The following is a 234,222-nucleotide window of genomic DNA, read 5'->3' as shown; positions in this document are numbered from 1 at the left end:
GCTCAGACGATGGCACGGTCTTCCGGTGCTGGGTGGAGAGGTCTGGTGGGTACTGCATGGCCTGTACTGAGGTGCAGATGCAGGCATCATCTCCATCCTTGCAAGGTCGTTGGACCCCAAACTTAACCCAGACACAGAGCCTGGGGCCAGGACAGAGAATGAGGGTGGCACCCAGAAGACCGTCCCCCCGCCTGAGGTCCACCTTAAGGCAGGGCCCCTTGCTCCCTCTGTCACTTAATACGCCTGGGGTGGGGAGGGGGGAGAGCACGGGTGGGTGAGACACCTGAGGCTCAGCAGGGCCCGGGCGGGGTGCCAGGGACAGGACTTGGCCCTCTTGCCACCTGAGTTAGGGAGAGTCCTCTGCTGCCAGCAACGAACAAGCACTTGTCACGAGGTGCCTGCCTTTGTCCCAGGAGCTCCAGGCTCTTTCCATGTCTGGCCCCAGCTGGCACCTATCCTGAGATTTACTCCTTGGCTGAAGAGAGGAACAGATGGAGGAGACAAGCCTTGTGCCCTGAGCGGCCACGTGCTGCAGGGGGCCTGAGTCCCGGAGAGGAGGGAGGGGCGAGGTGAGAGGAGGCTGGAGGGACCAGGCTGATGGGGCGCTGGGGCCAGAGTGGGGTCCTGGAGGCTCCAGGGCTGGCCAGAGGGACCTCTGGCAGTCGAGATGGCCCAGAGAGCCCAGGAGGCTCTGGAAGGTTGCGATGAGCCAGGCCAATAAAGAGGAAAACACAACTTTTGGATCTTCCTTACTTTGTCCACTCATTACTCTTGATGGCTTGCTGCTGCTGCTGCTGCTGCTAAGTCGCTTCAGTCATGTTCGACTCTGTGCAACCCCATAGACGGCAGCCCACCAGGCTCCCCCGTCCCTGGGATTCTCCAGGCAAGAACACTGGAGTGGGTTGCCATTTCCTTCTCCAATGCATGTAAGTGAAAAGTGAAAGTGAATTTGCTCAGTTCTGTCCGACTCTTAACGACCCCATGGACTGCAGCCTACCAGGCTCCTCCGTCCATGGGATTTTCCAGGCAAGAGTACTGGAGTGGGGTGCCATTGCCTTCTCTGATGCCTTTTGACAATGGTCCCATCTCTGAACTCAAGGTCGAGAGGGTCCAGAGGCAGCTGGATGGAGGGGACCGAGAGCCACTCTCCTGAGTACCCTGTCCCCAGGAGCGGGGCCACGGCTTCACGCCTGCGTCCCTCCTCGCTGCCCATCTGCGTGTGAACCGAGCTCGGGGCTCAGGACCCCCACCTCATCCCTCTCCTCAGGGAGACGCCCCCACCCCTGCAGAGTGGAACGGTCTTCTCGGGTTCCTGGTAACTTCATCAGGGCCTCATCGTGTTGCTGCAGCTACAGATAACATCTCCCTGTGGGTAACTCTTCCCTGGCAGAGCCCCCGAGACTGGCCCGAGCTCAGCGAAGGGACCCGGGGTGAGGGTCTGTTGGGCAGAACGCGTGGCTGGGCTGCCGGGGCAGTACTGATGGGCACTGCCATCCGCCCCTGGACCCACAGAAAGAGGGAGGGGCAGGGGCGGGGTGGGGGTGGGGAGGCCCGAGCTCCTGGAGCTGCAGGGGGGGTGTGCTGACCCCCCGCTTGACGAAGGCCCACCCTCCCGGGTCCGCGGCGCGCCCGCAGGCACAGCCTCCTTAGCCAGGCAGCCCTCTTGGCGGGGCACGTCGCGGGCCCATCTGCGCGGCACCCGGGCTGCATCCGGCCTGAAGCCCGAGTGTTGCGTAGCACGTAGCTCCCAGCCTGCTGCCCGGCGCCTCTCGCCGGGTCGGCGGCCCAGACCATGGCCCAGAGCGCCTCAGAGGCTGGCGGCCTCGCCTGGGGTTGGGACGGGGACGCGGACGAAGACTGGGAGGACGCCGCGCTGACCCTGCTGGCCCTGGCCGTGGTGGCCGCCACGGCACTGGCTCTGCACTGGTTTGGCTCTGCGCAGGACCAGGAGGCGGGGGGACCGGCATCCACAGCCCTCCGCCCTTCGCAGGTGGAAGCAGCTGGGCCAGCCCTACCCGCGAAGCACAAGGTCAGTGGCGCTGTTGAGGGTCACAGCTCAGTGCAGGGAAAGCCAGGCCCTCCAGGACATGGCCAGGGGAGTCCAGCTGCAGCGGGCGCCCAGGATCAGGAGCCCCTGGGCGGCGGGAGTCTGACTGCCGCAGCCTCCCCTCCCCTTAAGACGCCAGCGGGGGAGGGGGCCAGTGGAGGGGTCTTGGGACCCCCTGAAACCCTCCGACGTAAAGGGAAGGAGGCTCATAGGTCAGGCTCTGCTCTCCCGTGTGGGAGCAAAGGTGAAGGGTCATCTGCACCCCTCCTGATACACTTCACCCCCCGGGATCCTGGCAGAGAAGTGGAGGTGTGGGGGGAGGCAGGGGGTGTCCGAGGCACGGCCCCTGACCACAGGATTGGTCGGGACAGTCGCCCCTGGCAACAAGGGCGGGGGTCACCTGCCTCGAGGGGGCAGAGCCCCGGCAGCCGGTGGGGGCAGGTGGACTCAGGACGGAGCGGCTATCGCCGGCGAAAGCTGGACGCCCTGTCTCTGGGCTCTGTGGTGAGCGTGTGGGATGCTGTGGGTGCAGCCAGCTGCCTGCCCTCAGGCTCCCAGGGGCTCCTGTTCCCCCAGGAGCCGCCCCCATTGTGCAGCCTGCAGACTAGGCCCTTGATGGGTGTCTCAGAGAGGGGGCTTGGGGAGAGCGGCCCCCAAGCCACCCGAGGCCTAGCTCTAGACTCGGGAGCCACAGCTGGTGAGAACAAGGAGGCTGCGACCCTGGCCCCCAGGGAGTCCCAGGAGCCCCAAGCCGCCACGGAGGGCTGGCCCTGGGTGAGGAGGGAGGTCCTGGTCACCGGGAGCTTCAGCCAGGCCCTGGGCCCTGTGAGCCTATCACCAGAGGGGCCACAGGGGGGACACCCCTCCTTGTCCCTAGTGCAGAGGCCCACAGAGGCCTGCACTGTGGGACAGGCTGGGGCGAATGGCTCTGGAGATCACATTTTCTTCAGTTCAGAAGACAAAGGAGGGACAAAGGAGCAAGGGGGCCACAGCATTAGAGAAGGGAGAGGGTACCTGCGAGGCCAGGTGGCCTGTGGTTCTGCAGACATTTGCAGCTGCATCTCCTCCCCTAGTTCCTCAGCCACGACCCCGCCGTGCACCCCTAAACCCCTCCCACCCCCAGGGTCCCCACCTGTAGCACACGCCCGCCCCAGTCTCGGACCTGGAGCCCCGATTCCTCTGATCTCCTCTCCTTCAGACTCTTTGCCCCTCAGAGTGAGCCAGAGTCCTGCTGCAGGGTCCTCCTCCCCAGCGCCGACCCCTGCCCCGACAGGTGCCCCTCCTCCAGCACCATCCGCTGCCCCTGCCGCAGCTGCAGCCCCCGTGCCTGCTAGCGGATCGAGGCTTGCATCTCGGGAGCCCAGTGTGGTTCTCTGCAAGGACCATCAGCAGGGACAGCTCTCAACCAGCTGGGGAAACCTTATTTCAATGGTTCTCAGGAGTCACCCCTTTCCCAGGCCAGAGAGGCCCCAAGGGAGAGCCCCAAGGGCCGCTCTGGAGGGCCCCAGCCATCCGGGCGCAGCCTTATCCTCTGAGAACAGAGAGTCGGCTGCTCCCCCAGAGGAGGACAGGCATGGTGCAGAGGATCTGGCCACAAGGGCGGGTCCAGGGGGCCTGGAGGAGGCTGGAGCTCGGCCACAGCAGAGTCACACTGAGACCGAGGGGGCTGCTGCTGAAGGCACCCCCTCAGGCCCGAGAGGGGACAGAACCGAGGAGAAATATCCAGACTCGCTGCTGCAGGGAGCCACAGAGCCCATAGCCCCTTCGCCGCTCCCGGAGCAGACCCAGCCTGGCTCTTCATCCTCCTTGGCTACAAGGCAGGACCCCCAGCCAGTCCCGCCGTCCCGGAAACGCAGCTTGTGTGAAATGTCCCAGAGCCCCAAGCAGGAGGCCAGCCGGGTGGCGCCTGGGGCGGGGCCCCGCCCTTCAGGCCACAGGCAGGGCCTCGGGGAGAAGCAGGAGGAGGCCCGGAAACTCATGATGTTTCTGCAGAGGCCAGGAGGCTGGGGGGTGGCAGAGGGGCCCCGAAAGTCCAGGGCCTCCGTGGTGGCTCTGCCGCGATGGCTGGACCTGGGCAGTTGCCTGGAGGCACTGGCCTTTGCCCAGCAGCACGGGGACCCTGGCTTGGCCCAGGAAACCTATGCCTGGATGAGCGACAATCTGCTTCACGTGCTGAGAGACCCGAGCCTCTACCGGCAGCTGAGTGGGGCTGACCGGGAGCGCATCGTGAGCCTGCGCACCAGCCGTGGCCCAGCAGTGCTGGGGGCCCTGGTGCTGCCGGGCCTCTACAGGGCGAGCCGCTCTGAGCTCACACGGGGCTCCCCTGCGGCGGAGGCTCTTGCCGTGGGGCCCGCGGCCCTGCCTCCCCCTGCATACCTGCACGTGTTCCACCCTGGAGAGAACTCCTGGCGGCCCCTGACCAAGGTGCCCCAGGAGGCCCCGCTGCGAGGCTGCGGCCTCTGCACTCTGCACAACTACCTGTTCCTGGCGGGGGGCGTCCGTGGGTCTGGCGCCGAGGCTGTCTGCTGCAACGAGGTGTTCTGCTACAACCCTCTGACCAACATCTGGAGCCAGGTGCGGCCCATGCAGCAGGCGCGCGCCCAGCTGAAACTAGTGGCCCTGGATGGGCTGCTCTACGCCATCGGGGGCGAGTGCCTGTACAGCATGGAGTGCTACGACCCGCGTACGGACGCCTGGAGCCCCCGCGCGCCCCTCCCTGCGGGTGCCTTCCCCGTGGCTCACGACGCTGTGGCCTGCCAGGGGGACATCTACGTCACCGGGGGCCATCTCTTCCACCGGCTGCTCAGGTACCGGCCCACAAAGGATGCGTGGGATGAGTGCCCCTACAGTGCCAGCCACCGGCGGTCCAGCGACATGGTGGCTCTGGGGGGCTTCCTGTATCGCTTTGACCTTCTGCGGGGCGTGGGCGCCGCGGTGATGCGCTACAACACCGTGACGAGCTCCTGGAGCCGGGCTGTCTCCTTGCCACTGCCTGCCCCCGCCCCGCTGCGCTGCGCTGTGCTGGGCAACACGATCTACTGCCTCAACCACCAAGTCACAGCCACCTTCACCGTCTCCGAGGGGACCGCCCAGTTCCAGGCCAAGGAGCTGCAGCCTTTCCCCCTGGAGACCAAAGGGGTCCTCTGCCCGTTCACCCTGACTCTTCCTGCCAGGGGCCCACTGCAGACTGCCCTCTGACTGGCTGCTCTCCCGGGAGACCTTGGGGCAGGTCTGACAGGCGGGAGGCGCCCTGGGAGGAGGCTGCGGTGCAGAACCTTCTGCTGCTGTTCCTGGGATGACTTTCCTTTTCTGTTCTAATGAGCCTCCTGACTCCCCCCTTCCAGCCCCCCTTCCTCTGTGCCTGCTCCCCTCAGAGCCCCAGCCCTCAGTGCCTGGGAGCTGGTTGCTGGCATCTTACTTCCCACCGGGCCCAAGCTGCTTCCTGTTTAACCCTTCCCTGGCTGCCTGGGGCCTCAGCCCACTCACCCATCCATCCCCCAGGCAGAGACCCTCTCACAGTATCACCCTACTGCCTGACCTGACCTGGGGGCTCCAGGCCAGGCAAGGAGCACTCAAGGGGGTGAGAAGGGAGACCAGAGGAGTCCCCAGGGCTTTCTACCTGGCCTGAGGCCTCCAGAGTCTGGCTGGTTCTATGTTGGACAGCTCTGAAGCCCTCTTTTGTCTAACTGACCTCAAGGCTGAGAACCCTTGTCTGTGAGTGTCCTCCTGGCGGTAACCCCCGCCCAGACCCTCGCCCAGGCCAGCCAGGACCACTCAGCTCACACCCCTCTGCAGCTTGGTGCAGTCTCTCCCTCTGGTTCAGCCCCTGCAGGAGCCTGCCCCCCTTTCCACCAGCCCCTCATTCGCCGTGTGGATGAGACATCTACCATGGCTTTTCCCGTCTGAAATGGGGCCGTGAGAACGTAGGGGCACACCCGAGTGCCCAGCACAGCGCCCCAGACACGCAGCCGAGTAACGACGTTCTCCCCAGCCCTTTGGAATTCACTGTGGGAAGGCAAATAAACGCGCCTGAACGCCGCCCGTGTCCCGCCTGTCCGGCTCCTTTTCCCTTGTTCTCAGTTCAGCGCCACTAGTACTGAGCCCTCTGCTTCATCAGAGCGTCTGCGTCTCGCCCGTCTCATGTGCTGCTGACAGGGCCTGAATGCAGCTGGGTGAGACAGAAAGGATCCTGAGGTGCTTGAAAATAAGTTTATTGAGAAACAAGCTCTGTGCCCAGGCCGTGAGTTGGGGTCGCTGTGGTTCCGCCCGGGGGCCTACTGCGCGTGCTTGGCCTCACTGAGCAGCTCCTGCCACTTCTTTTCCATCTCCTCCTTGCAGTTGAGGAAGGCGTCCTCCAGCCGCCGCATGGACTCCGCCAGCGCGGGGTTGGTGCGCATCACCACCATGTCGTAGGCCATCCACGTGGCCTGCACTGCAACAGCCAGACAGGCCCTGGTCAGACCACGGGGGCGGCTGCAGCGCTGGGCCCCCTGGCGAGGGCTGGGTGCCTCTGCTCACGCCCGGCATCCTGGGACAAGACGCGCTGAGCCACCCAGCTACTCTAAGGAGAGAAAGCGGGTCGGCCATGTGTCAGAGGGCTCATAACAACCCCTATTAAATCTCCTCTCTACACAGAGCAGGAACGAACCTTCCCTAATCTCACCAAGTCTTAACTTCGGAATACACTAGCCCACAACACTAAAAGGTTGGATGGCAGTATGACGTGAAATGTTAGGAAAGATTAAACACGGGTCCTTACCCATCTGCAGTTCACAGCTAGTGGTTGCAGGGTGACTGCCAAGAAGTGCTCCTCCACCCAAGCTCACATGCTCAGGTAGGGCTGACCACTCCCATTCCTGCGAGGCCTGAGCCTCAGGTTTTCTCATGCTCATAGGCCTGGGATGCCTGCCCGCCTCCGCCAGGACACCCCTCCGCTTTCACTAAGGCCAGTCCAGGGGCTCCTCCTTTCGTGGAGGTTTGCATGTTCATGTTAGGTGTCCTTTGGTACTCACCACTGGACTGACCGACTGTCTTTCCCTCTGAGAGCAACTGGAGGGCAGCGCCCCGGGCCTGTAGGTGAACCTGTGCTTCCTGTGCAAATCCAGTGCTGTGTAGAAACTGCACCTCACCCCTTCCCTCACCTCACCCCTTCCCTCTGAGCACTCGCGTGCTTCTCCCCCTTAGACCTATGAATAGGAGGGTCATCTCTGCAGCAAACACATCCCCTTAGAACTTCTGGCTGGGCTAAAAAAAGCTGGATACTTTGGGGAACTATATCCTTCAGGAAATTAACCAGAGGAGAGACAGGCAGGGAATCCCCCGGCAGTTCAGGGTTAGGATTCTGTACTTTCACTGCCGAGGGTGCAAGTTCAACCCTTGGTCAGGGAACTACGATCCTGCAAGCTGTATGGTGCTGCTGAAAAAAGAAAAAATAGGCGGATGATTAATGACAAATGCACACGTATGTCTACACGCAACACAGGTGAGCAGCGTGACAGACCTGAGGTTTCACAGAGAGCGGCAGCCGTGTGGCTGGGGAAACAGCGTTAGAGGAGGTGCATGCAGCGCACCTCGGCAGACACAGGGCACGTGATGCCTGCCAGCACAGGGGCCCTCCGGCTTCTGGAAGCAAGACTCACTTGGGACACCTGTTACATGCAGACAGCTGGGCCCTCTCAAAGCTCAAAGAGGTTCTTATGTAGTGCGCTGAGGATGGTGCCCCGGAACCTGCATCTTAACAAGCATCCTGGGTAATTCTGTGCAGGAAGCTCGCAGACCATCATGTCAGCCACCTGGACAGCAGGTGGAGCATGGACCTGAGGCCAAGACTCTCTACTCACTGGCCGTGTGACCTGGAGTCAGAGAGTTCAACTACTAACCTCATCTCCTCACACGTCAAGGCCGGACAACGTCCGGATCTCATGGCTTGCTGTGAAGATTAAATGGATGACGTATGTAAACTGCCTCGCACATATTAAGTGCTCAAGAAAGGAGAAACTCCCCTCTTCTCTCAAGAAATAAAAAAAAAAAAAGAAAGAAAGGAGAAACTCCTACTATAAAATAAATAAGTGAGGTATTCAGGACAGAGAACTAGGGTGGGTAAAACAAAACGAAACAAAAAATTAGCTCACAGAAAAGAATCTCATACAGACCTACACAGCAGCTGAAATTATAGCCTTGAGTTTCCTGAGGCCAAAGCAGAGAAGGAAACATGCTCAGTTTCAAAATTTAGTGATGGGACTTCCCTGGTAGTGCAGTGGATAAGAATCCGCCTGCCAATGCGGGGTTCGAGCCCTGCTCTGGGGAGAGTCCACATGTCTTGGGATGACTAAGTTTGTGTGCCACAAGCACTGACCTGCACTTTGGAGCCTGCGCACTGCGACTACTGAGCCCATGTGCTGCAGTTCTGAAGCCTGCGTGCCCGGCCTGACTCTGCTACAAGAGAAGCCACCACAATGAAAAGTTTGCGCACTGCGACAAGAGTAGCCCCTGCTTGCCACACCTAGAGGGAGCCAAAGCAAAGCAAGGAAGACCCAGTACAGTCAAAAATAAATAAATAAAAATATTTTTTAAAATGCTGAAAATTATTTTTTAAAAAGATTCAGTGAGCATAAAATAAAAACAAACCCATTGTTTATGGCACTTTTATCCTAAGAAAGAATTTTCCTATAGGCATATTTCATAAGAGGTATGTAATATAGTTGAAAATGTCCTTGACAACATCCCTACTTTAAATACAAAGAGGGACTTTCCCAGTGGTCCAGAGGCTAAGACTCTACGCTCCCAATGTAGGCAGCCCAGGTTCAATCCCTGATCAAGGAACTAGATCCTACATGCCATGCCGAAACTAAAGATCCTGCATGCTGAAACTAAGACCCAGCATAGCCAAATAAATAAATTAAAAAAAATACAAAGATATTCTCCTGTGTCAACCATTGTAATCACTGGTAAAAGAAAGCTGGAGGCACAGCACCAAAGCGCACTTCAGAAAAGGTGATTCAGTGAGACTCGGAAACACCGTATCGAGTGCATGGCTCTCTGTAATTTGATCCAAGGGAAAAACAGTATAGATAGGAAGACTCACAATTATGCACAAGTCCTTCAGAAATGTGTCTCCTGAGTTTTTCGTTCATTCAGTATCTACTGAGCGCTTGCTCTGTGTTGGCGTTTCACTAAGGCAGCCCTGATGACACAGCAGGCTACAAGGGTGGACACATCCTGCGCTCAGGAGCATCTATGCTGGTTGCGGTGGGAGGACACAGATAATAAACACACAACACAACTACACACTGTGAAAGGAACTACGGAGGAAACAAGCAGCATGTATTGTGACAGAGAAACGAGGTAGGAAAGCCTCATTTTAGACCAGGTAGTGAGGGCAGGCCCTCTCAGGGGGCTTTTGGTAAGGCCAGCAGAGTAGCAAAGCCAAGATGCTATCTCTGGTTCAGTTCACTTCAGTCGCTCAGTAGTGTACGACTCTTTGCAACCACGTGGACTGTAGCACACCAGGCTTCCCCATCCATCACCAGCTCCCAGAGCCTGGTCAAACTCATGTCCGTGGAGTCAGTGATGCCATCCAACCATCTCATCCTCTGTTGTCCCCTTCTCCTCCTGCCCTCAATCTTTCCCAGAATCAGGGTCTTTTTCAATGAGTCAGTTCTTCACATCAGGTGTGTCAAAGTATTGAAGCTTCAGTATCAGCATCAGTCCTTCCAATGAATATTCAGGACTGATTTTTTTTTTTAGGATTGACTGGTTTGATCTCCTTGCAGTCCAAGGGACCCTCAAGAGTCTTCTCCACCACCACCATTCAAAAGCATCAATTCTTCAGTACTCAGCCTTCTTTATGGTCCAACTCTCACATCCATCCATGACTACTGGAAAAACCATAGCTTTGACTAGATGGACTTTTGCTGGCAAAGTAATGTATCTGCTTTTTAACATGCTGTCTAGGTTGGTTATAGATTTTCTTCGAGGGAGCAAGCATCTTTTAATTTCAAGTCTGCAGTCACCATCTGCAGTGATTTTGGAGCCCAAGAAAATAAAGTCTGTCACTGTTTCCATTGTTTTCCATTCCCCATCTATTTGCCATTAAGTGATGGGACTGGATGCTATGATTTTAGTTTTTGGATGCTGAGTTTTAAGCCAGCATTTTCACTCTCCTCTTTCACTTTCATCAAGAGGTTCTTCAGTTCCTCTTCATTTTCTGCCATAAGGGTGGTGTTATCTGCATATCTGAGGTTATTGATATTTCTCCCAGCAGGCTTGATTCCAGCTTGTGCTTCATCCAGCCCAGCATTTCACATGATGTACTCTGCATATAAGTTAAATAAGTAGGGTGACAATATACAGCCTTGTCGTACTCTTTCCCAGTTTGGAACCAGTCTGTTGTTCCATGTCCGGTTCTAACTGTTGCTTCTTGACCTGCGTACAGGTTTCTCAGGAGGCAGGTAAGATGATATGGTATTCCCATCTCTTGAAGAATGTTCCACGGTTTGTTGTGATCCACACAGTCAAAGGCTTTGGCATAGTCAATAAAGCAGAAGTAGACTTTTTTTGGAATTCTCTTGCTTTTTGTATGATCCAACATTGTTGGCAATTTGATCTCTGGTTCCTCTGCCTTTTCTAAATCCAGCTTGAACAGGTGGAGGTTCTCAGTTCATGTACTGTTGAAGCCTATCTTGGGAGAATTTTGAACATTACTTTGCTAGTGTGTGACATGAGTGCAATCGTGTGGTAGTTTGAACATTCTTTGGCATTGCCTTTCTTTGGGATTGGAATGAAATCTGACCTTTTCCAGTTCTGTGGTCACTGCTGAGTTTTCCAAATTTGCTGGCATATTGAGTGCAGCACTTTAATAGCACCATCTTTTAGCATTTGAAATAGCTCAACTGGAATTTCATCACCTCCACTAGCTTTGTTTGTAATGATGCTTCCTAAGGCCCACTTGACTTCTCATTCCAGGATGTCTGGCTCTAGGTGAGTGTGAGTGATCACACCATTGTGGTTATCTGGGTCATGAGGATCTTTTTTGTACAGTTCTTCTGTGTATTCTTGCTGCCTCTTCTTAATATCGTCTGCTTCTGTTAGGTCCATACCATTTCTGTCCTTTATTGTGCCCATATTTGTATGAAGTGCTCCCTTGGCATCTCTAATTTTCTTGAAGAGATCTGAAGTCTAGTCCTGTCTCTGAGAGGCTAGTCAGGGCTCAGCCATGCACTCTGACCACCCGGTACATAGGCTCAGGTCCTCACACAGAAATTTTTTTTAAATGGTCAAGATGTGCACCTAGAAACAGGGTTCAGTAAAGGATGAAGATAAAGTATTCCAAAATCTGTGTAGGAGAGGGGAGGACTAATGAGGGAGGCAGTAAGCAGATTTATTTTGACAGTTCAGGAGGTAGGAACAGAGAACAGGAATGATGAGGCCAGTCAAGCTAGGCAGTAAAGGGATGAAGATAAGCCCACAGGCTAATCCACATCATAGGCAAAATAAAAGAATCAACACTTAAAAATGTAAATGGTGAAGGTCTACCTTCTCAAATCTCAGGTCCCAGATGGCTTTTCAGATGAATTCTACTGAACTTTGAAGAATAGTTAATTCTTATCTGATACAAGTAATTTCAGAAATTAGGAAAAGAGGGAAGACTGGTAGGCTGACTGGATGACTTTTTAAGAAAAGCATTTGATAGATGCATTTCAGTTACACTGTGGAAAACCTGAGAATAGAGATAAGCAAAAACAAAAACATAATTTTCCCTAAGCTGGTTTATTTTAAAAGAAAAGATTATATTAAACAAAATTATAGGTCTGTCTCACATGAAACTAAACACAAAATCCTAAATATAATTTAACCAAATTTAACAATATGTTAAAATAATATGTTATGATCAAGTAGAATTTGTAAAAGAAATTCAAGGATAGTTGAGTATCAGAAAATCAATCAGCTTAATTAAACACAGTAATAAGTAATAAAAGATTACAGTCATGAAATTAAAAGATGAAACTAAATTAAAACCCTTTGGAAGGAAAGTTATGACCAACCTACACAGCATATTAAAAAGCAGAGACTTTTTAATATGCTTTGTTAATAAAGGTCCATCTAGTCAAGGCTATGGTTTTTCCAGTGGTCATGTATGGATGTGAGAGTTGGACTATAAAGAAAGCTGAGTGCAGAAGAATTGATGCTTTTGAACTGTGGTGTTGGAGAAGACTCTTGAGGGTCCCTTGGACTGCAAGGAGATCAAACCAGTCAATCCTAAAGGAGATCAGTCCTGGGTGTTCATTGGAAGGACTGATATTGAAGCCGAAACTCCAATACTTTGGCCACCTGATGCGGAGAGCTGACTCATTTGAAAAGACCCTGATTCTGGGAAAGATTGAGGGCAGGAGGAGAAGGGGACGACAGAGGATGAGGTGGTTGGATGGCATCACCAACTCAATGGACATGAGTTTGAGCAAGCTCCGGGAGTTGGTGATGGACAGGGAAGCCTGGTGTGCTGCAGTCCATGTGGTTGCAAAGAGTCGTACACTACTGAGTGACTGAACTGAACTGAATAAAAGGAGGAAATCATAGCAATATCTCAGTTAATACAAAAAAACAGTTAGCAAAATTTAATACCTATTACCTATCTTTGATTTTAGAAAATAAAAACTCTTAACAAATTAGGAACAGAAGGAGACATTTTGACTTAGTAAAGGTAATATATAAAAAACTTACAGCAAACGTTATACTTAATGGGGAAACTGTGGATAAATTCCTTCGGTAATCAAACAAGGCTGCCTCTAATAATATTGCTGGTATTGAAGATGCTGGTAAATGGAGTTTAAGAGTTTAAAAGACACAAGAGGTGTAAGATACGAGATAAAACTATCAGTATTTATAAATTATAAAAGTGTATATGAAAGAATGAGGTTCAATTGTCAATCACTTTTAAAAAGACAACAGTTAAAAGGGGAAATATGCCCTATTAGATATCAAGACATCCTATAAAGCCCTATTCAACTTAATCAATTAATTAATTTAGCTGTGCTGTACAGCTTGTGGGATCTTAGTTCCCTGATAAGGGATTAAACCCACAAGGTCAGTGAACATGCAGAGTCTTAACCAATGGACCGCCAGGGAATTCCCTAAAGCATAATTTTTTAAAAAATAGTGTGGTACAGACAATAGACCAATGGAAGAAAATAAATTCAGAGATAGACCTCAGTGTATATGGAATTTAGTGTATGATGAAAGTAATACCAAAAATCAGTGCAAAAGAGAAGTATATGCCCTATAAATTAAAGACAAATATGAAATATAAAATAACATTTAGCAGATTATCTGTGACCTAGGGACTTCTTAAAAATCACAGATCATCAGGTAAAATATTGGTGAATTAGTTTTTTAACAGTATAAATACATTTCTTTATTTGGCTGCACTGCATGGTAGCTGTGGCACTCGGGATCTTTGTTGGGTCACAGGTGCTTTCACTGTGGCACACGGGCTCCAGAGCCTGCAGGCCTCAGCAGTTATGGCACGTGGGTGCTCTGTTTGTGACTCATGGGCTTAGTTGCTCTGTGGCATGTGTGATCTTAATTCCCTGACCAGGGATCAAACCTGCATCCCTGCACTGGAAGGCGGATTCCTAACCACTGGATCACCTGGGAAGTCCTGGTGAATTTGTTTTTATCAAAATATTTTTTTCAACTAAGGACAACACAGACAACTTTTTCATACAAATGGTAGAACTGTACAAGCCTAAAACTGATAATGAGTTAGTGTCTAGACTATACAAGAAACTACTTCAAATCAATAAAAGAAAACTAGTAACAACAACAAAAAACCCTGGAAAATAACAAGTGTTGCTGAGGATGTGGATAAATTAGAAACGTGTACATTGCTGGTGGGAGTGTAAAATGAGGCACCCTTGTGTAAAACAGTTTGAGATTCTTCAGAAAGCTAAACACAGAATTACCATCCCTAGCAACTCTACTCCTAGACAGTATCCCAAACAAGAGAGAATGGGCACTCAAACAAATACTGTGCAGAAGTGTTCACAGGGGCACCATTCACAATAGTTAGACGTGTGTGTGCTCCGTCACTCTGTCGCGTCCCACTCTCTGCCACCCCATGGACTGTAGGCCCCAGGCTCCGTTCAGGCAAGAAAACTGGAGTGGGTCGCCACACCCTCCTCCAGAGGATCTCCCTGACCCAGGGCCTGAGCCCATGTCTCTCATCTCTCCTGCACTGGCACTGCTGCTGCTGCTGAGTCACTTCAGTCGTGTCCGACTCTGTGCGACCCCAGCGATGGCAGCCCACCAGGCTCCCCCGTCCCTGGGATTCTCCAGGCAAGAACACTGGAGTGGGTTGCCATTTCCTTCTCCAATGCATGAAGGTGAAAAGTGAAAGTGAAGTCGCTCAGTCATGTCTGACTCTTAGCGACCCCATGGACTGCAGCCCACCAGGCTCTTCAGTCCATGGGATTTTCCAGGCGAGAGTTCTGGAGTGGGTGGCACTAGCACCACCTAGAAAGCCCAGCAGTTAAACAGTAGGGCACAACCGCAATATACATCAGTGGGTGAATACATGAAATATTATTTAGCCATATAAAGAAATACAGTACTCATATATGCAACAATATGGGTAAATCTTGAAAATAACTATGTTAGGTAAAAAGAGCTAGAAACAAAATGCTACATATTATATGATTCTTTTAAATGAAATATCCAGAAAAGGTAAATCCATAGAGACTGGAAACAGATTGGTGGTTGCCAGGGGTTGTGAATAGAGAGGTATGGGAGTGATTGCTTAACAGGTAAAACTTATCTTTTTTGGGTGATGAAAATGTTGTGGAACTGTTGCCGAAACTGCAGTCTGGCTGCTGCTGCCCAAAAGCCAGTAAAGAGGCCAAGTTGGTGGGAAGGAAGTTTGCTTTGTTCTGGATGCCAGCATCCAGGGAGGAGGGAGGGCAGGCATCTGTCCAAAGGCTAACGCCTCCTGACTGACAGTCAGTGGGCAAGAGCTTTTACTGACACAGAGAGCTACCTGCACACAAAAAATACAGTCAGCGCCAACAGTCATCTTGAAATTGGGCATCGGTAATCTGACCAGCATCATCTTGGTTGTTTTAGGCATAGTTAATCTTCAGTTTCAGGGTCCATTTGTCTCCATTTTTTGAGGCAAATTGTTGGAATTGAGGCAGCTTATGTCATGGCTACAGTCTGGCCATGGTGTAGTTAAGTTCTTCCACCTGGTGGGGGTTTCAGTAACTGTAAGGCAGCTCACAGGATACGGCTCAGAATATTATCTATAGCTCATGAAAGTGAAAGTCGCTCAGTCATGTCCGACTCTTTCCGACCCCACTGCCTGTATAGTCCAGGGAATTCTCCAGGCCAGAATACTGGAGTGGGTAACTGTTCCCTTCTCCAGGGGATCTTCCCCTGGAAGGGGAAGGGATCGAACCCAGGTCTCTTGCATTGCAGGCAGATTCTTTACTGCCTGAGCCACCAAGGAAGTCTGTAAGGAGGAACTAAAAGTCCTTGACTGTGCTCAGTGAGTGCATTATTATTATTTGGTCTCCTTTGACTGTTTTCCTTTGTTTCTGCATGTTCTCATCTCTCTGATTATACTTATCCTTTGGCTAACGTTTTTCTATAGACAAAAAGCAGGCTGAGGACATGCAGGGGGCTATAGGGTCCTGTTCTGTTTCAGAACTAGATGGAGCTTGTGGTGGCTCAAAATTATGAATGTATTATATACCACTGAATGTGTGTGTGTGCATGTTCAGTCATGTCTGACTCTTTTCAACCCTGTGGACTGCAGCCCACTAGGCTCCTCTAACCATGGGATTCTCCAGGCAAGAATACTTGGGTGGTTGCCATTTCCTCTTCCAAGGGATCTTCCTGTACACTGTTATTTATTCCACTTAGTAAGAGGTCCTCCAGATTCATCATCCATGTTGTCACAAATAACAGGATTTCCTTCTTTTTAAGGTTGAAGACTATTCCTCTGGGGTGTATGTAAACATGTCACATTTCCTTTACGTATCCATCTGTCAACAGACACCTAGGTAGTTTCCATACTTTGGCTATCTGTGAATAAAGCTGCAATGAACATGGAAATGAAGATATCTCTTTGAGATACTGATTTCATTTCCTTCATTTCCTGGGTATATACCCAGAAGAGGAATTGTTGATCATATGGTTGTTCTATTTTTTTTTTCTATTTTTAATATTTTGAGAAACCTCCACTGTTTTTCATAATGGCCATACCAATTTATATTGGTGTTGTTGTTCAGTCGCTAAGTCAAGTCTGACCCTTTGCAACCCGTGAACTGCAGCACACCAGGCTTCCCTGTTCTTCACTATCTCCCAGAGTTTGCTCAAACTCATGTTCTTGTTCATGTTCTCAAACTCTTGCTTAAAGTCATGTCAGTGATACCATCCAACCATCTCACATTATACCATTTACACTGGCTCTGTGATTATATTTTGACAGTGCATAGAATATCTCCACCTCTATATAAATCTGGCACTCCCAACTCAGCATTATCCATAACTGAACTCACTCTTCCCCATCTCCTGTTAAACCTACTCTTTTTTCTGTATTCAGAAACTCTTCAGTTTTCTCCTTTGCTCTTCCATTCAGCTAACTCATGCTCATATTTTAGTCTTAGTTGAGAAGCAGTTTACTCTGGGAGGCCTGTCTTGGCTCTTTACATCAAATTAGGTTCCACCTTTGGCTACCTATAGCACCATGTAGATTATTCACCCTTCAGTTCAGTTCGTTTGCTCAGTGGTGTTTGACTCTTGGCGACCCCATGAACTGCAACATGCCAGGCTTCCCTGTCCATCACCAACTCCCGAAGCTTACTCAAACTCATGTCCATCGAGTCGGTGATGCCATCCAACCACCTCATCCTCTGTTGTCCCCTTCTCCTCCTGCCTTCAATCTTTCCCAGCATCAGGGTCTTTTCAAGTGAGTCAGCTCTTCACATCAGGTGGCCAAAGTATTGGAGTTTCAGCTTCAGCATCAATACTTCCAATGAATAGTCAAGACTGATTTCCTTAACGATTGACTGATTTGATCTCCTTGCAGTCCAAGGGACCATCAAGAGTCTTCTCCAACACCACAGTTCAAAAGCATCAATTCTTTGATGCTCAGCTTTCTTTGTGGTCCAACTCTCACATCCATACATTACTACTGGAAAAACCATAGCTTTGGCTAGACAGGCCTTTGTTGGCAAAGTAATGTCTCTGCTTTTTAATATGCTATCTAGGTTAGTCATAGCTTTTCTTCCAAGGAGCAAGCGTCTTTTAATTTCATGGCTGCAGTCACCATCTGCAGTGATTTTGGAGCCCAAGAAAATAAAGTCTGTTCATGTGTACCCCAATGTTCATGGCAGCACTGTTTACAATAGCCAGGACATGGAAGCAACCTAGATGTCCATCGGCAGATGAATGGATAAGAAAGTTGTGGCACATATACACAATGGAATATTACTCAGCCATTAAAAAATGCATTTGAATCAGTTCTAATGAGGTGGATGAAACTGGAGCCTATTATACAGAGTGAAGTAAGTCAGAAAGAAAAACACCAATATAGTATACTAACGCATATATATGGAATTTAGAAAGATGGTAATGATGATCCTATATGTGAGAAAGCAAAAGAGACACAGATGTAAAGAACAGTCTTTTAAACTCTGTGGGAGAAGGTGAGGGTGGGATGATTTAATAGGGTAGTGTTGAAATGTGTATATTATCATATGTGAAGCAGATTGCTGGTCCAGGTTCGATGCATGAGACAGGGTGCTCAGGGCTGGTGCACTGGGATGACCCTGGGGGATGGGATGGGTAGGGAGGTGGGAGGGGGGTTCTGGCTGGGGAATATATGTGCACCTGTGGGTGATTCATGTCGATGTTTGGCAAAAACCACTACAATATTGTAAAGTAATTATCCTCCAATTAAAATAAATTAATTAATTAAAATAAAAAATAAAATGTTTGGGAAAGAAAACAAAAATGAAAATAAAGTCTCTCACTGTTTCCATTGTTTCCCCATCTATTTGCCATGAAGTGATGGGACCAGATGCTATGATCTTCTTTTTTTGAATGTTGAGTCTTAAGCCAGCTTTTTCACTCTCTTCTTTCACTTTCATCAAGAGGCTCTTTAGTTCTTTGTTTTCTGCCATAAGGGTTGTGTCATTTGCATATCTGAGGTTATTGATATTTCTCCCTGCAGTCCTGACTCCAGCTTGTACTTCATCCAGCCTCGCATTTAGCACGCTGTACTCTGCATAGAAGTTAAATAAGCAGGGTGACAAGATACAAACCTGACGTACTCCTTTTCCAATTTGGAACCAGTCTTTAGTTCCACGTCTGGTTCTAACTGTTGCTTCTTGACCTTCATACAGATTTCTCAGGAGGCAGGTGAGGGGATCTGATATTCTTATCTCTTGAAGAATGTTCCACAGTTTGTTGTTATCTACACAGCCAAAGGCTTTGGTGTAATTAATAAAGCAGAAGTAGATGTTTTTCTGGAATTCCCTGGCTTTTTCTATGATCCAACGATGTTAGAAATTTGATCTCTGGTTTCTTTGCCTTTTCTAAATCCTGCTTAAACATTTGGAAGTCCACAGTTCATGTACCGTTGAAGCCTGGCTTGGAGAATTTTGAGCATTACTTTGCTAGTGTGTGAGATGAGTGTAATCGTGTGGTAGTTTGAGCATTCTTTGGCATTGTCCTTCTTTGGGATTGGAATGAAAACGGACCTTTTCCAGTCCTGTGGCCACTGTTAAGTTTTCCAAATTTGCTGGCATATTGAGTGCAGCACTTTCACAGCATCATCTTTCAGGATTTGAAAGAGCTCAACTGGAGTTCCATCACCTCCACTAGCTTTGTTCGTAGTGATGCTTCCTAAGGCCCACTTGACTTCTCATTCCAGGATGTCTGGCTCTAGGTGAGTGATCACACCATCATGGTTATCTGGGTCATGAAGATCTTTTTTGTATAGTTCTGTGTATTCTTGCCACCTCTTCTTAATATCTTCTGCTTCTCTTTGGTTCATACCATTTCTGTCCTTTATTGAGCCCATCTTTACATGAAATGTTCCCTTGGTATCTCTAATTTTCTTGAAGAGATTTCTAGTCTTTCCCATTCTATTGTTTTCCTCTATTTCTTTGCTTTGATTATTTAGGAAAACTTTCTTATCTTTCCTTGGTACTCTTTGGAATTCTGCATTCAGATGGGTATATCTTTCCTTTTCTCCTTTGCCTTTCATTTTAACACTTATCAAAATCTGTTGTAACTACTTCCTCAATTATTTTTCTTCTTTATGTGATCATCAGCTTCTGGAACAGGGACCCCATAACAGTATGGCTGAAGACTGCACTTTGGGGAAAGGGAAGTAATCAGATCTTCTGGGGATTCCTAGATACTGGCTCTGAACTGACACAAATTCCTGGGGACCCAAAGTATTGCCACCAGCATAGTGGTTCAGCAGTCAGCAGACGGAGGCCTGGTTACTCATGGAGCTCTAGCTCACAGTGGGCTCAGTGGGTTTCTGAACCCATATTGTGGTAATTTCCCCAGTTCCAGGATGCATAATTGAAATATACATACTCAACAACTGGGAGAAGCCCCACATTTATTCCCTAATCCACAGAGTGAGGGTTATTTGGCAGGAAAGACCAAGTGGAGGTGACTAGAACTGCCTCTACCTGTGAAAGTAGTAAACTAAAAGCCACACTGCATTCCTGAAGGGACTGCAGAGATTATTACTACAATAAACAACTTGAAAGACACAGGAGGTAGTTCCCACCACAGTTTCATTCCACTTGCCTATCTGGCCTGGACAGAAGACAAATCTTAGAGAGAATGACAGTGGATTTGTATAAACTCAATCAGGAGGTGACACCAATCGCAGGTGCTGCTACAGATGTGTTTTTGTTGTTTGAACAAATAAACATATCCCCTGGTACCTCGTATGTTATACAACCTAAATGTATACAATATTACATGTCAATTATATCTCAATAAAACTAGAAAAATAAAACCTGAAGGCAAGAAATCTGGAGAAAAACATTGCAAAATCCTTTGAGACATGTTAAAGAATATTTGAATAATTAGAGAGAAATACCACATTTCTACCTGAGAATGAAATGAAGTGAAGTGAAGTGAAAGTTGCTCAGTCATGTCCGACTCTTTGCCACCCCAAGGACTATACAGTCCACGGGATTCTCCAGGCCAGAATACTGGAATGGGTAGACTTTCCCTTCTCCAGGGGATCTTCCTAACCCAGGGATTGAACCCAGGTCTCTTGCACTGTAGGCAGATTCCTTACCAGCTTAGCCACAAGGGAAACCTACCTGAGAATATTTAACGTTAAAAACGTCTTATTCAGGACTTCCCTGGTCATTCAGTGGTTAAGAGGCCTTCTTCCAATGCAGGAGACACAGGTTCAATCTCTGGTCAGGGAATTAAGATTCCACATGCTGCAAGGCAACTAAATTCTTAAGCCGCAACTACTGGAGCCTGTGTGCTCTGGAGCCCATGGGCCACCCAACTAGAGAGCCCTCAGGCCACAGGGAAGAGCCTATGTGTCACAATGAAAGATCCTGCATGCCGCAACCACGACCCGACTCAGCCAAATAAGTATTTTTTTAAAAGATATCATTCTTTCCAAATTAGTGTATACATTTAACACAATTCCAAATAAAATATTAAATGAATCAACTATTCATCTGGAGAATAAACAAGTGAGAAAAGGTAAAAAAAAAAAAAGAAAGAAAGAATAATGAAGTGGGAACTTACTGATTAATAATAATGAAATTAGTGTGATAAACCAAAAACCTAACATATTATAAAACAAGTTAGCTATCTCTGCCCTACTATATGTAAAAAACTTCATGAGTAATAAAGAAATCACTTCTCAACTAATAGAATAGGATGGGATAGATTTGGGGCAGGGGTGGGAAACCAAGTTAGCCTCTCTCCTCCTACCTGAGAAGTTTTACATTCTCAGGGCTCACTCTCACAAGGCATACAGCTAAACTTGTATTGGGAAATTTATCCTAGGTCATGATTTGACTTAAAGAGAACAGAAAGAGAAACTTTAAGCCTTGAAGTCAAGAGGATTTGGCTTATTAATATTGTTTAAAATATGCATATATATTTATATAAATAGGCACATTTACATTTATTTGCTGGTTGGTACTTTTGATAGTTGATGATTGCTTCTTTGGTGATTTTATTTGGCCTGTGTGGTCACTGGAAAAATTGAGCAAGAGCCTTCCCAGGGGCAACAGAGGCTAAAGATTTATGTGTTGGGCTTCATTTTAAATTTAACCAAAAGGGTAAGGTTGTGAGATTCATCCTGGTCTAAAATCATGTTACTTCTTTAAACAATATTTGTCTTAACGTGTCCTAGGGACACTATGACAAAATAGTTCTGTTGCTTATGCTTCAGGTAGAAAAATATTTTAGTGTTCTCAACTATTAGATTTGAATCCATGGGGCCAAGGACAAATTATTTACTTTAAGAAACTACAAAAGATAAACTTTACAAAACATTTTAATACTATTTAATCTGTGGTTGCTTATATGTTGATAAAAACATAATTTTATCAGCTGATAAATTGCTAAAGCAAGTTTTTATAAGATTTGATTGCCTCCCAAATTAGACAACTATGCAGAATATTTATATAAAAACAGGCTTATAAAAAGAGGAAAATATGTGCAACTAAAATGAAGGAAAGAATAACCTAAAGGGAAAATAATGGACGTTATAGCAGTTCAAAGAATGCAATGTGGAAAAGCACCAAAGGGAGGGGATGTGGAATCATGCGCAGCAGAACCCTCATCCATGCCAAGCAGATGTGGGCTACATTTGTCTCATTTCTGTGAGGAAGAAAGTGCAAAAGCCTTCCAAGATGTGCAGCTGCTTGAATTCAATAGCTGAATGTATCAAACAAATTCAGTTTTACACAGAAAATTTCAAAGACAAATTTTAAAAATCATCAAAGCTAAGTTTTTTTGTGACTTGTTTCAATATAAATACCTGTCAACCTCATCTCTACAGTGAGAGAGCATTTTTTTAAATACAACACTATTACCTTAGTAATATCAACTTAATTATTATTACTTAATAACTTAAGCCAAAGCCTTTGACTGTGTGGATAAGAACAAACTGCGTAAAATTCTTAAAGAGCTGGGAATACCAGACCACCTTACCTGCCTCCTGAGAAATCTGTATCCAGGTCAAGAAGCAAAGTTAGAACTGAACATGGAACAACAGACTGGTTCCAAATTGGGAAAGGAGTACGTCAAGGCTGTGTATGGTCACTCTGCTTATTTAACTTCTATGTAGAGTACAACATGAGAAATGCTGGACTGGATGAAGCACAAGCTGGAGTCAAGACTGCAGGGAGAAATATCAGTAACCTCAGATATGCAGATGACACCACCCTTATGGCAGAAAGAGGAACTAAAGAGCCTCTTGATGAAGGTGAAAGAGGAAAGTGAAAAAGCTGGCTTAAAACTCAACACTCAAAAAACGAAGATCATAGCATCTGGTCCCATCACTTCATGGCAAATAGATGGGGAAACAGTGGAAAGAGTGGGCTCCAAAATCGCTGCAGATGGTGACTGCAGCCATGAAATTAAAAGATGCTTGCTCCTTGGAAGAAAAGCTATGATCAACCTAGACAGCATATTAAAAAGCAGAGACATTATTTTGCCAACAAAGGCCCGTCTAGTCAAAGCTATGGTTTCTCCAGCAGTCACATATGGATGTGAGAGTTGGGCCAGAAAGAAAGCTGAGTGTTGAAAAATTGATGCTTTTGAATTGTGGTGTTGGAGAAGACTCTTGAGAGTCCCTTCAACTGCAAGGAGATCCAACCAGTCCATCCTAAAGGAAATCAGTCCTGTGTGTTCATTGGAAGGACTGATGCTAAAGCTGAAACTCCAATACTTTGGCCACCTGATGTGAAGAACTGACTCATTGGAAAAGACCCTGATGCTGAGAAAGATTGAAGGCAGGAGAAGAAGGGGACGACAGAGGATGAGATGGTTGGATGGCATCACCAACTCGATGGACATGAGTTTGAGCAAGCTTCGGGAGTTGGTGATGGACAGGGAAGCCTGGCGTGCTGCAGTCCATTGGGGTGACAAAGCCGGACGTGACTGAGGGACTGAACTGAACTGAATAACTTACTTACCTATCACCTTAATTATTGTTGGAATATTTGCCAAAAAGAGAGATTCCAGTGAATCTAAATAAAAATGCAGTACAAGCCTAGTTCCTTTGGCATACCACATAGTTTAGAATTAAATGTTAAAAATAACAAAACACTAAAACCACAAAGTAGAGGAAAATATGTGACTGTTTTCACTGATCTTGAATTAGGGAAAGATTTTCTAAGCATTGAAGCAATGGGAATAAATCAGAAAGGAAAATATCAATACATTTTTACTACATAAGACTTCTGCTCGCTGAAGCTTCATATACAAAATTAAAGGAAAATGAAAAACTGGGAAAAATATTTCCTTCAATTTTGAACAAGCACCTAAGAGTCTTAATACAGAAAGAGCTCTTACAAATCAATAAGACATTCTCTCACAGAAATCAGCCATGTTCTTCTTGTTCTCAGTGCCAAGCTTGTGTTAAGGCCAGCTCCTTTTCAGCCTTTAGTTCTGGAAAACCTGCCTAATTGGCCTTCCTGCTCCAGGCTTTCCTTTCTGAACCATCCCTCACACTGTTACCAGAGCTATCTTTCTGCAAGGCAACTGACTTCCTTGAAATTCCAAATGGCTCCCTATCACTTACATAAGAAAAGTAGACCTCTTTAACTTGGCATTGCATTAAAGACGTTTCTTCTCACCTTTCAGCCTCTTCTTTTATGGCCTGCCACCTTGTGAATGTCACGCCCTACTCTGACTTCTTGACTATGCCAGTCTTTCCCTCACAGGCACACAGCCTTGACTATTTCTTTTCCTGGACAGCCCCTCTTCTCTGCTCACAGGACCGACCTCATCTGTCCAATCCCCACTCCTTCTCTAACGCTCTGCTTTATTCAAAGCCTCACTTGCCTTCCCAAGAAGTCTGCCTCTCCTCTCCTCCTTCCCCAGTACTTGGTGTACATCATTATTAGCATTTGCCGGATTATAGCTTTACCGTCGGAGAAGGCAATGGCACCCTCCTCCAGTACTCTTGCCTGGAAAATCCCATGGACGGAGGAGCCTGGTAGGCTGCAGTCCATGGGGTCGCTAAGAGTCGGACAGGACTGAGCGACTTCACTTTCACTTTTCACTTTCATGCATTGGAGAAGGAAATGGCAACCCACTCCAGTGTTCTTGCCTGGAGAATTCCAGGGATGGGGGAGCCTGGTGGGCTGCCGTCTATGGGGTCGCACAGAGTCGGACACGACTGAAGTGACAGCAGCAGCAACAGCTTTACCATAAAGTTAAGATGTGCTTTAAATTTATATGCTTAAATATAACTAGTCATCTTGATGTCTGTTACTGGTCCCTACTCACTTCTCAAGAAGGAGCATCTTTATTCAACTTTGTATTTTTAAAAAAGCACGTATATGTGCTCAGTAAATGGTATTAAATAAGAGAATATTTAATTAGATTGAAGCAATCAAACAACTTATAGTGGGAAATGAATTCTAGAACTTTTTATAAAGGTATATATAAAACTTTCAAGTATGTGGGCACAAAATTGAGAACATTTTTAAGTAGAAATTTTCTGAAGACTTGTAATAAGTGGAGATGACTTAAAAACTAATAATGTCTTTAAAAATAGTTTGTTTTCATTTAAGTAGAGTATTTGGGCACTCTAAAATTTGTTTCACATTGTGATTTTCTCTAGTAAAACAGGATCACACAATTTTAAGAATTACATATATTCCGAACTGGTAAAGAACAAATTAAATAAATTATAATTGTATCACTACCACTGCTAGTTACTGCTTACTGGAAACATGTTAAATAAAATAACAGACTAACATTCTTTTCCAAAAAATGGAGAAATTAGTTCAATTCTATTGCTGCTTCTGGAGAAGGAAATGGCAATCCACTCCAGTATTCTTGCCCAGGAAATCCCATGGACAGAGGAGCCTGGCGGGCTACAGTCCATGGTGTCACAAAGAGTTGGACATGACTGTGCGACTAACAATTTACTAGTTCTTCATGGTACTGTGTGCCCAGTTACAAAAGAAGTTATTATTTCTGCCCTCAAGAAGATAATAGTCCATTTGCTGGAATAAGATGCAAACACACAAAAATAATCAGAAAACAATTCAAGGCAATATCAGTGGTTAGCATAAAATCTTGTGGTATAGTAGCTACATGGTGAAGAAGTTGAAAAGTAGTCAGGGAAGACCTGATTGAGAAGGTACTTGATTTGAGCTTGGAAGTATAAGGAGGATTTGAGCTCTTGGAAAGGAGGAAGTTACCCTGCCTGGGAAAACATCCTACCTGAGATTTTTTCCATCTCTTCCAACAGCTTTTCCAAGTCTTTATTCAGGTCTGACAGCATTTTCAGCATGTTGTCATAGTTTCTTTCCCCAGGGTCAGGATCAGCCATCTAGGAAGTGCACAGAAAGAAGATGCAGTGAGACAGGTTCATGTTTCAATTCTGGCTCCACTACTCACAGCTGGGTACCCAAGCCAGAAAACTTACGTTGTCTTTAACTCCTCTTATCTTCCTGACCTAAAGAGTTAGTAGTATCTGACTCTTTGCAACCCCATGGACTGTAGCCCACCAGGCTCCTCTGTCCATAGAATTCTCCAGGCAAGAATGCTGGAGTGGGTAGCTATTTCCTTCTCCAGGGGATCTTCCTGCCCAGGGATTGAACCCTAGTCTCCTCCTTTGCAGGTGGATTTTTTACTCTCTGAGCCACAAGCAAAGCCCCTTTCTGACCTAAGGGGGTCACTAAAACTCACCAATTTCATTTTTTCATGGAATAAACATTAAATTATCTATGGGTCAGGAAAGATTGTGCTTTCTGAACTGAACTGAACTCTGCTCTTGTGGAGATCATAGCCTGATCCAACTCTTTGAAGTCTCTTCTATCAGTGCCTAACTTCCATTCTCCAAGGCTGCTGCTTTATTTATTTATTTTTTTTAAGGCTGCTGCTTTAATAGAGGTCCACTTCATTATCCACTATTGATTACAGCTTTACTGGGTGTCTACTAAGTGCTAGACATCTGCTATGGTTATGGGGACACTGTAGTGTATCTGAGGATTCAAACAGACTGGATGCTGTCATGGAGTTTCCATTCTAGAGGCAGAGACTGAAAATAGCCAAGTTAACAGATTCATAAAGATACCTTGAGTTTGTGGCCACTGCTACAAAGAAAATAAAAAGGATGGTGTAATAAAGAAGACTTTTCAGAGGAGTGATACTTTGGCCTGTGAAGTCAGAGAAGTCCTTTCTAATGTAGTGACATTTGAGCTGCCACTTGAAAGATAAAAAGGAGTTGTCTTCTGAAGATCGAGGGGAGAAGTTCTAGACAGAGGGAATGGCTCAAGAAAAGGCAAGAGCCGCCCTAGTGTTTTTTAAGGGATAGAGAATGGGGCTGTGGAGACGAGTGATAGGACACGAAGTCAACTAAATAGTCAAGAACTTTGCTTTTATTTTGAGAGTGAGGAAAAGCCACTGGAGATTGAGGGAGCAGGGGATTATGTTTTAAGCTAACAGCACACTTCAGCTGCTGTCTGGAAAATGGACTGCTGCAGGAGGTCGAGAGGAGGAAAGCATGGGAAGATCTATTAGTCAAGAGAGCACTAAAGTGGTCTAAAGATGACAGCACTCGGATTTCAGTGATACTATCAATATTGAGAAGTGAAGTGTTCTGGTTAATTTGTGGAAGATGAGCCAACAGAATTGGGTAGAGGACTTATGTCAAGGTTTGCAGGGGCAAGTGGTGGGAAGAGAGAAATTAAAATGACCCCTAATTTTGATGAGAACAACTTGGTAGGTGGTGGTGTTGTTAATGGAAATGGGGAAGACCAGGAGAGGAGCAGATTAGAAGGTAGACCAGGTGCTCTATTTTTTTTAGGGGAGCTGCATGCGGGATCTTAGTGCCTCAATCAGGAAATGAACCCAGGCCCCTTGTAGGGGGAGTATGGAGTCTTAATTGTTGGCCCATCAGGGAATTTCCAGGTGCTCTATTTTGAACATGTTACTACTATGGGATGGCTATTGGTGGTGGTTTAGTTGCTAAGTCGTGTCCGACTCTTGCCAGCCCGTGGACTGTAGCCCGCCAGGCTCCTCTGTCCATGGGATTTTCCAAGCAAGAATACTGGAGTGGATTGCCATTTCCTTCTCCAGGGGATCTTCCCAACCCAGGAAATTGAACCCGGGTCTCTTCCATTGCAGGCGGATTCTTTACCGACTGAGCTATGAGGGAAGCCAGGCCTCCAATTGGAGATACAAATAGGCAGTTGAATACAACAGCCTGGAGTTCAGGAGATAGGCTGGAGCTGAAAATATAAAGCTTGGACCTAATGGTACAGGCTCTCTTCATTTTTCATTTGGACTGTTGTCCTCTAATTGTAACTGGTCTCCCTGCTTGCAGCTTCCTCATGTCCAATCTATTTTCCAGTTCACCCCCAGGGTGACCTTTCTTAACATGCAAAACGAACCATGTCATATTGCTTGAAACTCTTCAATAGCTCCTATTTCTTTCAGGATAAAATATAACCTCTTTACTACAGATATAAGATCCTTCATAATCTAACTCCTCACTGCCACTATTCTCATCTGGTTCCAAGATATGACCAAATAACTGAAAGCCTTAAGAGACCCAACATTTAATGAGATATTATTTAAAATTTACAAGAGTTGTGTATTTACAAGAGATGTAATGAAAAACTATCCATGAAACTAACACAAAACTCTGGAAAGTTAAAAAACTCTACAGTTTTCTTACGAAACAGCTAAGTAAGTACAAAATGGAGTGAAATAATTCTATCATGTGGGTGGTTACAAAAACCTACACAAAAGCAAAGAAATAGGTAATGACATAATTCCTATCTAAGTTGTGTGGACTGCCTGCTCAATTCATTAAGTTATAAAGTTTCACTAACATTATTTTATCTATACATTCAACAGTTATTTATTGAGCATTATTTTAGATTCTGAAGATAAAGCACTGAGCAAAACTTTAAAATCCTTGGTCTCATGGAATTTATATTCTAGTGAGGAGAAGAAACAAATAAGATTAATAAGTGAAATAAATAAGAGGAGGGATAAGTGCTAAAGAAAAAAGTCAACCAGAAACGGAAGGTGGGAGAAAATATGTATACAGCAGTGACTGTTCTTTAGATAAGTGTGCAGGGAAAGGCTTTCCTGAAGTGATTTTGACTAGAGACCTGGAGGAAGTGAGAGGACGATGAGTCATACAGATATGTTGGGAAAGTGCATCCCAGGCAGAACAAATAGTAAAAGCAGAGGCTCTGAGCTGGGAGCCGACTGGATGAGTGGGAGGAAGAGCAACCAGGGTGGTATAGTTGGAACAGACAGAGTGAAAGGAATAGTAAGTAGAAAAGGTCAAAAAGCGGTGGGGCAAAACTGAGGTGGGCCTCACAGGCCAAGACTTTGACTTCTTCTTTGAGTGAGATGGGAGCCTGGAGGTTGATAATCTGATTTAGACGTTAATAAATCACTAAATTGAGAACAGTTTATATGCACATGGGTGGAGGCAGGGAGACCAGTTAAGAGGAGGTCATTGGAATAATGGAGGTGAGAGATGGTTGTCTGAGGAGGCCTTACAAATAGCTGAGAAACAGAAAAGAGAAGTTAAAGGCAAAGGAGAAATGGAAAGATATACTCATTTGAATGCAGAGTTCCAAAGAATAGCAAGGAGAGATAAGAAAGCCTTCCTCAGTGATCAATGCAAAGAAATAGAGGAAAACAATAGAATGGGAAAGACTAGAAATCTCTTCAAGAAAATTAGAGACACCAAGGGACTGTTTCATGCAAAGATGGACACAATAAAGGACAGAAATAGTATGGACCAAACAGAAGCAGAAGATATTAAGAAGAGGTGGCAAGAATACACAGAACTGTACAAAAAAGATCTTCATGATCCTGATAACCATGATGGTGTGATCACTCATCTAGAGCCAGACATCCTGGAATGAGAAGTCAAGTGGGCCTTAGGAAGCATCACTACGAACAAAGCTAGTGGAGGTGATGGAATTCCAGTTGAGCTCTTTCAAATCCTAAATGATGATGCTGTGAAAGTGCTGCACTCAATATGCCAGCAAATTTGGAAAACTCAACAGTGGCCATAGGACTGGAAAAGGTCCGTTTTCATTCCAATCCCAAAAAAGGACAATGCCAAAGAATGTTCAAACTACCACACAATTACACTCATCTCACACGCTAGCAAAGTAATGCTCAAAATTCTCCAAGCCAGGCTTCAACAGTACATGAACTGTGAACTTCCTGATGTTCAAGCTAGTTTTAGAAAAGGCAGAAGAACCAGAGATCAAATTGCCAACATCTGCTGGATCATAGAAAAAAGCAAGAGAATTCCAGAAAAACATCTACTTCTGCTTTATTAATTACATCAAAGCCTTTGACTGTGTAGATCACAACAAACTATGGCAAATTAGAAGGGAATACCAGACCACTTTACCTGCCTCCTGAGAAATCTGTATGCAGGTCAAGAAGCAACAGTTAGAACTGGATATGGGAACAACAGACTGGTTCTAAATTGGAAAATGAGTACGATGTTGTCACCCTGGTTATTTAACTTCTATGCAGAGTACATCATGCGAAATGCCAGGCTGGATGAAGCACAAGCTGGAATCAAGACTGCTGGGAGAAATATCAAGAAGCTCAGATACGCAGATGACACCACCCTTATGGCATAAAGCAAAGAAGAAATAAAGAGCCTTTTGATGAAAGTGAAAGAGGAAAGTGAAATAGCTGGCTTAAAACTCAACATTCAGAAAACTAAGATTATGGCATCCAGTCCCATCACTTCATGGGGAAACAATGGAAACAGTGAGAGACTTTATTTTCTTGGGTTCCAAAATCACTGCAGATGGTGACTGCAGCCACGAAATTAAAAGACGCTTGTTCCTTGGAAGAAAAGCTATGACCAACCTAGACAGCATATTAAAAAGCAGAGACATTTCTTTGCCAACAAAGGCCTGTCTAGTCAAGGCTATGGTTTTTCCAGTAGTCATGTATGGATGTGAGAGTTGAACTATAAAGAAGGCTAAGTGCCGAAGAACTGATGCTTTCAAACTATGGTGCTGGTGTTGGAGAAAACTCTTGAGAGTCCCTTGAATTGCAAGGAGATCAAACCAGTCAATCCTAAAGGAAATCAGTCCTGACTATTCATTAGAAGGACTGATGCTGAAACTGAAACTCCAATACTTTGGTCACCTCATGCGAAGAACTGACTCATTGGAAAAGACCCTGATTCTGGGAAAGACTTGAAGGCAGGAGAAGGGGATGACAGAGGATGAGATGGTTGGATGGCATCACTGACTCGATGGAAGTGAGTTTGAGCAGCCTCTGGGAGTTGGTGATGGACAAGGAAGCCTGGCACGCTGCAGTCCATGGGGTCACAAAGAGTTGGACACGACTTAGCAACTGAACTGAACTGAACTGAGATAATAATAGCTCAGATCAGCATAGGACTATGGAAATAGCATGAAGGAGGACCGGGGGAGGGCAGACAAGATTTGCTGATGAGTCAATGTGGAGTTAGGTACAATCCTAAGGCATTTGATTGGGCAACCAGAAATGGTGATACCATTAACTGAGGTAGGGGAAGACTGGAAGAAGCTAGTTTGCATGGAAAAGAAATAATCCAGTTTTGAACATATTAAGATGCTCATGAGGCATCCAAGTGGGAATACTGAGTAGGCAGCTGAATAAATGAATTCAAGGGAGAGATAGAAATGTGGGAGTCATAAGCATATAGATGATATTTAAAGACATAAGAATGGGTGAGATCAAGGGAGAAAACACAGATGGAGAAGTGGCTCAACATCAAGACTGGGGAGATGCAAAGGAACCAGCCTAAAAGGCTGACGAAGAGGGGCCACAGAGGTAGGAGAAACAGGAGAGTAATGATCTGGAAGCCAAGTGCAGACTATTAGAGAGTTACTGAACCCCAGCCAATGTTGTCTGATCATAATGAAATCTCAACAAGCTGAAAAGGCAACTCTAAAAAATACAAGACAATGGGAACTACACTCAATATTTTGTAATAACCTATAAGGAAAACAATCTGCAAATGGATATAAATATATGTACATAAAATTGAATCACTATGCTGTACACCTGAAACTAACATGATATTGTAAATCAATTATACTTTAATTTAAAAATAAATAAAAGTTAAAAATAAATAAAAGTATAAGATAATGAAACCCTAAAAATCATATGGGTGAATAATTATAATTCTGGGAAGAAAGGAAATTAAAATAAGAAATATTAAAAGCATAAAACTACAGGTTTGCCTCCTTGTCCAAAAGTAGAGTGCTTGTACAAAACCTTTCATAAACCAAAATGGCATAAGGCAAAGAATCAATTACCTCAAGACATATGTTGCTAACAAATACACAAAATAAATCAAGATAAAGCATAGATGCTCACAGAGCTCAAAGCTGTGACACCTTGGTGCTGAGAAGCAGAGTGTAATTCCTGGGGAATGAGCTTGGTGTTACCACTCTCACTGTTTGGGGTGCACACTGTCTCTATATGACTTGTTGCAAAACAAAATCCTGGATGCTACTTCTATTTTTCACCTTTTTTTTTCCCCATAAAAGAGAAAATCCTCTTCAGATTTCTCTTTGTTAGTGAAACAGGTACTGCTGTAGGTTTTTTATAAAAGTGAAGTGGTATAAAGTGAACCTTGCAAAGCAAGGGATACCTGTACTATGATTCTTTGATATTATATGCATTTGAATGTTTATGAGAATTTGGTCAGCTTTGTCATTGGAGTTTAAAATGTGAAACTGACTATGGCTTTAATTTTAAGTAAAAATCTTGGTAAGTTTATAGGAGTTTTAGGACATTTAAGGGAACTTGAGATTTACCATATTTATGAGTTTTATTTATGATTTTTATAAGAATATATAAGAAGGTAGGAAAATTTATTATTAAGACAATTGAGGTATTTAAAGAAATAGGATACATTAAGTTTATAATTTAAGTTTCAAATGTAACAAAAACATTAACTTATTATTAAAAATATGCTAGAGCTAGAATAAGATTAAAAATTTAGAATAAGATAGTCTTATTTAGAATAAGCAATCTAATAAATAATCTCATTTAGAATAAAATTTATAAACTAAGCTTAAATACTCAAGGAAGACTAGAATTTTAGATTAGTAACTTTAAAAAATAAATATTAATTTAAAAAATCAAAGTAAGCATTCACTTTACTGACAAAAGTCCATATAGTCAAAAGTATGGTTTTTCCAGTAGTCATGTACAGATGCGAGAGTTGGATCATAGAGAAGGCTGAGCACTGAAAAATGGATGCTTTTGAACTGTGGTGCTGGAGAAGACTCTTGAGAGTTCCTTGGACTGTAAGGAGATCAAACTAGTCAATTCTAAAGGAAATCAACCCGACTATTCATTGCAAGGACTGTTGAAGGTGAAGCTCCAATACTTTGGCCACCTGATACAAAGAGCTGACTCATTAGAAAGACCCTAGTGATGGGAAAGATTGAAGCCAGAAGAGAAGGGAGCGACAGACGATGAGATGGTTAGCATCACTGACTCAATGGACATGAATTTGAGCAAATTCCAGGAGACAGTGGAGGATAGAAGAACGTGGTGAACTACAGTCCATGAGGGTGCAGAGAGTCAGACACGACTTAGCAACTGAATGACAACAACAAGCATTCAAACATTTCAAATATTCAAACAACAACATTCAAATTTTCTGTTTAAATAATGTCTTTGAAGTCACAAAAGCTCACACTTATCAGTATTGAGCCACATCCTCATATATATCCTAGGCTTCAGTCATATTAAATACATAATTTTGCAAATGTGGGTACCTACCATATGTCAAGCTGGTGGCTCAGAGGTTAAAGCGTTTGTTTGCCTGGAATGTGGGAGACCCGAGTTCGATCCCTGGGTCGGGAAGATCCCCTGGAGAAGGAAAATGGCAACCCACTCCAGTACTCTTGCCTGGAGAATCCCATGGAGGGAGGAGCCTGATAGGCTACAGTCCATGGGGTTGCAAAGAGTCGGACACGACTGAACAACTTCACTTTCACCATATGTCAAGCAGCACCACAAAAAGTAAGGATTAAAAAAATAAGTACACCATCTTGTCATCAAGGAAGTCAGTTTGGTAAAAAGAAACTTGTAAAGCAAGAGTCTATGAATTGCAATAGTCACTCAGCCAAATGCCCTTGCTCAGTTTCTCACCAAAGCCTTCTCCTATAAAAAGGCCATTATAGCCACGCCATTGAGAAAGCTGAACTCATCATGCTCTCTCTTGCCTTCATGCTTTTATCATTCTACTGTTTGAAATGTTAGATGGAAACTTAGTCTTGTCTGGGAGATAGAGCTCCATAGCACTACATTTTCTCCCAGTTGCCTCAGACAATGCAGTGGGTAGTTTGGAGAATGACTATCAGGATGACTGGTGCAATGGAGGCGAAGGGATGGGATGGAGAAGCTATTGAGTTCAATTTGGGGCAGCTTGAGTGTGTGGTGCTTATCAGGGATCCAAGCAGAGCTATTCAACAAACACCTGAAAAGTAGGATTAGAATCCTAGGAAGAGGTTAAGCTGAAAATAAAAGAATTGATAGTGGTTAAATCATGGGAAAAGATGAAATCATTCACAGTGAATATATAAAGGGAAAAGAGAAAATGGATTAGGAAGAAGCCCTTAAAAACATCAGCACTGGGACTTTCCTGATGGTCCAGTGGCTAAGATGCCACACTCCCAACACAGAGGGCACGGGTTCAATCCCTGGTCAAGAAACTAGATCCCACATGCTGCAACTATGACCTAGTGCAGACAAATAAAACAAACAAAAAATCAGCACTTAAGAAGGAAAGAAGGATATAAAAGGCTCTGATAAGCAGTCAGAAGTGTAGTGAACTGGGGAGTGTGTACTTGAAGCCAACAGAAGAGAGGAGGAAAGGAGGAAAATTAATTCATGTAGTCAAAAAAAATTCATATTTATTGAATATCAGACATTGTTTTAGGTGCTTAGGGACATTTCACCAAACAAAACAGATAATAACTTGCCCTTGTGGAGTTTTCACTCCAGTCAAGAGAGACAGACAACTGGACTTCCCTAGTGGTCCAGTGGTTAAGAGCTTGCCTGCCAATGTAGGGGACACGGGTTCGATTCATGGTCATGGAAGATTCCACGTGCCAAGGGGCAAGTAAGCCTATGTGCCATAGCTACTGAGCCTGCACTCTATACAGTCTGAGAGCCTCAACTACTGAGCCCTCACACCACAACTGCTGAAGCCCACATGCTCTAGATCCCAAGTGCTACAACTAGTGAAGCCTGAGAGCCCTAGAACCTATGCTCTACAACAAGAGAAGCCAATGCAATGAGAAGCCCACACACCAAAACTAGAGAGTAGCCTCCACTAGGCTGAAGACTAAGGAGAAAGGGTCATTGATGGTGCAGGGACTGGTCTCAGACAGGAAAAGTGTCACCTTAACCTATGAAGGTAAGGGAAGATAAAGAGATAAGGGTGCAGTATAGTAGGTAAGTGTCCAGGTAGTCCATGTTCAAAGTTGAAGTCTCTAGCTTGCCTATGGATGGCAATAAAAAAGTCCTCCCCCTCCAAGAATAGACTATCTTGGTTTGAGGAGAAGGATAAAGGTTTGGCAGAACTCTGTGCCTCACTAGAGGCACACAGACATGCAGCAGAGAAGCAGTGGTAGTATGACTGAGGTCACATGGCTGCATAGTATCCTCAGGATGAAGTGTAACTGGCCTGGGAGTTGAAACGTGGGGGTGGTGGAGGCACAAGTAAGCAGTGTGTAAGATGGAGGTGGATACAAAGCAGAGGCTTCAAGGGACATGGAGTTGAGGGGCAGGTAGACTGGGGGCTAGAGCATGAGGCCGCTAGAAGGATGGAGCCTGTGGGAAGAGTAACCTTGGATCTCAGAGGAGGGAAAAGTCTGGAAAGTAGATCCAGGAAAAGAGCTGAAGTGGAAGAAGAAGACCATGGGATTAAGGTCCATTCATTCCTTTCTGGGAGGTTGTCTAGGATGAGAGCAGGTTGAGGATGGGGAGGAGACCTGGGCCAGTGCCAAAGCCCAGGGGAATGAGGGTAATAGCCAACCGTGGGGGTTAGGTGGGCAGAGGGAAAGTGGGGCTGGGAAGGAACTGAGGGATCACCTTAGGGTGTGAAGGCATAGGGAATGTAGGTCCTGAGGACTGAGGAATTCAGAGGCATAAGAATTGCAAGGGCCTGGGACCTTGTTTGTGCTCTAAGGGTCTTGCCCAGTAAGAAGAGCTTTAATGGAATCTGGGAGCCTTGCTGGAGTGAGAAATGTGAGAGGATGAGAGGGGTACTTGGATCAGAGATTCTCTGTGGAGTGTGTGTGTGTGTGTGTGTGTGTGTGTGTGTGGTGGTGTGAACAGCATGGGAATAGAATGTGTGAGTAATGCTCTGGGCGGTGGTCCTCGGGAGTCTGGGACCACGCCTGGTGTGCAGATGTGAGGAATTCAAGCTGTGTGATGTGAGTCCAGGTGTGGGGTAATGGGTGAGCGGCTCACGCGTATGGAGTTCAGGGCGTGCAATTTGAGGATCTGCGGGAGGTGCGGGTGAGGGGCGGGGCTAGGTGAGGAGACCTCGGAGAGGGGCCGGCTGCGAGGGGCGAGGAGACCGGGTGAGGAGACACGGGTGAGGAGACCCTGTGAGGGGCCGGCTGCGAGGGGTGAGGAGACCGGGTGAGGAGACACGGGTGAGGAGACCCTGTGAGGGGCCGGATGTGAGGGGTGAGGAGACCGGGTGAGGAGACACGGGTGAGGAGACCCTGTGAGGGGCCGGCTGCGAGGGGCGAGGAGACCGGGTGAAGAGACCCAGGGTGAGGAGACACGGGTGAGGAGACCCTGTGAGGGGCCGGCTGCGAGGGGCGAGGAGACCGGCTGAGGAGACACGGGTGAGGAGACCCTGTGAGGGGCCGGATGTGAGGGGTGAGGAGACCGGGTGAGGAGACACGGGTGAGGAGACCCTGTGAGGGGCCGGCTGCGAGGGGCGAGGAGACCGGGTGAGGAGACACGGGTGAGGAGACCCTGTGAGGGGCCGGATGTGAGGGGCGAGGAGACCGGGTGAGGAGACACGGGTGAGGAGACCCTGTGAGGGGCCGGCTGCGAGGGGCGAGGAGACCGGGTGAGGAGACACGGGTGAGGAGACCCTGTGAGGGGCCGGCTGCGAGGGGCGAGGAGACCGGGTGAGGAGACAGGGTGAAGAGACCCAGGGTGAGGAGACACGGGTGAGGAGACCCTGTGAGGGGCCGGCTGCGAGGGGTGAGGAGACCGGGTGAGGAGACACGGGTGAGGAGACCCTGTGAGGGGCCGGATGTGAGGGGCAAGGAGACAGGGTGAAGAGACCCAGGGTGAGGAGACACGGGTGAGGAGACACGGGTGAGGAGACCCTGTGAGGGGCCGGCTGCGAGGGGCGAGGAGACCGGGTGAGGAGACACGGGTGAGGAGACCCTGTGAGGGGCCGGATGTGAGGGGTGAGGAGACAGGGTGAAGAGACCCAGGGTGAGGAGACATGGGTGAGGAGACTCAGGATGAGATGACCCAGGGTGAGAAGGCCGGGGTGAGGAATTGGTAGTTGCCACACCTTCGGTCTGGCGTCGGACGGTGAGCACCGTGTGGGGTGCCATGGCTTGGGGGTTGGGGCACCAAGGGAGAGTACGGAATCCCCAGGCGGTCCGGCCCTTCTCACCTCCCACTTGCCTGCGCTCGGGTCCTGTTCAGCTACCTGCCACTGACGCCTGAGGCATGAGGCCTCTCCTCAGAGTGACGCCCCTCCCCTTTCCGTTACCAGACCTGCCCCTGGAGCTGATCTCTGGCTTTCATTGGCTGCCTCCTGGAGCGGAAGGGGCGGGGCTACGAGCACATGCCTACGCACGCCTGAGGCTGGCCCCAAGTCCTGGCCTTGAGGTCTCATTGGCCGGTCGCTGAGGGCGGAAGGAGCGGGGCTGCCCTGGCTGGTTGCACAAGTGGGTACATTTCAATGAGCGCCGAGCATGGATTGAGGGGTGGCTGAGGTTGAGGCATGGCAAACCTCAGATGAGAGGGGGACACCCCCGTTCTGATGCGAGTGTTTCCCCCCTTGCTCCTGATCGTAAGTCTGAGGATGCTGGGCAGTCTGCTTGACCACTGTGTCCCCAGTATACAGGAGGGCACTTGGTAGTAACCACTGTTGAGTGAGTAGTGAGTGCTCAAATATTTTTTCTCACAGCTACCATGCGCTGCCAACATTGTTACAACTGCCTCACAGAAGAGAGTGCTGAGGCTCAAGGAGATGAGGCAGGGGCCTAGCTCAGGCCCCATCTGGGAGGTTTGGGTACCGGTTCCAGCCACGGTCTGCCAGGTACCCTGGCCTCCAGGCAGTGAAGCACAGATCACCAAGCAAGGCCAAGTGAGAGTGCCACTCAACTCCAGAGGGGCTGTACATAAAGCTCTGGTCAAGAGGAGGCTAAAGAGATCACTGTGGCTCCTATAAGTCAGTCCAAGGAGATAGAGTTTGATGGGCACCTTAGGAGAGTGGTAAGCCTAAGAGTGACAAGGTGAAGGGGTCGCTCAGGCTGCTGGAGGGAGAGTAGAAATGGAGCAGCTGTTGCTGTTTGGGTCCATGATGATGGAGGTAGGCACAGGGGAGGGGGTGGTCATGGTGGAGGGAAATACAGAGTCAGAGCCATTTAGAAGATTGACTTGACAAGGCTTGGTAATGTGGGAAATGAGGGAGAAAGAAGGGATGGATGAGGAGCTGCAGAGTGATACCACTGGCTCAGATGGGGAAGAGTGGCAGAGAAGGCAGTTTAGGAGGTTGTTAACTTCAGTTTTGAATACCTTGAACTCTGAGATCCCTGACAAACCTGCGACCCACTCTCAGGGATTCTGATCCTTAGCAGAGTAGGAAACACATCTAGAGTTGAGCCAGACGGTTCTGGGCACAGAGTAAGGACACGTCTCTTTCTTGAGTCCTCTGTCTGGGCCACATCCCCTTTCCAGGCTGCCAGGTTCCTGCCCCTTCTTAACCGGGTTCTCTGGCTGTTCCTTCCTGCACACTTCCAATCGCTCCACCATTTCCTCAGACTTTCTAGACTGATTTCTGTTATAGCATCCCAGAAAAACATGAATCAGGAATAACTCTGAGGGGTAATGAAGACAGCTTCAGGGAAGGAGTTTACCAGGCTGAGAAAGGGGACAGGATTCCAGACAGGAGGTTCAGTAAGGGCAAAGGTGTGGATGTGCCTGCCTCCTTTAGAAATGAAGAGTGAAGTTGGGGTTCAGGTTTCTTGTAGGGGAGCGTAAGAGACTAGAAATCAGTTGATCTGAAATGTGAGGGCCTGGAAGGTGGAGGTGGGTGTCTGAAACACCCTGTAAAGATCATGCCAAGATGGATGGACTGCCAGGGAGTCCAGAGACATCTATCTGCCCATACACTTGTGCATCTGAAACTGGCTAACTGTTCACCAAATGTTTCCTTTATAGCCTGGGCACACAGCTAGACTACATTTCCCAGCCTCCCTTGCAGTATGAATCCCGGCCAATGGGATGTGGGTAGAAATGCTCTGTATTACTACCAGGCCAAGTCCATAAAAGCCGCCTATGAGTAAGCCCTCTTTCTCTCTCCTCCATGGACCTGAGGGATGTTGATTTCCAAGGCAACTAGGGAGCTACCTGAGGAAAGCAGGACCTCTAACAGCCCATTTTTGAATCATGGTATGGAGCAGAGTCTTCTTATCAGCCAACTGAATAAAAATTAAACTTCTATTGGGCTAAGCCATTGAGATTTCAGGCTTTGTCTCTTATGACTGCTAGCCTTAACTAGTAATGCATATCTGCACATCTGTGGGTTACTAATATAGATTTGCATTTGGTGGGTAATCATCGGAAGTTTATACCCTGGTTTAGCACTGTGGTTTCTTCTCTTATTTCAACCAAGGACAGATAAGATAAAAGAACTTTGACTGAATTTAACCTTAATTAAAAGCCAGCTTGTCGGCTCATTGTCCTCCCAGGGCTGGGTAAGCTGATGTCTCCCAGAGGCCAACCAAATCCAGACTGTTTCCCAGGGCAGATCACGCAGGCACCTGAGAGGCAAAGGTCTGTGAAGGTACTTTTGGAAGCCCAAGAAAGCTCAGATATGGAGTGTACCATTTTGTAAGCATAGCTGTATTTTATGAGCTTCTCACAAGACCCAAAAAAGGTTATGTGTATATGCATGGCTGAGTCCCTTTGCTGTTCACCTGAAACTGTCATGGCATTGTTGGTTAATTGGTTATACCCCAGTACAAAATAAAAAGGGGAAAAAAAAAAGAGCTTAGGACCCTCTGTCCTGGGAATCATCTCATGCTCTCAGGGTTCTAGCAAGCTTCAAAGCTATTATCAGGAGCCTAAATCTCCTTTCTTTCAATTTATATTTTCAAGATTTTGAGGCATTTTCACAAACGTTTCTTACAGTCATGTCAGATTCAAACACTTAAAAATTTTAATCACCCAGACACCCAAATAAAATGTGAACTACCCTTGCCAGCTCCCTAGTTTCCTGATTCTCATCCCTTAGTTTAAGTGCCCTAGTTTCTCCCAACTCCACCATCACCTGGAGCAGTGCTCACTGCTACATCTTGCTTCTATCCTCATCGTGCCCTCAGCTCAGTTCAGTCGCTCAGTCGTGTCCGACTCTCTGCGATCCCATGGACTGCAGCACGCCAGGCCTCCCTGTCCATCACCAGGAGCTTGTTCAAACTCACGTCCATTGAGTCGGTGATGCCATCCAACCATCTCATCCTCTGTCGTCCCCTTCTCCTCCTGCCCCCAATCTTTCCCAGCATCAGGGTCTTTTCCCATGAGTCAGTTCTTCTCATTAGGTGGCCAGAGTATTGTGCCGTACTTTGTTCTAATATTATTCTGGTTAGCCAAAATGATCCCATTAAAATTTACAACCGATTATATCATCCTCTGCTCAAACCCCAGTGGCTTCCCACATCATGACAAGAAGCTAGAGCCTGGCCTACGAGGCCCCCGCTGCCCCTCCCCTGACCTAACGCCAGCCACAGGCCTCGGGGACAGTTCCTCTACCCCAGCAGGCTCCTCCCACCATGAAGCATTGACTCTTGCCACCCTCTTGGCCTGAAATACTGTGCCCTCAGGTATATACATGGATTGCACCCTCCTCTCCTGCTGGTTTGAGTCAAATGGCCCCACTCGGGAAGGCCTGGCTCTGCCACGCTGTCTGAAATTGCCACCCATCCCTTCTTTGTTCCTCCCCTCACTTATTTTTCTCCTTAGCACTGATTACCATCCGACTTACTATGTAATTTGCTCATTCTTCTTGGTTATTGCCTTTCTCCCTCACTAGACTCTGAAGCCCCACAGGGAGGGATTGTTTTTGCTGGTTCTGCTCACTGCTGTGTCCCAGTGCTTAGCACACTGAGTGCTCAGTAAGCACTTGCTAAATGGATTACTCAAAAGCCTCCTGGTGTCCCTGCCAGCCGCTCCGTCCCCGGACCCATGCCTGCCTCACTGAGTGGTGACATGCTCGTGGGCACGTGGTGCCTTGCTCACCACGGAGTCTCCCGCATGGAGCCAAGGAGACGGTGGCTGCTCAGCAGAAACTGGCTAATAAGAGAAGGCCAAGGACTGTATCTAATGCACATTTGGTTCTCAGCACCTAGCGGAGCAATGAGATCTAGATTTGTTCAGGCTTGTGGTAATGGTAACTGAGTACCTGCTTATACTTTCATATTAATTTTTTTGTTTACTCGTAATATTATTTTAATAAAAAGCCGGCCTGAAGGAAGGAATGCCTGTTGCTCCAGATTATCCTATGCGCCCTCACAGACATGACTACCTGGCACCCAGACTCAGGCCTGGGACTGCAGCTCCTCCCTATGCTGAGGCCTCCACAGAGCTGTGCTCCCGCCCAGGGAGGTACAGAGGAGGCAGGTGGGCCCTAGCTCCAGCACACAAACAGCGGCACCAGCGAACGGGTGGAAGTTCTAAAGCAAGAATTTATTCCAAGTGCATGTGTGGGTGTGGACAGCAGAGACCCATATTTAAAGCAGGTCAGAAGCCTCTCACAGTCTCCAGCCCTAGCCCTTCCCTGGCCACCTTGCTGGCCTGAGCTAGAGCAAGGGAAGGGACTCCTAGTCCCCCACCCCCCAAAAAAACCTACAGGTACTTAAGGGCTAAAACAGAACCATACAGCCTTATTTTTATTAGCATCTAGCAAGAAAAAAAAAAAAATCAAGATTCCCTCCAGCCCTACTTCCGCCACCTGAGCCCTCAGGGAGCAGTGTCAGCTGGGGGAGCACTTGTTTCCGGAGATGTTCTTGGAGCCTGGGCACCTATGCGCTGCCACCCCTGTGCCTGCAGGCCGACCACAGGCCCCCTCCTCCACTCTGTGGGGACAGAAGGGCAGCTGGCATCTCTCCAGCCCTTAGCCATCAGCCTTGGGAACTTGGAAAAGATTGGCGATGTCTAGCAGAGCTTGGCGGATCTGGTTCCCAAAGCGCTGGGCATTCTGTGGAAGTCAAGAGTTCAGACCAACCTCCAGGCGAGCCCCTGCCCCCTGGCCCCACGAGCAAGGACCCTTCCAGACGTGCCCTGGGGGCGAGCCCCCGACCCCTGGCCCCAGGAGCAAGGGTCCTTCCAGACGCACCCTGGGCCGACCCTCCTCAGGCAGAGTAGCAGCAGGGCAGACTCACTGTCTCTGAGCTGGAGAACTTGCTGGAGACGTGGAAGAAGATGGTGTTCTCACCCGCGATCATGTAGGAAACTCCATAGCCGTCATCTGCCACCTGAGGCAGTGTGGAGGGTAAAAAAGGAGAGGTGAGCTGACCTTGAAGATCTGAAAGCCAAGCTGATGTTATCCTTGTTCTGCGGACAAGATTCACAGGAAGGGGCCCACCCCCAGGAAACCGTGGGAAAACAGAGGAGCTCTGCGCCCCAGGGTTGCAGACCCCACCAGGGGACCCACGACCTTGCGTCCCCTCAGGAGGTTCAAGAGCACCGCCTCTCTCCACGGCGTCTCCAGCTCCCTGACCAACTAGCCTGTGTGAATCTCAGTGGCAGAGCTGGACTGTCTGTAAGCCCCCTTCAGAGAGCGCATCAGCTCCAGGCAGGGTCACTCCAGCAGGGGTGAGGTCCCATCCACTTTCCTCCCCACAGGTCGACAGGTACCCATTCTGTTCCCATGCCAGGCAGGTCCAGGCCTGTGCTCTTGCCTCTGGTCTGACCCCCTTGAGTCCCTGCACTCCCCAATGATACGCCCGTCCCCTAGTCCCGCCCACCTGCCCACCTTCAAGGGCACTTACAGGGCCAAAGCCACCGCCGGCACCAAGGTGTTTGGGGTACTTGTTTGGGTCGAACATACGGATCTGGAATTGAGCGATCTGGCTAGTGGAGAGGCGCCAGGGTTCTGAGAGCACCTGTGACAGGGAGGCCCTGCAGTCAGATGCTCTGCACACCTGCAGACAGTGGTACCTGAGCACCTGTCCCGGCTGAGGATGCAGAAGGGACGGATGCAGGGCCTTCCTGACTGTGGCCCTGGTCCCCGGTCTGTTCCCACTGTCACAGCATCTGCACAGAACCCTCCATCATGGGACCTGCCTGTCCCGCCCCTGCCTCTACCCGGACCCCGAGCTGTTCCTCCTTATCCCACGCCACGGCCTTGGTGGCTGTCTGGGCACTGAAGGCTCCCTCCGCCCGGACACCCCAGTCCCCCTGAGCCTCTGCATTTCCCTCATGGGCGCTGCCACCCCCTGACATGTCACGTTTGTCCGTCCATCCCCACTCACGCCAACACCCACTCGCCAAGGGGAAGGCTGCTGCTCTGGGCCAGTCCACAGGCCTGGGCGGGGCATGGAGCAGGCAGAGCCACCGAGAGCGGGCCTGCGGACAGACATGCCCGTCCACACTGACCTCAGCCAGGAAAGGGGATTCGACTCCCAGGTACTTGGAGACCACGTAAAGGCAGAAGAGGTGCCTGTCAATCCCCGCCCCTGTCATGGCCAGGCGGTACATATTCTGGTGCTTCTCAGCAGCCTTCCGGAACAGACGTTGGAGGTCTTCGTTCTGGGGGCAGAAACAGGGCCGTGAAGAGTAGGTCTGACCCCGAACCCGCAGAGGCCGAGCGGTCGCCAGCACGAGGCCACGGGGGCTTACCAGGTGGCGCCCCTGCACCATGGCCTGGACAAAGGCTGTGGACTCGCGGGTGCAGGAGCGCACGGTCTCCGTCCGGCCCTCTCGGAACATTCTAGTCATTGAGGCTTCATAGGTCAGGCAGAACTTGCCCCTGTCCTGGGGAACACAGAAGGGTGAACCTTGGGGTGCACCCGGCTGCCACCCCGCCTGCTCGGCGGCCCGGGGCTCCTACCCGGAAGTGCGCCAGCTGCAGGGCGATCTGCACGAAGGCGTCAGGGCTGGTCCGGCACTTCTTGATGAGGCCTTTGCCAAAAGGCAGGAACTGGAAGCAGTACAGCTCCACATCGTCCGCCAGCGCCTTGGCCACCTGGTAGGAACTCTCGATGACCGCCTGGCACTGCCAAGACACGGAGGGGTCAGCTGGGGGCAGAGCTCTCCAGCAGGACTCCGGGGTCATGTCCAGAAGGCCTGAGGGCTGGTAACGGAGGAAGGCAAGGCTGGGCAGGCCTCAATGTCCTCAGGAGGAGATGCCACAGACAGGCCGGGGGCGTCAGCACAGAGGCCCCGCTGGGCTCTGGGGGGGAGGGAGCACTGACAGGTGCTTCCCAGACATGAGCTCACACCTCACGTATTTCTCCAACCCCCAGACGGTCCTGGGATCTTTGTTCTCCCTGGAGTCGGTCTGGACCATGAGAGACACTCGGACCTTTCCCCTGAGAGTGGGGCTGGGACAAAGGGGAGGCCTGCAGGGCATCTCAGGCCCTTGTCACTCTCACACAGCCACCCCTGCCCCTTCTCGGCCCGCACACCTGCTTAGGAATGTCCCACTGGAGTCGCTGAGGTGGGGGCAGCACAGGGTTGGGTTTGCCCAGACAGTGCCCCGTCTCTGTGTAGCCCAGATGGAAGGAGTCGGTGCCCAGGACAAACTGCAAGGGAAGGTCAGGCTGAGAGGCCGTCCTTGCCCTGCCACCCCGCCTCGAGCCTGCCCTGCAGGGCCCCTCCCGGGGCCTGTTACCTCCCAGAGGTGCCCTATGATAGGGGCGTCTGCCCACGCGTGCTCTGTGTTGAGTCCCAGCTGGCCGTTCTTGAAAGAGATGAGTGTGAAGGACTTGTCGAACCACCTGCAGCGGGAGGAGAAGGGCAGTTGGGGGAGGCGGGGGGAGTGCGGGGCCCGCGTGCGGGGGAGCCGGGGCGTGGTACCTGTTGTAGCAGTTGCCGTGCAACAGGGCCTTGCCGTAGAGGCTGAGGCTGGCCTCGTCCTCCGGGTCATAGTGGTGAGACTCCTCATCCAGAGCCACGAAGAACGCAGCGCGCTCGATGGCATCCAGGGCAGCCTTGTTCTTGCCAGAGCTGAAGAAGGCCTGGCGTGCCTGTGCCCACTCCACTCTGAGGGCACAAGGGCAGAATGAGGGGGGACCCCTGCAGGATGAGAGCCCTGCCCAGGACCTGTGTCTGCAGCCTCTGCAAAGCCGCATCCAGCCAGCAGCAGCTAGAGGTCACAGCAGCTAGAGGTCTCAGCAGCGACTCCCCGTTGCTGCCACCGGCGTTCCTGACGACGGCAGGTCCTGGTCAACACCGGGCACGCCGGGCCTACATCCCTCCCTCTGTCAGGCCTCCTGCCTGAGTTCCAGGGTGGCACGTGGGACCGAACTCCTCTCCTCCTGGCGCCCCAACTTGGGCCCCAATACCTTCCCCCTGCAGTGAGGGCTGCCAGTCTCTCCTCCCCGGGCTGGGGTGGGGAGGGGTCGTCCAGGATCCTCTGGAACTGCATCTCCAGGTCCCGAGGCTTGAGCAGGCGGGAGCCCTCGTAGAGCCACACCTTGAAAAATCGGCCCTTGTGGTAGACAGCCACGTGCCTGCTGTCCGGGAGGTGCTGGAGCACATCTGTGGCAGAGGCCAGGGTGGACTCAGGCAGAAGCAGGGGTCCCCCGCTCCACATGCTTCCCCGAAGGCTCCAGCCCCACACCAGGTGGCCATGAGGACCTCCGCCTGGCCTGCCTTCCCCCAACCTTTGGGCATTGAGCCAGAATTTCCATGTCTCTCACTTAATGCCAACCACAATCCCATGAGAGGCATTTCACAGAAGACGAATCTGAAGCTCTAGGAAATCACAGACTGTCCTGGAGCCAGAAATGCAGGTGCTGCTCCGGTGGCCCTGGGCAAGCCCGCCCCTCCTCCTCTACAGGCTCCTCAAGGCAGGAGCTCCATTAGGCTTTCTGTCGCTCTTGTGCAGGAGACTCTTCCCTTGCACCGGGAGCCCCTGCAGGGAGGGGCTCTGTCCTGGCCTCTCAGGGTCCCAGTAGTAGCATTGTGCCTGTAAGCAGTAGGTGTCTACTATCGGCCACAAACTATCTTTCGCAGTTTCACAACCCTAAGATGCTGAGGATGCTCAGGGAGCAGCATGCAGCAGGGCACTGGCGTGGTGGGCCCACGGCTGGCAGGGAGGGGCCTCCACCCACACCCCGGCACGCGTGCCCGGCTGCGACCCCGTACCTGTGTCCTTCCCTGGGATGCGAGTGGTGTTGAACATCCTCTCCATCTGGTAGGAGCACATGGGCACGAGGCCCAGCGCCATCACCTGGGAGGAAGGGCCGGCACGACTCAGATGCGGCCCCTCTTCCGGTCATGCCCTCACCCCCAACACAACTCACAGGCTTGATCTCTTCACGGTCCAGTTTACGGCGATACGTGATCATGGCGTGGACAGCATTTCCCAGGCGGGCAGCCTGCACGTCCGTGTTCTTGACGAGCACCAGGTCCTACAGGGAGACAGCAGAGCCTGCAGGGAGGCTGCGACGCGTGTGCACGGTGGCCCCTCTGTCTGGGCGTCTCGTCCCCTTTCCCCAGTCCATCCTGCGTGCTCTCTGAGGTGAAACATGTGACCGGTCGTATCACCCCCTGCCCTGGCTTCGACCTGAGCTACTTTTCCAAACCCCTTGTAGCTGTTGACGTTTTGTTTATTTTTCTTGGAGGAAGAGGTTCCGCCACCACAGAACAGCTTAAACCCTCTGGCCTAGACAAGCTGCACATAGGTTTCTAGAAAGATAACTTTGTGGAGGAGGGGGATGGCAGCACCCTACTTGAAATGTGCTTTGGAAGAAGGAGAGGAGAAGGTGAGCAGGCCTGTGGCTGGGTGGCACCCCCAGCGGGTTGTGCAGCCGTAGCCTGGGAGCAGGAGGAGGGCCGCTCCCATGGGGTAGGAACCGACAGGTTAGGGACCTGAGCCCTAAGAGAAACAACTCTGGATCTACTTAAGACGCACTTAAGGAAGTTCCCTGCTGTCAGGACAGCTGGGAAGTCAAGGCTGGAAAGCCAGTGGGAGAACAAGGAAGGAAATGACAGAGCCTGAGCTGGGCAGGGCAGTGAGCCTGAGGAGCCCCGGGGGGACAGCATCAGGCTGCGGGGTCGACTCGGTTCTTCAGATCCGACGACAGTTGTAGGTCACGCACCCCCATCTTCCCTCTGCTTCAGGCCTCACTCCAGAACCTCCACTTGCTCGTGGAAACTACCGCCGCGGCTCTGAGCTGTCCTCCAGGTTCTGCCCCGAGACCAGGGTGGGGACAGAGCTGAACACAGAGCAGCCTGTGTGGCTCCAGCTCTCACCATGACGTAGTAGTTGCTGTTGACCACGATGGGGTTCCTGCCCCGGAGGTAGACGTACTCCTCCCACCAGTCGCTCACCTAGGGGTGGATGGGAGGTTAGAGTCGGGGCAGAGGGTGGTGTGTGAGCAGCCAGGACACAGGGAGGGTGAGGGTGAGCCCAGGAGGTAGAACTCACGTAGTTGGTTGCCCACCAGGACTTGAGTACCAGGTACTTCTGCAGCCTGGGGGCAGTCTTCTCCTCGAACTCCTTGGCCAGCGTCTCCATTCGATAATATTGCTCATCATCCAACAAGTGTTCCACGGATTCTAGGTACTGTCCAGGCAAGTCATCATCAGTGTGAGGGCCAGGCAGCAGGAGCCGCCTGTGTCCTGACCTTCCTCCAAGCCCAGCCTCACGGCTCCCTCTCAGGCTGACTCTTTGTAGGCGGCATTCTCACGTTTGAGTGAGTTCTTTGAGTGCAGCCTGCCCTGCACACTGGGATGCCTGACCCAGGCCCTCACCCGATGAACTGTGGCTGGCACGCTGGGCACCGGCAGCTTGGGCAGAGACGTCTGGAAGCTGTAGAGCATGGGCCGTCGGCCAGACAGAAGGCGGACACAGACCTGAGGATGCAGAGTGGAGAATGTTGAGGGGGAGGCTGGAGGAAAGAGCGGAAAGTAGCAAACACTGGAGGGGCTGCCCCAGACCCTCGGAACCGGGACACACCCCGCCAGGCACCAGTGCCCTGCCTGGCTGTCCCCTCCAGCTCAGAACCCAAAGTGAGGCCCTGTGGTCTCAAACCAGATGCCTGGATCCCTCCACCGGCCCCCACTCACAGCCCAGACTCTGGTCAAGTGGCTGGTCTGGCCGTGCAACTCAAACATCCAACCGTGGTAGGAAAGAAGCAGTTTCAGGGTTTGGCGAAAGAAGAAGATGCCCATCATCCAGACCCCCGTGGAGAAGATGGCCATGCTGAAAAGCGTCCGGGTGTATGGGGTCCGGTAGGGACGCCTGTCAGAGAAGAGGAGAGGCCTGCAGGGGGTCCACTTGAGGCCAGCCTCAGGGTAGTTCTGATTCTGCAGACCTGATGTATATAAAGCCATCTGGGGTAGGCACCAGAGGAGGAAAAACTCTCTGGATACACTCACATCTGAGCGCCTGAGAGCATCACACAAGAACTCACAGAAGCAGGGACTGAGCCGGCGGCCATCTCCAGGGAGGGCTGCCCTGTGACCTCCAGTGGCTAGTGTCCTGCACCTGCCCAGGAGTCTTGGCCTCAGAGCCCACCCAGCCCTCTCTCATGGCCTTACTTCTTACCCCTCAGGAAGCCATCTCTGGATATAATAGACCAGTCCCATGGAAATGTCCACGTTGTAGTAGGAGGAACCCGCTGTTGCCATAACCACGACCAGCCAGCTGGTGGGGCTGCCAGGGTACACGCCCCTGAGGATGCCATTCTGTGGGCAGAAACGGGCCATGCTCACAGAGCAGGAAGGACTGGGGTGAGCGGAGACCTATGAGGTCTTTGCCCGCTTTTACTCCTCCAAATTCCCACGCCTGCACTGATTACTGTGTCCTAAGACCACCTCCTGCTCCCGTCTCCCCTCCCCACCTTGAGCACCCCTCTGGGCTCTGCAGGGCTGGAGCCTGTCACTCAGCAGAACTGCCAGCCCAGATAGGGGAGGAGGACCTTGACAATAGGCAGCAGCTGACACCTGGCCTCTGCTTCCCTGGAAGGCTGGATTCTGCACCTGCTGGGAGATAGAGACCAGGACCACCTGCGCCCACCTTGATGCGAATCAGGCGTTTCTTCCAGGACCTGATCACGGACAGGTAGATGTGTTTCAGCACCTCCCGACTGAGCTGGAAGTCGACCCCCTCTGGGGTCACAGTGAACTGGAAGGCCACAGCCTGGTGCGCTTCCGCCATCCTGGGGGTTGCTTGGCACCTGGGAGGCGGCAGGAGGGGGCGTGGGCAGGCTCAGCCGCCGAGCCGAGGCTCCGCCCCGCCATTGTCCGCGCTCCTGGCCCGCCCCCACCACCCTCCCTGGGCCAGCCCCCGTAGTGTCATGGTTTCCCCCAACCCCTGGCCGCCGGTCGGGTCCTTCAGCCTCGCCAACCGCCTCAGAACTTTCGCACAATGGTGCGGTGGTCGGCAAGGGGGTCAAGGCCTTGAAAAGTTCAGAAACCCCGAGGACAGCAAAGGGCGGCCTCGGGGGCGGGGGAGAGTGGCCTGGGAAGCGGAGTGTCTGGTTTGGAGTGAGGCGGGGTGGGCGCACCCCTAGCCGTGTCACGTGGGACCTTGGCACCAGCCTCCACCCACCCCTTCCCCCCCAACCCACCCCTACGCGAGCTCAGAGCCCTGGGCCCGGTCGGCGGACCGAGCTAGCCCGCAACTCCACTCACAGCTAGGGTTTGCTCCTGTTCGATTGTGGGGCCAGTCGCTCTGGCCCGTGTCCGCACGTCCTTCAGGGCAGGCCACCTAAGTCCCGCCCTCGCCGGGAACCTGACACCCACTCCCAAATTTGGGTTGAGAACAGATGCGGGGCGGCAACGAGAATCTACCCCCACTTCACGATGAGAATCAGGAGTGGGGATGGGGAGCGGGTTTCTGCAAGCTGAAGATCGCTCAAAGTTCTGGGACCAACGGGGCTCACGTGAGGAGGGCGGCATTTGAACTAAAAATAGCTGAATGTAGGGAAAAGGTCACCCGGGTGTCAGCTGTGCCTCCTGTTCCCTGATGGCCAGTGCTGAGGGTGGGGCAGCCCCACCCCAGGGCCCTCTTTGCACCCATTACTCCCCAGTACGCGACCCAAGTCCCCCAGGTATTTATCACTTCTAAGCTGCAGTCAGGGCTGGGGGATGCAGAGGGTTCCCACTGGCAGAATAGCTCCTGACCAGCGTCAAGCCCAGATCACCCAACAGCTGTAAGCGAGGCTCCTTGCAGTAGTCCTTGGTCAATCTGTGTGCAATTCTTGGTGGGTCCTTTCCGCAACACCCAAGGAGGACTAGGACAGGGCATGAGGGATGCAGCGAGTTTATTGTCTTATGGTACATACGCCAGGGCTTCTGCCCACTTGCCTGCGGTGGGAATCTGCTTGAACCTGGGGTCCGGGGGAGGTTAGCCTCCTTAACCCCAGTCTCAGTGGGGCTTAGCCCAGTCCCCAGGGCCTCCCCTGTGCCCCTCCCCCCAAGGTCCTGCCCTGGAGGCTCCAGGAGAAATGCAAGGAGTCGGAGGTGGAGTCAGGACGAGGGGTGGAAGCTGGTCATCTGGCCCTTCTGCTGGAAGTAGAACTGGAACCGAGACTGCGCATACTCCTAGGGAAAGAGTCCCCAGACGGTGAGAACGCTTGGGCCCAGCACCCCCAGCCCCTCAGTGTGCCCATGGCCACCTGACTACGCACAGATGTCCGAGAGGGCCCAAGGCGCCCGATGCGCTCCGTCCCCACATCTATCACACGTACCTGGGTTACTTACCAAGTAACCAAATTCTATAGTGGACATGGATGCCTGAAGGATGGACCAGAGACCCCAAAAGAAATGAGATGCCAGGGCATACCTAAGGGCAGGAGAAGCGTTCAGAGGACACCTGGCGCCGCCTGAACCCGGCCACCAGGACGGCCGAGCCTCAAGGCTCTGACTGCTCCCCGTCACCCTAAGCCACCCTGTCCTGACTCTTCCCCATCTCAAACTGTTCTCTGCCAGCCTCAGACCTCACCGTCGCCTCCTGCCCCCACTCTACACTGACACCTCACCTGCAGCCCGGCGTCTACCCGCCGCTGCCTCCCTTTCCTCTGCATCCTGCTCTACCCTGCCACCTGTCTCCCCTCACCGATTAGCTTCCACCAGCAAATCTGCTTCCAGTTTCCTCTGCTCCTCTTGGGAGATGGTCTCATCTTTCTTTACCTCTGCCAGGTAGTGGCGAAGAAAATGGAGCTGAGATCAAAAGACAAGAGTCAGGAAATGGGGAGCCTGGTGAAAATTTCCCAGTTAACACCCTTCCTCACCATTCCTTCCAGACTTTACCCTCCTTCTCCTGTACAGGCCAGGTCCTGTTCCCCCAGCTTCTGACCCACATACCTGCTGTCCCTCAGTGGGGTAGTTTGCAGGCTGCGCTTTGTAGAAAGGCCACTCCTCGTGAGTATAATCGTAAACCCACTCACAAAAATGGTTCCCGATGTCAAAGCCCCTGAGGGAATAAGGTGGACACTAAGCCCCAAATACCCTAGGCAGCTAGGATGCAGAGATGAAGGCCTGGTCAGCCTTTCTAGGGCACTGTGGGAACAGGCCCACGGGAGGCCATCTGCTCACCCTCACCTGTAGTTATAACTGCTGTACTCGAAGTCCACCAGCATGAGGCTGTCGGTGTTTTTAGGCTCTGAGAGCAGTAAGATGTTCCCTGGAGGAAAGTGGTGAGATTCAGGTCACTCCAGGGCCCTCTGGCCCCCCTCACCTGAGGCTGGGACACTCAGATGCCTTCTCTTACCTTCTTGGATATCATTGTGGCAAAAGACCACTGGTGATGGGGTAGTGTCTAGCAGCTTCCTGTAGGGGAACAGGGGCATGGGTCCTGAGCCAGAGTGACAAAGGAGGGTCAGAAGGATCCTCGTGGGCTAGACCTTGATTCCAGCCCTCAGCAAATCCTGGGGAGGACCCCACTAGGTGCCCACACCCCACACTTCCTGTGCTCTGTCCGGCCCCCTCCCGGACCCCTGCCCCTACCTTGTCCTGTCTGCCCCCACCTGAGGTTGCCCATCTCATCCTTCAAGCTGTACATCTCCAGCAGGTTCATCTGGGGAAGGCTGGTAGGGGGCAGGTCCTGGATCTGCTTTAAGTACCTGAAGCCCAAATAACAGGATACACTCAGTGTACTACCCCTCCCCTCTCCCCTCGGCCAGGCTGTCCTGCCTGTTCTGTCACTGAATGGCTTGTCTGGCAATCTTTGGAAGCCTGTTCTGTAAGAGGTCATGTTAGACAGTGGGACACTGGCTTCACTACTGGAGGGGAGGACAGAGCATCAGATACATTCAGTCGCAGCCCAGAGGAGTGACTGGCAGCTTGGGGGTTCAGTCATGTGCAGGAGCCCTGAGGAGGCTCCTGACTCACCGCTCCATGGTCCCGAATAGCCAGTGGGGCTCCTTAGTGAAAGGCATCTCCATGCCGTGGAACTTGGCCATCTTCGTGGCAATGGCTGCAGACAACACTGGATCTCGAAGCTCATGTGTCTTCAGTGGCCGGCTCTGCACCCAGGAACCTATCAGGGTGGTGAAGGGGCTGGGGCAGGTGGGGGAAGGGTGGGGGAACGGAGGTGGGGTGGAGTCAGGGCTTGGGGAAAACTCCCTACCTGGGGTGAGGGATGTGAAGGCAGACACTGGGAAGGGGGTGGGGGGGGAAGGAAGTGCTTCGGGTAGGTCAGGGCCGGGCTCGTACTGGGATGTACTGTTCCAGCCGGCCCTCTGGAAAGACTCCGTAGAGCTGGGGCCCCAGCGACCGCTCTGCAAGTATGGCGAACATCACACTTTCAAGGACCAAGGAGTCCACGCCCTGAAGGAAGATGGACAGTGAAGGGACCACAGTCACAAGGGGCCAAAGGCAGAGGGGCGCCAACACACACGAGGGTCGACTCGCTCCTCCCACCACAGCTGGGACTCACCGCCGGGGGGTGGGGCGGGGCTCCAGAGCGCAGGCATTGGTATCATAATGGACAAAATACTCAACCCCTGGACTTTAGTGTCCTCCACTGCGCAGTGGGGACCACACCACCTGCCAGACTTGGGCGAGGGGTCCCCAAGGCCACGGCGGTCCTCACTCGCCCCTCACCTGCAGGATGGCCCCGTACAGCCGCAGCAGCACCTCCCGGGGCTCCTCGCCAACGCTGGGCAGGTGGTCGGGCAGCGAGCAGCGGAAGAGCAGGTTGCTGAGGCCTCCGCTGCAGACCCACAGCAGGGCGCGCTCAGCACGCCGTCCGTTCCACCGGCCCGGCGTCCAGCCCCCGCGCCCCGCGCCCCCGGCCCGCCCCCGGCCCAGGAACGCCGAGGGTCCCCAGGGCCCGAGCCCGACCCGGCGCGCGCACAGGAGGGGCTGACCCCTGACCTCCCACCTCACTGGGTCAACCCTCAGCTCCTCCGGCCGCGCCTGGCGCCAGGCCCCGCCCAAGTACTCTCGGCACCACTGGTAGGCGCGGCGCTCGGCGTCTCGTGAGCGCGCCGAGCCACGCCGCCGGCTCGGGGCCGCGTCAGGGCACTTAGCCTGCAGCAAGCTGCCCTTGGTCAGGCAGCCTCCGAGAGGCCCGCCTCCGACCACATCGGTCCCCTCGGCCGCCATGGCTCCAGCGCGGCCGGGCCAACGCCCCGTCGCCGCTCAGGTCCTTTGGGCGCGCTCGGCTCCTTCCGGCCGCGCTCGGCTCCGCTTCCGGCCAGCCTGCACGGCTCGGGTCGCACTCGGGTTGCCTGGTTCTAGTCGGCTCTCGGCGGGGCCCCTCGGCTCTCCTGGAGATCTTGGTCCGGGCGCGCGTTCCGACGGCTACGCCCCGGCCCTGCTCAGGGCGACGGCCAATGGCCTCTCTCTCCTGGCCCGGCCGCCGAGAGATAGGACGTTGTTTGGACCGCAACCCGGAAGCAGGAAATGGCGCGGGCCAATCAGAAGCGTTATGAGCGGTCGGGCCCTCGGCGCCCGGCCTGTCACGTGGGCGAATCACGTGGGCCAGTGGCGCGTCCTAGGAGCCGGTCGGACTCTTCAGGGCGGCTACCCGGGAACGCTCCCGTGAGGCAAGGTGGGCCTTCGCCAGAGTGTGGGAGCGCACAGGGCAGCGTGGGCGGCGGCGGCCCCTCGGTGGACACATTTGGCCCCCGGGGCAGTCGGGCAAGGAAGTTCAGTTCAGTCGCTCTGTAGTGTCCGACTCTGCGACCCCATGAACTGTAGCAATCTATATGATTGCTGATATATATATATGATATGTAGGTATGATTGATATATATATGTATATCATATATATGATTGAATCTATATGATACAGCAGTCTATAAGGATGGATATATCCCTGCTCCCTGGAGCATCTATAGTAGTTGCGGTGGGAGGAGACAGATAATAAACATACAAGAAATTACACATTGTGAAAGGAGCTACGAAGGAAACAAGCAGCATGTATTGTGACAGAGAAATGAGGTAGGAAAGCCTTATTTTAGACCAGGTAACGGAGAAGGCAATGGCAACCCACTCCAATGTTCTTGCCTGGAGAATCCCAGGGATGGCGGAGCCTGGTGGGCTGCCGTCAGCGGGGTCGCACAGAGTCGGACACGACTGAAGCGACTTAGCAGCAGCAGCAGCAGCGGAGAAGGCAATGGCACCCCACTCCAGTACTCTTGCCTGGAAAATCCCATGGACGGAGGAGCCTGGTAGGCTGCAGTCCATGGGGTTGAGAAGAGTCCACACGACTTCACTTTCACTTTCACTTTTCACATTCATGCATTGGAGAAGGAAATGGCAACCCACTCCAGTGTTCTTGGCCTGGAGAATGCCAAGGACTGGGGAGCCTGGTGGGCTGCCGTCTATGGTGTCACACAGAGTTGGACACAACTGAAGCAACTTAGCAGCAGCAGCAACAGCAGACCAGGTAGTGAGGGCTTTTGGTAAGGCCAGTGCAGTAGCAAAGCCAAGGTCCTATTTCTGGTTCAGTGTAGTCGCTCAGTTGTGTCCGGTTCTTTGCAGCCCCATGGACTGCAGCACGCCAGGCTTCCCTGCCCACCACCAACCCCCGGAGCTTGCTCAAACTCATGTCCATCCAGTCAGTGATGCCACCCAACCATCGCATCCTCTGTCCTCCCCTTCATGAGTCTGAGCAAGCTCCAGGAGATGGTGAAGGACAGAGAAGCCTGGCGTGCAGCAGTCCATGGGATCACAAAGAATTGAACAGGGTTAAGTAACTGAACAAGAACAACATGTATGGATGTGAGAGTTGGACCATAAAGAAGGCTGAGTGCCTTTTGGGCACTGAAGAAGTGATGCTTTTAAACTATGGTGTTGGAGAAGACTCTTGAGAGTCCCTTGGACTGCAAGGAGAGCAAACCAGTCGGTCCTAAACAAATCAACTCTGAATATTCTTTGGAAGGACTGATGCTGAAGCTGAAGTTCCAATACTTTGGCCATCTGATGCAAAGAGCTGACTCACTGGAAAAGACCCTGATGGTGGGAAAGGTTGAGGGCCAGAGAAGGGAGTGGCAGAGAATGAGATGGTTGGATGGCATCATCGACTGAATGAACATGAGTTTGAGCAAACTGCAGGGGATAGTGAAGGACAGGGACGCCTGGCGTGCTGCAGCGCATGGGATGACAGAGAGTCGGACATGACTAAGTGACTGAACGACAACAACAAACGTTCCACTTAAAAAAATTTTTCCCTTAAAACTTAAAAAGAAAAAGAAGCTCATTTAACAGTGAAAAATGTACGACAGCGTGTGAGTTGCCATTTGTTGCTCAGTCACTCAGTTGTGTCTGACTCTTGGCAACGCCATGGATTGCAGCACCACAGTCCAGGCATGAACTGCCCTGGGTCCAGCACTTCTGCAACATGCTGTATTACCTGTAAGCAGCCAGTCTAATGGAGAGAAGGAATGGCTTCTTAAAGACTTAGGGAAAGTCCCAGCTGTAGGGCAGTATCTTGAGGGTTTGGGGTGCATACACTGAGCGCCCCGGTAGATACACTGTGTGTATCCAGGAGCAGCGACACAGGCCCAAGAGCCCAGGGGCTTGGGCTCCCTACCGCTGACCGTCACACTCAGTGACCCACTTGCAGAGTTAGCGCCTTCTGTCTCTGTAGCATTAAGCTCTAATGGGTTAGACCCCTTGGTTCCCAGGTAGGGAACACTTCCAAAGGGAACTTCCTCTGCTTCCAGGGAAGGACGCCTCCACTGAACCAGGATCTGAAGATTCCACCAGCTCATTTTGATCTCCTCATGCTGGCGAACCAGCAGGCAAAGAAGGAGGGGATAATAGATCCAGATTACTAAGAGTAGGTAGGGTTGCTGCTACTTAATGGGGCAATCAGGAGTTGGTCTGAATGGAGACCAAAACATATTTAATACCTATTTATCTCAAACTATTCTAGAGAACTGAAGAGGTGGGACTGCATCATAACTCATTTTTAAGGCCAGCATCACCCAGATTACAAAACCAGATAACAGCACACGCACGGTACCATGTCTGATGAACACAGATTGAAAAATCCTCAACAAAACACTAGCAAACCAAATACAATACATTAAAAGGACCAAGTGGGACTTATCCCAGGGGTTCAAAGATGGCTCAGTACCCCCAAATCAGTATGATATACCGCATTAATAAAGGATGAAAACCTAATAGTTTTCTCAACAGACGAAGAAAAAGGATTTGATTCAACACCCATTTATGATTTTAAAAAGGTCAAGTGAGCATAGAAGGAATGTACCGCAACCTAATAAGGGCCATACGTGGTGAGATCCCTGGGTTGGGAAGATCCCTGGAAAAGAAAATGACAACCCACTCCAGTTTTCTTGCCTAAAAAGTTCCATGGACCGAGGAACCTGGAGGGCTTACAGTCCATGGGGTCATGGAAGAGTCGGATACGACCTAGCAACCAAACAGCAACATATGAGCCCATAGCTAACATCATAATCAGTGGAGAAAAACGGAAAGTCACCTCTAAAATCAGAAGCAAGACAAAGATGCACACTCTCACCACTCTTGTTCAACGCAGTGTTGGAAAACCTAACAAGAGCAGTTAGGCAAGATAAAGAAAAGGCATCCAGATTGGAAAGGAAGAAGTAAAACTACCACTATTTGCAGATGACATGATTTTGCATATAGAAAACCCCAAAGACCCCACCAAAAATATTAGAAATAATAGATACGAAGAACAAGATATGGGTAGGGGATTAAGAAATACAATTTACCTCTTTATGTGTAAAGTAAATAATCTACAAGGATATATTGTACAGCACAGGGAATAGAGCCAATATTTTATAATAACTATAAATGGAGTATAAACTTTAAAATGATGAATCACTATGTTGTACACCTGGGATTTATATATATAAATCAATGTACCTCAATAAAAAGAAAATGGGGAAAATACATTTTTCAGTGAAAACATTTCTGTGAAGCTATAAAGAGTTTCAACTTTAGCTTCCTGATAATAAATGGGATTTTTAAAATTTTCTGGGAAAAAAGAAATAATAAATATGGTAAAATTGTGGGGCACAAAATCACCATTAAAACATCTGTTGCATTTAGGGAATACCCTGGTTGACCAGTGATTAGGACTCCATGCTTTCACTGCCAAGGGCCCAGGTTTGATCCCTGGTCCCGGGACTAAGATTCCATGCCATGTGGCATGACCAAAAAAAAAAAAAAAAATACTGTTACAGTTCTGTTTGCTAACAATGAGCTAACATAAAGAGAAGCAAAATTCCAAAAAGATTTCTGTTCTAACTTGTTTCTCCTCCTCTGTTCCAGCCTTTTACATTTAGCTTATTTTTGTTTTTATTTTAGGGTTCATTTCTTGAGACAGCCAGTAGTTGGGTCTCATTTTTTATATGGTCTAACAGTCTTTGCATTGTAACTTAAGAGTTTAGAAGATTTCTATTTAATGAAATTGACATCTTGGCCTTAAAGTTACCATCTTGCCATTTGTTTTATATTTGTCCCATCTTTGTTTTATTGATCTTTCTTTTTTTTTAATCTTTGCTTTATTATCTTTTTTTTAAAGGCTCCTTAATCTTTTTTTAAAAAACATAATTTTATTTATTTATTTTTGACTGTTCACCAAGGAAGCCCTGTTTATCTTAGTTTTGCTTTCTTATTAAACAAGTCTATTTCAAAATTCCATTTTATCTTCACTCAGCTAACTGGCTATATCTCTGTTAATTATTATTATTTTTTGTCATGCTGCACAACATGCAGGATCTTAGTTTCCTGGCTAAGGACTGAACCCATGCCCCCTGCATTGGAAGCGTGGAGTCTTAATCACTGGACCACCAGACAAGTCCCTCTGTGATTTTTAATGTGCATTCTCTAGATTTTATAGTATGCCTTTTTAGATTATCACTGTCTACTCTCAAGTAATAATAATCTAACATATAAGAATCTCAGTCACTAAGTCATGGCCAACTCTTTGCAACCCCATGAACTATATATAGCACATCAGACTTCCCTTTTTCTTCACTGTCTCCCAGAGTTTGCTCAGACTCATGTCCATTGAGTCAGTGATGCCATCCAACTATCTTATCCTCGCTTCCACCTTCTCCTGCCCTCGATCTTTCCTAGCATCAGGATCTTTTACAATGAGTCGACTCTTCCCATCAGGTGGCCAAAGTATTGGAGCTTCAGTTTCAGCATCAGTCCTTCCAATGAATATTCAGGGTTGATTTCCTTTGGGATAGACCGGTTTGTTCTCCTTGCAGTCCAAGGGACTCTCAAGACTCTTCTTTAGCACCACAGTTTGAAAGCATCAATTCTTCGGTGCTCAGCCTTCTTTTGGTCCAACTCTTACATCCATGCATGACTCCTGAAAAAACCATAGCTTTGGCTATACAGACCTTTGTTGGTAAAGTGATGTCTCTGCTTTGTTAATATGCTGTCTAGGTTGGTCATAGCTTTTCTTCCAAGGAGCAAGCGTCTTTTAATTTCATGGCTGCAGTCACCATCTGAAGTAATTTTGGAGCCCGAGAAAATAAAGTCTGTCACTGTTTCCATTGTTTCCCCATCTATTTGCCATGAAGTGATGGGACCAGATGCCATGATCTTAGTTTCTTGAATGTTGAGATTTAAGCTAGCTTTTTCACTCTGCTCTTTGTCAAGAGGCTCTTTAGTACCTCTTTGCTTTCTGCCATTAGAGTGGTGTCATCTGTGTGTATGTGCTCAGTCACTTGAGTTGTGTCCGACTCTTTGCGACCCAGTGGCCCGCCAGGCTCCTCTGTCCGTGGGATTCTCCAGGCATGAATACTGGAGTGAGTTGCTGTGCCCTCCTCCCGGGATCATTTGCATATCTGAGATTATTGATATTTCTCCTGGCAATCTTGATTCTGGCTTGTGATTCATCCAGCCTGGCATTTCTCATGATGTACTCTGCATAGAAGTTGAATAAGCAGGTTGAAACATACAGCCTTGATATATTCCTTTCCCAATTTTGAACCAATGAGTTGTTCCATGTAAGGTTATAACTATTCCTTCTTGCCCTGAATACAGGTTTCTCAGGAGACAGGTAAGGTTGTCCAGTATTCCTATCTGTAACAATTTTCCAGTTTGTTGTGATCCACACAATCAAAGGCCTTAGCATAGTTAATGAAGCAGAAGTAGAGTTTTTTTGGAATTCCTTTGCTTCTTCTATGATCCAGTGGATGTTGGCAATTTGATCTCTGGTTCCTGCGCCTTTTCTTTTTTAAAATTTTATTTATGTATGTATTTTTGTCTGTGCTCGGTTTTTGTTGCTGTGTGCACACTGGCTTTCTCTAGTTGGGATGAGCGAGGCTACTCTCTGGTTGCGGTATTCAGGCTTCTCATTGTGGTGGCTTCTCTTGTTGCAAAGCACAGGCTCTAGGGCACGTGAGCTTCAGTACTCGCGGCTCAGTTGTAGTGGTGCACGGGCTTAGTTGTTCTGTAGCATGTGAAATCTTCTCAGGCCAGGGATTGAACTTGTGTCCCCTGCATTGGCTGGCGGACTCTGAGCCACTGAGCCACCAAGGAAGTCCTCCTCTATCTTCTGTAAATCCAGTTTGTACATCTGGAAGTTCTCAGTTCACATACTGATGAAACTTAGCTTTAAAGATTTTGAGCATTACCTTGCTAGCATGTGAAATGAGTGCAATTGTATGGTAGTTTGAACATTCTTTGACATTGCTTTTCTTTGGGATTCCCTGGTGGCTCAGAGGTTAAAGCGTCTGCCTCCAATGCAGGAGACCTGGGTTCGATCCCTGGGTTGGGAAGATCCCCTGGAGAAGGAAATGGTAACCCACTCCAGTACTTTTGCCTGGAGAATCCCATGGACGCAGAAGCCTGGTAGCCTTCAGTCCACGGGGTCACAAGGAGTCGGACACAACTGAGCGACTTCACTTTCACTTTCTTTGGGATTAGAATGAAAATTGACCTTTTCCAGTCTTGTGACCACTGCTGAGTTTTCCAAATTTTCTGGCATAGTGAGTGTAGCACTTGCACAACATCATCATTTAGGATTTGAAATAGCTCAGCTGGAATTCTGTCACCTCCACTAACTTTGTTTCTGGTAATGCTTCCTAAGGCCCATTTGACTTCACATTCCAGGCTGTAGGTGAATGACCACACCATCAAGGTTGTCTGGGTAATTAAGACCTTTTTTGTATAGTTCTTCTGTGTATTCTTGCCACCTCTTCTTAATCTCTTCTGCTTCTGTTAGGTTCTTGCCATTTCTCTCCTTTATTGTGCCCATCTTTGCATCAGATGTTCCCTTGGTATCTCCAGTTTTCTTTGTGTTTCTTTTTGAACAGTTTTATTTACTTAATTTTGGCCGTGCTGTGTTTGTTGCTGCACAGCCTTTTCTCTGACTGAGGCAGGCAGGGGCACCTCTCGGGTTGCAGTGTGCGGGATGCTCACTGGTGTGACTCCTCTTGTGGAGCTTGAACCTTAGGGTGCATGATCTTCACTAGTTCCGTTTCATTGCCACAGCAGCTCCCAGGCTCGAGGGCACAGGCCCAATAGTTGTGGTACACGGGCTTAGTTGCTCTGCAGCATGTGGGATCTTAAAGATCAGGGATCGAACCCATGTCTCCTGCATTGGTGAAAGTGAAAGTGAAGTCGCTGTGTCTGATTCTTTGCTACCCTATGGTCTGTACCCCGCCAGGCTCCTCTGTCCATGGGATTTTCCAGGCCATAATACTAGAGTGGGTTGCCATTTCCTACTCCGGGGGATCTTCCTGACCCAGGGATCGAACTCAGGTCTCCTGCATTGCAGGCAGACTCTTTACCGTCTGAGCCACCAGGAAATTCCTGCATTGGTGGGTGGATGCTTTACCACTGAGCTCCCAGGGAAGCCCTCTCCAGTTTTCTTGAAGAGATCTCTAGTCTTTCCCATTCTGTTGTCTTCCTCTACTTCTTTTCATTGTTCACTTGCAAAGGCTTTGTTGTCTCCTTGCTATTCTTTGGAACTCTGCATTCAGTTGCATATATCTTTCCCTTTCTCCTTTGCCTTTGGGGCATAGACTTGGATTACTCTGTTGTTGAATGGTTTGCCCTGGAAACAGATCATTTTGTCATTTTTGAGATTGCACCCAAGTACTGCATTTCAGACTTGCTGACTGTTAGCTCTACCTGGTTTCTTCTAAGGTTAGAATCTTACAACAGTGTATTCCGAGTCTTCCTCACTTCCCTTGTGCTGCTGGTGTATGTTTTACTCACGCGTATGTTTAAACTCTACATTGCCAGTTTAACAAATGTGTACAGTCCATTGTACTGTGAAGAAATTCAAGCACAAAAGAAGGCTCACCCTCAGTCCTCTTTGCTCCTTTGCGCAGACCCAGGCTCTCCTCTGCTGTGCTTTATTCATTCTACAGAACTTCCTTTAATATTCTTTGTATTGTGGGTATGCTAGTGGAAAGTCATCTCAGATTTTGTCTGTCTGTGGTTTTTAATTTCGCTGTTACTTTTTGGAGGATATTCTCACTGCATGTAGGACACTAAGTTGACAATTGTTTTGCTTTTAGCAATTTAAGGATGTCATTCCATTTATTACGGTTTACATTGTTTCTTATGAGAAACCAGCAAAAAATCTTGTCTTTATTTCCTGATATGCATGTGTCTTTTTTTTTTTTCTGGCTGTTTTTTAATACTTTCTTGATATTATTAATTTTTAGCAACTAGATTATTATATGTTTTCAAGTATTTTATTTTGTGTTTATCCTCCTTGAGATTTGTTGAATATTTGGGACCTGTGGGTTTATAGTTTGCAAAACCTCTGGAAAACTTCAGCCGTTATTTCTTTCAGTACGCCTGTGTGTGTACCTGCTTTGTGTCTCTAACTACACTGTTCTTAGACGGCCTGCTATTTTCCCCGAGGTCAATGAGGCTTGGTTAATTAAAAATTTTTTTTCTTTCTGCTTCAATTTGGATGGTTTCACTTTATATACTGAATTTTCATTTCCCGAAGTTCCATTTGATTCTTTTTTATGTCTTCCCTTTCTTTGCCTATTGTGTTTATGTTTCCTATAAATTCTTGAGTGTATTTGTAACAGTTCTAAAGTCCATGGCTGTTAATTCCATCATTTCTGTCCTTTCCAAGTCTGTTTTGACTGATATTTTTCTCTCCAGATTTTTCCTGCTTCATTGTAGGTCTGGGATTTTTTTTTTTTTTAATTGGATGCAGGACAAAGGTGCTTGGATTTCATAATCTTCCTCTAAACAGAGTTGAAGTTGGTTTTGGAAGTCAGTTAAGTGTCTTGCGAGTCAGCCTGATTCTTCTTAGGTTTGTTTTAAAACTGTCAGCATCAGTCTACAGTGGTCTCTGCTCAGCGGCTAGTGTCACACGCGCTTTCGGAATTTCTGCCTTATGGTTTCCCAAAAGGTTTTCTTTAAACAACCTTATAGAATTTTATTCTACGTAAGCATGATTGAGCATTTACTAAAACTTAGAAGTGAAGCCACTCAGTTGTGTCCGACTCTTTGTGACCCCATGGACTGTAGCCTACCAGGCTCCTCTGTCCATGGGATTTTCAAGGCAAGAGTACTGGAGTGGGTTGCCATGTCCTTCTCCAGGAGATCTTCCCGACCCAGGGATCGAACCCATGTCTCCCGCATTGTAGGCAGACGCTTTTACTGTCTGAGCCACCAGGGAAGTCCCTACAAAAACTTATGGGGATCCTATTTTAGCTTTCTGGAATTTTTTCTCTGAATTGATCCCTTTTCTTTATTATTTTTATCTGAAAGTTCCAAATACCTCAGCCTCCCCAAACTCTGACTTCTGTCTCTCAATTCATCAAGACCCCCTTAAACTGGGCCTCTTGCCTGCACTGCAACCTGTAAATGCCTCCGTGGCAATCGTAGGGTTTGTGTAATTTGCTTCCTTTGTGTCCGTGATCACAGTCCTGTATTGTCCTTTATCCAGTATCTGAAAATCATTGCTTTTAATATTTTGTTCATTTTTCTGGATTTTACCCCTTTGGCAAGTGGGCAAGTCCAATGCTGTTATTCTGTAATGACTAGAAGCCATTTTTTAAAATCACAATTAATTGCTGAATGTTATAAAAATCACATCTGTTGATATAATCATGCAATGTTCCTTTCTTTATCCATGAATGTGTTGGATTACCATTAAAAATGAAAGTAAGATGTTGAGCCATCCTTGAATTTCTGGGTTAAACCTATGTGATCAAAATGCATTTACAAAAATAAACTGTTGCATTTCACTAGCTGATACTTTGTTGGGACTTTTGCACATGCTTATTAATGAAATAGACATATAACCCATTAATTTTCTTGAGCTATTCTTACCACATTGTAGCTTCATCAAATGAGTGGAGATGTAATGTGGCAAGCTAGATTCCTAAATGGAACTTCCTGCTGAAAATGGTTAAAAATCCAGTATAAACTATTTTTCTTAAGAACTGTTTTCTAAGAACACTGATGAAGTGAGAAAACAGTGACTAAATAAGACAAGAAACCCAGAGGGATGTGTGGATTACTGCATATTACTTTTGATCAGAGGCATTTGGTGAACAAAGAAAATTTGGATTGGGGATTTATAGCCTATGCCTTGTTGAATAGTGTCCATCCCCTCCCCTCACCCCACAATTCATAACTACTCAGAACCTCAGAATGTGACTTCGTTTAGAAATAGGGTCTTTGCTGATGAAATTAGTTAAGATAGGATCTCACAAGCTGGAATCAAGATTGCTGGGAGAAATATCAACAACCTCAGATATGTAGATGATACCATTTTAATGGCAGAAAGTGAAGAGGAACTAAAAAAGCCTCTTGATGAAGGTGAAAGAAGGGAGTGAAAAATCTGGCTTAAAACTCAACATTCAAAAAGTGAATATCACGGCATCTGATCCCATCACTTTATGGCAAATAGATGAGGGAAAAGTGAAAACAGTGTCAGATTTAATTTCCTGGGCTCCAGAATCACTGATGACAGTGACTACAGCCATGAAATTAAAAGACACTTGCTCCTTGGAAGAAAAGCTAAGACAAACCTAAACAGCATATGAAAAAGCAGAAACATCACTTTGCCAACAAAGGTCTGTCTAGTCAAAGCTATGGTTTTTCCAGTAGTCATATATGGATGTGAGATTTGGACCATAAAGGAGGCTGAGTGCTGAAGAATTGATGCTTTCGAACCATGGTGTTGGAGAAGACTCCTGAGAGTCCCTTGGACAGCAAGGAGAATAAACCAGTCAATCCTAAAAGAAATCAACCCTGAATATTCATTGGAAGGACTAGTGCTGAGGCTGAAGCTCCAGTATTTGGCCACCTGATGTGAAGAGCTGACTCACTGGAAAAGACCCTGATGCTGGGAAAGATTGAGGGCAAGAGGAGAAGTGGGTGACAGGGGATGAGGTGGTTGGATGGCATCAGTGACTCAATGGACATGAGTTTTAGCAAACCCAGGGAGATAGTGAAGGATAGGAAAGCCTGGTGTGCTGCAGACTTGACTTAGTGATTGGGCTTCCCATATGGCTCAATGGTAATGAATTTGCCTGACAATGCAGGGGATGCCAGAGACTTGGGTTCCATCCCTGGGTTGGGAAGATCCCTTGGAGGAGGAAATGGATATCCACTCCAATATTTCTGCCTAGATAATCCCATGGACAGAGGAGCCTGGTGGGCTACAGCTCTTGGGGTTGCAAAGAGTCAGACACCACTGAGTGAGTAGCACTTTCACTTGTTAATCCAATGACTGGTGTCCTTAAAAGAAGAGGGAAATTTGGATACAAGCACAGAAAAAGGAGAGAAGATCATGTGACAATGCAAGCAGACACTAAAGTGATGCCTCCACAAGCCAAGGAGTCTTGGCAACCACTGGAAGCCAGGAAGAGGCAAGAAAAAACCCTTTCTTAGCATCTTTTGAAAGAGCATGCCTTGCTGGCTGTTAAGGGACCAGTCTGCCTGATTTTGAGCTTCTAGACCTCCAAAATTGTGAGAGAATAAATTTCTGTGTTTTTTTTTCCTAATTTTATTTTATTAATTTCTATTGTTTTAAGCCACTGAGTTTGTGGTATTTTTTTATGGCAGCCCTGATGGCTCAGCAGTAAAGAATCTGCCTGCCAGTACAGCTGTGGGTTGGATTCCTGGGTCAGGAATATCCCCTGAAGAAGGAAATGGAAGCCCATTCCAGTATTCTTGCCTGGGAAATCCCAGAGATAGGGGAGCCTGGCAAGCTACAGTTCTTGGAGTTGGCAAAGAGTCGGACATAACTTAGTGACTAAACAACAACAATAATAGGGAATTAATATGCCTTTGGGATATAGAGAGCAGAGATAAAGCACAGAGCCTGCTCAAGAGGAGACTCCTAATATAAGGCCAACCCTCTGCAAAGCTTAGACATCAAAAGGTTAAACCCCCTGAGTAGGGGTGAATCCTGTCCTTTGAGGATTGGGAAGAAAATTGACAGTTTCAGGGACTTCCCTGGTGGTCCAGTGGCTAAGATTCCATGCTCTCAAAGCAGGGGGCCCTGGTTCAATCCCTGATCAGGGAACTAGATCCCCACATGCTACAACGTAAGAGTTCACATGCTGTAATGAAGACCAAAAATACCATGAGCCTCAACTAATCAGATTTTTATTATTCAAATAAATACTTTTTTTAAAAAGTAAATTGACAGCTTCAAATTTGGGGGCAAAGTGTGTGTGTGTTTGAGAAAGAGAGACAGACAGAGAAAAAAGAGGTGCTGAAAATTTAGAACAAGAAGCTGGCCTTTACATGGGTTGCAGCTCAAATTCTTATGGTCAAGGTAGTCTAAGAAAGCTCAGTGGTCATTAAATACCAACCTGAAATCAGGTTGGTAATTCTATAGGTGCCTGGGAGAAGCAAACACAAGTTCTTTCTGCACATACTCTCTTTCTAGGCCTCAGAGTTTTCCATAAATACAATGCCAAGGCTAGCAAATACCTCTAAGTTAAAAAAAAAGGTAATTAAACAGAAAGATAATGAGAAATCATGTCAGCTAGTCAGCAGTAAGCACAGACAGCATGTTTCAGATAATGAAGTTATCAATGCCTGTGTTCAGTATAATTAAAGTAATAAAAGGCAAATTTGGAAATATGCACAGAAACTAAAAAACTATAATGAATAATCAAGCAATTTGAAAAGAACTTCCAAATGGAAGTTCTAAAACAAAAGTTTTAATTTAGTAAAAATTTTACTTGAATTTTAATTTTAACTAAATTTAAAATTCAGCATCCTTCACGTACTAGCAGAAACACGAGCGGCACATCTTGAGGCTGTATTTCTGGATCAGACTGTGCCAGTCTGAGCAGATATGGCAAGAGTGAGAATCCTAGCTGAATTTTCTTAGGTGGCCCCAGTGGAGCTGTGGGTTACCCATCTTGCTTTTTTGGCTGAAACTAGACATTTAGATTTCAGAGACTTCGGTTCAGTTGCTCAGTTGTGTCCAACTCCGCTCTCATTCACTGTCATAATTTCCTCATTGGTATAAATCTATTTGCTGAAAGGCATAACTATTTGTGACAATGCTCTCTTAAACCAAAAGGACGCTTTTACTGTCCTTTCCTTTAAGGCATAACAATACTGAAAACCCCATTGCATTGGATCCTTTATATGTACAGAGATGAGAATATATCATTTATTTTTAACACTAGATTATGCTTGTTTGCTGATGGAAATGATCCTGAAGAGAAGTTGACAGTTCCATAAAGGAGGTTAATTTCAAGCAAGGAACTTGAGTTGGCAGTAAGAAAAGTAGGAGCATCAAGGGACTGGAGATCCGTGATGGTTTTATACCATGCACCCCCACCCCCAAGTTCTTTGACATTCCTACCATTGAGAAGCCAGGTCTATGACTGCTCTCTTGAATTTGGATGGGACTGTGACTGCTTTGGCCAATGGGGAGCCATATGACTTCCAAAGCTAATTCAAAAGAGGTCATGCAAGCTTTCTCTGGCCCTCCAAGGGCAGTCACTCTGGGAGAAGCTTGCCATTATATCAGAAGCACAACTACCCTGAGACTTCCATGCAGAGAGGCCAGGTGTGGGTGCTGGCTGATAGCCTCAGCCGAGCCCCCAGTCAACAGTATCAACTGTAATCTTGAGAGTGAACCATCTTCAAAATCCAGCTCAGTTTACCTCCAGCTGTAACCAAACTGCTTGAGAAACCCCAGGCAAGAGCTTCCCACTGGAGTCCTTCCTGAATTTACAACCCCAAACTGTAAGCAGAATAAAGTGGCTGTTTAAACCCTCTAAATTTGATGGTAATTTGCTACACACCAATAGTACCTGGAATAAGTTTCTCCCCCCACCCCTTGGTCATGTTGCATGGCTTGTGAGATCTTAGTTCCCTGATCAGGGATGGAACCCTGGCCCTTGATAGTAAGAGCATGGAGCCCTACCCCTGGACTGCCAGGGAATTCCCTGGAGTAAGTTTTTATGGGGTCAAAGAATTGTGTCATGGTAATACCATAAGAAAGTGAGAAAAATAGGCAATGGTCAGAGAATTAGGGGCTTAAAATCAAGATTCAAGAGGTGAAATGACCGGTTATGAGAGTATTCCCAACAAGGCACAGCTCTTAAGCTTTTCATTTTTCAGTTTTACTACTGGTGTTTTTATTTTGTGTTTGTGATAGCTATGCTATATGAATAGAGCAAAAGGCAGAAGGTTTGACTTTGTTTATTTTCTAATCTATGAGAAAATTGTCAGAAAGCATCCTCCGACTTTCTAGGATTCATCTGTGATCAGGATTGCTGAGACCGTGTTGCTCTCCCAGTTTCCCATGTAAGTCCAGTCAACTTCGTGTTTGTGCTAGGCTTACCATTAGTGGATCATACACCATTAGACTTGATTAGAAGCCACGGGTGTTAGATGCGTCATTTATGTGGATGTCCAAGTTCGTCAGTTTGATGACAAGACTCAAGATCAAAAGGGAATCTGGGAACTTTAGGTCAAAGTTCTTTGAGAATTCTGAGACGAGATCTGGGGTTTCCTGGGGAAAGCAGAGTAGTTAATGCATCCAGAGTCCTTGAACTTCAGAAATGGGGAATGTTCTTAGCGCTCCTAAAGTCGAAAAGACAGCGTGATGACAAGGATTTAGTGCCCCAGATGTGGTAGAGTCCACGAGCCCCATTTCTTCATTCACGTATTTGTTGAGCACTTACTGTGTGCCAGGCACTGTGCTTGAAGCTGCGAGGTTCAGAGAGAGAGAAAATAGTGTCTCTGCTCTCCTGTGGCTCTCAGCCACTGGGGAGGGAAAAACGTATAAATGCCTTTCTTAGAAAAACACTGTAATTGAGATAAAATATAAATTGGGGTTGGGCCACAAATGAGGGCACCATCTGCCTCTTCTCTCTGGGCTGGAATGATTGCCATCCAAAGGACAATGTCACCTTTCCCACCTTGCATGAGCTCCTTTGCCCTGTGGTTTGCAGGCATCAGTCACTCAAGTGGCTAGTCCTTTCCTCAGAAATAATTTTCCACAGAAAAAATTTAGACAAAGAATGTCAGGACACATAATTTCCATCAAGGAAAAAAAAAAAGAACGATTTCATTGCAACCTTGTTGAAACTCCAGCCTCTTTCTATAGCCAAATCTTCTCCATAAAGTCTCCCTAACCTGGTCCTCCAACCTGTCTTTGATAACCATTCTCACAACTCTGACCTGTCCTTCCCCCATTGCAACACCGGCTGATCCTCACCTCTTGAGCTGAGTGTCAACCATTTCTCTCCACACACAGCTCCACAAAAGCCAGAACGTGCTGGCACCCTAAAGAGTGCTGGTTACCTAGTTGGTGCTCAAGAAAGTTTTCCTAATTGAATGAAGAGAGCCTCAGCGTTATAACTTCACCTGATGTCCATCAATACCTGTATCCAGCCTGCGCAATCTTTACTGTGTACTGAAATTCCGTGTGGGCCCCAGTCAACATCCTGTGTGGTAAACTCTGTCCAGACGGGATCAGCGCCCCTTGGGCAGGTGCCTCTGTCCAGCACTGCTCAGCACCCTCTGGGGGAACAGCTCCTCCAGCTCTGATCAGCACTCGGCGGGGAAACAGCTCCTGCAGCCCCAGTCCTCACGTTTTAGGGAGACATCTCCGTGGGCCAATCAGCACCCCTCGTGGGACAGCTCCGACCAGCCCTGGTCAGCACCCAGACGTGGACAGCTCCTCCAGCCCCGTTCGCGCACAGCCCACACTCTGTCTGAACCACTCGGATCCCGGCTTGGGAACCCCAGGCTTCTGCTCTGATTCCCTGGAAGTCGGCGCAGCTCCCGGGGCCGCACCCACCCCTCCATGAGGCCCCGTCCCCCCCGCCCCCGCACCAGCTAACCAGGGGTCTGCAAATCGACTTTCCCATCGCCAGTTCCTCGCTGAAGCTCTCACCACGCGAACTGATGCCCCATCCCCACCAATCTGCTTCCCACCTGCCCCCACCCCAAAGAACCAAGCCACACACGCGCCTCTCCAACCCGAGCCTCAGTCAAACCATCTCGCCTCCTCCAACCAGCTTCCCCGCCGTCCCCTCCGCCCTCCCCCGGCCCGCCCTCCTCCCCTCCCCCGGCCCGCCCTGCTGCCGGTCCCCCCGCCCCCGGCTCGCGCTGCCGCGGTGTCCTGGCGTCGAGGTGTGCTGGCGGCGGGGTGTCGCAGGGCGTGTCACGAGGTGACCGGGGGCGGGCTGAGGACGGGCGGGCGGGAGCGACGGAGGGCGCGCGGGGCTGGCGCTCCGGGCACCCCTCCCCCGCCGCGGTCGGCAGGCCTTTCCCCAGAGAAGATGGCGGATCGGGCGGAGATGTTTTCTCTTTCCACCTTTCACTCGCTGTCGCCGCCAGGCTGCAGGTACGCACTCGGGCGCCCGGGCCCTTCCCTGCCCACCGCTCCCCCTCTGACCCCGTCCCCAGACTCCGCCGGCCCGACCCTGCCACCCCACCCCCAACGCCTTTGGGGGCCCGAGCCCCAGACCCTCTCTGGTCCCGAGGCCCACTTGCTCCCCATCCCCCACCTCTGGTTCCAGGCCTCTCCACTTTGTCCTCCCCTTACGACCCTCCTCCAGCCCCAGTGACCGTCCCCCACCCCCACCCCAGATTCCTGCCGGGACCCGATGCTGCACCCAACCTGAGCGCCTCCTCCGAAGGCGGAGGTCGTGGGCCGAGCCTGAGGGGCAGCCTGCCTGCGGGGTGCTGAGCACACACTCTGTGCCTGGCACTGTCCTTTTGGCCTTGCTGGGCCTCTGTGGTGGAGGCCTGGCCTGGTCTGCACGGCTCAGGGAAGAGAGTTGCAATCAAGCCTGGAGCCTGGGGGAAGGGACTAGGGTGGGGAGAGGGCTGGACCTCGGGATGTAGGCCGGTCTTGGGCAGGAATAGCCGACCGAGGGGCTGAATTCTGCTCCGGAGCAGGCTCGACCCCTCCCCCTCCTCTGGCTGCTGCAGCTTCAGCCCCCATCCCCCTTCGCGGCTCAGCCTGACTCCCCCGAGGCTGAGGCTGTGACCCAGAGGGGCCTGGAGCTGAGCGCAGTGGGAGGAGAGGCTGCTGGCTCTGATGAGAGGACTGGGAGGAGGGCTGGGGGGCAAGTGCTTCCTCTGGGCAGGTGGTGGCTCCGATTGTGGGGGAGATACCCTGGAGAGCAGGGCTTAAGCTTCAGGATAATGGCAGGATGTGGGTGTGGGGGTTGGGGGCTCTGGAGATCGTGGGGCCGAGGAGCTGGGGTGGGGGTCTCCCTTGGCCCCTCCTTAGGACCAGCTCTCAGGCAGGGAGTCCAGGACTGACGGCTCTCTCAGGAGCCCTGTCCTTGCTCTCCTCTCCAGGCCTCCACAGGACATAAGCCTGGAGGAATTTGACGATGAAGATCTGTCTGAGATCACTGATGACTGCGGTCTGGGCCTCAGCTATGACTCGGACCACTGCGAGAAGGTGGGGAGAGGGCTGGGGCAGAGAACTCTCTCACAGGAGAGCCTTGCTTAGCTTCTGCTCAGCAGTCTCTGGGGCAGGTCTAAGCTCAGCCTTGAGACAGGATCCTCTCCGTGCCCCATCTCCCTTGACCTCTTGACTTGTGGGCCTCTCGATACCTGACACCTCTCTTCCTAAAAGCGGCCCACTGAGAACCTTCCCCAGCAGTCCCTGCCTGGCCTCCTCCATGGGCTGGACGGGGGGAGGGAAGATGTGCCTCTGCTTTGGGGCCTCTGGCCTCGGATCTACCCCCTTCCAGCTGCCATCTCATCTCCTTCTCAGCGCTGTCCCCACCTCTCTAGCCTCTCTTAGCCTCCTGTCTCCTCCCCTGAAGTTCGCCTTCCCCCATCTCCTCCTCCTCCCTGTCTCTTCACATTTTTGTTTTCATTCAAGAACATTTCTGAACAACTCCCGTGTGGCAAGTGCTAGAGGCTTCCAGGTGCCTGGGAAGACAGCAGGACAGGTGTGGCTCTTGCCCTTGGGAGCTTATAACCTAGTAGGGGAGGAAGACAGGTGAGGGACAGTGGCTGCCTGAGTCTCGGCATCTGGGTCCCAGTGAGGGACACACGGTGCAGTGAGGGGAGCCCACCCGAGACTGAGGCCATTAGGGAGATTTTCTAGTGGAAACGCACGGCCATCCCTGAGGAAAGAGGCCATCCCTGAGGAAAGACGAGCAGGAGCTGGCAGATGAGGGCGGCTACCGGAGGGGATGGAGCAGAGGAATTGCTGGCAAGGGATTAGTGGATCCGAGGCCCTGAGGTTGGTGCAGGTTTGGTGAAACCTGGTTCTGGGCCTCTTTGCTTCACGCATTCATTTGATCTTTGCTGAGCTTTTCTGTGGGCCAGGGCCCATTCTCGGTGGGGGTCGGGTACCCAGTGTACAATATGCACATGGCCCTGACCTGGTGGGGCTTGCAGCTTGCTGCGGAGACAGATGCAAACTCTACTGTAGTTATGAGTTGTGTTAAAATGCTTTGAAGGAAAAAGTACTGGTGTTAAATGTGATGGGGTTTGAGGGTGGGATGAGGCTGGCAGGTGGGTTGGGGCCACTTTGAGAATCTGTCACTGGGACTTAGGAGTTTGGGCTCTTATTTACCAAGGTCCTTATGTATCTTAAGCTGATTTTTAAAAAAGCAAAAAACAAAAACTGCTCTGTTGGTGGAGAGCAGAGTGGTCTGGAGGGAGGTTTCCTCCCTTTACTTGTGGCTTCCTGCTTTCACCTTTCCTGGCACCTGGGACCCCAGGTCGCTGTCCCGCTGCGGCCCAGCTCTGCCCTGTCCTTCTTCCTGCAGGACAGCCTTGCCTTGGGGCGTTCGGAGCAGCCGCACCCCATCTGCTCCTTCCAGGATGACTTCCAGGAGTTCGAGATGATTGACGACAATGAAGAGGAGGAGGAAGAAGAGGAGGAGGAGGACGAGGAGGAGGAAGACGAGGAGGAAGGAGAGGGGGAGGGCAAGGAGGGAGGCGGCCCTGGCTCAGAGACCCCTGCCCCGGAGCCCCTGATCCCCTCCCCTTCCCTAGAGGAGCCTCACAAGCATCGACCTACCACCCTCCACCTGACAACACTGGGAGCCCAGGTGAGCTCCAGGCCCAGAGCTCCCCCTGGTTCCCTGCATAGGGGGCTCTGGTGCCCACGGCCACCTGCCCCCTCCTGCCCGCGAGGACCGGGCGCTCAGTGCCGCTCTCCCCCCGCCCCTCCACAGGACTCGCTGAACAACAATGGAGGGTTTGCTCCAGGGCCTCTGGCCTCCAGGCAGGAAACAGCGCTGTGCCCAGCGGTGCAGGAGCCTGTCCGAGGTGAGCAGGGCAGCGGTGAGTGTGGGGGAGTGGCACAGGAGGCGGGGGAGGCGGGGGGGGGGCGCTGACCTGAGCCTCTGTCCCGCAGAGCCGCCCGCCCCTCTCCCGCCCACCGACACGGGCCCCTGCGGGGCACAGCCACCTGTGCGCCCAGGCTGCGACTCGGAAGGAAACCAACCCGCAGGGCCCGTGGCGCCCGGTGGGGCCTCCCCGTCCTCAGATCCGGGTATCGAGGCCGACCTGGGCAGCGGCTCCAGCGGAGGCCGCGGAGGCCGGCGCAGCAGCCAGGACCTGTCGTCCCCCGGCTCCGACTACGAGGACGTCGGGGGCGCGCGCCTGGGGCGCATGATCTCGTCTATCTCGGAGACTGAGCTGGAGCGGAGCAGTGACGACGGCAGCAGCAGCAGCGGCCGCTCCTCGCACCTCACCAACTCCATCGAGGAGGCCTCGTCACCAGCCTCGGAGCCCGAGCCGGAGCCCGAGCCGCCCCGCGAGCCCCCGCGCCGCCCCGCCTTCCTGCCCGTGGGCCCCGAGGACACCAACAGCGAGTACGAGTCCGGGTCCGAGTCGGAGCCGGACCTCAGCGAGGACGCCGACTCGCCCTGGCTGCTCAGCAACCTCGTGAGCCGCATGATCTCCGAGGGCTCCTCGCCCATCCGCTGCCCCGGCCAGTGCCTGTCCCCCTCGCCGCGCTCTGCCGGGGAGCCTGCCTCGCCCGCTGGCGAGGCCCTGGCGGCGGCGGCGCCAGGCGGCGTGGAGCTGGTGGACATGGAGACGCTGTGTGGGCCGCCGCCGCCCGCGCCCCCCGCCCCTAGGCCCGGCCCCGCGCAGCCGGGGCCCTGCCTCTTCCTCAGCAACCCCACACGCGACACCATCACCCCGCTGTGGGCTGCCCCGGGTCGCCCCGCCCGCCCGGGCCGCGCTTGCTCCGCCGCCTGCTCAGATGAGGACGACGACGAGGACGAAGAGGAGGAGGATGAAGCTGAGGCTAAGGCGGCGCCCCCCGGGGGCCGGGGAGCGGGCCCCGCGGCGCTGGACGCCTCGCTAGTGTACGATGCGGTCAAGTACACGCTGGTGGTGGACGAGCACACGCAGCTGGAGCTGGTGAGCCTGCGGCGCTGCGCCGGCCTGGGTGAGGACAGCGAGGACAGCGGTGGCGAGGCCAGCGAGGAGGAGGCGGGAGCCGTGCTGCTGGGAGGGGATCAGGGCCCCGGGGACGCCTCCCCGGACAGCCCGGACCTCACCTTCTCCAAGAAGTTCCTCAACGTCTTTGTCAACAGCACCTCTCGATCTTCCAGTGAGTGGGAAGGGGGAAGGGGATGGTTCCAGGGGAGCAGGCTGGCTTCTTGCCCGGGGCTCGCAGATCCATCCCCAAGGGCCAGGACAGCCTCAGGGTCTGAGGGTGGTTAGCGCTGGGCACTGCCCTCTTACCCAGCGCCTGAGTGGGGGCTTTCCCGGGCTCCCCCCGCAGGGAATGGCGAGAGGAGGCTGCTCTGTCTCCAGCTCCAGACGGGGGCCACCCACACCAGGGGCCCATGGGGAGGGGAGCCTGGCTGGGCCTTCTAGCGCCTCCCTGAGTCTTCCTCTCTGTCTCTCTCTCTCAGGCACTGAGTCTTTCGGCCTTTTCTCATGCCTGGTCAACGGGGAGGAGAGAGAGCAGACGCATAGGGCTGTCTTCAGGTACGGCAGTCCCCCTTGCTGGCCTTGACCCTCCCCCCGAGTCTCAGACCCTCCGCGACCCTGATGGGCACAGCGCAGCCCTCCTCCCCCTGCCCTAGTGGCCTCCCCTCTCTGACCGTCCCTCAGGTTCATTCCCCGCCATCCCGATGAGCTGGAGCTGGACGTGGACGACCCGGTGCTGGTGGAGGCTGAGGAGGACGACTTCTGGTTCCGTGGCTTCAACATGCGTACGGGCGAGCGCGGAGTCTTCCCTGCCTTCTATGCCCACGCGGTGCCCGGGCCTGCCAAGGACCTGCTGGGTGAGGCTCCTTCCCTAAGGGTCATTTTGTCACCCAGACCCTCTCTTGCTCGCCTAACCCAGGCCCCTTGTGACCCCGTAGGGAGCAAGCGGGGTCCCTGCTGGGTGGAGCGCTTTGACGTCCAGTTCCTGGGCTCCGTGGAGGTGCCTTGTCACCAGGGCAATGGCATCCTGTGTGCAGCCATGCAGAAGGTCAGTCTGGGGTTGGGGGTGGGGCGAGCCCTGCAGGCCGGCTCAGCCCTTGGAGGCTCGAGCCCGGGATCCCCGGCGCTAATGGAGGGGCCTGGCAGACAGGCCGAGGGCAGCGCCGTGGCTGTTCCCCGGCCCCATCAGGCTGGCCTCCCCCCGCAGCCCATCCTGTTCGTGTCTGGAAATCAAGACCAGCTCTCTCAGACCCTTCTCTGGGGTCTCATGTGATAGTCCCTCAGTGGTGTCCGACTCTTTGCGATCCCATGGACTCTAGTCCGTCTGATTCCTCTGCCCATGGAGTTCTCCAGGCAAGAATACTGGAGTGGGTTGCCATCTCCTTCTCCAGGGGATCTACCCGATCCAGGGATTGAACCCAGGTCTTCTGCATCGCAGGTGGATTCTTTACCATCTGAGCCACCGAGAACGCAACTTGCTCGTTCATTATTCACTCAGTGGACGCTTAGGAGGGCCTGCCTGTCTGCTGGTCCCGAGACTTAGCTGGAGAGGAGCAGGGGAGCAGGGCAGCCCTGCCCCCATCCTCTCACGGGACGGGCGCTGAGGAGCCCTGGGCTGCCGTCCTGCAAAGGGCTGGGGAGAAGACGGGGCAGGCCATCCTGAGACCGCGGAGCCGCCGAGACCACTCTCACATCTTCCTGAATCAGGGCCAGGGCTCTTCAGACCTAATTGAGAATGTTCCCCCAGGGGGAAGTTGATGCTTTTAGGCCCCTGAGACCTTCTTCTCCTTGACTCTGCAGATCGCCACGGCCCGAAAACTGACCGTCCACCTGCGTCCTCCTGCCTCTTGTGACCTTGAGATCTCTCTCCGGGGTGTCAAGCTGAGTCTCAGCGGAGGCCCTGAGGTGGGGTGTGGGCCCTGAGCCACTGAGGCGGCTGGGAAGGGCGGAGCAGGCGATCAGATGAGGCGTGTCCGGCAGGCTGGGCCACCTGTTAGCCTGGCTCTCCTCTGCCATCTCTCTCCTAGTTCCAGCGCTGCAGCCACTTCTTCCAGATGAAGAACATCTCGTTCTGCGGCTGCCACCCCCGCAACAGCTGGTGAGAGACTTCCCCTCCCTAGTCCCCTCGAACCCCAAGGGCCGCCCACTTGCAGGCCCGCTGTCCAGCAGCCCCGCCCACTTGGCTCCATGAGGTGAGCCCCCACATGGCACCCGCTCTGTTCTGGGCCTGGGAGACAAGGATCAGACAGGCTCCCGTCTGGTCTGGGTGGGAAGACAGACACACAGACAAGTAAGTGCTTGAAGCATCTGTGGGGATCTGGTGGACATCTCTCTGGGGCTCCAGTGAGCAGAGAGGTGGCTGAACTCTCCTGGGACTTGGGGGCAATCGGAGACCACTCTGTAAACCTTGAAAGACAAGTGGGTGACAGGGTGGGCCTTCTTGGCATGGAGCCAGCTGAGACAGGGCCGGGGTCGAGAGGTGCTGAGGGTCTCTAGAGGGCCAGATGAGGCAGCAGGGACACAGCGTGCCTGTGCCCTGCGACCCTGCCAAGGAGCTGGTAGTTAACCCCACTGGCAGTGGGGTGGTGGGTGACGCCATCAGGCTGACCAGCTGGCTCTGCCTGGTGTGCCAGTGGAAGGACCCAAGTGCCGCTGGCCAGAGCCAGAAGGTGCAGGGCCCTCCAGGTGCCGTGTCTGGGCGGGCTTTGGGAGGTGGGGCAGGCAGGACTGAGCTGACTGGATGTAGAGGCCGATCTGGAGGGAGAATCGGGTGACCTGGGCGTTGAGCGGTTGGTGACCTACACACCAGGAGAAGGGGCGTGGCGCGAACGGGCCTGAGAGGTCGGCCGTGCAGTCTTCAGTTGCAGACATGGTGAGCTTGCGGTGTCCGTTGTTACTGGGGTCTGGAGCGTGGAAGAGAGACCTCGGGGCAGGTATGTTTTGGAGCAGGCGGATAACTTCGGCCATGAGGCAGACAAGATGGCCAGGCCGAGAGAGGAGGTGGGAATGAGCGGTGGCGTACCCGGCGGGTGGAGGCGGCCGTCCTGCCCAGCTGGATGCTGTGCAGTGCCAGTGAGGCATTCCGCATGGCACAGTGCTGTGCGCTCCAGAGGAGGCGATGGGGGCTGAGCCTCGAGGCACACGGAGCCCTGCAGGGACCCAGAGGTGCCGCAGGTCCTCAAGGGAGGCAGAGCGTGAGAAGCACACTCTGTTCCCGGGGCTGAGGGCAGACGTGTGCCATTTGCACGCTTGTGGTGAGACTGGGGGTGCTCTGCCTGCTGGCTGGGCAACGGTTTCCACCCTTACCAGGGCAGAGCCCCGTTTGGCTGCTTCTCCATTGAGAGGGAGCTAGTTTGATGGGCAGGAGATCTGGGTAGGGGGCTGGGGCTCAGACCAGGCCACGGGGTGGACTGTGCCGTGAGGACTGGCGTGCACGGCAGCCACATGGATCGTGGCCTTGAGAGAGAAGGACCGCAGAGGGAGACGGGGCACCACAGGCTCGGGCCCCTGGGCCACACTCTGACCATGTGCAGCTCCGAGGTTCAGCGGCCGGGAGGGGGCCGAGGAGCTGCTGTCCCGGCCCAGAGCTTCCTGATATTCGCAGCTCCAGAACCCAGCCCAGGCCCCTCAGGGAGGAGGCACAGGGAGACGGTGCCAGACGGCTCAGGTGAAGCAGGGGCTGGGTCGGCCTCTGCTGGGTGCCCGGGGTCTGGACAAGGTAGGAGTGAGTGGTGATTGAGATCGCAGGCGGCAGAGAGTGTGCCCAGGGTGCCGCAGGCTTGCTGTCTGTCTGCAGCGTGTCTGACTGCAGCGTGTCTGACCCTCTCTGGGCCTTGGTGCCATCACCTTGAGACCGGCCTCACCGCGCTGTTGTGAGGTTTGTGCCAGTTATTAATAAAAGAGCTTGCTTAGGAGGGTGCCTGGCACTTGCTCTGAACGCAGTCATCTGAACGTGATGCTCGAGACCAGGTGGTGACGTGTTTGTGGTCAACACGCACATGCTGTGCTGGTGACGATGCTGTCCTGTGGATTCCCATCTGGTGGAACCACAAAGCCCTGACCCCCCGGCGTGGACTGGATAGGCCACAGCTGGGTGAGGGTCCCGAGCCTCCTGCTGCGGGACGCTGACAGTCCCTCCCTCTGGACAGTAATTTTTGTTAATGTCTTGCTGAGAAGAAGGGCAGGTTCAGGAAAGCCGCACAGGGAACAGAGCTGGGGCCACGGAGCTGGGGTACAAGCTTCTCCAGGAAGACGCTTTTGCACGTCAGGGCCCATGTCAAGCCCACAGCGGAGCCTGAAAATACTGTGGGTGTGCAGGACCAGAGGTGGAGCTGGGCAGGCTCCAGGTGTCAGGGGAAGGACGGGGAGGGGTCACCTGGGATGACCAGCAGACCAGGGAGAGACCGCATCGCCTGTGGCCTGGGGGCAGGCTCCGGGCGCTGGCTCGGGAGGAGGAAGATGCAGCTGGATACCCTTGTGGACAGATTAACACAGATCACCAACTCCTCACGGTGCCCAGCGCTGTGCTCCTGGACACAAATCATGTGACCCACACACTCCCCAGCCCTGCCTGCCCCGCACCCCACGCTCTGACCCCTGGGGCCGGTGCTCCACGCCCTGACGTCCCTGTGCGCTCGCTGCCCCACCCCCCACAGCTATTTTGGCTTCATCACCAAACACCCGCTGCTGAGCCGCTTTGCCTGCCACGTCTTCGTCTCCCAGGAGTCGATGAGGCCCGTGGCCCAGAGTGTGGGGTGAGTGGGTCTGGAGGGTGGGCCAGTGCACACGATGGCCGGGACCGGGGCGGGGTGCTGACCTGGTGCCCGGGGCGCGCAGCTGGGGGGAGGGTGGGGATGAGGTCTGGGGGGCGTGGGGGAGGGTCAGATGGCAGGGGAGGGTGTCGAGGGGCATGGGGGGGCACGGGGGGGTCAGATGACAGGGGAGGGTGTCAAGGGGCATGGGGGGGCATGGGGGGGTCAGATGGCAGGGGAGGGTGTCAAGGGGCATGGGGGGGTCAGATGGCAGGGGAGGGTGTCGAGGAGCATGGGGGGGTGGTCCTCAGTGTGGGAGCGGCATCCCATGGGGTGGGGCGGGTGGGGGTAGGGAAGGCCGCACTGGACCCGGACAGTAAGGAGCCAGGTCCGGGCCAGGAGGCTGAGGGGTGAAGCTGGGGTGGTGTGGCAGGCCCAGGTGGGGCTGTGGGGCCCCGGGCCTGAGGACGCTCTCCCCCCGAAGCCGCGCCTTCCTGGAGTACTACCAGCAGCATCTGGAGTACGCCTGCCCCACAGAGGACATCTACCTGGAGTAGCTGCCCCGCTCTCCTGCTCCGGGAGCAGCCAGGGCTGGGGCCGCCTCGGGAGGCCGCCTCAGCTTCGGCAAGGACTGGACTGGGGGCCCGTGGGGCCTGACGCCTGGGGGGCTGCGGGCTGTGGGGATCGCGTGTCCTCGCCCGGGGGGGCCCTGCACCTCTGCCCCCCACGCGTCCCCCTGCCGCCCGGGGCTGCCCGTGGCCCCCCCACCCCGTCTGTCTCTGCTCCTCTGTGCTGCGAACTCTCACCCTCTGCTCTTCACTGTGGGGTCGGAACTGGGAGGGGCGTGGGGAGGAAGCTCCCAGGTGACCCCTCTTGCTTGTCCCCCGTGATTTATAAAGGAGTTTTAATTTTTATAGTGAATATCAAGGGATCGTCCCGTCCTCATCATGGGGACAAAGAGAGGGCCCCCATACTGCCCCACTTGGCGCTCGGGGGACACAGGGAGGGTCCCCAGGAGGGCCTTGGTGAGGACTAGGAGTCGTCCCTGTTGCTCACCCCGAGTCCCAGACGCTGCTAGGAGGAGGGGGCCCTGGCCTGGGCCCCAGCCACACCAGCATCTGCTTTTGCCGCTGCAAACACTCCCCGCAGTCCAGCACCTCAATAAACTTTCTGCTTGGTGTGACCCTGGCTATTTCTGGGGTGAGGGAAGCAGATACGGGGCTGGGGACCAGGTGCTGCCCACAGTGGCGGGGGCCGAGGTGCCAGGGTGCCGGAACTGCTGTCTGAAGCCCCGCCGGGCTCCCGGTGCAGCACGTGGCGGCTGCCCTCCACCGCCACTCACCGGGTCAGTGAGGAAGCTGAGGCCCGAGAGAAGGTCACGAGATGTGTGTGCTGTCCGCCTGCACTGGAGCGCCAGGCTGGGAGTGTGTGCAGGCTCGTGAGTGTGCCCGCATGCTTGTGAATGCGTGTATGAGACACAGCAGGCGTCACTCTGCTTATATCCAAAGACTGGTGTTTTAAAAATTCTCCACAGAGAGCCAGAAGGCAAGAGGTGACTCTTTGTCACATGCCCTGCCTGCTGGAGAAAGGGCTTCCGTTGCTTCTGGCTCCGCGAGCACCCACTGTCAGGCGCTGAGGTCAGCGTGGCAGGCAGTGCTTTCCCGATGCCCCACCCGCCCCCCAAACCCAGGACAAGAACAGCCCGAGGAAGACCACGGGCGCAGGGGATGGAAGGAGGAGGGCCAGGGAGACAGTCGCGCGTGAAGGTCAGAGACGCCGGTCTGTAAAACCATGTGCCTCTGCTCGCCACCTACAGAGGACACTCACACACCAGGCGTCATCAGTGACCCCTCAGCATCTGGGCAACCGCTGCGCAGACCAGGGCCCTGACCCTGCAGAACAGGGAGACCCAGAGGAGCACCTGTGAGCAAACTTCTTACCAGTTGCTGCTGAAAGAGGCGGAGCCCTGAGCGGCAGCCTGCTCTTGAGCCGACGCCCACACCCGGGAGGCTCCATTTGCCCAGCAGCCCCCGCCCCGCCACTGGGCTCAGTCCCCTCCTCCAGCTCACCTCCCCACCTCTGTCTCAGAGGCTCTGTCTACCTGCCGGCCTTTGGTCAGTGGCCAGGCATGCTTGGGTGGCCGTCATGGGGCACAGCTTCCTGTGGGGGCCCTTCCCACGCCTGCCCGGCTCTCCGCCCCGGCCTCCTCTCCTGACCTCTCAGGCACCTTCCTTCACGCCCCCAGCTTCTGGGGGCTTCTCAGCCCGTGTTCCCTCCCCGGGTTCGCAGTCTCCAGCTCCGCCGCGCTCCCTCTCACCAGCGCCCTCCCCGAGCTGGGCCGCGCCCGTGCTGCCCAGTGAGGCACAGGCCCAGCTGTCCTCCAGGAGCGCCCTCTGCCGGCCCCGGGGCAGCGGCCTCGAGGGATTCTGTCAACGGGACCCTGAGCAGGGCACGGAGGTGCGCAGGAGCACACGCCTGGTGGCTGCCGCAGACACTTGGAACTCGGGAGCTTCCCCCCACGTGCCCGTGTCCTCTTGGGTTGGCCGAAAAGTTCGTTCAGGTGTTTCATAAGCTGGTTTGGAGAACAACATTTCAGCCGCTCCAATAGATTCTGTGCTTTATCGTTTTTCCAGTTTCCTGAGCTGGAGCCAGCCTAGACTCCCCTGCTGTCAGCTTCGCCCCCACCCATCACCCCTAACTCTGCCCCCTCACCTCCCACCTCTGCCTGGATCAAACCACCTGGATCTTTGGGCATCAGGCAGCTCCCTGCAGGCTCCCAGCCCCCACCTGCCTCTGCAAGTCCACCAGCGCCTGCAACAAGAGCAGAGTCTTTAAACAGAAAGCTGAGCAAGCCGCTCGCCCTCCTAATTCTGTGGCCGTAATTCTGGTGGCTCCCAGCTGAACCTCCACCTGCCCTGTTGCTGCCCTCCAGCCCTTCTTCCCTCCACCCCACTTCCACCCTTGGAAACAGCTTCCTGTGGGCATCTGCTGTCCTCTGCGTGTGGCTGGGTGATCTCCTACCCTCCCGGATGCGGGAGCCCTGGGCTCTGGGCCCTGTCCCTCCCATGGCAGAGCATGCCAACTGTGAGTCTAAGAGCATGTGTGTGTGCCAAGTCGCTTCAGCCGTGTCCAACTCTTTTCGACACCATGGACTGTGTGCATCGGATTCTCCAGGCAAGAATACTGGAGTGGGTTGCCCTGCCTTCCTCCAGGGGACCTTCCCGACCCAGGGATCAAACCCATGTCTCTTATGTCTCCTGCATTGGCAGGCAGGTTCCTTACCACTAGCGTCACCTGGTAAGCCAGAGAGCAGGACGTGGCTAATGCTCCCTGTCCTCCCAGAGCCTGGTGCAGCACCTGGCACGCACGCTGGGGGACCTTCGGAGCCCGGAGTGGGGAGTGAGTAAGCCTCCCCTGCCAGGACTTTGCCTTCTGGAAATCCAGCCAAGGGCAACATCCTACATGAAAAGCTTTATACACGTTCCTGTTTAAAATGTTGAAAGCAGGGACTTCCCTGGTGGTCCAGTGGTTAAGAATCCGCCTGCCGATGCAGGGGACACAGGTTTGATTCTTGGTCCAGGAAGATGCCACGTGCCGTGGAGCAATTAAGCCCGTGCGCCACAGCTCCTGAGGCCACAGGCTCTAGGGTCCGTGCTCGCAACAGGAGAGGCCACCGTGAGATGCTGTGCACCCTGGGGGGAGCCCTGCTCCCCACAGCTAAGAAAGCCTGCACGCAGCAACCAAGACCTAGTGCGGCCAGAAATAAGTAAATTTAAAAAAAGTTGAAAGCATAAAAATCATCTAAATATTGCCCAATAGGGTTAACTGATTTAGGCTATAAATAAATAATTGGAATATTGGGCTGCTTTGAAAAAAAGTGTGCTTACAGATAATACAGAAAATGTTATGTTGTTAAGAAAAAATAAATATGCAGAGTCTATGCTAGAAACTACACTGAAAAAGACTGAAAGGAGACACGAAGATCGCAGTCGCCACCGGAGGTGAGGCGGACGGCTTCTCCTTCTTTTTTCCCTGCAGTGAACGTGTCCTAATTGTTTATTAGGGACCCCCAAAGGCAAATAGAAACACTCACAGAAAAACTAAAAATAAAAAAGCTAACATAAAAAGCTATTTTGGCCACAATGAAAGTACCCATCTCAGAGGATTCGGTGAGCTTGGCTAAGAGGCTGAGCGCAGCACTAGAGCAAGTCAGGGCCAGTCCCGTTTATCAACACCGCATGAAGCAGAATGTTTCTATTTTATTTTTTTAAGCAGTATTTTTCCATTATAAAGAGTAGTACATGATTATTATAGAAAATGTGGATACTGTAGAAAATAAAAGGAATATTAAAAAATCCTTATATCTTTCCAACTTAAAAACGATTGCTAAAATTTTGGTGTTTTTATCCCCCCCAGTTTTGTTCCTGTATGTGAGTTTTATTTGAAGCTAGAAGGAGATTGAGAGAATCAAGGTATAATTTAAGGCAAAAAAAATTAAGGCAGAGTAGGCAAGATCATTATAAAGTGAAGAATGGTGGTCTCGGCTCAGAGTCTAGTTACGAAATACTGACCGAGAAGTTCATGATTCAAAATGTTAAGAAAAGGAGAAAAACATAATCAGATCTAAAAATACAATCTATAAGGTAAAGAAAAAACTACATGTACAACTGGGACTCTATATTCTTCATGTCACTGGCAACATTCTTTTTGGATGTTAATGGGAATATTTCAACAGGGGGTTAGGTGTGATGCAAGTATTGAGCTCTAAGAGAAAACCCCAGGAAGACAGTCTAATAAGTCAGGGCATTTCTTGTGCCCCATGAAGTCTGGAGGCTGATGTGGAGGGCACCAGGCTCCTCTTGGTCCTGGGTCCCTAGTGTGTGGTCTCTGTCCTCATGGCTCCCTGAGGCTGCTGTATCTCTGCACACTGTGGTCGGTTCCAGGCAGGAGGACATGAAAGGGCAGAGGGGCAGGCAGCTGGTTTGGTAAAGGCCCCACTGTGTGCTGTAGTGAGGAGTGGGCAAGAGCGAGGCAGAGAGGGAGCAAAAGCAGCGTAAGGCCCATCCTTAAGGCTGGGTGCCCTTCCCTGATGCATCTCCCGAAGGTGGGGAGCCAGAACATTTACCTGCTGGCTCCGGGCCCTAGCTGATTGAGGGCCACCCCAGGAGGGCTCACCCCTTGCCCTTCAGAGCATCTCACACGAGGGCTGAGGGCAGAGTGAAGAAGCAACTCCCCTCGGGATCACCCAGCAGGCCACAGCCAAGCTCAGGACCCCTGCCTGGGCTTCTGATCCTTCACAGCTAAGCAGCCATCCTGACATTCTCAAAAGAAGCACAGAGAGCAAAACCCCCTGAGGGGCCTCCAGGTACCACCTTGCCCCCAGGCTGAGGGTGGCTGAGAGGCAAATGGCACCCCTAAGGACAGGCCATTAGGGGGCACAGCCTTGGTGCTGAGTGGAGCAGTGGTACCAGGACCCCGTTCCTGAGACAATGCCCTGAGCTGGCCTCACCTGGTGTTCAGGTGTGAGGTGAGTGTGAACCGGGAGTTGCTGCCCAGCGTAGGTCTCTCCTCCGATGTGTCCCCGCTCCGGCTTGGGTCTCGTGTTCCGGAATTAGCACAGGACCGGCACACAGGCCCGTCTCCTGCCCTGGCTCTGCCCTGTGGCAGCATCCGGAGTCCACAGTCAGCAGCACCGAGTCCCTCACCCTCTCCCCGCGAGTGAAGTGCAGCTTTGCAGGGAGGAGGACAGAACAATCGAGCCCTGAAAGCTGCCTCAGCCATCACTGGGCTTGATGACAAGACAACTTTGCCTTTGTTTATTTCCTTTGTGCAAATTTATAGCAGACAAGAGCAGCAGCTCCCGGCATCCGCCTGGCGGGAAGGGGCCTGGCTCCCACCCTGCGTAGACTCCCACCTGGTGTAGACGCCCCCCTTGGCGGAAGCACACTCACACTCCACCTCCCGCAGAGAACCCGAACCCCGAGAGCAGGAGCCCCTGTGCTCCCCCACTCCTGCCCCGGGCTGGTTCTGCTGGTGGTGAGCTGACCCCTTTCCTTGCTCTCTGGGCCCCAACCACCTGGAGATCCACTTCTGGGCAAGACAGGAGGCTGGACTGATGGTCCCTCCAGGCTGGAGGGGGCTGTGACCTCCAGAGACCTGGGTGCCCCCTGGGGAGGGCGGGCTCTGGACACCCAGCTGGTGAGGCCGCTCACGCCACAGCGTTGTAGGGTGTGCAAGACGGGGGGAATTTGCACCCTTGCCGAGGACCCTGGGCCCAGCCAGAGACTGCCCCCCAGGGCCCTGTCATCTCGGACCCTCCCCAGCCCCGTGTCCCTCTGCCTCTGCTCCCCCTCCCTGGGTCTGTTCCTCTGAGCAGAGGGACTCCACTTGTCCCCCTGGCGGGGTGGGTGGGATGGCGGTGGGGCAGGCTTGTGCCTCGGCCCCCCGGGGCTGTGACCACCTGAGGGGGGTCTCCACGGAAAAGAGCCCAGGAGGCTGGGGGCACAAATGCATGCCTCCTCCCTCTGCTATCACTGCCCCTTCAGCAGGCCAGGGGTCGGGGGGCTGACAGGACTCTCCAGACATCCCAGGCTGTGTGCGGGTGTGACGAAGGTCAGGGTCGGATGCAGGAGTCATGGTGAGTACAGACCCCAGCAGGGGCAGGCACACCCACCTGGTCGTCAGGCCCCCCTCAGAGTGAGCTGCAGGCCCTGCCTGGGTACCCTAACAGGATGCATGACTTCCGGGACAACATTCAGGGAAGAGGCGGAATTCATTTATTCCATGGAGATGCCCCCTTTTGCTTCCCCTTCTGGCCACTTGGGGGACAAGCAAGCACCTGAGCAAAGAGGGACAATGGGAAGGCGATGGGAGGGTGGTCTCCCTGCGGTCACGTCAAGGTCAAGGTCACAGGGTCGGGGGAGGGGGTGGTATTGGGACCCCTCCTTTCCTTCCCACTGCCTGAGGGGAAACCGTGGCACCCACAGCCTGCTGTTCTGTTCATCCCAACAAAGTAGCTCCTGGCAGAGGGGCCTGGGCTCCCGAGGAAGCCGCTTAGGGGCGTGGATGGTCTTAGGCTCACAGGGAAAGGGCTGTTGCTTTATTTTTTTAAATTATATTTAGTTTTTTGACCGTGTCGAGGCTTCGTTGCTCTGAAGGCTTTTTCTCTAGTTGTGGCAAGTGGGGGCTCCTCTATCGCTGTGGTGCCTGGTTTCCCGTTGCTGTGGCTTCTCTTGCAGAGCGCAGGCAGGAGGGCGCGGGCTCAGTAGTCGTGGCTCAGCTGCCCTGGGGCATGTGGGATCTTCCTGGACCAGGGATTGAACTCATGTCTTCCACACTGCCTGGCGCATTCTTTACCACTGAGCCAGCAAGGAAGCCCAGAGCTGCTTTTCAAATCAACAGCAGCAGAGCGGGGACATTTTGGACAGCATCTGGGGCCATTAAATGTGTGTGTAACGTGTGAGTGTGTGTCTGTGTCAGGGGTGCATGCCTGTTTGTGGGTGCATGCCTGCATACCGGTGCCTGTATGAAGAGGGTGCATGGCGCTAACACAGCTACAATGATGAGAAACAAGCTTTTCTGCTCTCAAAGCATCATAGCAACCGCTGTGTGGAGGGGAGGGGAGGGGAGAGCCTCACGCACACATGTGAGTGCCCTGCCTTAGGGCTCGGCAGACAGGGAGGCAGCCCTGACCGCTTCAGTCATTACCTCAGCCCACAGTTATGCTTCCGTGGGGCCAAGGACTCTTCCTTTGTGGCATTTATAACGGGTAAATTTTTTAATGATATAACTGACACAGTCATGATTAAATTTTCATTTCCATTGAACTATAAAATCTTTTGTTTTGCTCAGCCGCTCAGTTATGTCTGACTCTGCAGCCCCATGGACTGCAGCACACAAGGCTTCCCTGTCCATCACCAACTCCCGGAACTTGCTCAAACTCATGTCCATTGAGTTGGTGATGCCATCCAACCATGTTGTCTTCTGTTGTCCCCTTCTCCTCCTGCCTTCAATCTTTCCCAGCATCAGGGTCTTTTCTGATGGGTCAGCTCTTTGCATCAGGTGGCCAAAGTATTGGAGCTTCAGCCTCAGCATGAGTCCTTCCAATGAATATTCAGGACTGATTTCCTTTAGGATGAACTAGTTGGATCTCCTTGCTGTCTAAGGGACTCTCAAGAATCTTCTCCAACACCATACTTCAAAAGCATCAATTCTTTGATGCTCAACTTTCTTTATGGTCCAATACTCACATCCATACATGACTACTGGAAAAACCAGAGCTTTGATTATACAAACCTTTGTCAGCAAAGTAATGTCTCTGCTCTTTAATATGCTGACTAGGTTTGTCATAGCTTTTCTTCCAAGGAACAAGTGTCTTAATTTCATGGCTGCAGTCACCATCTGAAGTGATTTTGGAGCTCCCCAAAATAAAGTCTGTCACTGTTTCCATTGTTTCCCCATCTATTTGCCATGAAGTGATGGGACCAGAGGCTATGATCTTCTTTTTTTGAACGTTGAGTCTTAAGCCAACTTTTCACTCTCCTTTCACTTTCATCAAGAGGCTCTTTACTTCCTCTTTCTGATATAGGGTGGTGTCATCTGCATATTTGAGGTTACTGATATTTCTGCCTGCAGTCTTGACTCCAGCTTATGCTTCATCCAGCCCGGGATTTCACATGACGTACTCTGCATAGAAGTTAAACAAGCAGGTTGATAATATACAGCTTTGATGTACTCCTTTCCCAATTTGGAACCAGTCTATTGTTCCATGTTCGGTTCTAACTGTTGCTTCTTGACCTGCATACGGATTTCTCAGGAGGCAGGTAAAGTGGTCTGGTATTCCCAACTTGCCGAGGTCCAGCCCCGGCTGATCCAGGGTATTCGAAGGGGAGATGGCGTTGGCGACTATTTATTTATTTATCAAAGATATAAAGAGTAATAGAGTGAGGATAGCTCACTAGGAAAATTCAGTGGAGAAAAGAAGCTGAGTAGCTTGGTTTACGCGGGAGACCAATAAAACTTCAAGACAACAAGTTTGCACCACTTATGTAGGCCGCAGGCGTCCTTCCGTTCTCCCGAAGGAGAGGAGACACTGAGGCCTCCCCGGTCGGATCTTAGAAGCTCAGGCATAATTAGTAAGCATGGTGGGTTCCGCGCTCCAGATGGAGACTCAGCTGGACGTTAAAGGGAAGAATGACATGGGGAGACCAAGCGTTGGTGAGCAAGGCCCGTAGCTTTATTTTCAACAGGGGTTTTTATACCCTACGTTACACATAGAGGATAATAGGGGATGCAAAGTCAGCAGTTTTTGATCCTTATCAAAAACCAGGGTTTCTTTCCTGCAAATTTATCGTATACAAATGGTTTAGGTGATTTACATCATCTTCTGGCCAGAAGGCCTATTAACATTTTATGACTCTTGACAAAGACTTATCAACAAAGACTTGTTTTCCGCTAAGAGTAATTATTTTAAGGTTTGGCACCATCTTCCGAAGATAAAATTGCATTCCTATAGGGCGGATGTGTAATGGGTTTACAACAAAGGAAAGAATTTATTACCTTAAGGGTCTAAAGTTACTAACACCAAGGCCACTACTTATTTTTTCTACATACCAACTGTATTAATTAATACACATTCAAGGATACAATTCAGGGGATGTGGAAACTTGGCAACAAGCATTGGCTCATCAATGAAATCCTTTACTAGTTTATTCTGACAGTTTCTAACTCTCTGAGAGGTTCTAAGCTATTTGAATATCTTAAGCTTCCTGTGCCTCTCGAGGCTGGGAGACTGTAAACAATCGTATGCATAGTTGTAGGAGTCCGGGTGAACTTGTCAGGCGAGTTAGAGAGCCACCTGAGGGGTTTGGATTTAAACACTCCTAATTGCCCAGGAACTTTATGAATTGGAGCTGTAAGTTAACTCTTTGACAGAGAGAGCGAGATGGTGGTGGGGGACAGCCCCCAGTAAAGTCAGAGGTGAGAGCACAAAGCAATAAAGTAGGCAGACTCTGGTTTTTGGGGGGTAGATGCTCGAGAATATCCGGAGGGACTCCTGAGGCTTGATCCCGCCTTTGCGTATGCCGAGCCTCCTTCCTCATGACCTTTGTCACGAGTGGAATGCCTCACAGGCTCCCGGCACCAACTCTTTAAGAATTTTACACAGTTTGTCGTGATCCACACAGTCAAAGGCTTTAGTGTACTTTTCTCGAATTCTTTTGCCTTTTCTATGCTTTTTTTTATGATCCAATGGATGTTGGCAATTTGATCTCCAGTTCCTCTGCTTTTTCTAAAGCCAGCTTGAATATTTGGAAGTTCTCGGTTCAGGTACTGTTGAAGTCTAGCTTGGCAAATTTTGAGCATTACTTTGCTAGCATGTGAGATGAGTGCAATTGTGCAGTAGTTTGAACATTCTTTGGCATTGCCCTTCATTGGAATTAGAATGAAGACTGATCTTTTCTAGTCCTGTGACCACTGCTGAGTTTTCCAAATTTAATGGCATATAGAGTGCAGCACTTTCTCAGCATCATCTTTCAGGATTTGAAATACCTCAAAGGGAACTCCATCACCTCCACTAGCTTTGTTTACAGTGATGCTTCCTAAGGCCTGCTTGACTGCGCTCCAAGTTGTCTGGCTCTAGGTGAGTGATCACACCACCATGGTTATCTGGGTCATTAAGATCTGTTTTGTACAGTTCTTCTGTGTATTCTTGCCACTTATTAATATCTTCTGCTTCTGTTAGGTCCATACCATTTCTGTCCTTTATTGTGCCCATCTTTGCATGAAATGTTCCTTTGGTATCTCTAATTTTCTTGAAGGGGACTCTAGTCTTTTTCCCATTGTTTACTTAGGAAGGCTTTCTTATCTCTCCTTGTTGTTCTTTGGAACTCTGCATTCAGATGGGTATATCTTTCCTTTTCTCCTTTGCCTTTCACTTCTCTTCTTTTCTCAGCTATTTGTAAGGCCTCCTCAGACAACCATTTTGCCTTTTTGCTTTTTTTTTCCCTAGGGGATGGTTTTGATCAACGCCTCCTGTACAATATTGTGAACCTCCATCCATAGTTCTTCGGGCATCAGATCTAACCCCTTGGATGTATTTGTCACTTCCACTGTATCATCATAAGGGATTTGATTTACACAACTAGTAAATCATCTGCCTGCAACGCAGGTGACCCCGGTTCAATTTCTGGGTCGGGAAGATCTGCTGGAGAAGGGATAGGCCACCCACTCCAATATTCTTGGGCTTCCCTGGTGGCTCAGTTGGTAAAGAATCTGCCTGCAATGCAGGAGACCCGGGTTTGATCCCTGGGTTGTGAAGATCCCCTGGAGAAGGGAACAGTTACCCACTCCAGTAGTCTGGCCTGGAGATTTCCAGGGACTATACAGGCAATGGGGTCGCAGAGAATCAGACACGACTGAGCAATTTGCACTTTCATAACTGAATGGTCTAGTGGTTTTCCCTATTTTCTTCAAGTCTGAATTTTGCAATAAGAAGTTCATGATCTGAGCCACAGTCAGCTCCTGGTCTAGTTTTTGCTGACTGTATAGAGCTTCTGTTGGAGAAGGCAATGGCAACCTTCGGGGAGCCAGCGTGAGGACCTCCGCCCATGGCAAAGGTCACGAGGAAGGAAGCTCGACATACGCAAAGGCGGAATCGAGCCTCAGGAGTCCCCCCGGAAATTCTGGAGCATCTACCCCCAAAACCAGAGCCTGCCTACTTTACTGCTTTGTGCTCTCACCTACACCTCTGACTTTACGGGGGGCTGTCCCCCACCACCTCTTTTGGAGAAGGAGTTAACTTAGAGCTCCAGTTAATAATAATTCCTGGGTGTGACAGGAGTGTTTTAACCTACAAACTCCTCTGAAGGTTCTCTAGCCTGCCTGACAGGCTTGTCCGGCCACATGTGATTGTTCACAGCCTCCCAACCGTGAGAGGCACGAGATGCTTTAAACCTTCTAAAAACAGGTGCTTTAGAGAAGTTAGAAAACTATTAGTATAGTATAGTGGGCTGATTAGAAATTGTATTGGTGAAGGGTTTTTCATTTGTTGAGCCAATGTTTACGGCTACATCTCCATATCCCTTGCCCCTTATACACATTAATGAATATAACTAACATATAAGAGAAATAAGTGTTAACCTTTGATATTAATCACGTTAGACCTTAAGCTAAGTAAATTCTTAATTAAAATCCACTACACCCCCACCCTATAGGGATGTAACTTTATCTGGTGCCTTCGGAAGGTGGCGTCTGTTTTAAGAATAATCACCCCTGGAGAAATAAGTGTTCTGGTGCACTGACCGCTGTCACAAGGAGAGGGTCATAAATCGTCAGCAGGCCCCCTGGCCAGAAGATGATGTAAACCCCTAAGACCTCTGTATACATCTGTATGGAGCATCCGACTTTAATAAAATCGTGACTTTTGTGTAACATCTCAGTGTATAAAAATAGACCCTGGACAAATAAAAAATGGGATCAGTTCCTCAAAAGACTTTCTCTCACCTTCTGGCTGAATTCCCATCTGGGGCGTGAAGGCTTGTCAAGCCTACCAATTATGCCTGGGCTTCTAAGATCTGACCGGGGAGGCCTTAGTGTCTCCTCTCCTTCGGGAGAACGGGAGGATGCCTGCGGCCTACGTAGGTGACGCAAATTCCTTGCCTTGGAATTTTAGTAGCTTTCCACGTAAACCAAATTATTCAGCCTCTTTTCTCCACTGAATTTTCCTACTGAGCTATCCTCATTCTATTACTCTTTATATCTCTAATTAATATTTAATTAAAGCTATCGTATCCTGATCGCCAAAGCCATCTCTCCTTCAAATTTCCCTGGGTCCACCGGGGCTGGACCCCGGCAGCAACCCACTCCAGTACTCTTGCCTGGAAAGTCCCATGGGCGGAGGAGCCTGGTGGGCTGCAGTCCATGGGGTTGCTGGGGGTCGGACACGACTGAGCAACTTCACTTTCACTTTTCACTTTCATGCATTGGAGAAGGAAATGACAACCCACTCCAGTGTTCTTGCCTGGAGAGTCCCAGGGACTGGGGAGCCTGGTGGGCTGCCGTCTGTGGGGTCGCACAGAGTCAGACACGAACTGAAGTGACTTAGCAGCAGCATAGAGCTTCTCCATCTTCAGCTGCAACGTTATCAGTCAGTTCAGCCGCTCAGTCATGTCTGACTCTTTGCAGCCCCATAGACCACAGCACACCAGGCCTCCCTATCCATCACCAATTCCCAGAGCTTGCTCAAACTCATGTCCATTGAGTCTGTGATGCCATCCAAACATCTCGTCCTCTGTCGTCCCCTTCTCCTCCTGCCGTAAGTCTTTCCCAGCATCAGGGTCTTTTCCAATGAGTCAGTTCTTCGCATCAGGTGGATTGGAGCTTCAGCTTCACCATTAGTCCTTCCAGTGAATAGTCAGGACTGATTTCCTTTAGGATGGACTGGTTTGATCTCCTTGCAGTCCAAGGGACTCTCAAGAGTCTTCTCAAACACCACAGTTCAAAAGCATCAATTCTTTGGCACACAGCCTTCTTTATAGTCCAACTCTCACATCCATACACGACTACTGGAAAAACCATAGCTTTGACTAGATGGACCTTTGTCAGTAAAGTAATGTCTATGCTTTTTAATATGCTGTCTAGGTTGGATCATGGGATTCCCTGGTGGCTTAGACGGTAAAGCGTCTGCCCGCAATGCGGGAGACCTGGGTTCGATCCTTGGGTTGGGAAGATCCCCTGGAGAAGGAAATGGCAACCCACTCCAGTATTCTTGCCTAGAAAATCCCATGGAGGGAGGAGCCTCGTGGGCTACAGTTCATGGGGTCGCAAAGAGTCGGACACGACTTCATTTTCACTTTCTACTTCACTTTCACTTTCTTTAGGTTGGTAATAGCTGTTCTTCCAAGGAGCAAGCGTCTTTTAATTTCATGGCTGCAGTCACCATCTGAAGTGATTTTGGAGCCAAGAAAATAAAGTCTGTCACTGTTTCTGTCGTTTCCCCATCTCTTTGCCATGAAGTGATGGGACTGGATGCCATGATCTTCGTTTTTTTTAATGTTTTTAAGCCAGCTTTTTCACCCTCCTCTTTCACTTTCATCAAGAGGCTCTTTAGTTCCTTTTCGCTTTCTGCCATAAGGGTGGTGTCATAAGGACACAAATCTCCAGTGTGTAGCTTCAGTGCTTTATGCATGAGTACACACCACATTTCTAGCCCTTAGTCGAGGAGGGAACTTCAGTAGCATCTGATGGCTCCCTCCTGTTGTACCCAGTCAATTCTGACACACCAAAACCCGGGGAGTCTAGGCGTCTCTGCACTGAACTCCACTCTGTCTGGGTGCTCAGGATTGATGCTCATCACCTTGCTAGTCACTAAACACCACAGGAGCGGGACTTTCCCTGGTGGTCCAGTGGCTAAGCCTTCACACTCCTAGAGCAGGAGTCCTGGGCTCGATCCCTGGTGCAGGAACTAGATGTGCATGGTACAACTAAGAGTTCAAACGACATAAAGACCCCACATACAATGAAAATCCTGTGTGCTGCAACTACAACCCAGTGCAACCAAGTAAATATCTATTTAATTTAAAAACCCCACAGGAGCAGAGATGAGTCCCCTCTATTGATCCGTGCCCCAGCCCTATGCCAGTAAAGGCTTGTGGAACTAGTGAGGTGATGCTCACAACCCAGCTGGGCAACCAGGTGCCTGCAGGTTGTGCCTGAGGGTTGGCATTCCTTCAGTCTTGCTGGAGTTTGGATGTGATACAGAGATCGTGCACCTCCTTCCATTCCTGTCTGTCCTCATCCTGAAACCAAGGCACCCTGAGGTGCCTGCAGGCCCCCTGGAGGAGGGTGCAGGGGGCAGGGGGTGGGCACGTCCAGAGCACTTGTGCACGTGTGTCCTCCCTATGCCAGCCTCAGAGGGGCAGTTCCAGGATGCAGTGGGATTTGGGCATGGCTAGTGCAGCGCCCAAGCCAGACAAGAAGTGACGGGTCACATGGAGAACACAGAAGGGGCCCCTGTACCTAGACATATGCCCTCCACACATCCCGTTCACACGTGCAACCAGCAAGACTGCTTCTGGCTGCAAGTAACAGACAAGCCAGTAGCCGCGGTTTAGGAGGCTGGTTTGTCTTCTCACACTATGAGCTCCGGAGGGACACGGCTGGGGACGCTGATTAGCAGCTGCACAGTGTCTGGTCAGGGCCAGCAATGACACAGCATCGTCCTCACCATCTCCAGGGATGATGCTGAACAAGACCCTGGGCTCCAGCAGATGCCCTGAGCTTTCTCTGACAAGGATCCTTGGTTACACACCCTTCTCGGGCCAATCACTGGATTGCGAGTGGCTAAGACTGGCTTCCACTCTCCTGGGACCGGGAGAGGCTGCATCTGAGAGGTCAAGAGGTCTCAGCCCACCAACAAAAGGGTGGACTCCATCAGTAGAAGGGGATGGCTGTTTGGTCCACATGAAGACAGCACAGCCACTCTTCTCACTGAACCATGAGTGAGCAGGGGGCCCTGATATCAGTACACACACAGGTGACCCGTGAGGGCTACACGCTGCTGTGCAGATGCATGCAGTGGGCAGTCAGGGCGCACTTTCTTCAGAGAAGGTGCCAGACAGCGTCAAGGATGGGCATCTTGGCCAGCTGCCAGGGCTAAGGGACGAGGGCATGGGTGAGGCATGGCAGGCCACCCGAGGAGTCTGGGTTCTGAGCACAATGGGAAGCCTGCAGTTCTGAGCAGATGGAGCCAAACCGGCACATCTCTTAAGCGATTACTTTGGTGGAGAATGGCTCCTGTGAGGGCAGAGGTGAAGCCAGGAGACTGCAAACGTGTGCGCAGGCAGCAAACTCGGGGCTTTGGAGGAGGCGCCAGGGGCCGAGGGCGGCCTCTGGAGCTGCTGCTGTGCCTTCTGGGAGCGGGGCCCCCAGCCCACGTCACCACGCCGGCTGACCACTCCACCACGCAGGATGCGCGGCTCCTCACCCAACTGCAGACAGGCTTCTCAGAGCCAGGCAGGTCTGGCTCCTGTGCTTCTCCGCCGGGGAAAACCTGGCTCTTTCGGGCGCTGTGTTCTCAGGGTCTGGTCTCTGCCACTCTCTCGCCTCCTCCCCACCCTCCCCTGGCACACAGAAGCCCCTAGTGCTGCTCCGGCGAACGCCGCACTCGCCGCCACGCTTGTGTGCAGACACAAGCGATCACCAGGGGGAGGAAGGTGGCCCTCTCTCAGGCTGGGCAACCTCAGGCAAGTCGCTGGACTCTCCATGCCTCAGGCTCCTCACGTGTAACAGGGAGAAAAACACCTAGCTCAGGGCTCTCACAAGGATCACACAAATTATCACACAAGTGTCAGCTGGTGTTATTAGAGTTCTCGGGTACAAACCACCTCCACACCCCCACAGCACAGCCAGGAACCCCAGACGGCCTCCGTCTGCACCCTCAGGGCTGGAACTCAGGGCAGTGGCAGCAGGACGGCCGGGGGGTGCAGCTGGGCTGGCAGCAGACCTGCAGGGTGGGGTCCTCACCCTGCGCCATCTGGCTGGGTCCGAAGGTCATGGCAGCATCAAACTGGGCCTTGAGCAGCTCAAGTTGCTTCACTGCCTGCAGCGCCTCTGGGGCAACCTCATCCACACTGTCCAGAAGGTTGTAGTTCTCACCAGGGTCCTCAGACAGGTCAAAGAGCAGCGGGGGCTCATGGGCAGTCAGAGGATTAGAGGCGTGGCAGGCAGGGTCTGCAGTGGTGTCGCTGTGGACAGAGCCTGGGGAGGGGCGCACATCTGTGCACAGGGCAGGGGGGCTGGGCTCGGGGGCTGGGAGGGGTGGGCGGGGCTGGGGGAGAGGAGGTTACCCTGGGTAAAGAAGTGTGCCTTGTACTTCCCGCTCCGCACTGCAAAGACCCCTCGGACCTCATCCGGGTAGGCCGAGTAGAAGAAGAGGGTGTGCCGGGGGCTCTGGAGGCAGAGTCGGGGGGTCTGCACGTGCCCAGCACTGTCTGCTCCGTGCTGGGCCCTGGGCGTGCACTGGCTCCCTGTCCACCCAGAAGCCCTTGGCTGGCACCTGTAGGATGCAGCTCAACAGAGGGTCCACCTGGCCCCAGGGACTTCAGGAGCTGCCCACACCCACTTCTGGGAGGGTGAGTGGCTGGTGGGGGTGGGGGGAAGGGAGGTCAGGATGGGGGTCGGGGGAGCTGTGGCTATGTGCTCACGGGCCCTACCTTGCCTGTGCCCAACAGCAGGGGGCTGAGGTCAACGCCATCCAAGGTGATATTGGGCAGTTGGGCCCCCGCCAGGGCTGCCAGGGTGGGCAGCAGGTCCAGGGAGCTGGCCAGCTCATGGGTCACACCTGGGAGTAGAGGGCTGTACAGTCACTCCATTTGTGATCAGGGCCGGGAAGATGGGACCAGGAGTCCAGGAGCAGAAGGCCTGAAAACTGACCGGGAGCGATGTGACCTGGCCAGAAGGCCAAGGCAGGCTCTCGGACGCCCCCTTCGAAAGTGGTTCCTTTTCCGCATCGCAGGAGGCCAGAGCAGCCACCATGGGACATCCGCATCGTCTCAGGCCTGGGACACACAGGGAGGACGTCAGCAATGAGGAGCCCAGGGTTTCCAGCTGGCCTCGGGGACCCCAGCCCCAGACCGATAAGTCACACATTTTGCACATAAATGGCCAGCACGTGTCTGTCCACTCCCTGTCCTCCCAAGACCAGCACCTCCATGTACTCACAGCTGCCAGGCTCCCACATGCACCCGGGTGTCACCATATATGGCCAACAACTCCCAAGACCCCCTTAGCCCACTAGGTTCTTGGCCAGCGTCAACATGGGAAGAGCAGCCCCCTGCCCCTGCTGAGTACCCGTTGTCTGCAGTGAAGAAGACGAGCGTCTCTCCAAGCAGCCCCAGGTCCCCCACAGCTGTCATCAGGGCCCCCACAGCCGCGTCCAGCTCCATCAGGGAGTCCCCAAATGGCCCTCGGCCTGAGTGCCCTGGGAAGCTCTGCCCACTGAACTGGGGGTAGTGGGTGTGCTGAGGATGGAGACTGGAGTTAGCACCAGGTAGGCGTCACGGGGAGCCCGGGTGCGGGGGCCACGGCCACTCACGTGGGAGGCGTAGTACAGGAAGAACGGGCGGCCTTGGTGTTGGGCGTCAGTCATGAGGTCGCGGGCAAAGGCCACGTAGCGGGCCTCGAGTCCAGGCAGCCAAGGGGGCTGTGCCTCCACCGACAGGTTGGCCAACAGTGGGATAGGGACCAGGCCCTGGTCGCAGATGCCTTCGCAGGGGGTGGCCGGGGGGAAGCAGGTCAGGTTCTGGCAAGGGCCCTGAGGGAGCAGCTCCTTCAGTGGTCTAGACTGCGGGGTGGGGCTCTGGGGTCAAGGGGAAGGACCCTGGTGGTTCCTACCTGGTCATGGGAGTATGGGATGCCCAGGAATCGATGGAAGCCGTGGTGGGGGGGCAGAAAGGCCCCCTCAGGCCCCACCCCAAGGTGCCACTTGCCAGCTATCCCTGTGAGGTAGCCTTGGGCAGCCAGGACCTCAGCCAAGGTCACCTCATCCAGGGGCAGGCCCCCTCGGGAGCTGGGCTCCAGAACTCCAGGGTACAAACCCATCCGAACTGGGAGTCGGCCGGTCAGGAGGGCAGCCCTGCAGGGCAAGTCAGAGTCCATGTGACAGGGCAAAACCAAGATGCAGATAAGAAGGGGAGAGAGGAGAAAACAGAGACGTGAATTTCTCTATAGAGACAGAGACCCTGCTCCTCCCTCTGCACTCCGGAGTGAATCTGGGAGGAACCTAACAGTCAGGGGTGAGGGCTCCCGGTTCCCTTCCTCACCGGGAGGGTGTGCACAGAGACACAGGCACGTAGAAGTCTGTGAACCGCAGACCCCCTGCGGCCAACTGGTCCAGATTGGGAGTGGTGGAGCTGGGGTGCCCATAGGAGCCCAGGTCCCCGTAGCCCAGGTCATCAGCAAAGATCAGCAGGATGTTAGGTGGGCTGGCAGCAGCCAGACCTGCGGCCAAGGCCAGAGTGAGGGTCCACAGAGCCTCCATGGCTCACCGCACAGACAGGCCTGTAACAGAGACCCTTGGGAGAGAAGGCAAACTGGCTTCCGCAAGCTCTAACTCGGAGACCCCAGATTTGAACGCTACCCACTCCCCAGACCCGGACATTAACCTCCCCCAAGAACCCAGGCTCAGGCACTACCCTCCGCTGAAACCCCAGACCCAAATACTCCCTCGACGGAGACAACCCCTTTCCAGATGCCTCGGCACCCGGAGACCCTCCACCCCAACAAAACCCAGGAGCCTGTAGCCCGGGATCTAACTCCCTGGAGACCCTAAAGGGCCAGGACACGTTCAGACTCTCAGGTGGAGATCTGACCATCTTCTGCTAAAGGTCCCGCCTAGGCTCGTGGTCAGGGGGCAGAAGTCCCAGAACACTGACCCGCGGGGGCCCACGAAGCGGGACAAAACAGTTCAGGACCGAAGAGGTGGAAAGCGCAGGACACCAGCCAGCCAGGCCCTTCGGGAGCTTCCGCCTCGGCCCGGCCTGGCCCCGCCCCGCCCCGCCCCGCCCCCTGACCCGTGACTCCCGCGCGGCCCGCCCCGGGGCGGGGCACGGCGCTGGGAGGGAGGGGCACGCCGCTTGGGGGGCGGGGCCCCTTCCGACAGGGGGCGGGGCGGGGCGGGGCGGGTGCGCCCGGGTTTGCGCCCCGAGGCCTTCGGCGCTGGAGGCGGGCGGCGCGTGAGACGCGCGCAGGAGGGATCCTAGTGTTGGCGCTCGGCGCGCTAGTGTTCCTTAAAGGCCCTGAGCCTGGAGAGTATGGAATGAGCAAATCGGAACGGAAACCGTGGAGTCCGCGGGCTGCTGGCTTTTCCTTCAACGCTATGTTTGGTGTTTTATTGAAATAGATCAAAAATTCTTTCCAACCTTTCCCCCTCCGTTTGTGTGTATGTGGGTGTGGTGGGCCGTATGTGTGTCTGTGTGTGTGGTGTGTGTGGTGGGTGGGTTTGTGTGTGTGTGGTGTATTTGTGATGTGTGTGTGGTGTGTGTGTGTGTGTGGTGCAGGTGTGATGGGGCGTGTGTGTGGTGTGTGTGTGTGTGTGGTGCAGGTGTGATGGGGCGTGTGTGTGTGTGTGTGTGGTGTGTGTGTGTGGTGTGTGTGGTGGGGGTGTGGTGTATTTGTGATGTGTGTGTGTGTGTGTGTGTGTGTGTGTGTGTGTGTGTCGGGCAGGGGGGTGGTGGGGCATCTGGAGGGCGGTGTCTTCTCTGCATCCGGGTCACACCAATGGGAAGGGCTCATCCACAGAGATGCCGGTCCTGGCCCATCACTGGACAGCCTTGTATGAGTGACTTCACGGTTTTGGTCCCCAGATTGTTTAGCTGTTTCAAAGTAAGAGAGCGCCCCACGAGGCGGTTAGGCGGGTATCTTACGCAGTGTAACTAAACACCCCAAGGTCAGTGCCTCCGGGAGAGTGCCTCCCCACAGCAGCTCCGGTAGGACATTTTTTCCCTGGAACCCTCCCCGGGGCAGCTCTCTGACCTCAGGCTCCCCAACAGGGTCGGACCTCAGGACCAGCAGGATGTGGGCTGCTGTTGCAGAGGGTTTCTCATAGTTCCTGTCCCTGGTGCCAGCGGGAGCATGGACAGGGTCCTTGTAAGGCCTCTGGTCACTGGGGTGGGGCCAAGACACAGCTTCCACTGAAGCCCAGCTGTGGAGCTGGCATTTTCCTGGTGAAAGATGAAAGCTAAGACTAGAGGCAGTACTAAGGAGCAAAATTTGAGGGCAGGGATCTCCCTGAGACGGGGCTGGGCTCCAGGCTTCTGCTGGCCTCATTGGGAATGGAAGGGGCTCCTGTGAACCATCCCTTTGGTGTCACACTCCAGTATGGGTTCTGTGCCTGTGCGTGGGAGCAGTATGGGGTGGGTGGCCAGGACAGAAAGTTTTTCCATGGCCCAGAAATCTTTGAACCTGTAATTGGAACTATCACAGCTGGTTGGCGCTGTGAATTGGAGTTTAAAAGGAATAAGCCAAAGGCTCTTTCTTCCCTTTCTGCTGCAAGCTGGGAACTACCCTTATTCTTCGGGAGAGCCGGCCTGCTGCTGTAATGTTATGCAAATGGCTGGCACTTTCCCCTGCAGACTCTGGAGGTTGCTCAGGCGTGTGCCCACGGCAGGCAGCCCTGACCTCTGGGTGGGGAGAGGACGCGTGTGCCTCCATCTATGTTTGTTCAAAGCTGAGCTCTGTGGGCATCCGAGTCTTTCCGCGATTGTGGGCCTTTCTTGGCATTGCTGTGGGAGCCGGCAGGAGGGTCAGTTTGGGACAGAGCCCCAGTGGGAGGCAGCCTGCCAGGGTGCGGGAAGTGGCTCTGGACGTTGTTAATTTGGAACTAACACCCACAGTTAAGAGAGGGGCCTTGTGAGCGGTGCCGGTCTGGTCTTTCTACACCTGGAACAAGGGAGGGGCCTCCATTTCCTGGGCCTGCCGGGGGCTGGTGCAGCACTTGGCCCATATGAAGGTATTCTGTGGTGATTCCTGGGAATGGCTGATGTCAGGGATCCAGGATGCCAAGGGCCCTGAGTGCAGGCCTCCACTTCCCTCCTTGGGTCTGCTCCCTCCTCTTTGGCCTCAACAACCATTATTCCTAACCCCAGGATATTGGAGGCAAAAGATCAGTCAGATCTAACAGGGAGCAGGTTCTGGATTCAGATCCAGGGCCTCGGATGATGCTGAGTGTGCTCTGGTTTTTAAAACCAGGGTTCACAGCAGCCCAAGTGAACGAAGCCAAGCTGCTGAAAACCTCTTTGGTTTAATAGAGAAAAAGGCACCCATAGACAGAGAGAAAGAAGTGTACTGTGCGTGACCTGGTCAGGTGTCCCCGCGCTGTCCTCCGTGAGGGTCTGGAGACAGCGAGCTGCGCTCCGGAGTCGAGGGGGGAGCAGCAGTACGCTTTACACTCCAGGGAGCTGGCTACTGCAGGGCAGCAGGGGCCACAGGGCCAGGCGGGATGGCATGGCCTCAGAGATTTTTGGCTCCCTGGCCATCGAGTCATACTCCGGGACAAACACAGAGGGTAGCACCAGTGGCCACAGGGCTGGTGGTGGAAAGACCCTAGGTTTCGGGCACGTGGCCCAGACTTGACTCACAATGCAGGTCCACATCCAATTCCTGGACATGAGTCACTCACCGGCCTGGAGCTGCCAGAGGGAAAGACCTGGTGGAAACACCCAAGGCGGTACTGAGTCTTCTCCCTGGCCTCCCTGGAGGGAGGCATGGCCTTCAGCCAGGATGGCCATGCTCTAGGGGAAGGGACAGTCAGGTTCTCAGCGGTTGCTGGCCACTAATTCTGAGTGAATACCACTTCCCAGACATTCTGATGCCCCCATAGTCCACTGATCAGAGAGGGCTTTGGAGGTCACACAAGACAAGCGTATGGGGCCACAGTCCATCTCACCGTGGATGCGGTGATTATGTGAATTTATTTTGTATTAATTTCCCTGGTTCTTAAGCATATCATTCTAATACATGTATTGAGCAGCAGGCCAATGCAATACTACCTGCTGATCTAGACAAGGACTCAAGGTTGTAGGCCCAAATCGAGGCTCCTGGGGTTCCCCTCCTGTAACAGTTGAGGAAACACTAGCTACCTTAACAGATAAAACCCCCAAATCTCAGTGACTTAACACAACAGATATTTGCTTCTTGGTCACAGAAAATCCAGTTTGCAACATAAGCAGAAATAGGGGTGGGTGAGTCTCTGCTCCATGTAGGAAATTTAGGGACCCATAGAAGAGGAAGTAGGGGCTTCCCTGGTAGCTGAGGAACTGCTGCCATTTTTGACTCATGGATTTAAGATCATCCTGGATGCAGAAGGCTAAATAGAGAGCAGGCAGGATAAGAAGGAGGTATTTACTGATTAGGCCTAGGAGTGGCCGCGATTCCAGAACTCTTGACTTGGCCCTCCCTACCTAGATGCAAAAGGGGCTGGGAATTCAGACTCAGAGGGGTGGTCTGTTGGAGTCAGCAGGTGGGATATCAGCTTTCGGACATCTCAGTTTGCTGAATGTGGCAAAAAGTAAATCCCTGGGGACTAGTTCTGTGGCGCTGCTGAGGGAGAGTGTATTTCTAGGAGCTCAGGCTAGATGCTTCTTTCAGGACTTCCGATGACTTTGCAGGCACCAACTCCATGTACCAAATCCCTTTCAGCTCAAAGCAGTCGTACATGGGTCCGTGCTCTATACCTAAACCCTGACTTTTACAGTTAGTGAGATGAGAGGTCGAGGAACTGGGAGGCCATAGTGTGAAGGATCCCTTGGAGAGACATGGGCGATGTCAGAACACGGGGTGAGAGACAGCCCGTCGCCACAGTTCCCAGTGAGGGGGAGGACATGGTTGGCCAAGGGGGGCTGTTTGGTGACTGCTTTATTCCTAGTGCCTCACCCGCATGTTTTGGTGTGTGTGTTTGTGAGTAATCAACATTTTAAATGCAGGATGTCCTTTTGTTCAGTTACCCATCATTAAGCATTTCTATGTGCTGACTACTGTGACTGAATACAAAAAACAGATTTCCAACAACACAATCAAAAACACCTCTATTGTAAAACATTTGGAAATGCTGTTGTTGTTGTTCAGCCGCTCAGTCGTGTCTGACTCTTTGCGACCCCATGGACTGCAGCACACCAGGCTTCCCTGTCCTTCACTGTCTCCCAGAGTTTGCTCAAACTCATGTCCATTGAGTCAATGATGCATCCAACCCTCATCCTCTGACTCCGCCTTCTCCTCCTGCCCTCAATCTTTCCCAGCATCAGGGTCTTCTCCAGTGTCAGCTCTACGCGTTAGGTGGCCGAAATATTGGAGCTTCAACTTGAGCATTAGTCCTTCCTGTGAGTACTCAGGGTTGATTTCTTTTAGGATTAACTGATTTGATCTCCTTGCTGTCCAAGGGACTCTCTTCTCCAGCACCACAGTTCGAAAACATCTATTCTCTGGTGCTCAGCCTTCTTTACGGTCCAACTCTCACACCTGTACACTGGAAAAACCATAGCTCTGACTATATGGACCTTTGTCAGCAAAGTGATGTCTCTACTTTTTTTTTTTTAAGGCTTCCCCCAGCGGTTCAGACAGTTAAGAATCTGCCTGCAATGCAGGAGACCCGGGTTTGATCCATGGGTGGGGAAGATCCCCTGGAGAAGGGAATGGCAGCCCACTTGAGTATTCTTGCTTGAAGAAGTCCATGGACAGAGAAGCCTGGCGGGCTATAGTTCATGGTGTTGCAAAGAGTTGGACATGACTGAGTGACTAATACTTTCACTTTCACCACTTTTTAATACTCTGTCTAGGTTTGTCATAGCTTTTTTTCCCAAGGAGCAAGCATCTTTAATTTCATGGCTACAGTCACCATCTGACATGACTTTGGAGCCCAACAAAATAAAATCTGTCACTGTTTCCATTTTTTCCCCACGTATTTGTCATGAAGTGATGGAAAGGGATGCCATGATCTTAGTTTTTTGACTGTTGAATATCAAACTAGCTTTTTCACTCTTCTCTTTCACCTTTTCTCTTTAGTTCCTCTTTGCTTTCTGCCATTAGGGTGGTATCGTTTGCATATCTGAGGTCATTGATATTTCTCCTGGCAATCTTGATGCCAGCTTGTGGCTCATCCAGCCGGGCATTTCGCATGATGTACTCTACATAGAAGTTAAATAAGCAGGGTGACAATATACAGCCTTGACATACTCCTTTCCCAGTTTGGAACCAGTCTGTTGTTCCATGTCCGGTTCTAACTGTTGCTTCTTGATCTGCATATAGGTTTCTCAGGAGGCAGGTCAGGTGGTCTGGTATTCCCAGCTCTTTCAGAATTTTCCAGTTTGTCGTGATCTACACACTCAAAGGCTTTAGCATAGTCAACGAAGCAGAAGTTGATATTTTTCTGGAATTCTCTTGCTTTTTGTATGATCCAATGGATGTTGGCAATTTGATCTCTGGTTCCTCTGCCTTCTCTAAATCCAGCGTGTATACTGGAAGTTCTCGATTCACATACTGTTGAAGCCTAGCTTGAAGGATTTTGAGTATTACTTTGCTAGCATGTGAAATCGCAATAAGGAGTTCATGACCTGAGCCACGGTCAGCTCCAGGTCTTGTTTATGCTGACTGTACAGAGCTTCTCCATCTTTGGCTGCAAAGAATATGAACAATCTGATTTCAGTGTTGACATCTGGTGACGTCCATGTGTACAGTCCTCTCTTGTGTTGCTGGCAGACCAGCGTGCTCTGTCCTGTGCATTCTCTTGGCAAAACTGTTGGCCTTTGCCCTGTTTCATTTTGTGCTCAAAGGCCAAACTTGCCTGTTATTCCAGGTATCTCTCTTTTTTTCTTTTTAAAATTATATTTTATTCAAGTATAATTAATTCACGTTTTAGGTATACAGCAGATTGATTCAGTTATAATACATAAAGACATATATATATATGTGTGTGTCTGTTGTTGTTATGTAGTCATTCAGTCATATCCAGCTCTTTTGTGACCCCATGGACTGAAGCCCGCCGGGCTCCTCTGTCCATGGGATTTCCCAGGCAAGAATACGGGAGTGGGTTGCCATGCCCTCTTCCATCCAGGTATCTCTTGACATCCTACTTTTGTATTCCCATGCCCTGTGATGAAAAGGACTTCTTTTTTTGGTGTTAGTTCTAGACGGTCTTGGAGGTCTTCACAGAACTAGCTTTATGGTTATATTAGAATGTGTTCACTAGGCACCAGGTACATGGTGAGCATGTCACACCCACGCGCTCTCCTAACCTGCACCAGGGCCCAGGGGGAGCTGGAGCCACCTCGTCAGCCCCAGAGCAGGTGCCTGGCATGTGGCCTGAATGAGGGAGGGAATGAATCAAGTCCTACCATTATCCCTAACACACCAGAGCTCACAGGGAGGCAGAGTGAAGCCAGGAAGCTTTCCCAGGCCACCAGGGTATCTGGTGGCTGAGCTGGGATGCCAGCTCAGCCCAAGGCCAGCCCTTCCACCTCTCTTACAGTCACGTTCCCTTTTAGAGAGGCCTTTCCCCTCTCCTTTGTGTGGACTTTCAGGTACCCTTGGCTCTCGGAGCCAAAAGAGAGAAAAGCAGATTTCAGGGACTAAGTTTGGAGATTCAAAGCCTCTTCAGAACCTTCCTTGTCTCCCGTGTCTATATTCCTCCCAGGGCTGCTTTTTCCCAAGCCTGCAATCTTGGTCACTAGTGTCTATCGAGCTTCATTTCTCCCATGTGTCCCAAGCGTGGAGAAAGGGTTTCTTCCCTCAGCTACGAGCCTGAGCCTCCAGAACAGGATTCTCATCGGCCCTGTTGGGTCACATGCCCACTGTGGTGTTCCAAGTCCTGGTTTCTCCACTGACTCACCACATGCGACTTCGGACAAGGTGAGTTGTTTCTAATTTGCTCTGTTTCCTCATCTGTTACATGAGGACAGTAACGGGTTGGCTCAGTGATTTAGTGATGACTGAATGAGTTCATACACGTCATACACTTGGGATGACATGTAGTGCTCAAAAATCTGGGGAGTAATCCATTTCATAATTATTACTATATATTTCTCTCTTATTTAAGCAGTTTTCATAAAGCCTGTGGTGACCTCTCTGCGAAGAAGTCTCCATGTTAAGTTGTACCCACTGTTGGCCCCCAGGTTTGGAGTCTTCATTATATTACCCTTTGGAGTCCCCAGGACCACCAAGCCAAGAAATTAACATGAAACAGTTCCTGGGTTAGTTGTACTCCTCTGAGGGACACATCTAGGCTTCCCAGGCCCAGCTGAGTTCATAACCCCAAGTCACAAAACTGTCACAGAAAGAACCCACAGTCCCCCTGCAGTGAGCGAGTTGGCAGATACTACAAATGAGGTTAGACCACCGAAACTTTCACATATGTGAACTACTGCCTAGAACCTTAAAGTTAATGTTTTAAAAATAACTAAAGACAAAAGAAATCTTCTGTCTTTAAAAAATTGCATTAAATAAAAAGTCAATGTAAAGAAGGAACAAGCAGATTTGATAATGTACTGAGTACGGCTTACAGAAATAAAATTTATGGTCTCTGAAATTTAAAACTCTATGGGGTGGGGGGAATAAAACCTATGGATGAGAGCTTCCCTGGTGGCTCAGAGGTTAAAGCATCTGTCTGCAATGCGGGAGACCTGGGTTCGATCCCTGGGTCGGAAAGATCCCCTGGAGAAGGAAATGGCAACCCACTCCAGTATTCTTGCCTGGAGAATCCCATGGACACAGGAGCCTGGTGGGCTATAGTCCATGGGGTTGCAAAGAGTCGGACACGACTGAGTGACTTAATAACAGATGAAACTCAAACAGAATCAGTGAGATGGAAGCCAGAAGTAGAAAAATTATCCAGAATACAGCACACACAGAAAAAAATCTTCGAAGTATTGAGAAAAAAATATTTTGTCAATTTAGCATTCTACACTGGCTAAATTATCACTCAAAATAAGGGTGAAATAAGACATTTCAAAGTCACTACTTTGTCACTACTTTCAGGAAGAAGAAAATTCAAGTCAGAAGGAAAGTGAGTAAAGAGTGGGTTGCATATGACTCCACGAGCAACCACAACAGACTCGCTGGAGGCTAGAACGATGTGGACAAAGGCCTGAGGCTAAGGCTGAGCCCCTCTAGTGCAGGAAAGGGGGAGGGGGACAGCCTTTACTTTGGGCTTTGTTAATCCCACATGTTACAAATCTAAGTGTATTTATGAAAATGATAGAAAGAATGTTTAACTCCAAAAACAAAGGGAGTTGAGGGAAAGAGGAATAAAGATAACGTGATCAATCAAAGGAAGAGCCCAAAGGGAGAAAAAAGCAGCATAGACAAAAAACCAAAAAAATACTGACAACACAAAATAAGAAGGCAAAAATCAGGTAAAACACATCAATAATCATCATAAAACACCATTGAAGTTAATTTAAAAAATGGCCACACACACTACTTACCAGAAGCACGTCTAAGAGTATAAAATGCAGTAAGAATAAAAGGAGAATGAGGGGAAAAGATACATGAGGTCAACACTCACAGAACAGCGCTGTGCCTCGGCTAAATACTGAAAAAAATTAAGGCAAAAAGCATCATTAAGAACAAATAAGGTACCATATAATGATAAAAGGAATAATTTATCAGAAAGCTATAATAATTCTAAATCTGTTAGCATTAAAAGCAAAGCCTGAAAAGACATATAAATCCCAAAATGGCCAAGACATATAAATCCCAAAATTTCGTGGAGAGGCTGCTAAAGTGGAATTTTATCCCACTTCTTTTAGTAATTTATAAATCAGGCAAAGGGAACATTAGAAAAGACATAGAATATTTGAATAATACAATTAACAAACTTGATACAATGGAGGTATGATTTTATGTGTGTGTATATTGTTGGAGATATATATGGAGATATATGTATATACACACACACAAACACACACACACATACATACCTCCTTGCATCCAACAATTCCTATTGAACCACATACATGGCAACCAGAAAGTCTTTATAAAGTCAGTATTATTCAAATATACTCAAATATATTTATATTTGTATTTTTTATATTTATTTTTTATTTTTTAACAAATAAATTATATTTGTATTTGTAGTCAAATATACTCAAAGATCAGTATTATGCAGATCATCTTCTCTGATCATAACACAACAAAAAAGAAATCAGTAGCTAAGGGCGAGTCCTTCCTCAAAAAGAAATAAATAAAAAGAAAGAAACCTACTATACATTTGAAAGCTTAAAGTAGCATACTTTTCAGTAATCCCTAAAGCAAACAATACAATGGATATTAGAAAATCAACAAGGTGAAATTAAAAGTACTACTTATTAAGACTTAATGGAGGACTTCCCTGGTGGTCCATTGGCCAAGACTCCGAGTTCCCAATGCAGGGGCCTGGGTTCAATCCCTTCAGGGAACTGGATCCCACATGCCAAAACTAAGACCCGACTTAATGGACATAACTAAAGTGGAACTTGGAAATTTATAACCTTAAACACTCATTGTCAGAGAAAAGAAAGACTAAAAATTGAATTCGGTACCCAGCTGAAGAAATTAGAAGAAGGATCCTAACAACAATCAAAGCGGTAGAAAGAAAGAAACAGAAGAAAACAAAATAGAAATAGATTAGCAGAATGAAAAGTTGATTCTTCAGCAGAAGATTTGTATTCCTAGAAAAATAAAACTTATCAGACTTAGGATGAAATTGGACCTAAATATACTGACAGATGTTAAATAACTTGAAGCAAACAAAACAAAACAGAAACCTAACCAGAAGCATCGCACCAGGTCCAGACAGAATACTCAGGCATTCTGCCCCTACAACCTGCTCTGAGTTTGGAGAGGCTCTGCCCTGAACAGAAAGAGTTGGGTGTGAACAGTTTGAAGATGAAAGTTCAGCAAATGTCCACTGAGCTCGGACTAAGCCCAGGGCCTCGGACACAGGGGTGTACCAAATCAGGAAAGCTCCCGCCCCACGGGGAGCCCGCATCCTGGGGGGAAAGACAGGTCCTAGACCATAAGCAACAAGTGATTTCAGGGCAGGCAGACACTAGGGTGCTGTGGAGGGAAGACCAGAGTCGGGGCAGAGGAATAGCACAGAGGGGGAGACAGGCCCCTGGGGAGGGTCAGACGGCAGGACGCCCCCTGCCCCCCACTCCAGCCCCGTCATGGAAACCGGGCGTGAGGCCAGGCCTGCAGGGCTCGCAGTAAGAGGGGGCTGTGGGCCAGGCCTCTGTAGGCGACCGCGAGAGGGAGGGAAAAGCTGGGATTTGGGTGAGGAAGCCCAGGAGTGTGAAAGGAGGGCGTGGTGAGGGAGGGGGACGCAGCCTCACCAGGAAGCCCAACAGGAAGCCGCAGGTGGGGTGCTCTGCTCTGCCCGCCTGCGGGGCGGGGCTGCTTAGGACCTTGAGGGTGCGGGCACAGACGGCCTCTGCAGTGGCTGGGGGCCTGGGGGGCCACGGAGTGGTGGGCAGTGTTCCACTGGAGAGGTCTGACCCTGTGCCAGGCACGTTCCGGATGCTTTGCCCACATGAGCTTCCACAGGCCCTGGGCTTCCGAACCTGTGTTGGGAGGAAGTGGGGTTGGGAGAACCATGAGTCTTTCTGGAATCTTAGCCCTGATGGAAGGGCCATGGGGTCTGGGGACTCCTTGCCTTCAAGGACTAAGATAGGAGGGCGGAGAGGCAGGGCTGGGCTGGGAGGTGCTGAGGAGGCTGGGGTCTTTTATTCTCAACAAAATAGCCTGTCCCTGGGCTTCCTGCTCCATCAACCCACCAGGCTTCAGGGCCAGGAGGACATTCTGTGGGAAAGGTGCTTCTGGGGGTTGGGATTTTTGCCGTTTGCCAGGGTGGCGGTGGGTTGGGGAGTGGTGCCAGCTTGGAATTTGTTCATTATGTGCCCATTCTTTGGGCCAGGTGCTCTGTGGACCTGACCCTGACACGGCAGGCCCAGTTGAGCCTGGAGACCAGGGATGTGTTGGTTGCTTCTAAGATGTGAGGTTTTCTCCTGAAAGCGCGGCATTCATGGTACTGGGTGTATCAAGTCCAATGGGCCCCTGGGGAGGCTGAAGGGGTCCCCATGAGGTCGTCTCGGTGGACAGGTGAGTGTCTGGCCACCCAGGTCAAGGGCTGGGTTGCAGGGAGAGCCTGGAGGCCTGGGGCTGCTCTGAGGCTGGTTGTGGGGAGATGCAGCCTCCTTCTTCAGTCTCATCGCAACTCTGGTGAATGTGGCCATGGCCATACAGCTGCCACAGCGGGCGGGGGAGGGACACAGGGAGGGGCAGCTCTGGGTGACTCAGGGAGGGGAGACCAGGGGCAGGAAGACAGTGGAGACAGGGGGGCCGGGAAGCACTCGTTTCCTCTCTCCAGGGCTGGGCCACATGCTTCCCAAGGTGCTTCCTGCAGATAAGTGGGCTTCCGGCAGCCCCTTCCTGCTCCCCCTTCCCCTATCCCTCCCATCCGCTCTAGCCTCTGGGGACCCTCAGCTCCTCCACTCAGGCCAGGCCAGTGGCCTTGGGAAGAGCCTGAACATCCTGGGGTCATACTCCTAGGCAGGGAGGGTCCACCCAGGCCTGGGAAGAAAGCAGCAGCAGACTGCAGACAGCGCTGGACACACGCTCGGTGGGGTCAGTGGAGTTCCTAGGAGGCAGAGATTTTTCCTGGAGGGGTGGTGGCTGGGGAGGGAGAGAGCCCGGTTTCCCTCAGGGGTCAGGGCTGGTCCTGGGGAAGTGGGTCTTGCTCTGGGGGGACCAGAGGCTGTTCCAGGGGCGGAGTGGCGGGTACTGTGGGGCTTTTTGGGGTGGGGACTGTTCTCCAACGGGGTGTCAAGAACTGGTCTGTGTGGGGGTAGGATGCTTCCAGGATGTTGGGAAAGGGTAGGGAGGTTTTCTGTGTGTCTGTGTGTGGGGGGGCGGTTCATTCAAGTTTATTCCTGGGAGGCTCAGGGGATCCAGGGCTGCTCTTGGAGAAGGTGGGTGAGGCTGGGGTATTTTCTACCAGGACCAGAAGGTGTCCCCAGGCTGGGTTGTTCTGTGAAGGTTAGCAAGTGTGTCTTGTGAGAAGGGGAGTGGCCATGGGGGTCAGGGCCTGTTCTCTGGGGAGGAGTCCAGCACGGTGGGGGAGCTTTGTGGGAGTCAGAAGCTGTTTCTCGGGAAATCAGGGCTATTTCAACGTGAAGGGGCTGCTCGTTGCTTTTAAGAACCTTGAGGGCTCGGGTTTCCCAGCTCGGGGGTAGTTCTGTGAGGCTGACGAGTATTGGGGTGGGGGGGGGGGAGCTGGCGCGCTCCAATGGGGCGGTGGTGCCTGAGCTAGTTTCTTTACTGTGCTCCCCTCTCCTCCGCCTACTCATCACCCCCTCCCGCGTTGCCACGACAACGCGTAAAACTAAAATTCACTTCCCGGGTGCAGGTGGAGACTAGTAGCGCCCCCTCCCCTAAGCCCTGCGTCTTAGGTCGCGGCCCCATCCTGTTGTCGCTAAGGTGACCGGGGCGGGGTGGGGGGCGGTGACAGGCGTCGGAGCTAGGCGAACCAGGGGACCTGGGGAGGGGGCTGGAGGAGCGGCGGGCCTCAGAGTCCAGAGCGAACTCCCCAAACTCGGCTAGGGATGCGGGAGCCGCGAGCCGCGCTGAACACAGTTCGGCGAGGTCCTAAGGGTTAAGTTGGAGGGTTAAATGGTTCCGGTGGTGGGAGAGACCCCGGGGCTCTGAGGTCCCTGCCGTCCTACCCCCAGGACTGGGACCGGGTTGGTCCCTGTCATCCCCGGGTCTTGAGTAGGGTGGGGAGAGGGGGTCGGCAGAGTGGGGAGAAGCTGCCACCCCCGGAAATTAATTCTCCAGTTTTTCTCTCCCCTTCCTTCCCTGTCTCTGGTCCCAGTGCCCAAAGCGGCCCCCATCCCAGCTCCAAGACCCCCCGCCTCGCCGCATCTTCCCCGGTGGTCCACGGATGCTCTTCCGCAGCCGAAAGGCGGCGCGGTCCTCGCTGCTCAGCCACTCCCCCCACACCGAGGCCTAGGAGTCCCCACACCCCCAGCACAGCCCCCAGGGTCCCCACCCTGCAGCGAGGCCCTCGCCCTTAGCACGGACCTCCCTCCCCACCCCGGGACCCCAGACAATCCCCTTCGCCCTCGCCGGCCCTGAGCGTCCCGGCCCCCGCCTCCGGCTCAGCCCCCTGCCACCCCCGCTTCCCTCCCGGCTCAGGCCCCCTCCCCCCGCCGCCCCCGCCCCCGGGGAAGGCAGGCGCCGAGCGGAGCCGGGGCCGATGCAGCTGAGCCGCGCCGCCGCCGCCGCCGCCGCCGCCGCCCCTGCGGAGCCCTCGGAGCCGCTGTCCCCGGCGCCGGCCCCGGCCCCGGCTCCCCCCGGCCCCCTCCCGCGCAGCGCGGCCGACGGGGCTCCGGTGGGGGGCCGGGGGGGGCCGGGGCGCGGCGAGGAGCCCCGGGGCGCCCAGCTCCCGGCCGCTAGCGGCCCCGGCCCGGGCGCGGGGATGGACGGCCCCGGGGCCAGCGCCGTGATCGTGCGCGTCGGCATCCCAGACCTGCAGCAGACGGTGAGCCTCGCCGCCCGGGTCCTGGCGTCACCCTCGCCCCGCTCTCGCGGCCCCCTACCCGCGCGTCGCGAGCGGTGCGCGGGAGACCCCGGCCCCGGCCACTCGCCCCTCCCCCGCCGCCTCCACCCGGACCCTCCCCGCAGCCGGGCGGGGGCGGGGCCCAGGGAAGCACCGCCCCCGGGGCGAGGCCTAGCGAGCTGGGCGCGGAGGCGGGGGTCCGCGGCCTCCGCTCCCGCGCCGGGACTCGGGCGGCGCCCCGGGCCTCCGTGCCCCGCGCTGGCCGGGAGGCCCGATCGGCTCACGACCGCGCTCCGCTACAGAAGTGCCTGCGCCTGGACCCGGCCGCGCCCGTTTGGGCCGCCAAGCAGCGCGTGCTCTGCGCCCTCAATCACAGCCTCCAGGACGCGCTCAACTACGGGCTCTTCCAGCCGCCCTCCCGGGGCCGCGCCGGGAAGTTCCTGGACGAGGAGCGGCTTCTGCAGGAATACCCGCCCAACCTGGACACGCCCCTGCCCTACCTGGAGGTGAGCAGCGGCCGGGAACGGGCAGAGCCCCGAGCTCCAGAGGGCGCGGCAGCGAGGGGCACGGACGCGGGGAGTTAGTGTGTACGGGGCGAGTGAGGAGTGAGCCGCGTGCAGGCACGCGGTCAGCAGCACGTGCGACGGGGTTTGAGCGGGCGTGAGTGCCCAGAGCGCCGCGTGGAGTGCGCCCGCCGCAGGCTGTGTGCACATCTGTGTCTTGTCTTCCTGCCACCGCCCGTGCAGTCGTCCTAAGGACAGTCTAAGTCTTCCTCGTTTGCTCACCTGTTCATGATGTAAAGGCCGTTGAGCACCCTGTGAGCAAGGGGACCAGATCCGGTTTGAAGGTGGGGGTGGCAAGTGCAATGGGCTTTGGAACAAGCGTTATGGTCGCTGAGCTCAGCTGACTGGGCCTCCCTGGTGGCACAGGCAGATAGGCACAGTTCTGTCCAGAGAGGGGTGTCTAGGAAGGTAGGCCTGGAACCTGGTCTTGGAAGAGGACTGAGGGTTTCCAGGGAATCCTGGGGGTGGGGGTGAGACAGGAAGGGCACAGCAGGCAGAGGGACCGCTGGGCGTGCAGCACACCTGCCCTCCGTGCAGGTCGTGTCCATGGCGTGTGCATGGGCTGGTAAGGTCGGTGGTAGGAGCTTTGTTATGGGGCGATGAGCAGTGGGGCCCTGGCCACACAGCAGTGGGCAGGACTCCACTGTGTGTCTGCTTTCACTTACTCAGTCCAGGTGGGTGCCTTTTTCTGCCTTGTCTTTACCTGAGCAGTTTCGATACAAGAGGCGAGTTTATGCCCAGAACCTCATTGATGATAAGCAGTTTGCAAAGCTTCACACAAAGGTAAGGAGGCAGCCACAGCAAGGGTACTCGAAGGTGATCTTCTGCACTCCCTCCAGTCCCCTCCCCACCATGGCCAGTGCTCCCCTAGCTCAGCCTTAGCTGGATTTTGTGATGTCAAAAATGTCCTTGAAAAATTCCCTTCTTGAGGCCTTCCCCCTGTCCCCAGAACGGCCATCCCAGCTTGGTTGGGCTGGCCCGCTTTGGCTCAGTCTGCTTTCTCCTGTCATCAGGGACCCAGAGTGGGTGTTGGGGGCGGCTAGAGGGCCGGATGCAGACTCCGGGCACCATGACTTTGGGGTGGTCGGTCTGGTGATGGGTTCCACTCAGGTCAGACTCGCTGAGCCCTCTGGTGGGCCCCTGGTTAAGGGGTGGAGTGCAGTAGGGTACAGTGTCTTTGTGGGGGCGACGTGAGGAGATGGGGTTGTTGAGGGGAGCTGGGTTGGGGTGGGGAGAACAGGGCATCCGGGACTTAGTGGTCATCCAGTGTGAGGCACTTGAAATTAGGCATCTCATTATTTTTTTTTTGTTCTGGGAGGAACTGTTATTATCCCATTTCGTAGATGAAGATACTGAATCCAGGAGAATCTAAGTGACTTGCCTACAGCTCTGCATTCAGTGATGTTGGGGTTGAACCCAGATCTTCTGACTCCCAGGCCCTATCCCTAGGCCTACCTGTGGGGTCTTTACTCCTGGGTACTGTTGCTAGGAGGGTCTGACGCCACATGCTCTTTGGGGGGCACCTCCCTGCCTCCTCTGAATGTAGGAGGGGCAGGGTGGGTACCCTGGCCCTTTCCATAGGCAGACTCCTTGAGTTCCCATCCCAGGCTCCTGTGGGCCAGTGGACATTTGCTTGCTGGACACTTCCTTGGCAGTCTCTGGGGCCTAAGAGAGGGATCTGCACGTTCACCCCTGTGCCCCCGTCACCCCCTTGTGACCCTGGTGTCTCCGTGCCAGAGTCCTCTGCTGCTTTGGTTCCGTGGCTGGGCAGAGACTCCCTCAGTGGTGTTGGTATAACCCATCACCTCCTCTAAAGTTGACCTCAGTGACCCGCAGGACACCGATGAGTCTTGACCTTCAGTGAGTCTCAGTTGATTTTAGGATGAGTTTCAACTCCGTGCCACAGTCCCGTGTTTCTGCCTGCCTGGTCTCCGGCCGGCCCCCAGCACCACACTAAGCCTCCCGCCCCCCACGCCGGTGGGGCCGAGATCTTTCCTCTCAGCTCTGACCGTGCTTCCTTTTGGCCTATTGTCCTAACCCTCCAGAGGGTACCCCCTCATGTGGAGCTGCCCCTATGGCACCTTGTCCTATTTCTGATGCGTTTTGTCTCTGGAGGGCCTGGGGCCTCAGGCACCTTAGCTGGGCTTGGAAGGCGAGGAAGGACCTGGAGCAGCATGCGGATCCAGTGGAGCTGGGATTGGGGCCACAGTGGGAGTGCATGGTCAGGGTACCACGGGAAAGGGAGAAGGTCGTGGTTTAGGCTGGCGGGTCCAACTGAGGGGTATGGCAGTTCCCTGGGTGATGTGGGCGATGGTCAGAGGACGGTTGTCAAGTGTGGGCTGATCCGGATGGCTGGCTGTTCCAGGCGAACCTGAAGAAGTTTATGGAATATGTCCAGCTGCACAGCACGGAAAAGGTGGCCCGCCTGCTGGACAAGGGGCTGGACCCCAATTTCCACGATCCTGACTCAGGAGGTGAGAAGCAGATCAGGGAGGGGCATGGTCTGGGAATGGCCAGGACTGTGACCTCTGCCTGTCCGTTGAACCCAGAGTGTCCACTGAGCCTGGCTGCCCAGCTGGACGATGCCACCGACCTGCTGAAGGTGCTGAAGAACGGCGGCGCCCACCTGGACTTCCGCACAAGAGACGGGCTCACGGCCGTGCACTGTGCCACGCGCCAGCGGAATGCGGCCGCCCTGACGGTCAGTTCAGGCCCAGCCCTCGCCGGAGCGTTGTGTGACCCAGGAGCGGAAAGAGGCTGGCCTGGCATGAATATTGGGGTTCTTGCCCTCAGACCCTGCTGGACCTGGGCGCTTCACCGGACTACAAGGACAGCCGTGGTCTGACACCCTTGTACCACAGCGCCCTGGGCGGGGGGGATGCCCTCTGCTGCGAGCTGCTCCTGCACGACCATGCTCAGCTGGGGACCACCGACGAGAACGGCTGGCAGGAAGTCCACCAGGTAGGCGGGGGCACAGGGGTGGGCCCGGGGTCGGCCTGAGGGTCTGGGCTCCAGCAGTGACGCCCCCTCCCCCAGGCCTGCCGCTTCGGGCATGTACAGCACTTGGAGCACCTCCTGTTCTACGGAGCTGACATGGGGGCTCAGAACGCCTCTGGGAACACAGCCTTGCACATCTGTGCCCTCTACAACCAGGTCGGTCTGCACGTCTGCACATGTGTGCACACGGGTGGTGCTGTGCAGTGACTCTGTGTGTGTGCATGTCTGACCCTGTGATCACACCACAGTTGCGTGTTCTGCCTCCTGCACTGAGCTGGGTGGCCTTGCGGTCCATGTGTGCCTGTCGTTTCCCTGAACACGTGTCACGCGTGTGTGTTCTGAACAATCACGTGTGCACTGTGTGCATCTGGACCCTCTGAGCTAGCTAGGACCTGCACACTTACACCTGCCCTGCTCGTCCCCATGCTACACGTGTGTGTGCTGAACACGCAGCCATGGGCCCTGTGTGTGCAGGTGCTGCCCCAGCTGTGACCCCTCCTCCCATCTTCCCGCAGGAGAGCTGTGCCCGTGTCCTGCTTTTCCGAGGAGCCAACAAGGATGTCCGCAATTACAATAGCCAGACAGCCTTCCAGGTAAGTGAATGTCTGCAGGAGTGTGGGGCTCCCTGGGGCGCGTCTCTCCATCTCTGTGTGGCTTGGTCTTTCTGGACCTTGGTCTATTCCCTGTAAAGCGTGAGAGAGCTTTGGGCCCAGGGTCATCACAGGGTGAGGTGGAGGAAGGGTGTGAGCCAGGGCAGTGCCTCGCTCTTATGAGGGGTGCTCACTGAGGACGACTCCCTCGGCCCCCCTTCCAGGGAGAGGAGAGGAGGGTGACAGGGCTCTGGGGCCAGGGGAGAACAGGTGTGGGCTGTGACTGTCCATTCAGGGGCCTTCACAGGTCACGTGGGGAGACCAGGCCTGGCCCATGACTCTCCATTCAGGGGCCTTCACAGGTCACGTGGGGAGACCAGGCCTGGCTCGTGACTGTCCATTCAGGGGCCTTCACAGGTCATGTGGGGAGACCAGGCGTGTGGAGGGGCTGTTCCGAGAATGGGCAGGGTGGCCAGTGTATTCCAGCTTTAGCTCCAAGAGTCTTGTGTCCCAGGAGACCCCTCAGTCCCACACAGACTGGGGTGGTGGGTCAAACAGGGGCCAAGGTCTGAGCCTGCTTGGGCATTCAGGGAACCCCAAGGGCTGAGAGAAGGCAAGTCTGTGCTGCTAAGCCTCCCTCCATCTCCCTCCCACCCCCCAGGTGGCCATCATAGCAGGGAACTTTGAGCTCGCGGAGGTCATCAAGACCCACAAAGATTCGGATGTTGGTGAGTTCTGCCCACCAAGGGCCCTGCCGATGTGGATTTGTGGGGGTTGTCGGGGCCCAACAGGGCAAGAGTGAGTGGGGTTGTTACAAGGGAGCCCCTAACCCGGAGCCTTTTCCTCCAACTCTCCCAGTGCAACTGGGAGTGGTCCCAGTGGTCCCATTAGTGGGCCCCGCAGGGATAGGGAGTGCAGGTGACAGAGGGTCAGGTTAGGGTCACGGTTAGGTGAAGGCTGTGGATCTGTTAGTCAGGTCAGCGTTAAGGGTATGGTTGTGATTGTTCAGTTCAGCTCAGTCGCTCAGTCGTGTCCGACTCTTTGTGACCGCATGAATCGCAGCACGCCAGGCCTCCCTGTCCATCACCAACTCCCGGAGTTTACCCAAACTCATGTCCGTTGAGTTGGTGGTGCCATCCAACCATCTCATCCTCTGTCGTCCCCTTCCCCTCCTGCCCCCAGTCGTAATTGTTACCACTGTGGACTTAGGGATCAGCTTAGGTTGGAAGCAGGGTTGGAGTTAGGTCAGGGTGTTTTCCTGTGAGGTCGTGTGAAGGGCCAGCAGGAGACAAGTGGAAATGGAGCGCCACCGCAGACGCTCGGTGTTTCACTTCAGCTGGAAACAACGCACTTTAAGTGGCCCACGGCAAGCTTCATACACAACAAGGCCACCTGTATGCATGTGTGAAGAAATCAGAGCGCAGTGGTAGGCATGCGTGTGGGGAAGGCGGCAGCCGTCTTGGGACAAGGGGCTCTAAGCCCTCAGCAGCCAGTGCTTCGGGGGGCCCGGCACGCGCCCGAGGGAGCCCAGGAGCTGCTGCCTAGTCTGAACCTCAGGCCTCAGGGGCCACCCTCTCCCAGGGCAGTGTTGCCTGTGGGGCTGGCTGGGAAGCTGTCCTGCAAATCCTGAGTCTCCCCTCCCCATGTGGAGTGGCTGGAGGTGGGCCTCTCCTCCTGAAAAGAGTATTTTCTGGCCAGCGGCTGCCCCTTCCAGCCACCTGGCCACAGAGCGAGCCCTGTCTCTGCTCCCTCTGTCCTGGGTGGACAAGGCTTTCTGCCCACGGCTCTCCTGGGAGCGTAGACTCCCAGGCTTCCCTCTCTGCTGGGACTGCAGTATCTGGTGCCTCCAGTTTTACAAAGTTTAAAGTGGCAGTGGACAGCAGAGGGCTAAGGCTGGTCCCAGGGTCTGAGTCCTTGTTGCTTCTCATGTGAGGTTAGGGTAGGTTACGGTTAGGATAAGGTCAAGTCCACGATTAAGGAGTCTTCGTATATAGGCTCCCCTGAGCAGACCTGCCGGCAGTGAGGCTTGGTTGTGAGCCCCTCGTTTCCAGGCAGGGTCAGGGGTCTGTGACAGTGGGCAGACCCTGAACCCTCCAGCAGCAGCAGCTGATGCATGTTGAGCACGTGACTGAGCCAACGAAACGGTGCCGACTTGCGGTCCGGGTTCTGCTTGGGAGAGAACTGTGGTGAAGCCTGAGGTCTGAACTGGGGTGAGAGGCAGAGCAAGGCTCCAGTGATGGCCTGGCTGCGGCTGCTGCTTATTTTGGAGGAGGCCGTCAGCCTGGGACGAGCTTGGTTTCTGGACGTGTGGGGCTCGGTCTGCTGCTTGTGAGGTCACCTTGGGAAAGCAGCTTGGGACTTCTGTGCCTCAGTTTCCTTAGGTAAAATAAAGTCTTTTATGGTTCTTTACTCCTTCCCCCGCTGACCTTATGCAGTGTTCGATTCCACGGGTCTGGACTCTGGCAGGTAGACTTGGTCCAGCTGGTGGGAGGGAGGGTGGGGGCTTCTCTGTGGTCCAGGCTGAGAGTCAGGAAGGCCTCAGCTGCCCCTCGTCTTTGGACAGAGATGCTGGGGGTCCTGTGGTCACCATTATCAGCTTCTGTCTGGCTGATCCAGGGTGCGCTCACCTGGCTGGGGTCAGGCATTTGTGGCTGAGCTGAGAGGTCACATCAGTTAGTCCCACAGTTGGCATCAGCTCTGCTGGCCACGCACCCCTACATGCTCAGATGTCACACATATACTCAGATGACACAGCCAGATGTGCCTGAGTCACAGGGGAGTATATTCTGAGCATTTATGACAACTCTCTCAACAAGCCCCCAGTGAGTGAGTGCTGTTAGTCCATTTTTACAGAGGAGGAAACCCCAGACACAGAGGGATTAATAGCAGAGCCTGTCTTCAGACTGGAGTGATCCAGAGATCCACACTTGGTCCCCCCCTCCCCTCGGCACACGCTCCCTCTGGGAGTCAGAGGTCCTGTCTCGCCTCAGCTTGGGGACCCAGGTGGGACCTGCAACAGGAGGAGCAGCAGGGAGCCTCTGCCCAGCCAGCCTTCCTTTTCCTCCAGCATGAAGCCGCCTGGAGGGATCTTGCAGGCTGAGCCCTGTCGTCACCCTTCAGGGGACAGGTCACCTGGAAGCCTCTTGGCAGCCGCCCTGCCCTGACCCGCAGGAAGCAGGGACCCTGCCTGGGAGCAGCCGCCTCTGCTTCCTTCCCTGCTGCCTCGGGCTGCCTCTGGGTCCTCAGGCCCTCCTCCCAGCTCTGGTGTACACACTCTGAGGCACACTTCTCACTGACTTGTCCCAGAGTGCTTTTGAAGAGTGCCCTAGGAAAGTGCTTCTCACTTCGTAGTGTGCATTTGAGTCACCCAGGGATCTAGTTAAATGTAGATTCCGACTCAGAGGGTCTGGGTGGAGCCTGAGATTTCCTAAGGAGCTGGAGGTGAGGCTGCTGGTCTGCATGACCAGAGTCTAGACAGGGCTTGGCAAACTGCACCCAGGCCAAATCCAGCCTTCCGTCTGTTGTTTATTTTAATTGAGGCTTTAAAATCAAAGATTTAAATTTCAGTTAAAATCAAATTCATGTAACATAAAATTAACTATTTTAAATCGAATAATTTAGTGGTGTTTAAGACATTCACAACCAACTCTATTGAATTCCATAACATTTTCATCATCACAAATGGAAACTCTGTGTATATTAAGCAATTATTCCACCTTCCCCCTCCCTCAGCCCCTGCCAACCATTAACGTACTTTCTGTTTGTATAGATTTGCCTGTTCTGGATATTTCATGTAAGTGGAATGACGCTTGGTGTTTGGCTTCCTTCAACAAACTGAAGCATGTTTTCCAACGTAATCCATATTGTAGGATGTATCACTACTTCGTTAGTTTTTATGGCTGAATGTTATTCCACTCTTTGTATCTGTGACCTGTTGTTTATCCGTTTATCCTTTGGTAGACATTGAGTGGTTTCCACCCTTTGGCTATTGTGAATATTGCTGTATGGACGTGTGTGAAATGTATTTGTTTGAATACTGCTTTCAGTTATTTTGGGTACATACTTAGAGTAGAATTGCTGTGTCATATGATGATTCTATATTTAATTTTTTGAGGAACTGCGAAATTGTTTTTCACCATTTTACATTCCCACCAGAAATGCATGATGGTTCCAAATTGTTCAAATCCTCACCAATACTTGTTATTACCTTAAAAAAAAATTATAGCCATTCTAGTCCAAGTGAAGAGGTATCTCACTGAGGTTTTGATTTGCATTTTCTTAACAGCTATTGGTGCATCTTTTCATGTGCTTATTGGGTGTTTGTATATCTTCTTTGGAGAAATGTCAAGTTCTTTGATCATTTTTAAATTGCTCATAGAATACACTAGAAAGTGTTCCTTCCTCTTCTATTTTTTTTGGGAAGAATTTCAGAAGGATTTTGTTAATTCCTCTTTAAATGTTTGGTAGTATTCATTAGTGATGCCATCTGATGCTGGACTTTTCTTTGTTGGGAGATTTGTGATTACTGATCCAATCTCCTTGCTTTTTATAGGTCTGTTTAGATTTTCTATTTCTTCTTGAGTCAGTTTTGGTAATTTGCGTTTTCCTAAAAATGTGTCCACCTTATCTAGTTTATTTAATTTGTTGGCATACAATTATTCATAGTATTCTCTTATATTCCTTTTTAATTGTATAACATCAGGTAGTAACATATCAATTTTCATTTCTGTTTTCGGTTATTTGTATCCGCCTTCTCTAATTTTTTTCCCTAGCCTAGTTAAAGGTTTGTCAACTTTATTGATATTTTTGAAGAAACAAACTTTGGTGTCATTGATTCCCTCCGTATTTCTAATCTCTATTTGGTTCATCTCATGTAGTCTTTACTGTTTCCTTCCTTTGGGTTTGGTTTGCTTCTCTTTTTCTAGTTCCTTAAATAGGTTATTGATTTGAGACTCCCCCCCACTCCTTTTTTTTTTTTTTTGAGACTTCCCTTTTTAATGTAGGTGTTACAGCTATAAATTTCCCTTTTAGTACCGCTTTTGCTGCGTCTCATGAGTTTTGGTATGTTGTATTTTTGTTTTTATTTTCTCAAAGTGTTTTCAATTTTTCTTATGATTTCTATTTTGACATATTGGTTGTTTAAGAGTGTTGTTTAAGTTTTCACATATTTGGGAATTTTCCAGGTTTTTTTCCCCCTGCTATTTATTTTGAGCTTCATTCCATCCTCTCTGCAGAAGATACTTTGTATAATTTCAGTCTTTTTAAATTTATTGAGACTTTTTTGGTGACCTCACAAATGATCTATCCTGGAGAATGTTTCACGTGCCCTTGAGAATAATGTGTATTCTGCTTTTGTTTTGTGGAGTGTCCTGTATATATTTGTTAGGTCCAAGTGGTTCAAGTCTTCTGTGTTCTTACTGATCTTCTCTCTAGATGCTCTGTCCATTATTGAAAGCAGGGTGTTGAAGTCTTAAATATTATTGTAGAACTGTCTATTTCTCCAAATATATCAATGTTTGTTTCTATATATTTTGATGCTTTGTTGTTTGTTACATATATGCTAATAATTGTTAATCTAGTTGACAAATTGACACTTTTAGCAAATATAATGTCCTCTGTCTCCTTAATACTTTTTAAGTCTGTTTTGTCTGATATTAATGAAGGTACTTAGATCTCTTTTGGTTACTATTTACATGAAATATTTTCTTTTATCCTTTTATTTTAAGCCTACTTGTGTCTTTGGATCTAAAGTGACTCTTTTGTAAAAGCATATAGTTGGATCATGTTTTAATCACCATCTGCTATTTAAATAAAGTTTTATTGGAACTCAGCCACACCCATTTGCTCATATATATTATCTGAGGCTGTTTTCACACTGCAGTGGCTGGGCTGAGTCCTTGCAACAGAGACTGAACGGCTTGCAAAGCCTGAACTGTTTACTATCGGATTCTTTACAGATGTTTGCCAACCCCTGGTCTAGAATATCTCTTTTACAGTTTCTCTGGTGATAGTCAACTGCAAATAGCTCCATACAGTGGTCGGCTGGTGAGGTGTGTCACATGTGGCCGGTTTTTTGTCTCTCTGGAAGCCTGTGAGATGGGCAGTTCCAAGAGCAGATCTAAGGAGTCCCGAGACTCATCTGGCTGACAGGAAGGGCAGGCGTTTACCTCTGAAGCTAGAGTTAGAGGCAGCTTGGTATGTGACCCTGTCCTCTCCCACCCATCCCAGCTTCAGTCATGGGGTGATCACCTGACCTGTTCTGCCTGGGACTGAGGCAGCCCCAGGGACAGAGGATCTTACTTTTGAAATCTAGAGACACCAGGCAAAACTGGAGAAGCTGGTTCCCTAATCTGGCCGCCCGGAGTCTCACCTGTTCCCCTCCCCCCACCCCAGTGCCATTCAGGGAAACCCCCAGCTACGCGAAGCGGCGGCGGCTGGCGGGCCCCAGCGCCCTGGCCTCGCCTCGGCCCCTGCAGCGCTCAGCCAGTGACATCAACCTGAAGGGCGAGGTGCAGCCGGCAGCTTCTCCTGGGCCTTCACTGCGAAGCCTCCCCCACCAGCTGCTGCTCCAGCGACTGCAGGAGGAGAAAGACCGGGACCGGGATGGGGACCAGCAGAACGACAGCGGCCCTGCCACAGGCAGGGGCAGCCAGAGCAAGATCAGGTAGGAGGAGGTGGGCCTGAGCCAGGAAGGGTTGGCATGGGCGGGCGGGCGAGTGGCAGGGAGAGGCCCGCTCTCTGCAGAGGCCTGGCTCTGCAGGGATGAGCCAAGGTTTGGGTGGGGGCCTCCCAGGGTGGGGAAGGGAAAACGGTGAGGTCTCCTGGCCTGGGGCAGGCTCCCCGACACTGAGCTCTGTTTGCAGTCAGACTTGTGCTGAGGGCAGTGGGCAGCTGCGGGAGGGCGCTGGGAGGAGAGGGTCTTGTGGTTTAGAAAACTTCGTGCCAGGGAGGAGGACGAGGGCTGGGTGAGCTGTGCTAAGAGTTTAGGGACTGGTGCGTCCTCTCCCTGAGGGCTCCAGATGCATAGGTGGACCCCAACCCTGTTCCCAGAGGAGAGTCTTGGTGTTTCCCCAACCCCTCTGGCCTCCATGGTTCTCCTCTTTACCCTTCAGCACGAGTGCTGGGATCCTGAGAACCAAGGATTTGTCATTCCCAGAATTTACAGCAAAAAGCCTGGGCAGGAGCCCCACTAGACTCTTGGGCTGGAAGCCCAATGAGCCGAGCAGTGGGAGTGAAAGGTGGTTACTGGCTTTACAGACGGTCGGAGTCCAGTGCACTCCTTGCACCCACAGCCACTCTGTGCCTGGGTCTCTCATCAGTTAGGCGTGACCGATCCTACCCAAAACACTGCCTTTGGGAAGCCATCTGGAGCCTGGCAGTGAAGGCTCCCTACTTGGACCCCTGGCCACAGCACTAGCCAGCGCTGCCGATTAAGGCCTCTCGCCTCCCCACACCTTCAGGGCAGGAGTTGCAGTTGCCCCGGAGCCAGTCACATAGAAGGTGCTCTGGAGACATGCTGGCTCACCCAAGTAGCGCTTTGTTTCCACAGTGACAGCTGGGCTGAGCAGCGTAGTGCGTGTCATCTCACTTAACCTTGACCTTGTACGAGGCTGTGCTCCATTTTACAGATGAGGGTCCTCACACTCAGGTGGGGTAAATGACTTGGCCAAGGCCACAGAGCTAGGAAGCAGCTTAACTTGCCCCCAGGTAGACCTGATTCCCAGACTTGCTAAGTGTGAGCGTTCAGCAGAGGGCCTGGGGTGCAACAGGAGCTTTTAAAAGCCATTTCTTCCTCTGCTGTTGCCCCTGCTCATACAGCCTTGACCTGTGGTGTCCTCTCTGTCTTTCTGTGTCCCTACCCAGACTGCAAGGCTATTTGTCCTGCCCCAAGTCACTTCAATTCTCCCCCCAAATTTTGCATAGCCCTGTAGCTAAAATAACAAACTCTGGGATGGTTCAGTTCTGCAGAGGCTGCTCCTGAGTTGGAGCTGTGGAAGCCCTGCTTTGATTTGGTTTTTGTATATTCACTCATCCTTTTAGCAAACACAAACTAAGCCTTGCTGGTGGGGCTCCAGCTCACTGCTCTGTGGGGAGAATAAAATTTTTATTACTCTTTCCAACAAACATTGAGTAGGTGCCTAGGCTGCCAACTGTGGTGGGGGCTGATAGCCGGGAGTTCTAAGAGTCTCAGGACACTGACAGCTGGGGCCCAGGGCTCAGAAGCAATTAAGTGGGGAGTGATCCAGGCAAGGGGGCCTCCCAGTGAGCGGCCAGGACTGGGCTGAGGAAGTTTGGTGCACTCTGGAGGGAGAGGGCCTCAGTGGGGGATCACCTTTGATTGCAGGAGAGGAAGTGTTTTGAGTTTGAGCTGCTGTCGGAGGGGGTGGCATAGAGGTGGGGGAGGTGGCGCCCCCTCTTGGCAAAGCCTGGCCTGCAATGTCAGAGTCCCCACCCGCATCACAGAGCAGGGCAGAGAAGGCTGTGTTGGAAGCTGAGCGGTAACTTCACAGTTGGCCACAGTTGGACAGACTAGCAGGAGTGGGATAGTTGAGGTGCTGGGAACGGCCAGGGCCGAGAAAAGAAGGCACCAGCTGTATTACTGAAGTGCAGCTAATTCTCGCCTCCGAGAGCCTGGCTGTTGGCGAAGACTGTGGACGTGGTCCGCCCAGGTGCTAGGGAGCCGGTGCAGGCCCCTGAGCAGGCGAAGGCTGAGGGCTGAGGCCTCGGGCTTGGTGCCCAGGCGGTCAGCGTGGAGAGGGCATGAGCATCCGAGGCGGATGTCCGGGAGGAGAGGACCCAGGTCCAGAGGGGGATTCGGGCGCCCAGCACTCGCGGCGGCCACGGTGTGAGGTGGCCGAGGCCCTGGCTGGAGGGGGGCGCGGACCCGCCGGGGGAGCCCCTCCTGGAGGCTAGGCGAACCCCGAACCGGTTCTGAGACGCTCTTCTCCAGTCCGAAGCCCCTTCGGACTTCCTCTCCTGGCCGGCCTCGCCTCCCGGTGTCCCCGCGCTCCTCCGTCGGACCGACCCCTCCCCAGCCTTCCCCTCCGCGCACCGTAGTCCTCCTCGGCCCGGTGGCCTCTCCCGCGTCCGGGCCGCGGCGACCGGGCCGCAGGGGGAAAGGAGGGAGCCCGGCCCGCCGCCCGCAGAGGGAGGAGCCGGGCCGCGGAGGAGGCGGGGCGCGCGGAGCGGCCGCGGCATGGAGCGAGCCCGGCGCGCCCGGGAGCGCAGCCCCGCGGCCCCGGAGCCCTGAGCGGGCGCGGCTCGTGCGCTGGCGGGAGCGGGCCGGGCGCGGCGGCGCGGCCCATGGAGCGGCCCCGGGCCGGGCCCCCGGCGGGCGGGCGGGCGGCGGCGGGCGGCGGGCGGCGGGCGCTGCGGCGGCGGCTGCGGTGAGGCCGGCGGCGGGGCCGGGCCGCGCGCCATGGAGGCCCCGGGCGCCGGCTTCGCGTGCCCGCTGCCCCCCGGCATCGCGTCCGTCACCTACGTGTTCGTCTACAGCCCGAGCGGGCCCGGCGGCCCCGGCGGCCCCGGCCCCGCGCCCGGCCCCGGCCCGGCGCCCCCCGCGCCCCCCGCGCCGCCGCCCCGGGGCCCGAAGCGGAAACTTTACAGCGCAGTCCCCGGCCGCAAGTTCATCGCCGTGAAGGCGCACAGCCCGCAGGGCGAGGGCGAGATCCCGCTGCACCGCGGCGAGGCCGTGAAGGGTGAGGGGGCGCGGGGGGCGGGGTCGCGGGGGGCGCGGCGCCGGGCCTCCTGGGGCCCGCGGGCGTTCGCGGCGGCGTGGAGGGGCTGTCACCAGGGGTGTCCCCGGGAGCTCTGGGCCGCCGCGGTCATTATGGGATGTCCGTGCCCCTGGGGATGCCTTGTGTCACCGTGGAGGGAGGGCTGCTCGTCTTCACGGGGCTCCTGTCATGCGGGTTTCTCTCCATCCTCTGTCATCTTGGGCTCCCCAAAATGTCACCACGGGGGCTCCTCTCCTCACGGGGGTGTTTCTGTGTCGTTCTGGGGGCTGCTGGTGGTGGGGTTCTCATGTTCGTAGGACCCTATCCGGTTACAGAGCTTCCTTGAATTATGGGGTTCCTGTGTCACTTCTGGGACTTTCTTCATTGGAAACGCTTGTGATATGTGGAATTCTCTGCCAGTTCTGTGGGTGTCTGTAATGAGGGGATCCTGTGCCATGACAAGCTCCTCCCATTATGGGGTCTCTGTTGTCACTGGGGTCCGCCCCTCATGAGTGCCCTCTGTCCAGGGAGCCTGAGGAAGAAGCGGTTGTGTTGGTCAGCTCCCCATGGTCCATCATGGGGCCCAATCTCCTGGCCACAGCACAGTGACCCTCAGCTCTTGGCAGTGACCCCTGGGATGGGAGAGTTGGTTCAAGAGCAGGGAGGAGAGCGGGCAGGAGAGGACTGTGGCCCCTGCCTCTGCCGCCTGTCCCCCCTCGAGTGTGTCCATCTGTGCATCTCTTTGTCCCCCACATGCCCATCCTGTGCCGTGCCCATCTGTTCTTTTCTCTCTTCCGTGTGGATCCCAAAATTTTCCCAGGGAAAAAGCCAGGAGGATGAAGGGAGGGAAGAGAAGAGAAGGAGAGAGACGGGAAGGTTGGGTGGTGATGGTGGAGATGGTGGTCGGGGGCGGGGGGCGGAGTGCGGCCAGGTGGGCTCCGGCTGCGCCCCTCTGCCCTGACAGCCTATCTGGCTTCTGTCCCCCCAGTGCTCAGCATTGGGGAGGGCGGTTTTTGGGAGGGGACCGTGAAAGGCCGCACGGGCTGGTTCCCGGCTGACTGCGTGGAGGAGGTGCAGATGAGACAGTATGACGCCCGCCACGGTGAGTGACCCCCACTTCCCTGGGCAGCTCCTGAGGGCACCTCCTCTTCCAGCTTCCCCTTGCTCTTGCTTGGAGGCAAATCCAGATTATATTCACAGAGAAAAGACTAGAACAAATTCAAACACACAGAAGTAGATGCAAACTCATGTACATGACAGACACGCCACATGCCCCACACTTACCAGCACACATGTGTACATCTGGACCCTGGACAGCTGTGGAGACACTTGTGACATGCCCACAGGATGGACTCGTGTGAGTGTGCACCAGTCTGGGATCCCCCATGTGGCTCTCGTGACCACAGTCCTTCCCAGACAAGGTTCTCCCATCAATGCTGGGTACTTGGAGTGTGTGACTGCTGTGTGGCTGGCAAGCAAGTAAAGAGGTCAGTGTGAGAAAAGAGGCGTCATTCCAAAGTGGACAGATTGTCCAAGTGGGCAGCGCAGGGAGGCCTGGGCCAGCCAAGAGGAAACGAGGCCAGCTGGGCCCAGAGGGGCTGTCATGGGTACCCTGGGGCCAGGATGGTCTAAAGGCAGCAGGTGGGGGACGACTGCATCCTTAGCCGGCAGGGAGGAAGTGGGGGCAAAGGCCGTGGCTCCTGGGGCTGGTCAGCAGCCTCCGTGTCACCCTGGGGCCGGTCACCTGCACCTCCAGGAAGGAGCCCTCTGGGTGCTGGGATCTGAGGCGGTCCTGCCAGTAGAAAGGAGAGACTGGTCCTTTCAAACCCCAGCCAGAGCTGACTGCAAGCCCTGGAGGCCTCTCGACCCACAGTGGGACAGGGGAGCCCCCTCCTGAGTGGTGGCTCGTGGTGGTCACTAATGGTGTGTCTGGACCCGGGGTGCACACACCTGTCTTTCTGCACATGAGGGGCTCAGACCCAGTGTTGCCGTGCTTCCTTATCCTGGGTTGAGAATTTCCCCAGGGCAGCCCACCCCGTGTGGCCTGGGCCCCTGCCCTGGGTAGAACGTGGCCGCTGATCCCTTCCTGGGCAGGATTCTTTACTCTTATCCTTGGCTGTTCACCACCTTGCTCTGATGGCTCTCCTTGTGGCTAGGAGCCTGGAAGGGACATGACCCCCTCTGGTCTGCCCAGGGTGGGCAGGTGGGGTGGTATGTTGAGGTGGAAAATGATTTCAGCGGTTTGGGCGCTGGTGCCAACTGTGGATAGGAGAGGCGGGAGGAAGCCTCCAGACCTGCCTAGGGTGGAGCCGTCTGCTGCCCCGTAGTGTGGGGAATAAAGGTTGTGGTTTGAGAGCTGTGTGGGTCCAGGGGCAGCTGGAGCTGAGTCTGAAGCTGGGGAGGAAGGGAGAGAGGTCTGGACTGGACTCAGAATTTGAGAACAGCTAATGTTTCTTGGGTGGTTGGCATGTGCTGGATGCTGTGCTGGGAGCTGGGATCACAGGGGCTGGCTCTGTGCCGAACGAGGAGCAGGTGTGCGCCGTGCTCCAGCAGGCACGTTGTGGTGTGACTGTGATGGCGTGAGCCCAGGGAGGCTCCCTGAGTTGGTTGAAGGAGTCAGAGAGGGCTTTTAAGCAGAGGGGTTGTTTGAACTGAGCCTTGAAGGGTGGCTGGGGCCTGCCAGGGGGTCAGCTGACGGGGTGAGGCAGAGCCTGTTGGCCAGAGTGTGGCATGGCCTGCTGCATCTGCACGTGCTGGCACCCGGCGTGCTCCGAGCAGTGTCGGGATGCCTGGCTTGGTTTTTCCCTCTTTCACATCTAAGAATTCATTGGTTCATCCCAGCAGGCCTGGGAGGTGGGGACAGTTGTTGTTAGTCCATCTCTAGGAGGATGGGTTCCACAGTCCAAGGAGCAGAGTCCTTGTTGCAGTGTAGGCGGTGGGCTGCAGGGTCTGTGCTGTCACCGCCACACTTCACGGGCTCTGGTGTGAGTGAACCTGAATGGGGCAGGGGCTGGGCTGGAGGCAGGGGTCCTGGGACCAGGGGCGTTAGTTCATGGCGGTATCATAGGAGGCGGAGTCTGGGGGAGGGGGTTGCTGTCCTGATTGTGCTGTTCATTTAGGATTAGGGTGACGGTCCAGGCAGGACAAAGTGAGGAGATGGAGCAGGGGCGGGGGGCAGGGCTGGGCCAGGGTCGTGGAGTGGGAGAGGACACAGAATACCCTGCTGAGGGGGCTGTAGGCTTCTGGGCAATGGTGGGGCCCTGGACGAGGGCTGGGGCTTTGGTCTGTGCAATCAGAAGGTGTCAGAAGGTACTGGGTAGGTGGGAGCGTTTCATAGGTTGGCAGGGAGACAGGCCTGCCAGGCTGCCTGCTGGTGGGTGGGAATCACCTCTGTCCTCACCTGCAGGCCTGGCCCAGCTGCTCTGGACAGAGCCTCTGGTCTGGGACCCAAGGGCTGAGTTCTGCCAGAGGTGAGAGGGCGGCCCAGGAACACAAACCTGCTTCCAACAGGCCCAGATCCAAAGAAGGATCTGTTTCTGAGACTGGAGCAGGGACTTCGAGGCCAAGGAGGGGACATTGCCAACATGTGTGGGCCAGGCGACACCCGTGGTCTGCAGAGCGCGGCTCCCATGGTGCCCGTCTGGGTGCAGGGAGCAGGTGCAGCAGGGAGGGTGAGCCGGTGGGGGCGGGGCGGGCGGCCTGGGAGTTCTGGCGGCAGGTGTGGGGCCCCGGGCCGTGGCTCTGCCGCTCCTCCCTCCCCTTTCTTCCAGTACTCGGGCGACCATGTGTGTGTTTGCATTTTAGCTGGCTTTTACGTGTCTGATTAATAAAACTGGAAAATGAATTTGCGTTATGTAATAAATACACTGTGTTTGGTCGATAAATATAAAAACAGGAGGCCAGTGATCTGCAGAAGCTCTTTTTTTTGGGGGTGGGGGCGGTCCTTCTGCAGGCAGGCACTGTGAACATTTCCAGAGTTGGGTCCGCGTGGAGAACGGTGCAGTGGAGGGGAGAGCGGTCTGGGCCCCGCCCCCAGGGCTGGGCGAGGCTTGGCTTTGGGGACTGCAGGGTGGTGGGAGCAGGTGTGCTGCAGAGGGGAGAGAGACTCCAGTACTTGGGAGGGAGCCAGTGAGGTAAAACTACAGGCTGTCAGAACCGAGGGGGCCTCCAAGGTGAACTGTCCTGCTCTGTAAGGAGAGGGCCAAGAGGGACTGTCGACGTGCAGAGAATCACACAAGTTAGCGGTAGGGTGCTGAAATCCAGACCAGTGCTTTTCCCGACATCTGTGCGTTCTGAAATCCAGACCAGTGCTTTTCCCGACATCTGTGCGTTCTGAAATCCAGACCAGTGCTTTTCCCGATATCTGTCTTCTGACGATAACACGAGCGCTTCTTCCTGTCTTGCCGCTGCTCCTTCTGTCCTTTGACTCACCACCCATCCTGCCCTCCGCCTGCTCTCCAGCAACCCCCCAGCAAGCCCCCACCCACGCTCTCCCTCCATCCACTTATGTATGTGTTTACTGTTTGACTTGGCCTGTCTGTCCCTTGTGCCATCCAGCCATCCACCAGCCAGCCAGTCAGCTGTCTACCGCTTTGCCCTCCCAGTTAGCACTCGGAACGCCTGGTATGGATCACAGAAATAAACACGGCACAGCTCCTGCCTGCAGGGAGCTCACCGTCAGTGGAGGAGACCAGCCGTCAGAACCGTGGTTCCCTCTTGGCTCTCCTTCCCCGCTGCTGTCTCTTACTCCTCTGCCCCAGCTGCCTAGGCTGCTCACTGTTCCTTGAAAACCCCGAGCTGGCACCTGGCATGTGACTCTGCCCTGAACACCCCCACCCCCGGAAGGCCCTTTACCCACATAAAGAGATGCTCCCTTATGCCCTCTTTCCTTTGTTCAACTCTCCCTTCACGGTGAGGCCTTCATGTGACCACCTAGAGCTGCCGTGTCCCCATCTGCTTACTTTTTCTTACTGCTTGCCAGCATTCGACGTGTTCTGTGTATGCCTGGTTCTTGACTCCTCTGTCTCTTCAGCTGTACGGTTTAGACTGTACACTGCGCAGCGTAGAGGCTTCTTTCTGTTCTCTGCTGTATTCGCAGAGCCTGGTGCGTAGTAGGAGCTCAGTACATACTTCTTTAACGAATAAGTTAATCTTGCGAAATGTTAAGCTGGTAGAGAAGGAGGGAGGAGCTGAGGGATGAAATCTGAGGTGGTGGTGGAGCTGCAGAGCTGGAACAGAGGTCCTGGGAAGCCGGAGGCAGGAGTGGGTGCAAGGGTACTGGAGAGCCCAGCGCACAGGCCGCGGGAGAAGTCCGTCTGGAGCAGGGCGGTTATGGCTAGAGGTGTGGCCTGGGACCTGCTGGCTTGCAGGATGTCAGCAAGGCCGAGCTGGGGTAGCAGGCAGCTGGCCAGCTCTGCAGGGAGAGCACGATGGGTAACGCTCTGTGGGAGGCAGTGAGAGCAGGCAGGGGGACCCGCCCCCCAAACCTGAAGCCCTCCCTGCCCGCTCAGAGAAACGATCTGGAGCAAAAGCCCGTGAGGGCGAGCATCCCTGTGGTGAGGGACACGCTGGCCACACAAGGCTGCCTCCATGCCAGAGCTTGAGAGTATGTAGCGTGACGCCTGCACTTGCACACACAGACACGCACACGTACAGCCACATGTGTGAGCACAACAGCTGCACGTGATTGCAGGTCACCCAGACACATGCCTGTTTGAACACAGCGCTTGCACACGGCTCCAGGCCACACACGTGTGTGTGCTCACCTTCTCTGCCCTGAGTTTCGGGGCTTGTTGGCTCTCCCTGTGGTTGCCCTGGCCTTGTTTGGTCTGCTCTGTGCAGCTGCTCAGGAGAAGGGTGAGCCACAGCCCCTGCCCATTCTGGACCCTGGACCCTTTCCTACATGGTCCCCTCAGCCTTCTCACCTTAGGACTGCTGGGCCCAGTACCCCAGGCTTTGGACCCCTATTTCCATGTGGGCACAGCCAGGCCAGGGGCATGTGTGTGGGCAGAGGCTGGCGGCCCACACAGGTGAGGGGGGTTCAGGCCAGTTGGAGGGTGAGACCCTCCGTCAGCTCCTCAACCTCCCTTCAGAAACCCGTGAGGACCGGACAAAGCGACTTTTCCGCCACTACACGGTGGGCTCCTACGACAGCCTCTCTGCACACAGGTACAGAAGGGGCAGGTGGGCCGGTGGGCAAGGGGGTCAGATGGGGGAGGCCCGGGGGGAAGCAGTCAGCAGGGCGGGGTGGTGCCCAACCCGCACGTCTGCTGCCTCCCCGGCCAGTCCAGGGACGACTCCTAGGGCGGGCGCTGCCCATGGACCCTGTCTGGGGCATGTGGGGGGTCAGCCTGATCCGGGTGCTTCAGCAGGGTTCTTCTCACCTCTCCATTTTCCTTCATCAGTGACTATGTCATTGACGACAAGGTGGCTGTCCTGCAGAAACGGGACCACGAAGGCTTTGGTTTTGTGCTCCGGGGGGCCAAAGGTAATGACCAGGGGGGTGTCCCACTGGCGATGCTCGCCTCCTGCCTGGCCTCTGCCCCCTTTCTCCCCCACTGCCCGCTCCCTTCCTGTCTCCCCGCCGTGACTGTCTATTCTGGGCTTGGGATGTTGGTAGGAGGCAGCAGCTGTGTTCCCTCCCTGATTGTCGGGGCCTCTGCTGAGGGTGTCTAATGGAGTAGGGGCCTTTCTGGTGGGATGTGGGGTGGGCCTCTCAGAGGCGTGCGTCCCGGATTGCTGGGCCGGCTCTTCTTGCCCTGGGCAGCCCTGTGTGCGGCCTTCCGGCCCAGGCCGGGCACGGGAGGACCGCCCTGGCGGCGCCCCAGTTGATCGCCCCCACCCCGCCCCACAGCAGAGACTCCCATCGAGGAGTTCACGCCCACGCCGGCCTTCCCTGCGCTCCAATACCTCGAGTCGGTGGATGTGGAGGGCGTGGCCTGGAGGGCAGGGCTGCGCACGGGAGACTTCCTCATCGAGGTGAGGCTGGGCCTTCCGCGCGCGCCCGTGGGTACTGGCCTCCACGCCCGGGAGGCCTCACTGGACCCCACCCCGGCCCTGGCCGTCGCAGGTGAACGGCGTGAACGTGGTGAAAGTCGGACACAAGCAGGTCGTGGCTCTGATCCGCCAGGGCGGGAACCGCCTCGTCATGAAGGTGGTGTCAGTGACCAGGAAGCCCGAAGAGGATGGGGCTCGACGCAGAGGTGAGTGTTGGGTTCCCCTTCTGTCCCCTGACCTTAGACCTTTGACCCCGGGCCCACGCTCCTCTCCTCGCTGCAGCCTAGACTGCTGACCTCGGGGGCCTGAACCTAGGCGAACACCCACGTGCGTGGCCTGGGCACCCATCCCTGACGTCAGCCAGCCAGCCCTTCCCCAGCTTCTGACCCCTGACTCCAGGTTGCCCTCCTAAGATTCCTGCCCCGTCCTTCCCGGTGCCCCCCAGCCCCTGGCATGGAAGAGCCCTCCTTCCCAACGCTGCCAGCAGCTGCCTGGAGGCCGGGGTTGCCATGGCAACTGTGAGGTTGACGCTGCCGCCGCCGCCGCCGCTTATTGTCGGAGGGAAGGGGGAGGCGGCACCTGCGGGAACAGGAAAAGCGTCTTCTCCCCGCGCCGGCGCCGCCCGGGCTGTGTCGCTCGCCGCCCCTGCCCAGGCCCCGGCCTGGCTGCCCACACCCCGGCCCCCAGCGGGGCAGTGGCCTCCGGGGCCTGGGGGAGCCCTGGAGCGGCAGGAGCCCGGCTCGCGGGAGACCCCTCCCAGCCCCCACCCCATGGCTCTGGGGTCCCCTGCTCAGCCCTGGAAACTGCAGCCTGGGTCCCGGGCCGGGGCCCGCCGGCCTGTGAGCTCCCTGGGGCCCTGACCGCCTCCTGAGGCCCCAGTGGCCCTGGCCCAGCCTGACCTTCAGCCCCGCCGAGCTCCCAGCACCATGAAGAAGTTTGCATCCAGCCGCAGCCTCAACAAGATCCTGGCTCAGTGTGACTCGTCCTCCCGGGAGTACGAGGAGGTCCAGGCGGTGGGGCACAGGTGGCACCTGCGCCTGGCCACGCCACGCTGCCTGCTGCTGGGCAGGAGGTCCAAGGCCCCCCTCTTCTTTGCAGCCCCGCCACCCCCTAAGAGAGCCCCCAGCACGACGCTGACCCTGCGCTCCAAGTCCATGACAGCAGAGCTTGAGGAGCTTGGTGAGCAGCGGGGCAGGTGGGGGCAGACAGCCCGGGTGGGGGGCCGGGTGGGGGAGCCGGCCAAACTCAGGCAGAGACAGAAGGGAGGACGAATGGACAGACGGATGTATGGATAGGTCAGAGGTAGATGCGTGGGTGCTGGAGCGGTCGGGGAATTGGGCTGAAGAGGGAGGAGGTATGGGGCGGGGGGCAGGGCTGGGGACGGACAGTGGGGTGCCTGGGTCTGGGGGACAGGAGCAGGGCCTGGCCGCCAGGGTGCTGGCCTGCATGTGCACGTGCTGCCCCGGTGCCCCCGCCTCCAGTGTGCCTTTGCTCCTTCATTTCATGCAAGTGAGAAGAGGGGCCCTGAGCTTTGCTCCAGGCACTAACTGTGCGGTCTGTGCCTCCCTAACCCTCTTAGCACCTACGTACGCATCCGCTAAGCAGGGTAATTACAGTGACCTGCTGACCTCAGGGCTGCGTGAACATTGCTGGTACAGTGGTGGAACAGGCCCTCAGGAGTGGCCGGAGGCAAAGAAGAGGGTGTTGGGGCTTGGATGGACATGTGGGGGCCACAGTCCCAGGATGGCCACCAGTAGCCTCATCATTGGCGTGTTCAGATATACTTGACCGTGTCCTGACATATGGACAGTCAGTAGTGGTCATGCCCCAACTTATATGACCATGAATATCTTCATCATGGCATGTTCCAATATACATGACTGCTAACATGCTCTATCCTTCTATAATCTGGACTCAATCCTAGTCTGGTTCCAGCCATAGAAGGACCCTGACTCTGGTCCTAAGATGAGCTGTGACCCAGTGCTGGGCACAGGAAGGGCCTTGATCATGGTTCTAGACTGAGCCCCAACCCTGGTTTCAGGCTTGGTTCTGCCCCAGCCATAGAAAGAGCCCTTACCTGTTCCCTAAAATTACTTCTGATTTTCCTCATGGACTGACCCCTGACCCAGTCCTTTGCTGAGCCACTCCCTTCCAAGCAGGTGTTGTTGACTGCAGTTTGGTTCAGTGGGGAGGACAGCCACCAAGACAGATTGAGCTGACGTGGCCAGGACTGTCTTCCCATAAATATTCTGAATAAAGCAAAACTTTAAAAAAATATACAGCCAATTCAAAATGAAGGGAGAGGAATTTCTCAGTTCTCAAAAATGAAGAGAGAAATCAGAGCCAAGAGTGTGCGAGGAAGCTAATGCTTCCATAATCCATGAGGTCTTGGGACAGATACAGATCCTGAGGGCAAGGGATCAGGGCTCTGATGCCCCTACAAAACCCAAGAGATGTGGAGAAGCTAAAACCAAGCCCCAAACTGGAATTAGCATCAGAAGAGCTAGGAATCCTAGAATAATGTGAAAGAGACAAGTCAAGGTGTTTAAACACCAAGTTTAACAGAACTCATAAGGCAAGGACAGGACAGTGAGAAAAATAAGCAGATTTTAAGAGGATTCCTAAAGAACTGTTACTGAAACAAAGTTTAGCCACTGAGATTTTAAAAATCTATGCCTGGGGAACAGTATACTGACCTAAATGATAAATCTGAGATTACCCAAAATTCAGCACAGAAAGATAAGGAGATGGAAATTATCAAAGAGCAGAAAAGAGATATGGAGGGCAAACCAGACAGCCTAAATAAAGCCCCAGAAGGAAAGGGTAAAAGAATTGAGGAAGAGGCAGTATTTGAAGAGTAAATGACAGACTTTTCTAAAATTGAACAAGGACGTGAGGATCCAGGATGCAGGAGTCTAAGTCTGAAGCAGTGAAGTGGAAACAAAGCTACCTCTGGTAGTAAGAGTTCACAGCACCACAGGTGAAAGGGAGACTCTTAACTGCCAGAGAACGATGACTTAGAAAGAACAGGGGTCAGACCGACAGCAGAGTCATCGTCAGCAGCAGCAGATTCTGGAAGACAATGGGACAGTAACTTCAAAGTCTTGAGTCAGAATGCTTTTCCACCTGGAATTCTGTGTCCAGTAAACTCCTCAGTCAAGAGTACGGGAGAGAAGTGGGCGGACTCTGGGCCCCAGGGTCACAGGGGTCTGAGACTAGTCAGGGGGAGCTGATCCATCACACTGATTGAGGCTCCAAACCGATCGATAGACAGATGCCAGTCAGCAGTGGATGTGGCTAGGCCCCACACTAGGCTCTGGTGGGTGGTTCCCAGAAGTCTCCTGCCAGAGGCCCTGTTCAGCTGCACGTTCAGAAGGGATCCTCCCCGCTTTGCACAAAGAGGTGCTTGGACAGCCTGTCATCCAGGGACTCAGGGACTCTGCCCTGCAGAAACAGAACTGCCTTTTGCTTTCTGGGCTGCTTCTGTCTGCAGAGACCAGTGCGTGGAAGAAGAGGCTTCTTCCTCTCAGGTCTGGGTGTTTCCTCTGCTGCCTTCTGACAGGGTTGCTCCGCTGGCCCGTCTTCCAGAGGGAAGGGGCTCACTCTTGCGGCCTGAGGTCAGATCCTTCCACCAGCTTTTCCTGAACAGAGTCTGGGGAAGGGGAAGGGACAGCTTCGCACAGAGCCTCTGTGCACACTGCTGAGTGAGGGGTCGCAGTTTTAACTGAACTGGACCCAAGCCCTTCCTGTGGCTCTGTTGTGAGAAGGGCCTCGGTGGCCAGGAGCACAGGAAGACCACTCCTGCCCCCGAAGACAGTTGTTCTGGGGAGCCAGCCCACTTGCTGACCTTCTCCTGACATATGGTTTGAGAAAGCCAGGCTGGCATCAGGGTCTTCTCAGGTGCCTAAGCAATCATTCCATGATTCACTGTGCTTTTAAAAGGTGGAAATAAGACCCATGGGTTCCTTGCCAGCATAAACACATTACTTTTATGTCACAACATCAAGGGCAGATAGGGCCCTCAGGTGTCCTGCAATCTATTGAGACGAGGACCTGAACATGTGGGAAAAAAAGAAAATATGAGGCCACAGAAGAAGCAGGTGGCAAGGATGGGGCTCAGGCCAGATGGTGCCTTGCTGTTCAGAGGGTCCTCAGGAGGAAGGGGAAGGGAGGTGTGTCCAGGGGGTGGTGTCCCAGCAGAGGGGGCCGAGCAGGCTGGCGGAAGTTGGGTTAGAGGAAGGGGTTGGGTAGGGACTCTCCCTGTGAGAAGAAGCGAGGAGGGGGAGGAGGGGGGCGGGCAGGACGTCTCAGTCACCAAGTGCTCAGCCCATAGCTTGGCCCGGGCATCCTGGGGCAGTAGAAGCCAGCGGGGGCCAAGGCCGAGGGGCCCTGAGGGGCCGGAGCACCTCCGGCTCGTCCTGTTTCTCATAAGAACCCTGGGACTGCTGGGCTCCTTTCACTTAGGGGTGAGAACGTCAGGGCAGTGGCCGTGCTGGGGGTGCTCCCTGACTGGCCCTGGTCCGGCAGACACACTGACCTGCCTGTTTTGGAAGCATACTTCCGGAACGCTCATGGGCGACCATCGCACCATTGATGGTCTCTGAAGTGGGTTTTTATGAGGTTTGGCCTTTTTTCTGAACAAACATTTGATTCAACCAAGTATGATTTAGCCATGCATTCACGTGTGCATGTCTGCATGTGTGTGTGAGCGTGTGTGTGTGTGCATGCACACAGCATTGTCCCTGCTTGGGTTCCCACCTTGAATTTCCTGTACCAACTTGGCATTCGGGTAGATGTGCCACTTACAACCTGCCGGGGTACAGGCTGGGAGGGAGGGGGTGGGGGAGGGGGGTGGGAGCGGGGGTGGAGCCCAGGTGCCGAGGGACAAAGTCTGCCTCTCACCCCGTTTACTCTTTCTTGATTCCAAGCCTCCATTCGGAGAAGGAAAGGGGGTGAGTCATCTGCTGTGCCCCAGGCCCAGCTTTGCCTGACCCCTGGCGAGGGAAGGTGTGTCAAGTCAGGGGGTCTGGAGGCCTGCGCTGTACCCTCCTGTTTAGGGGCACAGTAGAAAGACCTGGGAAGGGTCAGACGGGCTGGGCTGGGCTGGTGAGTGTAGCCACAGGCCTTGGGGGCTCGGGCGGGCTGGGCGGTGGTGTGAGGGCGTGGGAGTCTGAGATAGAGCTAGAAGAGCCCCCCAGGGGAAGCCACGGCCTGTGCCAGGCCTGGAGCGGAGGAGGGCTTCCAGGGGGCCCAGCCGAGGAGCTCCCTGGGGCGACAGAGTGGCTGGGCCGGTGGGGGCGGGGGCCCGGGTGCTCAGCCCGAGCTTGGATTGTTTTCTGGGACTCCTGTGCCTGGTGTGTGGGTTCTGTTTCTGCCCTGGTCTGTTGTGGGGTTCAGGCGAGTGCTGACATCCTTTCAGGGCAGGGATCAGGGCCCCGCAGCTGGGTGGCCTTCAGCACCCCGTTCCTCCCATCAGGCTGCCCCCTCCATCCTTTGAGCCTCCTTCCTGCACATCCGTGTGTCTGGCCTGGCTGCACCGGGCGCAGCATCCATGGGAGGAGAGAGGCTGGGCCTGGGTGCTGAGTTCCCGCGTCTGCAGGCTCCACCTGTCCGGTGGCCGTGAGCCTCTGTCTGCCATGCGGCCGTCCATGCCAGAGGGGAGCCTGCGAGGGCTCGGTTGTGTGTCCCGACCTCTTTGTGCCTGGTGCCTCCCCAGTCCTGGTCTGCTGGGCGTTCCCTGTGTGTGGGGCACACTCACCTGTCTCAGCCCGGGTTCCCCGTGTGACCAGCGATCTTGCCTCTGAGTTTTCCCAGTCCTTGCCCCAGTCCCAGGTGAAAGGCTTTCCCCAGGGTCTTTTCAGGTAGAAAACAGATGACTGGGTCTCCTCTGGGGACACTTTTCTTCGCACCTTTGAGGCAGACAAAGACGCTATCTTAGGAATGTTTTGGTTCTGCCCTCAGCTCATTTAGCGGGGCTTCCAGGGTGCTCTGCTGTGGCCTGTGTGATGCTTCCGGTTGTAGGGGACGTGGTGGCGATTCATCGCCCCTGAAGGCCCTTCATCCCCTCTTGGGTCCTGGTCCAGAGAGGTGCGTCCCCAGCTGCATCCCTGCCGTGTCTGGTCCCCACACCCAGCGTGGCTGCGGGCAGTGGGACTGAGCAGTTCCAGGGCCCCAGGCCTGGTTCCTAATGGCCTTCATTTCTTCTTTCTTTAAGAATCTAAAATAATTTATTTAAGAATATATTTTTTCTCGTTTTGTTGGGGATTGTGGTCAAGCTCACCAGCTTGTAGTTTGCAGAATTCTCCGTTCTTTTCCTTTTGAAAATAAGTCTTGTCTGGCCTCGGGCCCCCTTGCTGGTGGCCAGTGGTGGTTTTGCTTTGCTAACTTGCTTTGTGTCTCTGGAACTGAGTTCTTCTGGACCTAGAGATGCAGCATGTAAATACCCAGCTCAGGTGAGCATGTACCCTGTGTGGCACATGGAAATATTTTCTCTCTGCTCATGTCGTTATGTCTGCGATTTCTGGATAATCTGGTTGTGAAGCCTGATCTCTTATTGGATCTGTGATTTGGGGCAGCTCCTCTCCCCAGAGCTTCAGATTCTTGCTGGTGAAGTGGAGACAGTACTTGTGTCCTCTGCCTGTGGCTGTTGCGGGATGAGAGGAATCGTGGTCTCTTCTCACGCTGGAAGTCACCAAGTGAAAAGTGAAAGTGAAAGTCGTTCTGTCGTGTCCGTCTCTTTGCGACCCATGGACTGTACAGTCCATGGGATTCTCCAGGCCAGAATACTGGAGTGGGTAGCCGTTTGCTTGTCCAGGGGATCTTCCCAACCCAGGGATCGAACCCAGGTCTCCCACATTGCAGCTGGATTCTTTCCCAGCTGAGCCACAAGGGACTTAGCAAATGGTGGTGATGGGGATTCAGCTTCTGAAAGGAAATCACTCACCTCATTCCAGAAGCAAAAGGAAGGCCCCTCTGACCCCCACTGCCCCTGGGGGTGCTGAGAGCTGTGCACAGGCCAAGTGGGCTGGTCTGCAGATAAAAGTGTGTTTTGCTGGTGACTCCAGCATTTGCTGAACTTCCATGTATTTGGGGCCTGGGTTGGATGCTCAGGACACGAAGGCACGGACGGCCGATTGCTCTCTCCTCCTCACGGGCTGTCTGGGGAGGTGAGGTGCAGAGACAAGAAGGGCTGTAGAAAGTGTATCCTTAGTGCCTGCCTTGAGCCAGACGCAGCTGCAGCCCTTGGGCCGAATGTGCTGATTCTCACAACAGACTGGTGCTGAAGCGGGCACCTTTTTATGCCTGTTTTATCAGATCAGGAAATCAAGGCACAAAGAGACTAGGTCAGGACAGTCAGCATACAGGATGGGACTGGAGATGTCAGAGGAGTTTGTTTCCGCCCCTGTGGCAGTCGCCGAGCAGTGCTGGGAGGAGGTGTCGTGCTGACCGCCGCGCTCCCGCTGGGGCACTTGGGGCGTCAGGTGGCTAGTTGTAGCAGATGTGTGGGGGGTGGGGCTCGGGGGGTTGGTGGCTGAGTGACAGGTGGGTCGCAGTGGGGCTACGGACAGCCAGGCCAGGGGGCAGCCGGGCAGACAGTGGGGCTGCCTCCCTCTCTGCTGTGTCCCGCGTGCTGGCCCTAAGTGGACCCTCCCCAGTCATCCAGACACACTTGTTTAACAGAATCTCCAAGTCATGTTGTTCATTAAAACTACTGCTTTCCAAAACATTAAATAGCTTTAAGAGAAACGAGCAAGCAAAGCTGTTCTTTCATAACAGATTTGCAAAGAGTGCCTCCCGAGGGCACCTGGTTTAGGCCTCAGCCCCAGGCTGGTCCTTCTCCCTCCTAGCTTCTGGGGCAGCTTTCTGAGGGGCTGCTGGAAGCCCCTCAGCATTGCCTCTCCCAATAGCCTCATCTTAGCACTTCCCACCTAGATGGAGCTGCCTTTCGAGCTGTAGGTTCTGGGGCCTCCTCATCTGCATAGAGCTGTGCTTTAGGTCTCTAGCTGGGGCAGTGAACCGCTCGCTACCCCCTCCCTGGTTTTGGTTTACGCACATCTTTATGGACCTGGCTGTGCACCAGGGTCTGTTCTGGAGCTGCTGCTTGCCTCGGTGCAGTGAGGGTGCAGATGGGAATAACGGAAGGGCAGCGGGAAACTGGGAAACTCAGGAAGTCTCTGGCTCTGAACAGTCTTGCCCCTGCCCTGGTCCTCCCCTTCATGGCCAGCCAGGCTTTCCTGGAGCCGCGATCATGGATTTACCTGGAGCATCCCTGAGAGGAGAGGCCAGGCTGGAGTGGGGGCTGGTTCTGGCGGGTGCGGGGCTTGGATGGGACACAAGTCCCAGGCCTCCTATCTTGGGTCAGGAGCGCATGCCTTGGGGAGGGAAGGCCGGGCCGGGCTGGGCCAGGCGGCCTCTGTCAGCAGCCCCGGGAGGACCAGCTTTGCGGGAGGGTGTGTCTGGGGCTGCAGAGGGCTGTCGCAGGTTCAGGGGCCCCGTGGCTGAGGCAGCACCTCTCTGGCTGTGCAGAGAAGCTGGACGAGATCCTGGCGGCCGCCGCGGAGCCGGCACTGAGGCCCGACATCGCGGATGCGGACTCGAGAGCGGCCACCGTCAAGCAGCGGCCCACCAGCCGGAGGATCACCCCCGCTGAGATCAGCGTAAGCCCGCCTGAGCTGGGGGCAGGGCCGTGGGCGGGCCACGGGGCCACGGGGCCGCGTCCCCTCCCCCCGCTCGTGCATGTGGAGGGTGAGGGTCCCTCATTTGGACTACACTCTTCAGGGGTGGGGGTGAAGGACCCCAAAGCCTCTTCCGAAGACGCTGGGGGCCATCTGAGTTCCCCGAACAGCCACAGTTAAAGCGTGCTGAGTGCTCACCCTTCTGGCTGTGGTGCTCGATGCCTCCTGCCTTAGGCAGGCTCTCTGCCCCCTGGAGCAAGGACCCTAGCCCAGCTGAGGCCACAGCATGGTGTGCCTCTGTCCCCCACCGCCCACTTCTGGGCTGTTTCCACCCGCCCCCCCCCCCCCCCCCCCAGCCTCACCGAGGCCCCTGTCTGCAAGAACCCTGCCCAAGGCTGCCTGGGTCCCACAGCTCTGCCCCTGCTCCTCGGAGGCAGGACCTGGGTCTGGCTTCTGTGTCAGCACCATGGGCACCAGGGCTGCTGGAATTAGCACATGGAGGGGCTGATCTCAGGCTTAGGAGGAGGATGGGTGGGGCTGGATGGGGAACTAGGGACCCTGGTGCTCTAGAACCTCCATATACCCCTGCCCCCTCCAACTCTCACAGTCACTGTTTGAGCGCCAGGGCCTCCCAGGCCCGGAGAAGCTGCCAGGCTCCCTGCGGAAGGGGATTCCACGGACCAAGTCTGTAGGTATGGCTGGGCTGGGGGCTGCATGGGGCTGGAGGACTGGGTGGGTCTGGAGTGGGTGCCGGGCTGGAGGCCCCTGTCTCTTCCCACCCTTCAACTGAGGTTGACAGTTTCTCTCCGGGTCCTGCCTCTGCCTGGCGGCGGCCCAGGAATCTCATTTGTTTGTGGACATAGATGGGGGCGAGGGGATGTCAGTCCTTCACCCAACCAAGAGATACTTTGCTGAAAGATACCCCTGAGGCTTCTCCCCATCCCTCCCCACCAGCGGGCACCCCGGTCCCGCCGTCCCACAGACACCGGCGTCCCTGTCCCTGGCTCTCCTGTACCCTGCCTGGCTGTGCCCCTGCAGCCCGAGCTCATGTCACACTTCTGATGCTAAAGCTACTCTCCCCTTGAACCGCCTCCTCCCCTCTCCAGCACTCCAGCTACGTCTCTACGTCCCTCCTCTCCTTCACAGGCAGTTTTCTGCAGAAGTCTCCCTATTTGCTGTCTCCCTACCTGCCTCTTGGCCTGGGGCAGGCCAGCTTTGTCCATACTTAACACTGAAATTGTTCCCACCAGGGGATCCCTCCCAGGGGACACACTTGACTTTCCTGCTCCCTCCTCCTTGAAGTCTTCCTCTCTAGGACTTCAAGGACAGTTGCCGTTTCCCCCTCGGTTCTTAGTCTCCATCTCTCGCCTGCGGGACGTGGGTCTTTCTCAAGGCTGTGTCGGCCTCTTTGCCTTCGGCACCTGTCCCCATGGGGCCTCGTTTCCCCTCACCCTTGGCCACCTCCTCCCCTGACCCTGGGCTGGATCATCTAAGAAGCCCTCCCCACCATGCCTCCCTCTAGGCTTCGGGGCCCCCTTACCTCCCCACCTGTCCATCCATCCACCCACAGACACGTCCAGTTTTCTGTCCATCTGTTCACCCGCTGACCCCTCTGCCTGCCCACCCCTTTATTCCTGTGTGCCCGATGCCCAGCAGAGTACATGCCAGTGCTTACTCGAGCATGTGTTTACATGTGCTGGTTCATTTACTACTTACAGTAGCCTTCCTTAGACAACACTGTCAGTACCTCTAGATTGCAGATAAGGAAACTGAGGCAAAGAGGAAAAATGACTTGCTCCAGGTCACACAGCTGCCTTGCCTGTCTTCTGTCCACTCATCTGGCCAATCAGCTGCAAACTGATGGCAAACCCAATCCCTTATTCACCCCAGGGCTCTGCTGCTTAATACACACTCTAAACTGATGCTGGGCAGGGTCTGGGGACTCAGTTGGGGGAGGTGACATGTTTGCAGACAGCTCAGCTCAGCAGTTGCATGGTGGGTATGCAGGCATATTTACTAGGGAGGACCAGTCATGCTTGGGTGTCAAGGAAGGCTGGGGAGTGTGTGTTTGGGTTCAGACATGCAGGGCGCCTGGGGGTTTCTGGGAGATAAGGGGGTGAGTTGCTGAGCAGTGGTCCTTCAGAGACTGCTAGGGTCATTTCTGTAGGTGGAAGGTTGGGGAAGAGGGCATAGGAGAGTGCAGCTATTTTGGAGCCAAGAAGCACGTCCCCCTCACCTCCCTGGCCTAAGCCCTGGGCATCTTTGTTTCCTCCTCATGCTCTGGCTGCCCCACCTAATAGGAGTGGTGCGCTCCCTCACACACCTGGCAGCCCTGCCTGGCCAGGCCTCGCTGTCTCGTGCCTCAGTCTCTGAAGCCCCAGCTTGGGTCTCCCTGTGACCGCCGCCCGGGCTTCACCCTCTGTTTACCCTCCAGTCCACCTCCTTGGCCAAAGGGGGCTTCTGCAGTGCAGAGATCACCTTGCATCCCTGGAGTTACTCCTCTGTGGGCTTCTGCAGTGCAGAGATCACCTTGCATCCCTGGAGTTACTCCTCTGTGGGCTCCGCGTTGCCTCGGGGCCCTAGGCCATCCTCTGCCGCTTCATCTGGGGATGTTTGTCTCTGTCTCCTTCTGACTTGGCTCCGCATGCACTGTTATCCCCCCACCCTCACTCTCTCTGGATGACCTGTCCCTCAGCCCCTCCCAGTCCCAGTACTGAGCCCCGCAGGTCCAGATCTAAGTGCCTGTCCTTCAGGCTGTGAACCGCTTGGTGGAGATTGCCAGGGTTTCCCTTCCTGGACGCTCCTGGGCTCAGTCCACAGGGAGCTCGTCTTTAATCCTCCATGCCCTAGCCTGCCACCTGTCACTCACTTGAATGTTGATGGAGGTATCAAGACTCTGGGGCTCCTCACCCCTTGTCCTGTCTATGTGACCCTGGCCACACATCTCAATCCTTGAAATTCAGGGTCCTGACCCATAAACCTGAGGACCATCTAGTACCTACCTCCTAAGGCCACTCTGAGGTTCACTCAGAGGGCTGTACTCATGCTGATAGTAGCTGTAGTCCTGCATCTTGAGGCTGGTGCACAGAAAGTGCTGGAGAAATGCCTAGGTTTATTATTTGGGCAGAGGGCCCCACCTGCTCTGCGTCAGAACAGAGTCCCATTTTCACCCCAAGGCAAGTGGCTTGTCTTCACCCTGCCTTAGAACGCGGTGTGCCAAACCTCCTGCATCCTCCAGGAGCGCTAGCTGGTCCCGCGTGGCTCCAGCTCGTGCACAAGCTGGTGGGTGTTGAGCTGCGTTTATATGCCGCGCAAGAAATGTGGCGGGGAGGAGACCCAGGCCAAACCTGGCCCAGAATCTGTGTCCAGCAGTGGGGGTGGAAGGCAGACCTAAAAATGATGATGGTGATGACGACTGTAGCTGCCTTCCTGGGGTGCTTCTGGGTGCTCAGCCCTGTGCTCTAAGCTTTAAACGGCTCCACGTCACACTTCCGTGGGAGGGGGCAGGTCTCCAGAGATGAGGAAGCTGAGGTGTCAGGAGGCGAAGAAACATCAGACAGTAACTGGCAGAACTGGAATTCAAGCCTTATCGCACACCAAAGGCCCCCAGCCCCACCACACGCCCCTTGCGGTGCTGTTACGCAGACACGGGCGGGCAGTGCTGTGTGGGTGGACTGGTAGAGTGCCACGGCGGCGGGGGGCGGTGGGTGGGGACAGGCGGTCTGCACGGGAATGCGGCCAAGCCCTGAGCCAGGCCAGGTGTAGATCCACAAGCAGTCTTCCCAGAGCCCTGTGCGTCAGCTCTAAGGAGCCGCTCGTCCACTCTCCTTGGCCTGGGCTGTTCGTCGCCTGCAGCCTGACTGAGCGCGTGGGCGGCCCAGCTGTCTGCACTGCACACGGGCAGCCGGGAGGCCCCGCCAGGTTCTAGCGAGGTGGCAGGACAGTGGGGGCCCTGCGCGTTCCAGCCCTGCTCTTGCACAGACCCTAATGGCATCGGAGTGAGGCAGGAGGTAGGGTTCATTTTAACTCTGTGTTGTCCACGAGAGAACTGGGGCGTCGAGGGGCTCAGGGCCTGGCGTAGGCTTACACAGCCAGTAAGGAGTCAAGCTGAAATGTGGGTCACGTGCTCAGCCTGCCATCCCTCCTCTGCCCAGCCTTCCCGAATTTCTGCCACTAGGGCTACGGCAGTTCATGGGGTCGCAAAGAAAATGCCTTAGTGACTGAACAGCAACAAGGGCTATGGTATGACCTCCTGGCAGCCTCCCTCAGCCCAGTGCCCACGGGTCGCTAGGATGGAGCCTCTCTGGACCTGTCTCTTCACAGAGCACCACTCACCCGGGCCTCAGCTCTCTCTTCCTGGCCACAGTCCTGTTGTCCCCTTGCCTACAGTGAATCACTCCTGCTTGAGAGAGTTCCCCCTTATATCTGACTGTCTCCCTTCCTCCAACCCCGGTTGCCACCAGGGCCTCCCAGTGACACCTGCTTATTCCGCTGCTGGTGGCTCAAGAGGAGGCCTTGCTCAATCTTGGGCGGGAAGGCCTGCTCCGACCACCCCTCGCCCTTCTCTGCAGTTCCGTCCCCACTGCTGGGGTAGGGGTGGGTGGGGGCTGCTGTCTTTGGGCCCTCTCCATGGGTCAGAGTTGGAGTCTTCTCTCAAAAGTCTCTGCTGCTGGGCCCTCCTCTCCCCTGTATTTGAACCCATCCCTCTCCCCAGTCCGCAGGAGCCCTACCAACCTGACGCCCGGCTTGAGGTGCAGAGCCTGGCCTTCCGGGACCAGTCCAGCCTGAGGACCTTGCTCAGACCCCCTGCCCTGGGCTCTCCGTGTCTCCCCGTGTCTCCCTCTGCTCTGTAACCCCAGTGCCCACACCCACCCTGACTCCATCCTCCGGCGGGCAGGCCAGCAGCCCTAGCAGATTTTGAAGATGCCTTTGCGCCCGGGACCTGGGCTGCCCCCGGGGGTGGGGAGAGGGCAGGCGTCCAGGTCCGGAGGGGCCTCCTCGCAGGCCCTGGCCCTCGGTGCCACGGCTGGGCTCACCAGGGCCTCTGTCTGCAGGGGAGGACGAGAAGCTGGCGTCCCTGCTGGAGGGGCGCTTCCCGAGGAGCACGTCGATGCAGGACTCGGTGCGCGAGGGCCGTGGCATCCCGCCCCCTCCGCAGACCGCGCCGCCGCCCCCTCCTGCCCCCTACTACTTCGACTCTGGGCCACCCCCCGCCTTCTCGCCACCGCCGCCTCCGGGCCGCGCCTACGACACCGTGCGCTCCAGCTTCAAACCCGGCCTGGAGGCGCGCCTGGGCGCGGGCGCCCCGGGCCTGTATGATTCCGGCGCGGCCCTGGGTCCGCTGCCTTACCCGGAGCGGCAGAAGCGCGCGCGCTCCATGATCATCCTGCAGGACTCGGCGCCCGAGGCGGCCGACGCCTCTCGGCCCCCGCCAGCGGCCACCCCGCCGGAACGCCCCAAGCGGCGGCCGCGGCCGCCGGGCCCCGACAGCCCCTACGCCAACCTGGGCGCCTTCAGCGCCAGCCTCTTCGCGCCGTCCAAACCTCAGCGCCGCAAGAGCCCGCTGGTGAAGCAGCTGCAGGTGGAGGATGCGCAGGAGCGCGCGGCCCTGGCCGTGGGCAGCCCCGGCCCGGTCGTCGGCAGCTTCGCCAGGGAGCCCTCCCCGACGCACCGCGGTCCTCGGCCCAGCGGCCTCGACTACGGCCCCGGAGACGGCCCCGGGCTGGCGTTTGGCGGCCCGGCCCCAAGCAAGGACCGGCGGCTGGAGGAGCGGCGGCGCTCCACCGTGTTCCTGTCTGTGGGCGCCATCGAGGGCGCCTCTCCGAGCGCGGACATGCCTTCCCTGCAGCCCTCGCGCTCCATCGACGAGCGCCTTCTGGGACCCGGCGCCACCATTACCGGCCGCGACCTGCTGCTGCCCTCCCCAGTCTCTGCTCTGAAGCCATTGGTCAGCGGCCCGAGCCTTGGGCCTTCCGGCTCCACTTTCATCCACCCGCTCACCGGGAAACCCCTGGACCCTAGCTCTCCCTTGGCCCTGGCCCTGGCGGCTCGCGAGCGGGCTCTGGCCTCCCAGGCGCCCTCCCGGTCCCCGACACCTGTGCACAGCCCCGACACCGACCGGCCCGGGCCCTTGTTTGTGGATGTGCAGGCCCGGGACTCGGAGCGAGGGCCTCTGGCTTCGCCAGCCTTCTCCCCCAGGAGCCCAGCCTGGGTTCCCGTGCCTGCGCGGAGGGAGCCCGAGAAGGTGCCCCGGGAGGAGCGCAAGTCTCCGGAGGACAAGAAGTCCATGATCCTCAGCGTCCTGGACACGTCCCTGCAGCGGCCCGCTGGCCTCATCGTTGTGCACGCCACCAGCAACGGGCACGAGCCCAGTGGGCTGGGGGCCGAAGAGCAGCGCCCTGGCACTCCGGAGCTGGCCCCGGCCCCCACTCAGTCAGCTGTGGTCGCAGAGCCCCTGCCGAGCCCCCGGGCCCAGCCCCCCGGCAGTGCCCCCACCGACCCCGGGCCCGGCCAGGGCAGCTCCGAGGAGGAGCCGGAGCTGGTATTCGCTGTGAACCTGCCGCCAGCCCAGCTGTCCTCCAGCGACGAGGAGACCAGAGAGGAGCTGGCCCGCATCGGACTCGTGCCGCCTCCCGAAGAGTTTGCCAACGGGGTCCTGCTGGCCACGCCACTCCCCGGCCCCGGCCCCTCGCCCACCACGGTGCCAGGCCCGGCCTCAGGGAAGCCGAGCAGCGAGCCGCCGCCCGCCCCAGAGTCCGCAGCGGATTCGGGGGTGGAGGAGGCCGACACGCGCAGCTCCAGCGACCCCCACCTGGAGACCACGAGCACCATCTCCACCGTGTCCAGCATGTCCACCCTGAGCTCGGAGAGCGGGGAGCTCACGGACACCCACACCTCCTTCGCCGACGGACATACTTTTCTACTCGAGAAGCCACCAGTGCCTCCCAAGCCCAAGCTCAAGTCCCCGCTGGGGAAGGGGCCGGTGACCTTCAGGGACCCGCTGCTGAAGCAGTCCTCCGACAGTGAGCTCATGGCCCAGCAGCACCACGCCGCCACCGCCGGGCTGGCCTCTGCTGCCGGGCCTGCTCGCCCTCGCTACCTCTTCCAGAGAAGGTCCAAGCTGTGGGGGGACCCCGTCGAGAGCCGGGGGCTCCCTGGGCCTGAAGACGACAAGCCAACTGTGATCACCGAGCTCAGCTCCCGCCTGCAGCAGCTGAACAAAGACACCCGCTCCCTGGGGGAGGAGCCGGCCGGCGGCCTGGGCGGCCTGCTGGACCCCGCCAAGAAGTCTCCCATCGCGGCAGCTCGGTGAGCAGGGCAGTGGGGAGGGTCGGGTCCCGTCTGCCCCGCCCCGTGCTCCTCCCTGTCCTTCCGTGGCTCCGTCCCCCAGCCGCCCATCCCATCCCCTCTGTCACCTGTCCGTGCTACCCCGCCCTGCGCTCTCCTGTCCACCCCTCTGTCCTTTACCTGGCCTCGTCTGTCTGAGACCCAAGGCTCTTTCAGGGACCTGAGATGTCAGAGGTGCTCTTCTCTGCATCCCTGTTGGTGCTGGCCGTGAAGGCTGGGCGTGAGCACCTCTGCACCCTGCTGAGGCTCTGTGCCCCTGGGAATCCCCGAGGACTCTCTCTTGACCATAGGTGCCTCTACCATGAAGGGTCCTTCTGTGGTCCACTCTAAAGTTGCCGCTGCCCCCCGCCCCCAGCTGCTGGACTTCTCGGTGCCCTGTGCAAACCGCTACCCACCCCACCGTCCTCTTTGTGGCCATGTGGCTGTCCCATGTGGTTGGTACCATCTTTCCTCACTTCCTTTTGAAACTTAGAGTACACTGGATCCTTTTCCTCCTAAGACCCACCACCAATTTCCTGTTTTCTGCCCCAGAAACATTTCTGTCACTCAGCACTGCCTTAGAGCCCCTCAAATACTGATTCCTGTGCGTGATTTTCAGAGTACATTAAGGAGCTATTAGATGGAAAGCATCCTCTCTCTCTGCACCTCCATCTGCTTCTTCCCCGTACCTTCCCCATTCCTCTGGCCTCCCCGCCCATCGCCTGCACAAGGTGGGGACTTAGAGAGGCCATGTGGTGCTCTGGACGTGGGAGAGGGACTGGGGGGCTGCTCTGGCTCAGAGTCTGCTGCCACAGCCTCTGGGCTCATCCCTTGGCTCTTCCTTTGAGGACCTCATTCCCAAGAGTGTGCCCCAGAGAGGACCTCCTTGGGCCTGTGGGCTCCATGGATGCTGGTAGGAGAGCTGGTCTGAGTCAGAGCTGGTCACCGCCGGTCAGTCCTTGTCTGCTTTTGCCTTCTGCACCCTGGCGGCTCTCCCCCACTTCTAGCTTTGTGGTATCACGCGGGGCTCCACCTCCTGACTCCTCCTCTCTACCATGTGACCAACCTAGTGAGTCTTTCCTGCCAGCCTTGGAACGCAGAGTTCACAAAGCAGTGAGGAGATCCAGGTTCACAAGGGCTTGTCCAATCTACTTTTTTTCCCAGCTAAGGACTCAAAAGATAGGTGGGGGCTTGGGAAACTGGTGATGCCTCTCCTAAGGGGTTTGGGGAGCTACCCTCCAGCTCCTGTCATCCCGGGCTGGCTCTGGCGCCCTCCCCACTTTTCACCTCTTCCAACTCCCAGTTGAACGTGAAGGCCTTATTCCTACCAGGACAATGTTTAAAGTGCCCTTAGAGACGGTGTTAGGGGTGTGGCCAGGGGAGTCCAGTTGGAGTGAGCAGCCCAGGCCTCTCAGGAACAGAGCCCTGAAGGCGGGGTTTCCTGATGCAGCCTGGACCAGCCCCCGTCTTCACTCTCTGCTTCTCCTGCCTCCACCAGCCCCTGCACCCCTTTGTGCCCCTCCTGATGAAAATTAGGGCCGTTGACAGTGGGTAGCACCACGCCTGGCACAGTGCAGGCCTTAATAAAACATCTACCAAATGCAAGTGCTGTCTTTTGTGATCTGAGGTCTAGGCAGGCAGCTTAAGACAGATGCCACAGAAGGACAGACACTTGGTTGAGGTTTGCTGGCTGTCGAGACCCAGAGCCGCGCTCAGGGCAGCCCAGGCCCCGTCTTCGCTCCATGGGTTCCTGTGGGGCTGAAGCAGGTGGTCTATCAGCTGAGCCTCCTGCGGCATCTCCCGGGGTCTCTCCTGAGCCTCCTGCCGCGTCTCCCTGGGTCTCTCAGGAGCCTCCTGCTGCGTCTCCTGTGGTCATCTTCAGCATTTCCCATTTGTCGTGGCAAGGCTCTCTCGTCCAGTGGCTCTGGGTTGCATCAGGACCTGCGTGTGTTTCCTTTCTTGGATGTGGGGGTCGGGGCAAAGCCAGCAGTTCCAGCTTTTATATTGTATCTGCTCTGCAGGCCCACGGCAGAGTGAGTCTCTTTCCCTCAGGAGTTCCTGCAAAATCCGAGGCTCCGATTGGCTTCATCTGGGTCCCCTGTGTCCCCTGAAATGGTCACCTGAGTCAGGGAGACCCAGGGCTGCTGTTGGCCAGGCCTGTGTAATATGCTGTTTTAGGGATCAGGGCTTGTGGTCAGCCCAGCAACTGGACAGGTGCTAAAGTGGGGGTGGGGGTGGTATCCAAAGGGGACTCGGATGATATTCCCAGAGGTACCAGGTGCTAGCGAGCCTAAAACAGGAGACTCCTTTGTGCCATGGCATTCATCAGCTTTAGCAGCTCACTTTGTTCCCTGACATTGGCCTGGGTCAGATGGTCCTGGATATCAACCCTCAGCAGGTTGCATCTGAGTTTGTAGTCTTGGACAAACTACTTAGCCTCAGTGAACTGCAATCCCTCGCTTGCGGAATAGTGAGGGTGGCCAGGTGCTCCGCCAGGGCAGCGGGTGGACTCTTAGCGTCCTTATGGGAAAATAAGCACGCTCTGCACTGGACCAGACCGAGTCACGTCACTTGGTCTTCACCGCCTTTCTGTTGGATGGATACATGAATGTAACCTCCACTTTCCAGACAGTACAGCTGAGGTTCTGAGGAGGGCCATTCCAGCCAGTACATGGTGGCAGCTGACCTCAAGCCCTGCTGTTTGTCCACTGTAATCTGGAGTCTCTGTCATTAAGCCCCTTCTGGTGACACACACAGGGTTAGTGTGCAGTGACTCCCCTCACATTCCCGGATGTCTGACTCTAGGTGAGAGACCACATAATCGTGGTTATCTGGGTCACTAAGGCCTTTTTTATACAGTTCTTTGTATTCTTGCCTTGTCATCTAGAACCAGACATCCTGGAGTGTGAAGTCAAGTAGGCCTTAGGAAGCATTAGTATAAACAAAGCTAGTGGAGGTGATGGAATTCCAGCTGAGCTATTTCACATCCTAAAGGATGATACTGTGAAAGTGCTGCACTCAGTATGCCAGCAAATTTGGAAAACTCAGCAGTGGCCATCAGACTGGAAGAGGGCAGTTTTCATTCCAGTCCCAAAGAAAGGCAACGCCAAAGAACGCTCAAAGTACGGTACAGTGGCATGCATCTCACATGCTAGCAAGGTAACGCTCAAAGCCATCCAGGCCAGGCTTCAGCAGTACGTGGACCAGAACTTCTAGATGTTCAAACTGGATTTAGAAAGGGCGGAGGAACCAGAGATCAAATTGTAAACATCCATTGGATCATAGAGAAAGCAAGGGAATTCCAGAAAACCATCTACTTCTGCTTCATTGTCTATGCTAAAGCCTTTGACCGTGTGGCTCAAAACAAACCGTGGTAAATTCTTAAAAGAGACGGGAATATCAGACTACCTTACTTGTCTCCTGAGAAACCTGTATGCAGGTCAAGAAGCAACAGTTAGAATCAGACATGGAACAACAGACTGGTTCCAGATTGGGAAAGAAGTAAGTCAAGGCTGTATATTGTCACCCTGCTTATTTAACTTATATGCAGAGTACATCATGTGAATTGCCGGCTGGAGTCAAGCTGGAATCAAGATTGCTGGGAGAACTATCAACAACCTCAGATATGCAGATGACACCACCCTAATGGCAGAAAGCAAAGAGGCGATAAAGAGCCTGTTGATGAAAGTGAAAGAGAAGAGTGAAAAAGCATCATTAAAACGCAACATTCAAAAAATGAAGATCATGGCATCCAGTCCCATCACTTCATGGCAAATAGATACAGAAAAATGGAAACAGTGATAGATTTTCTGTTCTTGGGCTTCAAAATCACTGTGGACGATGACCACAGCCATGAAATTAAAAGACACTTGCTCCTTGGAAGGAATGCTATGACCAGCCTAGATAGGGTATTAAAAAGCAGAAACATCACTTGGCCGACAAAGGTCCATATAATTAAAGCTATGGTTTTTCCAGTAGTCATATATGGATGCAAGAGTTGGATCATAAAGAAGGCTGAGCACCAAATAATTGATGCTTTCAAACTGTGTTGCTGGAGAACATTCTTGAGAGTCCCTTGGACAGCAAGGACATCAAACCAGTCAGTCCTAAAGGAAATCAACCCTGAATATTCATTGCAAGGACTGATGCTGAGGCTGAAGCTCCAATACTTTGGCCACCAGATGTGAAGAGCCAACTCACTGGAAAGACCCTGATGCTGGGAAAGATCGAGGACAGGAGAATAAGGGGGTGAGAGAGAATGAGATGGTTGGATGGCATCACAAACTCAATGGCCATGAGTTTGAGCCAACTCCAGGATGGTGGAGGACAGGGAAGCCTGGCGTGCTGCGGTCCACGGGCTCACAACTGAGCAGTGATTTCCCTCACGCAGAAATGCGTGTGTGTTCGTTCTGTAGACCAGCACCTACGTTTATCAACCGGAATACAACAAACAGCTCGTGGATTCTGAAGTCACTACAGTTGAGCCCAGTCAGTGCCCTCGGCAGGCCCAGCCGCCTTAACCCCTGTGTGCCCCGCCCGTCCTTCGACACTCCCCTCTGCGTCCCGTCGGCTCCTGCTCACACTTCGTCCTTCCTCCTCCTTGGCCTCAGCCCTGGGTGAAAGCACAGGCAGTCAGCGCCCCGTGCAGTCAGCGCCCCGTGCGGCCCCACGTGTTGCCGGCTGGGGCTGCTGGGCGGCTCTTCGCAGCCAGCAGTGGCTAGAGTTTGGCCCTCACTTCTCACGTCGTGACCACAGCTGCTGCGGACACTGTCTGCTGGAGACATGTCCCAAATGTAGGAAGTTCTGGGGTCCAGGTGGGGCTGTTTCCTTCTGGGACTGACCCCAGCTGAAGCTTGAGGGCAGTTGCCACGGCCACTCGGTGGGTCACACCCCCGAGCCTTGTCGCCTGGACCCAGGCCTGCTCGCCTCCTCACCACAGAGACACCATGAGGGAAGAAGTACTTGCTCTGCCCACCTTCTCCACTGATAGCTCAGTCCAGGCTCTGTGTCCCTTTAGCTGCAAGACACTGTGTGGCCTGGAGATCTAAAAAGATCTCAGACGGGGAAGGAGAGGTTACCGCTTACGTGAAGCTTGGTAACTTGTGGAAATGCATCTGGAAGGCCCATGGACTTGGCTGCTTGCAACTTTGATCCCAGACCAGCTCTCTCTCTGCTTCCAGCTTTCAGTCTAGCCTGACAAGCAGAACATCTTCTCAGAGCCCCACGCCCGCTCTAAACTCCCTCTGTCTTCCAGACCCCGTGCTTGGATCTGAATCCCGCGTGTGGCCTGAGGGCTGCCTGTCTCTGAGCCCCACAGCAACGCTCGGCTCTGCTCTGGCTCTCGGTTTTATTCCCGTCTGAGCCGCACATCTGATTTTACCTAAAAAGATTCTTGGACACAAAGTTGGCGAGGTTTCTTCTCAGCGGTGCTTCTCAGAGCTTCTGATGTGCGGCATGCTGTGGTCTGACCATCTCCTTAGGGGATCACCAGGTATCATCCCACAGAAGAGGCACATTTCTGCGGGGATGGAGAACCCTGCCCGGGGGACCCCTGTGGGCCCTGTCCTGCTCGCATCCGGGAGTCTGGCTGGAGCCTGACGTGACTGCAGGTGCCTCAAGGCCCACAGGAGTTGCTCTTTGGAAACTGGACCTGTCGTGTGCTGGCCAGGGCAGGACACAAGGGCCAGCACGTGTTCCTTGCTTGAGGAGGTCCTCACAGGTGGGGGACCTGTGAGGTGGGTTTGCAGGAGCCGTGATCAGGGCCTCAGGGGCCACGAATTCCACTGGAGGAGTGGGAAGGGGTCACAGGGGGCGCCCAGCGGGGTCTGGAGTGTTGGAGGTTGGAGCCGTGAGCTGGTGCGGGCAGTGAGAAGTCAGGGCTTGGGTGAGACGCTGACGCCAAAGGGGGCCTCGTGGTGCTCCCAGCCCGAGTTGTTTGAGCTCCTCTTGAGGGCTACTTCCTTCTATGAGCCTCTCGAGTTGCAGGAGACCACAGGCCTAGACCTGCCCTGCATGAGTGTAATGGCAGAAAGTTCCAGGCAGAGGCCGGGGCCGGGCTGGGCTGCTTCTTGCCTGTTGGCGCCGCTGGGCTGACAGGCAGTCAGGCCTGAGAGTGACACATCACGTGGCTCTTGTCTTATAGCATTTTTCCCCCATGCATATTGTGTTCCTGGCTTTAAGCTAGGTACCAGGAGTCAAGGCTAACAATTAGGAAGCCAGGCAAGAGGTCCTGAGCGAGCCCATGAAAGGTCTGGGATCAGAGGTAGCTGGGGGATGAGGAGAAAGGCCTGGGTTCATGAACCATGTGGGTGAAGAGACGGGGCAGCTGATGGGGGCTCCAAGGCCTCTGGTGCGGGAGGGACCAGGGGAGGAGAGCATGTGTGGGGATCCCAGCAGAGGTCTGGGGCTCAGGAGAGACTGGCTCGGCCTGACATGCGGCGTTCGTGGACACTGGTTACAGCAAAGGGTGGAGGTGGATGACATGGCCTGGGAGAAAGTGCGAACTAATGGGGGACCGATCTAGAAGGGAAGTGGAAGGGCACCTAAGAGGGGAACTGGTGGACAGGTCAGCAAGGGGACTCTGCTGACATCCTCGGCAGCTGCAGGGGCTGGGGAAGGGGAGGGGAGGCGTGATAGCAGACCTCACTGGTCCAGGCGCCAGGAGTGAGCCAGATAGTACCAGACTCAGACATCGGTGGGAAGGGTGCTGAGGACTGGAGCCTGGCTAAGCTGTCTGCAGAAAGACCAGGAGGTGTCCAGGGTGCAGGTGCCTAGTGAGGTACGCGTGTTAGAGACTGTTCCCGGAAGCCCTCTGGGAGGCTGGCGGGGCTGTGCCCGGGCCGTGCCATGGTCAGGGCCTGGTGGGGAGGCCACCGGAGCGTGGAGAGCGGTGACAGACAGTGGCGGCTGTGCAGAGGTGGCCTGGAAACGTGGACCCAACCAGGGACGCCCTGGGGGTCCTGGCCCGGGACAATGTGGGCAGTTCCCTGTTCCCGAGGGGAAGGGGAGGAGGAGCAGACACCCAGCTGTGGCATCCCTGGACACTTCCTGCCAGGCCCTGGGGCCTCGGGGGGACAGCCGTGGGAGCATGACGAGCCCTCTCCCCCCTGAGGCCCCAGGGGATCGTGGCCCTTCAGTCCCTCTCTCACACGCCTCCTGGCACCAGCCCTAGCCTCTGGCAGGCACCCTGCTCCACACCCAGGATCTCCCCTTGGTAGGGTCTCCCTGGCGCTTCTGAGCCAGTGCACCCTCATCCTTGGCCTTCAGCTCACCTCCTGCCAGGGCTCCTGACCCCGCTCCAGGAGACGCCTGGGGTGGGCACACAGGACTCCATCCTGAGACGCAGGTCCCCGGGCCCGGGAGGGATGTGCGGGCGCCTGGGCGCGGGGACAGAAGCGCTGACCCCAGCTCCGCTCCCTTGCCCTCCCTAGCAATCTCTACGACTTGGGCTCCCTTCAGCCCCTTGGGGTCCTCCCCACCCTCCACTGCTGCCCTACTTTGCCCCGAAATCCAGGTGGTACCACCAAGGCCAGATGTGGGGGAGAAGAGGGTTTCTTCTAATGATCGGTGCCTGTTCCCTGAGCCCGTTGCCCAGGTGCTCTTGGAGCCCCTCTCTGCTGGGGTGGGGAGAACACGGTCTGGCCTCTTCAAGAGGCTCTGCTCTGGATCTGAGCAACTGGGCGAGGCAGCGGGGACAGAGGCTGAGGAGAGGGAGCCAGGCAGCGGAAACCAGGTCGAGTAGGACAGAGCTGGATCTCCTGGGAGACGCTGACCTTGCACCGGTGAGAGAGGAGAAGACAAGACCTGCTTTCAGGGGACGACTGGTGCTCAGGATGCCCTCCACAATGTGGGGCAGGCACCAGTCAGGATGGCACAAAAGTTGGGGAACCCAGGGGAGGGGTCCTTAGCCCAGTTCAGGCAAGGGCAGAGAAAGGGAGGCGGGCCGGCAGCTGGAGGGAAGCTCTTGGGCCAGCAGCAGCACAAGGTCACAAAGCACCCCAGAGCCAGGTGTCGGCTGAGCATCTGGCACACAGGGCTCTGCGTGAAGCCTGTGGATGAGGGCCACAGAGCGGAGAACAGGCCACAGGCTGGCCAGAGGCCCACCCAGACCCACCTCGTCTGGCCTGCACTTCCCCTCGCCCTGCAGCTCCAGTGTGCTCCTTCCCATTGCACCGGCCCACTGCCTCCGAGCCTCCTCCCGGGGTGTCTGGCCAGCGGGTCCCCACCTGGCTGCCCACTGTGGTTCTGCCCGGCGCGCCCGCTCAGGGCCGGCGCTAACTCTCTCTCTCATTGCTCTCTCCTGCCCATCTGCATGTGGCTGCTCTGTCTAGCTGCGCGGTGGTCCCGAGCGCCGGCTGTGTAAGTGAGCATGCCCATCCCATGCCTCTCTGTGCACTGCCCGCCTGGATCTCTGCTGTGCTTGGTCTCGTGGGGCTCCGGTGCCACGGCCGGTCCCCCGAGGCTTCCCTTGGCCACAGCAGGGGTATAGGGAGACAAACTGGGCGGGGGCGATGTGGGATACAGGAGGGGGTTTTCTCTGGAGGAGGCCTCCCATCGGGCCTCCCACCACGGCCATGCTGGGGGGTGGAGGGGCTGAAGGCCGGATCCATCAGGTGACGCTGGGGAGTGCAGACCATCTGCGCACGCGTGTGTCTGTGAGTGTGTGCTGTTTCTGCACATATGCTGCTTGTCCCTGTCGTGGGCAGGCCATGCCGCTCCTGCCGCTGCTGCTGCATGTATGTGACATACGTGGCTGCCGCTGCGCAGCGAGGCCGCATGGCACGTGCCCCGCGGCCTCACGCCTGTCCTGCACGCGCTGCTCTCTGTGTGGATGTGAACGCCGCCTGGTGTCCGTCTCAGACCTCATGGACTGTTCCGTCTTGTGCTGCCACCAGCCTTGATCACGGCTCAGCCAGCCCTGCGGCCGGCCCAGGTCTCTCTGGGTCTCATGATAACAGAGGGGCAGTGCTGAGGGGTACTGCCAGCCCTACTCTCTAGGGTCTGGGTGGATGGGCGGTGTCCAGAGCCGGTGTCGCAGGCTGTCAGAAACGTCGGGTCAGCCCTTTGCCCCAGAGGCTGTCCTTGCTCAGGCAGCCTGCTCTCGGAGCCCCCGTGGAGTAGAGGGGCCTGGGCTCTTACTCCATTCAGTCTAGGGCTCCCCTTCCCCCAGCAGGGCACTGACTCTGGGGGCCGGGCCAGAGGAACCACGGGATCCTATCCTCCGGTCTCCCTCCGGCCCCAAGGCTACCCCGCCCCCGGCCCCGCCCCCAGCGTCCTCCTGGCCTCTGGCCCCGCCCCCTCCGCCCGGCCCCACCTTGCCTGGTACCCCTCACCTGGCCTTGACCCCCTCTCCCTCCGCAGGCTCTTCAGCAGCCTCGGTGAGCTGAGCACCATCTCAGCGCAGCAGCGCAGCCCTGGGGGCCCGGGCGGCGGGGCCTCCTACCCGGTGCGGCCCGGCGGCCGCTACCCTGTGGCGCGGCGCGCCCCGAGCCCAGTGAAGCCCGCGTCGCTGGAGCGGGTGGAGGGGCTGGGGGCGGGGGCGGGGGGCGCGGGGCGGCCCTTCGGCCTCACGCCCCCCACCATCCTCAAGTCGTCCAGCCTCTCCATCCCGCATGAGCCGAAGGAGGTGCGCTTCGTGGTGCGCAGCGTGAGCGCGCGCAGCCGCTCGCCCTCGCCTTCGCCGCTGCCCTCGCCAGCGCCCGGCCCGGGCCCCGGGGCCCCCAGCCCGCGCCGGCCCTTCCAACAAAAGCCCCTGCAACTCTGGAGCAAGTTCGACGTGGGCGACTGGCTGGAGAGCATCCACTTGGGCGAACACCGCGACCGCTTCGAGGACCACGAGATCGAGGGCGCGCACCTGCCGGCGCTCACCAAGGACGACTTCGTGGAGCTGGGCGTCACGCGCGTGGGCCACCGCATGAACATCGAGCGCGCGCTCAGGCAGCTGGACGGCAGCTGACGCCCCCCGCTCCCTCCCCACGCCCCGGCCGCGCCCTGCGGGCAGGGCCCCCCTCCGCCCCCGGGCTGCGGGCTCGGCCCACTCCCCAGCCCCCACCCTACCGGCGCCCGGGCCAGGAATGTTGCATGAATCGTCCTGTTCGCTGTCGCTCGGAGACTTGCCCTGTACATTGCTTAGCGCCCTCCCAGGCCGTCGAGCCCCACCCAGCACACGGTCAGGAAGGGCGCGGGCCGTGGGGGGCTGGAGCGGGAGGGGGTCGGGGGCGGGGTGCTCCAGCCTGACCATCTCCCGCTGAGCTCCTGGTGGCTACTTTCCCAGAGGGGGTAACCTAGTCCAGCATGCGAGGTCAAGACACACCTTGGTGACTCGGGGGGAGGGGGGAAGACATTGGGGTTCTCGGTTGGGGGCCAAGGAGCCCCCTGTTTTGCATATTTTAATCCACTCTATATTTGGAACAAGAAAAGGAACAAATATCTCTGTCCTTAATAGCTTCCCTTCCCCTCCCCTCCAGCCCCCGGTTCCGCTGCGGCTGCCCAGTCTTCCATCTCTGGCCCCTCAACTGCCACTGCCACCCCACATGGGGCAGGGGACGCTCCAGCTGGTCTGGGGTTGGCCAGGGTCCTCGCACCCGCCCCGGGGCCCAGCTGGGCCCCCTCCCCTCGCTGAGCTATGGTGTTCCCCACCGACCCTTCAGGTGCTGCGTGGAGGAGGGGCGGCAGACGGCGACTCCTGTGGGCCCTCGCACGGTCACGCGGCCTGGGAGAGCCGCCCAGGGCGGGTGTGGGCGCAGGGCCCTGGCACCTGCCCCCGGCCGTCTCCCTCACAGGGTCCCCCCCCCAGCAGGGGTCTAGCCTCCTCTCCGCGCTGCTGGGTGACTACAGCAGAGAAGCCTCCCTGCCTCAGACCTGAAGTCGCCAGTTCCGCCCTGTGTGTGTGTGCGCACATGTGCGAGTGTGTGAAACTCGGGGTGCGACTGAGTGCATTGGAGCCCCTTGTGTGCCTGACTGGAGGGTGGTCCCAAGGGGCCACTCTGGACTAGTGTGGGGGCTTCGGAAGCTTGCACAGGGTGCGTGCATGGGTGTGTGCCTGTGAAAGCACCCCGTCTCCACTTCCAAAGAAAGTCAGAGGTCGTCTTGCACCCTGGGACCTGCTGTTTGCCCAGCCTGTCCCTCCAGAGCCTCGCGGAGCCTGAGTGGGCCTTCTTGGTGAAGCCTTGCTGCTTGGGAGAGGCCCCCAAGGGCCCTTGGAGGCAGTGCTCCGCCCTCTCTGGGCTTCTAGGGGGGATCATAGGGGCACCCCTAGAGTCAGGCCACTGCGAGCCTTGGGGAGAGGCAAAGACCCCAGTGGGCACCCCAGCCCCCCTTACTGTGACTCCTCACACTCAGCAATGACCTGTGGGGTGGGGGGCCCGGGACGTTTTTAAACCTAGGGTTTGGAGTCTGGACTAAGCTCCATCCACGTCACTCACGAGTTTCTGTTTATATTTCTAGCTTTTTTTAATAAAAATGAAAAAACCCAGAAAACAGAAGTTTTCACAGCCCAGGGGCTTGGCACGCCGGTCTGTGCCCACCCGCCCTGCCCCGGCCCACCGGCCCCATGCCCTGGGCAGATTCACACCCAGTAACCCTTTCACCAACAGACCAGGTCACACACACGGCAGCAGTCACTGTAACAGACTGCCACATACACACTCGTCTCACTCACCTGTGGGTTTTGGTTCCGTTCAGTTTGGGTTTTTAACTTTACAGGGTCAGTTCCGCTTCGCCCCTCCTTTTGTACGGAGCTCCACCTGGGGGGTTTCTCCCCCTGCTCCAGCTCCGAGGCCTCCTGACCCTGACGTTGTGATACACCCCACAGAGATCTATGTTTCTTATATTATTATTATTGATAATAATTATAATATTATTATGTAATAAATTTATAAGAAATGAAACCATTTCTCAGCTGCCTACTTGAGGAGATACTGGAAGCGCAGACTCTGCCCTCATTTGGGCAGGTCACACAAACCTCCCTGGCCCTCAGCAGTCGTCTGGCCGCTCACACCGATGACCCACGGGTCCTGTCTCTGACCTGGTCTCTTTGCTGACCTCCATACCCGCGTGCCTGGCTTCTTTGTGCCTCGCTCTCTCCGAGTTGTGCTGGGCCTGAGCCCGTGCTTCCTGAACTGGAAGCTTCTCTTTCTGCTCGCCAGCCCAGCGAATGACCCCTCCTGAGCTAGAAGTCCGGGTATCCTCCGTAGCCTCTGTCCACTTTTCCCGCCAGTGTCCAGGTGTCCCTAAATTCTGCTGCTCCTGTCTTTGAGCCCTCTCCTGTCTGCCTGTGCTCTCCTGCCCCAACAGCTCCTGCCCAAGTTCAGATCTCCCCTTGAGCCAGCTGCCACCAGCCATTGATGGGGCCAAGCCTGTGTGGTAGCTGGTGGGGAGGGTGGTAGCTCCCAGGAAGGGCAGGGGCACCTCAAAGAGTGAAGGGGGTGGTATGGTGAGGCGAGTGGACAGAAGAGACCCACAGGGAGCTGTGGGAGGTGGAGGCTGCGTGGCTGAGGTCTGACAGAGGGCCAGAAACCATGGAGGCGGGCCATCAGACCGGCTGGGCACCTGGTGGGGTTCTAGGAGGGCAGTGCGTGCAGAGCCACGCCACACTGGGTCAAGGTGGAGTGTGAACATCACACATGGCAACTGTAGACCTCGACTCAGGATGGGGCCTGGGTGATGCCTCCAGGGAAGCGAGAAGATGCCGGGAAGGATAAGAACGTGGATGGAGTGACGCCTTGTGTGCAGAGGGGAGTGGGCTCAGGTGTCTTTACCCAGGGCTGGCAGGAAGGCAGAGCAGCTCTGAGAAGCAGGTGGATGTCTGGAAGGCCTGCTCGGGAAGGCAAAGGCCCTTGTGAGGCTGAGATGGTGACCACTGGCAGTGGGTCCTTGAGAGAGGCTTGCAATCTGTCTAGAAAACCCCACAATTTCTAATTTTCATATTTTCACATTTTTGGCTTCATTTTCAAGTTGGAAACTGTGGTCGTCCACAGAAGTGGCCTAGAAGGAAGTGGGGACCTGGGAGGGTCTGAATGTGGAGGCACAGGGGGGGTCTCTGAATTCCCTGAGCCCAAGCACTGTGGCAGCTGCGGGTCAGCCTCCTCTGAGCCGCATGTGGGACCCTGCGTCTGGCTGGAACTGGGCTCGGACCTGGGGGCCAGTCCAGCAGGCATGGCAGTGGGATCATGGCGTGGAAATGGCATTACCATACTGACCCTGGGTCCTGGGGAGAAGACAGATATCCCACGGGTCAGAAGACACCTCAGTGCCTCAGAAAATGAGTCAGAAACTTTAAGACCGGGACTTGGCGAGAGAAGCCTTGATCAGAGGAGCAGGTGGTGGGATGGCAGAGGGTCGTGGTGCTGAGTGAGCTGCAGCCTCCCAGCACCTCTGGGCAGACACTTTCTCACTCCGGATGGTGGACTCCCTGCCTCCTCCTGCCCCCTCACGACCTCAGAATGTCCCAGCTTTATCCCCTCAGGGGCCCTAAGCGTCTCACCAGCACGCTGTCTGCAGCCTGGAGCAGAGAGCACTTTGTGGGTGGCCCTCACCGCTGACCACCCTACAGGTCCTGTGGGCAGCTCTGGGCACTGAGGCTGAACAGATGAGGAAGGTCCTGCTCTTCCTCAGGGAGAAAGAGGGAGTATCATATGCTGGAGAATAACCGGGTGGGTGGGAGTTAGCAGGCTGGGAGAAGTGAGGCAGGATCTGCGGGAGCTGGCTGGGGCTGGGCTGGGGGTGGGCACAGGACGGCCCAGGTTGGGGCGTGCAGAGGGAGCCAGGGCGGGAAGGAGGCTGGGGAAGCGAGGGGCTCGCGGGGCTGGGGAGGGTGGGCCTCGAGAACGGGGAGAAGGAGCCTCAGGAGCGGGGACCCCTTGTCCTGACCCCGCCCTGTGCTGGGAGCTCCACCTTGGCCTGAGTCAAGCCACCAGGAGCCATTGAGACCCCATCCTGTGTTCCCAGAAGCCTAACTGTCGTGTACCTTCCCGTCTCTCCCTTGCTCTTCAGAACAGTGTGAAGGAGGCAAACGGAGTCCCTCTTCCGTTAGATTTAATGACACAGCTGAAGCTGCAGGTCTGTATGTGAGACACTCAGCATACGACTGTGTCTGGGAGCAGGGACTAGAGCCTGTTTAAGAGTCAGAAGGGGCTGCTGCTCTGCAGAGTCACACAAGAGTTTTCTTCTAAAATCTAGACACTGGGTCTTCAAACTTTTTTATTGCATAACCCCTAAATGTTTTGAAAATCTGGGTACCCCTTTCCATTTTGAAACTTTTATTTTACATTTTCATCTTATATTTTAAAAAGCTTGCAAACAAGCTTGCAAACATTATGATTTCCAGAAAATTGTACATATTAACATTTAAAATAAATGGTTACATCATTCTGTTACAGGATTCACATGAATCTAAATACCATTTCAATTTTATGCCCATCAAAATCCTGTAAAAACACCTGGATAATCTTTAACAGTCAAAACTGTAACATCACTTATCGAATTCCTGCTGCCATTTCTTGAACTATATTTTCAGTCTTTTTTGATTACTTTATTAGGCACAATCTGTTACTGAGTTAAAATAAGTAAGTTATCAGGTAGGTGAAATAGAACCTTGCAGATCTTCAGATAGAGGAGGTGAGGCCACCTGCGATGAGAGAGAGACAGAAAGACACCTTGGAAACTTACGTATGTGGCAAGAGTCCTCCTGAAACTCAAGTAGCAGAAACAAGACCTGTGACACTCAGGCATGGGGAGTTAGAGACCCCTAACAGACACGGTACCTAAGAGCCCTGAAACCGATGGAGGGGAGACAAATGCCCCTCACGCTCAGGGTGAGGAGAAGGAGACCTCGACATGCAGCAGGGATTAAAACCTTTTGCCACTCAAATAGCTGATACTCTTGAGATCCGATTGCATTTTTATCAGGAAAATAAAACCTCTTGCCTGACAGGAAGGGAACTAATGAATACTGAACTCAAGTAAGGAAATTAAATCATCCTGCTTCTCACCAGGGGGATAAGTCCTTGTCACTTCCTAGTAAATAAAGATGAAAGGTGTGTTCTGGCTTTGTAATAAGAGAGACAAGACCTTCTGACCTGCAGGGAGAGTAGATTTAGGGACAGTCATGTAGAGAAAATGGTAACTTCCTGACAACGAAGTGCATGAGAGGATGTCTCTGGACTCTGGAGAGGAAATGAGATGTCCTGACGATTAGACAGGAGAGACGGAGATGCCTGATGCCCAGGGATGAGGAGGCTCACAGAGGGAAGACGAGACGTGCGTGTGCTACAGCGGGAGAGAGGAGACCCCTTGGTCACTCAGAGAGAAGAGGCAGGGCCTCCAGATACAGAGCAGAAGAGATGAGGCGTGTCAGGTGGAGACAGGACCCCCCGACACTCAGGGCCTGTAAGACCTGCTTGTGCTCAGATGGGAGATACAAGATTTCATGGCCCTCAGATAGTGGAGATGAGACCTCAAGACACTCAGGAAGGGTAGGAAAGACTTCAGACAGGCGGTTGAGATGGAAGATTCGGACACTTACGTAGGAGAGGAGACCTCGTGGTGCTCAGGTAGAGAATATGAAAGCTCAGGATTCCGACAGGGAGACCAGGACCTCCTCCAGCAGGAGCCGGGAGACTGCCTGGCGGTCAAGTGGGGACACGGGAACCCCAGCATTTCTGTGTGTCGGTTGAAGCTGCAGAGCACTCACAGCGGTGAGACGCAACCTCCTGACACTCCGAGGCTGTGAGACCTTTTGGTTCTCAGGTAGAGAAGATGGGACAAAGTCACGCTCCTGTCTGAGGTCTTAGGTCCTGAGCTGGAAGAAAGGAGAGATCCTCACAGTCAGGGGGAGGAGATGATAGCTTCCATCAGCAAGTAAGATATGTGCGACCTACTGGATGTTCAGTTGAGGAGGATGTGATGTGAAAGTTACATGAGATGAGAAATTCAGTCAGTTCAGTCGTCCAGCCCTGTCTGACTCTTTGCGACCCCGTGGACTGCAGCACAGCAGGCCTCCTTGTCCATCACCAACTCCCAGAGCTTGCTCAAACTCATGTCCCTCAGGTTGGTGATGCCATCCACCCACCTCGCAACTAGAACATTCAGTTAGAGAAGATGCTCAGGTAGAATAAGTGAGGTCATCTGACTATCTGAAACGCTTTGTACCTGGAAAGAGGACAGGCGGTGTCCTGACACTTGGGTAGGAGAGGTAGGTGGTGCCTCGTGACTGTCACGTAGGTGAGGAGTGACTCCTTGACGTTCAGATAGGCCAGCTGAGACCTTGTGCCCAGGTACAGGCGCTGAGACTGCTCCTCCAGCAGGTAGAGATGTGACCTCATCACGCTCTTGCAGGGAAGGTAGAACTTTAACATCCAAGTAGGTGAGTTGAGCATTTTTCTGTCCTGGGATATGAGATGCTGTCTCCTGACAAGCAGAAGAAGCATTATTTCATGACATTCAGGTAACTGTGCTGAGAATTCCTGACACTCAGGTACAGAAGACAATTTTCTGCTTCGCGTAGTTCCCAGAAAGGAGACCTGGAGAGATCCAGGTAGAAGATATGAGACTTTGTGGACAGAAAAGTGGGCTTCATAGTTCTAAGCTAGGGAAAGTCAAAATGGTCTTCAGAAAATGTCCTGAGAGCACAGCCTTGGCAGAGGGAAAGAGTTTGCTGCCTACGGGGTTAAGGTCTGTCGGTCTGTAGAGCCTGACTCCCTTGAGCTGCTGACGTGCTGGAGGTCTCACAGGGGGCTGACCGTGGTTACAGTTTGCATGAGGCTGTGCAAGACGTCGGGAAGTCGCTCCAGCATGAACCGCCAGGCCTGGTTTCTGGAGGGTGGGGGTGGGACGTCACCCTGCTGATTGGTCGGAAGGCCATGAAGCTTTGTGAGGTCACTGGGCTTCCAGGCCTGGCTGGGGCAGGACTTTGGCAGAGATGCTGCCAACTGCCATTCTGCTGGTCTTGGCAGTATCTGTGGTCGCCAGAGATAACACCACGTGTGAGTAAGTGTCAGACAACTTGGGTGGGGGGAGGGTGTCTTCTGAGTAACGACCCGGTCCAGACTCCCTCTGTCTGTGGCTCTGCAGAAAGCCAAGCTGGGGCCTTAGCATTCCCCCGGGTCTCACAGCGCTTTTGCCCCACATCACCAATTCGGACCTTCCCTGCTCCCACCATCCTCAGCCCGGAGCCCCCAGGCCCCTGGCATCTAGAGCTTTCTCCTGAGAGGAACTCTGGGGCTTCCGCAAAGCACAGGCCGGTTTCCACGGTGCCCCTGTCCCCGCCAGTCACTGGCTTCACTGCCTCTTGAACACTGAGTCCTGCAGACCCAGGGAAGCACCTCCCCCCAGCCCTGTGCTGACCCCAGAGATCCCAGGGCGTCCTCATGCAGCACCTCGGGGACCCCCCACTCCATGTGTAGACTCCCAAGCCCCCAGGGTATCCTGAAATCCCAGAAACTCCCTCCTTCTCACCGGTGACACAGAGCCCTGAACGTTCACCTCCGCCCCGCCCCGCACGCCTCCCCCGGGTCACTTCCACCTGCGCAGCTGTCCTCCTGCTGCCGCCCAGCCCAGCCCTGCAGCTCCGAGCCCCTCTGGCTCCTTCCTGAGCCTCCACCGGGGTCACCCACTTCACGCCCACGCTAGCTCCCTCTCCCCCCCAGCCATCTCCCGCACTGCTAGGGCCCTTGGTCTGTCCCAGCTGCCTGTGGCCACTCTGAACCCACCTTGTGACCTCAAGACCGGAGAAAACTCCCCACCCCCCCCCACCGAACATTTCCCGGAGCCCCTGGCCGCCTGTCCCGGCACGGCCCCCAGCACCGCTGCTCAGCTGCGCCCCCTGGACCCCCACCCTGGGGCTACCCCAGCTGGCCCGGGACCCCATGGCTGCTCCCCTGTGACCAGCCTCAGGCCCTCCTCCCCCCGCTGCGGAGGCGCCGGGATGGCCTTGACTTGGACAGTGCCTGTGGTCTCTCCTCAGTGGCCCCTGTGGGACACGGTTCCGGCAGAACCGGCAGGGGGGCATGCGGATCATCGGCGGGCAAGACGCTGCCCACGGGTCCTGGCCCTGGATGGTCAGCCTCCAGATCTTCACATACCACAACAACCGGCGGTACCACGTGTGTGGGGGCTCCCTGCTGAACGCCCACTGGCTGCTCACTGCCGCTCACTGCTTCAGGATCAAAAAGTATGTGCGGGAACTCGCAGCAGGGGTCTTCAGAAAGGCTCTTCTTAGAACTGGGCATTCTCCAAGGGTCTCAGTGCCAAAGGTCCCTGAGGCTCTGGGCCTAGTGGCAACCAGATTGCGGGGTTGACCCGGACCTGCTGGGGATGGGGCCCTCCGAGGGTCATGGTCATCAGCCAGTCTGCAGCCAGTGTGACCTGGCTTACCTCTGTGCCCACAGAAAAGTGACCGACTGGAGGCTGATCTTTGGAGCTAAGGAAGTTGAGTGGGGGAGCAATAAGCCAGTGAAGCCGCCTCTGCAGGAGAGATATGTTGAGAAAATCATCATTCATGAGAAATACTCGGCGAGCTCAGAGGCCAACGACATTGCTCTCATAAAGATCACCCCTCCTGTTATCTGTGGGCACTTCATTGGACCAGGCTGCCTGCCTCAGTTTAGGGCAGGCCCACCCAGAGTTCCCCAGACATGCTGGGTGGCTGGCTGGGGATTCTTACGTGAGAATGGTGAGTACGGGCGGGGCAAACCCCGCTGACGTGGTCTTAGGTGAAGGGGAAATCTGTTGATGCCTGCCTGAGCCCCACCCAGTCCCTAGCCCTGTGCTGTGAGTGGATCCTGTCACCGTCCCCTTTCACAGCCAGAGAAACTGAGAGTGAAGCTCCGTGTCCAGGGCCCCTTGCCAGTGGCTGGTGTGGCCACCAGGGGTGGCTGGGCGGCACGCACAGAAGAGCGCCTCGGCATCTTTGGAATGGGGTCAAGGCTGGGCCTGGAGCTCCAGGGCTGCCTCTGGAGGTGGGGGTCGTGCCTTGAGGCAGGCAGCAGGTGGAGAAGGGCTCTGGATGGGATTTCCCTCTCCATGCCTCAGTTTCCCCATCTGTAAATGGAAGGGCCGGGTCACATGGTCTCCAAGCTCTGCAACTCCTGCGCGTGGCCCCTCCTGGCCATCTCTGCCCCCGACCCTCGGCCGTCAGTCCCACCCAGCTGTTACTGCGAGCGTCCTCTGTAGACGGCGAAAGGGGCTGCTGCTGGGCGTGACTTTGTGTGGGTCAGCAGCCTGGGCAGCATGTTTCTGCCAGTGGGGCAAGACCGAGTAGAACAGGCCTCTGTGCGTGAGCTGTGCTTTCAGCTTCCCGTAGGTGGGCACGTGAATTTTCACCAGTCATGTCACGGGTGTGAACGTATGATTGAAACTGAATTGGCGCTCAGTCTCCTTTCTTCACTGATGGAACATCTGTTCATTGGTGGAAAATCTGGGCCTCCTGGGGTTTAAACCTCAGTGTGTTTTGTGTCTTCTATCTTCTCCTCCCTCAAAGTTGATTTTGGCTTTTGGTAGGACCGCTGTCTGTGCCGCCTTGCGGGGAGGGTGTCTCACAGTCTCTTCCCTGGCCTGGGGTGTCAGCCTCTATCTGGCTGCTGGTGTCCGAGGCTCTGCCGCGGCTCCCAGAGCAAGCGCACACTTTCTTCTTGCTCCACCCCCTTCCCTGCTCTGTCCACCTCTCCAACCTTGTCCTCAGCTTTCGGGGGTTCTTGCAGTCCCTGGGAGGCTGATCTCAGGGTTTCCATTCAACAACCCTCAACCCCACCTCTGCTCTCCTTTTGCTCAGGAGAATTGTAGGCTCCCGTCTATATCCTGGACGTCACACAAGGCCTCTTTGTTCTATAATCACCTTGAATTTAATGCAGTTTCTATCCCTTTTTGTTTGTTTGTTTTTGCAAACCCATCCCTTAAAAAGTGAAAGTGTTTAGTCGCTCAGTTGTGTCTGACTCTTTGGGACCCCCCTGGATTGTAACTCGCCAGGCTCCTCTGTCCCTGGAATTCTCCAGGCAAGAATACTGGAGTGAGTAGTCATTCCCTTCTCCAGGGGGTCTTCCCAACCCAGCGATTGAACCTGGGTCTTCCAGGGCCAAGTCTTAAAGAAACCCCCAGGCTCCTGTGATACTCCTTCTGACCTTTCCTTATCTGGACCTACCACTTCCTTGAACTCAGATGCTTTGGGGCTGGAAGAGTACTTTTGGGAATTGGTCTCTTTTTCCATCAGACTTTTAGTTTCTGCAGGCTTTTTGGCATTTGATATTTAAAACCAAGGTGCTGAGATTGAGAAAGCTCTTTTGTGTCTCAGGACACCTGTCTCTTAACAAGGAATTGCATGGCTTCCAAGGCTGTAGGCTCTGCCATAGATTTAAAGGGTCACTTTAATGACCAACAAGCCAGGCTTGTGCTTGTTAGTTCCATGTCACCTGTACCTAAAGGGCAGTGAATGTGTGAAACCCTCCATGCTGCTTAGGTGGGAAGGAAAAGTGGGGGCTAAGGAAGTTGGGAACATAACCGAAGCCTTGCAGACACGCGTTCAGCAGCCATCCACCGAATGCTTGCTGGTGCCCTCCCCAGCCACGGTGCTCCATGGGCTTCCCTGCTGGCCTTACACTCCGAGTCTGCCCCTTCCCACCTGTACCGCACATGGTGTTCAAACCCTCTGGGCGGTGACTGGCTGTGGGTGCTGCTATGGCAGGGCTGTTGGGATTCTCCTGCCTGTGGGACCACGTGATTCAGAGGGTACAGTCGCCTTGGCTCTTGGGCTCCAGTTCAGTTCAGTTCAGTGGCTCAGCTGTGTCTGACTCTTTGTGACCCCACGGACTGCAGCACGCCAGGCCTCCCTGTCCATCACCAACTCCTGGAGCTTGCTCAGACTCACGTGCATCGAGTCGGTGATGCCATCCAACCATCTCATCCTTTGTTGTCCCCTTCTCCTCCTGCCTTCAGCCTTTCCCAGCATCAGGGTCTTTTCCAACGCGTCAGTTCTTCTCATCATGTGGCCAAAGTATTGGAGTTTCAGCTTCAGCATCAGTCTTTCCAATGAATATTCAGGACTGATTTTCTTTAGGATGGACTGGTTTGATCTTGCAGTCCAAGGGACTCTCAAGAGTCTTTCCCAACACCACAGTTCAAAAGCATCAATTCTTTAGCATTCAGCTTTCCTTATGGTCTACCTCTCACGTCCATACATGACCACTGGAAAAACCATAGCTTTGACTAGATGGACCTTTGTTGGCCAAGCAATGTCTCTGCTTTTTAATGTTCTGTCTAGATTTGTCATAGTTTTTCTTCCAAGGAGCAATTGTCTTAATTTCATGGCTGCAGTCACCATCTGCAGTGATTTTGGAGCCCAAGAAAATAGTCTGTCACTGTTTCCATTGTTTCCCCATCTATTTGCCATGAAGTGATGGGACCAGATGCCATGATCTTCTGTTTTTGAATCTTGAATTTCAAGCCAACTTTTTCACTCCCATCAAGAGGCTCTTTAGTTCTTCTACACTTTCTGCCATAAGGGTGTTGTCATCTGCATATCTGAGGTTACTGATATGTCTCATGGAAATCTTAATTCCAGCTTGTGCTTCATCCAGCCTGGCATTTCACATGATGTACTCTGTATATAAGTTAAATAAGCAGGGCGACAATATATAGGCTTAACATACTCCTTTCCCAATTTGGAACCAGTCTGTTGTTCCACGTCCAGTTCTAACTGTTGCTTCTTGACCTGCATATCTTGACCTTGATTTCTCAGGAAGCAAATCAGGTGGTCTGGTCTCTTGAAGATTTTTCCATAGTTTGTTGTGATCCACAAAGTCAACAGCTTTGGCATAGTCAATAAAACAGATGTTTTTCTGGAATTCTCTCGCTTCTTGTATGATCCAACGGATGTTGGCAATTTGATTTCTGGTTCCTCTGCCTTTTCTAAATCCGGCTTGAACATCTGAAAGTTCATGGTTCATGTACTGTTGAAGCCTGGCTTGGAGAATTTTGAGCATTACTTTGCTAGCATGTGAGACGAATGCAATTGTGCGGTAGTTTGAGCATTCTTTGGCATTGCCTTTCTTTGGGATTGGAATGAGAACTGACCTTTTCCAGTCCTGTGGCCACTGCTGAGTTTTCCCAATTTGCTGGCATATTGAGTGCAGCACTTTCACAGCACCATCTTCCAGTACCTGGCCTTTGGTTTGGGCTCCAGGCAGGATGCAATGTTGGCTGCTCCAGCCACAGTGCAGGCTGGGGTTTTCCTAACCCCTGGTCATGGCCAAGCATCTGAGGCTATAAAGGAAGTTCTGACCTGGCCTCAATGGTCATTTCAACCGCCTGTGCCCCTGACAGGTCTGCTGTGTGTGGAGGCACCACCGTAGGTCTGTTGCCTCCAGATCTGAATAAAGATTTGAGGCACATGGGAGGGAGTCATCAGCCCAAGTCCTGCGGGTCCTGTCCATGGCTGGATGGAGGCTAGAATGCAGGGGATGACCTACAGCCAGAGTGAACGGTGTGTCCTGGACTTGAGTCTAGAGACGAAAATCCTTGGTGTGAGTCCAGGGTTCCCTACTGTGACCTTGGGAAGTGGCATTCCAATCTCCTGATTGGAGAAAAGGGGAATAACTGTTTCTAACTCATGAAGTGCCTATGAGGAGTGAATGAGATGAAGCCTGTGTGACTCAAAGTAAGTGCTCAGCATGTCCTTGTTATAATTGTTAATGTCATAGCAAACTTCCATAAGCCAGCATCCACCCTTCACGTATATGACTCTTCAGCTGCCTCCGCCGCCCTCCTTCTGTCGTCTGTCCACAGTCCCCCTCCTTCCTTCTCCTCCAGTTCCATCTCCCAAGTCTCGTGTGCTCTTCCAGCTGTGCTTTCTTCCCTTCAGGAGTGGATAAGGAGAGGCCGGGGGCATAGGCTTGCTTGGCTCTTAGGTTCAAGTGGAGCATTTGAGGCCATTGGGGGCTCAGTGGCGGGAGGAAGGCAGGGCTTTCCCAGACGTCTTCTATGCTTACTGACCACTGAGTCACCTGGCTGTAGCCCGCAGGACATCACCTGTGCTGCAGGAGGCGCATGTGGACCTTATCGACCTCGACTTGTGTAACTCGACCAGATGGTACAATGGGCGCATTCGTTCAACCAATGTGTGCGCAGGGTACCCTGAAGGCAAGATTGACACCTGCCAGGTAACTCTCCACCGGGTGCGCTCGTGGACACTTCCTTTCTGGATCCCTGAGCAAACCTCCCTGGTCCTGTCTTCCACTGCCTGTAGTCACTATGTGCTTGGGTGGTGACACGCATACGCTGCCCAACAAAGACTCAGTCACCATAGGTAGAGCTTTCTTCGACCCTCACACAGAGATCATATCCTCCGAACACTGCCCAGAAGAGAACATTTACCTCTCTTCACCAGAACACAAAAGGGTCCAATCCACTTGCACACACACGTTCATGTCCCCACGTAAAACCGTGCACAGACACATGGGTTTGTCTGTCCTCCCCATCAGCGCAAGAAAACCCATGGAATCCCTCCCCTTCTCACAGCCCCAGAGAAGTTGTTGGCACCACCTCAAACTCTGCCATAACTGCCTGTGTTCATGGCAGCAGGAGGCCATGTGACTGCAGAAATGACCTGCCCAGAGGCCACGGCCCTTCTGGGCAGGGAGCGTGGCTCAGGCAGAGCGTGACTTCTGTATCCTTCTGGGCAGGGGGACAGCGGCGGGCCTCTCATGTGCAAAGACAGCGTGGAAAACAGCTATGTGGTCGTGGGAATCACAAGCTGGGGGGTAGGCTGTGCCCGAGCTAAGCGCCCCGGAGTCTACACGTCTACCTGGTCCTATCTGAACTGGATTGCCTCCAAGATAGGCTCTAACACGGTGCACATGATTCAGTTGCCCACCGCTCCCCCTGCTTCTACTCCAGCAGCCCAAGCGAGCCCTGGCTCCGTTCAGCCTTCCATTCGCCCACCTTGGTTCTTCCAACACGTTCCTCAACCACCTCCCTCTCAGCAAGCTATTGCCGTGGCCCAACCCTCACGTCCCTCAAGCCCCCGGCCCTCAGTCCCACCTGCCCCCCGACCCCCACGACCACCCCCACCGCAGCCTTCCACTAGGCCTCCCCAGGCACTCTCCTTTGCCAAGCGACTGCAGCAGCTCATAGAGGTCTTGAAGGGAAAGACCTTTCTTAACGAAAAGAGCAATTATGAAATGGAAACCACAGGCCTTCCAGGACAACATGCCTCCTCCTGATCTGAACCCATTCTCAACGGACCCAGTGAAGCCCTCACTCCTGAGGGAAAAAAAGATGAAATAAATGGATATAAATACAAATATAAATATATATACACTAAGAGACGCTTTCTGGACTTCTTCCTATATGCCCTCCCCAACTTAATCCCTCATCAAGTCTACCCTGCCTCCATTCACCCTTGTATTGTACAAATGATGTTGACTTAAAAAAAAAAATGCACAACGTGAGTTGTGAGTTAAGTTTTATTTGGGGGCAAAATGAAGACTAGCATGAGAAATGGCACTTGAGATAGCTCTGAGAAACTGCTCCAAAGAGGCAGTGGGGGAAGGGCAGTAGCTGTGGGATTTTTGGTGAAGGGGGAGTGCATGCAATCAAGCACATTTTATTTAGAGGTTTCTGCTGGCCTCCTGAAGATTACTGCTGGTCATGAGGAGCAGACATCATCCTGAAGGATTTTAGTGCTTTTCTAGATATGAGGAGATTGAAGAGTTGGCTTTGTAAAGCCAGCTCCTGAAAATATCTAACTGTTTGAAGACCAGTCCTGTTAGTTTTCCTGGAGCGCCAAGAGCCTCATTTCTGCCGTCCACCCTGAACGCTGCTCAGAGGGTGTTGAAGGTCAGCGGCTGGAGCGGCGCCTGAGTTCATTCTTGTGGAGGTGGATGGCAAGTGCCAGCTTGTAGTTGCCAAAGTCAGCTGTGGTTTTTAACTAGAACAAGATGACCTGGGGTCATAGTCCAGGTAATTATTAAATGCTGGTGTCTCTGCATATTAGATCAAGGGGCCGCACACTCCCTTGAGGTAAGCTGACTGAAAATGAAGGATGTGCGTCCAAGTCTGCTGGAGGCCACGCTCTCCTGGTGCAGAGACAGACCCACGAGACGACTCTGTCTTTAGTTGTGTCTTCTCTCCTCCTTGAGGTGGAAAATTTCCCCCTGGGCCTGTGATCTGCAGCTGACACTTGGGTCTCCTTCCTGGAGGGACAGGGCTAAGCTCAAGAAGCACTCTGCCGGGAGCCTGCAGAGAACAGGCAGTGGGTTCTCCGATGGCTTGTGCAAGCTTTTCATGCACGTGAATAGAACCTAATCCCCTTCTTCTATTTCCTTGTCCATGTTACTCTTTGACTTCCTGTTCCACTTATCAAACGCAGACATTTCCACATTAGCACACGCGGACCCCTGTTTCTAACTGTGCTCCACAGCAGGGGCATTTATGAGCCCGTGGTGTCCCAGAAGGGGACTTCTCGTCTTTCAACACATTTCCCCACATGTAAGACAACACTGGTTCACAGCAAATTCATCAATCCTTGCCAACCTAACTGATGCTTACATTTTCATTTTTAAATTATGAATGAGGCTGTTTGTAAGTGAAGTGAGACTCTCTGATCTGCCTTCGTGTTCCTGCGGACGCTCTAGCCCTGAGAACGGCTCACAGATTCTGGAGCAGAAGCCTCTGCATGGGGACAGGAGGAGCAGGGAGGAAATGGAACAGCTGTGTGCAGAACCCCCAAAAGGGGTCGGGCATCTGAGGAATACGCTTACTTCCTTACAGGATTGTCAGGCATGACCAGTATTCTCAAAACTTAGAATTCGTAATGAAACTTATTGCTAGGAAGAATAGCAGAAAATGATTCAACAGTGGCTAAACTTGCACATGGTGAAACTCAGACACTGGAAAACCAGGCATGTTAGGATAACAGGTAAAGGGGCGGAGGCTCTAACTGTGCATTCGATTGGTACATGACATCTAATATTCACAAAGAAAAGCTGAATGAACCAATGAATATAATTGTAGTACATTTTAAATGGAAGGTAAAAAATGGAGGTAGTTCATTTTTAATATGAGCAAGAAACAGAAGCTAGCTTATTGATGTTTTCTGAAGAAACTACATTCTTGGTAAAGAATCATCACTGACCCTCTCTGGTTACGGATGAGTCTGCGTGGAGACGTGCTTTCAGAGTGGAATGGCTGGGTGGTACAAGAGGGGTAAGCTTTGCTCTGTGACTGCACCCCAAAGGTGTCAGTGCAGTCAGTGTAGTGAGCATATCCACCACTCCCCAGAGTTTCCTTGTGGGACCTTGTAATCCCTCCAGCCCTTTCCTCCCTGGCTCCAGACAGTCTCCAATTTGCTTTTTCTCATTATGTATTAAGTTGGATTTCTGAAGATTTTATACAAATGGAATCACACATCAAGCAGTTCTTTTTGTCTCGCTTCATTCAGCATCATCATTTTGAGGTTCATCTATACGGCAGTGTGTTCAGCAGTCATTCCTTTTTACTGCTGACCCTTTCATCACACAGCTATCCCACGGTTTTTCTGTTCATTGTTGGTGGATGTTTGGCCATGTGAAGTAGAGCAGCGATGTGCATTTGTATACAAGTCCTTGTATGGACATGTGCTTTCATAGCTCTTGGCTGAGTGTGTGTGGAATGGCTGCATCCTATGGTAGGTGTATGCGTAGCATTTTTTAAAACTGCCAAAGTGGTTTTTCAAAATGGTTTAAACATTTCACATTCCACCAGCAGTGGGAGAGAGTTTCAGTTCTTGAGCTCCTCACCAACACCTGGTCTTGATAGCTTAGTGGTGAATGGTGAACCATGTCACCGGATTTGTGGTCTCTGAAAGAGAGGATTTAACTCTGGGACCAAAGACCTTCTCGGTCACTCAGAGTTTTTTTTGTAGATTTTATTTAAAGTGAAAGTGACAGAAAAAGCTTTTGACATGGACGTCAGAAGGGGACAGGACAGTCCCCGCCTCACTGGCTCAAGTGGTTTATACTTGTCAACTAGCTGCTGAGAATAGATGAAAAATATTTCAAGGTGGTGAGAATTTTGTTCAAACCCTTTACTGTAACATACATCCTGGGATGACATCAGCATGAGATTAGTCAGAAGGAACAGGTAAAGCCCGAGCTCAAGGCTGTGGAAGTTTTTACCCAGAGCTTTTCCCATAACATATATAAAGTTCAAAAAAAGGCATGCCTTTGAACAAGAGATACTGTTGCCTACAAGGCTACCTGTCTAAGGCAAAGAATGTGAAAAAGAAAGAATGTTTGCCTCCTCCTTAAAGGGGCCTTAGGCTTGGACTCCTTATTAACCTGCCTAAGTTAACTCTCTCAGTATGATCAGTTCTTCTAATTTTAGGGGTTCTGAGAGATGTGTAGTAATATTTCATTTGGGGAGTTTTTCCCATAAACAAATGTAGTCTATCAATAAGTTTAAAGCATTCTAAATGAACACAGCTAAGATTTGGTATCAGTAATGTGGTAGGGCAATAACTCTTGATATTAGAGCAAAATATGGAAGGACTCCTAGGGAAAAAGGGAGGTAGAAAAAGGCATAAAATAAATATATCCAAGCAGAATTTGGATTTTTCAAGCATCACAAACATCAATGGGAGACTGAAAGAAATAATGATAGGAACAGTTCATAGTACAACACTGATTTCAGAAGCAACCTGCTTCAGAAATGAGAGGTCCATTTCTTATAAAGATATTCCAAAATATCCAACCTCTTGGAACCTCTGTCTGCTGATGTTACTACATCCAAATAACACTTTATATTTAAAACTAAATCCTCAGGTGTCCTTTTAATGCTCTACATTTTTCAAGGTGAACAAAATGGTGTTCACGTCTCAATTTGCCAGGTTAAATTAAAAATAACATCCAAGCAGGTCTTAATTCATTACACTCATGTGTCTACGACACAAAATATACAAAACCTATTTTGTGGGTTAATTCTTCTAGATATGGAGCTAAAAGTTTATTAATACATTCAGTGTTCTTTACATCATCTTTGTTCCCACATGAGTTTTTAAAAAAGCAAGAGTTGAAAGGAACCTTCAAAAGTCATTCAGTATGTTTCTTAAGTTTTAAATGTTTTATTTTCTTTTTAAAAAAGTTATTCGTTTGTTTTTGGCTCCATCAGTTCTTGGCTTGGCCCGTGGGCTCAGCAGCTGCAGCAGGCAGGCTCAGTTGCCCGGTGGCCTGTGGGATCTCAGTTTCCCGGCCAGGGATTGAACCTGTGTCCTCTGCATTGGAAGGCAGATTCCTAACCACTGGACAACCAGGAAAGTTCTTAATTTTTTATTGTCTTTAACATAAAAAAGACTTCAAATAGAAGACTTCATGACAATTCCCACTTAAGTTAAATCTCAAATTTTCACGCTTTTTTTTCAGCCCCAGTAAAGTAGATCTGGAGTCCCTCATTTTCTGTCCTCACTGGAGATAGAGTACAGCTTATCTTATGATTTCTTTCTTTGAGTCCTTTAATAGAAGTCTCAATAACAAGACATGAAACCACATCTACAGCTCTTTCCTCTCCAGAACAAAATGGTCTTAACTTTTTGATCTTTTCCTCAGAGATCTTATTTTACAATCTGTATTGCATTCCTTTTTATTTCTCCTAAATCTCCTTCCGAGTTCCTATAGGACCCTAAGGGACGACAAGCCAGCAGGGACTGGATTTGTGACTTATGACCTCCCAGAGGAGACCCACCCTGAATAGTCATTGGAAGGACCGTTGCTGATGCTGAAGGTCCATTAATTTGTCCACATGATGCAAAGAGCTGACACACTAGAAAAGACCCTGGGAAAGATTGGGGGCAGGAGAAGAAGGGGACGACAGAGGATGAGGTGGCTGGATGGCATCACCAACTCAGTGGGAACCCTGGGAGATGGCGAAGGACAGGGAAGCCTGGTGTGCTGCGGTCCACGGGGTTGCCAAGAGTTGGACACGACTATGCGACTGAACTACAAAAAACAACCCCTCTTAAAGCTAGGTCTCTCTCTAATGATTGCTAATAAAGGACAACAATCGGCTCACTATCTGCTTTTATAATAACGAATAAGCACGAGTCAGCAACTTGCCCATAGTCTGTGTGCCCTGCGTTTGGGTGGTTGTAGGTTCACCCTTCTCAAGAAGCATATCCTGTATGGCCTTACTGACCTTTCTGCTGTTTGTTTTCACTGTTACTTTCTAATGTATGCTTTGATCTTGCCCCATTCATTATTCCTTTTCCCCAAATTCCAGAAAGTTGAGTTCTGATATGCTCAATCAAGGAGAACATATTCATTCCCATGGTGTTATTCGTAGAGAAAAATATAAAAAAACAAGGCTGGGACTTGCTAGCTACAGCTTGTCCCTCCTGGCTGGCCTGGGTACTGAATTTGTCCTGTGAGCCAAGTGTTGAGCATTATGTCAGCTCAGTTTAGTTCAGTCGCTCAGTCGTGTCCAACTCTCTGTGACCCCATGGACTGCAGCACGCCAGGCTTCCCTGTCCATCACCAACTCCCAGAGCTTGCTCAAACTCATGTTCATCGAGTCAGTGATGCCATCCAACCATCTCATCCTGTGTCGACACTTTCTCCTCCTGCCTTCAACCTTTCCCAGCATCAGGATCTTTCCCAATGTGTCAGTTCTTCACATCAGGTGGCCAAAGTATTGGAGCTTCAGCTTCAGCATCAGTCCTTCCAGTGAATATTCAGGACTGATTTCCTTTAGGATGCACTGGTTGGATCTCCTTGCAGTTGAAGGGACTCTCAAGAGTCTTCTCCAACACCACAGTTCAAAAGCATCCATTCTTTGGCACTCAGCTCTTACATCCATACATGAATACTGGAAAAACCATAGCTTTGACTAGATGAACTTTTGTCAGCAAAGTAATGTCTCTGTTTTTTAATATGCTATATAGATTTGTCATAGCTTTTCTTCCAAGGAGCAAGCGTCTTTTAATTTCATGGCTGCACTCACCATCTGTAATCATTTTCAGTTCAGTTCAGTCGCTCAGTCGTGTCCGACTCTGAGACCCCATGAAATGCAGCATGCCAGGCCTCCCTGTCCAACACCAACTCCCAGAGTTCACTCAAACTCACGTCCATCGAGTTGGTGATGCCATTCAGCCGTCTCATCCTCTGTCGTCCCCTTCTCCTCCTGCCCCCAATCCCTCCCAGCATCAGAGTCTTTTCCAATGAGTCACCTCTTTGCATGAGGTGGCCAAAGTACTGGAGTTTCAGCTTTAGCATCATTCTTTCCAAAGAACACCCAGGACCGATCTCCTTTAGAATGGACTGGTTGGATCTCCTTGCAGTCCAAGGGATTCTCGAGAGTCTTCTCCAACACCACAGTTCAAAAGCATCAATTCTTCAGCGCTCAGCTTTCTTCACAGTCCAACTCTCACATCCATACATGACCACTGGAAAAACCATAGCCTTGAGTAGATGGACCTTTGTTGGCAAAGTAATGTCTCTGCTTTTGAATATGCTATCTAGGTTGGTCATAACTTTCCTTCCAAGGAGTAAACGTCTTTTAATTTCATGGCTGCAATCACCATCTGCAGTGATTTTGGAGCCCCCAAAAATAAAGTCTGACACCATTTCCACTGTTTCCCCAACTATTTCCCATGAAGTGATGGGACCAGATGCCATGATCTTCGTTTTCTGAATGTTGAGCTTTAAGCCAACCTTTTCACTCTCCTCTTTCACTTTCATCAAGAGGCTTTTTAGTTCCTCTTCACTTTCTGCCATAAGGGTGGTGTCATCTGCATATCTGAGGTTATTGATATTTCTCCCGGCAATCTTGATTCCAGCTTGCACTTCTTCCAGCCCAGAATTTCTCATGATGTACTCTACATATAAGTTAAATAAGCAGGGTGACAATATACAGCCTTGACGTACTCCTTTTCCTATTTGGAACCAGTCTGTTGTTCCATGTCCAGTTTTAACTGTTGCTTCCTGACCTGCATACACATTTCTCAAGAGGCAGGTCAAGTGGTCTGGTATTCCCATCTTTTTCAGAATTTTCCACAGTTTATTGTGATCCACACAGTCAAAGGCTTTGGCGTAGTCATTTTGGAACCCCCCAAAATAAAGTCTGTCACTGTTTCCATTGTTTCCCCATCTATTTGCCATGAAGTGATGGAGCAGGATGCCATGATCTTTGTTTTCTGAATGTTGAGTTTTAGGCCAACTTTTTCACTCTCCTCTTTCACTTTCATCAGAAGGCTCCTCGGTGCCTCTTCACTTTTTGCCATTAAGGGTGGTGTCATCTGCATATCTGAGGTTGTTGATATTTCTCCCCGCAATCTTGATTCCAGCTTGCGCTTCTTCCAGCCCAGCGTTTCTCATGATGTGCTCTGCATATCAGTTAAATAAGCAGGGGACAGTACCCAGCTTTGTATTGTGTACGGTGCTGAAACCACATAGAGAAATGCTAACTGCCCTACTGTAGACATTCTCATTGTAAATAACTACCTGTGATGTGACATTAGCACCTTTCCACGGTGATCCAGGAACAGTGCTGTTTTCTTGCCAGTCAGTCAGTTCAGTAGCTCAGTCCTGTCCGATTCTTTGTGACCCCATGGACTGCAGCGTGCCAGGCTTCCCTGTCCATCACCAACTCCCAGAGCTTGCTCTAAGTCATGCCCAACGAGTTGGTGATGCCATCCTACCATCTCACCCTCTGTCGTCCCCTTCTCCTCCTGCCTTCAGTCTTTCCCAGCATCAGGCTTTTTTCTAAGGAGTCAGTTCTTCACATCAGGTGGCCAAAGTATTGGAGCTTCAGCATCAGTCCTTCCAATGAATATTCATGACTGATTTCCTTTAGGATGGACTGCTTTGATCTCCTTGCAGTCCAAGTGACTCTCAAAAGTCTTCTCCAATACCTGAGTTCAAAAGCATCAATTGCTAATTGGATTAATTTCGTTAACTAACTCTGCAATTACACATAACACGTACCTCTTTTAAAGTGTGCTATACACAATTACAAGACTGAAATTAAACTTAATCGTACTTTAATTAGTAAACTCACTTTTGTATTGTTGTGTTTTTATTAAAGGAAGAACAACATGCTGTTATGATACCTCAAATGTAGTGACTTTTGTTCAAGATTATGAAAAGTTTAAATAATTTCCCTTCAGATAATTTCATGTCAAATTTACACAGTTTGTTTAGTTAGTTGACCAAAACTGAATAAAATAACATGAAAAGAGACACTCAGGCAGATGAGATAGAGACAGGATGCCGACCGAGGCCCGGGCAGCTCTGTTGCTCTGTCCCCTGTGCCAGTGAAAGCAGCGGCTCACTGGTTCCCACCTGAAAGGGGTGCCAGGCCGGTTTATTCTTACTGGGTTCAATAAAGCTTTAATCAGAGTGATGAAATAAAATTCACGTTTTGTTGTAAGACAAGAAAAAAAAGTAAAATTTCTCCCAGTCTGGGCATCTTCTCCCCTTTAGTGTGTGCTGTGTGTCTGCATTAACTAGACCTCCTTAGGTGAGAACCTTCTTTCTTAATCTTGGAAAGAGTAACGATGACCCACTACGGCCTTGTACAGGCAGATCTGGATTGTGTAAACTATGAGCATGTCATCTGATATATAATCCTTAGTATCAAAAATGACATAACTCTTCTTTGACCTCTAGTAGGCAGAATAGTTTTCAGAGCTTTCTGAAAGACTCTCTCCTGGGTTATAATCCTGAAATTGGCTCAAGTGAAATTGTCCCTTTCTTTCTTAGAGCAACTATTGATTACTTGATTAATTAACTGAAGAACCTCAGTGAGTTTCTCCAACACTTCTTTCAGTAAGGCAGCATCACTCTGGTTGGGTGATGTGCACGACTCTGCGCAGAGACCATTGGTTTTGTCCTGCTTGTCTGAAGACATTTGAAAAGCAAATGTTAAAGCAGTTCTTTTGCCCATTTCTGTTCCCCTCTAACCTGTAAAGAACTGAATTAACCTGTTTATTCTTTTCCTAGATAAAGAGAAGTGAGAATAAAGAATTAAGTAGTTAAAGGATGATGAACTCTCTGCTCCGAAAACTCCATTAGCAACCCTGCCGGTAGACCAGGTAGGCAGGACAAGAGCTGAAGGGAGAGTCAGGCAGCCTGCCCACAGCACCATGGGGCCCAGCCTCCTGCCCACAGCACCGTGGGGCCCAGCCTCCTGCCCACAGCACCGTGGGGCCCAGCCTCCTGCCCACAGCACCGTGGGGCCCAGCCTCCTGCCCACAGTACTGTGGGGCCCAGCCTCCTGCCTCAGCAAATCACTGAGATTATCTCCCCTTCAGGAAGATTACCCTTTCCCTTTAAAAGCTGTCATGGCCAAGTAGAATCTTTGGATTTGGTCTTGGGACATGAGTCTACTCCACAGATCTTCTCCGCAATTGCTGGCTTTTCTAATTAGAACACCTCTCTTGTCTGCTGACACTTGCTTCTTGATTACTGTCTTTTGAACATTGAACGGCCGAACCCGGGTTTGGTAACAAATGTAATCATTTGGTTATTTTTATTCCCAGGCAGCACAGATTTCTTATTAGGCTGTCTGCTGTCATATTGAGAAATAATGTCCCATTATGCAATATGGTAGATATTCTTTTGGAGAATCAATATTGTGAAGACTTTCAAATATACTTTTATTGGTAGTCAGAGCATAACACAAGAAATATAAAGTTTTGGAAATATGACTATCTTTCACAAACCTTAATGGGTTACTGGCTCAATGTTATGGTTATGGTTTCCAGTTAATATAACATCTCAGCAACAGCAACAGCTGTACTCACCCCATTTTTATTGAAAACTGAAGTTTCACACAGAAAACCAAAAGACTCTTAAAGTTCAAAAATGATTTCTTTCCCATTTTCTAGGTCATTTATCCTACTTCTAATCCATTTAAAATCTGGTAATGTTTTTTCAAAATAAAGTTTTTAAAAAGTGCAATTGAATTCAAAATTTTGGAGGAGACTGTGGTGGCTAATACATAATTATTCACATCAGAATTTCTTGATTGATTTTTCCTCCAGCAACCAAATATTCAGCCCTCCCCACAAAGAAAGTTGCTAACTCATTTCCCGTGAAAACTTTCCATTGACCATCCTCCGGAAGTTCTGCCTCTGCCAGCTGGTCTGCATCAGAAGCTGTGGATAGCATATCTGAGCATTTTCTTTCTCTGCCAGCCTCAGAGAAATTTCCAGCACAGATTCTCCTTCTTCCTATTTGGGCATTAAGTGGTAGAAAATGTAGAATCAGGAACTTTTGTTCTGGTCATGGAACTGAAGGCTTTAAACCAAACACTCGCAAAGTCAACTGCACATGGTCATGTCTGGCCAATGAAATGATATATGAACAAATTTCAACGTGGTCTTTGAGTCCCTGTGAAAATCATTGTTTTTCAGATCTCCCATTTGTCTCTTATAAGTGTCTTATAGAGGGTCTCTCTCCAGTAAGCTGGCATCCACTAAATTGTCATTCCAGGAACCATTCCAGGGCTCCACACAATCCCCTATACATTTTGGATTTTCTTTATCATGGGGTGGAAAAGGGAATGGCAACCCACTCCAGTATTCTTGCCTGGAAAAATCTGTGGATGGAGGAGCCTGGCAGGCTACAGTCCATGGCGTCCAAAGAGTTGGACACGACTGAGCGCACACACATTATCGTGAGATATGATCTAAACACCAGTTTCCCAATACCCTTTGTCTATTGTCTTCCCTGGAGCTGTGAAAGGCAATAGTCATCACATCTCCAGCTGCTTTGAGCTCCTGGACTGCATATGATATATAAGAGGTGTAGGAAGTTATTTTGAAAAAAGGTACACAGGAACCTCTTTAGCAAGCAAGACTGCAGCAGTGGCTTTAAGAAGTCTCTGATTGTTGCAACTGCTAGCTACTTGACTCCAACAGTCAAACCCAAGACAAAGCTTCTCAGCATCTCTCAAGGTATTTGTGCATCCTCTGTGTTGATTGTTACACTGTAAGGGCATTTTCTTGAGATCTATTCGATAAAATTAGAGATACAACGGAACATTTCATGGAAAGCTGGGCTCAATAAAGGACACAAATGGTATGGGCCAACAGAAGCAGAAGATATTAAGAAGAGGTGGTAAGAATACAGACAAGAACTGTACAAAAAAGATCTTCATGACCCAGATAATGGTGTGATCACTCACCTAGAGCCAGACATTCTGGAATGCGAAGTCAAGTGGGCCTTAGAAAGCATCACTACGAACAAAGTTAGTGGAGGTGACGGAATTCCCATTGAGATATTTCAAATCCTGAAAGATGATGCTGTGAAAATGCTGCACTCAATATGCCAGCAAATTTGGAAAACTCAACAGTGGCCACAGGACTGGAAAAGGGCAGTTTTCATTCTAATCCCAAAGAAAGACAATGCCAAAGAATGTTCAAACTACCGCACAATTGCACTCATCTCACATGCTAGCAAAGTAATGCTCAAAATTCTCCAAGCCAGGCTTCAACAGTACACAAACTGTGAACTTCCAGATGATTGAACTGGATTTAGAAAGGTAGAGGAATGAGAGCAAATTGCCAATGTCTGTTATATCACTGAAAAAGCAAGAGAGTTCCAGAAAAACATCTACTTCTGCTTTATTGACTATGCCAAAGCCTCTGACTGTGTGGATCATAACAAACTGGAAAATTCAAGAATACCAGACCACCTGACCTGCCTCTTGAGAAATCTGTATGCAGGTTAGGAAGCAAGTTAGAGCTGGACATGGAACAACAGACTGGTTCCAAATAGGGCAAGGAGTACGTCAAGTCTGTATATTGTCACCCTGATTATTTAACTTATATGCAGAGTACATCATGAGAAACGCTGGACTGGATGAAGCACAAGCTGGAATCAAGATTGCCAGGAGAAATATCAATAACCTCAGATACACAGATGATACCACCCTTACGGCAGAAAGGAAAGAACTAAAGAGCCTCTTGAGGAAAGTGAAAGAGGAGAGGGAAAAAGTTGGCTTAAAGCTCAACATTCAGAAAACAAAGATCATGGCATCTGGTCCCATCACTTCATGGCAAATAGATGGGGAAGCAGTGGAAACAGTGGCTGACTTTACTTTTTTGGGCTCCAAAATCGCTACAGATGGTGACTACAGCCATGAAATTAAAAGATGCATACTCCTTGGAAGGAAAGTTATGACTAACCTAGACAGCATATTGAAAAGCAGAGACATTACTTTGTCAACAAAGGTCCGTCTAGTCAAGGCTATGGTTTTTTCCAGTGGTCATGTATGCATGTGAGAGGTGGACCATAAAGAAAGCTGAGCACTGAAGAATTGATGCTTTTTAACTGTGGTGTTGGAGAAGACTCCTGAGCGTCCCTTGGACTGCAAGGATATCCAACCAGTTCATCCTAAAGGAAATTAGTCCTGAATATTCATTGAAGGACTGATGTTGAAGCTGAAACTCCAATACTTTGGCTACCTGATGTGAAGAACTGACTCATTGGAAAAGAACCTGATGCTGGGAAAGATTGAGGGTGGGAGAAGGGGATGACAGAGGGTGAGATGGTGGGATGGCATCACTGTCTCGAGGGACATGAGTTTGAGTAAACTCTTGGAGTAGGTGATGGACAGGGAGGCCTGGCATGCTGCAGTCCATGGTGTCACAAAGAGTTGGACACAACTGAGCGACTGAACTGAACTGATTGGAGAAACCATAGCTTTGACTGCATGGACCTTTGTAGGCAAAGCAATGCCTCTGCTTTTTAATACACTGTCTACATTTGTCATAGCTTTTCTTCCAAGCAGCAAGTCTTTTATTTTCATGGCTGCAGTCACCACCTGCAGTGATTTTGGAGCCCAAGAAAATAAAGTATATCGCTGTTTCCATTTTCTCCCCATCTATTTCCCATGAAGTGATGGGACCAGAAACCATCATCTTTGTTTTTTGAATGTTGAGTTTTAAGCCAGCTTTTTCACTCTCCTCTTTCACCTTCATCAAGAGGCTCTTTAATTCCTCTTTGCTTTCTGCCATAAAATAATGTCATGTGCGTATCTGAGGTTATTGATATTTCTCCCGGCAATCTTGATTCCAGTTTGTGCTTCATCTAGCTCGCCCTTTCGCATGATGTACTCTGCCTAGAAGTTAAAGAAGCAGGGTGATGATATACGGCCTTGCCGTACTGCTTTCCCAATTTGAAACCAGTCTATTGTTCCATATCCAGTTCTAACTGTTGCTTCTTGACCGCATACAGCTTTCTTAGGAGGCAGGTAAGATGGTCTGGTATCCCTATCTCTTTAAGAGTTTTCCACAGTTTGTTGTGATCTACATAGTCAAAGGCTTTAGTGTAGTCAGTGAGGCAGAAGTAGATATTTTTCTGGTATTCTCTAGCTTTTTCTATGGTTCAGTTGATCAAACTGGTAATTTGATCATTGATTCGTCTGCCTTTTCTAAATCCAGCCTGTACATCTGGGAGTTCCCTGTTCACATACTGCTGAAGCCTAGCTTGAAGGATTTTGAGCATTACTTTTCTAGCATTACCAGTGCTTAGGGGAGGGCAGAATGGGGAACAATTGCTTAATGGTTAGAGTTTCTATTTGGGATCACAAAAAAATTCTGGAATTGACATTGGTGAAGGTTACATATGAATGTTCTTAATGTCACTGAATTGTACACTTAGAAATGAGTTAAAATGGTTAATCTTGATATATACATTTTAACATTTAAAAAGTGAAAAAAAGTTACAGTACAAAAAAATCAACTAAACCCTAAAGGATGCAGGAATGGAGAAAAGCAGGGCAGAAAAGTACGAGATCGGCCGTTGCCCGCACTGCTGGCTGGTTTTGTGGACCAGCGCCACACATGCGTCCCCGGGCTCGTCTGGCACGTGGGACGGGGCGCAGCACTGAGCGGAGGCGTGCTGAGGCACTTGCCACGTTGCTGCCGTGGTTACATAGTGTGCGGCTTTGGTTGCAGCCCCACGGAGTTAGGCATCTCCGCAGCTGACTTTCCTGAACAAGCAGCATTCTTTCTATTTCGGTATCCACGGACATTTGTTAGTATTGGACCAGTGTTGGAAGTGGAGATGTCCAGTAGACAACGGTGAGCATAGGTTGCAACTCATACTACAAGAATATAAAACGCCCGTGGAAACTGATTTCAGGCGTACCTGATAGTCTATCAAGGTAGACTTCTGTGAGGAAATCCTCCATATGTTCATCTTTGGCTGTCTCAGACAAGAAAAAACCTTTGGCTCTTTCGATTCACTTATTTCAGCGATTCAAGGTTATACTGAGTAAGCTAAGAAATGCCTAGCTTTACCAGACTGGATGTGAAACAATGAAGACAATTTCTTTTAGGCTTCTGAAAGCAAAGTGATGAATGACCACTGGTGAGAGAGAAGTTTATATTTTCAGTCACTGTTTCCTAGTGCTTTACTGCTCATAACTATGCAGTCTCACCCGGTTATACTTAATTTTATTTTCACCTTAGTTATATTTTTAAAATCAAACATTGTCCTAAATCTGTGAATTAAACAGTATAACATAGTTACCACATCATGCTTCAACTGTCAAGTTAAATTCATCATGAGATATTATTAAAAAGACTGTATCTTTAAAAATAAAAAATATTTTAGTGTATTATATTAAAATCTCTTTCAAAATTTTCTAAAATATACCACTAGAAAGGTCATTTTTAAAGTGCCTTATATGGAAATAAAATAAATATAAGTATAGTGTAAAGGCAAGTCACTAATTTGAGATGAGACCTACAATTCTCACGGTAAAACCAAGAATGTATGTACTCCATAGACTGTGCTGCTGAACAGAGAAGGCTCATAAAAGAAAAAATGTTAGGTCATATGGCTTATTTTTGGTTTTTTAGGTTTATACTGTCTTCCACAGCGGCTGCACCGATTTTACACTCCCACCTACTTGCACAAGAGTTCCCTTTTCTGCACATTCTCACCAACATTTGTTATTTGTGTTCTTTTTGATGATGGTCATTCTGATTTGTATGAGCTGATTTCTCACTCTGGTTTTGATTTGCATTTCCCTCATGATTAGTGATGTTGAACATCTTTTTACATGCCTGATGGCGTTTTTTTTTTTTTTTTTAATGTGCGTTTTGTCCTTGGAAAAATGTCTATTGAGTTCTTCTGCCCACTTTTCTTTTTCTTTTTTTTTTCTGCCCACTTTTCAATTGCTTTTTTTTTTGGTAATGTGTTTTTTAAACGTTTTAAATTATGAAAGTATGGTAACACATTTACAGGAGACTTGGAAAATACAGAACAAAGTTACACACAATTCTACTGTATATTAAAATTATTTTTTAAGTAGATAATTAGTTGGAGTTTCAATATCAAACTCTCAAAATTTAACAGAATGCATGGACAGAAAAGTAGAAGGATACAATAGACCTGAAAAGCACTATGAACCAATTCAACATAATTAAGATTTATAGGTCCAGTGGTAAGACTCCTTGCTTTCAATGCAGGGTGCCTGGGTTCAATCCTTGATCAGGGAACTAGATCCCACATGCCACAATTAAAAGTCCTTGCTGCAACTAAAGACCCCACATGTTGTATCTAAGACCTGATGCACCCAGACAGATAAATTTTCAGGCTTCCCAGGTGGTGCTGGTGGTAAAGAATCTGTCTACCAATGTAGGAGTTTGATCCTTGGGTCAGGAAGATCCCCTGGAGGAGGGCATGGCAACCCACTCCAATATCCTTGCCTGGAGAATCCCATGGACAGAGGAGCCTGCTGGACTACAGTCCATAGGGGTGCAAAGAGTTGGACGTGACTGAAGTGACTTAGCGTGCGTGCATACAACAGCAGGATACAAACTCTATTCAAGTTCCCAAAGACTATAAACCAGGAGACACTGGAACGTACAGGGACATAAAGTTGGGTGCAAAAATTTCATGGTCTAAAGGTATTGAAGTCATACAAAGTCTGTTCTATTATTATTGTGCAATTATGTTAGAAATTAATGTCAAAAGATATTTGAAAAGAAGCCACATATTTTCAAGTGCAAGGTGACATTTACCAAGAGAGATCTTTGACTCAGCCATTGAAAGTCTCAATAAAGTTAAAAGACTGAAAAAACACAGAGAGTGACTGCAGAGAAGAAAGCAGTTAAATGAGAAATATATACCAAAATGAGAAATTAATGTCAAAGATACTTTAAACACATGTATTTGGAAATTAAATGTCCACTGGCAGATGATGGGTGTATCTAAGATGCCATAACAAGGAAAATTAGAAAATATTTGTAACAGAATAAAAATGAAAAAAGAATTTATCAGAACTCCTTGCATGCAGCTGATGCTACTCAATGCAACTAAATACAATATGGAAGCTTGAATAAGATATGAAAACAAACAATAGACACTGGCATAAAATTTTGTGGAATTTGGACAAAATATGTACTTTTAGCCCATTAGACTGAGCCATCCTAGCATCTTTGGTCTATATGAATGCACTAGGGTTTCTGTCCTTTTGCTATAAAATTGAGACAAATGACTAGATAGAATTGCAACAAATTGGAGGGTTATGTTTGGAATGATTGGACTTGAAATAGGCTAGACCAGTGCACATGAGTATGTATAGGCTGATACATACTTAAGTAGGTATCAACAAATCGCTACAGTATATTTTTGAAAACAAAGATTATACATGTTTTTCTCACTACGCTCTCCTGTGGACTTAATGGTTTATTTCGACCGGATGACAACTAGCTATACTAATCATTGTTTTGATCTGTATCATTTATTTTGCCCATTTTATAAGATTGTCTCTTGCATTATCCATTGTATAATCAGTCCTCTATGTATATGAGATGCCATCTCTATACGGATATAGAGATTCTAGGGTTGTTCAGGGCTTTCCTGATAACTCAGTTGGTAAAGAGTCCTCCTGCAATGCAGGAGACTCCGGTTCTTAACCTCAGCCGCCTACCAGTGGCCAACGCCAGTCCCCCGCGCCGCGCCTCACGCCCCGCCCCCACGCCTCACGCCCCGCCCCACACCTCATGCCCCACCCCCCCGACTCAGGCCCCGCCCCGCGCCTCAGGCCCACTTCCCTAGACTCCGGACTCCCACTTTCCACTCACTCCCCGAGACGTAAAGCCGCCTGGATCCTGGCTCAGTCCCCAGGTGAAGCCCACCCAGACTCTGGCAGTTGGAAACCCCAGGCCGGCCTGATCCGGATGCTGGTTCACCGGCGGTTCTCCGGCCCGGCATCGCACGAGCCAGCCTCCCGGGGTCCTTCAGGCCTTCGGCCGGGCAGCCCTCCTGAAGTCCTTGAGCGGTTGCGTAGCAGCTGCGGGGACGCGGGCAGAGCTGGACGCCAAGTGAGGGGCGGTGGGCCTTGGGCTGACTGTCGGGGTCCGATAGTGGAAGGAATCCGGGACGGGCGGGTTCCGAGGGCGGCTAGGGGCCCTGAGGGCGGCTGGCCGTGGGCGGACAGACCTGCGGCGCCGCTAGTCTCCAGTCCTCGCTCGGGAACAGCCGAGATGACGAAACGGCGCGAGTGGCGGCCTCGCCTGTGGGAAGCGCCCCTTCAAGGCCGTCCTCGGGCCCGCAGCTGGACGGAGGGCCTTGGGGGGAAAGAACGGGACAGTGATTCTGGCAACGGTGGGAGGAGGGAGGCGAGGGCAGCCCATTCTGGCCAAGAGGTTGAGGTGCTCGAAAACTACTTGAGTGAAAGAGAGCTTATCCAGTGGGTCGCGAGAATATCGACAAGCATTGAAGGTCTTCGAGAATAGGTTTGGCTGCGTTTGGCTCCAGCTGCAGGGTGGAGGTGGAAGGGGCAGCCCCTTATTATGCTTATTAAGCATCTGCCACTTCCCAGTCACTGCTCTTGAGGCTGAGGGTGCCTCGGTGAACAAGGCTGACTCCCTCCCTACCTGAGCAGAAGCAATAGCATTGCGGTCAGGGAAACTCAGGGGTCCTGTTGGTATTTTCCACCCTTGTGTGCACCTCTGTCATAGCTCTTGCCACAGTAGAGTTTTCCTTCGTGTCTTGTGCAAGATCTGCCGGTATTTAAGGCTGAGTAAGTGTGGGCGCTGCAGCTGCATTGTTGCATCGTTGAGCTCAGAGTGTGGACTGTGGCACAGTCTCAGTAATGTTTGTGAAGTTATTAATATATTTGGGCGTGATGACATGAGGATAGTGGAATAGAGCTAGAGATTATATTACACTTCGGTGCTGGCGTTGGGTGTCTGGTGATGTACAGACAAGGGATGCGAAGAGTGAGTTTGGGGTGGGCGGGGCTTAGGTTTCACAGGTCATTTTTGCCTGTGTGCAGTGGTTTGCTAGTCAAACCCTGGTAGGCAATTGCATACTTGAGTCTGGCACTGAGGGGCTCGCGGTCTCTGTGGAGATGCAGATTTGGCATCATCAGCATTTAGGAGATCCTTGAAACTAGTAGAGGTTGAAATAACCCTAGAGAAGAGGGCCTAGAAATGCCAGGTTTGGGAAAGGGAAAAACAGCTACTGATTTCAGTAGGATGGAAAATGAGGTGGAGGTGAGAAGCATGAGGTAGAGGATCCGGAAGAGACGTCTTTGGCTGTGTGGTCTGTCATTCGCGATGATAATTCAGGCCCACACAATGTCTCAAATTGATTATGTGATGTAAACGTTGATTTTTGCCCCTGCTTCACAAGTGAGCAAATGTTTGTACATAAAACTTGTGAAACTTCAACATGGTTTTAGAATAGTCTCTCCAGGTGGGAGTGGGAGTTGTGGTCCTGAGCATAGCTGTAGTAAACAGATGACGCAGGGTAAACCACTCTAAGAAGATCTTGTTGGGGACAAGATTACAGTGCCATGGTTCAGCAAGTGCTAGCCAGGTTGGTAGTGAATAGAACAGAATAGTGTTTCCTGGGGCTCCTCTCTCATCAGGTCATTGTCTCCCCTGTCCAGGAAGAGGAAGGGAATTTGGTTGAGGGGACTTCTCATCTCTTTACCAACAGCCTCTTCTTGATCTTTGCAGTGACAAGATCCCCCTCCCCTGAGCTGATGCCCTTTCTACAGCCAGGAGCCAATGGCTAGGGACAAAGCCAAACCCTGTGAGCTGGACCAGGAGAAATACGATGCTGATGACAATGTGAAAATCATCTGCCTGGGAGACAGCGCTGTGGGCAAGTCCAAGTATGTTGGAGGATTAGGGGAGCAAAGCCAGGCCCAGAACAGATCTGGGTTCTTAGAGGCAGAACCTGTGCCTCTGTTCCTCCAGAAGCACAGAGGAGCATGGTTTCTGTGGGTGTGGTGAGGGAGCCCAGGTGTGGGGGAACAAGGGAGCCTTCCATCAGCAGCTGTGTGTGTCTGGGGAGGAGGGCTGGAGAGGGCTGAGTCAGAACTGAGAGAGGTGAGCTTTACCCTCTCTGCCAGGTGAGTCCTGGCAGACTGCTGGAGCAGTTCTGGTGAGGTGAGAGTTGAGGTTTTCCTGTGTGTCGTCTGTGGGCTGAGAGATTTCAAGGTGCACACAGTGGGAACGGGGAGAGGAAAGTGTGAAAAGTGTGACTAGCATAACCAGCAGCAGGTTGAAGAAAGGTGGTGAGGAAATGTTCTTGGAAGAACTGACTGAGAAGAGTGGATAGAAATGATGACTGACTGTAACCAGCATAAAGGTTGGCTCGATCACATGCAGCGCCTCTGTGCACAGGTGGGACTCCCCTGAGACTCTGAGCGAGGCTCTGCAGTGCAGCAGTCTGTCTCCACAGGTGTGAGCCTGCTTGTCAGTTTCTGGGGCTGTGGGGCACACATCCATTTCCGCCCCTGACCAGATACCTTGTTTAGTCTTATATCCTGCGAGCCCCAGTTCCACCTTGTTTTCCACTTTTATCTGTTATTAACATATCTTTGGAATCAGGGAGCTGTGAATAATTCCCTAGGGGCTTTGCTGGTTGGCACAGTGGAAACTTAACTTTTCTCAACCTCAACGCTGTTTATTTTAAAAGATGCCCTGGGAAAAGCAAAACAGGAACTTGTAGCAGGAGTCCTAAACTTAAGCCTTCATCTCAATGCCCAGACTTTAGGTGGAGCAGGGCTGTCACTGTAAAATGCCTAGGAAGAAACTCAAACTAACGATTTTCTCATCACAGGGCTCTGGCTGGAACTCTCGGTGCTGTGTTGAATAGAAGTGGCAAAAGCAGGCATCCTCTTATTTCTCACTTTGAGGTGAAGCTTTTAGTCTCTCACAACTGAGTGTGGTGCTAACTCTGGGGTTTTCATCAGTTCAGTTCACTTCAGTCACTCAGTCATGTCTGACTTTTTGCGACCCTACGGACTGCAGCACGCCAGGCTTCCCTGTCCATCACCAACTCCTGGAGCTTGCTCAGACTCATGGCCATTGAGTCGGTGATGCCGTCCAACCATCTCATCCTCTGTAGTCCCCTTCTCCTCCTGCCTTCAATCTTTCCCAGCATCAGGGTCTTTTCCAGTGAGTCAGTTCTTTGCATCAGGTGGCCAAAGTATTGGAGTTTCAGCTTCAGCATCCATCCTTCCAGTGAATATTCAGGACTGATTTCCTTTAGGATGGACTGGTTTGATCTTCTTGTAGTCCAAGGGACTCTCAAGAGTCTTCTCCAACACCATAGTTCAAAATCACCAATTCTTCGGCGTTCAGCTTTCTTTATGGTCCAACTAGCTTTGACCAGATGGACCTTTGTCAGCAAAGTAATGTCTCTCTGGTTTTTAACATGCTGTCTAGATTGGTCATAGCTTTTCTTCCAAGGAGCAAGCATCTCTTAATTTCATGGCTGCAGTCACCATCTGCAGTGATTTTGGAGCCCCCCAAAATAAAGTATCTTACTGTTTCCACTGTTTCCCCATCTATTTGCCATGAAGTGATGGGACCAGATGCCATGAAGTGACGGGACCGGATGCCATGATCTTAGTTTTCTGAATATTGAGCTTTAAGCCAACATTTTCACTCTCCTCTTTCATTTTCATCAAGAGGCTCTTTAGTTCCTCTTCACTTTCTGCCATAAGTGTGGTGTCATCTGCAGATCTGAGGTTATTGATATTTCTTCAGGCAGTCTTGATTCCAGCTTGTGCTTCATCCAGCCCAGCATTTCGCATGACGTAATCTGCATAGAAGTTAGATAATCAGGGTGACAGTATACAGCCTTGACGTACTCCTTTCCCAATTTGGAACCAGTCTGTTGTTCCATGTCTGGTTCTAACTATTGCTACTTGACCTGCATACAGGTTTCTCAGGAGACAGATCAGGTGGTCTGGTATTCCCATCTCTTTCAGAGTTTTCCACAGTTTATAGTGATCCACACAGTCAGAGGCTTTGGCATAGTCAATAAAGCAGAAATAGATGTTTTTCTGGAACTCTTTTGCTTTTTCAGTGATCCAGTAGATATTGACAATTTGATCTCTGGTTCCTCTGCCTTTTCTAAATCCAACTTGGACATCTATAAGTTCACGGTTCATGTACTGTTGAAACCTGGCTTGGAGAATTTTGACCATTACTTTGCTAGCATATGAGATGAGTGCAATCGTGCATTAGTGTGAACATTTTGGCATTGCTTCTCTTTGGGATTGGAATGAAAACTGACCTTTTCCAGTCCTGTGGCCACTGCTGAGTTTTCCAAATTTGCTTGCATATTGAGTGCAGCACTTTCACAGCAGCATCTTTCAGGATTTGAAATAGCTCACTGGAATTCCATCACCTCCGCTTGCTTTGTTTGTAGTGATGCTTCCTAAGGCCCATTGACATCACATTCCAGGATGTCTGGCTCTAGGTGAGTGATCACGCCATTGTGGTTATCTGGGTCGTGAAGATCTTTTTTGTGTAGTTCTTCTGTGTATTCTTGCCACCTCTTCTTAATATCTTCTGTTAGGTCCATACCAATTCTGTACTTTATTGTGCCCATCTTTGCATGAAATGTTCCCATGGTATCTCTAATTTTCTTGAAGGGATCTCTAGTCTTTCCCTTGGTTTCGTCTATTTCTTTGTATCGATCACTGAGGAACGCTTTCTTATCTCTCCTTGCTGTTCTTTAGAACTCTGTATTCAAATGGGCATATCCTTTTCTCCTTTGACTGTAGTTTCTCTTCATTTCTCAGCTATTTGAAAGGCTTCGTCAGACAACCATTTGCCTTTCTGCATTTCTTTTTCTTGGGGATGGTCTTGATCACTGCCTTCTGTACGATGTCACGGACCATCAGATCTAATCCCTTGAATCTATTTGTCACTTCCACTGTATAATTGTAAGGGATTTGACTTACATCATACCTGAATGGTCTAGTGGTTTTCCCTACTTTCTTCAATTTAAGTCTGGATTTGACAATAAGGAGTTCATGATCTGAGCCACAGTCAGCTACTGTATAGAGCTTCTCCATTTTTGGCTGCAAAGAATATAATCAATCTGATTTCGATATGACCATCTGGTGATGTCCATGTGTAGAGTCATCTTTTGTGTTTTTGGAAGAGGGTGTTTCCTAGGACCAGTGTGTTTTCTTGGCAAAACTCTGTTAGCCTTTGCCCTGCTTCATTTGTACTCCAAGGTCAAACTTGCCTGTTACTCCAGGTATCTCTTGACTTCCTACTTTGGCATTCCAGTCCCCTATGATGAAAAAGACTTCTTTTTTTTGGTGTTAGTTCTAGAAGGACTTGTAGGTCTTCACAGAGCCATTCAACTTCAGCTTTTTTGGCATTACTGGTCAGGGCATAGACTTGGATTACTGTGATAATGGTTTGCCTTGGAAACGAACAGAGATCTTTCTGTTGGTTTTGAGATTGCACCCAAGTACTGCATTTTGGACTTTTTTGTTGACTGTGATGGCTACGCCATTTCTTCTAAGGGATTTTGCCCACAGTAGTAGATATAATGGTCATCTGAGTTAAATTCGCCCATTCCAGTCCATTTTAGTTTGCTGATTCCTAGAATGTCTATGTTCGCTCTTGCCATCTCCTGTTTGGCCACTTCAGTTCACCTTGATTCATGGACCTAACATTCCAGGTTCCTGTGCAATATTGCTCTTTACAGCATTGGGGTTTTCATATGTGGCCTTTTATCCTAGAGGTGACTGCCTTCTCTTCTTAGTTTATAGAGTGTTTTTGTCATGATATGGTGTTTGGTTTTTGTCAGTTGCTTTGCTTGCATTTATTGAGATAAATATGTGGAATTTTCCCTTCATTCTATTTATATATGTTTGATTAATTTTCTTAAGTTGTACCACCTTTATATTGAGAATAAATCTCCCTTGGTGATGATATATAATCCCTTTAATATGGTTTGGTTTGCTAGTGGGTTGTGTTTTTTTGTGCTGTTCTGGGTCTTAGTTGCTGTGCATGGGCTTTCTCTGGTGCAGCGAGCAGGAGCTGCTCTAGTTGAGGTACACGGGCTTCTGCACGTGGCGGCTTCTCTTGTCACGTAGCATGGGTGCTGGGAGCGAGCTCCGCCCATGGCAAAGGTCATGAGGAAGGAGGCTTGGCATATGCAAAGGCGGGATCGAGCCTCAGGAGTTCCCCTGGAAATTCTCGAGCATCTACCCCCCAAACCAGAGTCTGCCTACTTTCTGCTTTGTGCTTTCACTTACACCTGTGACTTTACGGGGGGCTGTCCCCCACTACCTCTCTCTGAAAAAAGAGTTAGCTTACAGCTCCAGTTAATAATTCCTGGATGTGACAGTGTTTCAACCTACAAACTCCTTTGGAAGTCCTCTAGCCTGCCTGAATAGGTTTTTCCGGCCACATGTGATTGCTCAGAGCCTCCCAACTGTGAGAGGCATGAGATGTTCTAAACTGTCTAAATACAGATTCCTTTGAGCAGTTAAAAGATTGATTAGAAATTGTATTGGTGAAGGGATTTTCACTTGTTGGGCCAATGTTTGCTGCTAAGTTTCCATATCCCTTACCTGCTGTGTCCCTGGCAGTGTATTGATTAATATAATTGGTGTAAGTAGTAGCTTTAATGTTTGTAACCTGGGACCCTTGAGTTAATTCTTTTTCTTGTTATAGCCCACCACACCTTTGCTCTGTAGGAATGCAACTTTATCTAATGCTTTTGGAGGGTGGCTCCTGACCAATCTCCTTTAGAGAAAAATAAGTTTTCTGAAGAAAGGGTCTTAAAATGTTAACAGGCCTCCGGGCCAGAAGATGATGCAAATCACCTAAGCTGTTGCATATGATAAGTTTGCAGGAAGAAAGCCTGGCTTGCTGCATGACTCTACCCCTTCCCCCATTATCCTCTATGTATAACTTAAGGTATAAAAACTACTTTGGAAAATAAAGTGCGGGCCTTGTTCGCGGAAACTTGGTCTCCCCATGTCGTTCTTTCTCTCACCTTCTGGCTGAATTATTCAGCCTCTTTTCTCCACTCAATTTCCTCACTGAGCTATCCTTATTTCAGCCTCTTTTCTTCACTGAATTTTCCTACTGAGCTATCCTTATTCTATTACTCTTTATATCCTTAATTAACGTTTAATTAAACAATTGTTTCCTGATCCTCGCCGATGCCATCCCCGCTTCGAATTCCCTGGATCCACCGGGCATGGGGTCTAGAATGCAGGCTCATTGTGGTGCATGGCTTAGTTGTCCCACAGCACGTGGAGTCTTCCCGGACCAGGGATCAAACCTGTGTTCTCTGCATTGGCAGGTGGGTTCTGAACCACTGGACCACCAGGGAAGTCTGCTAGTGGATTTTGGGGGGATTTTTACAACTAAAGTCATGAGAAATATTGGCCTGTAGTTTTCTTTTCTAATAGTGTCATCTGGTCTTGGAATCAGGGTACCACTGGCCTCATAGAAAGAATTATAAAGTGTTCCCTCCTCAGTTTTGGGGAAAAGTTTGAGAAGAACTGGTGTTTGTTCATGAAATGGTTGGTAGAATTCACTAGGGAAGTAATTCAGTCCCGGACCTTTAGTTACAGGGAGTGTTTGAATGCTGATGTACTCTCCTTACTTGGTATAGGTCTACTCAGATTTTCTGTTGCATTTTGAACCTGGTAGTTTGTGTGTTTCTTGGAATTTGTGCACTTCCTCTAGGTTATCCAGCTTATTGGTATGCAGCAGTTCATGGTGTTCACTTGTAATTTTTTTGTTTCTATGAGACTGATGTTACTCTCCCAGCTTTCAGTTCTGGTTTTGATCATTTCTGTCCTCTCTCTTTTCTTGGTCTACCTAAAGGTTTGTTGATGTTGTTGATCTCTTCAAAGAACTAATTTCTGGTTACACTGATACTCTTGTCTTTCTCTTCAGTCTTCTGCGAATCTCCACTCTAATCTGTATGCTTTCTTTCCTTCTGCTAGCTTTGTGTTTAGCTTGGTCTTTCATATCTACTGCCTTTAAACGTACAGTTATGTTGTTGACTTAATTTGCACTGTTTGTGAATTTTCTGGTTTTCTTTCTGTTATTCTAGTTGCATTCCATTTTATTTGTAAAGATACTTTGTATAATCTCAGTCTTTTTATTGACACTTTTGTGGCCTAAGCTGAGTTCACTTGAGAAGAATCTGTGTTCTACTGTTGTTAGATAGAGTGTTCTGTATGCGTTGTATGCGTTTGTTGGGTCTGCTTGGTTTATAGTGTAGTTCAAGTCCTCTGTTTCATTGTTCTGTTCATTATGAAAGTGGGATGTTGAAATCTTAACGTGTTACTGTTCAACTGTTTATTTCTTCCTTTAGTTGTGTCAGTGTTGACTTCGTATATTTTGGAACAACTTTGTTGTTCTTTACATATATGTTTATAACTTTTCTATTTTCTTGACAGATTGAACTTTTCATTGGTATATAATGTCCTTCATCTCTCGTAACATTTGTCACTTAAAAGTGTGTTTTGTCTGGCTGAAGTATAGCCATCCCAATTCTCTCTTGAATACTGTTTGCATGGAATATCTTTTATCATCCTTTTGTTTTTCAGCCTCTTTTTGACCTTGTATCTAAAGCAAGTGTCTTACAGTTAGCACATACTTGGTACATATTTTTAAATATACTCTGCCAGTCTCTCACTTTTAATTGGAGAGTTTTATCTATTCCCATTTACAACGACAGTAATTAAAGTTATTACTGATAAAGAAGAATTTACTTCTGCCATTTAACTATTTGTTTTTTATGTCTCCTGTTTTATTTCTCAGTTACTCCATTACACTTTTTTTAAGTTGATTTTTGGTAGTATACTGTTTTGAGTCTCTTTCTTTCATATATAATTTTTTAAATTTTGTATTAATAGTTACCTTGAAGATTATAATTAATATCTAACATTTATAACAGCATATTTGAATATCAATTTAACTATAATACCATACAAACACTCTGTCCCTTCCCTTTATATTGTTTTGGCACATATGACATCTTTATACATTAATTGTTCAATAACATAGATTTATAACTATAATTTTATGTATTTGTCTTTTAAATCTTATAGGAGAAAAAAGGGGAGTTATAAACCGAGAGTATGAGAGAGCTGTTTTTATATTTGCCTCTGTGGCTGCCTTTACTGAAGACCTTTATTTCTTTATGTGGCTTCAAATTACTGTTTAATCCTTTCATTTCAACCTGGAGGGCTCATTGTACTGTTTCTTCTAGGACAGATTTACTGCTTATGAGCCACGTCAACTTATATTTATCTGGGAGTTGTCCCAATTTTGTCTTCATTCTGGAAGGATAGTTTGCTGTGCATAGAATTCTTTGTTGACAGTTTTTTTCCCCCTCGGGACTTCAGTTATGTTTCCACTGCCTTCTGATCTCAATGGCATCTGATGAGAAATTGGCTGTTTATTTTATTGAGGATTTTGTCTTTCAGTTCCTACAATTTGCCTGTGATGTGGAACAGTGTGAGTTTATCCTGCCTGGAGTTTGTTCAGCTTCCCAGGTGTGTGTATTCATGTCTTGCATCAGGTTTGGGAAGTTTTTAGCCATTATTACTTCAAATAACCTCTCTGCCGCCTCCTGTCTTCTATCTGTGATGCCTGTGTCAGGATGATTAATGCTGTCTGTGGATCCTTAGGCACTGGTCATTTTCACTTGCTTTTCTTTCTGCTTCTCAGACTAGATGATTTTGGTGCCTTAACTTCAAGTTTGCTGAAGATAAACTGTTTTTTGCTTTCTCAAGTGGTGTTGAAACCCTCTAGTGAGTTTTTCACCTAAATTATTGTACTTTTCAGTTCCAGAATATCTGTTTCTTTTCATATTTCCTGTCTCTTTATTAATACTCTCATTCTGTTTATGTGTTGCTTTCTAATTTCCTTTAGTTCATTGTCCATGGTTTCCCTTAGCTTTTTGAGCATATTTAAGATAATTGATCTAACATCTTTGACTAGTCAAGTATCTGGATTTCTTCAGGTATTATTTCTGTCAAATTCTTTTTTATCATGTGAATAGGCTATACCTTCCTGTTTGTATGCTTTGTAATTTTCTGGTTTAGAATTAGACATTCTGAGTATTTTACTCTGAAGACTTTGTTTGTGTTAGTCACTCAGTCATGTCCAACTCTTTGCAACCCCATGGACTGTAGCCCTCCAGGCTCTTCTGTCTGTGGGATTCTCCAGGCAAGAATACTGGAGTGGGTTGCCATTTCCTTCTCCAGTGGTGACTTTGGAACTCAGATATTCCCATTCCTTGGATATGGCTGATTTCTGCTTGTTTAGGGCTGGAGTGTCTACTTGTAACTTTTCCATACTTTTTACAAAGTGTTTATTCTTTCTTGTGTGTGGTCATTGATATTTCTATTCCATTATCTGTGGTCAGACAGTGACCTGATAAAAATTTCCTTAAATATTTGGCTCCAAAATGGAAAAGATAAAACGGGATAGTCCTATCCTGTTAAATTTCCAGTAGTTGCAGGGGAAGCCTCTGAAGCCTGAGAGAGCTCAGACCTGGCTCCTTGGGGATCTACCAGCTGATCACAACACGCAAGACAGACTTTCTGAGGACAGCGTCTCCACTGCTAGCCAGACACGCGGAGCACCAGTCACTGCACGGCTTCGGTGGGCCTGCGGGGTGTGGAGCTGCTGCTGGTCTGTGCGTGGTCTTCTGCACAAGGCCAGCGCTCTCCTTTCATCCAGCACGCTCCTGGCTGTTGAGTCCAGTCAGATACCAGAGCTCTGAAATGGTTGATTCTGGTCATTTTTCCAGTTACCAGTTGAGGGAGTGACGCCTTGAACTTCCTACCCCACCGCTTTGTGTAGTGTCCTCCAGGTTCATTTTCTTCCTGCACAGGTATTCAGTTGTCTCCACACCGTTTACTGGTAAAGCTCCCCTCTGTGTGTGTGCGTGTGCTCAGTCGTCATGTCCGACTCTGCAACTCCATGGCCTGTAGCTCACCAGGCTCTTCTGTCCGTGGAATTATCCAGACAGGAACACTGGAGTGGGTTGCCATTTCCTTCTCCAAAAACAATCCTTCGACCCGCTGAATTGCAGTAATGCTTTTGTTCTAAATCCGTTGACCATGCACATGGCTGTACATATTTTAAGAGTGTGTTTGTTGTCTGTCTGTCTTCCCCAGTAGAATGTAAGCTTCACAAAGACAGGAATTTCCATCTGTTTTGTTCAGTGTTATATCCTGGTGCCTAGCCTAGCATCCAGCATATGGCAGGCACTCAGTAATATTTTTTTACTTTTTTGTACTAAACTGTATCTGTCAGTTCTGTTGAAGAGCAGTTATGAAAAATTATCATTTTTATGATATTAGATACAGTACTGCAGAGAATATTTTATGCCTATCATCTTGGGCACAAATTCTATTTAGAGCTGGGGTGAAACTGCCCAGTTTTAGCATTAGGTCAAATTTTGAGTTATCCCGTTTTCTCTCCAAAGTAGTATGATAGATTCTCACTCCTACTGCACAGTATAGGAATTTCTGTTGCTTCACGAAGTCCCTAACTTTGTGACTGTCATGTGACTTTTTCAATTTTGTTACTCTAATGGATGAGTGTGCTACTTCATCTTATTTAATTTGCATAAAATCATTAAAAGATGGAGCATCTTTTCATCTGTTTGTTAGCTGTTCATCTGAGTTGCCTATTCATATTCTCAGGACCAGGTTGTATGTGTGTTCTCTTAGGTATCAGAGCTGTTCATGATTTCTGTATACTGATTCTTCGTCAGTGGTTGGCATTGCACGTGTCTTCTCCCAGTCCGTGAGGGGATTTGTTTGTTTGTTTTTTCTTTAACTTTTCATTTTGAAATAACAGATTTACAGTATGTTGCAAAGAGAATACAGAGAGGGCCTGTGTATCCTTTACCTACTGTCTCCATTGGTTAGCTCTTAAATAACCAGAGTACAAGATCAAGTGCAGGAAATCAGCATTTGTTCAATGCCTGTGTATAATTCCGTGTCATTTCATCACATGTAGATCTGTGTAGCATCACTGGAGTCGAGATACCCAGCTATGCCAGCACAGTGGAGGCCGCGGCTGCGCGTGTAGCCGCACCCACCCCACTTCACCCTCTACTAGCCCCGCCTGCCTCCACTAACATACTCCATCTCTGTAGTGACCCCATCTTGGCAACATTGTGTAAAAGGAGTTGGCCTTTTTCACTCAGCGTAATACCCTTATGATCCATTTAAATTGGGTTGGGGTAGATCAGTAATTTGTTCCTTTTCATTGCTGGGTGGTCGTCCCTGGTGTAGATGTACCACCATTTGTTATTCCCTAAACTGCGGTCCCTGCTCACAGGAAAAGCACCTGTGGGTGCTGGTCAGTGTTACAGCCAAAGGGTGTCAAGAACTTAGCCCCAGTCAGGAAGAGGGTGGATGGGTGGTCCCTGGGCATTGTCCTTGAAAGGGAGCTTGTAGCTGAGGAAGGAACTGGGGGGAGCCACAGCTGGCTTCCAAGGGTCCCACCCCTGGGTGGTGCAGCAGTGCGAGGAGGAGGCAGGAGTGCTGAGGGATGCGGCTGACCACCTTGCACGTTCTCCCTACAGACTCATGGAGAGGTTCCTCATGGATGGATTGTATCCTTCAAGTTTGCAATGCTCCCATGCCAACTCAGCCCCCTACGCCCCTGCCCCTGCTTTGCTCTAGGGGTCCAGGGAGGGGCAGGTGAGCGAGTGCAGACGTTCATTCATGCTGGTCTCTCACCAGCTGACCTACATGGCGTGCTGCAGTATACTCTGAAGTTCACTTACATCTGGATTTGCTTTATATCAGGAAGGCAGTGCAATGGCTAACCGTACCTCGTCCGATGCCTGCACTGACACCCCACCTCCTCCTCAGTAGCTCTGGCAGTGGCTAAGTCACTTGACATTTCTGACCTCAGAGCTTGAGCTCTCTACAATTTAAAAATTCTCTGGTGTGAATCAACTTTCTGAAGAAGGATCTGCCAGCCCCACCCTCCTTTCCTGAACTGTTGTTACTATGCAAGTTTGGAATGAGACAACTGAGATGATTTGTAAAAATCGTCCCAAGCGAGTCCATTGAGAACCATGGGTAAGAAGAGCCCTGGCGCCCCCTCCTCCCTGCCCCGGGCCTCAGCCTCCCAAGGCAGAGTCCAAGTGTATCTTACTTCACCTTCTCCTGAGTTCTATATGCTCACCCACCTGTGTTGTCCCAACTCTGATGGTTAAACCACACAGCTTCTTGCAACTTCAGAAAGTCGTGTTCCCCATGCTTTCTGATAGGGTTTCATACACAGACAAACTGCCGCTCATCAGCAGCTTGTCAGCTGGCTGGCTTAAGGAGGGGGCTTGTTTCCCCTGGAGCTGTTGTGTTGCTTCTTAAGGCTGGGTTTGCTCTCTGCCTGCAAGAGCCCCATCCATAGTGAGCTGGGGCATCCACAGTGGCATTTGCCAACTACGTGATGCCGCTTCGGACAGCTGCTCTGTAAGAGTCCATTGCGTGTATTCCCATGTACTCAGGTGGCCAGGACACAATCCCAGCCTCTCCTGCCCCTCACTTTTCATGGAGATTGTGCCTGTGATGTTTGAGGTTGAGGTTGGTCCTCTGTCTGCAACACTCACTCAATTTAAAATCTGAATAACTTTCTAAAAAAGGAGAGCGAGCCTCCATTCCGTCACACCAGCAACCACCCCTAGCACCTTTCTTGCGTCTCTTTTTATTCATTGTTTTCCTTAACCTAAATGCAGTCAGCCCCAGCAGCTGTCCACATACGCCTTGACCCTGTACAAGCACACGGCCACGGTAGACGGCAAGACCGTCCTTGTGGGTGAGCAGTGCAGCGCTGAGCCGCCCCAGCTCTCCAGAGGGAGAGTCGGGAGGGGAGAGTCAGGCGGCGGAACCGAGGGCCTAGGCTCAGATGAGGGGCGGGAGGCGCAAGGGGAGGCGCAAAGAAGCACACAGGTTCTCCTCAGTTCTCTTCAGTCAGGAAAATAACAGGTGTTGCCTGAGTGTTGTCTTCCACAAAGGTTTGGCTTTTGGTGGGATTACAGCCTTTCCCTTGGCCAGGCCACACATCTGGCCTCTGTGCTGAGCACTCATGGGAATTGGGTTTAGTTTTGACCTTGGAGGGCCCTGTGTCTTACTGGGTGGGGGAGGGCGGGCTCTGAGCCTGCCCCTCATGGGGTCTCCTGTCTGCGTTCTCCTTCTTCCTGGCCCCCGCCTCCCTCGGCCGCCCCGATGCACCGCTGAGCGCATCACATGCGGACTACACACCTGTGAGCGGAGCGCTCGCCCGCCCTCCCCGCCACCGCGGAGATGCTCCGTGTTCGGGCCCTGCGCCTCTCCACCCCCTCGGGCAGTCAGAGCTATGTTCTGTTGCAGACTTTTGGGACACAGCAGGCCAAGAGCGGTTCCAGAGCATGCACGCCTCCTACTACCACAAGGCCCACGCCTGCATCATGGTATGCAGCCTGCTGGGAGGCAGAGGCGTGGGCAGGCCTGGCTGAGGGGTGAAAGGGTGAGGGAGGTGCGGGCAGGCCTGGCTGAGGGGTGAAGGGGTGAGGGAGGCGCGGGCAGGCCTGGCTGAGGGGTGAAGGGGTGAGGGAGGCGCGGGCAGGCCTGGCTGAGGGGTGAAGGGATGAGGGAGGCACGGGCAGGCCTGGATGAGGGGTGAAGGGATGAGGGCCTGAGCCCTCCTCACCAGGGCTGGGTTCCGGGGGAAGGATCAGGGCAGGCTTCAGACTGCAGAGGTTCTGGGTGAGAGCCTGCCTGGGCCAGCGTCTCGTCAGGGGTGAGGGTGAAGGGGTGTGTGGAGGCCCTTCCACCAGGAGGAGCAGGTTCAGGGCTTCATGATGGGCAGCTCCCTGCCCGGCAGTTGTCTCAGTCAGACAGCCGCTCCGGGGCCCCTGTCCTGCCCTTGTGCTTAGGGTACAAAGTCTCTTCACTTTTTCAAGAATTTAATGCTAATACCTATACAGGGGGCCTTCCCTGGTGGCTCAGTGGTAGTGCAAGAGACGCAGGCTTGATCCCTGGGTCGGAAAGGTTCCCTGGAGAAGGAAATGGCAACCTAATCCAGTGTTTTTGCTTGGGAAGTCCTATGGACAGAGGCTCCTGGTGGGCTACAGTCCATGGGGCGGCAAAGGAGTCAGACATGATTTCCTGACTAAACAGCAATGGGCTGTGCAGGGACAGAAGGAGAGGAGCGGGCGGGGGAGGCGGCCGGGGTGGGCTGGGGCCCGCAGGCGTGGCCTCTGGCCTGGGACGCGCGCCTGTCAGCCCCGTGGCCCTCTTCTGTCCTGCCAGCCTGCCTGCGTGCCTGTGTCTGCCCGTGCCTCTCACAGCCCCAGCTTGCTGGGGGGGGCCTTGGCCACGTGGGGACCTGATCGCCCTGGAGGGAGGTGGGGTTCTGCAAAGGCTGTGCTGCTCCGCCTAACCAGCGCCTCCTCAGCTCAAAACAAGGAAAGGAGGCTCAGGAAACTCGACCGGGGCCAAAGCTCTGACGGCGATGATGGCAGGAGTGAAGCAGATCCCCAAGGTTTCACGACAAGCATATTTTAGAAGACGTCTTTTTTGGGAATTCAATAAAACATGGTCATTTATTGAAGTTGGGCCTGGGGGTGCCACATGAGAGCCTCTCAGCAGGCCTGCTGCTGCCTCAGGCAGCCAGCTGCTGGCTGGAGCCCGCCGCTCTGCGGGGGGAGCCCTGGCCCCAGGCACGGCTGCTCCCAAGAAGTAAGACCTGCTGCCCCAGCAGGGTACAGGGCTGTCTCTCTCTCGACCCACGGCTGTGCTGGGGCAGTTTGGACCTGCGAGTCCGTTCTGGGAGATGGCTTGGTGGCAAGCAGCTGACCTTTTGGGGAGCTCCTCTGAGGAGCTGGAAGGATCCTTGTAGCGGCCACTTGAAGCATCTTAGGACTTCTGGCCTGCTCGCCCTTAGAGCTATCAGTGTTCATGCTTCTTGCTGGTAATTTTAAATAAGTAAACAGTATAAATTATAAACAGTTCATAAAATGGTAAGCTGAAAAATAATAAAAGTTACTTCGTAAAAGTTTAAAATATAAAATTAAAAGTTTATAATTAAAGGTAAAACAGCTGAAAGCGTACTCTGCAGACATTGAAGACGATCGTAAAGGGGCTTTAAAGACAGGTAGGCAGTGATTAGACTAAGAAAACAAAAAACGTTCACTATTCACAGACTTATCAATGGTACAATAAGTAAAATGGTACCCGTGGTTAAAATAGGGAAGTCAGGTGGCAGAATGAAGGCTCTTGAGGGATTCTCTGAGAAGCGTGGGCAAGGCTTGTGGTGAGAGGGGCTGCGTGCGGAGCAGCCTTTGGGCTGAGCTCCCAGGCCCGTCTTGCTGGCTCGTGCCTGTCGCCTGGGGGATATACAGACGGCGACGCGCCTGGGCTTCTTTCCTCTGCTGATTCAGGTGTTCGATGTGCAGAGGAAAATCACGTACAGGAACCTCAGCACCTGGTATGCAGAGCTGCGGGAGTTCAGGCCGGAGATTCCGTGCATTGTGGTGGCCAATAAGATCGATGGTGAGGCCACCCCTACACCTGGGTGCCAGCAATTCGTGGGGGAACCCACCACCACACGTTTCGTCGTCCTTTCCTGGGCCATCAAACCACCAGTGATCTGTTCCTCCCAAAATAGATCCCTTGGCTGCCTGCCATCACTCCCCTTCCAGTAATATCCACGTGAGCCAACCTGCCTCCTTGAGACACAGGTCCCAGTTGAATGAGCTCTTTATATGACATGTCTGCTGAGTGTCCCTGCTTGTCCCACTTCCTGGAATGGGGACCTCCAGTGACCCACCCTTCAAGACTCCCTCCTTTTCCCTTGGTAGACAGGCCAATGTCCTACCTTCTCTCTACAGCAGACATGAAGATGACCCAAAAAAGTTTCAATTTTGCCAGGAAGTTCTCCTTGCCCCTGTACTTTGTCTCAGCTGCTGATGGTACCAACGTTGTGAAGGTAACAGGAGACTGCAGAGACGGTCTGGTGAGGTGGGGAAGGCCTGATGTTTCCGGGGATGTGGTGGAGAGAAGGGCTGGCTGCAGGGCTGTTGGTGAGGACGGCATTGCTGGGGGCCCAGGTAGTGACAGGAAGGGGTCGTTGTGAGTGTCGACAGAAGGGGAGGTGATGGTTTGGGTCTGGTGAAGAAAAGGCATATTGACCAGCACGGGGTCAGGGGACGGGGAAAAGGTGCTGACCTCAGGGTGGAGTGTCGTGTGGACGCATGATGATGATGGGCCAGTGGGTGCAGGGCAGGCAGAGCCCCGGCCAGTGGTGCCCAAAGCCTCGTTTCCCCTCCCACTGCCCCAGCTCTTCAGTGATGCGATCCGACTAGCTGTGTCTTACAAACAGAACTCCCGGGACTTCATGGATGAGGTGTTGCAGGAGCTCGAGGTAGGTCCGGCGCAAATGTCAGGTGGCATCGAGAGAACGGCCTCTCTCCGTAAGGGTGCAGAGCTAGCCCCGCAGACCTGGCTTGGCAGGCAGCACATGCTCGTGGGCGTGGCCCCTGGAGGTGTCAGAGCCTCACCTGGGCACACGCAAGGCCAGGCCTCACCCGCCGCTTGTTCACAGAACATCGACTTGAAGCGGGAGGAGGAGGAGGAGGAGGAGATGCTGGACAAGGAGCAGCCGGGCCGCCAGCAGAGCCCGTCTCCCTCGTGAGCACAGGAGGACTCTCCACGGCCCACCTCCCTCGGCAGCGCTTCAGCTCTCAGGGGAGGCACTCTCCCAGGCCGTCCCTGCCACACCGCCTACAAACTCAGCTGCCCCATTGGCACCCCCACCCTGACTTCCGTGCCCCGGGAAAGCTGACCCTTCAGTACACGCCAGTAACAGGCGTAAGGCCCATAGCAGACCCTGAAGCCAAATGAGGGACGGACCCTACAGGGCATATGGGGCAGTTAAGAGAATGGGAATATTCTCTGTGTCTCATCAAGGATATTTAGGGGTCTCCCCCGCCCCCTCCCCGAGAGCTGATGTCAGGGCCTATTCATTGCCTTTCCACCAAGAGGACGATTTCTAATTCCTGACTTTTCTCCTGTTTAGGCTCCCAACTAAACCAGTCATTTTAAGAATGATTTTGAGCAGAGAGCTGTTTGTTCCTTAAGTTTTTCTAGAGCTCTTCTGGATACGGCCAGTACTTTGATGAACAGCGAGGCCAAGATCACAGGCCCAAGTTTGCTGTTAACATCAAGAAAAAGCAGGTGACTGGTCTGGCCGCAGACTAATACACAGACATCACTGCTGTGAGCATCACGGTCAGTACAGCCACACACAAGGCATGCATGATAAGCAATTGACTTTAGGAAGCTTCTTTTAAAATCCGTATTTCATTTTTCTGGGGACTGATGTGGGCTCTGAGCCTCCTTGGGTGGCGAGGGCTGCTGAGAACCGACCTGCCACCTTTTCCATTTATCTCCAGGGCTTGTCGCTCACTAGAATGCTTTTATGATCATCTTGTACATCATTTCCATTAAAATTTTTTTTACAATAAAGATTGAATTACATAAACACTGAGTTGATGTGCCTGCTTTGTGGGTATGGATTTTTTTTTTTTTTTTTTTAAGCAAAAAGTCACAAAAGAATGGGTGGACCAACAGCTGCGTTAAATGGGGGGAGATGGCCGTGATTGTCAAGCAGGGGTGACCAGGTTAACTTCGCTTATTGTCACAGAGATCATTTCAGTGGAATTTAGGGTTTTAAAAAATAGGTATTTGGGAATCAAGAACAAACATTTTTACCCTTTAAATTATTGATGCTTACAGTTTCAATTTAAGAAATGTAACCTGAATTCAGTGTTACCCTGGTGAGATAGGCTTTTAAAAACAAGAGCAACAACAAAAAACCTTTATTATAAATGAATAATGTGTTTAGAAAATAATTGCTTCGTTGAGATATGATTCAAATACCATAAAAGTCACCATGAGTATTGGGCTTGCATAGCCATTTTGCATCAGTTCTCATAGAAGCAAAGCCCAGAAGACAACACATCTTGGTTAGCTGAGTTACTGGGGCCATTCTCTGTCTCTGCTAGGGGCCGGCTTCAGCCTGCCTCTCCCTAAGGGAGCTCTGGAGGGCAGACGGTCCCGCATGGGTGATCCCACTTTGAGACCAGGAGGATTTTTGTGCCACTTAGCAAAGCGTGTGAAGAGGAAGATGTGGAAGGGATGACGTGTAGTGTCTAGCTCACAGTGGCTCCGGCTTTAGCAAGGGCAGGTCTCTGGGGAAAAGGCAGCTATGAGTTCAGCACTCAAAGCAGGTAGGGGAAAAGTGTTCAGGTGGGGTGTCAGCAACATCCATGGCCACATAGCCCTACATTGCTCAGATCCACCTGCTTCTGAAAGGTCATTTCATTATGGCACACAGGAACACCACCCTTGAATCTTCTTTAATATGTTCCTGAGGTGAAACTTAGATAACAAAGTTATCCATGGTAAAGTACACAAGGCTGTGCCCTTTAGAACAGTTACATTGATGGGCAACCGCCACTTCTCTCTAGTTCTAGAACCTTTTCATCACTGAAGTAAAATGCCTTCCTCATTAAGTAGTTTCTCTCCAATATTCCCTCCCTTCAGCCCCTTGCAGATACGGGTCTACATTCTGTCTCTATGGATTTTATCTATTCTGGATCTTTTATATAAATGGAATAAAACATGATGTGACCTTTTGTATCTGTCTTATCCTTCACTCCTTTTTATGGTGGAATAATGTTCCAGTGTGTTTATAACAAAGGTGGTTTGTCCATTCATACGTTGATGGACATTTGTGACGTCCATCTTTCAGCTATTGTGTATAATGCTGCTATGAACATGCTTATACATGCGCATGTATGCTCACTGGTGCTTCTATGAGCAGTTGTCAATTCTTTTGCTGTCAGAGACTGTTGAGGCTGCTGTAACAAAATACCATTGACTGTGTGGCTTGTTCAGTCGCTCAGTCATGTCTGACTTTGTGACCCCATGGACTGCAGCACGCCAGGCCTCCCTGTCCATCACCAACTCCCAGAGTTTACTCAAACTCCTGTCCATTGAGTTGGTGATGCCATCCAACCATCTCACCCTCTGTCATCCCCTTCTTCTCTTGCCCTCAATCTTTCCCAGCATCAGGGTCTTTTCCAATGAGTCAGTTCTTTGCATCAGCTGGCCAAAGTACTGGAGTTTCAGCTTCAGCATCAGCCCTTCCAATGAATATTCAGGACTAATTTCCTTTAGGATGGACTGGTTGGATCTCCTTGCTGTCCAAGGGACTCTCAAGAGTCTTCTCCAACACCACAGTTCAAAAGCATCAGTTCTTCGGCGCTCAGCTTTCTTTATGGTCCACCTCTCACATCCATATATGACCACCGGAAAAACCATAGCCTTGACGAGATGGACCTTTGTTGGCAAAGTAATGTCTCTGATTTTTAATATCTAGGTTGTCATAACTGTCATGCTGTCTAGGTTGGTCATAACTGTTCTTCCAAGGAGTAAGTGTCTTTTAATTTCATGGCTGCAGTAAGTATGGAGCCCCCCAAAATAAAGTCAGCCACTGTTTCCACTGTTTCTCCATCTATTTGCCATGAAGTGATGGGACCAGATGCCATGATCTTAGTTGTCTGAATGTTGAGTTTTAAGCCAACTTTTTCACTCTCCTCTTTCACTTTTATCAGGAGGCTCTTTACTTCCTCTTCACTTTCTGCCATAAGCGTGGTGTTATCTGAATATCTGAGGTTATTGATACTTCTCCCGGCAATCTTGATTCCAGCTTATACTTCATCCAGTCCAGCATTTCTCATGATGTACACTGCATAGAAGTTAAATAAGCAGGGTAACCACAATATACAGCCTTGATGTACTCCTTGTCCTATTTGGATCCAGTCTGTTGTTCCATGTCCAGTTCTAACTGTTGCTTCCTGACCTGCATACAGGTTTCTCAAGAGGCAGGTCAGGTGGTCTGGTATTCCCATCTCTTTCAGAATTTTCCACAGTTTATTGTGGTCCACACAGTCAAAGGCTTTGGCATAGTCAATAAAGCAGAAATAGATGTTTTTCTAGAACTCTTGTTTTTTCCATGATCCAGCAGATGTTGGCAATTTGATCTCTGGTTCCTCTGCCTTTTCTAAAACCAGCTTGAACATCTGGAAGTTCACAGTTCACATATTGCTGAAGAGCCTGGCTTGGAGAATTTTGGGCATTACTTTACTAGTGTGTGAGATGAGTGCAATTGTGTAGTCGTTTGAGCATTCTTTAGCATTGCCTTTCTTTGGGATTGGAATGAAAACTGGCCTTTTCCAGTCCTGTGGCCACTGCTGAGTTTTCCACATTTGCTTGCATATTGAGTGCAGCACTTTCACAGCATCATCTTTCAGGATTTGAAATAGCTCAACTGGAATTCCATCACCTCCACTAGCTTTGTTCGTAGTGATGCTTTCTAAGGCCCACTTGACTTCACAGTCCAGGATGTCTGGCTGTAGGTCAGTGATCACACCATCGTGATTATCTGGGTCGTGAGGATCTTTTTTGTACAGTTCTGTGTATTCTTGCCACCTCTTCTTAATATCGTCTGCTTCTGTTAGGTCCATACAATTTCTGTCCTTTATTGAGCTCATCTTTGCATGAAACATTCCCTTGGTATCTCTAATTTTCTTGAAGAGATCTCTAGTCTTTCCCATTATATTGTTTTCCTCTATTTCTTTGCACTGATCACTGAGGAAGGCTTTCTTCTCTCTCCTTGCTATTCTTTGGAACTCTGCATTCAGATGCTTATATCTTTCCTTTTCTCCTTTGCTCTTGGCTTCTCTTCTTTTCACAGCTATTTGTAAGGCCTCCTCAGACAGCCATTTTTCCTTTTTGCATTTCTTTTCCATGGGGATGGTGTTGCTCCCTGTCTCCTGTACAATGTCACAATCCTCTGTCCATAGTTCCTCAGGCACTCTATCAGATCTAGGCCCTTAAATCTATTTCTCACTTCCACTGTATAATCATAAGGGATTTGATTTAGGTCATACCTGAATGGTCTAGTGGTTTTCCCTACTTTCTTCAATTTCAGTCTGAATTTGACAATAAGGAGTTCATGGTCTGAGCCACAGTCAGCTCCTGGTCTTGTTTTTGTTGACTGTATAGAGCTTCTCCATCTTTGGCTGCAAAGAATATAATCAATCTGATTTTGGTGTTGACCATCTGGTGATGTCCATGTGTAGAGTCTTCTCTTGTGTTGTTGGAAGAGGGTGTTTGTTATGACCAGTGCATTTTCTTGGCAAAACTCTGTTAGCCTTTGCCCTGCTTCATTCCATATTCCAAGGCCAAATTTGCCTGTTACTCTAGGTGTTTCTTGACTTCCTACTTTTGCATTCCAGTCCCCTATAATGAAAAGGACATCTTTTTTTGGTGTTAGTACTAAAAGGTCTTGTAGGTCTTCATAGAACCATTCAACTTCAGGTTCTTCAGCATTACTGGTTGGGGCATAGGCTTGGATTACTGTGATATTGAATGGTTTGCCTTGGAAACGAACAGAGATCATTCTGTCGTTTTTGAGATTGCATCCAAGTACTGCATTTCAAACTCTTTTGTTGACCATCATGGCTACTCCATTTCTTCTAAGGGATTCCTGCCCACAGTAGTAGATATAATGGTCATCTGAGTTAAATTCACCCATTCCAGTCCATTTTAGTTCGCTGATTCCTAGAATGTCAATGTTCACTCTTGCCATTTCCTGTTGACCACTTCCAATTTTCCTTGATTCATGGACCTTACATTCCAGGTTCCTATGCAATATTGCTCTTAAAGCGTCGGACCTTGCTTCTATCACCAGTCCCATCCACAACTGGGTGTTGATTTTGCTTTGGCTCCATCCCTTCATTCTTTCTGGAGTTATTTCTCCACTGATCTCCAGTAACGTATTGGGCACCTGCCGACCTGGGGAGTTCATCTTTCAGTGTTCTATCTTTTTGCCTTTTCATACTGTTCATGGGGTTCTCAAGGCAATAATACTGACGTGGCTTGCCATTCCCTTCTCCAGTGGACCACATTCCGTCAGAGCTCTCCACCATGACCTGCCTGTCTTGGGTCTGCTCTCTAGCAGCCATCAGACTGCCGACACTGCCTAAGGTGATCCCTGAGGAAAGGAACCTCAGGATGTGAAAACAGGATGGTGGCCCCAGGTAGGTGACGTGCACAGGAAAGGAGTGGGCCCGGACTCCTGCATCTTCCCATACACACAAAAGCACGAAATCCCTCCACTCAGGATATCTGGTTTTCTTTAACAACAGTCTTTTGATGTTCAGACTACCTGCCCTTTGTTATAGAGTTCTCTGTAACCTGTCTTCTCCCTTCATCTCCTGGGAGCAGTTCTCTCAGGGTTACTTGAGATGGTGTCTCCTGGGCTTGAAGTCCTAAAAATTCCCACCGAATAAAACGTAACTCTCAACTTTTAGGTTGTGCGTCTTTTTTAAGTCGACAGGAATATTGTAATTTTGTTCTCAGTTTCGTTGTTTAAGGAACTTTCACACTGTCTCCATGGGTTTCCCACGTGGCGCTAATGGTAACCTACCTGCCAACACAGGAGACATAAGAGACACGGGTTCAATCCCTGGATCAGCAAGATCCCCTGGAGGAGGGCATGGCAACTCACTCCAGTATTCTTGCCTGGAGAATCCCATGGACAGAGGAGCCTGGCAGGTTACAGTCCATGGGGTCGAAAAGAGTCAGATATGACTGAAGTGACTTAGCACACACACTGTCTCCATAGAGGCTGTTCCCAGTCGACATTGCAGCTTCGATGGAGGACGGTTCTCATTTCTCCCCACCCGCTCCAGCCTTGGTTCTTTGTAGAGTGTTTGACAATGGCCATTCTGACCGGTGTGAGGTGATACCTCATTGTAGTTTTGATTTGGATTTCTCTAGTATTTAGTCCTTGAAAGGAAAGTTATGACCAACCTAGATAGCATATTCAAAAACAGAGACATTACTTTGCCAACAGAGGTCCGTCTAGTCAAGGCTATGGTTTTTCCAGTGGTCATGTATGGATGTGAGAGTTGGACGGTGAAGAAGGCTGAGTGCCGAAGAATTGATGCTTTTGAACTGTGGTGTTGGAGAAGACTCTTAAGAGTCCCTTGGAATGCAAGGAGATCCAACCAGTCCATCCTAAAGGAGTTCGGTCCTGGGTGTTCGTTGGGAGGACTGATGCTGAAGCTGAAACTCCAATACTTTGGCCACCTCATGCAAAGAGTTGACTCATTGGAAAAGACTCTGATGCTGGGAGGGATTGGGGGCAGGAGGAGAAGGGGATGACAGAGGATGAGATGGCTGGATGCCATCACTGACTCGATGGACATGAGTTTGGGTAAACTCTGGGAGTTGGTGATGCACAGGGAGGCCTGGCGTGCTGCGGTTCATGGGGTCGCAAAGAGTCAGACATGACTGAGTGACTGAACTGACTGGCTGACTGAGTATTTAGCAAGACTGACATAACTTCTTGTGATTTTTTTAAAGGGTATGAGTGAAACCCCTTGCAATTGACTCTTGAACATCTGCCCTGTGTTTTGATAAACACTAGAACATTCCTTGAAGGCGGATGTTGTTTAGTCGTAACCCCATGGGCCTTCTGCGTATTAAGTGTCCATCAGCACAGCTTTTGACGTTCACGTTGTTGTTATGGAAAACGGCCACAAGGCGGCAGCATTTTTCATGCCCCCTTTTTCTTTTCCTTTCTGTGCAATTTCATTTTGATCTTATATTGGAATAGAGTTGATATCCAATGTTGTGTTTATATAAGGTGTACAGGAACTTAATTCAGCCATGCATAAATGCATATCTATTCTTTTCCAGGTTTTTCTTCCCATATACAGAAGATCCTAAAAAGTAGTGAGAAGCAAGAGTCAGAGAAGAGAATTAAAATGCAGCAGGAGGTGGTGGAGGTGTTGGAAACAAGTGGAAAATCCAAGAAATGTAATCCTGTAGAAGCAGGGCTCTACAAATTTAAAGCACAGAAACTGGGTTCTGGAATTCTTTACAGTGGGCACATTTTCCCTAAGAAACTGCCAGAGAAGCCACCCACTGTGCCTATTGGCTTTGATTTTGAAATAGAGAGAAGAATCAAACAGCGAGAAGCAAAGAGGGTATTGCAGGACAAACAGTTTAAATTTATGCAAAGCCTTGCGCTTATCGTATCTTGTTAGGTGTTGTGTGTGTTCCCGATAAGAAAGAAATTCCACTCACTGTCCCCAGGACTCCTGCCTTGGTTTGGAAGAAGAGAACCCAAACCAACCCTAGGACGAGGACGAGGAGTAGCCAGGAGTGATAAGAACCCAACAATGGCCCCAGATGGAGGAACTTTTAAGCCCAAATCTGGTGAGAACTGTGGAAATATGCCCTTTCTCTTTTGATTCAAAAAAGTCACTTGGAGAAGAAAGTAAAACAGCTGCAGAAAGGCGAGGGGCCCAGCTTCTGGGCACTTCCTTCGCCTCATTTTACCACCATTGACCTGCAGGAGAAGAACATGAAGAACGCGGCTCAGGCTGAGCCTTCTGCGTGGAGCCTGGCAGAAGAGGCGCCTGAAGGCACAGACTTGGGTTCTCTCCGCTCCTCCGGGGTGACGGGGCAGCTCCCTTCAGGCTGCGTCTGCAGCCGAGCCTGGGGCTGGCGCGCCCGGAGCTCTCGGCGGTGCCCGCGCAGTCAAGGGTCGCTCACTGACGGAGTCTGTGGCTTCCACCCTCCTCCTCCGTTCTATATGTGAGTCAGAATATATAGTTGATTTGGTTTGTAATTTACTCACTTGAAGTGTAATTTTTACGGCTTTATCCTTCACTTTTTGTATTTGTATTTAAAAATAAAGATACTTGATTTAGTTTACAGTTTATGTCTGATGCTCTTCTCTGGCAAGATGAATTTGGAGTTAAGAGCCCTTTGCTGTGAGGGGGAGCCTCGTTAACTGCCCGACGAGGCGGAGACCTGCCTGTGTGTCCCTCACCGAGGCTGTCTGCCGCTTCGGGCGGGGCTGCTGTTCAGCACCGTCTTCCCTTGTTGGTGCTGACGATGAGGGAGCGCTGAGCTGGGCATGTTTTAAGTCCTCTTGTGACCTGGGCTGGGATCAATATGTTTGTCCTACTAAAAATTAACAAAGGCAGTTCCATACTCCTCTCCACAGTGATCCTCAGCGTCTACATCTCAACAGCACCGCGAGTGTTGTCTTTCCTCCGCGTCTTCTCCACTGTTTTCCTTTGTAGACTGAGGATGGCCTTTCAAACAGCTGCAGTGTTCTCTCACTGTGGTTTTGATTTGCACGTCTGTAACAGTTCCTGGTTTGCAGCACGTCTTCACGGGCTTTGATTTTAACTAGTGTGTGTGGAAATGACTGTGGAAATTTTCTTCTTTACAGTCTGCCCAGTTGTTATTTATTCTCAGTTACTGAAATTTTTAAAGTGCCCGTATCATTTAGAACCCAGTAGTCCTGTGAATATGAAGTGTTTATAAGTGTGGCAGTGAAATGAGAAATAGTTTTTCCTCTTTTGCCTTTTGAGTCCTTCTCTACTTTAACTGTTCCCGATCTACAGCCTGCATTGATAATTGTTTCCTTCTTTTCAGAAGACTAGCCTATTATGTAAGCTCTATCCTGCACCTGTGTGTGTGTGTGTGTGTGTGTGTGTGTGTGTATGAGTCGCTCAGTCGTGTCTGACTCTTTGTGATCCCATGGACTGTAGCTCATCAGGCTCCTCTGTCTATGAAATTCTCCAGGCAAGAATACTGGAGTGGGCTGCCATGTCCTTCTCCAGGGATATCCTGTGCCTATTGCCCTCTAACTCTGCATGAGCCACATTTCACATCTATTATATTTTAATTTTATGCTAGTCACAACCTGATGCTTAACTTTACGGTACTCTCTCTGCAAATCTCCCCTTATAGTTTGTTTTTCTGTTTTTGCAATCACAAAAGAAAGCCACAGTGCAATCTACAAAAGACAATGGCCCCGACTCCTGGGGCTGCCTGCCAGACCCAAGTCACTGGGCTCTCTGATGCCAGCATGTTGACTGTTTTGAAACAAAGCGAAAGGAAAGCATGTAGGATCCTTCTATGTTTGCTGTTTATCTTCAGCCTCTGACCACGAGCCCCAGCTGTGTGAGCCTTGATTCCCCATCAGGGGAGACATAGCTCTTGAGGCACAAGTCTACTGTGTTCTCTCCTCTACCAGCTTGGGGGTTAAGGCCATCTGTCTATTTCCCCCCAAAAACATTTATTTCCACAAGGGTATAAGGTTCCTACGTTCTTGTTCCTTTTTGCATTGTTTCAAAACAGTCAATAGGTTAATCTTCTGAAAAGAAGGAAGCTTAGTTATCAATGCAGACTGTAGATCAGGAACAGCTAAAGTAGAGAAAAAACCTTTTCTTATTTCACTGCAGCATAAGCAATAGCTTTAAAGTTTCTGTTGCAGGAGATGGCCACAAGGAGACAGGATTTCTTCACGCCCTACTCCTGTTACTACGGTAACCAGAGCTTTAGGGTTCTCCTAGTTTGTGGTTTATTCTGGCACATGCCAGAAGCCTGTGGCTCACTAACCCTTGTTTTTCTTTTTTGAAGTTAGCGTTTACTTCCTTTGGAGGATAGCTGACTTATGGTGCTGTGTTTGTTGGTGGAGAGATTCTTCATCGGTTATCCCCGTACATATTCTGATTCATCTTTGTTTTTTCACATACATGTTGTTATAGTGTGTAGTGCACCCCCTTTCTACAGTAGGTCCGTGTCGATCCTATATTCTATATGTATTTGTGAGGATAAATGAATCCCAGCCTCCTAATTTATCACTTCCACCCCCCACTCCCCTTTGGTAACCATGTTTGTTTCCTGACTGTGCGTGCATTTCGCTTTTATAAAAGTGTTCATTGGTATCAGTTTTTCCTTCTGAAGTGCTTCACTTACTATGATTGTTCTAGTTCTAGATTACCCCTGCAAATGACATTTGTTTTCATGGCTGAATCATATTCCATTCTGTGCATATATGACTTCTTTATTCATTCACCTGTCCATGTACATTTTGGTTACTTCCATGTCTCAGCTGTTGAAAATGCTGCTGCAGTGCATGCTTGTGTGTGGTGTTGTTCAGTCGCTACTTCTATCTTGCAAAACCCAGACAGTCCCCGTGAGACACTCAGTCCCCATTCTCCTCCCTCAGCCCCTGGCACCCACCATCCTGCTGTCTGTGTCTATGGAGCCAATTGCTCTAGGGACCTTGTATGAGTGGACTCAAACATCATTTGTTCTTCCGTGTCTGCCTTATGTCACTGAGTATAATGTCTTCAGAGTCCATCCACACTGTAGCCTGTGTCAGAACTGCCTTCGTTTCAGGCTGGACAACATTCATTGTGTGGATGGACCATGTTCTGCTTGTCCATTCTTCTGTCGAGGGACACATGGAATATCTACATTCATCTCTCAGGTCTTGTAGTACTTGTGGAATAACTTCAGAAAGTCCCATCATCTAAAACTCATTCACCATTAACTACTTTATAAACTTTTTTATGTTGGAAACCATCAAAGCTCAGAAGGGAAGAATGCATGTGAGCATCACTTGTGTTTAGGAACGAGCACTTTAGGGTATTCATTTTATTTCCCGTGTGTGTAAGAGAAACTCCCCAGGTCAGTAGGTGCCCAATATGCTACTGGAGATCAGCGGAGAAATAACTCCAGAAAGAATGAAGGGATGGAGCCAAAGCAAAACCAATACCCAGCTGTGGATGTGACTGGTGATAGAAGCAAGGTCCGATGCTGTAAAGAGCAATATTGCATAGGAACCTGGAATGTCAGGTCCATGAATCAAGGCAAATTGGAAGTGGTCAAACAAGAGATGGCAAGAGTGAACATCGACATTCTAGGAATCAGCGAACTGAAATGGACTGGAATGGGTGAATGTAACTCAGATGACCATTATATCTACTACTGTGGGCAGGAATCCCTCAGAAGAAATGGAGTGGCCATGATAGTCAACAAAAGAGTCCGAAATGCAGTACTTGGATGCAATCTCAAAGATGACAGAATGATCTCTGTTCGTTTCCAAGGCAAACCATTCAATATCACAGTAATCCAAGTCTATGCCCCAACCAGTAACGCTGAAGAAGCTGAACTTGAATGGTTCTATGAAGACCTACAAGACCTTTTAGTACTAACACCAAAAAAAGATGTCCTTTTCATTATAGGGGACTGGAATGCAAAGGTAGGAAGTCAAGAAACACCTGGAGTAACAGGCAAATTTGGCCTTGGAATATGGAATGAAGCAGGGCAAAGACTAATAGAGTTCTGCCAAGAAAATGCACTGGTCATTACAAACACCCTTTTCCAACAACACAAGAGAAGACTCTATACATGGACATCACCAGAGGGTCAACACCAAAATCAGATTGATTATATTCTTTGCAGCCAAAGATGGAGAAGCTCTATACAGTCAGCAAAAACAAGACCAGGAGCTGACTGTGGCTCAGACCATGAACTCCTTATTGCCAAATTCAGACTGAAATTGAAGAAAGTAGGGAAAACCACTAGACCATTCAGGTATGACCTAAATCAAATCCCTTATGATTATACAGTGGAAGTGAGAAATAGATTTAAGGGCCTAGATTTGATAGATAGAGTGCCTGATGAACTATGGAATGAGGTTCATGACATTGTCCAGGAGACAGGGATCAAGACCATTCCCATAGAAAAGAAATGCAAAAAAGCAAAATGGCTGTCTGGGGAGGCCTTACAAATAGCTGTGAAAAGAAGAGAAGCGAAAAGCAAAGGAGAAAAGGAAAGATATAAACATCTGAATGCAGAGTTCCAAAGAATAGCAAGAAGAGATAAGAAAGCCTTCTTCAGCGATCAATGCAAAGAAATAGAGGAAAACAACAGAATGGCAAAGACTAGGGATCTCTTCAAGAAAATCAGAGATACCAAAGGAACATATCATGCAAAGATGAGCTCGATAAAGGACAGAAATGGTATGGACCTAACAGAAGCAGAAGATATTAAGAAGAGATGGCAAGAATACACAGAAGTACTGTACAAAAAAGATCTTCACGACCCAGATAATCACGACGGTTGTGATCACTGACCTAGAGCCAGACATCCTGAACTGTGAAGTCAAGTGGGCCTTAGAAAGCATCACTACAAACAAAGCTAGTGGAGGTGATGGAATTCCAGTTGAGCTATTTCAAATCCTGAAAGATGATGCTATGAAAGTGCTGCACTCAATATGCCAGCATATTTGGAAAACTTAACAGTGGCCACAGGACTGGAAAAGGTCAGTTTTCATTCCAATCCCAAAGAAAGGCAATGCCAAAGAATGCTCAAGCTACCGCACAATTGCACTCATCTCACACACTAGTAAAGTAATGCTCAAAATTCTCCAAGCCAGGCTTCAGCAATATGTGAACTGTGAAATTCCTGATGTTCAAGCTGGTTTTAGAAAAGGCAGAAGAACCAGAGATCAAATTGCCAACATCTGCTGGATCATCAAAAAAGCAAGAGAGTTCCAGAAAAACATCTATTTCTGCTTTATTGACTATAACAAACCCTTTGACTGAGTAGATCACTACAAACTGTGGAAAATTCTGAAACAGATGGGAATACCAGACCACCTGACCTGCCTCCTAAGAAATCTGTAGAAAGCAGGTCAGGAAGCAACAGTTCGAACTGGACATGGAACAACAGACTGGTTCCAAATAGGAAAAGGAGTACGCCAAGGCTGTATATTGTCACTCTGCTTATTTAACTTCTATGCAGAGTACATCATCAGAAACGGTGAACTGGAGGAAGCACAAGCTGGAATCAAGATTGCCAGGAGAAATATCAATAACCTCAGATATGCAGATGACACCACCCTTATGGCAGAAAGTGAAGAAGAACAAAAGAGCCTCTTGAGGAAAGTGAAAGAGGAGAGTGAAAAAGTTGGCTTAAAACTCAACATTCAGACAACTAAGATCATGGCATCTGGTCCCATCCCTGCATGGCAAATAGATGGGGAAACAGTGTCAGACTTTATTTTGGGGGGCTCCAAAATCACTGCAGATGGTGACTGCAGCCATGAAATTAAAAGACGCTTGCACCTTGGAAGAAAAGTTATGACCAACTGAGCATATTAAAAAGTAGAGACATCACTTTGCCAACAAAGGCCCATCTTGCCAAAGCTATGATTTTTCCAGTAGTCATGGATGGATGTGAGAGCTGGACTATAAAGAAAGCTGAGCACCAAAGAACTGATGCTTTTGAATGTGGTGTTGGAGAAGACTCTTGAGAATCCCTTAGACTACAAGGAGATCCGACCAGTCCATCCTAAAGGAGATCAGTCCTGAATATTCATTGGAAGGACTGATGCTGAAGCTGAAACTCCAATATTTTGGCCACCTGATGTGAAGAACAGACTCCTTGGAAAAGACCCAGATGCTGGGAAAGTATGAAGGCAGGAGGAGAAGGGGATGACAGAAGATGAAACGGCTGGATGGCCTCACCGACTGAATGGACATGAGTTTGAGTAAACTCCGGGGGTTGGTGAGGGACAGGGAGGCCTGGCGTGCTGCAGTCTATGGGGTCTCAAAGAGTCAGACACGACTGAGAGACTGAACTGAAATGATGAAGAAATGCTGCCCCCTCTGTGGCCATTTTCCATAACAACAGCGTTAAAAGCTGGGCTGATGGACACTTAATATTCAGAAGGCCTGTGAGGTTGTCAATTGCCCTCAAGAAATGTTCTAGGAGTGTTCATCGAAAAACAGGGCAGACATTCAAGAAGTCCGTTACAAGAGGTTTCACTCATACCCTTTAAAAAATCACAGGAAATGATGTCAGTCTTGCTAAATACTAGAGAAATCCAAATCAAAACTACAATGAGGTATCACCTCACACCAGTCAGAATGGCCATTGTCAAACACTCTACAAAGAACCAAGGGTGGAGAGTGTGGGGAGAAATGAGACCCCTCCTCCATCGATGCTGCAGTGTCGACTAAGAACAGCCACCATGGAGACAGCGTGCATGCTAAGTCATTTCAGTTGTGTTTGGCTCTTCCCAATCCCGTGGACTGTAGCCTGCCAGGCTCCTCTGTCCATGGGATTCTCCAGGCAAGAATACTGGAGTGGGTTGCCATGCCCTCTTCCAGGGGATCTTCCCGACCTGGGGCTCGAAGCCAGGTCTTCTGCACTGCAGGCGGATTCTTTACCATCTGAGCCACCAGGGAAGCCTGAACAGGCCTGTTTCCATAGATTAAAGCTTCACCATCTTTGCAGTTTGGAGAGACACTGCTCTGGAAAGCTCCCTGCTGTTCTCCGTACTTCGGCAAGTAATACACCTTTCCTTCCCATGAGCTTTGGGTGGGTTGTATCTTCTGGTTCAACATCCCCCAAGAGGCAAACCCACTTTTCTGTTAACATCTCTCCATCCAGACTCCCAACCAACACTCCTGGCCCGCCTTGATAATAATTCTACAGTCAGTTGTCTTGCTTCCAGTACATGGAAATCGTGTTATTTTTCTGCGAGCAAAGCTAGGTAAGGGTCAGAAACAGTGTCCCCATTTTATCTTGTGGAGCCAGTAAGTGTCAAGCAAACTCTCCTCTGTGGATCCATCGTCCTCCAATTTGGTGCCTCCTTTTATGGAAAACACTTGCAGGGCTTTGGGGTTTATTTACAGTTCATTTCTGCAGCCTTTTAATAGCTACATTGTGCTTAAGTCGCTCAGTCATCTCTTTTTGCAAACTCATGAACTGTAGCCAGCCAGGATCCTCTGTCCATTGGGGATTCTCCAGGCAAGAATAGTGGAGTGGGTCGCCATGCCCTCCTCCAGAGGATCTTCCCAACCCAGGGATCGAACCCAGGTCTCCCGCATTGCAGAAGGATTTTCCACCAGGGAAGCCCATACCTACATTAAATATACAGATTACTCATCAGTACTGCTTCAACTGCTTTGAGGTTTAAAATCCTCCACATTTTTCCTAATATACTTATTATTCCATGCGTTGCGTTTAAATCTTTGACCAATATGCTGTTTATCTTGTGTCTCGTCAGAATTTAATTACACCGTTTCCCCCTGATACTCATCACATACAGTTCTTGCCAAAACTGGGTTTCACAAGGTAGGGCACAGGTGGACGAGGAGAAAGTTCGCGAGCAGGACAACAAATCAGGTGGAGCCCAGATTCTAGTTCAGGGAACTGGAAGGAAACATCCAGCCTCAGGACCCACTGCCCACGTGAGGCTCCAGAACTAAGACGCTACGCCCGAAAACAAGCAAAGAAAACAGCCAAGATGCACCTGCGCGCCGGAGGCCTCAAGACAGACACGCGTGGAACGCAGAGCAGCCAATCCCCGAGCGGTGGGGCAGGGCCTTCTGCGCGCTCCGCACTATGCCGGCGCCTATTGGCCGGACTGCTTCGGTGGCAACGCCGATTGGAGGCTTGCGCCTGCCAGGCCGGCAGAAGCCCGCTGCTCGCCCTTGGCTTCGCCTCAGCTGCGGAGGACGAGACGAGGGTGGACTAGAGGCCGCCCAGCTCCCAGCGCCGGAGGACAGCGGGGAGACTGACGGGAACGCACCCTGCGAAACCCTCGTAAACCCTTAGCCTGACGGCTTCAAATTCCAGGCTGGGAAGCCCCAGGTCCCCGCAACTTTGAGGAACCCGGGTCCTACCTGAAGGGAGCTCATGTATAGTCAGCTTAGGGACTACAAGTCCCTTCACCCACAGAAACACCAAATCCCCTGGTGCTGCGATCCCCAAATACCTAGAGGAACCACAGTTCCCTTCAGCCTGAGGCACCCTAAAAATAGCACCTGCAGAGAGACCAAATTTCCTTAACCTCAGAGACCCTGAATACCTCAGCCTGGGAACTCTTAATCCCGTCCTCCTCAAGACCCAAACTGTCCTGCATGTTGGAAACCTAAAGCCCCTTAATGAGAGCCCCCGCCAATTTCCTCAGCCTCAAAGGTCCCACATTCTCTCAACCTGCGCATTCTACATCAGCCAAATGACTCCCCCAATCCCCTCTTTCTGAGGAACCCCAGTTCCTTCAGCCCATGTGACCCAGATGTCCTCTAGCCGAGGGATTTGTCCCTTAGATGTGGAGCCCATGTTATGCCCAGATTCTCCCAGAGTATCCAGGCGGAGATCCCCAAAATGCTTTTTGGAGAAATCTTCCCTCTCCCACACTGGAACAGAGCCCTGATTTCAGCCTGACCCCAATTCAGCAGTTAGGGGCTTCCAGGTCTCCTCCGGACTCACTCCGTCACCCACAGGCACAAATCTCCCACTGCCTTTCCTCAGAGGGGCTGAATTGTACAGGAATCAAAGAAGCCAAATCTAGTTCACATTAGGCTGGTCTGTGATAACTGGTCATCCCATCCATCCCAGCAGTACCCCCACCCTGACTTTCCCCACACTTTCCTTCCCTGGACGCTCCACCCAAGGAAGACAGACCTGGCTCTGGACAGTGGTCTGGGCTATCTCAGCATCTTCTTCTTCCACAGGCACCTTGGCCTTGAGGTGGTGGCATGGTCATGAGCTCCAACAGATCCCCAGAGGAGAGCACTGAGGGTGATACTGGGAGAACAGAGTGGAAGCCCACGGTGAGAGGCGGAGGCAGCAGAGCCGGGCTGTAAGCCAGCTCTATAGGAAGGACACGGAGCTGGTCCCTGAAGGACCACAGAATGCTTGCCTGTGCCACTGAGTAATCTCTGTGACATACACATGATGGGCGTGCCTGGTCCTGTCTGAGATGGTGTGGTGGAGTGGGGTGGAACAGGACACTAGCATCATCAACTACTCTGTGTCCAGGGAGAGTTAGGAAAAGGCTCTGTTTTTGCTCAAAATTCTCCAACCCAGTCTTCAACAATACATGAACCATGAACTTCCAGATGTTCAAGCTGGTTTTAGAAAAGGCAGAGATCAAATTGCCAACATCTGCTGGATCATCGAAAAAGCAAGAGAGTTCCAGAAAAACATCTATTTCTGCTTTATTGACTATGCCAAAGCCTTTGACTATGTGGATCACAATAAACTGTGGAAAATTCTGAAAGAGATGGGAATACCAGACCACCTGATCTGCCTCCTAAGAAATCTGTAGAAAGCAGGTCAGGAAGCAATAGTTAGAACTGGACATGGAACAACAGACTGGTTCCAAATAGGAAAAGGAGTACGCCAAGGCTGTATATTTAACTTATATTTAACTTATATTTAACTCTGCTTATTTAACTTCTATGCAGAGTACATCATCAGAAACGCTGAACTGGAGGAAGCACAAGCTGGAATCAAGATTGCCAGGAGAAATATCAATAACCTCAGATATGCAGATGACACCACCCTTATGGCAGAAAGTGAAGAAGAACAAAAGAGCCTCTTGATGAAAGTGAAAGAGGAGAGTGAAAAAGTTGGCTTAAAGCTCAACATTCAGAAAACGAAGATCATGGCATCTGGTCCAATCACTTTATGGCAAAGAGATGGAGAAACAGTGGAAACGGTGGCACACTTCATTTTGGGGGCTCCAAAATCACTGCAGATGGTGGCTGCAGCCATGAAATTAAAAGACACTTACTCCTTAGAAGGAAAGCTATGACCAACCTATATAGCATATTAAAAAGCAGAGACATTACTTTGCCAACAAAGGTCCGTCTAGTCAAGGCTATGGTTTTTCCAGTAGTCATGGATGGATGTGAGAGTTGGAGTATAAAGAAAGCTGAGTGCCAGAGAATTGATGCTTTTGAACTGTGGTGTTGGAGAAGGCTCTTGAGAGTCCCTTGGACTGCAAGGAGATCCAACCAGTCCATCCTATAGGAAATCAGTCCTGAGTGATCATTGGAAGGACTAATGTTGAAGCTGAAACTCCAATACTTTGGGCCCCTGATGTGAAGAGCTGACTCATTTGAAAAGACCTTTATGCTCAGAAAGATTGAGGGCAGGAAGAGAAGGGGACAACAGAGGATGAGATGATTGGATGGCATCACGGACTCAATGGACATGGGTTTGGGTGGACTCCGGGAGTTGGTGATGGACAGGGAGACCAGGTGTGCTGCAGTCCATGGGGTCGCAAAGAGTTGGACACAACTGAGTGACTGAACTGAACTGAACTTGCTCAGTTAAGCAGGACACAGTCAGGAAGGAAAGTCTTCATCCCTGTCTCACGGAGACCATCCTGTAGCTTCAGTCTACTCCCTGCACACGAGGTGGAGGAGAAGGCCCAGTTCCAAGGTCTGACTTATATTAGTAAGTCACTGATTTCCTTAGACCAAAGATGCTTTCAGAGACATTTCCATATACTTCTCCAAGGAATAATGGACAGAGATGGGATAATGGGGGGAAAGTCTGGTATAAGAATGTGAAAAGGAACTGCAAAGCACTGATTACTGCAGCTAACAGGAAGTGCTGGGTGCCTGTGAGCCTGGGAAACATGAAACAGGGCTTCAGCCTTAGTGTTAACTTGGCCCTCTCTTAGGTGGCTTCATCTGCTCACAGTTCCCTTTTATGTGGAGATGAACCTGGAGGAAATTTTTATTTCTTGCTGGGTATGCAGCTTTCTAGCCCTGGCTGCCTGCCAGCGAGGGGCTCCTACGATGCCTCAAGCTGGGGTTGGCAATGGGTGCGCTGGACGCCGGGGAACCCGAGACCCTGCAGCAGGTCAGTGAGCTGTGGACAAGGGCCGGCCTCACTGAATGATTAGGCCCTGTGCATTCAGGACACCCTCTCTGGACTCCAGGTGGAGGTGCTGCTGCCCCCAGTGCCCACCTGGGTCTCAGGAAGTGGAAGAGAGACCGGGCTGTCCCTCCCACCTCCTGTCCAGAGAATGACAAAGGCCATTTCCCAAAAGTTGGAGCAGAGTGGGCAGAGTGAGTGCTTGAGTCTCACAGGGTCCCTGTAAAGAGGGGTTTACTCCTGACTGGATCCTTCTTGGATGGTTCTCTGTGTTGTCTTCACATCAAATCTCACAAGGACAAGGCAGTCAGCTGTTCACAGCATCACTGGCCTCCTTATGGTGTGTTTATTATGGGCAGGGAGACAGGGAGACCGGGTAGCTGGTGTGATGCTCCCCTGGACAAGAGGAGAGACCCTGTAGGTTGTGTCTCTTCCACCTCCTGAGACCCAGGTGAGCACTGAGGGCAGCAGCACCTCCACCTGGGGTCCAGAGAGGGTGCTGAATGGACGGGGCCTAACTGTCCAGTGTGGCTCCAGGGGTACTGGGAAGGGGGGCACTAACTCCTTTTCTGAGTATTTCAGACTACCACTAAGTTCTTTTTGGTTTTTGGTTTCAGATCTTTTTAATATGGTCCATATTTGGAGTCTTTATTGAATTTGTTACATTATTGCTTCGATTTTATGCTTTCATTTTTTTACCACAGGCATGTAGGATTGTTACCAAGTCAAGTTCGCTCTGCTTGCTGCAAAACAGTCCAATAAATCAGAGGTGAGGTGCTGAGGCCTGGAATATGACTTTACTCGGAAAGCTGCAGACCAAGAAGATAGCACACTAATATCCTGAAGAAACCATCTTGTTGGGGTCTGGATGCCAGTGTCCTTTATAGAACACAGAGCTGGGGATGTGAGGAAATAAAGTAAAAAGGCCATTCATCTGGCAAATATCTCCTGGAATGGCCAGCCTTAGGAGGAGATGTGTTACTTCCTGTAGCCATCCACAGGTGGACAGGCTCTGAACAAAGGCAGAGGGGCAGGGTTTCCTGAGGCAGGCCATTACGTATGGACAGTATCCTTGTAGCAAACAAACCAACAGGAAGCAAAGGTCAAAGTAAAAGATTTATTTTTTAATAAAATTTTTTAAAACATGGAGTCAGATTTTGTTCTTCCCTGTAACAGTTCCCCACTCTCAGTGTCCATTCCACGATCTATTGGAAAACGGGGGTGATGGGATTGTTCTAATCGCTCCATCAGTTGCATCTTTGGGGGAGTGTCCACCATTGGTGCCAGGGTTCCAAATGTTGAGATTTGTCTTCTTTTGTTGTTCTTTGGAAAGTGTCTACTCCATATGTGTAGACATTAAAATATTTATAACCTAGGTGTTGAGAATTAAGTTTTATTCAGCGAGAATCTAAAAGGACTTCAAACTGGAGGCACCATCTAAAAGTAAGGAATTCAGCACTTTTCTATGTATGGGAAGATGCAAGGGTCATTTCACTGAAATTATTCCTTTCGATACACACCTCACCATTTGGGGCCAGTATCCTGTCTTTTCCTTCCCGAGTTTCCTCTGGGCTCACTCCTCTGGAGTGGTTGTAGTCTGATGGCTGCTAGAGGGCAGGAGGGGAAGCTGGGTCCCCCTGTGATCATCTCAGCAGAGAGAGCAAGCACGTCCTGTGACTCCAGACCAGCCTCCAATGTTCAGGGTTCTGCGTTCAGCCTGCAGGATCCAGAGCCACCAGCTCAGCCACCATGCTCTGCACTTGGTTGTTAAGCAGCCCTGAAACCTACACTGCGGGAGGCTCTCTAAATGTGGCGTCCTGTCCAGCAAACTCTCAGTCACACCCTCCAAGCCCGACCCAGGCCCAGCCTCGCTGAGAGGGTCTCACTGGGGACCCAGGTTCCCCCTCCTGCTCTCCACATTCCCTTCGGTTCTGTGTGATATTAACTGTTTTTACAGCTGCATAATAATGTTGAACACACTACCTTGGTGCTGGCAGTCTCAGTCTTTTGTTATCCCACAGAGGTTCTGTGAAAACACACCAGATGCTGGGCTGGAAGAGGAGGGTTAGGTCTGGTCTCTGCTGAGTATGGACGGCCTACTAGAAGGAGATCACCGCAGCAACCTCGCCTGCTGCTCATTGGCTTTTTGCCTGATACATGTACCCTGCAATCGACTGCCCAGGTAAACCTGCTCCATCCTCGCCATGCTCCTGCTGGTGGAGTTGGCAATTTGATCTCTGGTTCCTCTGCCTTTTCTAACCAGCTTGAACATCTGGAAGTTCATGGTTCAAGTACTGTTGAAGCCTGGCTTGGAGATTTTGAGCATTACTTTACTAGTGTGTGAGATGAGTGCAACTGTGTAGTAGTTTAAACATTCTTTGGCATTGCCTTTCTTTGGGATTGGAATGAAAACTGACCTTTTCCAGTCTTGTGGCCACTGCTGAGTTTTCCACATTTGCTAACATATTGAGTGCAGCACTTTCATAGCATCATCTTTTAGGATGTGAAATAGCTCAACTGGAATTCCATCACCTCCACTAGCTTTGTTTGTAGTGATGCTTCCTAAGGCCCACTTGACTTCGCATTTCAGGATGTTTGGCTCTAGGTCAGTGATCACACCATCATGATTATCTGGGTCATGAAAATCATTTTTGTACAGTTCTTCTGTGTATTCTTGCCACCTCTTCTTAATATCTTCTGCTTCTGTTAGGTCCATACCATTTCTGTCCTTTATTGAGCCCATATTTGGATGAAATGTTCCCTTGGTATCTCTAATTTTCTTGAAGAGATCTCTAGTCTTTCCCATTATATTGTTTTCCTCTATTTCTTTGCATTGATCTCTGAGGAAGGCTTTCTTATCTCTCCTTGCTATTCTTTGGAACTCTGCATTCAGATGCTTATATCTTTCCTTTTCTCCTTTGCTTTTCGCTTCCCTTGTTTTCACAACTATATGTAAGGCCTCCTCAGACAGTCATTTTTCCTTTTTGCATTTCTTTTTCTTAGGGATGCTCTTGATCCTTGTCTCCTGTACAATGTCATGGACCTCCATCCATAGTTCATCAGGCACTCTGTCTATCAGATCTAGTCCCTTAAATCTATTTCTCACCTCCACTGTATAATCATAAGATATTTGATTTAGGTCATATCTGAATGGTCTAGTGGTTTTCCCTACTTTCTTCAATTTCTGTCTGAATTTGGCAATAAGGAGTTCATGATCTGAGCCACAGCCAGCAGCCAGTCTTGTTTTTGCTGACTGTATAGAGCTTCTCCATCTTTGGCTGCAAAGAATATAATCAATCTGATTTCCATATTGGCACTCTGGTGATGTCCACGTGTAGAGTCTTCTCTTGTGTTGTTGGAAGAGGGTGTTTGCTATGACCAGTGTGTTTTCTTGGGAAAACTCTGTTAGCCTTTGCCCTGTTTCATTCTTTAATCCAAGGCCAAATTATTCCTGTTACTCCAGGTGTTTCTTGATTCCCTACTCTTGCATTCCAGTCCCCTATAATGAAAAGGACATCTTTTTTTGGTGTTAGTACTAAAAGGTCTTGTAGGTCTTCATAGAACCATTCAACTTCAGCTTCTTCAGCGTTACTGGTCAGGGCAAAGACTTGGATTACCGTGATATTGAATAGCTTGCCTTGGAAACAAACAGAGATCATTCTGTTGTTTTTGATATTGCATCCAAGAACTGCATTTTGAACTCTTTTGTTGACTATGATGGCTATTCCATTTCTTCTAAGGGATTACTGCCTTATAGGAATCTTATCTGTAAGATATCTTACAATAGTAGATATAATGGTCTTATCTACAGTAGTAGATATAATGGTCATCTGAGTTATACATTGTCAAATAAACATGTCAGTTTCTGTAGGTTCAACATAAAAAATGGAGAAGAGGGGGTACAGTGAGAAGAAATATATAAACACTAAAATCATCTAGTGAATGGTATCTAGCAAAAAAAAATTACCTTCTGTGCACTAAAACACTAAACTTATTATTATTTTTTTTTGAAATGCCTAGGTATTAAAAGCTAAAACCTGGTTCTTTCAAAAGCTAAAGAAAATGGACAAACCTGAAGTCTGACTAATCAAGAAAAAAAATGTAGGAGGGCCCCTAGAATAATGTCAGAAACGAAAAAGGAGAAAGTACAACAGCTATCAAGAAAATACAGGGGACTATGAGAGTACTGCAAATAACTCATTCCAATCAAATAGTGAGCCTAGAATAAACAGAGATATTCTTTGAAAAGTACAATCTACCAACACTAAACACATAAGAATTAGAAAATCTGAGCACACCAATTACAAGCAATGAAATTGAATCAGTAATGTTAAAAGCCCCTCAAATATAAAAGGCAGGGAAAAGGTGGCATCACAGGTGGATTCTGCCAATATACAGAAGAGGTAACACGAATATCTCTGAAACCATTTCATTCCTGTAACGCTTGGGCACATCACATCACGCACTGCATGACCCATCAAGAGTACCGACGAGAGCGAGTTCCTCCCTGCCGTGTGCATGATGCAGCTTCCTGGGAAAAAGCGGGGCCTACAGTGTGCCCGGAGTCTCGGGGTTCACTTGGAACGGGCTCGTGCCTGAGCGGCTGAGCTCTCGAGGGCTGGCTCTGCTGGGAAGTCGCTGGAGAGGATGGGGTGTGTGAGCGGGTCTGGGCGCAGTCCGAGGGCCTCTGACTTCTGCGAGGGTGGGAGAGTCCTCTCTGGATGGGACTCTGGGTGTGGGTTTGCCTTTCTTTCCCCGTCTCCATTCCCTGGCTGCACCGCGGGCCTCTGGTGAGTGATGTGGCCTGGAGACGCCTCACAGAACGCTCCCAGCCAGCCGAGCAAGGAGACGATCTCCGGAGCCCTTCGAGGGGCAGGGAAGAGCGGCTGCAGGTCCATGAACCGTCTCCTTCCGGCCGATCAGGCTCTCGAAAATGCCCCAAACGTCGAGAGGCGTCTGGGGAGAAGATAGGCAAGCAGTCTTTATGGGTGGCTGTCTTTGGGAGGCCTCGTGCCACTTGGCAGAGGGTCTGGCAGGAATGAGGCAGAGATGCGTGCATCCCCGGCACAACGCTTGTCCGCAAAGATCCCTGGGGCTCCATTTCCGGTGCAAGGAGTACGCTGGAGAAGCTCCAAGTGCCAAACAGGAGAAGCGATCCACAAGGCCATGAGCACCGCCACCAGCCCCACCAGCACCACCAGCACCAACACGAAGGCCAAGGGGAGAAAGGCAACCCAACCAGTCCCAAAGAAACTTCTCCACCAGCATCGCACCGGTGCCTGAGTGGAGATATGTCGCGCCACGTTCATTTCTGAAAGCAAAGGTCCTCCCCGCACTGAGGAAAGACCCGAGCCTACCCTAGATTGTGATAGCAAGACAACTGGACTTCCGACTCTGCCCGTCCTGTCTGGCAGTCTCATCCAGCTGGGCCCCGGGCAAACGCCTCTGGACACAAGGAGATGCGACCAGTCTCCAAAGTGCCTGGGGTGGTGGGGAAGCTGTCCTCCCCTAGCTGCTTTCTCGACTGCCTCATGAGCCCATGACCCGCTGGAGGGGCACCTGAGGCCCCTTATCGACCACCTCTTGCGTTTTCTTTCTTTGGCTTGGCTGATGGCTTCAAACCCCAAACCCTCCATCAAAAGGCAGACTGGGAATTTGCGATGTAACATCTCAGACCTCGAGGGACAGCTCTGGCTCCTGACTGTGCTAGTTGGCGTGGCAAGGAACAGAGAATGTTCCGATGGCTTATTTCCCCCACATGGCTACCTACACCGCACCATGCCCTCCGCACGTAGAGAGGACAAAGAATGATGAGCAGTATCTTCCCCCGAGAACACGAACAAGCGTGCCCTGCACGAGGAAGTGGAGCCACCCACAGCCCGCCCTCATCATCACCACGCATCTTCCTCCACCCCATCGTCTCAAATGGACTTACTGCTTGCCCCATCCACACCCTCTGAAGAAGGAGGAGGAGGAGGAGGAGGAGGAGGAGGAGGAGGAGGAGGAGAAAAAGGAGAAGAATGTTGATTGGAGCAGTGTGGCAGAGGGAATGGGAAGGTGGCCTTATGCTGGGCGGAATCCGTGCAAAAGAGAGAAAAATCCTGGCTGATCTTGCTTCTCTGTGCCATGGGAAGGAGGCAAGAGGACAGCAAGGGTGTGAGCACTTGGATCATAAAGCACAAAGCGGTAGGCTCCTAGGATGGGATGGGGGAGCGGGAGGTGGGAGGGGTGCAATAGGCTAAGGAAGAAAGCGGGATCAGGGCCCTTCTTTCCTAGTAAGGATCAACGGAATCAACACTTCAGCTATGGTAAACCCGTGGACGGTCAATCCCCCATAGTCCTGGAAGGCAAGCATAATGTCCAGGACGGGATAGCAAACAAACACACATGTCACACACTGAGAAGGAAAGCAACAGTCATCCTCCTCCAGGAGGGCAACCTTTTTCATACCTTGAGTTATAGTGCATTTTGAGCCCCGGAATTGGAAAGACGACTGTATGAGTCAACTAGTGTATATAAAATAGAGAAAGAGAATAAAAGCAACAACAACAAAAAATAACAAAATGAACACAAAATGAAAAAAAGTTAAAAAATAAATGAATTAAAAAAAAAACCCTCAAAAAACCCAAAAACACCAACCAGAAAAAAAAAAAAAAAAAAAAAAGAAAATAATAAAGGAAGAAAGAAAAGGAAGAAAAAAGGCAACAGAGAGAGAAAAGGAGCTGCAGAAATGAATCCAAAGTTGCAGGAAGCCTATGCCTTTCTAAATGACCTCGCTTTGGGTCTTGAGCAACGGCCCTGAAGGGAGAAAAGCATATGTGCCACTCTGCTGGCATCTTTTGGGGCTAGGACCCTGAACACTAGAAGAGTGTCCAGTGAGAACGCATAGAAATTGGGGAGGACCTCACTGGAGCGCAAAGTTGAGGCAAGGGTTTATTGTTGTCTGGGGAGGGGTTGTCCTCAGGCAGGGGTCTGGGGTGGGGAGATCCCTAAAGGGGAGAGGGTCGGTGGGCAGACATATGTTTCCACACGTGTGTTAGGATGTGAATGGTGAGCCCACGGAAGTCCTGTCCAGCCGGCATTTGTGTGCTGAACTTGGAAGCCCCGCAGTGAATCTCTAGCAGGCACGGCTGGAAGGCCCAATGCCCCCGAATCATTTGCATCCTGAGCCCTTTGGTCCAGGGGGTCAGGTCGGAAGTGCATGCGGGGCCTCCTCAACGGGAATTCCCCGAGAAAAGTGTGGGTGGTTGGATGGTGGGAGTGGGAGTGGGCACGCCCTCGGCCGCCTCAGCCAATGAGGAGCTTGCACGGGCGGGGGTGGGGCTGTGGGGAAGCCCCCAAATGCCCGAGGGGGCAGGGCCCAGGCCCTTTTCTGGAGACGGACCGTCTGAGGGAAGGAGGCATCAGCGTGCAGCTGCAGGTAGGAGATGGAAACCCTCGTGGGCCTTGTGTGCAGAGCCCCGGGGGCTGCTTCTGAGCACGGGGGAGGTGTGTGTCCGTCTCCCTTTGACGCCTTCCCCAGAGGGCAAGGTCGTGGGCCCAGCGCCGCTGGTGCGGATGCCCTTCGGGGACCCTCTGTCCCTGAGGGGCCGTCGCCGGCGTTTGGGTGTCCCCAGGGGGGTGACTTGGCTCCTGGGTCATCAGGGTTGACGC

At 51.7% G+C, this 234,222-nt stretch overlaps 10 protein-coding genes, 1 long non-coding RNA gene and 1 pseudogene across 31 annotated transcripts; 6 read left to right on the top strand and 6 right to left on the bottom strand.

Annotated features, from left to right (window-relative positions):
• Window positions 1-3,460: 3,460 nt before the first annotated feature.
• Window positions 3,461-5,336, top strand: KLHDC7B (kelch domain containing 7B). Its single transcript, XM_027543509.1, has one exon. It carries the CDS (start codon window positions 3,476-3,478, stop codon window positions 5,243-5,245), a length of 1,770 nt encoding a protein of 589 aa, XP_027399310.1. The 5' UTR covers window positions 3,461-3,475; the 3' UTR covers window positions 5,246-5,336.
• Window positions 5,337-6,242: 906 nt separating this feature from the next.
• SYCE3 (synaptonemal complex central element protein 3) lies at window positions 6,243-37,041 on the bottom strand. Its single transcript, XM_027543508.1, has 3 exons — window positions 36,977-37,041; window positions 25,514-25,622; window positions 6,243-6,479 (listed from the first exon to the last, which is right to left on the bottom strand). Exons 2-3 carry the CDS (start codon window positions 25,620-25,622, stop codon window positions 6,322-6,324), a joined length of 267 nt encoding a protein of 88 aa, XP_027399309.1. The 5' UTR covers window positions 36,977-37,041; the 3' UTR covers window positions 6,243-6,321.
• A 4,201-nt stretch (window positions 37,042-41,242) lies between these two features.
• CPT1B (carnitine palmitoyltransferase 1B) lies at window positions 41,243-49,907 on the bottom strand. 2 transcript variants are annotated; one of them, XM_027540390.1, is made up of 19 exons: window positions 49,385-49,907; window positions 48,768-48,927; window positions 48,297-48,436; window positions 47,816-47,990; window positions 47,501-47,602; window positions 47,175-47,312; window positions 47,000-47,077; window positions 46,048-46,155; window positions 45,890-45,974; window positions 45,085-45,280; window positions 44,597-44,782; window positions 44,412-44,517; window positions 44,206-44,322; window positions 43,629-43,793; window positions 43,418-43,552; window positions 43,175-43,327; window positions 42,568-42,681; window positions 41,913-42,051; window positions 41,243-41,774 (listed from the first exon to the last, which is right to left on the bottom strand). In XM_027540390.1, the coding sequence occupies exons 2-18, from the start codon at window positions 48,906-48,908 to the stop codon at window positions 41,929-41,931; spliced, it is 2,262 nt and encodes a 753-aa protein (XP_027396191.1). In that variant the 5' UTR covers window positions 48,909-48,927; window positions 49,385-49,907; the 3' UTR covers window positions 41,243-41,774; window positions 41,913-41,928. The 2 variants fall into 2 exon arrangements, with proteins under 2 accessions (XP_027396191.1, XP_027396190.1); XM_027540389.1 differs by having other exon boundaries at window positions 41,959-42,051.
• Window positions 49,908-49,999: 92 nt separating this feature from the next.
• CHKB (choline kinase beta) lies at window positions 50,000-53,567 on the bottom strand. The gene is made up of 11 exons (XM_027540392.1): window positions 53,079-53,567; window positions 52,799-52,907; window positions 52,409-52,522; window positions 52,085-52,218; window positions 51,721-51,816; window positions 51,465-51,523; window positions 51,296-51,377; window positions 51,059-51,167; window positions 50,811-50,914; window positions 50,456-50,537; window positions 50,000-50,296 (listed from the first exon to the last, which is right to left on the bottom strand). Exons 1-11 carry the CDS (start codon window positions 53,300-53,302, stop codon window positions 50,222-50,224), a joined length of 1,188 nt encoding a protein of 395 aa, XP_027396193.1. The 5' UTR covers window positions 53,303-53,567; the 3' UTR covers window positions 50,000-50,221.
• Window positions 53,568-69,727: 16,160 nt separating this feature from the next.
• On the top strand, window positions 69,728-79,933 carry MAPK8IP2 (mitogen-activated protein kinase 8 interacting protein 2). The gene is made up of 12 exons (XM_027540388.1): window positions 69,728-69,974; window positions 70,940-71,045; window positions 72,373-72,657; window positions 72,784-72,877; window positions 72,966-74,174; window positions 74,482-74,557; window positions 74,684-74,856; window positions 74,938-75,047; window positions 75,800-75,904; window positions 76,027-76,097; window positions 78,655-78,753; window positions 79,235-79,933. Exons 1-12 carry the CDS (start codon window positions 69,910-69,912, stop codon window positions 79,305-79,307), a joined length of 2,466 nt encoding a protein of 821 aa, XP_027396189.1. The 5' UTR covers window positions 69,728-69,909; the 3' UTR covers window positions 79,308-79,933.
• Window positions 79,934-95,081: 15,148 nt separating this feature from the next.
• On the bottom strand, window positions 95,082-98,294 carry ARSA (arylsulfatase A). Of its 3 annotated transcripts, none has more exons than XM_027540386.1 (9): window positions 98,181-98,294; window positions 97,569-97,820; window positions 97,141-97,381; window positions 96,842-97,060; window positions 96,598-96,767; window positions 96,181-96,305; window positions 95,961-96,088; window positions 95,595-95,697; window positions 95,082-95,505 (listed from the first exon to the last, which is right to left on the bottom strand). In XM_027540386.1, exons 2-9 carry the CDS (start codon window positions 97,784-97,786, stop codon window positions 95,186-95,188), a joined length of 1,524 nt encoding a protein of 507 aa, XP_027396187.1. In that variant the 5' UTR covers window positions 97,787-97,820; window positions 98,181-98,294; the 3' UTR covers window positions 95,082-95,185. The 3 variants fall into 3 exon arrangements, with proteins under 3 accessions (XP_027396187.1, XP_027396186.1, XP_027396188.1); XM_027540385.1 differs by having other exon boundaries at window positions 97,569-97,806; XM_027540387.1 differs by having other exon boundaries at window positions 97,569-97,746.
• A 597-nt stretch (window positions 98,295-98,891) lies between these two features.
• Window positions 98,892-111,904, bottom strand: LOC113892049. 5 transcript variants are annotated; one of them, XR_003510955.1, is made up of 5 exons: window positions 111,800-111,898; window positions 108,606-108,833; window positions 100,925-101,036; window positions 99,280-99,467; window positions 98,892-99,119 (listed from the first exon to the last, which is right to left on the bottom strand). XR_003510955.1 is itself a non-coding variant. In XM_027540383.1 (4 exons), exons 1-4 carry the CDS (start codon window positions 108,903-108,905, stop codon window positions 99,036-99,038), a joined length of 684 nt encoding a protein of 227 aa, XP_027396184.1. In that variant the 5' UTR covers window positions 108,906-111,136; the 3' UTR covers window positions 98,892-99,035. The 5 variants fall into 5 exon arrangements, 2 of the variants coding, with proteins under 2 accessions (XP_027396184.1, XP_027396185.1); XR_003510957.1 differs by lacking the exon at window positions 108,606-108,833 and having other exon boundaries at window positions 111,800-111,904; XR_003510956.1 differs by lacking the exon at window positions 100,925-101,036.
• On the top strand, window positions 111,689-160,580 carry SHANK3 (SH3 and multiple ankyrin repeat domains 3). 3 transcript variants are annotated; one of them, XM_027540380.1, is made up of 22 exons: window positions 111,689-111,811; window positions 112,132-112,335; window positions 113,104-113,175; window positions 114,758-114,866; window positions 114,942-115,093; window positions 115,186-115,353; window positions 115,429-115,545; window positions 115,905-115,982; window positions 116,641-116,707; window positions 122,373-122,643; window positions 125,475-125,677; window positions 126,684-126,797; window positions 131,788-131,863; window positions 132,100-132,182; window positions 132,549-132,673; window positions 132,765-132,897; window positions 133,790-133,870; window positions 137,620-137,643; window positions 141,218-141,348; window positions 141,974-142,058; window positions 146,421-148,674; window positions 158,053-160,580. In XM_027540380.1, exons 1-22 carry the CDS (start codon window positions 111,749-111,751, stop codon window positions 158,645-158,647), a joined length of 5,205 nt encoding a protein of 1,734 aa, XP_027396181.1. In that variant the 5' UTR covers window positions 111,689-111,748; the 3' UTR covers window positions 158,648-160,580. The 3 variants fall into 3 exon arrangements, with proteins under 3 accessions (XP_027396181.1, XP_027396183.1, XP_027396182.1); XM_027540382.1 differs by lacking the exon at window positions 158,053-160,580 and adding an exon at window positions 157,023-157,984; XM_027540381.1 differs by lacking the exon at window positions 137,620-137,643.
• A 4,996-nt stretch (window positions 160,581-165,576) lies between these two features.
• On the top strand, window positions 165,577-173,098 carry ACR (acrosin). Its single transcript, XM_027540378.1, has 5 exons — window positions 165,577-165,678; window positions 166,655-166,861; window positions 167,079-167,362; window positions 171,694-171,839; window positions 172,362-173,098. Exons 1-5 carry the CDS (start codon window positions 165,611-165,613, stop codon window positions 172,899-172,901), a joined length of 1,245 nt encoding a protein of 414 aa, XP_027396179.1. The 5' UTR covers window positions 165,577-165,610; the 3' UTR covers window positions 172,902-173,098.
• Window positions 173,099-181,717: 8,619 nt separating this feature from the next.
• On the bottom strand, window positions 181,718-186,631 carry LOC113893063 (annotated as a pseudogene).
• A 3,083-nt stretch (window positions 186,632-189,714) lies between these two features.
• RABL2B (RAB, member of RAS oncogene family like 2B) lies at window positions 189,715-208,477 on the top strand. Of its 12 annotated transcripts, none has more exons than XM_027540370.1 (10): window positions 189,721-189,994; window positions 191,639-191,796; window positions 199,402-199,470; window positions 202,524-202,553; window positions 203,685-203,764; window positions 204,319-204,398; window positions 206,385-206,481; window positions 206,820-206,917; window positions 207,269-207,352; window positions 207,533-208,477. In XM_027540370.1, exons 2-10 carry the CDS (start codon window positions 191,690-191,692, stop codon window positions 207,620-207,622), a joined length of 735 nt encoding a protein of 244 aa, XP_027396171.1. In that variant the 5' UTR covers window positions 189,721-189,994; window positions 191,639-191,689; the 3' UTR covers window positions 207,623-208,477. The 12 variants fall into 12 exon arrangements, 11 of the variants coding, with proteins under 11 accessions (XP_027396176.1, XP_027396171.1, XP_027396170.1 ...); XM_027540369.1 differs by having other exon boundaries at window positions 206,370-206,481; window positions 206,823-206,917; XM_027540367.1 differs by having other exon boundaries at window positions 206,370-206,481.
• A 4,491-nt stretch (window positions 208,478-212,968) lies between these two features.
• LOC113892046 lies at window positions 212,969-215,794 on the top strand. Its single transcript, XR_003510954.1, has 2 exons — window positions 212,969-213,098; window positions 214,765-215,794. It is a non-coding gene; the product is annotated as an uncharacterized LOC113892046 (long non-coding RNA).
• The last annotated feature ends 18,428 nt before the right edge of the window (window positions 215,795-234,222 follow it).

This window comes from Bos indicus x Bos taurus, chromosome 5, assembly GCF_003369695.1.
Source record: "Bos indicus x Bos taurus breed Angus x Brahman F1 hybrid chromosome 5, Bos_hybrid_MaternalHap_v2.0, whole genome shotgun sequence".
In the NCBI taxonomy this organism is placed as follows: domain Eukaryota; kingdom Metazoa; phylum Chordata; class Mammalia; order Artiodactyla; family Bovidae; genus Bos; species Bos indicus x Bos taurus.
Note: the sequence above shows the minus strand (reverse complement) of the source record. Positions and strands in the feature narration are given on the sequence as shown.

Bases quoted from the DNA above. Each gene is read 5' to 3' on its own strand.
- ARSA (XM_027540386.1), bottom strand. From the start codon at position 97,786: ATGGAGGCTCTGTGGACCCTCACTCTGGCCTTGGCCGCAGGTCTGGCT. The intron at 97,382-97,568 runs GTGAGGAAGGGA...CTTGCCCTGCAG, and splicing joins TCTCTGTGCACACCCTCCCG to GGCTGCCCTCCTGACCGGCC. The intron at 96,768-96,841 runs GTGAGTGGCCGT...CTCCATCCTCAG, and splicing joins TCCTGTACTACGCCTCCCAC to CACACCCACTACCCCCAGTT.
- CPT1B (XM_027540389.1), bottom strand. From the start codon at position 48,908: ATGGCGGAAGCGCACCAGGCTGTGGCCTTCCAGTTCACTGTGACCCCA. The intron at 48,437-48,767 runs GTGGGCGCAGGT...TTCTGCCCACAG, and splicing joins AACGCCTGATTCGCATCAAG to AATGGCATCCTCAGGGGCGT. The intron at 47,603-47,815 runs GTGAGTGGGGGC...CTGCATCCTCAG, and splicing joins ACTTGACCAGAGTCTGGGCT to GTCTGTGTCCGCCTTCTGTC.
- MAPK8IP2 (XM_027540388.1), top strand. From the start codon at position 69,910: ATGGCGGATCGGGCGGAGATGTTTTCTCTTTCCACCTTTCACTCGCTG. The intron at 69,975-70,939 runs GTACGCACTCGG...TCTCCTCTCCAG, and splicing joins CTGTCGCCGCCAGGCTGCAG to GCCTCCACAGGACATAAGCC. The intron at 72,878-72,965 runs GTGAGCAGGGCA...TCTGTCCCGCAG, and splicing joins GGTGCAGGAGCCTGTCCGAG to AGCCGCCCGCCCCTCTCCCG.
- ACR (XM_027540378.1), top strand. From the start codon at position 165,611: ATGCTGCCAACTGCCATTCTGCTGGTCTTGGCAGTATCTGTGGTCGCC. The intron at 166,862-167,078 runs GTATGTGCGGGA...CTGTGCCCACAG, and splicing joins CACTGCTTCAGGATCAAAAA to AAAAGTGACCGACTGGAGGC. The intron at 171,840-172,361 runs GTAACTCTCCAC...CCTTCTGGGCAG, and splicing joins GCAAGATTGACACCTGCCAG to GGGGACAGCGGCGGGCCTCT.
- KLHDC7B (XM_027543509.1), top strand. From the start codon at position 3,476: ATGGTTCTCAGGAGTCACCCCTTTCCCAGGCCAGAGAGGCCCCAAGGG.
- SYCE3 (XM_027543508.1), bottom strand. From the start codon at position 25,622: ATGGCTGATCCTGACCCTGGGGAAAGAAACTATGACAACATGCTGAAA. The intron at 6,480-25,513 runs GTAGGATGTTTT...TGGCTGTTGCAG, and splicing joins AGAGATGGAAAAAATCTCAG to TGCAGGCCACGTGGATGGCC.
- SHANK3 (XM_027540380.1), top strand. From the start codon at position 111,749: ATGGACGGCCCCGGGGCCAGCGCCGTGATCGTGCGCGTCGGCATCCCA. The intron at 115,094-115,185 runs GTCAGTTCAGGC...TCTTGCCCTCAG, and splicing joins GGAATGCGGCCGCCCTGACG to ACCCTGCTGGACCTGGGCGC. The intron at 116,708-122,372 runs GTGAGTTCTGCC...CCCCCACCCCAG, and splicing joins CCACAAAGATTCGGATGTTG to TGCCATTCAGGGAAACCCCC.
- LOC113892049 (XM_027540383.1), bottom strand. From the start codon at position 108,905: ATGGCCCTTCCATCAGGGCTAAGATTCCAGAAAGACTCATGGTTCTCC. The intron at 101,037-108,605 runs GTGAGGCTGCGT...CCCTTCCCCTAG, and splicing joins GCTTCCTGTTGGGCTTCCTG to AGCATGGCCATCCTGGCTGA. The intron at 99,120-99,279 runs GTCAGAGAGCTG...ACTTTGAAACAG, and splicing joins ACCCTGTTGGGGAGCCTGAG to CTAAACAATCTGGGGACCAA.
- RABL2B (XM_027540367.1), top strand. From the start codon at position 191,690: ATGGCTAGGGACAAAGCCAAACCCTGTGAGCTGGACCAGGAGAAATAC. The intron at 191,797-199,401 runs GTATGTTGGAGG...TTTGTCTTTCAG, and splicing joins AGCGCTGTGGGCAAGTCCAA to TTCCTACAATTTGCCTGTGA. The intron at 204,399-206,369 runs GTATGCAGCCTG...CTGCTGATTCAG, and splicing joins AGGCCCACGCCTGCATCATG to GTGTTCGATGTGCAGAGGAA.
- CHKB (XM_027540392.1), bottom strand. From the start codon at position 53,302: ATGGCGGCCGAGGGGACCGATGTGGTCGGAGGCGGGCCTCTCGGAGGC. The intron at 51,524-51,720 runs GTGGGGGCAGAC...GTTCCCCTACAG, and splicing joins GATGAGATGGGCAACCTCAG to GAAGCTGCTAGACACTACCC. The intron at 50,297-50,455 runs GTAAGTAACCCA...CTCTTTCCCTAG, and splicing joins CTATAGAATTTGGTTACTTG to GAGTATGCGCAGTCTCGGTT.